The 222,756-nt window shown below is 35.3% G+C and overlaps 12 protein-coding genes across 20 annotated transcripts; 6 read left to right on the forward strand and 6 right to left on the reverse strand.

The window, feature by feature from the left end:
• Positions 1 to 1,372: 1,372 nt before the first annotated feature.
• LOC106135315 (chromatin target of PRMT1 protein) lies at positions 1,373 to 5,674 on the reverse strand. Its single transcript, XM_013335576.2, has 5 exons — positions 5,249 to 5,674; positions 4,798 to 4,961; positions 3,639 to 3,743; positions 2,881 to 2,960; positions 1,373 to 2,278 (listed from the first exon to the last, which is right to left on the reverse strand). Exons 1-5 carry the CDS (start codon positions 5,459 to 5,461, stop codon positions 2,127 to 2,129), a joined length of 714 nt encoding a protein of 237 aa, XP_013191030.1. The 5' UTR covers positions 5,462 to 5,674; the 3' UTR covers positions 1,373 to 2,126.
• A 1,057-nt stretch (positions 5,675 to 6,731) lies between these two features.
• Positions 6,732 to 27,989, forward strand: LOC106135333 (uncharacterized). Its single transcript, XM_060950083.1, has 8 exons — positions 6,732 to 7,092; positions 10,381 to 10,567; positions 11,738 to 11,842; positions 20,335 to 20,469; positions 23,337 to 23,465; positions 24,037 to 24,205; positions 24,647 to 24,789; positions 27,800 to 27,989. Exons 1-8 carry the CDS (start codon positions 6,857 to 6,859, stop codon positions 27,890 to 27,892), a joined length of 1,197 nt encoding a protein of 398 aa, XP_060806066.1. The 5' UTR covers positions 6,732 to 6,856; the 3' UTR covers positions 27,893 to 27,989.
• A 3,487-nt stretch (positions 27,990 to 31,476) lies between these two features.
• On the reverse strand, positions 31,477 to 34,143 carry LOC106135317 (uncharacterized). Its single transcript, XM_013335578.2, has 3 exons — positions 33,914 to 34,143; positions 33,171 to 33,329; positions 31,477 to 32,780 (listed from the first exon to the last, which is right to left on the reverse strand). Exons 1-3 carry the CDS (start codon positions 33,996 to 33,998, stop codon positions 32,557 to 32,559), a joined length of 468 nt encoding a protein of 155 aa, XP_013191032.2. The 5' UTR covers positions 33,999 to 34,143; the 3' UTR covers positions 31,477 to 32,556.
• An 8,027-nt stretch (positions 34,144 to 42,170) lies between these two features.
• LOC106135316 (NGFI-A-binding protein homolog) lies at positions 42,171 to 67,059 on the forward strand. The gene is made up of 8 exons (XM_013335577.2): positions 42,171 to 42,306; positions 60,485 to 60,586; positions 61,884 to 62,644; positions 63,188 to 63,315; positions 64,002 to 64,074; positions 65,568 to 65,632; positions 66,142 to 66,217; positions 66,949 to 67,059. Exons 1-8 carry the CDS (start codon positions 42,171 to 42,173, stop codon positions 67,057 to 67,059), a joined length of 1,452 nt encoding a protein of 483 aa, XP_013191031.1.
• Positions 67,060 to 76,785: 9,726 nt separating this feature from the next.
• On the forward strand, positions 76,786 to 106,267 carry LOC106135344 (venom protease). Of its 2 annotated transcripts, XM_013335622.2 has the most exons (9): positions 76,786 to 76,942; positions 89,850 to 90,551; positions 96,306 to 96,463; positions 97,695 to 97,905; positions 98,300 to 98,441; positions 101,675 to 101,838; positions 102,561 to 102,662; positions 103,385 to 103,569; positions 104,590 to 106,267. In XM_013335622.2, the coding sequence occupies exons 1-9, from the start codon at positions 76,879 to 76,881 to the stop codon at positions 104,743 to 104,745; spliced, it is 1,884 nt and encodes a 627-aa protein (XP_013191076.2). In that variant the 5' UTR covers positions 76,786 to 76,878; the 3' UTR covers positions 104,746 to 106,267. The 2 variants fall into 2 exon arrangements, with proteins under 2 accessions (XP_013191076.2, XP_013191077.2); XM_013335623.2 differs by lacking the exon at positions 89,850 to 90,551.
• A 566-nt stretch (positions 106,268 to 106,833) lies between these two features.
• Positions 106,834 to 128,325, forward strand: LOC106135345 (solute carrier organic anion transporter family member 74D). 2 transcript variants are annotated; one of them, XM_060949830.1, is made up of 12 exons: positions 106,834 to 106,948; positions 111,634 to 111,798; positions 114,746 to 114,916; positions 115,540 to 115,713; positions 116,093 to 116,284; positions 117,458 to 117,579; positions 117,914 to 118,009; positions 118,607 to 118,797; positions 120,050 to 120,163; positions 122,196 to 122,314; positions 125,898 to 126,038; positions 127,094 to 128,325. In XM_060949830.1, exons 1-12 carry the CDS (start codon positions 106,927 to 106,929, stop codon positions 127,246 to 127,248), a joined length of 1,662 nt encoding a protein of 553 aa, XP_060805813.1. In that variant the 5' UTR covers positions 106,834 to 106,926; the 3' UTR covers positions 127,249 to 128,325. The 2 variants fall into 2 exon arrangements, with proteins under 2 accessions (XP_060805813.1, XP_060805814.1); XM_060949831.1 differs by having other exon boundaries at positions 106,835 to 106,948; positions 111,642 to 111,798.
• A 2,657-nt stretch (positions 128,326 to 130,982) lies between these two features.
• LOC106135339 (UTP--glucose-1-phosphate uridylyltransferase) lies at positions 130,983 to 151,089 on the reverse strand. Of its 5 annotated transcripts, none has more exons than XM_060949832.1 (7): positions 150,962 to 151,089; positions 145,652 to 145,678; positions 135,934 to 136,120; positions 135,127 to 135,359; positions 134,232 to 134,437; positions 132,594 to 133,365; positions 130,983 to 131,781 (listed from the first exon to the last, which is right to left on the reverse strand). In XM_060949832.1, exons 1-7 carry the CDS (start codon positions 150,989 to 150,991, stop codon positions 131,674 to 131,676), a joined length of 1,563 nt encoding a protein of 520 aa, XP_060805815.1. In that variant the 5' UTR covers positions 150,992 to 151,089; the 3' UTR covers positions 130,983 to 131,673. The 5 variants fall into 5 exon arrangements, with proteins under 5 accessions (XP_060805815.1, XP_060805816.1, XP_013191065.1 ...); XM_060949833.1 differs by lacking the exon at positions 150,962 to 151,089 and adding an exon at positions 150,821 to 150,915; XM_013335611.2 differs by lacking the exon at positions 145,652 to 145,678 and having other exon boundaries at positions 150,962 to 151,087.
• A 437-nt stretch (positions 151,090 to 151,526) lies between these two features.
• LOC106135309 (uncharacterized) lies at positions 151,527 to 154,558 on the reverse strand. Its single transcript, XM_013335571.2, has 3 exons — positions 154,310 to 154,558; positions 153,462 to 153,626; positions 151,527 to 153,066 (listed from the first exon to the last, which is right to left on the reverse strand). The coding sequence occupies exons 1-3, from the start codon at positions 154,367 to 154,369 to the stop codon at positions 153,052 to 153,054; spliced, it is 240 nt and encodes a 79-aa protein (XP_013191025.1). The 5' UTR covers positions 154,370 to 154,558; the 3' UTR covers positions 151,527 to 153,051.
• A 2,554-nt stretch (positions 154,559 to 157,112) lies between these two features.
• On the forward strand, positions 157,113 to 160,305 carry LOC106135308 (ATP synthase subunit b, mitochondrial). Its single transcript, XM_013335570.2, has 5 exons — positions 157,113 to 157,240; positions 157,656 to 157,803; positions 158,245 to 158,443; positions 159,554 to 159,742; positions 160,067 to 160,305. The coding sequence occupies exons 1-5, from the start codon at positions 157,213 to 157,215 to the stop codon at positions 160,241 to 160,243; spliced, it is 741 nt and encodes a 246-aa protein (XP_013191024.1). The 5' UTR covers positions 157,113 to 157,212; the 3' UTR covers positions 160,244 to 160,305.
• A 698-nt stretch (positions 160,306 to 161,003) lies between these two features.
• Positions 161,004 to 162,744, reverse strand: LOC106135310 (cyclin-H). Of its 2 annotated transcripts, XR_009657293.1 has the most exons (2): positions 161,568 to 162,744; positions 161,004 to 161,227 (listed from the first exon to the last, which is right to left on the reverse strand). XR_009657293.1 is itself a non-coding variant. In XM_013335572.2 (1 exon), the coding sequence occupies exon 1, from the start codon at positions 162,600 to 162,602 to the stop codon at positions 161,625 to 161,627; it is 978 nt and encodes a 325-aa protein (XP_013191026.1). In that variant the 5' UTR covers positions 162,603 to 162,744; the 3' UTR covers positions 161,508 to 161,624. The 2 variants fall into 2 exon arrangements, 1 of the variants encoding a protein (XP_013191026.1); XM_013335572.2 differs by lacking the exon at positions 161,004 to 161,227 and having other exon boundaries at positions 161,508 to 162,744.
• Positions 162,745 to 163,046: 302 nt separating this feature from the next.
• LOC106135338 (ras-like protein 2) lies at positions 163,047 to 170,373 on the forward strand. Its single transcript, XM_013335607.2, has 4 exons — positions 163,047 to 163,293; positions 163,490 to 163,577; positions 165,655 to 165,866; positions 166,506 to 170,373. Exons 1-4 carry the CDS (start codon positions 163,189 to 163,191, stop codon positions 166,698 to 166,700), a joined length of 600 nt encoding a protein of 199 aa, XP_013191061.1. The 5' UTR covers positions 163,047 to 163,188; the 3' UTR covers positions 166,701 to 170,373.
• Positions 170,374 to 176,977: 6,604 nt separating this feature from the next.
• LOC106135305 (glutamate-gated chloride channel) lies at positions 176,978 to 208,805 on the reverse strand. 2 transcript variants are annotated; one of them, XM_060950161.1, is made up of 11 exons: positions 208,681 to 208,805; positions 199,884 to 199,958; positions 197,361 to 197,476; positions 195,699 to 195,766; positions 190,210 to 190,279; positions 188,997 to 189,233; positions 183,099 to 183,233; positions 181,756 to 181,908; positions 178,813 to 179,087; positions 177,900 to 178,129; positions 176,978 to 177,110 (listed from the first exon to the last, which is right to left on the reverse strand). In XM_060950161.1, the coding sequence occupies exons 2-11, from the start codon at positions 199,949 to 199,951 to the stop codon at positions 177,071 to 177,073; spliced, it is 1,392 nt and encodes a 463-aa protein (XP_060806144.1). In that variant the 5' UTR covers positions 199,952 to 199,958; positions 208,681 to 208,805; the 3' UTR covers positions 176,978 to 177,070. The 2 variants fall into 2 exon arrangements, with proteins under 2 accessions (XP_060806144.1, XP_060806145.1); XM_060950162.1 differs by lacking the exons at positions 195,699 to 195,766; positions 208,681 to 208,805 and adding an exon at positions 193,328 to 193,395 and having other exon boundaries at positions 177,900 to 178,081; positions 197,361 to 197,496; positions 199,910 to 199,951.
• Between the last annotated feature and the right edge of the window lie 13,951 nt (positions 208,806 to 222,756).

Genomic DNA, 222,756 nt, shown 5'->3' on the forward strand with positions numbered 1-222,756 from the left:
CACTCTAAGCAAATTGCAAATGCAATATAAATTTATTATAACTAACATATTTTATACTTCACATAAGGCCCTGCGCACACTGTGCGTTTTTAAGCTGCGACTTGACGCAGCGACATTTTTCCATTTCGACCAACCGATGCGACGAAGCTTCATAAATATTGTATAATATATAATAGTGATTAGAAAAACATTGTTTTCTTGTTTGTAGCGAATAATGTCAAAAACTACCGGACCGCTTTTTGCACAAAAATGTACCTATGATATTTAAGAGAAACAGATAGGTATATTTATTATTTTTGAGTTATAAATAATTTTCAGTGCACCTACACACAAACACACACTTTATGTTTCCTTTCACGTAAAGGTAGTAGAGAAAATAAATAATCATATGACATAGCGTTATGGTGGAATAAAGATTCAAAGATCACATGTTCTTAGTCCATCCACGTTAAAAACTATCGGATAATTCGAGTTTACTTCACAATAATATTTCAACCACCAGAGTGCTTTCAAGATTTCGAGATGCGCAAAGCCACTAGAATAAAAGTATGATAAAATTTAAACTATGCTCCCTTGCATTTATTATTTCCATTGCAATTTTCCTGGCACAGTTAGTTCACGCAGCGACAAAAAGCACGATGTGCGCGGGCCCTTACAAAAAAATAATAAGACTAGTATGTATTTCGTAACGTTTGGGACGAAATTGTTGCAATAGTTTAAACCTGTAATTGATTAAGCTGTAACTTATGAAAGTGCAAAAAAGTATCTATGATTTTCAGAAAACAGTAAATTTTCACTTTATCCAGTGAAACTGTATTTTGAATATGACCTTTAATCATAAATGTGATTCAAAGATTTTAATTAATAGATTTTTTTTTTTTGCTTTTGTATTGTAGTGTAATTTTTGTGTAATTTTAATTCACAAAAATTATTAACATATGAAAATCAAATCATCAAAATCACCGAAATCAATATGGGACATGTCCAATATGTATCAGCTACGGAGAAATAAAAAAAATATATGTCATAAGATCCGACGTACACCTTTTGTAAGACAAAAAAAACATGTTTATATCAGAATTTTAGAATACACATCCTATCTATATTAGGCCGGCCCGTTTCATCAGTCAACACTGAATATCACCAACACAGTCCTTAAAAACACAACTAACATTATCACTTGAGTATTTTTTGGTCACAATGCGCATAAGACATATAACCAATGTGGAAAATGAAAAATACTACATTAAATAACCGATTAAAAAAAAAAAAGAAAGAGACAGATGTTTTTTGCGCCTTTTGGCTTCACAGGCTCTCTCTCCATGGATGTCGTAAAAGGCGATTAAAGGTTTCACATTCATCTACACTAGCCCTGGGAACCTTACCAGTATAAGATCATAGTCAAAACTATGATCTTATGCTGGCTAGCTTTTACCATGATCTTCAAGCAAGGTTCCCCTGCAAAGATTGTGGCGATCAGATGGTCGCTTCGTGTTAAAACCTGACGGACACAATCCAGGGTCCATAGTCAAAGGCACACCCCGAGCTCCTCTCCAGAGTGGTGAGGATGCAACCGGGACTAACGCCATGAGGAAGATATCTCCTGTTCCCCTCCGCCGGGATTTTGAAGAGGTTCCCGGCACCAATAAAAAAGAAAGAATAGGACCACTCCATCTCTTTCCCATGGATGACGTTAAAGGCGACTAAGCTTACAAACTTGGGATTCTTTTTTAGGCGATGTGCTAGTAACCTGTCACTACTTGAATCTCAATTCTATCATTAAGCTAAATAGCTGAACATGGCCATTCGGTCTTTTCAAGACTGTTAGCTCTGTCTACCCCGCAACGGATATAGACGTGACCATATGTATGTATTTATTACAAGGTGTTTTATCTTTAAAAGTAACATTTGCAAGATCAAAAGTACCCGAAACCGCCGAGCTTGCATGAAGAGTTATGAATGTGGATGAAGCGAAGGAAGTATGCAGAGATCGTGGCAAGTGGAAAGAGGTAGTCTCTGTCTACCCCTTCGGGAAAGAGGCGTGATTTTATGTATGTATGTAACATTTGCAACTGCATTTTTCCACTATTGTTTATACTCTCACACTGTGCAAACAAACAAACACTTCACACCGCACTGTCCAACTCCATGGCACTCTTCATGTACTCCTCTAGTTCCTTGTCCAGGGCCGACTTGCTGCCGGCCATGTATTGGTCTAATTGAGCATCCAATTCCTCTTTGCTGGGCACCGGCTTCGGAGTCTGACTGCGAACGATGCCTGGAAGAAGAAATTGTTGATTAACATACATATGTACCGTGTGGTTCCCGGCACCATTCCAAAAAAGAATAGGACCACTCCATCTCTTTCCCACTCAGGATTCCTCTTTTAGGCGATGGGCTAGCAAACCTGTCACTATTTGAATCTCAATTCTATCACTAAGCCAAACTACATTTGTATGTATGCATACATACATATAGTCACGTCTGTAAATCTTGCGGAGTGAACAGAGCCAACATTCTTGAAAATACTGATAGGCCACGTTCAGCTGTTTGGCTTAGTGATGGAATTGAGATTCAAATAGTGTCAATTTGCTAGCCCATCGCTTACAAGAGGAATCCCAAGTTTATAAGCCTATCCTCAGTCACCTTTTACAACATCCATAATGAAAAGAAGGAGTAGACCTCTATTCTTTTTTTTATTGGTGCCGGAAGCCACACAGCATGTGATATATACATACATATATATCAATCTTCTTGAAATATCACATATATAGATATACTAGCTATGGGCTTCAATGATGCCCAAAACAACTATTCCACGCGAAGTCGCTGGCACAGCTTGTTTATAAAAAAAAAAGTGCTAGAAATAATTATAGTTACCATTCCCCCTGCCGCGCGCGGCGCCCCCCCGCGGCGCCCTGCGCACGCGCCCGCTGGAGTTCCGGCCGCCGCGAGCGCCCCTGCACACACCAATAACTCTATCTCTCTCTCTCTCTCATCCTGGCGTGCTCCCAGTTGCACCCTGTGCCTTTAGGCTTCGGGGCCTGGGGCCACTATAATACATACAATTACGTCTAATATCCCTGGGTAGACAGAGCCGGCAGTCCTGTAAGACTGATAGGCCACGTTCAGCTGATTGGCTTAATGACAGAATTGGGATGCACATAGTGACAGGTTGCGACGGGATACTTCGCCTAAAAGAATCCCAAGTTTATGATTCTATCCTTTAATCGCATTTAACGACATCCGTAGTGTCCAGTGATCCGAGTGACCAGTGAGATGGCAATTGATAGAAGTAACATAACATATAATCACATCTTTATCCCTTGCGGGGTAGACAGAGCCAACAGTCTTGAAAAGATTGATAGGTAACTTTCAGCCGTTTGGCTTAATAATAGAATTGAGATTCAAATAGTGACAGGTTGTTAGCCCATCGCCTAAAAGAGAAATCCCAAGTACATATACATATAAGCCTATCCCTTAGTCGCCTTTTACGACATCCATGGGAACGAGATGGAGTGGTCCTATTCTTTATTTCTCTTTATAAATGTACTAACGTGTGGTTCCCGGCGGAACCATACATTTATAAAGATTTATAATTTATTTTTGTAATCATATTGATGATGACACTGGCTCACCAGAAGCGCCCGCGCAGCGCCCGCTGCCCGCCGCCGCGCCGCCGGAAGCCGCGCATGGGCCCGCGCCATCTGTTCTGGTTCAAGTTGCCGTATGACGCCGATCGACTGCAAAAGATACATACATACAAATAGATATAATAGAATAAATTTATTTTCAAAATTGGATACGAGGTATCATTCATACGTCACATAACTAAACATACACCATAAATTCATACATACATTCATAAAATCACGCCTCTTTCCCGGAGGGGTGGGCAGAAACTACGTCTTTCCACTTGCTACGATATCTGCATACTTCCTTCCCTTCTTAGAAGCAGAGGATTACACTACACAGCAGCATTTTCACCGGAGCCAATTACAAACTACAACTGTGAGCGTCTAAATAACACTCTAAAAAGAGTAAAGAAGTTAAGTAACTGGAGGGAGCCTATCCCAGAAGCGTATGTATAGATCTCTTAAATCTAAATCGTGGACAAATGCACATTGTCTACATTAAAAAATGTGAACTAGTATAGAAGTAATGATTTCAATATGAATACCTCAAATGGATATAGATAAGATATATACTTACACACTACAAATTATTTTAATGAAAATAAAACTATGTCAAAAATGCACTTAGGAGGCCATCATCACAAGCTCGGGCCATACATGTTTATAATTAATATAATCCTCTGTGCTATAATAGGCTTTCCTACAAAGCTGATCTTAAATCACATCTATTTCCCTTGCGATGTAGACAGAGCATGTGTAGGTTTCCTCATGATATTTTCCCTTACCATATGAGCCTAAGTTGGTTTTTAAACTAACGTAATGTACATTAGTTCTTCAAAATTCAAAAATAGTCATTGTAACATGGCAGACGTGGGATTCAAAGCTGCGCATCACACATTTAACCAGGCACCTTACTGATTCAATCACAGACCTCTTAAAATGTTTACAAAACATAATCTGCACATATTATAAAATTCGCTTGCAAGTTGAAAATCATCTTGCCCTTTTGAGGCATGAGGATTTTCGTCGATTCGATTTACTGATATATTTAATACTTAGGAAAGTTCAAAAGGCCACTTGCTAAATGACACTAGGTACTCAAATAAAGTAATTTATGTTCAATATCCTGATTATTACCTAGCAGGTGTAAATAATGAATTACCTAAGATTTCCATTAGACTGTCTCCAGGAAAGCCTGCTTTTCACACTCTGGAAGTTCTGACTCAGGTTGCCATAGCTGTTGGACCTCCGCAGTCCAGGCAGACTGCTCTCGCTGCCAAATCTCTGGAGGCGACCCGCTTGGCCAATCCTTTGGCGCAAAGCTTGCTGGAAGTCACATATAAATTTAAAAGAACATTATCATCTACATCAAATAAGCCGTAAAATGCGGGCGCTGTATACTAGTGCTCATATGGTTATTTAATGATTAAAATTCTAATGAGACTTCAAATCTAGATAATAACACAAATAACTGGAATTTCTAAAGTTGTTAAAACATATTACATCTTTGTCACATCGCGGTAAACAGTCCCAAGTCTCGAAGAATAAAATAGCCACGATCGATTGTTCGAGATTCAGTTGTTTGTACATCGGTACAAAGTACTTAAACTTACCCTCTTCCTCTGCCACTCCAAACTACGAGCAATTTGTTCAATGAGTTGCCTATTCCTTGCATTGAAGTTTTGGTTGTACACAGATCCGGTACTGAGACGCCTTCGAGGTTGCTGTCTAATGGTCCGATCTGGCGCCGCAGACGCCAGTAAAGTAAAACGATCGTTTAGCGACATGCTTGTAGCCTGCAGGCCATGCACTTTTTCGATCAACATGATGATGCTTACGTCCGCTTCAAGCAAAGAAATTACAACAAATACTATTCAATTGGGGAAGAAAACTGTCGCCTAAGTAAAGACAACAACATCAAACTGCTTCACGATAAGCAAGACCAAAATTCTATCGTAAATTGGTTGTTTTCAAAAACAGAAAAATAAGTACACAATTAAACATTGCCTCCGCTCCGAAATCGCGCGTGTATAGAAAAGAAAAATATGTGAGAATTTTTTTCTTCTGACAGTCAGTCAGTTGTCATTGTCATGTGTCATTAATTCTTATATCATCTAACTAAATGGTTATACGGCCATGAGTACAAGTGTTTTAAGGCCGAACAAAGCATTGTACGTAATTACACAAAGAATGGAAGTAGCGCTTCAACTTCGTTCATATAAAAACAGATGGAACAGTCCCCTTGCCCTGAATTCGCAATATTTTACGTCCAGTCAACAAAACCTTATTCACAACAAAAAAACTTCTATTACCACGTTATATAGTTCCATGCAGTATAACTTAATAAGTAGTTAATCGTAGTTTCTCGTGATCTCGTTTATTCTCGTATACTGATTTTTGAAGTTTTATCACGACTTTGAATAGTCGTTCGTGTATTAGTGTAAATCTATGTATAAAACGTAGAAGTGACGACAATAAGTTGAAAATGTTACTATGATATTGATAATATTTTACATACCTACATTCTAGCATTCTTAATAATCGAAATTATGACAAAATCTTACACTAATTGAATTTTTATTTAATAGAAGACCGCACTTTTGGACAAATCGGATGATTACTTATATATTTTCGGAAATAACGACGCCATCTTTTATCGTTTATTTCAACTTACACAAGATCTTTAAGTGATGATTCGGCTCGACCGCCACCAAAGGGAAGATATTCCGCCAGGCTAGGTGTTATGCCGGGGAAACGCGGCTCCGACGATGTTGAATCGGAGGTTGTATATATGCTTCAATTCGTAAAATTTTTGTTTGCGCGATTCGAATCTTCGTTGCTATTGGCTGACCGCGTCAATTTCTTCGCTATGATTGGAATTTGTGTGACACTAGTGAATAGTGATGTGCCACACACTTACGCCTTGCTAAGACTCACGAGTTTTAACTTCGCCAAGCTGGTTACGTGTCCATAACATTTCTACCATTTCTGCTGTTCGTTATTATTTTTAGTCTGTCCATCCATGTGTCAGAGATTCAGAATGAAAAAAAAAATGTGACAGTGACAGCCCATGGTCTTGTCTGCCCATGTCATGGGTCATTCAAGTTTGCTGATGTTTATTCTTGCACATATTTCACAATGTTTTTCAAGTGAATTATGAAAGGAAAATGTCTTTAATAAACTTGTTGTGCTTAAGCGCTACCTAGGAGTTTAATCATATAATGAGTTTATCCACTTTTATGAACTTAATAATAAGTTCGTGCGGTGAAACTTTATATAGGTTATGTAAGTGGTATCCAAGCACCATGAAGTTGGATTGGTTTATAAACGGTCGTAGCGACGGGTGCATGGCCATTTCCCCCCGGACTACGATGTCGGAGGTTGCTAACGGTGACTTAGCTGAAGAAAACTGCTTGTTCGATATGGACGCTTGCTATGAAACTTTTGACAAAGATGGGTATGTTTTCACTGATGTTCCCTCTTGCACTTTATGTTTCCAGCATTCTTATTCATCTCTATTAAAAATAAAAGTATTTTTGCATATTTTTATACTTTTACAATTATAAAACTCGTCAAAAAAAAAGTATTGCTGAAAAACTTTTAAGATGACTCATGTGTTATTCTGTGTTTTTCATTCAAGTTAGTCATTCATACATAAAAATATAGTATAGGTATTGCAGTGTTGGTGGCACTACACTGATTTTGTTATGCACACATAAAAAATAGTTATTAACCTAACAGTTAAGTTTACTTAGATACATACTTACATAAAATCACACTTTTTCCTGGAGAGGTAACCTGAGACTATATTTTTACGCGTCATCCATATTCATAAGTCTCTTCATGCAAGCTTATTTGTTTTGGGTACTCTTGACCTTTATTTGAATGTTTTAAACTAGTTAAATATTTATAATACATTGTTGCGTTAATGAAGTATTGTAAGTGACAGACAACTTTCATGTTTACTGTTGAATAACTGGTTTTTGAAGGAGCCGGTTCACATATATTTTTTACTGTTTGTTTGAGTATATCAGTGTTCTACCGGCCAGTGAACATTACTAAAACTTAAAAAAAAAATTATTACATCATTTAGGATTTCTGCCAAGGAAAGCATAAAGTTTTAAGTTCTCATAAATAAAGGAAATCATACAAAAGGTGCCCTTATCACACTGCAGTTCTAGAATTAACTTAAAGACGTCAATAAAAATCGACTTCTGCAGTTGTCTATGTGGTGGCAAATATTTAATTTTATCCCGAGGTAGGGACCGGGGAACTTTTATGCAGAATATAAAATAGAAATGCACATACATACATACCTAAAATCACACCTATTTCCTGGAGGGGTAGGCAGAGACTACATCTTTCCACACAATGAAATGAAATGAGAAATGCACACATTTCAGCTATCTGGGTTAAAACATATTGCTGGGACTTCCCAGTAAAATATAGAATAGAATAGAAATTTCTTCTCAAGAGTGGTGAAAGTGTATCAGGGAATAAAACCAGGAGAAAAAAAGCATTTAAATGGCAATGACCAGCTTACATGGAGTAAAATTTTTTTTGAATATTTAAGGTCATATAACTTAGCCCCTGTCCATAAAAAAACTAAATAGGGTTATCTTATTCTGCCGCCTACTCTTCAAACTACCTAACAAAATTTAGAGATGAAAAATGAGACTATTGGCTGTTTTCTTTTTAAATGCCTAAAAAAATTAACCAGAAAAAAATTATCTGTCATGATAAAGTTTAAAAACACTATCAATAGATAGTACTGTCACTTATCTATAACTACCACCATGATGCAATGGTCTACACTTTAATCCACTACCACAGGGTTTCTGGGTTTGATTGACCAAAAAGGCATTAGTAGTAGTCTTTAGGCAAGTAGATAAAAAAATCGGCAAAAATATTTTCCTTTACTGTTTCGTTACTTTAATTCAGTTTTGGAGTAACAATATTAGACTAGAGTTAATTAAAGCATGACTTAAAAATTATGAAGATGGCTTCTTTCTCAAAGTCTAAGTAACATTACTGAGAATGCAACTGGGATCATATTAAGATGCAAAAATATAGAGTAAAAGTAAAAAGAATTTATTCAAGTAGTAGAGTTTACAAATTTAAAAAATTAAGGCTTTGTGGGGAGGTTGAAGTCTTGTAGTGGACTACTTGTGGCTCAGATGATGACTGATAAGGGTATCTACTATAGTGCTAGGCTTCAAACACACATACACATAGAGGGAAACTTGACCCTATTTTATTTTTACGAGCGGGTGTCATGTTTTTCTCCAGGCGACTGGACATAAAGGTACTATAAAGGTTCTTTGATTACGGTGCAACCATTCACGTCACGAAATAGACAATATAAAGATCCCAAGCGGTAATGTTCGCAAATTATAACTTTGATAACGGCACGCGAAATTTAGTAAGGGTGCGGCATAGACAGACGCGAAGCGGGCGTCATTTTGCAAACAATATTTTTCATCAAGCTTTTTAATTAAAAAAACTGAAAGAAAAACGTATTGGATTGGATCGTCCTTATGTCTATAATTGTAAATTCTCTTTCAACATTATATACTTTCTGTGTTAATGAAAGTTTCATTTTCAAAGATTGATTCGATCATTCCGTTCTTTACCTGATTTTGTAGATTCCTATTAAAAAAAAAAAGACGCAAATGTGAAAAAACAATGTCACATCGCATCGTGCGTGTTTGGTTACACCATCAACTAATTGCGTTGTTTTTGTTTTTTTTTTTTGACGAATTTGTAACAGAATAATATTAAGGTGATAAAATTTAGCGTCAGTTTAGCCTCAGCCTATCTTATGACTGCATTGATGCACTGCATTTATTTTTATCGGATCGCGCTAAGGTCAAGGCCATTACATTTGTGTTACAATTTATCAATTTCGCTTTTATATACATACACCAATAACCGAGTTAGATAGGCGATCATAAAAACTTTGCCAAATAATTTCACCGAAGGTATCATTAAATTAGCTTTAGTTTTAGAATTTTAATCTAACAACCGAAAAATGGACTATGTTGAGTTGAGAGTAGCTATTAGCAATTCAGTATATAGGAAGTTCTAAAGGAGGAATGGTCCTATTTTATAGTACCAGGAACCACATGGCATCAATTAAAAACATAAACACATTATGTTTTTCAGTTCCTTACTATGTAGCGTTAATATAAAGATAACTGTGTCACTTCTTATCTACAATTTATGATGTAATGCAATAAAAATGTGTGTACGAATATATATCAAATATTATCAGTAGTACTTTTCATCATATCTTAAGACTATGAAATGCTAAGTCATTTTGGTCAGTGATTGATCAAAAAAAGCTCATGTGTCATCATGCCCTTGCCGGGATTCGAACTCGGGACCCACTGTGGCACAGACAAGCGTACTACCACTAAGCCACCAAGGCTATAATGAAAGTATGGATGAATAATTTGCCGTGTGGTTCCCGGCACCAATACAAAAAAGAATAGGACCACTCCATCTCTTTCCCATGGATGTCGTAAAAGGCGACTAAGGGATAGGCTTACAAACTTTGGAATCTTTTTTAGGCGACAGGTTGCTAACCTGTCACTATTTGAATCTCAATTCTATCATTAAGCCAAATAGCTGAACGTGACCATTCAGTCTTTTCCAGACTGGTGGCTCAGTCTACCCCGCAAGGGATATAGACGTGATTTTATGTATGTATGTATGAATGAATAAAACATTTCTTCATCAACAGTGATGGGAAGCTGAACTTCGAGGAGTTCCGGCTGATCTGCAAGGCTCTGTTCCGCAATGACAAGGGTCACATATACCAACTCCCAGAAGAGAGGGCGCGTCACATCTTCCAGGTGTTTGACAAGAATGCCGACGGCTTTGTGGATAAAGAGGAATTCACGTTCTGCTGGAACCATTGGATTAAAGTCGTGAGTATCTTTAGCGTTAGTCTCAGTTATATTTTCATCTCTGGAGCTCGTGTTGTGCCTTTTGGTCTTTATCCTGGATTGGGTAAGTCAGGTTTCTACAAGAATATACTGCCGCCTGTCCCGTCTGACCTCCGCAACCTTTGCAGGGGAAAATAGGTATCGTTATGGGTAAAGATATCCAGTCACCTTTGTTTTAAGTCTTTACCGTGTTAGTAGCTGTATACTATTTAGTTCAGAATGTATCAGGATGATCGAAAGAAGTATGCAAGGATCGTGGCAAGTGGATAGATGCAGGCTCTGCATTTTATTTCATTTCATTTTTTTCATTCCGTAAAGGAGACGTAATTTTTGTACATTGAATGACTGCGGGGAAAATTCTGTAAATTTTGATTCGTCTTTATCAAATCAACGTCTTTATCAGAACGTATCTTGATCAAATTAAGGACGTCCTGGTAAAGGGTCAGGTCAAAAGTACCCGAAACCGCCGAGCTTGCATGAAGAGAGTTATGAATGTGGATGAAGCGAAGGAAGTATGCAGAGATCGTGGCAAGTGGAAAGAGGTAGTCTCTGCCTACCCCTCCGGGAAAAAGGCGTGATTTTATTTTTTGATTCGTCTTTCAGTGTGTGGTGTTAATTAACTAGCGTCTCGTAGTGGACATCGTTAATAAAGACAACTAGTTAAGATTATCCGTGTCATAGTTGTAATTAATCGTTTTGTACATTGTACATTGTAATTGGCTAAAAATACATTGTTAAAAAAAAGAAACAACGGGCCGAAGTGACAACCTTGGGGAGTACCGAAACTTTTTATCAAAAATATGGACCAGAATTTTTATTGTGGTTCAATAGCGTATTATGTGTCTATTTTAAGAAGTCCACCTAAGTCTTTATACTTACCAAAGAAATAGGACAATATGGATTTTTTATTTAAACATAATATTTAGAATTAAACACGCCTAACAATTTTAAAAGTCTTGATTTTTCGCTAGGCTAGGTGTTATGGCTATAGAATCGCGTCTCCCACGATGTTTTTATTATGCTCCAATCCGTAGAGAATTTGCTTGCCTAATTAAATACCTATATCTTCATTGCTATTGGCTTTTGGTCTAGAGATATCTTATTTAAGTCCTAATTTTGTTAAAAATACTAACATAGCGCTAACTCTTGCAGATTGTACGGCCAGTGAGCGCATTCCTGATTGTGGATGTTCAGAACGATTTCATATCAGGGACTCTCAACATCAGCAAGTGTAACGCCCAACAAGATGGTAGCGAGGTCAGTATTTAGATTTTCTTCTGGATTCACTACTACTGGCACCGGCGACTAAGGGATAGGCTAATAAACTTGGGATTCTTCTACCAATAAGAAAAAAAGAATAAGACCACTCCAGCTCATTGCCGTGGATGTCGAAAAGGGTGACTAAGGGATAGGTTAATAAACTTGGGATTCTTCTTTAAGGCGAGATGGAGTGGTCCCATTTTTTAATTTACCGCTCCAAAAAATAATTAGTATTGATACCTGAAAATGATGACTATAGGTCAAGTTAATTGCCGGTCTGTTTTCAAAGTACAGGTAGATTGATTTCAATGTTTACCATTGTACGATCGGTGACGTGTATGATAAGCCTTATCAGATTGGACCCACTCGAGTGTAGGTTACGCGCTATTTTTGCTATGCTTAGTCGTTATTCTAATATATGTATGTATTTCTATCAGGCCTTTGCTGGGATTTTGTAGTAAAAGCGTTTGTCACAGATACTTTCTTTTAGCTGCCTTAAAAAAAGGGAATTATCAGTTTTTTCTGTATGTATGTATAATCAGTACAAAAAAGAATAGGACCACTCCATCTCTTTCCTACGGATGCCGTAAAAGGCGACTAAGGGATAGGGTTACAAAATTGGGATTCTTTTTCAGGCGATGGGTTAGCAATCTGTCACTTTTTGAATCTCAATTCTATCATTAAGCCAAATAACTGAGCGTGGCCTATCAGTCTTTTCAAGACTATTGGCTCTGTCTACCCCACAAGGGTTATAGACGTGACCAAATGTATGTATGTTTGTATATATGTATATTGGTATGTATGTTTGTATGATTGTATGGATGTTTGTCGATTATCACGCTTTTCGCTAAACCGATTTTGATGCGGTTTTCAAGAAACACTTTGATACACTTACGAGAAGGTTTAAAAAATTTAACCCACTTCAAAAAGGAGGATATCCATTGGATTAGGTTCTATACCCACAAAAGTTCACACACATCATTCTTCTTTACGTTACTGGGTAGACAGAGTCACAAGACTACTGCTAAATGATGGATTTAAGATTGTGTGGTACCTAGTTGATTTAGGTTTTAATTAGTAGATATGTAAAAATGTAATTTCCCACGACCAGACAAATATACAAACCCGCCTCGCATTTATGGAATTAATTAATCGGTGAATCGATTGAAAATTGATATATCGAAAACCTTTATTCTAAATCGATTGACGAAATTATATAAGTGAATCTTCATAACCGTTTGTTTGTTGATTTATATCCCAGGAATATCTCCATTAGTGACTAAGTGTGGATTGAAATGTTATTTCACCTTCAAAGATCCAAAATTATAAAGTGTGTTTATTCGTTACGCTTGATCGATCATAAGAAATAATTTAAGAATAACCCTTTATTGCTTATTATTATATATTATTAAATAAATTAATAATATATAGATATATATAATAATAAATAAATATATACGGGACATTACACAGATTGAGTAAGCCTCGAAGTACGTTTGAGACTTGTGTTACGAGATACTAACTCAACGATACTTTATTATAAAAATATTATATTATAATAAAAACTTATATAGATAAACATCCAAGAGCCAGGCTTCAAAAGTTCATTTCTCATCATGCCCTGGCCGAGATTCGAACCTGGGACCTCCGGTGTCACAGACAAGTGTACTACCGCTGCGCCACAGAGGCCGTCATAAGCATTCACAAAAGGCGGCGTTATCGCACTATGGCGTCTCTTCCGGGCAACCACAAAAACACACAAATATAGTTAGCAGTCCCTAGAAATACGTAGGGTACCTTTTATCCCGGTAAAAGTACATTTCCCGTGGGATTTGCGGTAAATGATAATGTACGGGCATAAGTTGTCTTTAAAAGTTCGTTATAAAAAAAATTAACAACATACCTATTTACTAGTTCCTTTAAGTGTTTTGTAAATTATTCTGTGTGCCGTGTGGTTCCCGGCACTAATTCAAAAAAGAATACGACCACTACACCCTAGGATGTCGTAAAAGGCGACTAAGTAATAGGCTTATAAACTTGGGATTCTTCTTTAAGGCGATATGGACAAGCAACCTGTCACCTGTCTACCTCGCAAGGGATATGAACGTGATTATATAAATGAATGAATGAATATAAATACATAGATATAATCACGTCTATATCCCTTGCGAGGTGGACAGAGCCAAATCTTAAAAAGAAATAGGCCACGTTCAGGTGTTTGGCTTAATGATAGAATTGAGATTCAAAATAGTGATAGGTTGCTAACCTGTCGCCTTAAACAATAATCCCAAGTTCATAAGTCTATCCCTTAGTCGCCTCTTACGGCATCAATGGGAAAGAAATGGAGTGGTCCTATTCTTTTTTCTAATGGCGCCGGGAACCACACGGCATCAATACAAATGTATGGAAATAATTGATGGCACGTTGTCTATAAAGGACATACAATTTATCATGTATATGTATGTGCGGCGTCGTACACGCGTGGTATCGATCAAATATTGCGCTGAATTTGGCGATTGATCACGTTTTTTAGTTTTTGTACAGTCAGCAAAATCAATATGAAGGATATATTATTAGCTTTTCGGAGTACCTACCGCATTATTCCCGGCACCAACAGAAAAAACTAACCAAAAGAATAGGACTACTACATCTCTTTCCCATGGATATCGTAAAGAGCGACTAAGGGATAGGCTCATAAACTTGAGATTCTTGTTTTAGGCAATGGGCTAGCAACCTGTCACTATTTGTTGAATCTCAATTCAATCATTAAGCCAAACAGCTGAACGTGGCCTATCAGTCTTTTCAAGACTGTTGGCTCTGTCTGCCCCGCAAGGCGCGCATTCGTTTCTCCATGAACACTTAATAATCTATAATCCACACTTATGTATAAATCGTTAATAGTGTAGTATCTTATATAAACTCGTATACATAATTCTCGTGTCACAATGTTAGTTCCCACTCTCCTCTGAAACGGCTTGACCGATTCTCATGAAATTTTGTGAGCATATTGAGTAGGTCTGAGAATCAACCAACACCTATTTTTCATACCCCTTACTTATAAGGTTTGTCCGCCGTTAACATTAAAAAAAAATCATACATACATGAAATCACGCCTCTTTCCCGGAGGGGTAGGCAGAGCTACCACTTTCCACTTGCCACGATCTCTGCATACTTCCTTCGCTTCATCCACAATCATAACTCTGTTCATGCAAGCGTAAAAAAAGTACCGCCGACTTTTTTTTTTACTAGAAATTATTTAAAAAATATTTATATGGCAAAACTACGTTTGCCGGGACAGCTAGTTCCCATAGGTATATTTATAATGGAGAAATATAGTATTTATTATAAAATATAGTATCGTTGAGTTAGTATCTCGTAACACAAGTTTCGAACTTACTTCGAGGCTAACTCAACCTGTGTAGTTTGTCCCGTATATATTTATTTATTATTTATTTAAATATTACAGCGCAAACAAACGTTTGGGTTCCCGCCAAAATGTCCTCTGTTAGATTAGTTTTCCCGAAGCCCAACACACGCTTAGCCGGTTAAACATTCATAAAAGAGCCTATAGACCTATGAAGGCGATTGTTCGTGTTCCGTTTATGATTAGCGTTCTGCTTAACCTCTGTTATCGTTAAAGCTATGATTTATGAACCGCATTTGTGAGTAAATGTTTTAATGTTCACTAAAGGAGTACATCCTACTACTATTATAAAGGCGAAAGTTTGTATGGATGTATGGATGTTTGTTACTCTTTCACGCAAAAACTACTGAACCGATTACCATGAAATTTGGTATGTAGGTAGCTGAAGACCCAGAATAACACATAGGCTACTTTTTATCCCAGAGTTCCCGCGGGATTGATAGGGTTTCCATGCGGACGAAGTCGCGGGCGGCCTCTAGTTTCAAATATAGAACAGTAGTACAGTACAAAGGCGGGCTTATCCCTAAGTGGGATCTCTTCCAGCCAACCTGACAATAAGAGGATCGCATACAAAATTGAGGCAAGGGTGAACAACAGTTCATTTACGAATATGATGCTTAAGACTTAAACAATTGAGTAATTAATTAATTGTACATACATACATACATATGGTCACGTCTATAATCCTTGCCGGGTAGACACAGCCAACAGTTTTGCAAAGACTGAATGGCCACGTTCAGCTATTTACGCCTTTTACGACATCCATGGGAAAGAGATGGAGTGGTCCTATTCTTTTTTTTCGAATGGTGCCGGAAACCACACGGCACATTAATAAATTGTTGTCTCTTCAATTTGTCAAGCTTTTTGTATATCAAATACCTTTTAATTTGGTAAAATTAGCCATTTTCCATATTTGCAGTATTTCATGTGACTGTAGGTCAATAATAATAGATGATTTATGTTTAAGTTACTTAAGGAAACTTGTACACGAACATTAGTTGCTTTTTAAAAAAAAGCAATGTGTGGATGTGTAGGTGTAGGTATGTTTGTAACTCTGTCACGCAAAAAGAAAAAAATATATATATTTACAGCAATAATTGTCCTTACGACAACTTTATATAACTAAGTATTACATGTAAGTTTAATTTAATAATGCGCAATTAATTCGTCCGATAATAATTTATCATAATTTTTTTATCAATAGTGACAAATCTTTGAGCTATAAAATTTTCTTAATCCTTATCAGAGATCACATAGGTACATACATTTAAATACCTCTATACTAGCCACTATTTGGGGGTCATTATAGGTTCCGTGGGAATTTTGGGAAATAATTATTATCACTTATATATATGTCAAGTTATTTATTTATTCTTTATTGTACAAAATACTATCTGCGTGGTAGGTACATTAGGGGAGCTTAATTTTAATAGCATTATCAGTCTTCTTCAGGGTTTAGTCATTGACATAAGTTATTTATAAGTAGGATACTCAAAGGGTAACTCAAATATTTTTGACACTGGTAATTTTCTAATCATAATCTAGTGAAATGTATTTTCATGGATATACGGACAAACTTATAAACTTTCTTTCGAAGAATTCTTTCTAAGTTTTCCAAAGAGTAAAACCATCGCATACATACATACATACATATGGTCACGTCTATATCCCTTGCGGGGTAGACAGAGCCAACAGTCTTGAAAAGACTGAATGGCCACGTTCAGCTATTTGGCTTAATGATAGAATTGAGATTCAAATAGTGACAGGTTGCTAGCCCATCGCCTAAAAAAGAATCCCAAGTTGGTAAGCCTATCGCCCTTAGTCGCCTTTTACGACATCCATGGCAAAGAGATGGAGGGCGGTTCTATTCTTTTTTGTATTGGTGCCGGGAACCACACGGCACAACCGTAACCATCGCTTTGAAACTACAAATTCGACTTTGACATAGACATATTGAAGGTTTGCATGCCTGCAGTTGTAATGAAGTTTGGTTTGGGCCTCTTCCAAGTGTTGTCTAACTTGGCTAAAGTTAACTTAAATTAAAATGATTTCGCGTGATACCAAGTTGATCAATCTGTTTAATAGCATACATATCATCACGTCTATATCCCTTGCGGTGTAGACAGACCCAACAGTCTTGATATGACTGATAGGCCACGTTCAGCTGTTTGGTTTTATGATAGTGAGATATTCAAATAGTGACAGGTTGATAGCACATCGCCTAATAGAAGAATCCGAAGAGTCCGCGTGGAATAGTTATTTTGGGCATCATTGAAGCCTTCAAGGATGAATAATTTACCCCGTTTTTTTTTACATTTTCCATCATTTTTTCGCTCCTAATAGTTGCAGCGTGATGTTATATAGCCTAAAGCCTGCCTTGATAAATGGTCTATTTAACGCAAAAAGAATTTTTCAATTCGAACCAGTAGTTCCTGAGATTAGCGCGTTCAAACAAACAAACAAACGAACGAACGAACTCTTCAGCTGTATAACATTAGTACCATAGACAAAATATTATTTCGACACCATAACTTATCTTAAATCTTAACTGCCTTTAAACAAATGGAACACGTTCAAACATCGCATGTTACCCGTCAAAACCGTCCAATCAGAGAGCGGCCCACCAAAATTAAATTACCTGACAAAATGGACCCGAAATAGAACGGGCTTAATTCAAAAGGTTTTCACACCTGAAGGTAATTATACTGAAATCGTGGATGGTACGGTGATCGCGGGGTGTGGGGGGAGGGTGGAAGGGGGGGGGGAATGGGTTAATAGATTGGGGTGCTTGCCAAGTTTGTCGTTGGAACTATAAGTTTTTATTGTGAGTTGGATTTGTTAATCTTGATTTTGGGGGGAATTGAGACATCTTTCCTGGCTGTGTTGCTTTTATCCATAATACATACATACATTATGGTTACGTCTATATCCTTTACGGGGTAGACAGAGCTAACACTTTTAATAGGCCGTAATGGATAAAGACGTGATTAAATATGTATGTATATGATGTAAAAATGTATGCCTATTTTGTTAAAAAAAATTTAGTCTTCGCGAAGGCTTAAGTCTGTAGTGACGAACTATTAGTATATTTTTATTTCAAATATCCTTATTTACATTTATATAACTATATACGGGACAAATTACACAGATTGAGTTAGCCTCGAAGTAAGTCCGAGACTTATACGAGATACTAACTCGACGATACTATATCCACAAATGGGCCAATCCTGGTTCCTTTTTGTTCGAATCAATAAAATATCTGTCTTAAGTGAGACGTCGAAAATGTACGTCAATCCATTATCGCCGGGCCCATGAGTATTTCCTTTACAAATCATTTGCTCGATGTAATACTCGTACGTATGTATTCAAAGTATTGTATGTAATCAACCAACCATTACCTTAACGAATGGTTCATTACAAATAGTTACATTGTAATGTAAAGCAGTCGATTGGAAAATAAAAAATATGCGGTTACATCTGATTCAGGCTACATACTTACATAAAAGTATATCACGTCATTTTTCCGGTGGGGTGGACAGAGCTTAAATTTTTCCACTTGCCACGAGTTCCTGAAATACTTCTTTCAGTCATCCACATCATCACTGATACTTAATATGACTTTGAATGATGACAAGAAAATAAAATGCCGTGTGGTTCCCGGCACCATTAAAAAAGGAGAATAGCACTACTCCATGTCTTTCCCATAAATGTCGTTAAAGTCTACTAAGGGATATGCTTATGAACACGGGATTCTTCTTTAAAGCGATCGATTGTTAGCCGATCGCCTGTCACTATTTGAATCTCAATTCCATCACAAAGCCATACAGCTGAACGTGGCCTTTCAGTATTTTCAAGACTGTTGGCTCTGTATACCCCGCAAGGGAAATAAACCTGACTATGCTATATCTCTTAGTCGTCTTTTACGACATCCAAGGTAAATAGTTTCAGTAAATTAATGTCAAACTTTACTGAAACTTAACTTAATGCGCAATGCCCTGACCTTCATTACAAAATATTTTCCTTACAGCAATAAATTTGTATAGTTTTACGAGCCCTTTGTATGTCTGTCTGTTATTATGCTATTGTAAGGCTTTATTCATGTGAAAGAATATGCTGTTTTCTGATTGAATTAGCGGTTTCTTTAGTTTACATTGTGACATTGTACAATACAATACAAATTATTATCATTGTTGTCACCCATAATAAAATAAAATAGGTCAAACTTTTTAAGCCAACCAACCTTCAGTCACATATATATCATATATATATCATATATATGTCATATATCATATATGTATCTATTCAATGCACCTGAGGCCTACATGTCTAATTAAAAATATCTATACCCATAATAGATATATAATAATTATAATTTTCTATTTTTCATTTTTATTTATCTTAACTAATATTATAAAGCTGAAGAGTTTGTTTGTTTGTTTGTTTGTTTGAACGCGCTAATCTCAGGAACTACTGGTTCGAATTGAAAAATTCTTTGTATAACATCACGCTGCAACTATAAGGAGCAAAGAAAAACGAAGATAATTATTCATCCTTGAGGGCTTCAATGATGCCCAAAATAACTATTCCACGCGGACGAAGTCGCGGGCACAGCTATTTTATAATAAGACACATTACGTAATTTTAGAAATAGTTTATTGTTATGTTTATATCTATTACAGCATTTAACTTTAATGTAGGTACTTATACAAAAATGTGCCGTGTGGTTCCCGGCACCAATAGCAAAAAAGAATAGGACTACTCCATCTGCCTCCAATGGTTGTCGCAAAGGGCGACTAAGGGATTGGCTTACAAAATTGGAATTGGCTCTATTTGAATCTCAATTTCATCATTGAAACAGCTGAACATGGCCTACCAGTATTTTCAAGACTGACAGCTCTGTCTACCCCGCAGGGGATATAGGCGTGATAATATGTTTGTATGTATGTAAAAAATTAAACATTAAGCCCAAAAATAAGTTACATCTAGTTTCTTAGAAAACATCCCACATGTTTTTCAAAGTGATGACATATACACTCTCTAATTGTTCACAATACCTCCCTTGCAGGTGGTGGAGCCGATAAACAGACTGCTGGAGACTGTGCAGTTTGACTGCGTCTTCTACTCTCTGGATTGGCATCCCCCTGACCACGTGTCGTTCATAGACAACGTACACATGAGGGAGTTGCACCCCTCTTGTCCGGTCAGTGGGTTTTTTTTTTTTTTTTTAATAAGCTTCTATGTGTCTTTGGTTATGGTGTGTTGTTATACATATACTCACGTCTGGCTTCGCACGGGTGCAAAATTCGGAAAAAATGTATAATCACTACATTAATAGTATAAAACAAAGTCGCTATTTTAGTCTGTTTGTCTGTATGCTTGAATCTTTAAAATTACGCAACGGATTTTGATGCGGTTTTTTTTGTAACAGGTAGAGTGATTCAAGAGGAAGGTATTTATGTATAATAACATTTATAATTTTGCACCCGTGCGAAGCCGGGGCGGGTCGCTAGTGTATTATACAATAAATAATACTTAGTACATTATTTTTATAAATCCTGTAAGGTTAAGCCTGCGTACGCAATGTAAGCGGCAAGAAATGTAAGAATTTACGACACCACATTAGAAACCCTGAAAATAACAGTATTTCTCCATTATTTAATAGATGTTATTATACATAAAAACCTTCCTCTTGAATCACTCTACCTGTTACAAAAAACCGCATCAAAATCCGTTGCGTAATTTTAAAGATTTAAGCATACAGACAAACAGACTAAAATAGCGACTTTGTTTTATACTATGTAGTGACTACGAATCCTTGGTTATGGTGTGTTATACATATAGTCACGTCTATATCCCTTGCGGGTTAGACTGAGCCAACGGTCTTGAAAAGACTGAAAGGATAGCTAAATTGAGCTGTATGGTTTTGTAATGGAATTGAGATTCAAATAGTGACAGGTTGCTAGCCCATCGCCTACTAGAAGAATACCAAGTTTATTTAGCCTATTCCTTAGTCGCCTTTTACGTCGTCACATTATGTGGCCATATCATATAAGTAGTTCTTCTCGGGCCTTTTCTGGTTTTGTTGAATAAATAGGTAAAATTTTAACCTCCAATTTTTTGATAAATATTTGGAACTGGACGTCATCCGCTTTAAAACCCTATCATAATGTAACAATCAATCCCGCAGGAACTCCGGGATAAAAAGTAGCCTATGTGTTATTCTGGGTCTTCAGCTACCTGCATACCAAATTTCATCGTAATCGGTTTAGTAGTTTTTGCGTGAAACTGTAACTAACATCCATACTGAATTACTCACAAACTTTCGCATTTAAAATATTAGTAGGATGTAAATCAGATACTCGGTGCCACCTATCAGCCAGTTGAAAGTGGTCGAATTTAATGGTCCTGTCTACCCCGTTAGTGTTAACGATAGAATTGAGATTCAAATAGTGATAGGTTGCTAGCCCATCGCCTAAACAAAGAATAACAAGTTTGTAAGCCTATCTTCACGACCTCCTATATATAGCCTAAAGCCTTTCTCGATAAATGGTATATTCAACACAAAAATAATTTTTCAACTCGAACCAGTAGTTCCTGAGATTAGCGCGTTCAAACAAACAAAGTAGTGTAGTTTGTTCCGCCGCTTCTTCTACACATGCGCTTTGGAAGCGGTAGTAGTTATAATTAGATTTAAGTTATGTGACGTCAATAAGTGATACCTTGTATCCAATTTTGAAAATAAATCTATTCTATTCTATTCTATTCAAACTCTTCAGCTTTATAATATTAGTACCTATAGATATTTTCCCCAAAGCCAAATAAACACAGCGTCACAACATCTCGAGTTCTAAACTCGGAATAGAACCCGTAACGCGTCGCTCGCACGCGACATTCGCTACCCATTCAACTGCGTCAATCGAAAAAGATATTCTTGTATTGTATAACCTTTATTTATGCAAGTTTTATGGTTGTTTTATGTGCGGCATATCTAATTTTGCGATGTAACCCTTTCCGATTGATTTTTCTTTCAAAGGCCAGGGTTGAAACGTGGGGGTTGATTTCCATACTGTTTTGTGGAAACACACGAGGGAATTAAAGAAATTAAGCCGAACAGCTGAACGTGGCCATTCAGTCTTTTGCAACACTGTTGGCTCTGTCTACCTGTAGCGGCCGTTCAGCCTCCATGGACAAACACTCTTCGACTTTACAATTTAGATGACCAAAACCGACTGACAGACTTATGAGAAAAAGGACAATCGAGACTAAGACGAGACGACAATATGACATCTTGAACAGGCAAAATTCTGTTTTTATTTAGACTAGACTAGGGTAGAAAAAAGCGGGAAATTTTCTGGCTTTTTTCAAATTCCCTCGTATTTATACAAATTTTTACGAAACTTTCAAGAAAGATAAGAATCAAATATTTCATGTTTTTTATTAATAAAACGGAAAAATACTATAGGAAAAGTATTGATTACCTTACAATATGCATCGTTGTTTTAAAAATTTGTAATTGTACATAGAATATATATATAGCTAGTTTTCCAATCGTTTTTTTTTTATTTTTCGAAACAAACGACGAAAATGTCAATAAAACCGTTTTTTCCCCAAGGTTTTATTCTGATATATTTCAATGTAACAAACCAATAAAACGGTAAAAAACGAAAAAATGTTTCTTTCACCGAAAAAACAATTTTGTTTCTTTCGGAATTTTCAACGCTAGACTAGACCTAAAAGACCCTCGGCCCGTTCACTACCCCACAAGGGATATAGACGTGACCATAAATGTATGTACCTACGTATGTATGTTTTCATCATATTAATTAACTAGCTGCTGCCCGCGACTTCGTCCGCGTAACCCACACTAAAAATGACGAAGTTTCATACAAACTTGCAACCCCTATTTCACCCCCTTAGGAATAGAATTTCCAAAAATCTTAGTGGATCCCTCCTAATAAAAATCGACCTTCCTGCCAAATTTCATATTTATTGGCTCAGTAGATTTCGAGATTTCGTGATTCCTAAGTGAGTGTTTTTCGCTTTTATATATATAGATTTATGTCATAGATACCAGCCGATAAGGCTCAGGCGTATGACACGGTTATATTCGCTGGGCCACCGCCGATGAAGCAGAGACTCTGGCCCCGGCACTGCGTCCAGGACACTTGGGGGGCGGAGTTGCACAAGGATCTGAAGGTGAATAATTGTTGGTTTCTAGCAAAAAGAGAAAGTCTTTTTAGAACTTTGCTTATTGAACTGTACCTACGTTCTTACAGAGCTTCGTTAAAATTGATTTGCAGTTTAGCCGTTAAAGCGACACATACATACTCTCTTGTGTACATTTTTTTCTTACGGGGTAGACAGAGCCAACAGTCTCGCGAAGAATGAAAGGCCACTTTCAGATGTATGGCTCAAAGATGGAATTGAGATTGAAATAGTGACAGGGGTAGTTGCCGGCACTTATACAAAAACGGAGTAGGATCACTCCATCTCTTTCTCATGGATGTCGTAGAAGGCGACTTAGGTATAGGCTTATAAACTTTGGACTCTTTTTAAGCGATGGGCTTGCAACCTGTCACTATTTGAAATTGCTATCATTTGGCCGAACAGCTGAACGTAGCCTATAAGTCTTGTCAAGACTGTTGGCTCTGTCTACCCCGCAAGGGATATCCATTAACTATATGTATCCTATGTAGGTACGTAAAGAGCTAAGGGTAAAAGCTAGTTATGTAATAGAGTGTTAATTATTTTAATATATTTTTTTAAGGTAGTAGAAGGCGCCGTGAAAGTGTACAAAGGGACAAATCCCGAAGTGGACTCCTACTCAGTGTTTTGGGACAACAAGAAGTTGACCGACACAAGTCTCATTTCTCAGCTGAGGATGCGGGGAGCGACAGACATCTTTATATGCGGACTGGCTTATGATGTCTGTGTTGGTAAGTATTTATGACATCTATACTAATCTATATATATAAAAGCGAAAAACACTCACTTAGGAATCACGAAATCTCGTAGTCTAATGAGCCAATAAAGATGAAATTTGGCAGGAAGGTAGATTTTAATTAGGAGGGATCCACTAAGAAAGGACTTTTGGAAATTCTATTCCTAAGGGGGTGAAATAGGGATTGCAAGTTTGTATGAAACTTCGTCATTTTTAGTGTGAGTTACGCAGACGAAGTCGCGGGCAACAGCTAGTATATTATAAAGCTGAACAGTTTGTTTGTTTATTTTGTTTGTTTGTTTGGTTCGAATTGAAAAATGATTTTTGCAAACAGCTGAACCTGGCCTGTCAGCCTTTTAAGGTTGCAGGTTCTGTCTACCCCGCAAGGTGTATAGACGTGACTATATGGATGGATGGATTACCTTGATATTTTCAGGCGCAACGATAGCTGACGCCCTATCGATCGGCTACCGCGCCATACTCATTGAGGACGCTAGCCGCGGTGTGGACCTCGCCGACATAGAGAAGACAAAGTCGAGCATAGTGAACAACAACGGGGTCATTGTCAACTCGGACGAGGTAATTGTATAGTTCAATGTACATGAATATAGCTATATAGTCACGTCTTGCGGGGTAGACACGGCCAATAGTCTTGAAAATATTGAGAGAAAGGTTGCTAGCCCGTCGCCCACAAGAATAATCTGAAGTTGTAAAGCCTATCCCTTAGTCGCCTTTTACGACGTCCATGGAAATGATATGGAGTGTTATTTTAAAGTGCCGGAAACCACACGTTGATATAGGTATTATGGAGTTAAACTCGCCGTCGACATAGAGAAGACAAAGTCGAGTATAGTGAACAACAACGGGGTCATTGTCAACTCGGACGAGGTAATTGTATACTTCAATGTACTGAATTGTTATACATAAATATATATAGTCACGTATATATCTCTTGCGGGGAAGGCAGATCTAACATATTGAAAGGTCACGCATGGATTCGAGATTCAAATAGTGACAGGTTTCTAGCCTAGCTTAACAACTTCAGATTATTCTTGTGGGCGATAGCCCTTAGTCGCCTTTTACGAAGTCCATTGGAAAGATGTGGAGTGGTTCTTCTCTAAAGGGCCGGGAATCACACGGTGAAATATTATTATGGAGTTAAACTCGCTGCCGTCATAGAGAAGACAAAGTCGAGCATAGTGAACAACAACGGGGTCATTGTCAACTCGGACGAGGTAATTGTATACTTCAATGTACATGAATATAGGTATATAGTCACGTCTTGCGGGGTAGACACGGCCAATAGTCTTGAAAATATTGAGAAACAGGTTGCTAGCCCGTCGCCCACAAGAATAATCTGAAGTTGTTAAGCCTATCCCTTAGTCGCCTTTTACGAAGTCCATTGGAAAGATGTGGAGTGGTTCTTCTCTAAAGGGCCAGAAACCACACGGTGAAATATTATTATGGAGTTAAACTCGCCGACATAGAGAAGACAAAGTCGAGCATAGTGAACAACAACGGGGTCATTGTCAACTCGGACGAGGTAATTGTATAATTCAATGTACATGATATATACGAGATATATACGTGACTATATCCTACTACTATTATAAAGGCGAAAGTTTGCATGGATGTATGGATGTTTGTTACTCTTTCACGCAAAAACTACTGAACCGATTACCATGAAATTTGGTATGTAGGTAGCTGAAGACCCAGAATAACACATAGGCTACTTTTTATCCCGGAGTTCCCGCGGGATTGATAGGGTTTCCATGCGGACGAAGTCGCGGGCGGCCTCTAGTTATATATATATGTATATGTCTTGAAAATATTGAAAGGTCACGCATTAATTCGAGATTCAAATAGTGACAGGTTTCTTGCCCTTCGCCCACAAGAATAATCTGAAGTTGTTAAGGCTATCCCTTAGTCGGTTTTTACGACGTCCATGGAAATGATATGGAGTGTTATTTTAAAGTGCCGGAAACCACACGTTGATATAGGTATTATGGAGTTAAACTCGCCGTCGACATAGAGAAGACAAAGTCGAGTATAGTGAACAACAACGGGGTCATTGTCAACTCGGACGAGGTAATTGTATACTTCAATGTACATGATATATATTGTATATATATATATAAAATCACGCCTCTTTCCCGGAGGGGTAGGCAGAGACTACCTCTTTCCACTTGCCACGATCTCTGCATATTTCCTTCGCTTCATCCACATTCAATGTACATGATATATACGAGATATATACGTGACTATATATATATATATATATATATATATACATATATATATATATGTATGTATATGTCTTAAAAATATTGAAAGGTCACGCATGGATTCGAGATTCAAATAGTGACAGGTTGCTAGCCCGTCGCCCACAAGAATAATCTGAAGTTGTTAAGCCTATCCCTTAGTCGCTTTTTACAAAGTCCATGGGAAAGATATGGAGTGGTTCTTCTCTAAAGTGCCGGAAACCACACGTTGATATATTATGGAGTTAAACTCGCCGCCGACATAGAGAAGACAAAATCCAGCATAGTGAACAACAACGGGGTCATTGTCAACTCGGACGAGGTAATTGTATACTTCAATGTACATGATATATATTATATATATATATATATATAAAATCACGCCTCTTTCCCGGAGGGGTAGGCAGAGACTACCTCTTTCCACTTGCCACGATCTCTGCATATTTCCTTCGCTTCATCCACATTCAATGTACATGATATATACGTGACTATATATATATATGTATGTATATGTCTTAAAAATATTGAAAGGTCACGCATGGATTCGAGATTCAAATAGTGATAAGTTGCTAGCCCGTCGCCCACAAGAATAATCTGAAGTTGTTAAGGCTATCCCTTAGCCGCTTTTTACGAAGTCCATGGAAATGATATGGAGTGGTTCTTCTCTAAAGGGCCGGGAATCACACGGTGAAATATTATTATGGAGTTAAACTCATCGACATAGAGAAGACAAAATCCAGCATAGTGAACAACAATGGGGTCATTGTCAACTCGGACGAGGTAATTGTATACTTCAATGTACTGAAATGTATATATATAGTCACGTATATATCTCTTGCGGGGAAGGCAGATCTAACATATTGAAAGGTCACGCATGGATTCGAGATTCAAATAGTGACAGGTTTCTAGCCTAGCTTAACAACTTCAGATTATTCTTGTGGGCGATAGCCCTTAGTCGCCTTTTACGAAGTCCATTGGAAAGATATGGAGTGGTTCGGAAACCACACGGTGAAATATTATTATGGAGTTAAACTCACCGTCATACGAGGTATATATACTTCAATGTACATAAATATATATATAGTCACGTATATATCTCTTGCGGGGAAGGCAGATCTAACAGTCTTGAAAATACTGAAAGGCCAGCTGTCAGCTGTTCAGTCTTTTCAAGACTGTTGGCTCTGTCTAGCCCACAAGGGATATAGACGTGACCATATATATGTATGTCATTCCATTATAAAGCCACACAGAATTGAACGTGGCCTCACAGACTTTTTAAGACTGTTGACTAACGTCTGATTATAGAAATGTATGTATGTATGTTTCAGGTGCTAGCAATGGTGGAAGGTCGTGACCGACGACCCGAGTTGGGCTACAAATTGGCCATGGAGCTTAAGAACGCTATGGAAGACGAACAGTGAACACCCTGTATTTAGTTAAGTTATTTATTTTTTATTTTTTTTATTGTTATAATGGCGTAAAATGAAGATCGCTCCGTCTAAGAAACTTTAAAATTCTAATGCCCTTCGCCAGCATTAAGGTAACGTTAAAAAATTATAGTTATATAGTTTATAACGTACGAACCATGAGCATCCTGTATCAGTTGAGTTAAAACGGGGAAGGGAGTTGACCAGTGAACACCCTGTGTTAGGTTAGGTAGGTACCTATTTATTTTATTTATTCGATTTTAATTTTAAAGATGGCGTCGCAAGAAGAGTTAAAATGGGGGAGGGAGGGGGTGTTAATTGATAATGCGGTCGACTGTACAAAACTTAGTACAAACTTGTTTGCGATTTTTATTTTAACAGATATTTTTTACCAAACAAGAAGTTATGAAACACGAACAGTTAGCGCTCGATCCTAAACTAATCTGAAAATCCTATATTACCTATATGTTTACTCTATCGTGATAATTATATTAGCATTTTTTTTTGCTTAACCTTTTTTAGAAAAGGAGGTTTGAAAAATAGGGCTGTATGTATTTTGTGATTTATTTTTTTGTTTAAATAAATAAATGCGTTATAACACAATTAATATTAGAAAAAAAATGAGCTTAGAAAAGAGTACTTAGTAGATACATTTACAAAACGTTTTGTAAAACAAAATGTTGATTAGATGAAATAATAGAATAATTTTAATAGCTAATATAAAAATTAAATGGAAAGTGAGGAAGACCTAAAATAATATATATATTGATTGAATGAAAGAAAACTCGCGCGGGATGGGTATCCCTTGCGGGGTAGACAGTCAACAGTCTCTAAAGCCGTGTTCAGCTGTATGACATTATCATATGTATGTATGTTTATGTTCTTAGAAGCCACAAACGATCTTAAAACTTACCTACTGTGTTTATTTATTCTTTAATTTCTTATTTGTTTGTCAAAAGTCTAGTCTTTAATTAAATTTAGAATATAACTGACCATAAAGACAAAATATAACCGAAAAGATATGATGTATGTATGTTTGTAACGCTTTCACGCGAAATCTGCTAGACAGACTTTAATGAAATTTAGTACACGGGTAGAATATAATAAGAAAAATCACATAGGGTTTTTATCCCTTATACTCACGAAAAATATTTTTGTAATCGGCCTTGAATGTCTTAAAAAGTAGAAATATGGAATCGCCTAATATCATTAATCTCCTAATTATTTTTTCTTAGCGTAACTATACTATTAACGCCACTGACTACATTACGGTTTCTTTATAAATCAATATAGGATGTATAATATCATTCATTGTCGGTCAAATATTACTTATAATTTATGTTACAAAATATATCATAGAAGACAGTTGGAACAAACAGTGAAAATACAGAACTTGGTAGGTTACTTTAAAATAACCTTTACTGCACCAAAAAAAAACGACAATTTTGAATAGGAAATATTGATAAGTAATTTCACAATTTTAATTCTATAAAGTATTATTAATATATAAATTAATTACGGTTTTCACAAAGGCAAAGTTAAAATATTGGTTAAAAATAATAGATCTGCTATTTAATTTTTTTAAGTGATTTATTGATGTGCATTTACTTCAACAGTGAATGAAGTAATAACTAATATCTACCACTAAACATGATAAATTTGAAATTATATTTATGGATATGTGTCACAAAGTGTATATGTATATTATGAAATAATATCGGCGATGATGAATTATTTATAGGAATTATTAATATTTTCAAACGATTTTATTAATATGAGCACTTTTTTGTCGTCTTTGTCATAATGTCGTCGGTCGTTTGACAGGTTTTTTTTTTCGAAAAAGAGCTGAACTGAAGCAAGCGGGAAAAGTTTTTTTTTATTTCAGATTTTGGCTAAGTTGGTTTTATTGCCATAGTGTTGTACTTAGAAGTTTAATGTTATTATGATTGTTAAACAATTTTATGTATTTATCTACATCAAGGTAAAAAATTACAACTAGTGTAACATGTGATGTGTATGTATGTACTATTTATTCATTTATAGACCGCTTTAACTTATTGGCAATCTCAGTTCATGACATTTTTAGTCCAGAGTTAATTTATTTTGTTTTTTTATTTATTTATTGGTAATTAATTTGTAAGTTTGGATCGAAATATCTTAGAGAATAATGATATATTTTAAGGTAAAAGTGATCTTTTTTGTTAAATATTTTGGTAAGTTAATGGTATGTTCGAATACTGTCATTAAGAATATTTGCCTTTTTATAGCGATAAAATCCAAAATAGTACTTACCACTTTTAGTACAAAAGTTTTGTTGTGATTAAATATAGCTGAGCAGATTTTGAACGGGTAAATATTGTTTTAAATTTTGTTTAACCTGTTATTTATAAACTTTTAATTTATTCACCTAAAATTATTTGAAATTCCTATTAGTTAGGCATACACTCTTCTTAAAAATGCCTCTAGAATTATTTTTCAAAATTAATTATAAGCTTAATGTAAAACTGGTGTGTGATAAAGTCTAAATTTTTTTGTGTATGTGGGCCGTATGCTGGGTGCCTTAGTTTTAAGTTAGTTTAACTAGAGACCTCACAAAAAGTATTCGTATGTTTGCTCTGCACCTAATTTTATTATTATAAGCACTAATGACATTCCTACTAAAATAGTACTATTTTACCACTGGCGTATTGTTTAGTTGTTGTAATGTTGTCACTAGATGGCAGTGTTAAGTGTTAGAAAGCAGACATTTATCGACATAAATGTAAGAAAATTTTGTTTAAAATGAAAGTTGAAATCATACTAAAATGTCTGCCTACAGATTAGCAATGAAAAAAATTGTTTTCTCTATTTGTGAGTTAGTGTTCAATACATGACATTTATCAATCATACCTACAACATTTCTCAATAAATAGACCAATTCTGTAGGTAGATATTAATTTCTCACGTGAAAAATTGAAAAGGTTTGCCCCACAGACATAGATGTATTTAGATCTGTCAAGTGTGTTATAGTATACGAGATGATGTATAGTATATAAAAATAAATAAAATACATATTTTATATTTCTACAAATATGTACTTAATATATACAAACATTGCTGGTTTATTAAACCTATTAAATAACTTTATTATTAGCAAAAAAAACTTTGAACGCTTGATTTTCATACAGATGTGTGAAACGGCGGTATCTAGCTAGATCTATGTCTTTGGTTTCTTCTAAATGATTGTGATAATGATGTATGCTACGATGATAGGTGCAGTGGTTCCTTTATTTGTTGTCGCACTGAATAAAATAGATTTGTCATTATTTTGTTTTTTATTTATGTCTTTGCTAGCGACATCTGTGGCAAAAACAACCCTGATCCCAGAAGTATTACCAGGAAATCTACTGGGATTTTTCTTCCCCATAAAGTGACTAGTAAGAACACTGGGAACACTGCATTATTCAACTGTATGTTTAGTCATACTAAAAAAATTAATTAGAATTTAATGTTCTGCCCGCAGAAAATACATTGTCATTGGTGAATTAGTAGGGTGAGATTAGAACCTGTTTGCCGAAAAACAATAAAAAACCAATAATACAAAATTATATATTTATTCAACCCTGAAACCAAAATTAAAGCATCTTTCCTAATTATTGGGCTCCGATAAAACTACATCACCCTCATTGATTGTCATTGATATGTAGTAGGTAGGTATACAATATTTAGTGTCCCGCGGACAATATTAAAAACTTACATGGCAAAACAGCCATATAATTAAAAAAATAATATATATTCTCATCTCGGTCACTGCCGGTCAAACGTATGAAGCAAAAGCACATAGATTAATTATTTAAAAAAAATAACAATAATGTACCAATTTTAAATTCGCCGTAATAAACGGCTTGTCTCAAATTAAGTCGTATTATGGAAACTAATAATTACACATAGACAATTAATCCCTATAAGATTTTGATTGGTCTAACAATACTGGTGATAAAAATGTTGTTTTGTTGATCCTGAAAACTTAGGATCGCCTACAATATGAACTTTAACACAACATACGCTATAAAGAACTCTTCTAAATAAAACAAAACTACGTTATATGATAAAAAAATATGCCACACAGGTGAATACTTTTTAATTTTTTTTTTTTTAATTTTAGTTTCATGTTTTTAAATTAAAGAAAAAGGACGGTTGTCACAACCAATTGAAGCATTTGTATCATTTAACAAAACAAAACATAACAAATAATATACGTCGCGTCTCATCATAGCAAAAACAAATTCATTTAAAAAAAAATGTTCATATAATAATGATTGAACGTCTAATAATAATAAATATATACGGGACAAATTACACAGATTGTGTTAGCCTCGAAGTAAGTGCGAGACTTGTCTTACGGGATACTAACTCAACGATACTATATTTTATAATAAATACTTATACGTATAGATGAACATCCAAAACCCAGGCCAATCAGAAAAAGTCCTTTTCTCATTATGCCCTGGCTGAGATTCGAACTCGGGACCTCTGGTGTCATAGACAAGTGTACTACCGCTTCGCCACAGAGGCCGTCAAAGGTTTTTAAGGCACATTCTATAAATTTCACATAATGCGGGGAATCGCTAGTTGACTATATCTACATAAAATTGTCACTATTTAATAGAAATTAGGCATCAAGCCGCTGTTAAGCTAGAAATTACTTCCTTCCCTAACCTCTCAGCGATAAATGCTATAATTGTGTAAACCAGTTCTCGTCGACTTGAAGTACATGTCATTAGGATATCAATGGCCGTAGCATAATCTAGGTCAAGTCTTCTTAAAAAGTTGAACACTATGAAAAGGAGTTCTGTCAATTGTTCTTTTACGGTGCCCCAAATATCTCTGAGCGATACCAATCCTGTAATAAAAGGGACATAGATATAATAAATTAGTTGAATATTGTGTTTGTCTACATTAAATATATTTTTTTTTAAATTGGGGGTGGGATATGATAAGTATGGTGACTATGCATGATGAACATGGTTCAGTCTGATCTGATGTCTTCACATAACTAAAAATCAAGGATAAAATACATACATATGAACTTTCATTCAATAGCTAATAATATACAATTCTTTTTTATTCACTATTATGGGACATTTCCATCTTTTGGTTTTACAACATTGATTAATGTTGAATAAATGAATTTCAATTCTCAATTCTAAGTGTTTCAGAAGTTCATAAAAATTGTAACCCATAAAAGCGTAACAGATATTATTTCACATTTATAATAAGTACAGACACTTACTTGCTACTCCATATCCAGTGACTCCGCCGATACTGGCACCAATTGCAGCTCCCATCTTGCCACCATTGTAGCCCCCCAGGACACCACCAGCTAACATGCAAACACCAGTAATTAGGGCTGTTTTACCATCCCACACTATCTGGATTTTGTATGCGTCAGCTGCAAATAATAATAAACACTTCACTTCGTCTTTCAGTTTATCTAAATAAATAACCTTTCATGCAAGCCTGTTGGTTTCGGGTACTCTTGATCTGACCTGATAAGGAAATCCCCAATTTGATCAAGGTATCTTTTTGCCTATGCCATTCCCCGCCAATGTTCCCATTTGTCTCCTTGTATATTTTATAATGATTTATATTCTCATCACGACCAAATCAGCACAAGTCTTTATAGGTCTTAAGTTAAATCTTTCTCCTGATTGGCATTTACAATGTGCGTGGGAATAGTAGCAACTGACAACTAAGGCATTCGAGTCTTGTATTCATTGGCTTTGTGTGCCCCATATAAGGATATTGTTTAGTGTTTATATATCATACGAAAAGTGGACGAAATTTGCATAATTTACGACAATCATGGGAAAGAGATGGAGTAGGCCTACTCTTTTTTGTATTAGTGCCGGAAACCAAACGGCACGAAATTATATAGGTACCTTCTTAAGAACCATGAATATAATTCACGTAATGTCCCTAAAGTACTACAGGTGGGTTTTAGAATACCTTTGTAATTATTAAGTACTTACTGACCTAAGGTTAGCAATATTTCTTCCATCCGGGAAGATTTAAAGTTCACTAATTGGTGGCCTGCATTGCGTTCTTCTTGCATTGACATCTTGTAGTTTTGAAGAGTTACAAGTTTACTTTTGTAATACTGTTGTTGCTATTGCAATCTGCTAATAATGCTTAAATTGCAATTACGCCGTAAATATTTGTAATTATACCTGTCAAAACAAAATTAGAATATATTTTGAGTTTTCATTTCATTCAGTGTATGTATACACTTGTTGATTGATTGTTGATTGATTCAGTCAGTTCAGTCAGTTGGTTGACTGATCTGCGGTGCTGCCAACTCTCTATAATGAAAGCGCGCTAAATTGAACCGCTTTTTAATTGTTTTTAATAGTTAATAAAAAACCTTAAGCACTTTCATCATTTTTTTTAAATGACAGATTAGCACTTAAATTTTTTATTCAAAATCATAAATAAATGAATAATGAATATATTCCTTGTAGGGCAGACAGAAAGAACTTGAAAAGACTGAAAGGCCATTTCAGCTGTATATGGCTTAGTGATGAATTGAGATTCAAAATTCATTCAAATAGTGACAAGTTGCTAGTCAATCACCTACTACTAGAAGAATCTCAAGTTAAATAAGATTTTCTCATGGTCACCTTTTACAACATCGTCCTTAAGAGAGGAACAATTTTAAGTGCCAAGAATCACACGGCCAGGTACTAATATGAAAATATATATATTTTTTATAAACATACGGGACAAATCAGGATTGAGGTGTCACTTTCTTTTTGACCATGGTCTTGAATAGGGTAAGTTAAGGTTTACACGACTCAACTCCATCTGACCTCATGCTACTTTTAAGGGGAACCAGAGCCAGATACGACATGTTTGTCAATATGGAAAGAATAAAAACAAAGCGACAAACCACTGAAATTAAACGCTAGACCTTGTTGGAAACAATATTTACCTGATTTTGATTTGAATGCATTTTGACAAAATATTTTTCTTGAAGACAAGTTGAACACCTCTTGTTAAAGTCTTCTATGTCAATGTTGAAGACACTGATGTAAAAAAGAAATACTACGTTTTGTTGTTACTATGTAAGTACATTATGTGACTTTTTGGCGGGAACCCAAACGTCACGTTTTTGTTGTGCTGTAATTTTTTTTTTAAATTTATTTTTTACGGTCTCATAATATTTTTTATGTGTGATTTACGATACCTAACGTACCTACTATATGATATTTTTATCAAGTATGATTTATTAATTACAGATAACTTTCTTATAATAATATTTTAAAACTTTTCGTTGTGTGATTATTAATGTATGCAAAGGGGACTTATCGCGAACATACCGTTTTTTCCTGAAATATTTCCAAGACTACCTATTATAGGATACCTACCAATACCGCGTACTTCTCGGCACTAATACACATAAGAGGACCACTCCATCTCTTTCCAAGGGATGTCGTAAGAGGCAAACGTGGCCTTTTGGTCTTTGCGAGACTGTTAGCGTATGTATGCATACAAAAGCTCTCCGACACGGCTTCGCTCGCTATAGGTAAGCGTAATACCAATAATAATAGTAATACCTATCTTTTTAACGGTGAAATTAAGTAAATTACTTATGATCGGTCCAGTATTTCGAAGCCCTACGAACATTACCTTTTTATAATAGGAATACTCGATTTTGCTCCCAAACTTAATAAAGTTTGTAACAAAATCTGGGAAGAATTTTAGATTGTCATCGTGGTGAAATGCCTGCGATCTCATGATGCCCTCAAAATGGCAAGAAGGGCGCATGGAGGGGTTTTAGTAGGCTGGTACATTAGGTGCCAGGAGTCCCACATTCTCCTGGGTGAAGACCCGGGGGGTTGTCCGTAAAAAGGAATTCCACTTTGATAACAAAAAAAATATGGTAGGATTTGCTAAAATTTGAATGAGATTGTCTCTGTGAATAGAAATGGAATACAATTTGTAAGTATTTTGTAACATCTAGCTTATATACATACCCTTGCGGGGTAGACAGAGCTAACAGTCATAAAAAGACTGATAGGCCACGTTCAGCTGTTTGGCTTAATGATAGAATTGAGATTCATAAAGTGACAGGTTGCTAGTCTGTCGCCTAAAAGAAGAATCCCAAGTTCATAAGCCTATCCCTTAGTTGCCTTTTACAACATCCATGGCAACGAGATGGATTGGTCGTATTCTTTTTTCTAATGGTGCCGGGAACCACACGGCACATAGCTATATGTAAAATTTTTTTCTGGTTTTTTTACGTCTCATTAAACGGTCAGAATTTATATTATATCTAGTTACTTTACATGCATTTATTGAAATCAAAACCATATAGCGTTTCAATATAACGCCATCTATGATTATAAAAATAAAATAAACTTATATGTATCTATGAACCAAAATTATGGGACACCAAATCTAAATCTAATAAGAATAAAACGTTCCAATTAAACGACAATCTTATAAGACACCTGACGAAATGTGCTTTCGTATTAGTCATTGCAATAGGCACAAGAACACGATCATCCAATAACTATATATCTAAATAAACCGGTCAAATGAACTCCGCCATTATACAGATGGTAGTTTTTACTGGCAACACTCATTACACCATTTCCTCCCGCGCTTTCTTCAAGAAAATTAAAGTAGCCGCATTAATTCTATCTGTATGTCTTCTGTTTTTGCTAGCAGCGGTATGGCTTGGCGGCCCTCGCTTTTTGCCGCGAGAGAAACGTCGGCGAGCTTCCCAGACGGACTGTTGGACAAAAAGCGGCTCCAACGCGGGAATCCACGCAAAAACACCCACCCTGCTCAATAACTGGAGACGTCGATGAAATACTATGAGTGCCTTTAACTTTTTACCAAGTTCCTTGGCTTTTTCCGCGCGCAATTTGCATCGAACTGGCCGCCGCCATCTTTAGTTTTTCCCGCGCGACTCGGAATGATCGCGCGTTCCGAAAATTGCGATCTGACAAAAAGGCCTCATGAAATTCTTGTTGGGAGAATGGGCATTTATGTATAATGATATTTTTTTATGTATTAGTCGCTTTAACTTGATTCCTGGTTCGTAATTCGAATGGTGTTTTTAAAGATTTCATATTTTCTACGGCCTCTCGTGGAACACATCAAAACTCATTTCGGATTCGGTTATTAAAACTTTTCTGAAAAATTGTAGAAGTTTGGAAAAATACTTAACACACATCTATAGGTATCTAAATTTAAAATAGGACATTGACTAGTTGACTGACATCAACTCAACGCACAGCCCAAACGCTATTATAGAGATTCGAAATTCGGCATAAGTACTTACATGTAGGTTTCTTATGTCGTCTAGAGAGATTGAACTAGGAGAAGATTTCCCGCAATATTCGTGGAACCGCGAGCGTTTTAAGTGTCTCATCTTAGTCCTCGCCTTTTCCCGTTATATTATACTACGGGGTCGACCTTCCTAATCATGCTTTACCAGGAATGCTGCTGGAGTTTACAATTTCACAATGATCTTACCTGAAGTTAACCTTGTAATATATTAAACCAGGTATAGATAGTATTTAGACGTAGTTAGTACTTAGTAGAAAACATCAAGAAAGCAGCTGGAAATCCACTTAAAGACCCACTTTACGTAAACGATGAGCTGTTAACCAAATAAGGGAGAGTGTCGAATCTCTGGCGCAAAAAGGGAATTAACGGTTAATGTATGAGACCAGAATTACCGACACTGGACTGTGAGAAAATACTCATTGGAGAGTGTCTTACTGGCCATGTGGGGCCGCGAGACCAGCGAAAATTACCTAAGACGGGTTATGTACTGAATTAATCTTCTTGAAAAATCACCTAAATAGGTAACTATACTTGAAAATCTGGAGAAGGACATCGGGTACATTTTATCCCGGTAAATCTATGGTTCCCGTGGGATTTGATAATAAAAACTAATAATTAATAATGAGAGTGGAGGAAGCGGGAGAGGTCTGCAAGGATCGTAGCATGTGGAATTCCATAGTCTCTGTCTACCCCAGTGGAAGACAGGCGTGATGATATGTATGAATATGTAAGAATGCGAAAATAAATGTATAAGAAAGTCTTTACTATCAAGTCAAACATTTACGACAGCAACCCCTCTGATGCAGAATTCTTATTTTTTATCCACTATTGGGGAGTTATGCTAATTTTGACACATTTCCATTTTTTGTGTTCGGTAGCTATTTCGTTGTTACAACTGAGTCCATTTTTAGACACTGAATAAATGTAAAAAACAAACTTGATACGTATAATACATACATATATCCCTTGTGGGGTAGACAGAGCCAACAGTCTTAAAAAGACTGATCGGCCGCGTTCAGCTATTTGGCTTAATGATAGAATTGAGATCCAAATAGTGACAGGTTGCTAGCCCATCGCCTAAAACAGTCTTGAAAAGACTGAATGGCCACGTTCAGCTATTTGGCTTTAAAAAGGAATTTAAAAAAAGAATCCCAATTTTGTAAGCCTATCCCTTAGTCGCCTTTTAGGACATCCATGGGAAAGAGATGGAGTGGTCCTATTCTTTTTTGTATTGGTGCCGGGAACCACACGGCACGATACGTATATTTGCTGTAAAATACATTTTAAAATTAATTTAAGATATAAGAAGCAATATGTAATGACCAATGTCACAATGAATTACATACATAAAGCCAACAGTGTTAAAAAGCCAGTCTTTTAAAGACTGTTGGCTGTGGTTACTCCGCAAGGGGTATAGACGTGACTATGCATGTATGTATTTTTCAACATAACGATTAATCAAGATTGTATAACTTAATTTCAGCATCTAAAGAACTGAATTTTACATTATAATAAAATATAAAATAAATATAGATATCGTTACGGGACAAATACGCACAGATTGAGTTAGCTTCGAAGTAAGTTCGAATCTTTGATTAGTCCGTTAAATCGCCGTTTTAATAGCCTCAGTTTTTCTGTAAATAATATCGTAGCTCTGTTAAGGCAGTGTGGGTTTTTCCTCGGTGAAAGGTTGCCCGCCGAGATATGTCGATATGATGATGTGCTAATACGTGGGAACAGTCCGCGAGGTTTTTGTCGGAAAACTCGAAAAACTCGATCGGATTTACGCTGGACTGTAGAAAATTTCCCAAGCGTTTAGTCTATGAGTTAGATTTTTCTATATTGACGCTAGAATACGTAAGTATACATCTTCTCATATAGATTGTAACTTAAGATCGAAATTGGGTAGTAAACGAATTTAATATTACAGCAAAAAATATGCACGACAGTTAATTAATAAATAATAATTATGTACGGGATAGATTGAGTTAGCCTCGAAGTAAGTTCGAGACTTGTGTTACGAGAAAACTCAACGATAAGTATATTTTATAATAAATACTTATATAGGTAAACATCTAAAACCCAGGCCAATCAGAGAAAGTAGTACTTAAAGAGGCTTGTTTGGCGTCATAAATAAATGTATAAATGTAAGTACATATACAATTAATTATTACGTATGTCTTCCCGTGTAGATGGTACCTAAAGATAATAATCTTGCGATTTTTCTTTTAATCGATGGGCTTAATAAATAACTTGTCACTATTGGAGTCTCAATTCCATGGCATGGCCTTACAATTTACATTTTTTACGAGACTAATCGCTTTGTCTACCCAATGTGGAATAAAGACATGACTATATGAGTACTTTTTACTAATCGATGTTCGAAATTCAAATGCGATAGTTCGTGTCGGTTCAAATTAAAAAACGGTAATCTAGCAAAAGGTTGGCTCCGTGCACCGAAAGGTTTCTCAGAAAGGCGGCAAAAAATATAAAACCTTATATAAAACGCTCACCGGCAGCTCACAATCGCCCATTTGTGAAAACTATGCCTATAAAAAAAGATAAGTGCGAAAGAAGTTTAGTACGCGTAAGGTTCCGTAGAAAGTGATTTTACATAAATCGATCCAGGTAAATTTTTTTTATAATAAAGTAATGATTATAAAAAAATCCTAAAGCTCACCTTTGTAAAGAAGAAAATAAACGTTTTATTTATTTAAATACTTTGGAACTTTCTGTACGGATTGTATTTGCTTATGCATAGGTAGTGAACTAATTGAAGATTTCACTTTTTTCTTAGTGACACCTTGTTTTCTTCCTTGTACCTATTGCAACTTCTGATAACCTGAAAATATAAAAGATTAGAAGATTATTAATAAATTTTAGAGTTATTTATTAAATTTTTATAAAAGTGAGTTTGTAGTTGAGTTTTATTTATATAAGGCTTATTTTATTTACTAAAAACGTCCCCAGACCGAGATTCCAAAGATGGTGACAGCATTGCCTTTTTAATAGAAGTTCATAATTTCTTCATTAAAATAAAGTTTTTATTTCAGATGAAAAATGGAATATTTGATTGCAATAAAAATTACTTTTACTTATAAGTATTATCATTTTTTCTTGGATAATTTGATTGCCTGTGTAAATACTTCAACTAACTAAACAGAAATTAACTGATCCCACACATTTCCCACAAAATTGATTATTTGCTTGCAAAAAATAGACATCTCTTACGGAACCCTAAGACAGGAATATAGGTTAATATAATTTCGCGATAATTACGTTAAAAAAACGGCCGATTCGCAGTAAGCGTGTGTTTTTGCGAGGAATAACAGGATTTTTAAAAATTATCGTTATCAAAAATGGATACGTGGTGAACTGTTTTTCTTCTGGAATTAAACGAATTTAATATTGCAGCAAAAAATATGGACGTCAGTACGTATTAAGGAGACTTGTTCGGCATCATAAATTAATATGCTAGTTAATAAGTACTAAACTAACTTAGGGATAGGCTTATATACTTGGGTTTCTTCTTTTAGGCGACTGTCTATCAAATTGTTACTATTTCAATCTCAATTCTATAGATAAGCCCTACAGCTGTACGTGGTGTATCAGGCTGTCAAGACTGCTGGCTCTGTCTACCCCGCAAGGGATATAGATATGATTATAAGAAAGAAGAGAAAGAAAGAGTGCCGTGTGGTTCCCGGCACCATTACAAAAAAGAATAGGACCACTCCATCTCTTTCCCATGGATGTCGTAAAAGGCGACTAGCGGCGTCTTTTAGGCGATGGGCTAGCAACCTGTCACTATTTGAATCTCAATTCTATCACTTAGCCAAACAGCTGAGCGTGGCCTATTAGTCTTTTCAAGACTGGTGGCTCTGTCTACCCCACTAGGGATATAGACGTGATCACATGTATGTATGTATAAGAAAGAATGAATTAACGGCGCAGCGGCTCCTTTTTATTTAATTTATATATATAATTTCATTTAAAGAATATTTTTTTATGTTTGTACAAAGTAGGTAAACTGAAAAACGGATGAAGGACGGATATTTAATGTATAATAAATAATTAAACGTCGATAAACCGTAAATATAATCTGTGGCGCAGATTTAAAGCTAGAAGTAAGTGCGTACTTCCTTCTGACTTTCTAAGTCCCAGGCTGCTAAACTCCGATCGGATCATGATCAATTTAATAATAATATCTATTAGGTAAATACATCATATAGATCTAAAGTCTTCCTTTGGAAAAGTGACAGAGTATATGTGTGATGTAAGTATATAAATAATATATACTGTAACAAATACCTTAGCTATTTGTCACAGGCTTCAGACGCGTGAGAATTTAGACTAAGCCTTTTATGATATATACATATATAAAAATCTTAAGTTTAAAGAACTTTATTATTTATGCTAACTTATTAAGAAGTCTCAAAAACAAAAATTAAATGCTTTCAAAAATTATTAACTCCGTCTGCTAGCCTCAACCCAACCCGTCGTTAAATGTCTTGTTAATAAAAAGCCCCACGACCCTCGAGTTACCCTTTCAGTCCGTTCACATAACATAACAAACACAAGCGCAGAACTCAGACAAACAAAATTTCGATCTTCATGTTCTTTTTTATGTATACTATGAGGGCAAGGAAAGCAAAGTCGCGTGGGGTGATAGGCGGGGCGTACAGCTGCACCCGTAGGGCTCCGACGGCGACCCCGTCAGTCGTAGCGCGTCTTTCAAACACGTCACGGCCACAGAAACATTTTACGATAAGCCCGCGAAATTTTTTTTTTAAATACATCGCGCGCGAGGCAAATACATTAAAACCATAGACTATAATATTTATTATTTATTTTTTTGAAGTGTATTTTCAGCCAGTATGTTTAGATAGACTTTTGGTAATTTTGTGAAGTTTTTGAATTGGCGGGTGCCGGGTTGATGTGTGCGAGCGAGAGGGGTGATATGGAGAGTCCGGGAGAGGAGACGGGACGGAGCGCACCCCCCGCGCACCCACCCGTCCCCCCGCAGAACAACGGCTCCAATAAGATTATAGGACGCAATGTGAATGGAACCAGTAAGTCACCACACTACTGTTTCTTTGCTTTCTTATAAAAACACTTATAATATAGGTAATCAAAGAAAATCATTTAGAAAAATTAAAAATAAATTAAATTGTCCGCATATTTATTTAAGAATAGGGTAATTCAGTTTACACTAAAAAATAACAAGCAAAACAACAAAATAATAATATCAACAAAATGTCATTAAATTAATTAATATACTTACCTATATTTAATTGAGTTCTAAGAAAAGACATCAACGAGTTTTTTAAACATATATTTGTGAAGTGTACTCTTAATCTAACCTTATTTTTAAAAAATAACTTATTAATAAATACATTTCAATCATAATTAAACAAAGTAAATACACAAAATAGCTAGTCCCAAAGTTAGTTCGAGACTTAATAACACAATGAGTTACAAAACTAAACGATATATATATATATTTTTGTTACATGATATAGGTAAATTACAAAAAAATAATATATTATTATATATAATATATACAAGAAAAAGTATAGTCAAATAAAAATACATACATATAGTTACGTCTTTATCCCTCGCGGGGTAGGCAGAGCCAACAATCTTGAGAAGACCGATAGGCCACGTTCGGCTGTTTGGCTTAATGATAGAATTGAGATTCAAATAGTGACAGGTTGTAAGCCGATGGGCTTAAGAAGAATCCCAAGATTAAAAGACTCCAAAAATAAACGTTTAATTTTTAAAGAAGTAAAAAGTAGGCATCACGGCAAGTGGAACGATGTAGTCCTCTGTCTACCCCTCAGGGAATGAGGCGTGTTTTTATGTTTATTCATTTAAGTACACTGTAACAACTTGAACATACATAATTTCCTACAATCTACTTTTTCGCGCCAACACAGCAAAAACGAATGGATTCAAAGAAAATGGCGCTGGTGGGAATCGAAGTGGGTACTGTAATTTGCTTTTTTGCAACCACTGCGCCGTTGGGGCTTTTTGTGTGACCATCTCTTACGCGGGGCATTCTTGATCCGTGCCAAGCAATCTACTTTTATATACATAGGTTTAAACACGTCTTTTTCCCCTAACAAGGTAGACAGAGCCAGCAGTCTTGGAAACCACACGGTGCCGGGAACCACACGGCACAATTAAATTAAATTAGCATAGTACAACTAACTAACTACTAACCATTGGTTGAGGAAAATGTGAAACATAAATACACGAACTGATATCCACATTTTTTAACTATATTATGTATATCTTCCTGGCTTTAGTGTTATATCCATGGTTACACATCCAGTTGCCTGAATGTGCAGATTTTCTCACGATGTTTGCCCTAACCTTAATAGCATCGATTAGTGTTCTAACTAATGATATAACTTTGAAAATAGTCATTGGTACATGGCCGAAGTGGGATTCGAACCTGTAACTTTCTGCGCATCACGCAATATACCGGTCACCTTACTTATTCGAACATTGGCGCTCTTTATTATGTACTAGCTGTGCCCGCGACATCGTCCGCGTGGAATAGTTATTTTGGGCATCATTGAAGCCCTCAAGGATGAATAATTTTCCCCGTTTTATCTTCACATTTTCCATTATTTCTTCGCTCCTAATAGTTGCAGCGTGATGTTATATAGCCTGAAGCCTTCCTTGATAAATGGTCTATGCAACACAAAATTATTTTTTGAATCCGAACCGGTAGTTCCTGAGATTAGTGCGTCCAAACAAACAAACTCTTCAGCTTTATAAAATTAGTATAGATATATGTATACATATAAAGGAGTAAGTAATTAGGATATTAGCAAATGTTTTAATTTGTAATTAATACATTTTAACTCTCATCTTTTACGTGTTTCAAGTTGCAAACTCCGTCATTATGATTTATTATTATATGTATGTATATACAGTATGACATGATGATATACAGATGTCATGATAGATATAAAACAGGAATGAATGCAAGTATCGAGAAATTGCGTGCCAGACATACTTACACAAAAAGAAGCGGCGGTTGGAAAAACCGTGGAAAACGTAAAAACTGAGCGCTCACAGACAGACAGGGAAAAACTAGCTCCATAGCTGTTTTCTCAAGCTACTATCTTATTCTACATATATAATCACGTCTTGCGGGATAGACAGAGTCTCGGTCTACCCCTTCGGGAAAGAGGCGTGATTTTATGTATGTATCTATCAAGGATTATAAATTTTAGATTCTTCTTTTAGGCGATAGGATAGCAGCCTGTCACTATTTGATTCTCAATTCCATCATTATGTCATCTGGCATCACAGAAGTCTTAGTCTATTTATACTGTCTCCGTCTACACCGTAAGGGACTAGGATGTGACATGTGTGGCGCAGTACCTAATGTGCTACATTTTCCTTAAAATCTTTTTATAACATCCACGAAATGTATAAATATTTTAAGTCTTTACACAGAAATTTGAAATTGATATGAAGAAGTACAAAAAATTTTTATGCAAATAGTTGCATAAAAATGCAGCGCTGCGGTATAAATCTTGCTTTATGTTGTAATAACTGCATGTGGGACAGGAAACGGACATGATGGTGCTTTTTATTATTTTAGACTAAGAGTATCTACATACAGTCTAACACTTTAAAAGTATTAAAGAACTTTGGACGCTTCTTTTAGGTGATGGGCTAGCAACCTCCTGAACTCCTGTACCTGACTTGGAAAATAGAATATATGATATGGGATGATTTCTAAGAAAAATTATACCTCTTTTCTTAAGGTGTTTAGTTTTTCAAATGAAATATTAGTATTTACCTATTTTGATATACACAGATTATTTAGCTATTCCATGGTTTGGAGTTGAAAATAGGTGTTCTGTTAACTATTAATTTTTCTTAAATGTAACTCTGCATTCTTATTAAAATATGTAACTATTCTTTAATAGACTATCTTATAAACAATCTGTTAATACTGGCTGGTTTCCGTTATTTAAACTTTTTTCCATTCTACACCCTCACAATTTTACAAACAATTCCATCATGCATTCTATTCAAATAAAGAACACGTTACGCAAAGATGCGTTCAAAACAGCATTACTTGTTAAGCGCCTTTTTTATTAACTTTTTTAAGTCTCTTTCATTCCTCATATCTTGACTTAGTCTATTTAACAATGCCGCTGTGTGAATATGCAAATCTCTTTTAATTGTCCCGCCATACAGTTTTTTAGTTCTATTTGTTGTCCAAACAGAGCGTAGTCTAAAGAGAAGTGATGCATCTGTCATTCGTGATATTAAACGCAATGTTTGCCACATTCAGAACGCACTTTAATAATGACGAGTTTTTGCCGCCAACCAACTGGCGATGTTTTTTTTAAATAATGAAATATCTCGTAAGGAATGAAGCCGGAGTTTTTCAGGGTTACCTCGGGCTCGATAATGCCTCTGAATTTTCATGAGTGCAATATTTATCGTGTTGACGCCATTATGTTCCACGGCGCAGACGTGTTACCATATACCCTTTATTTATATGACAAAAAGTGTCGCGCGGAATATACCTTTATCGAATCGGTATTTTTTTACCGTTGTTAATTCCTCAGATAATGGCCGGAGTCAAATGACCGGGCGGCAATAAGAAACCAGGGAATTTCAGCAATGCAGCGCAGTCTTTTAAGCGGATTTTTTTGCTGAGTCGGACTCGGCCGCGGCTTGGGGGTTTTTTAGAGTCCCGATGAAAACCGTAATGGCATTTTATCGTGCATAAGAGCGGACGGAATCATTAATTATTTATAATAAGCGGCTAGCACTGAAAGCTGAATCCGCCATGTTTATTTTCGGATGCGTTTTTCGGCGACGCGATTTTCTTATGCTGTTGTTTGACGATATCTTCGTCCTTGATTTTAATTTTTAATTAAAATTACTGCATAACGAATTTAGCATTAAAAAGCAGGTTTCAAGACAAAAAAGCCGTTTCAAAGTCTAGATGCAGAATTCTTACGTCAAATTAATCACGCAGCATTTTTTTTTATTTTCTCTTTATATAGAGCAAAGAATATAGAAAGACGCCAAATCCATGGAGATAAGGGATTTCTATTAGGAGCATGAAAGTCGTTAAAAAAAACATTTGCTCACGAAAATCCTTACAGTAACAAACACACATTCTTACAATCAAGTATCTACACTAATTAAAACATACCTATAATTGTTAATAAACTAATTGTAACAATACTCCTTGTCAAGTCCACCTGTTGTACTTAGGTACATTTTGTGTGCATAAAGTTAAAATAAATAAAATATGTAAAGGTTAATACACTGTTCAAACTGTTTCCCAAAATATATAAGCAGATCATTTGGCTTATGAAATAAGACTTACTAAAAAACTTATGTTTTGTGTGTGTGTGTGTGTATGTATGGTCACGACGTGAATGCATTCCGCAACAGTGTAATTACTGATGTTTTTGCTGTGCACTGTCAATTGTGCTTTTTGTATTGCATCGGACTAATGGTAAGCCAGGTTGGCTCACTAGTAGGGCTATCGGGCATATTTTTTTAAGTACATACATAGGTACATATATAACAAACATACACCCTTGCGGGGTAGACAGAGCCAACAGTCTTGAAAAGATTAAATGGCCACGTTGAGCTATTTGGCTTAATGATAGAATTGAGATTCAGTACATATATAATCACGTCTATATTCCTTGCGGGGTAGACAGAGTCAATAGTCTTGTCAGTTTGTTATGTGGGAGCATTCATATAATTATAGCGTTTAATACTTGTTGTCATAACGGCAACTGAGATAGGTACATCATCTGTGAAAATTCCAACTGTGCCTAGCTTTTACGGTTTATGAGATACAGCGTGGTGACAGACTGACGGACAGCGAAGTCTCAATAATACATACATACAATCACGTCTATATCCTATTCCATTTTTCTATTAGTCTCAATAATATCGTCCCGTTTTTAATCTTTGGTTACGGATTTCTAAATTTGATGGTGAATATTTCCGGTACCCATTTTGAGATAGGTAACTATTTATTTATTTATTTATATATTTGTGTATACATCGAGGAAAAACTTAAAATAAAGAAAAATTCAGTACAATGGTACTATGCTTACCTATTTGTAGAGAATTTTTTTCCAGCAGGCTCACAAAAGGAAAGTGCAATGAAAGGCATAAGTAGGACTGTGTACATAATAATTAAGATATAAACTTACATTTGTGAGAGACCGTGTGTAACTAATGAGATATCATCTCTTAGTCCTCCCTTCTTAACCCTTCTTCTTCCACCTGGAGTTAGTCCCGGTAACACCCTCACCACTCCGGGGAGGAGCCTAGGGTACGCTTATGACCATGGATCCTGGATTGGGTGTGTCCGCTTTTTACACGAAGCGACTCCTATCTGACTTTGAAGGGGAAACTAACGCGTAATAGATCATGGTTAATCATCCAGTTGCCTGAATGTGCAGGTTACCCCACGATGATTTCTCTTACTCTACTCCTTATTAAATCTCTTATGATAAAAAGAATATAATAATAGAGATAGTAAGGTAGCCCTATGAGTGGAAGTACTAGTTAGTACTTATACGTCGTTGAAACTTTTTCATTAGCGTCTAATCAATGTAATTGAGTCCAAGTTAAGATAATTAGGTTGTAAGCATTTGTGATATTCTTATTACTAATCTATGTTACGTTGAAGTATTTATTAATCTTGTTACTTCATGTTTTGCTTTGTTTTTTTACTAGCTTTTGCTCGCGGTTGTACTCCAGTGGGAATTTCCTAAAAGAAACAGCTTAATCATGATAATTTTGTCTGTCTTTGTAAACAATATCAACAAATTCGGTTCAGTAGGAGTACTTACCTACCAGGAAATATTTTATCTTCCTTCACTATGTCTGACGGCGCAGCATGCTATGTACCTACCAAATTTAATATACAAACATACATGTTATCACGTCTTTATATCCCTTGCGGGGAAGACAGAGCCAATAGTCTTGAAAAAGACCGAAAGGCTACGTTCAGCTGTATTGTGATTTTTCAGATTCAAATTGTGAGGTTGCTAACTCATCGCCTACAAGAAGAATCCCAAATTTATGAGCCTATACCTTAGTCGCTTTTAACGACATCCAATCCATGGGGTGAAATGGAGTAGTCCTATTCTTCAATGCCGGGAACCATAGTACATGAATTATTAAAAAAGTATGTCATGGGTACATTCGGCACAAACAAAAAAAGTTAAATGTTTTTTTCTTTATAAGTATTACTATGTATTTTTTTCTAAGAAGTGTATGTAAGTTAAACAAGATATCATATTAATTCTTATAAGTCCTAACTATTAAGAGTAGAGTTACATTCTACTGCACCATTGTGATATTTTATCAACATCCGCCTTAAAAAAAAATGGCTGAATTAAATCGTAACTTGACACGATAAAGAACAGTCTTAAATAATGGGGCAATCATAAACATCAATAATATAGGTATGACTTAAGATTTTTTCAATGTTAAAAAAATTTGTATATAGTTGTTTTTTTAAGCGATGGGCTAGCAACCTGTCAGTGTTTGAATGAACAGCTAAATGTGGCCGGTCTTTTTTTTAACTTGGCTCTGTCCACCTCGCAAGGGATAAAGACGTGACTATATGTATGCATGCACGTATGTATGTTAATAAAACCTTTTTTTTGTGAATAAATTAAGTTTGTTACCTCTTCACGGGTTATTTACTGAATTCTTTCTGAATTTCTTGAAATCCAGAAATATATAATAAAGAGTCTGGAGAAGTACTTAGGGTACCTTTCAACACTATAGTTCCCGAGGGATTTACGAAATCCCTGTATTATTTTACTAGAGGCCGCCCGCGACTTCGTCCGCATGGAAACCCTATCAATCCCGCGGGAACTCTGGGATAAAAAGTAGCCTATGTGTTATTCTGGGTCTTCAGCTACCTACATACCAAATTTCATGGTAATCGGTTCAGTAGTTTTTGCGTGAAAGAGTAACAAACATCCATACAAACTTTCGCCTTTATAATAGTAGTAAGATAGAAGCTGCGGATAAAAGTTAGTTCTAAATAAATGACCATAGACAATCAAATCAGTGTTCTAGTGGCCGACTGACATTTTTTACGAGACATTTTGAGGTCAGAAACAAAATCTTAACCCTTCTAAACCACAAAACACCCTGGACAGGTCTCGATCTAATCTCAATACAGCTGCTTGGCAGATGTTCACGCGTTTTGACGGACAGACAAACGCATACATTACAATACACCACACAAATTTCAACCTTAAATCACTCATGTAAGACACAAAATGGCGTATTAATTTTCGAAAAAAATGATACAGGTAAGATCGAAAAAGAGGAAACAATTGTTCAAATCCTATTTCCGTAGTCATAAGGTTCAATTTTGATTTGTTTACGTTTTTGTTATTAAGGTCATCGACCTTGTTTTTTTTAAAATATTTTTGATACTTTTTATTGTTTACTCAACAAAAGGCAAGTGTCGAAAGTGTTTAAAATGCATTGAAATGTTTAACAGATTTTGATTAACCGTCAAAATTTAGGAGCACCTGTAGGAGGTTATTTTGAATTGGAAAATAGGCACAGATTAATGTTTCGTTGCTCTAATGAACGAACTGTATACACGTGTTAAAAAAATCTTGTTAAAGTTACTGTACTTAATAGTTTAATAAAAAATAAATGTAGGAAGTATAGTTATTAAAGTAATTTATTCCTACAGAAGATAGAAGGAGAAAAGAGGAGAAAATAATTAGTTTAAAATGTCTATATTATTCAACGTAAAAATTAAGAATCTTTGACAATTAAAATTATTTTTGGCATATGTATCTCTAACAAAACAAAATCATGGCTACCGTTACTATGGTGTTTACCAAGAAATATACCTACAATAAATTACAAAAGTTTAGTCTTTTCAATTATAAAGAAGGCATTTGTCAGTAATTAATGAATAAATTAAGGACCACGTACTCTAGAAAATATACCGTAAAAAATGACAACAACTTGTGTACAAACGTAGAAGGATACATGTTATTATGTAAAAATTAACAAATAATTATTATTATTTACAAGGGCCTCCACAGAAAAGAGGTAAATTTGGAATGTAACAATTCGAGTACCTTTACATACTTACATACACATGTCGCACGTCTATAAATATAAGTCTATAACAGTCATGAAAAGACTGAAAGGCTACGTTCAGCTGTATGGCTTAATGATAAAATTGAGATACAATTAGAGATAAATAAAGATCTCTATATAATGAGATGGAGATGAGATATGATTGAGTGACAGGTTGCTAACCAAGTAAGCCTAACCCTTTGTCGCCTTTTACGACATCCATGGGAAAGATATGGAGCGGTTCTATTCTTAAGTGCCGGCAACCACACGGCACTTTACGTAGATAAAAAGCCAATTTGATTGACAAAACTCTGATTAATTTACTTCCCACTTTTAACATGGCGTTCGGCACAATATGATAGTTTCATATCAATTTAAATTTGTGAAGTATCTTGACTGTGTTAATCAAAAAAATATACATTTTACTGCACAAATCGCATTGAATAATGCAGTATACCACACCAAAGATCAACTATAGTCCCACAAAAAAACAAAATCAAAGGCAACTGTCGAATGACCCCAATGATACGCACATAACCAACTTTATAATAAAGTCGGTTAATCATATTTCACGCGATTATAACCTTTATTCACTTAAAGTTAAGGAGAACCCATATTTCTAACGTTACAAAAAATTTGGTAAGATCTTAATGACAGGATACTAAATGCGGTTATTGTTTATTTGCTTGTAATAAAATTGTGTTTTTATGTTCGTAAAAAATTGTAATATTGTTTTTGTGAGGTCTCATAATAATACTCTTTCTTTATAAATTTTATGTTACTTAATGGTAGTACTAAGCTCTTGAATAAAGTAATTTTTAAAGTAAATAGTGTGCTTACTTTTGGAGTATGAGGGTATTCAAAGAGAATGCAAACTCCTGCCTTACCTACTTCAAATTTCTTCATATTTATATACACATAGTCAAGTCTATATCCCTTGCGGGGTAGGCAGAGCCAACAGTCAATCCAAAAGACGGATAGGCCACGTTCGGCTATTTGCTAGCTCATCGCCTACAAGAGGCATTTCAAGTTAGTAGGAATTTCTTAATTATTTTAAATTTATTGATAGTCCACAGTTTGAGCTATTTTATTAACCCACTTAATATGAGAGGAGGGTTTCAATTCTCAATTTTTGATACAACATAAATATACCTACTAAATTTTACGAGAAATGTTTTAGAAATTAGAATGAAAGGCACTTAATTCGATTAGTCCCTGGGGCCCATTAAAAAAATTCAATTTAAATCGATCGATTTCTTAACACCTTTTGATAGATTATTTCCAATAAACGTGTTAGGAACCCCCAGGCGAAAGGGTTGACTTTCAATTTCTTCACTAATTAATTAACGTTCCTAACATATGTTTAGACATGTCGGTGTCACGCTTTCTCCAGGAATAAGCATTAAAATATATTAGCCTACATCTTACCCTTTGCCACCTGTTGGTTAAAAAAAAATAACGTCAGTTGTTCATTTTCCCGCCCTTTTTGTGGCACCCGCAGCTTCGAAGATTTGTTTTATTTCTTTTTAATTGTCAATTCGGATCAATGATGGCAGGCATCCGTGCTTTTTTAAAGGGTTAACTGATTTCTGACCAGCGAGACGGAAGTAACATGTGTCTTCCCGAATCGTCATTATATTTAATTTTGTGGCCCATCGACACTTAAAAATCTGATGGTTATTTTATTCCTATACTTTATTATAAGTAAAAAATCTTTTGTCGTAAATTCGAGAGACAGGTACCGTATTATAACAAATTTCCGGATTTTTCGCTTCAAATGTTTTATTCACAATTTAAATAGCGCGATATGTTATTTTATTTTGTAAAGACTTAAAAAAAATGTAGTTTTTTTAGTGCTTACTCGTACATGAAATTTTCTTATGACACAACAGGGTAGACATCGATTTAATCGTTTTCTCACCAAATTCAACAAAGAGCATAAAATGTAAACAGAAAAACGTGTAAAAACAAAACCCCTATCTAAACCTACATTGACTGAACAAAGATACAGACAAAAAAACGCGGGAACGCCATCATAGTCTATGCTTCATAACTTTTTTATCCACGGCACCTGTAGCAAGGGAGGTATGGAAGAGGGCTAGAGGATAATGCTGAAAAAACGATAGAAAAACCTTACTAATGATTCAAACGTGAGAATCAGTTTGATGAGTGGTTTTTGTGAGTTTATTTTCTTTTGATTGTATCTACGTTGTAAGTACAGACCAGATAACTAGATTATACGAGACATACACAAATTAATGTTTCAAATTCAAATTCAAATTCAAATTCAAACTTTTATTTGCATAATATGAGTACAACAAGGTCTTAAATATAATGTATAACAGATCTTCATATTTACCCTTTCGGGTGTTGCAAACATTTTTATGTATTAGTAGACATACAAACTTATACATAAAGGTACCTACTTAGTATCACATTATAATTTTAAATCTAATTAGAATTGTTTAAACCTAGTATTGCACAATTTATATTTATCTGTTAATAGGTGCTTATTTATTATTGTGTGTTTAATGTTATCTTTAACTTGTAGTTTTCTTTCCTAATAAAGGCCTGGTTTTACTTGTCTTGGTTAGATTTTTTGTTTTTAAATATCGCACATACAAAACCATGAATGTACTCGTGGTATAATGAATTTCCTTCAAATGGAATTCAAAACATTCACCACCTTTACCAAATTAATCAGATCGTAACAACACTCTTAGATCGATGTTTAAACCCATATATTATTCACTCTTCAGTAATAACTCTTTTTTGGACCGACATCTGACTGTCCACTCGCGCCCCATTTTAGTTTTTTATCAAATCTAAAAGCACTCTTCATTTTTTCTCTATGGTTTGTTTGGCGTTCTCACGGAAAAGGATGAATGGACTGGTATCCTCGCTTGTACTCGTTTTAAGAAAAAAAACACGGAAGGGTTGCCAGTACTAAAATTAATAGTTTGTTTTAACTGTAAGGTGCTGTGGGAATAAGTGACCCCTATGAATTTATTTTTTGAGTTCCGGTAAGATGTTTTGATGAGAGGATGTGGACACAAAAAGTATTTAATATTCATACAACTGGACCGAGAGGGTCATGTTTCTCAGATCTATCTTGCTTTATTTGAAGTCGTGGGGGACTTTTTGTGGCATGAGAAAGGTGCGTCCATTTCAATGGTTAGATGCAAATGTTATTAAAATGTTTATTATTGCTATTCAATGTTGTAACGGTTATATTTTGGCCATTTTGTTTCACAGCTTGATTTTATATCAGCATTTACCTATTTCATTTAACAGATAAGAAAAGCAAGCTGAGCTAAAGTGGCTGCTGACTCTACCTTTTGCAATGCGCAAAAATCTTTCTCCTAAATTCCTCTATATAATGGAATAGAATAAGCAGTCACGTTTATCTTTATAATAGAGCTTCGTTTATATATGTGATCTCAATTTAAGATTTAGTAAAATAAATTATGAACGATTTAGAATTGTGCCATATAAAGCCAAAGCCTACTCTAGGTTAACGAGGTTATAGGTTTAATCAGATTCACTGTTATTAGGTAACCGCGATTTTGATATTTTGTATAATTTTAAATTTGTTTACATAGTTTTTAAGAAAGGCAAGTTATAATGAAAATTAAAATCAATAAATAAATAAATATATGTATATATTTAGCAGCTGACATATTTTATGACTGTTCTTTGCTCCAAGAAGAAAACCGAGTAACAATTTACCAAAATTACAATTACTACAATTTGTGCCAATAAAGGATTGCTTGTGTGACAGATGGCCGTCGGGATGATTAGGGTTGTGCAAAAATAATATACAAGTTATTTTAACGAGCGACATTTGTACCTACATAAGTTTATAATAAATTATATCAATAGAATTCCCAAAATTACCTTAATTCATCCATGATTAATTTAATTAACATAAATGTTGCCGATACGGGCATAGCCTACTCAGGCTATTATATTTATCTTATTTTTATCTAAGTACCAATAGACGGAAACTGACTGGCTAGACAAATCATCAGAAAGCAAACCCTGGGCCATAAAGAACCGAACAGTGCAATTTAGAACAAACTAAATATGAGAGGTTTGGTTGGTTAAAAATAGATGAATATTGATATAATATGATTACAGATAAAAACGTCTTCATAGTGTTAGAACGTGGGTCTGTTTTAAACTAAGGCATTTTCATGGTATTTTTTCTTCAAAAATTCAATTGACTTTGATTTACTTAAATTTACTATTTTTGTTTTGAGTTGTGAGGTTTTCTTTCAACAAGTCTTCAGTATTTTGAGTAATATGACCAAACAGAAAATTTCATTCTTATATCTTCAAAAAAAAAATTACTCTGCCAATGCCGGGGGTGGTCGAAACGACCCACATTAAAAAAAAATCTTTAAAAAATGGTTTAAAAACGTGTTGCGTAGGCGAGGTGCTAACGAGTTGCCCTCTAGCGGCATCAAGGTATCAATTAGACATACAACTTATAATGGGAACATGTGTAAATGTTCTAAGTGGCGCTTCGGGCTAAAGGGTCCCTGTGGCTTTTCAGTTTATTGCTTTTTATGCGGCAAATTTCAATTTACATTTTTAATTTTACTGTCTTCATGCAAATGCGATATAAACCGGTTTGGTTGAAGTTTTTTCTGATATTATTCTGCTTAGAGAGAAAAAGTAATTAACAAAAATAATAAAAATTTGGTTATATATAAAAATAGATTTAATTTTTGAAATATATTACCAGGTTTTAAATTCATGTAATTTTTTTAATTAGGTATATCATTGCGTTGGTAAATTACCGATTGTTAAGAAAAGTATGTAAATACTTAAACTTAAACTGGAGCAACTTGTGTCGGGTCGCGGGTCGCGGGGTCGCGCCGACCGAACAAAAGGTTTTTTGCGTCCCGGCAGCCGAAGGGTTGTGGGGATCCTGTTTGAAAATTAGGGCTGTCGATGGATTCGGTGATTGATTTTGACTGATCAGTTTTATATTTAGACACATGCATGCTAATTACTTGACTACGTTATTTCTATTAATCTTACTAAATACAAAGATAAATAAAAAAAAGAGTAAAAATTGAATAGAATTCTATTTAAATTATGAACCTACACTTGAATTTTCTTAATTAATATGGCTGTCATTACAATGGAATATTGTAAAGCCCGAGATTTGTGTTTGATTACTAACGTGAACAAACATTTTGTACACGAAACTTTCCCAAGTTGGCGACTTAAGCAGTTCATCCAATATCCCACTTCTGAACAATAGCCTTCTCCCTTTTTCCAGTCCTCCCTTACCATTGGGATCTATCCATATCTCACCGATAGCTCTCAGATCAAAATTAAAAACATTTATACTTAGTAAATTTTTAAAAAAAGGTGCAGCCCTACGACCCAAATAAAGACTGGATCCAGCTATAACCGGGATGGGTAGAGTATCTCGTGGTAGCTCGCAAAAAACCGTGAAGGTCGCCGATTCTGGGCCTGATCGGTCAATTTATCCAATAAATAATGCTTTCGTTTCTCAAAATTTCCTTATCAAACGTCAGAAAATAAACTACAAAAAAATTATTGATGACAAACTAGTTACTTACAACTTCTTAGTTTGTAATTTGATAATCATACTTGTAATGTTTAGATATTCTTGAATATTGTTAACAGAAGTATATTACATATTAAGACATACTATAATACTTCTTATTTTTAAGACTGTTGACTCTGTCTACCCCACAAGAGATATAGAAGTGATTACATGTACGTATGTATGTAGAAGTATATTAAGTGCCTGTATAAACCGTTAGGTACTACAGAATTATTTTGGTTTACGCTTCGCTCATGGTTTATGTCTCTACTTTTACTTAATTTAATTTTTTTTTACAATTTTGAAATTTATGGTAGAACGAAATTTATAAACAAAACCAACATTATTAATTTATTTTATACCATGCAGCAATCTTAAAACATGCATATAATAAACATTAAACGCGTAATTACAAGGGACCAAAAGCTGAACAAAAACCCCGAAATGCACATGTCCGTCTGACGATCTAATTTCTTTATTATATTTGATTAACCCTTCAAATGCGGTGTTGTAATTATAAAACAGATGCAGCTCTGATTAATTATAATAAAAAGCGTCCGGTCAACGCCACCTGCCCCAAATCTCACTTTCGATCGAGAAAAAAGAAAAAATAACTCACCGATAGTTTTTTTCGGACAAATCTCGTATGTAAATCGCCGAGTCATTGTCTTTTGTCGGTTTTTTCGAGGACGGAAGTCATATGGGGCTTTGATTTGAGTTATCCAAGTTTTTTGGTCGTCATCAAAGATTTTGGTAAGACAAAAAGATACTTTAGAAGTTTCTGGGTCAAGTTATAAAAGTAATAAGTAGAAGTTTAAATTTTCTAGAAGTAAACCTAAGAATTTTCTTCAAATCAACGTTATTCCCACTCCCTTAGTCTCTTGGTAAAAATTTATTACAAAGTCAATTAATTCTTCTAATTCTCAACAGATTAAAGAAACTAAGACATTCAGTTGAAAATTTCGCACGGAACTAACGCCTAAAAAAAATAAAAAGTTCTTTCCTCGAGCCGTTAGCGCGTAACCTGCACAATAAACTTATTAATATTCATAAACTAAGACACTATTACGCATATCAATCACACGGTGCAAGTGCTAAAAAATACCTAATAGAATGCACGAACACATCCCGCCATCTTTGTCTTCTATCATTAGCGCCTTTTTATTCCGTGAATCTTTTTATCATTCGAACTTTTTAAATTTCGAACGCGACAATGGCATGTTTTTGTTTATCCGCTAAAGGAATTATTGAGATTAGCTTTTATTCAAATTATGCGCGGGCATAGACAACCAGGTAGGGAGCAGGTTTTTTTTATGGCGTGAGTGTTCGGTTTCTTGGGACTAATTACTATCGTATTTTTCGATTTGAATTATTTGACATTTTCGCACGGTGGTTTATGCACGTGTTGGGTGTAACTGAGGAGGTAATTAATGTTGATCTCATTGAAAATAACAGGATGTTAAACTGACTGGTTTAGATGATGGGATGGATTAGGTCTAATATTATTAGTAATACTTACCCATTTACAAATAAAGATTATTACAAATAAGATTATCTAGATGATATAAGAAAAGTGAACATTTAGTTAGTAAGTAATTAGTTTAAATTATGCTATTTTTGATGTCTTATATCAAAAAAAGCTTGCTAAAAACGTAGGTATACATAAGTATATCTAATAAATTTAACATCTTATAAAAACTACAGCAGCAGATGTATGTTAATACCTACTTATTAACATTCATCTGCTATTGTAATGTCCTGTGAAAAAAGAAGTGAAAAAATGTATGCTCTTCAAAAATATTATCTGTCTTTTACAATTATTACGGCTGTTTCACGAGGGGATGTTCAGAAAACGTACATCTTCACTCGCTAACATAACCATGATTTTATCCACGCTTGTTAGTTTCCTTCGCTTTCATTTTATAATTATATCAAAAAAGGTTACATAAAGTACAGTTTTATAGACACATCTATGTCGAAAGCGGATTTAAACAAGAGATATTTATCACTGCAAAAAATGTGCTCGACATATGAGTGATTTCCCAAGAACCTTCAGCATACATGGCAGGAACTACTCACTGTAGTAAGTACCATAGACAACGTGTGAAGAAACCGCTTTAATCGCACCTTTATTGGTATAAATTACAAAGTTAACGAGAAACAGCGTTAAAAACCAATCGATTAAAATTTCTATTTTACAAGTCGCATAGCAGACAATTAAAAGGTTTAATTACTTATGCTTTCCATAGAAAATTGCTTATTATTTGTCCTTATGTTCTGAAATGTGCGTTTTTATGACACCTAATTAGTTAATAAGTAGGTATTTTTACGTAGAAGGCAATAATATTGCGTCAATTAGTCTTTGCCTACATAGCGGTAAAATTTAAACTTTTTGCCTAACTATTAGCCTAGATTCTGACCCAAATACTTGATACGTACCTACTTACTTATTACGAATTAACAACAAAAAATGAAGTAAAATAAATAATGAACATAATACTTACAGCTTGGATAATTTATTTCTTTTATTTTATTACTTGTAGATAATTCTATAAATAATTAAATATTTATAATATCTACACTACATACTAAGAACAATATTTCTTAAAAAAAATACATATTTACCAAAAAACGTTTATTAAAACCAAATATGAACAAATAATTGTCTTTTGGTATCTAAGTCATACGGAAGAAATATTACTTGTACGAGTAATATACCTTGTCGATAAAAAATATTAATCAGAAAGGGATTTCAAACATAATTGTACTTATAACTACCATTACGTTAAAAAAATTAAAAAAGACGTTTTTTTAGTCAACAAAAACTAGACTGTCTCAAGATACCGTGAGACACGCATAAAATTAAAACACCTCACTTATGCAATATGCAAAATGATACGTGACCACTTTTTAATGCAGAAAAAGTAAAAAAAAACAATAGGCTATGGTCGCTACCCCTTCTGCGTATGATCGAAAATCTAATTTGCATTCGGCTGTGGCGATTTTTTTCTTTTTTTTAACACTGTTATAGATTATGTAAATATTTTTTTTGGACACAAATGTCCCGGGAAAGTGTTTTTTTAGCTTTTGAAAAAAAAGACAGGTAGCAATAAGAAGTTGCGAACTTTTTTTATTAGAAGTGCTTAGATCATGAGAATTTATTTCAGACAATGGGGCTTTTAATGAATACAACAATTTTATTTAACCTATGTATTATTATTCAGACATTATGTTTGTTCGTATTAAACATTTGAAGGTTATTTTTTACCAAATTAAATAAAGTTAGAAAAACTAATGGGCTATTTTCATGAAAGTTGAATTCATTAATTAACAAATAGGTTGTAAAACTAAAAATTACTAGTGTTCATGAGTAGCATAAATGATATAGTACCTACTTAGGCAAAATGATCTTCTTTTTTCAGTTAGTGTTATTTTACATATAATAAGTTTAGGTATTTCAATCTTCAAATCTCTTCACTTCGATATACGAATACCAAAATAAACTTTACTAACTACATTTCAGTAGAACCATTTGAAATAACAGGCTTTGTTATGTTCTGAGTTCTTTGTTAACTCAATATTTTGACGTCACCATTCACCGATTATATGCCAAACTATTATAATAAATAACAGCTATAGTAAGTACCTGAGTATACATAACCCAAACATTTGTCAAATCCAACCTCGTAAGTTTTTATGACAGTTTTTTCTATTATGTAACTTTTTTTTACCTGTTCTAGGGGTGTGGTTTGAGCACCCCATTTTTTTTTTCACTACAAAAACGACTAGGGTGGCAACATTTTTTTTTCACGATCAATATTTTTCCTTCCACGCATTGGCGGGTTGGTATCTGAACAATGGCCCCCTACCCCTTTATATAAAACGTACAGCTGTTATTCATCTATTTTTTAACCCTATAACGGTCGATTCTTTTCGGTAATAGCTAGGGTTGAAAAGTGGGGTTGTTTTTTTGTGACTATTCATCACGCGAAGCGAAATCGTTGCTGGCACGCAAATAAACTTTCGAATAAATTAATATAATTTCGGGTATTTGGGACTCTTAATGGCAAAGGCACCTCGCACACACGATGGCTACTTATTTATAGAAGATACATAAAATAAACTTCTAAGTTGATCTTGTAAGTAGCGAAGAAAATGAGGCAGTGTGTGCTCTTGGGACAATTGAAAAAAAATCCGTTTTACCGTGCCGTGGGCGAATACAAGATGATTGATTTTTTTTACAAGTTACACAGATTGAGTTAGCCTCGAAGTAAGTTCGAAACTTGTGTTACGATTTACTAACCCAATAATAACTATATTTAATAATAAGTAGGTACTTATATAGATAAACATCCAAGATCCAGGCCAATCGGAGAAATTTCGTTTCTCATCATACCCTGGCCGGTATACAAACCCGGGACCTCCGGTGTCACGGATAAGCGCACTACCGCTGCGCCACAGAGGCATATAATCAAATACTAATAATAAGAGTTTGAATGATTGACCGTTTGTTTCAGTGGTGGTGACGTCAGCGCCTGCCAATGAGGCCGAGTTGCAACTATACAGGGTGATGCAGCGAGCTAGCTTGCTGGCCTACTACGACACGCTACTGGAAATGGGTAAGTCATCATCATCACCATCATCAGTAGAAGTGATATTCCGTTACCGGGAACGTTATCCCAAATTAAAATTAAAAAAAAAAAAAAATTTCAAAATTTGCTTTCGAATCTTATTCATCTGACTGAGTCAGACAAAAACTATTATGTAAGTATAATAGTTTAAGTAACATTGATGCATTAGGTATGTTATTTCTTAGGAATTAGTTTTACCACTTTTTCTACATTTGATTGATTTAACTCAGACAGTCAAAAACAGCTCTATTTTATGCATAAAGTTTTATCTAAGAACTGTTATATTAAGTTGACTAGCAACCTGATGTGAATCTCAATTCTATCATCAAGCCAAACAGCTGAACGTGGCCAATCAGTATTTTTAATTCTGTTGGCCCTGTTTACCCCGCAAGGGATATAGACGTGACTATGTATGGATGTATATTGTACAAAAGTAAAAGTTTTATCTAAACAGCAATAAAAAATATATTGCATCATGCTAATTCTATAACCATCTTAGACATAAAAAAAAATCACATTCGAAAGGTATCTTAATTCAAAACACTCATCATAGGAACACAAGAAAAAACACTTTCTCATCGCTCACGAGACGTCCAAAAAATACATTTCCATAATACAAAAAAAAAAGTTAACAGAACAACGCCATGCAAATTTCTTTTTTTTTTCTTTAAATCTGCCAATTACGCGCCCCAAGGAAGGGTTTGGCCGGCACCGTTCACTTTTGTTTTTTTTTTCTTTTCGAAAAATGGTCACGTAGCCATTTGCATATTCGACTAAATTAAAAGTTGAACGCGAGTTTTTTTCTCAAATCACACGTTTTTGTTGGCAACAATGATAACTTGCCCTACTAGAAAAGAAAGATGCATATTAATGAGATAAATGGGATTGGAATTCATTAGTTTTTTAGGCTTGAGAATGTCAGAGGTTGCAATGTGAAACAATGTTTGTATGGGATGGTAAAAAATGTCTCTGCATACTTCGTTTATCGTACCTATTTGAAGTGATTTACACCTTTTTAGGAAAGGAGTGAATAAACCACGAGTTAAGACATTTCATTGAACAGTCGATTGGTACATCCCTATTAAAAAAAAAGATTTTAAAAATAGGTAATTTATGATATAACGTAAGATTCGTATTGGATAAAAATTTGCTATAATAAATGACATTAATTAGGGATGCAATTTTTTTTCAATACCTATATACTTACGGAAAATAAATAGCGCCTTAGACAATAAACAATTTGTGTCTTTATCGTTTTCATCATAAACTTATATCACTATTTCAGGTGGAGACGATGTTCAGCAGTTGTGCGATGCCGGCGAGGAAGAATTCCTTGAAATCATGGCCCTGGTCGGCATGGCGTCCAAACCCCTCCACGTCAGACGACTCCAGAAAGCCCTCCAAGAGTGGGTCACCAACCCAGCTCTGTTCCAAATCCCCATAGTCCCAAACCTCTGTCCCACAGAAAACCCATTCATTCAATGCAACCAAAGATTACTAAATATGCCATCGAACATCCCATCCATTCTTCCCCGAAGCGTCGCGTCACCAGAAAACAACCGTCCCATGTACAGTCCGTCCCCCGGCGCACCAGACAACAGCTGTGGCTCTACCACTTCAGCTCCCAACGCGAGTCCAGTTCACCAAACTAACACATTTACCAAAATAGTCTTACCGTCCTCCCCCGCTCCTGCCACTCCAGTGACGTCATCAGCCTCCAGATCCTTCTCACCTCAAAGTGCCTGTCCTCCTGCATCAGCCGGGTCAAGTCCATCATCAGTCACGTCACCAGTTCAATTGACGCCAGTTCTTTTAGACGTGCACGTACAGAAATTGGCTTCGGCGGCGGAGAAGTTGAGCAAACATTTGTCGCCGTTGGAACCAAAGCCGCAGAACACGAAGAAGAAGATGTGCAAGGAGTTGGAACTGGTGATGATGATGTCGGAGTCGGATCCGCGGCGGATGGAGGAGATCAGGAAGTACGCGGCGATATACGGCCGGTTTGACTGTAAGAGGAAACCGGAGAAGCCGTTAACGCTGCATGAAGTAAGTTTTCTATAATAATAAATCATTTATCTATAATATTATCAATTTTGCAGCTAACAAGTCTATGGACCTGTAGAATTTCTACATTTATTTATTTGGTTAAAATTTCATTTATTAGATGTAGTTTTAGTTTTTGCTTATCGGCGCAGAGTATATAAGTAGGTATAATTATTTTATTGTGATGATGTTGTTATAGTACTATTTATATTATAGTTATATTATTTATATAGTACTATTTATGTTATAGTTATATGTTTATGTTATAGTACTTATTTGAGTTGATCCAACTTACGTTAGATATATAATTCTCGCAAGGCTTTATTTTCTTCAAATTAAATCCACATCTGATATTTTCTCATCTGTATTCATTCGTTCGAGTTATGTTATGTTCGAGTGTTATCCACATATTCTTCATCTTCCTACCCTTGCCTTAAAATTACTCTTCTCTTTTCTTCCTTTCTGTCCGTTTATCATTGCTTCACCCCATGATTTGTCTGCTCATTATTATCATTCAATCTCTCATCATTTCATCCACATTCACAGGTGATGGTGAACGAAGCAGCGGCCCAAATGTGTAGATGTGTGCCAGCGTTGCTGACGAGACGAGATGAACTGTTTCCGTTAGCTCGACAGCTGGTCAGGAGAGCCGGATTACATTACTCTAAACATGGGTAAAGATGCAATTGATTTCCTTATAGCTTCTGATCAGGGCAATTTGCAAAATTTTCTGCAAAATTTCTTGTCCAAACTTTTTGCTAGACTGTTATTCCCATTTCATCAAACTTATATTTGTATTACCTTTCTCATTAAAATGATTTCATTTAAAAATCTGAAATATTGAATTGTTCTGTAGAATTTGAGTTATTGTCAGATATCTTTGAACCAATACTAAAAAATAGAAAACGAACACGAATTTAGGTACCTATAAAGGATTCTTATAAGAAATAGTAATATTTTAGGATGAACTTCCTATAACGTATGACTTAAAACTATTATACGTGTTATTTTTGATATTGTTTTAATTACTTATAATATGTGCCGTGTGGTTCTCGGCACCTATAGAAAAAAAAAATAGTCTTTCCCATGGATGTCGTAAAAGGCGACTATTCTTTTAGGCGACGGGCTAACAACAACCAGTCACTATATGAATCGCAATTCTATCCTTAAGCCAAACTGCTAAACGTGGCCTATTAGTCTTTTTAAGACTTTGCAAGGGATATAGACGTGATTATACGTATGTATTTATAATATTTATTAAATCATTAAGCCATTCAGCTGAAAGAGGTCTGTCAATATGTTCGATACTGTTTGCTCTTTCTTCCCTATATTTGTATATGTATGTCTTTATTAACTTCAGGCTCCCCCCGACGGCTTCGCTGGAGGAGCGCGAGCGGGCGGAGGAGGAGACTCCGAGCAAGCGGCCGCGGCAGGTCGTTGACCTCACCGTGTAGACCTAGCTTACCTGGCTGTTGGCACTAACATATCCTACCTTAATGATAATAGGCAGGCACTAAACGCTGACAGTAGTATAGCCAAACGTATTGGCAATCTAGACCTTACCTGGCTGTTGGCACTAACATATCCCACCTTAATGATAATAAGAAGGCACTAAAAGCTATCAATAGTTTAGCTTATCTTAGTGACAATCTAGTTAACCTGGCTGTTGGCACTAACATTACTTCTTTTTTACATTCTACCTTCATGATAAAACTATGCAACTTGCCTACACTAATTGGAAGGCACTTAAGCCATCATTAGTAAATTCAAGTCACATACATACATTACATGTTGTCGGCACTAACATATCCTGTCTTCATGATAACACAATGGAACTTAAAGCTATCAATAGTATAGCCAAACCTAGTAAAAGACAGGTTTACCTGGTTTTAATTCTGATAAACTCGACCGAATACATAATATCAAACTGACCATGAGCCTGCTTTCATAGCCAAAACAAAATGCTACCATTGTTATCTCGTTATAATAATATATCACTAAGTTACCATTCTTATACGATTCTATTAAAAATAAAAGCATTTTCCAATTGGACCTAACAAGAAACCCTGTGGTGCTCCAAACTTACCTTATAATACCTAGGGATTAATTATGAAGGATGAGAGATATTTAGAGCTCATAATCTTTTATAGGCCATTTTAAATTACTTATTAGTATATTCAATTGTAAATAATTTATTGCACAGTAAATGTAACAAGTTAACTGCATGATTAATATTATTCAAGGCCTTCGTTAATTATAATTTGCTAATCTTCACGTAGTTTTGGTCCGTTATAGTAAGTATTGCAGCTAATCTGGTAAGTAAAAAGCTTTTTGATCTTTATTTTGCTTTTAGTACCTAATTTGCATCTTGGGTTATGGATTTTCTTCTAGTTTCAAGCGAAATTATATTCATTGTACAATGTTCTTCAGGACAAACCTATATTTATGCCGCTGTAAATAATTTTACTCAAATCATCTCACTTCCATTTATGTTTGACAGCGAATCCTGGTGTTTCTTCTACATAATCTAAATTTAATACTTATGATCACAAAATACATCTTCTAATAGACAAGGGATACATTTTTTGACCATGAGTGTTAACTTTTTGAAAATAAAACCGTTTCCACTTGATTTTATTTTCGAAAACGCCCGTAAATTGTGCTTGACAAGATGATTTAAATAAGGTTCTTTTTATCCTTAGACCTGGCAAACATAAATGGGACATATTATTTGTATAAATGTAAATAAAAAGAGCACCTATACAATACAAATTAGAACTTAACCAACCATACAATTCAAATAAAAGTTTAAATTCTTTTGCACCTGCTCAGTACAAAGTTAAAACTTAATCTTACAATTCTAACGAGTCTTACAATTAATACTATTCATAACTGGTGTTAAATTAACCTCAATTAATATGTATAGGAAGGCGATGAAGGCAATGGAGTAAGAGCCAGCCCTGACACAGCAAGGAGCAACTCCAATCATAGGTATAACAGCTTGTAGTATCCATAATACTAATACAATTAAAGGTGACGTCCTTAGTTTAAATTGTTAAATAGAATAGCATAGATTTATTTTTAAACTTGGATACAAGGTAACACTTATTGACGTCACATCACTTAAATCTAATTTTAACTACTACCGCTTCCAAAGCGCATGTGCAGAAGAAGCGGCGGAACAAACAACACTGCAGCATTTTCATCGGACGTCAATTTACAAATATAAAAACTCTTAAATCTAAATCGTGGACGAATGCACAGTGTCTACATTAAAAAAACATGACTGAACGTAATACTAATCAATTTAAATTATATTTTTACTGAATTACATTAAATTTTAAGGGAATTTAAAATACTGAAACAAAAAAAAATTATATTATGTACAAAAAACAATGGTAAAAAATAAAGTGATGCAATAAAAGAAAATGAAAATCGTAAGCTTACAGAGAAACCTGAGACACTAGATTAATTTAAACAATATCTTTCCTCGCTTCCAGCTGGTGGGGGGTGAAGGCGGAGAGTGATGACGCCGATTCCAGATGTTCATACTCCAGCACCAGCACGCCACCGCCTGTAAGTTATACATACATATAATCACGTCTACATCCCTTGCGGGGTAGACAGAGCCAACAGTCTTGAAAAAACTGATAGACCACGCTCAGCTACTTGGTTTTAAGATAGAATTATTAAATAGTGACAGGTTGCTAGCCCATCGCCTAAATGAAGAATCCCAAGTTTTATAAGCCTATACCTTAGTCGCCTTTTACGATATTCATGGGAGAGAGATGCACTCCATCTCTCTCCCATGAATATCGTTAAAGTCCTATTCTTTTTCTATTGGTGCCGGGAACCACACGGCACTAAGTTTTACATCATCAGGTTCATCACCATACCGACAAGCACGGCTTTGGGTTACTCGCTCATGTCCATTAATCTTATGGAGTTTAATATAGACGCTGCAAGCCCGCCAACCGGTCTCTTATTTTAGACAGGCCTGTTAAGCTGATCACATACATACATATGGTCATGTCTATATCCCTTGCGAGGTAGACAGAGCCAATAATCTTGAAAAGACTGAATGGCCACGTTCAGCTTTTTGGCCTAATGTTAGAATTGAGATTCAAATAGTGACAGGTTGCTAGCCCATCGCCTAAAATAAGAATCCCAAGTTTACAAGCCTATCCCTTAGTCGCCTTTTACGACATCCATGGGAAAGAGATGGAGTGGTCCTATTCTTTTTTCTATTGGTGCCGGGAACCACACAGCATAATATGTTCAATGGTACTTCACTCTTTTTTCATCAGGATGCCGAGGAGTCCCGTCCACAGGTGGTCGCGGCGCGGGGAGACAGCATCATAGCCGTCGCCAACCCCGCGTTACAACCACCACACCCAGCCAGGAACCACTCCAACTGATATACGATAGTTGTATAATATTAAACGTTTATTACATATCTCATACATACATACATACCTACATATAGTCACGTCTATATATTACGGGGTAGACAGAGCAAACAGTCCCGAAAAGACTGAATGGCCACATTCAGCTGCTCGGCTTAATGATGGAATTGAGATCCAAATAGTGACAGGTTGCTAGCCCATCGCCTAAAAAAAGGATCGCAATTTTATAAGCCTATCCCTTAGTCGCCTTGTACGACATCCATGGGAAAGAGATGGAGTGGTCCTATTCTTTTTTGTATTGGTGCCGGGAACCACACGGCACACATTACATATCTCAATTCCATCATAAAGCCCAACAGCTGAACGTGGCCTATCAGTTTTTTCAAGACTGTTGGCTCTGTCTACCCCGCAAGGGATAAAGACGTGATTATATGTTTATTACATACTAGAGGCCGCCAGCGACTTCGTCCGCGTGGAATCAATTCTGCTGGAACTCCGGGATTAAAAGTAGCCTATATGTTATTCTGGGTCTTCAGCTGCCTACATACCAAATGTCACCGTAATCGGTTCAGTAGTTTTTGCGTGAAAGAGTAACAAACATCCATACCGACATACAAACTTTCGCATTTATAGGATGTCTCTTCCTACAAGGTATAGGCAGTCGTTGCCGACCTCGTGTCACGAACTGTCTGTATGTATTTAAAATGACAAACAGAAAATTGAGGGTTTTTTATTTTAATTAACTTAACAAATTTTTCAAACATTATTCACAACATAGAACAACCCCCACAGCATGTCATGCGCGCGCGGCGGTTCTTTAATCGCGTGAAAAACTATCGCTTTTTCGCTTTTTATTAGGACGTAAAACGGGACAGCGGTAGTTTTTCGCGCGGTAAAAATGGCGACGCTCATACCATGCTACGGGGGATGGAATGAAACCATATAAATTGGAATATGATAGGTTCCTATTTGAATATTTTTGAACATCAGTTCTGGCAAAATGAAAATGTACATTAAATAAAAAACAATGTCTTCATACAAACTTATTAAGTACGCGGTTTTCCGAAGCGTTACGACAAAATATGTATGTTTGTTCATAAAATCTTTGTTTACTTTCTTTTAAAATTTTTCCTATTATTTAGATTTCTGTGATCTTATCAAAGTTTATAAAGACTTACAGGCAGATAAATTATTTATTTAAATATATTTACATAATTATACGACTAAGAGAAATAAAACAAGACCATGAACAAACAACAAAGCCAGAAATATTTCAAATTCTGACGAATTATAATAATTTTAAAAATTAAATAATTATTTATTGGCTGTCGTGAAATAATTATTAAAAAAAAATAATAACCCACACTGAAAAAAGAACTGGCAGTTATAAATTTTATGCAAAGCATATTTTTTCCTAATATAAATTTGTTAAACAATATTAAAATAAAATCTTTTAAATAAAATTGTAGAACATATTTGTATGCAGAAATTGATCACAAAACTATTATAAGTAATTGTGTCATTTATGACATTCACAGAAATCAGAATAATAAAGTATACATTAAAATTTTTGTGACGCAGTAGATACTGACTGTATCTTATTAATTGTAATATTGTAAATAAAATGTACACATTAGATGTAACAGACCATTGCGAGCCATATTGTATTAAGTTATAAATATATAAAAACTTCATACGTTTTATTTGTTTTATTGTATACTAGAGGCCGCCCGCGACTTCGTCCACATGGAAACCCTATCAATCCCGCGGGAACTCCGGGATAAAAAGTAGCCTATGTGTTATTCTGGGTCTTCAGCTAACTACATACCAAATTTCATCGTAATCGGTTCAGAAGTTTTTACGTGAAAGAGTAACAAACATCCATACTGACATCCTGACATACTCACAAACATACGCATTTATAATATTAGTAGGATTTGTTCGCCACTGATTTAGATAAAATAAGGAACAGGGACAGACTAGTATTATCAGATAATCTATTCATTACAAGAAAAAGCCGTAACATACCGTATTATAGCATAATGATTTTTAAATATATTTTTTTTATTTCTGCACATTCTCTTTCGCGTGTTGATTTACGCGAAGGAAAATGTGTAGTGTGTGTATTTATCAATATCGTATTCCAAAAATCAATTATGCCTGTGACCTCTTATGCCAAATAATACTTATTACGACTAAATTTCCACGTTATTGTATGAATGAGTGCCGTGTGGTTCCCGGCACCAATAAAAAAAAAGCATAAGATCACTCCATCTCGTTCCCATGGATGTCGTAGAAGGCGACTAAGGGATAGGCTTATAAACTTGGGATTCTTCTTTTAGGCGATGGGCTAGCAACCTGTCACTATTTGAATCTCAATTCCATCATAAAGCCAAACAGCTTAACGTCTTCATCAGTCTTTTCAAGACTGTTGGCTCTGTCTACCCCGCAAGGGACATAGACGTGATTATATGTATGTATTATATGAATGAATGTATGTAGAATGGACTAACATTAATTGTCAAGGTCCAGACGTGGTCAGAATTTTCCTCGAACGTGAGTAATTTGATGAAAATTCCTAGTTCTTGGATAAAATGAGAATTGACTCAACAAAGACAAATTTATAGAAGACAGTTGACGAATTTATTTGTCTGGTTAGTCATTGTTGTAGGTAAAAATTCATAAAAAAAAAAAAAAAAATAGTTGACCACAGATAACATAACAGTAGCTTGCCAGTATGTCTTGTGACGTTTAGGTAAAACGTCGCACGTAAGAGAGATGAGAGATAATTTAATGATCCATAGAATAACTACAATCTTTATTAGGACTAGTTTAACAATATTGAAGAGGGCGTGGGTTAAGCTATAGATACGAGATCCAGCAAATAGTTGCCTGAGGATAGCGAGCTAGTTAACTTGGTGTACGCTGAAGTAGTTCAAAGGCGGAAGGCCGGTGCTTATAAAGTCGACGTCACAGTCTCAGATTAAAAAAAATTAAAGTAGCCTATGTTGCTCTTAAAGGTCTATTCTCTGTGCCAAAATGTATCCAATTCTCATGTTTTTTGAGTATAAGTTACTTTACACTTTCGCGGGAAATTACAGAGAAAAGCAGCTTAAATTATACTTCTAAAGGTTTTGTTTGACTCTGTACAAAAAAATCATCTAAATCTGTCTAATAGTTTATTTATTTTGAACTAAACAATAACATAAACTAAAATTTTTCTCCTTACATCTATACTTATATTATAAAGCTGACGAGTTTGTTTGTTTAAACGCGATAATCTCAGGAACTCTCAGGTTCGAATTGAAAAATTATTTTTGTGTTGAATAGACCATTTATCGAGGAAGGCTTAAGGCTATATAACACCACGCTATAACTATAAGGAGCGAAGATTTAATGGAAAATGTGAAAAAGAAAAAAAGGGAAAATTATTCATCCTTGAGGGCTTCAAAGATGCCCAAAATAACTATTCCACGCGGACGAAGTTATATTAGAATGATACAAAAAAACAATTTTCTAAAATTTTTTGATAGCAATATTTAAAAGGTATGAATGTTACGCAAGGGTAGAAAGTAACTTATTTAGATACAAGATGCGTTCGAGGTCAAATGACATATAATTAAGGTCACATTGTCATCAATGATTACGGGCTTTAAAGTAGGACATCGTAAATCAGGTGAAGGGACAAGGGAAAACCTACTTGCGATTACTCAACCATGTTGAACCATAAATGATTGTCCTTTTATAAAAAATATATATTTACATATACCTACATATAGGTAATTACGTCTATATCCCTTGCGGCGTAGACAGAGACAACAGTATTGAAAATACTAATAGGCCACTTACACATATACTTACACAGCATGTCTTAATCTCTTACGGGGAAGACAGAGTTAACAATGTCGCTTACTCTTCCTTTGATTGTCTTATACAATCTGTGCGGGAAATAGAGCAGAGGACACACTTTTAATTGGGAACAGTTTTTTCCCAGAACTTCGCTCCCGTGGGAAATAGCTTTAATTCTTTGACCGTCTGTATGTTTCATAGTTTTTAACTCCCAAACACCATGAAAATCTATAATATTCGATAGAATAATAAGTTATCATTATGTTGTTAAACGATTACGCAAATCAAATCTATTTTTATACAAATAAATAATTTTTCAACAATGATCTAGTTTTATACGAACTTTAATACAAAAATATGCCTCATTAACCATTGCAAAACATGTATTTGACCTGCCAAAATTACCTTTATTTAGATTTTAAAGATAACCTACTTTTTGTAGCAATTGCGATTACAAAATGTCATTCAGTATTGGTCTAATTTCGCGCGCGGACGTTAACCAAAATGCCTATGAGACCTAGTGCCCTATGTACCATAATTCAGGGCTTCCCGATGCTGCTAATTTTAGCCCAAAATAACTACCGATGTCTGACCACCCCGTTAATTTATAAACCACCCACTCCTACCGCTTCTCCTGAGTACATCGAAGCATTGAATACGTTATATCAAAGCTTGTATTATTCACATCATCACTGCGATGATCACGGCTACGGTGGAAACCATGGCGGTTCTTACGGCTATGGATCTTATGGTCATGGAGGTTATGGCCAGCCTTATGGAGGCTATGACCATAAACCACCGTATAACTATGGCGTGACGTATAAACCTTTTGAATATCCCGGCCAAGGAAGCAATGGGTATCCAGGTTATTTGTATAAGAAGGTAAACATAACCGGCGGGAATAAGTATGCGCCTACGCAGATCTACAATGTGAAGAATAAGTATAAAGTTGTGGTGAAGAAACCTAAGGGGCGGAGGAAGTCGCAGAAATTACAAGGTTAGTGCGATAGTTTTATTTCTGTTATATTTTGCATATTACACATTGCATTTTTGAAACGATTACCTTAAAACAGTAAAATACATTGGAACTCCATAAGAAAAAACAAGATAGATAAAACTCTCTATTGCACCGTAACAGTAAAACATACAAAACAGCACAAAACAGATAGAGATGGTACAAAGGCGGACTTATCGCTAATGCAATCTCTTCCAGTCAACCTTTAGGTGGAAGGGAACAAGTTTTAATTAGAACTCGTAAACGTAACTCGAAACGTATAGTAAATGGTCATAATTTAGACATCAACGACTCATTCCTCCAACATTACCTACGTTAGTTTTGGTTAAAATATTTTTGTCTTGAAAAAGGGGGATGTTAAGAGTACCCGTAATCGTCGAATATGCATGAAAAGAGTAATGAGTGTGGAGGAAGCGGGTGAGGTCTGTGAGGATCGTAGCAAGTTAAGTAGTACATACATACATACATACATACATATAATCACGTCTATGTCCCTTGCGGGGTAGACAGAGCCAACAGTCTTGAAAAGACTGATAGGCCACGTTAAGCTGTTTGGCTTTATGATGGAATTGAGATTCAAATAGTGACAGGTTGCTAGCCCATCGCCTAAAAGAAGAATCCCAAGTTTATAAGCCTATAGTTAAGTAGTATAGTACTTATAGTATCTGCCTACCCTTATGAGAAACAGGTGTAATGGTATCTATGTATGTAAAATATTTTTTGCTATGACTGAATCTTTTGACGGCCTCTATGGCGCAGCGGTAGTGCGCTTGTCTGTGACACCGGAGGTCCCGGGTTCGAATCCCGGCCAGGGCATGATGAGAAACGAACTTTCTCTGATTGACCTGGGTCTTGGATGTTTATCTATATAGGTAAGTGTTTATTATAAAATATAGTATCGTTGAGTTAGTATCTCGTAACACAAGTCTCGAACTTACTTCGCAGCTAACTGAATCTGTGTAATTTGTCCCGTATATATTTATTTATTTATATCTAAATTTTGTTTTGGAAGTACCTACGGAATAAAATCATATTTTAGGAAATGAATAGGTATATGTATATTGTAATTTTACCCGTGGGCTTAAATTAAAATTACAACAAAACACTGAAAATGTTATTTCCATACTTATTTTTTTATTCATTCAAGTCTCGGTCAATCTGTGAAATTTGTCCCGTATATATTATGTTTGTTTTTTATGTTCAAATCAATAAAATCTCTTTTTTTTAAACTTATTGTACAAAGATTAAGAGATTATACTCACAATAGACAATAGGTATCTATTAAATTTTATATTTTTTTCTCTACATACATATTATCACGTCTACATCTCTTGCGGGGTAGACAGAGCCAACAGACTTGATAAGGCCCAAAGGCCAAGTTCAGCTGTATGGCTTTATAAAGGAATTGAGACTCAAAAAGTGACAAGTTGCAGGTCCATCGCCTAAAAGAAGAATCCCAAATTTATTAGCCTGCCCCTTAGTCGGATTTAACATCAAAAGAAAAAAGATGGAGTGGTCCTATTCTTTAGTTCCAGAAACCACACGGCACTTTTCCTATAAATGTCACAATGTTGTATCACCATTATATATAAAAAGTTGTTTTGCCATATAAATATTTTTTAAGTTATTTCTAGTTAAAATAATATGTCAAGGGTGGACAACCTTTATCACTAAGGGGTATAAAAATAGATGTTGGCCGATTCTCAGACCTACTCAATATGCTCAACAAAATTTCATGAGAATCGGTCAAGCCGTTTCGGAGGTGCACGGGAACGAACATTGTGACACGAGAATTTTATTGTTATAAGTCACTATAAGCTCATCTCAATAGCAAATACATATATATGGTCACGTTTATATCCCTTGCGGGGTAGACAGAACCAACAGTCTAGAAAAGACTGAATGGCCTCGTTCAGCTATCTTAATTTCGGCTTAATGATAGAATTAAGATTCAAATAGTGATTGGTCGCTAGCCCATCGCCTAAAAAAGAATTTCAAGTTTGTAAGCCTATCCCTTAGTCGCCTTTTACGACATCCATGGGAAAGAGATGGAGTGGTCCTATTCTTTTTTATATTGGTGCCGGGAACCACACGGCGCTACCAATACTAATGGCAAATACCTGTTAATAGATGACTTCTCATCACGAACAAGGTCCCACGTGAATCATAGAATAACCTCATTTCGCACCCATGTTAGGAGGATTTAGAAAGTTATTAACAGACTAAGCGGAAATAATTCTTATAGACAAGGTTAGCGTTAATAAAGGACATATAATGTAAGGATTAAGTCAATACTTAGATATATGTACATATATAGTCACGTCTATATCCCTTGCGGAGTGGACAGAGACAACAGTCTTGAATGTATGGCTTTGTGATGGAATTAAGTTATTAAATTAATAACTTTCCCTAATTCGCTTGAAACAGCTTGAAATTGAGATTCAAATAGTAACAGGTTGCTCGTACATCGCCTAAAAAAGAATCCTAAGTTTGTAAGCCTATCCTTTACTCGCCTTTTACGACATCCATGGGAAAGAGATGGAGTGGTCCTATTCTTTTTTGTATTGGTGCCGGGAACCACACGGCACGGCACTCTGTCTACAACACAAGGGAGATATACATATATAAATATATGTATTCTTTAATTTGTATGTTCAACAGCTGTAATGTATTTGAATGAATGCAATACACGAAAACAAGTTATCCTTGTTTCATAGCGGCGTCGTACGTAATTAGAAATTAATTCAAACGCAACAAACTACATAAGTACAGTATTGATGTTTTTATTTAAGTAACTTAGTAGGTACCTACTATGCTGATGGAATTGTCATCCAAATAGTGATAGGTTGATAGCACATCGCCTAAAATAAGTAACCCAAGTTTATAAGTTAAATCCCTTAGTCGCCCTTAACGACATTCACATGACATGACTGCAGTGTAGTTTGTTCCGCTGCTTCTTCTACACATGCGCTTTGGAAGCGGTAGTAGTAATAATTAGATTTAAGTTATGTGACGTCAATAAGTGACCTTGTATCCAATTTTGAAAATAAATCTATTCTATTCTATACATGGGAATGAGATGGAGTGGTCGTATTCTTTTTTGTATTGGTGCCGGGAACCACACGGCTTATTATGTTATTTATAATCGTGATGATTTATGTCATCATTATCAAGCCTTTATATAGTGTTCACTGCAAAAGCTCGATATTTTTTTTTGTATTTTACAAACCATATTAAGCTTGAGGCAACAGCAATCATTATGTCACATAAATTACTTGAGACTTAGATTTCCGCTTGAATTATGGTTATAATATATTACTTTATTGTGCCGTGTGGCTCCCGGTTAAAAAAAGACCACACCCTCTCGTTCCCATGGATATCGTAAAAGGTGACTAAGGGATATGCTTATAAACTTGGGATTCTTCTTTTAGGTGATGGGCTAGCAACCTGTCACTATTTGGATCTCAATTCCATTATTAAGCCGAGCAGCTGAACGTGGCCATTCAGTCTTTTCGGGACTATTGGCTCTGTCTACCCCGTAAGGGATATAGACGTGACTATATGTATGTATGTATGAATATAGTACATACCCACCCATATGATGAATAATAATATCAATCAAGACTGTCGGCTCTGTCTTCCTCGCAAGGGATATAGACGTGATTATATGTAAGTATTATAATCCTCTCGATGTTTGTTCCGGTAACGTTCTCTTTGGGATTTTAATTGTGCCGTGTGGTTCCCGATAGTGCCGTATGGTTCCCGGCAATACCGTGTGGTTCCCGGCAGTGCCGTGTGGTTCCCGGCACCAATAGAAAAAAGAATAGAACCACTCCATCTCTCTCCCATGGATGTCGCAGAAGGCGACTATGGGGTCGGCCTTTAAACTTGGGATTCTTCTTTTAGGCGATGGGCTAGCGACCTGTCACTATTTGAATCTAAATTCTATCTTAAAGCCAAATAGCTGAACGTGGCCTAACAGTCTTTTCAAGACTGTTGGCTCTGTCTACCCCGCAAGGGAAATAGACGTGATTATATGTATGTTAAATTTAATTATATAATCGTTAGTCAGTAGATATGCTGATAGAAATTGTTGACTAATGGCTGTCTTTGCGTTTGGAGGTTCAAGGCCTTAAAGTCAATGTCATGTTTTTCATACAAATCGCTTGAACGAATAATTCTATTTGATCATATAAGATTTATAATATATTTATTTAATTATTTTATAGAAATTTTCACTTTTATGATGTTTAAATGTTTTGAACAGATATATATTTTTTTTTTCATCTTAATGGAAAATTATGCGAAATTTCGAATATTTTTTATTTACCAATTCATGTACGCAGAAAACATATAGGAATGTTAAACACAAGAAACATAGGTACATACCTAGATCTTTTTTAATTTAATTACATTTTAATCCATTCTATTATTCTTCTAATAGGATATAAGCAAGGAACTTGTCACTATTTGAATCTCAATGCTATCATTAAGCCTAGACTTTTGGCTCTATCAACCCCGCAAAGAATATCGACGTGATTATATGTCTATTCTAACCTTCGCTCTTTTCAGAATTTCAGTTCTTTGTTACGAGTACTTTTATTTCTCGTAAAATTTAGCTTTTCTTCCTACTATGATATCGCTTTATACTTTAGCCATAAACCCATAGACTATACCTAAAGTATAGAATAAGTAACAGGGTTTTGTCCTACACCTTTCAACATCCTAGTCCTATTGAAATTATTTCCGAAAAATCCGGACTTCCGTAAAAACTCACAGGGAATTACGTATTATAACTGTATAATAAACATACTTGTATGACGTTACACATATATACTTCTTAGTTGGTCAAGATCAACCGCAGTTGACCAAGAACGTCTGACCAGGCGGCCGAAATATCTATATATATGTTTTTATATCAGTATATGCGCAGTGTTTGTGTAAAACGGATGTGTATGTAAATAATTATGGCGAATTTGTGTGTTTTATTCTGTGTTTTTTTGTGTGTGCAATTAGTGTACTGCCAGTTTGGTGAGTTATTTTTTTGAGGTGTTAGATAATTGTTGTAGGTAAGATGTTGTAAAAAATGGTGTTGTTAAATTGATTTGATTTGTAAGGTTCTTTTGTACAAGGTATTTTACCTATTTATGTATAGGAAGACATGAAATTACATCTCAAATTATAAAAAAAATCAATGAAGTGGTGTAAGAATATTTGTTTTCAAATAATTTATTAAAAATCATATTTTTACACAAACGTTTTTAAAAAAAATTACAATGCAAACAAATAGTTTCTAACAGTGACAGAAGCATCTGTACCGAAATCTTAAAATAATGATTGATAACGTTTATAAATGATCTTATTTAAGTCAAGTGGAACGCAAGCTTTAAGAAACTATTGATTATCATAAGTGCACACATTGAACCTAAAAATCGCTCTCAATAATATGCGTATGAATATTATCTGTTATTTTAACTGTGATTCTTCGACATAGACTCATATTGTAGATAGAAAGATAGATAGATAAAACTCTTTACTGCACTATAAGAGTAAAACATACAAAACAGATGGTACAAAGGCGGACTTATCGCTAATGCAATCTCTTCCAGTCAACCTTTGGGTGAAAGCAAACGAAACAGGAGATTGGCGTTGGCGCAGAGCAAGACAATTAAATGTTTAAACATAATAAAATGCACACATTATATATACTTATATATAATACATATAAATACGCATAAATGCCTACTTACCGAAAATATTTTTATTAAATACATAAAATAAAATGCTCTTTTCCCAAATACAGCCTTGGCCAAAAGTATTAGGCACCCCCAACTTTTATTAAAATAATGAAGTAAAACTACTTTTATTTTCTATATTTATTTATTTCTTAAAAATTAGGTTAATATAAACAAGAAAAGCTTATAATCTAGTAGGTCCACCTTTAGATTTTATTACTGCACTGATTCGAGCCGGCATGCTGCGTACTAACTTTGTACACTCATTCCTAGAAATACTGTTCCATTCTTGAACTAATGCATTTTTAATGCAGTTTTTGATGAAATACTATGCTCCTTGATCCTCTGCTTTAAAATACCCCAAAGATGCTCAATTGGGTTGAGGTCTGGAGGCTGCGCCGGCCAATCCAATACCTCAATATTATTTTCAAGAAACCAGCGCATCACAGTCCCTGACTTATGACACGTTGCGTTGTCTTGCTGAAAAATGACAGCGTCTAGGTTGATGTCACCGTAAATGCTTGTTAGCGATGGCATTAGAGACGTTTCGAGTACTTGGATGCACTTTTCACTGTTCATACGACATTCGCAAACAAACATTTCACCAACGCCATCGGCAGCCATGCAGCCCCAGATCATAATGCTACCTCCGCCGTGCTTGCCAGTAGGTACAACATAATCTGCATGGTATTCTGCGCCCATACGTCGCCTCACAAAGGTCACACCCGGTGTCCCAAAAACCTGGTTGAGGAAAAAACAACACCAATTAGGAAATTGATTATAATTTGTATTATAAGAGTGGAACTAAAAAGGAAACGTTCTTAATTATAAGAAAACTACTAGTATTGACTCACCTTAAAGTTAGGTTCATCAGACCACACCACATTAGCCCAATCTTCCTCTGCGAAATGTTGGTACTGTAAAGCTTTTCTAGGCGCTTCTTTTAATTAGTTTCTGACAGCCTAGGCTTCTTCCTGGCTTTGCACCCTTTTAGGCCTGCTTCCCCGAGTCTTCTTCTGTCGGTTCGCGAACTTATTGACTTTCCAGCTTCATCTGACAAGGCGAAGCAGCAAGCGCGGATGAAGTTTTTTTCCTATTTTTCAGTGACTCTCGAGCCAATTTTCTATCTTCGCGATCCGTAGTCACACGTTTTTGGCCTGCTCGTGGTTTGTCGTCGTGGGTACCGGTCTCGGCGAACCGTTTGATGGCAGACTGTACAGCGCAACGCGAACATTTCACCAACTTGGCGATTTCTTTCTGGGATCGCCCTTGTTCGTGTAAAAGTTCAATTTTCACTCGATTTTCAATAGTAATTTTACTTTTTTTGGGCATTTTAGAATTAATATGATGTCTATTTGTCGGTCAAAAAAAATTACAGCTTGTTTACTAGTTGAAGTCTAGAACACAACTGGTCATATAATCACTGATGAGATTACAAAAAACTGAAATCTTTTGTTTTCGGTGCCCAGGGTTTTTCATGACCTCAAAATATGCCACCTACTGTGCCAGGTAACGTTTTATGACCCTGACAATACATTAAAGATAAGTATTTATTCATTGTTTCAATAGTAAACATGCATTGTGTATTTTTAAGGGGTGCCTAAAACTTTTGGCCAAGGCTGTAGATAGGAAGGAATAGGGAGCTTCATAATTCTTTCCATGATATAGATATCATGCATTTACTTGTTTTGCGAAGAGTACATACATACATATAATCACGTCTATATCCCTTGCGGGGTAGACAGAGCCAACAGCCTTAAAAAAACTGATAGGCCACGTTCAGCTATTAAGTATATGAAGAGTAGCTTTAGGTGCAATTTGTGCTTTTAATAAAAATAATTAAAAGAGAAAAGATTTGTATTTTTCGTTTTTATGTTTGTTTGACTCAAAAATTACTCGACCGATTCGGATGATTTAATTATGGCACAGAGACAGACAAAACCTTCAGAATTAACAAATTTTACTTTTTTTTATAATTCCCACGGGAAGTAAGCCCATTAATTTGTGTGATTTACGGGCAAAGCGAGATTTATCTACCTAACTGCTGACTGATTTGTTTTTTAATTCCATATTTTTTTTTCTAGACCAGATTTTGACCTCATATTGCGAAAATAAAACTTACAAATTTTTTTTTATACACTATTGATAACATTTTTAGTGTAAATATAAGGAAATTAATTAATTAACAATTTCGTATGAAATGGTGGTTTTTAATAATATTTAAAAAAAAAAGATGTCTTGTTTAATTTACATAAAAATATAGTTAAATAGCAGTCTTTTCAAGACAGTTGGCTCGTTTAGCCCGTAAGGGATATAGACGTGACTATATGTATTTATACAGCTAAATTTAATGAGTCATAACTTATAACTATTATTAGGTTTTTTTAATTCTAAGAAATATATACGGATAAGCATTTTATGTAAAACCCATAATGTTATATTCAAATTTAGATAGTCAACAAATTACGGTTTAATTTCCCGTAGATATAAAATTAAATCATTATTTTTGATCAAACAAGTTTCAAATTTATTACTACTCGTGTAGTTGCTTAACACGAAAATAGTTCGAGGTAAAAATTATAAATTTAAATTATTAATAAAAAATAATATTGCAATAATAAGCGAATATATTTTTTCAACGATAAATTTAAAGTAACAATATTAATGATTGTTAAGTTGTTTCATAAAATATTAACTTATTAGATCCAGATGTTATTTATAGTTTGTATGAGTAAAGTTTGTATATGGTATGAGTTTAAAAAGTTATTGATGTACCTATTGAAATAAAATGAAACTTTTGAGATGAAACATTTGTTAAAAACAATTGGGCTTGATTAAGAATAAGAAAATGGAATATTAAGCACAGAAAAATATTAAAAAAAAAACATTTATTTGTTATATACTTAAATGAAAAACATTTTCAAATTACGACGAGGAAAACGTCGTAAGGAAACTTGCACATTCAGACAACTGAATGTGCAATCACGATCGATCCAAATATGGGTTAGTTCCCCTGCAAAGATTGTGGAGGTCAGATTGGAGACGCTTCGTTTAAAAACCTGACTCCGACAACCCCGGATCTATATAAAATTCCCGGGCTCTTCAGAGTGGTGAGGATGCAACCAGGACTAAAGCCAGGAGGAAGAAGAAATGGAAAACATTCTAAAATAAATGTTATTAATGATATATTTTGCATAAATTGAATATTCTCAATGAAATTCTAAACAGATATACAAGGAGAGTGTGGAGGGAAAGGTCGGAGTGGGAAGACCTAGACGAACGTATCTTGATCAAATTAAGGACGTCCTGGTAAAGGGTCAGGTCAAAAGTACGCGAAACCGCCGAGCTTGCATGAAGAGAGTTATGAATGTGGATCAAGCGAAGGAAGTATGCAGAGATCGTGGCAAGTGGAAAGAGGTAGTCTCTGCCTACCCCTCCGGGAAAGAGGCGTGATATTTATGTATTTATGTATGTAAATTAAAAAATCAATTATACAATACAAAAAAAAACTAAAAGTAACGCTTAGGATGAAAATTACGTAATTCAGTTCCATTTTTGATTCGTTTTTATTTAGATAGAATACCTTTTATTGCACAATAAATTAAAACAATAGATTTATCGTAAGAAAAATGGAAATAAAGATATGGAAAACTCATTAAAATAAACTCAAATTAAAACTAAAACTAGGTAGTTTTAAAAAAAAAAGAAAAAAAGATGATTACAAACTAAAATTTAATTTACAAATTATACAGTCCCTGCATAGCATTAACATGCGGTAGTGTGCCCAGAAGGCTCGCAGCTATGCTATTTTGAATGGCATTGCTGATTCTCTGAATTGTCAATGTTATAAATATGTATATAAAGTGAAGTGACAGCTATCAAATTCCGATAATGAAACTAAATGCAGTTGAAATGTTATCAACTTAATGCGGCTTACCACTCAATGTTATTGTCTAAGGAAAGGGTATTTTTTTATAGGGTGGTGATTTATATACAAACATATAATTATGTTTTAGATTCCTTACGGAGTAGACAGAGACTTAAAAGGACTGAAAGGTCAAATCAAAATCAATCAAATCAAAATTTTTATTCATTATAGGATACTTCATATCGCTTAATAATTGTCAAAACGTATGGTTTAACTGCCGCTTCCAAGGCGTCAGTGCAGAAGAAGCGGTAACAAACTGCACTGCAGCATTTTCTTCATGGTCATGTTTGGTCACTTTCGGTGGCTAGCTCCTTGACTAAAAATAATATCAAGTTTATAAACCTTTTAAATTATTCTGATAATATTGAGTGTTAAAAACTAACATACGTGAAAAATAAATTAATAAAAAAAAATACGTTTTGAACACTAATACTACACACAGTATGCCCAAAACTTCTCTCGCGTTAAACGAAAAATCCCGTTTATATCCGTTCCTGCCGGAATTTCGGGAAACTTAGCCACATGTGACATTACTTGTAGGAAGGTATACCTACCAAATTTTATGCTATTCCGTATAAGCTAAACGTTACCAGATAGTATAATTCCCAATTATTTTGTTAAACATTACAACATTGCACACCATTTTCTGTCTGCCAAATCCTAAATCAAACTGATCAAATTGAACAACTTTGTAAAACAAGTTGTTATAAAAAAAATGCGCCCGCGCAGCATTTGACGGTCAAAAAGTCATTGGCACGCGCCAGCCTTGGTTTTGTCTGATTCCTAAACCTCGATCAATTTGCGTGCTATGACGCAACTACCTTTCTGAGGTATCAAGGTAGCTATCTATCATTTGAAATAGTTCAACAGTTTTGTGAAAATGTATTAAACATTATAAAACATTTCATGTATATATAGTTGACTAGCTTCGTCCGCGTGGAATAGTTTTTTTTTGGAATCATTGATAAATGAATAGTTTTCCCGGTTTTTTGCACATTTTCCATTATTTCTTTGCTCCTTATAGTTGCAGCATGATGTAATATAGCCTAAAGCCTTCCTCGATAAATGGTCTATTCAACGCAAAAAGAATTTTTCAATTCCAACTAGTAGTTCCTGAGATTAACGCGTTCAAACAAACAAACAAACTCTATAGCTTTATAATAATGGTATAGATTTTCAAGGCAAGAATGAATAATTACCACCTTAGGCCTCTTACTACCATGCAATTGAAGTCAAGCGTATAACATACATACATAAAATCACGCCTCTTTCCCGGAGGGGTAAGCAGAGACTACCTCTTTCCACTTGCCACGATCTCTGCATACTTTCTTCGTTCATCCACATTCATAACTCTCTTCATGCCAGCTCGGCGGTTTCGGGTTCAAGCGTATTCACATCAATAATAAAAATAAAAAATTAGCATGGATCAGGTTTACATTAGAAAGTGGACCTGTTGACTCTCAAGCATTTATTTTTTGACAAATTTCTTTATTAACGCACGATATAAATATCACGCCTCTATCCCGGAGGGATAGGCAGAGACTACATCTTCCCACTCACCACGATCACTGCACACTTCTTTCGCTACATCCACATTCACAACTCTCTTCATGCAAAGTCGTCAAACCGTATTCAAGTCAATATAACCAGGAAGTAATCAAAACTATATTTTTTTTATATTACAATGCGAAATTATGAGTAAAAACCCAAACGATGGAGGAAACATCTATTGTGTATTGGTAGGGCGTACTCAATGAGGAACACTAATTTTATGCACTCTTTGTATTTATCGTATATTAATCGTATAATAACATGTAACGTCTATGTAATGGCTAACATCCTGAATAATAGTTTTTTAAGAGGTTCGTGTAGGTGGCGCTCGGGTACATCCTGCGTTCGGATACGCGCACATTGAATGTCTAACATTCTCTCCCACGTCATTTGAATTCTTTTCCAGGTCCCGGTTAAAGGTTCAACCTATCAGGTTTCTTCCTTACTCGCTGTGAACGGCGTGCGATCATTGGTGAAGCTAAATGTACACCTGTTACAATTGTCTCTGTTGGTACTGAAGTAGGTTCATGCTCATTTTGCACCTTCTGGGGTTCCATAAGAGGATTATTCGGGTTTCTTTCAGGACTAAGTGCCGGCTCAGTATGTAGAGTTGCTTCCGGGGCTGGCTGTATACTCTGTCTTCTTTCAGGTTCTTCTGCTGTCTGCACTGTCTCATGTAGCTGTCCAGGATAGGATCTGTATGTATCAGGTAGGTATGGATTTTCACTCATACAGGAGGTTTTTAAGATTTGATCTACGTGTCTGTGATGTATCCTTCCATCTACCTCTACTTCATAATGTAATTTTCCTTTTCTCTCTATAATATTCCCAAATTTCCATTTATTACTATCATACATTCGAATCTGTACTCTGTCTCCTGTTTTAAATTCTTTCTTTACTTCTAAACTATCATTCTTATTTTCTTTTTCACTCTCATCTCTCTTTACTAAATCAATCCTTGTTCTATACAATCTTTTAAACATCATCTCTGCCGGGCTCAATCCCGTAGCATTATTTGGTGTCTTTCTGTAAGTCATTAGAAATTTTTGAAGCTTGTCCTGTAGTGATCCTTCTTCATTTGCCATTGCTTTAAGCTTATTCTTAAATGTTTGAACATATCTTTCCGCTTGTCCGTTTGAGCTTGGATGAAAAGGAGCAATAAATTTGGCTTGTATTCCATTTTCTTTTAAAAACTGTAACATCTCTTGTGATCGAAATTGTCTTCCATTATCTGACACTTGAGTTATAGGTAACCCAAACGTAGTATATAATTTCTTAAGAATATTTATTGTTGATGTTGCTGTAATGGAAGCGGTTGGTACAACTTCAAGCCATTTGGTATAGGCATCTACAACAATAAGGAAATAATTATTCAGAAATGGTCCGGCGTAATCTATATGTATTCTGCTCCATGGCTCCTTTGGATATTCCCACACGTGGACTGGTACTTTTGTTGGGTTTTTCTGCATAAGGCAACACATCTTACATTTCTTTACCATTCGATCAATGTCAACATCAATATTATTCCACCAGACGTAGCTTCTTGCTAATGCTTTCATTTTTGCAATGCCTGTGTGTGCTGTATGTAATTCTTCCAAGACCCTATTTTGTAACGCCTTTGGAATGACGATTCTTATGCCGTAAAAAATGCAGTTGCTTTGTATGGAAAACTCATGTAGTCTCTTGGGATCACTTTTGCCCGATTGAATATCTAGGTATAGCTTTTGTAAGTCCGGGTCTTTTCTTGTAGCCTCTCTTATCTCATGTAAAGTAACTGGCATCTCTGAAATTTGATTTAAGTAAAATGCGTCATCGTCCGTTAAATAGTCTCTTTCGGTATCTGTCATGTCCTTGTTCAATCTTGAAAAGTAATCAGCGTTTGCATGTTCTGCAGTCTTTCTAAGTTTTATGTTGTAATCAAATCCTGCTAAAAAGTTGGCATAGTGTACTAGCCGGATAGCTGTTGTAGCTGGTGTAGCCTTCTCTGGATGTAAAATTCTAGCTAAAGGTTGGTTGTCAATAATTAAGGTAATTTTTCTACCATAACAGAATTGAAAGAATTTCTTAAGTCCCCATATTAAGGCTGCTGCTTCCTTATCAAGCTGGCTGTAACCTCTTTCAGCTTTAGTGAGAGATCTTGATGCAAAGGCTATGGGTCGCTCAGTCTTGTCCGGCATTATGTGTGATAATACTGCTCCAAATCCAGTGGGTGATGCATCTGTAGCTAATGTGACAGGTAGTTCTCCATGGAAAGGTATGAGAACTTTATCTCCACAAATTTCCTCTTTTAAAGCTTGAAAAGTCTTCTCGCATTCCTTAGACCAAATAAATTCTGTATCTTTTTGTAACAATTTGTAAAGTGGATTCAATTTGGATGCAAGGTTTGGAATGAACTGTTGATAATAATTTATCATTCCCAAAAATGTACGAAGAGATGATACATCTGTAGGACGTGGACTATTCTTGATATCTATAATTTTATCTTGAGTAGGATGTAATCCATTTTCATTTATTGTATGTCCCAAGTATGTTACTGACTTTTGGAAAAACTGACATTTCTTCTTATTTAGGTGTAGACCACATTTTTGTAATTTCTCAAAAACAGCTCTTATTCTTTGTAATAATTGTATGTATGTACTTCCTTGTAAGGCTATATCATCAAAAAAACAGGCCGTACCTTCCATGCCTTGCAGTGTTTGATCCATGTACCGTTGCCAAATATTAGGGGCTACCTTGACCCCAAACATCATTCTATTTACTTTATAGGTACCTTTGCATGTGCTGATGGTCTGCATCTCTGCTGTCTCTTCGTTTGCTGTTAAATGTAGGTACGCTTGGTTGATGTCCAATGTGCAAAAATATTTTCCACCGCTTAACTTGGAGAATATTTCTTCAATTCTAGGAATCGGATAATTGTCATCTTCTATATTTTTATTTAAAGTTGCTCTGTAGTCTGCACATAAACGTACTTTCCCATTTTGTTTTATTACAGGTACGACAGGTGTCCCCCACTGTGAATATGTCACTTTTTCCAAGATGCCTTCTTTTTCTAGTCTGTCAATCTCAGATTCTACTTTATTCTTCAATGCAAATGGTACTGGACGTGGTTTTAAAAATATTGGTAATGATCCCTCTTTTAATTTATATGATGCTTGAAAGTTATTAATTTTTCCAATTTCCTCTGTAAATAATTCTTTGTATTCTTGTAACAAATGTTGTAGTGTTTTTTGAAATTCTTTTTCTGTTATATCTTTCTCTTCTTTTCGTATTGAATTAATATTAAATTGTAAGTTAAGTTTCCTGAGCCACTCTCTTCCGACTACAGGATCTACATTTTTTTGTATGACAAAAATTCTTGCTGGAATAATTTTCTTATTATGTGTAATTTGTATTATTGAGGTTCCAATTGGTATTATTATCTCTCCAGTATATGTGCGTAATTTTATTGCAGTACTAGTTAATTTCAAATTTGGAAAATGTTTGTAAAAATATTCAGCTGAACATGTGGTGACAGCAGCACCTGTATCCATTTCCAGGTTATGTATTTTTCCATTTAACTGTAGTGAAATGTAGAATTTATCATTTTGTACTTGGATATTTTGAAGTGTATGTAGTTTGTATAATTCATATATCTCTTCTTCCGGATCACTGTCCCTGTCTATTTCAATTTGTTTCTGATCTTTGAAACAGACTGACTGTATATGTCCTTTGATTTTACAATTTTTGCAGAATAATTTGTCTTTCAGTGTACAATTCCTTGCTGTATGGTTTGTTTTGCCGCAGCGGAAACATTTAATATTATGTTTATCTTCTTTATTTTCAGTCTTATTGTATGTATTTCCCTTGTATTTATTTTCAGTCTTATTGTATGTATTTCCATTGTATTTATTTTCCTTCTTTTTGTATAATGAAACTTTATTTATATTTTCTTGTATTTCGGTTCCCATCTCCTTCGACTCATTTTTTGATGTTTCTATGGCCATAGCAATTTTTATAATGTCCTCAAATTTTGTTTCAGGTGATTCTTGAAGTAGCCTTTCCTTTATTTCAGAACTGCGTAGCCCTCTTATAAACTGCACTCTCAAGTGAGTTTCAAATGTTGTTTTTCTACAATGATTGCAGATGAAATTGCATTTCCCACCTATTTCTTTTAATCCAGCGACATAATTTGCAATACTCTCATATTCTTGCTGGGTACGAAGGCAAAACTTATGTTGTTGGGCAACTTCACCAGGTTCTGGGGCAATATGGTTACTTAGAATTTTCACCAAGTCATTGTATGTTTTTGATTCCGGTGTACTCGGAGCTGTAATGTTTTTCAATAGCTGATAGTGTTTGGGACCGATACAATTCAGGAATATTTGTAATTTTGTATTCTCGTTGGTTACGCCCCTCAATGTAATGTAATTTTGTAATCGTTGTAAATAGCTTGTAAATGATTCGTTAATTTCATCATATGGCTGTAATGATATGCCAGTAATGGGTTTTGTATCTTTATCCATTAATGCTTGTTGTAATTGTGTTTGTTGTTCCTGCATACCTTTCATAGTTTCCACCATCTGGGCCAAAACTTGTGCGATTTGCGTAGCCTCCATTTTTATTGATTTTGAACCCTGCGATTCACGGATAACGTGGATGCACTGGGAAAATGTTGATCACAAATTTTTTCACTTTGAGTTTGCTGTCACGGCGTGCTCGCATAATCGGCCATTGTACAATTTATCTTTTTCTCTTCGTATCGCGTGTTTACTTACGATCCTCGTCGCCACTATTGTGTATTGGTAGGGCGTACTCAATGAGGAACACTAATTTTATGCACTCTTTGTATTTATCGTATATTAATCGTATAATAACATGTAACGTCTATGTAATGGCTAACATCCTGAATAATAGTTTTTTAAGAGGTTCGTGTAGGTGGCGCTCGGGTACATCCTGCGTTCGGATACGCGCACATTGAATGTCTAACAACATCAAACTGTCTAAATTATTAACAACATATAACATCATATAAAGCTGATAATATTTACCTAACTGTGAAACGGGGATTTACCTATATAAATCGATTTTAATTAGAAGCTCAGCTTTAATTATTTTTTTTATTATTGTTATATTCAACTAAAAATATGACTAACATTGGCGAGATTTCAAAAAGAAGTCTAATGACCATTTTTGTTGACGTGTAAAATGCACTTAAAATCGCCTAAGTATATAATAAAAACTTTCGTAATCGCGGGTGGCGGCTAGTCATATAATATTGTGTGGCCGACTAGTCCCATTGAGTAGTCCCATACATACATAAATATAGTCACGTCTATATCCCTTGCGGGCTAGACAGAGCCAACAGTCTTGAAAAGACTGATAGGCCACGTTGAGCTGTTTGGCTTTAAGATAGAATTAAGATTCAAATAGTGATAAGTTGGTAGCCCATCGCCTAAAAGAAGAATCCCAAGCTTATAAGCCTATCCCTTAGTCGCCTTTTACGACATCCATGTGAACGATATGGAGTGGTCCTATTCTTTTTTTTTATATTGGGGCCGGGGACCACACAACACAGTAGTCCCATGGTTGGACAAAAGGCAGTTTAATTAGTATCACTTGTCCCATGGGAAAGGGTCAAAATTGTCTCACATGTCCCATCACGGAATCACTAATGATAGACGGAAATATCACAATAAAATATATTGCACCACAATAAAATTACAGAAAATTCATAATCGTGTATTAAAAACAATTATAATTGATCTATACTAATATCATAAAGCTGAAGAGTTTGTTTGTTTGTTCGAACGCGCTAATCTCAGAAACTTCTGGTTCGAATTGAAAAATTCTTTTTGTGTTGAATAGACCATTTATCGAGGAAGGCTTTAGGCTGTTTTACATCATGCTGCAACTATAAGGAGCGAAGGAATATTTGAAAATGTGAAAAAAAAAAACGGGGAAAATTATTCATATTGGGCTTCAATGATGCCCAAAATAACTATATCATGCGGACGAAGTCGCGGGCACAGCTAGTTAAATAATAAATCCTTGCCCAAAAAGATTTCAAGTTTCGTTTAGATTTATCATTTAGAAATTACGAGGAAGTAATTCCGTTATGTAAACTGGTTTTTATCACTAAGTATTTGACATTTCAAAGAACATATCCTGTGTTGAACTTGCCTTTCTTGGAAAAGTAGCCGACAAATAACAGTTTTAGTTGTCCCTATGACCATACTACATAAAACAATATATTTTTTAAATAAAGCAAAATAATTATTGTATGAGCTAAAAAGAAAACTAGAAATTATAAGATTATAAAACTTATAAAATGTTATCGTTTCCATGCAAATCAATTTTGGCATTAGGTTCTGCCATGTGGTTTACAATAGAACCACTGGTAAAGGAGACTAAGGGATAGATAGCTTTAAATTGTATAAGACAAATAAATTAACTCAAAATAAATCTTACTAATATGTAGGTACTTTATTTTGCTAATGTTATATGTAATGTTATATATATAAATATATATAAATATAGTATTCAGAAATAAAGAACATAGGTAATCCGTCACTACGAACATAAATGTTCTGTAACCATAGGTCATTGCTCATAAATGCTAATATACAAAATCAACACAATGAATAGTTACACATTTACCGCATCATATTTACCAAAGCGTATATAATAGTACAGTATACAAACTCAACACACAATTTCAATAATTATTTTCGTTTTTACAAACCAGGTTTCCTCTCGAACCGTGAGGAGCGACGACAGAGTCCAAACTTCAATTTCCAAAACCTTCTGAATCCAAATAGAATAAGAGATAGACTTACAGGTCTTCTACACTTTAGACCCGATGATAGAGACGGTAACCCAAGCTACATATATCCATTTAGAAGACCAGGGATCACAAATGCACAGACAGGAAGGCCAGCCTATCAGGAGGACCAATATGGTGGTAACTATCAAAATTATCCAAACCAAAATGGATATAATACGATAGCATTTCCTGTCAATCCAAATAATGGACAAAACTATCATAATACAAACCTAAACCCAACGAATATAAACCAACCAAATTATGAATATGGAAACCAATATCAACCATATGCTAATAACCAACCTTACAATAATGGACAAATACCAAATACCAATCAAAATTACGAACAAAAGCCTAACGATAATGCCAAAGAGATTCCTAACGACCCAGTGAACTTTGAAGAGCCTAGTTCGACTGAAGCAGTAATAGATCCAGTGAAAGTTGTAGATAATTCTGAAGATCCAGCACCTGTGCCTCTTGAAATCGGAACAGTGAAGCCTGCTCTTGAAACTGGAACAGTCAACTTTGGGGAGACGAATGGAGTGACACAATTGCCTGTATTGACTCCTGTGCCTGATACGGACAAGAGGAACAACTTCAATTTCGGATCGGCTGGAATTTTCCGTAAATATGACTTGATTTTTGGGAATGCACTAACATGTTTTGATTGTTTTTAAAAGCTTAATGGTCCGCTTTGGTCAGATGTCGCGATGTAACAAGATTGCATGAAAGTGCTGGTGGTTTTTGACACAATTTTTGTAATCAAACGTTTTATATCAAGTATTTTGCATTATTTTATTTTTAATCATGTCATCACGGTTATCTTTGATAATTTTTAAGAGCATGTAAATATATTTGTGGTTTTAATGGTTGGTTTGTAGCATGGAAATCGAATACACTGAAGTTTACACAATGGGTGTTTTATTGTACATAATTTTTCATCAATCATCATGACTACTACTTTTATTTTTGTTTTTATTTTATAATAATACTGTTTTCGTATCGACAATAGTATTATCTTCTTCCTCCTGGTCATTTTAGTCCCGGTTGCATCCTCACATCTCTGGAGAGGAGCCCGGGGTATGCCTTTTACTATGGATCCTGGATTGGGTGAGTCAGGTTTGTACAAGAAGCGACTTCCATCTGACCTCCGCGACCTTTGCAGATAAACCTAGCCGGTATTGGATCCATGGTTTATTTATTATTTATTTATTTATTTATGTACACAAAATTATATACAGGAGCATTTATTACAATAATTCTAGTACAAAGGTGCTACTTATTTCACAAGAAATCTCTTCCAGTAGACCCATGAGAGGAAAGATGAATTTTAGAGCGGTATGGCGTGTGCATAAATAACGTTTAACATATTTAACTAAACATACATGCTAGTACTTAAATAAATGACAGTAATAAACTACATAAACATACCAATATATATATAATATATATAAGTCTATTTGGAGAGATAATAGTCTTTAACTCGTCGTTTGAATGAAGAGAGAGTTTGGGAATCGCGAATATCATGCGGTAAGGAATTCCACAGTCGTACAGCATGAGTAGAGAAGGAGAAAGAGTAGAAGGAAGTCTTGTGGGTAGGAATAGTAAGAATGGTGCGCAAATGGGATCTGCAAGGAGAATTAGACGAATGACGGAAAGAGAAACGATCTTTAAGATAGGAAGGAAAGGCGGGATTAAATAAAATATTAAAAAGAAGACAGAGAATGCGAGTATTTCTACGAAAGCGAATGGGAAGCCATTTCAGCTTAGTACGGTAAATGGAAACATGATGGAAACATGTTACGTAAGAGCATCGGTTAGTATTTAAACTAATGTACATAACTTTGATCGACATAAGTATTATCCCTACATATAATACCTCTCCACGTTAAGGAGCGGTATTATATGATTTGGGGATCTCTTATTTTTAAATAGTTTTTCTTAAATACAAATCTACGATTATTTTTATACTTCAAACAAATCTTAATTTTGTTATTGTTTTATGTTTATGTACTTACAAAATACACCCATAATAATCGGACTTCATTTAAAATATTTTTTGGCGCGGGACTTCATATTATTAACATTCGTACATTGTATTATATAACATAAATAAATTCTCTTTTTGAAAAACCACACCACAATAGATACATACTAATTAAATAACTTTTAGAATAAAAACAATTATATATACTATACGACTTGCAATTAAACGTGGACATAGATTCTTTTTTACCTTTTTTACAAATTAAAAAACATCTCAAAATATCCCGCCATGGCAATACCTGGATGACATAAGAAATAATGTCCATTATTATGCACAGAGTATCTCAGGCACTTAAATTTGTTTATTCATTCCGAGTGCACTTTATGACTGAATCCGCTTGGCTATGGCCTTCGGATGGTCAAGAGAATCAGAGAGATCTTTGAATATGAGTTTGAAATCAAATAAATAAAATTATGTGCCGTGTGGCTCCCGGCACCAATACAAAAAAGAATAGGACCACTCCATCCCTTTCCTTTTTCTCATGGATGTCGTAAAAGGCGACTAAGGGATAGGCTTAGAAACTTGGGATTCTTTTTTAGGCGATGGTCTAGCAACTTGTCACTAGTTGAATCTTAATTCCATCGCTAAGCCAAATAGCTGAACGTGGCCATTCAGTCTTTTCAAGACTGTTGGCTATGTTTACCGTCTACCCCGCAAGAGATACAGACGTGACCATATGTATGTATGTATGTAAATAAAATTATTAATACTTATCATGTGCCGTGTCGTGTTCTCCTATTTAAAAACATATCAAAAGATAAATCATTAAATTTCTGATTACGCCAAAAATTGCGGTAAATACGTATGCTCTTAAACATAAAAAGCGTATAAATTGAGAATATAATTTCAGTCATTCATTCATTTCATTCTTAATTTGACGTATCTTGCGATTTGGGTGGGCTTGTACACTTAAACTGGAGGAAGCCCGCGTAATGGGAAAAATCACCGTAATTCCTGTTACTGCGGGAATCTCGGGAAATCCTAGTGCACCCCTACAACAAATAAAGCCAAATCTCAAATCTCTAGCACCAGCGGTTTGGGCGATGTGTTAATGTCAGTCATTCACTTTCTCCTTTATATTTCGATATGTGAGTCATTCGGGCAGTGTCTCTTTATAAATTTAGATGTACCTATAGATAAAAACCTCTAAAGTTGTTAGGGATAGACAGTTATGAAAGCAAAAGCAAATGAATAGAATTGAATGGTTTTTCAATATATATATTTCAAATTTTGATTCGAAAATTATACATTGGAATTTTATTATTTTTACACACATATTAAGTACAGTCAAACCATTCAATTCTATTTATTTGCTTTTGCTTTCAGTTAGCAGTGCGCGATGGCCCTCGTGACCTTATTTCCTATTTCCGGACGTTGCCTTGACAACGCGTCCTATTGAAAACATATCACACAGTGTAAGATAACTTATCGTTCCACAGAATACATACATACATACATATGGTCACGTCTATATCCCTTGCGGGGTAGACGTAGCAGAATTAATTAAAATTAATAAACAAACCACAGATTACACTTACTTAGTGTTAAGCGCTGTATGGATTGTATAGAGTAACAAGAATAATTATAATACATAGATACTTATAATGACGTCTATATACCTTGCGGGGTAGACAGAGTAAACAGTTTTGAAAAGACTGGTAGGTCACGTTCAGCTGTTTGGCACAATGATAGCATTGAGATTCAAATAGTAGCAGGTCTATCGCCTAAAAGAAAAATCCCAAGTTTGTAAGCCTATCCCTTAGTCGCTTTAAATGATATCCATGGGAAAGAGATGGAGTGGTCCTATTCATCTTTATAAATTTAGGGGAGGGTTACGTCCACGGTGCCGTGTGGTTCCCGGCACCAATATAAAAAATAATAGAACCACTCCATCTTTTCCCCTGGATGTCGTAAAAGTATTTTCAAGACTATTGGCTCTGTCTACCCCGCAAGGGATATAGACGTGAGCATATGTATCTATGTATAGCCACAAATATTGAATGTGTTCTGAAGCACACATTATAGTAAACATCAAACACATTGAAAGGAACAGGAAAAATTATAAAAATATACTTACATACCTACATATTATCTATAAAAGCTGAGATGATGTGGCATGTTAAGATTTATGTGAAGATGTCGCTTCAAATACTTATTTATAACTATACTAACTGTTGCTTGCGATTTTGTCCGCCTAATAATTTAACTTATTAAGTGTATGTATTCAAATGTCTAACCGCTCAACAGTCCAGACGCCGCACTAAATGCATTGGAAATTTGGAATACACCAATAATTTCATATATACTGTCTGAAAGCATATTTAATAAGGAATCCGTTGATAAAAGTAGATGATATCCATCTTTTTACCTAGTGCTTATAGAAAAGATTTAAGAATTAATAAGATTGAAAATTCTCAAGAATTTACGTCTTTATTCATTAGGGATAGAACGGTATCGAAAAGATTGAAGGGCCATGTTTATTAATGACTAGCTGTGCCCGCGACTTAGTCCTCTTGAATAGTAATTTTGGGCGGCATTGAAGACCTCAAGGATGAATAATTTTCCCCGTTTTTTTTTCACATTTTCCATTATTTCTTGGCTCCTAAAAGTTGCAGCGTGATGTTATATTGTTCAAAGCCTTCCTCGGAAAATGGTCTATTCAACACAATAAGAATTTTTCAATTCGATCCAGTAGTTCCTGAGATTAGCGCGTTCAAACAAACAAACTCTAGCTTTATAATATTAGTATAGATTAATGAATGCAATTGAGATTCAAATAGTGACAGGCTGCTAGCTCATCACTTAAAAATATATCATAAGTTTATTAGATTCCCTTGATTGGTTGAATTTGTTTGAAGATAGCGGATAAGGGTGACGTAATAACCATCAAGGTAGCAATTAATTAAAATCTTGCATAAATCACAATAACTTTGCATTAGTTTTAATTAAATGCCTACAGAATTAATTGTTTACTAGCTGTTGCTCGCGACTTCGTACGCGTGGAAGAGAGGAACTCTTCCACGCGTACGAAGTCGCGAATTTACAGTCAGCTCTGCTTTATAAATTCTTTTCATTAATCTGTTCTCATCCATTCTCTCTTCCAAGTCCAAACCATCTCAACATACCTTTATAAATTTTGGTCACCACCCTTTATACATTACACACATTTCTCTTACATCGATATTTCAAATTCGCAAACTTACAAACTCATTTCTCCATTTAAGTCAATAAATTATAAATGTATACAAGACGAATTATATACAAATTAATACTTACTTACAGAAATTGAGTAAGCCCTGAAGTAATTTCGAAGTTTGTGAAACATCACAACAAGAAGAAAATATAAAGGATATTCCTACTATTATTATAAATGCGAAAGTAAGTTTGTTTGTTTGTTACCTCTTCACGCGTTACCTACTAAACTGATCTTCTTGAAATTTCGCGTATAAATAAGAGTATGGAGAAAGACATAGGGTACCTAAGTACTTATCATCCCGGAAAAACTATAGTTCCTGTAGGATTTGAGAATAACCTGTATTCTTTAGTGGGTGTCGCTACATGTGCGCAGGCTAACTACGGGTAAAATCAAGAATAATTATATTTTTACATACATAAAATCACGCCTCTTTCCCGGAGGGGTAGGCAGAGACTACATCTTTCCACTTGCCACGATCTCTGCATACTTCCTCCGCTTCATTCACATTCATGACTCTCTTCATGCAAGCTCGGCGGTTTCGGGTGCTCTTGACCTGACCCTTTGCCAGGACGTCTATGACGACGAATTATATTGTTATTATAATGTATTGCTGATAGAACAAAATAGAACCTTTAGCACGTGTTGGTATAATATAAACCGGTTTTAAGATTGTATAACCGGCTTGCACCTTTATTAGCTGTTTTCGAATGTTTGACGTAAAAGAGAATTATTATAAAGAGGCCAAGGGATTCGAAATTTGAAGGGATATGAAATTTCTCAGCGGATTAAAGTTAAATCCTATCCTACTAATATTATAAATGCGAAATTTTGTGAGTATGTCAGGATGTCAGTACCTATGGATGTTTGTTACTCTTTCACGCAAATACTACTGAACCGATTACCATGAAATTTGGGATTGATAGGGTTTCCATGCGGACGATAAAGAGTAGCCTATGTGTTAGTATGGGTTTTCAGCTACCTACATACCAAATTTCATCTTAATCTGTTCAGTAGCATTTGCATGAAAGAGTAACAAACATCCACACTGACATCCTGACTTACAAACTTTCACATTTATAATATTAGTAGGATTTATTTAACAACGAGTACTTTATTAATATAAAAATGTTTGCAGAGGAAACTTGCCAAACGGTGGACAATGAGATAGGCAGTTGCATCTCGATCTTGAGCTGCGAACCTTACCTGAGGGTCGTGAAGGAGTCCCGGACTAACCCTGATGCTGTACAGCTGTTGAGACGGGCCCATTGTGGATTCGAAGGGAATAATCCTAAGGTATTTGTCCAGAAACCGCCGAGCTTGTATTTGATGGTTCGGTCATGTGGAGAGGATGAATGTAAGCAGGTTGACTAAGCAGATATACAAGGAGAGTGTGGAGGGAAAGGTCGGAGTGGGAAGACCTAGACGAACGTATCTTGATCAAATTAAGGACGCCCTGGTAAAGGGTCAGGTCAAAAGTACCCGAAACCGCCGAGCTTGTATGAAGAGAGTTATGAATGTGGATGAAGCGAAGGAAATATGCAGAGATCGTGGCAAGTGGAAAGAGGTAGTCTCTGCCTACCCCTCCGGGAAAGAGGCGTGATTTTATGTATGTATGTATGTATGTATTTGTCCATCAACACGACACCTTCATGGAGGTTTCGTATGCAATTGTAGTAAGCGCGTAAATAAATAGTTATATGAACATTTTAATATCTCTTTCCCATGAATGATGATGAGCTCTCAAGAAAGAATTATTTTTCTCCGTTTTTTTTCACCTCATAGTTGCGGCGTGATGTTATATAACCTTAAGTCTTCCTCGATAAATGGTATTTTCAACGCAAAAAGAATTTTTCAATTCGAACCAGTAGTTCCTGAGATTAGCGCGTTCAAACAAACAAACAAACTCTTCAGCTTTATTATATTAGTATAGATGAATGTTATTGTTATAAAATGGTATGTCATTGAAAGATTGTAAATTGAATCGATAAAGAGGTCACGAATTGAGATATGACCGTGACATGACTTATATATATTGATTAACATCTTCTCATACATGTATGTATGTCCACCCTTAACATTTTTTTATAACTAGAAATTACTTAAAAATTATTAATATGGCGAAACAACGTTTGCTAAAATATGATAGTCACCCATAGTCAAAATTTTGTAAAATGATTGCTTACAAATTATACATATGTACATCTGGTCACGTCTACGTCTATATCCCTTGCGGGGTAGACAGAGCCAACAGTCTTGAAAAGACTGAATGGCCACGTTCAGCTATTTGGCTTAATGATACGAGTAGAATTGAGATTCAAATAGTGACAGGTTGCTAGCCCATCGCTTAAAAAAGAATCTCAAGTTTGTAAGCCTAAGTCGCCTTTTACAACATCCATGGGAAAGAGATGGAGTGGTCCTATTCTTTTTTGTATTGGTGCCGAGAACCACACGGCACTGGTAACAAACACACATGATTGCTTACCAATTAATAGATACTTACATAAATAAATTCATAAATTCCCAGGTATGCTGTCCCAGACCCGGCATTCCTTCGGAACCATCACAGCCCACAACCACCACTACCACCACGGCAGCACCACCAGAGACCCCCCGTCCAGAACCGCCTGAGGGGAAATCCTCCGAAGACTTTTTGGATGAGTTCCCATCCCCGCCAGTGTGTGGGAAAGCTAATGGCGGTGTCAGCAGAGTGGTGGGAGGAGAACCAGCTCTTCTAGGTGAGAGTGTAGCGGGTATTAGGTTAAATTTAAAATTTGCATTATATAATTAATATTAAAAGATTTTTATTATTTGTACATACATACATACATATGGTCACATCTATATCCCTTGCGGGGTAGACAGAGTCAACAGTCTTGAAAAGACCGAATGGCCAAATAAGCCACGTTCAGCTATTTGGCTTAATGATAGAATTGAGATTCAAATAGTGACAGGTTGCTAGCCCCCATCGCCTAAAAAAGAACTTGGGTTTGTAAGACTATCCCTTAGTCGCCTTTAACGACATCCATGGGAAAGAGATGGAGTGGTCCTATTCTTTTTTGTATTGGTGCCGGGAACCACACGGCAACGATACGATATAGACGTAACTATTGTATGTATAATTCGTTTCAGGTGCGTTCCCATGGATGGCGCTGTTGGGCTACAAGCCGAAGCGAGGCGGCGCAGGCGCACGTTGGCTATGCGGAGGCAGCTTGGCCAGCTCCCGACACGTCATCACAGCTGCGCACTGCATACATCTAATGGAGAACAGCTTGTGAGTAGCAGAGCCGTTCATTTCGCTTGTGATCTTGTATTGGCGCCGTGTGGTTCCCGGTAACAATACAAAAAAGAATAGGACCACTCCATCTCTTTCCCATGGATGTCGTTAAAGGCAACTAAGGGATAGGCTTACAAACTTGGGATTCTTTTTAAGCAACCTGTCACTATTTGAATTTCAATTCCATCAATAAGCCATGAGTTGAACGTGGCCTTTCTGTCTTTATGAGACTGTTGGCTCTGTCTACTCCGTAAGGGATGTAGACGTATGTTTGTTTTTTAACCACTGACACTCTTTCAAATTCAAATTCAAACGTTTATTTGCCGACTATGAGTCATAAATATAATACAGGTGGTATGTATAATTTTGTTCGTATCTTGTTTATACATAATTATCATTATAAAGATGACACTGGTTCAAGATCAGAGATGCATTTTTGCATAATTCTCGGACATCGGAACTAAATATATTCACAATTCAGTCGGAACGCTGCATTTGATTTAATCTGCAATTACTAAGCCTTTATTGATAGCGTTTATAAAGCCATTAAATGTAGTTGGTATTTTTATATCTTCTTAAAATTACTATAATTTTATAATTGTTTACTATAATCATATAATTAGAAGATATCTTCTTATATACATACTATAATTAGAAGATATTTTCTTATATATCACTTCTATTTCCCTTGCGGGGTAGACTGAGCCAACCGCGTTCACATTCAGTTTGGCTTAAATATAGACTTGAAATTTAAATAGTGACAGGTTGCTAACCCATCGCCTAAATGAAGAATCTTAAGTCTATAAGCCTATCCCTTAGTCGCCTTTTACGACATACATGTGAAAAAGATGGAGGGGTCCTAAAGTGCCGTTTGCCACACAGATAAATAAAAAATATACACAAAAAACATTATGTCTGCTCATCGCCACTACAAAACGTATTTTGTAATTATGATTAATTTAATGTGTAAAAAAAATAATAAAATTAGAATGAATTTTTCAATTGTCACTTTGGAATCGAACCTAGGACCTTCAAAGTAGGAAACTATAGTGCCCATCAAATCACCCATCAAACATTGCGCGAGGTCGTCAAATGATCTCGATTACGTCTAATATGCCGGGGTTATTTATGTTTATTTCTCTATAAATATTTCCTCATTGCAACGTGTGACCTAGGTCATACTGATTTTTATATTTATTCTAGCCATTATTTTCCAACATTGTCCCTGCAGCGATGTTTATATCATCAATAGCTGTCCCGGCAAACGTTGTTTTGCCATATCTATATTAATATTATAAAGCTGAAGAGTTTGTTTGTTTGTTTGAACGCGCTAATCTCAGGAACTACTGGTTCGAATTTGTGTTGAACAGACCATTTATCGAGGAAGGCTTTAGGCTATATAACATCACGCTGCAACTATAAGGAGCAAAGAAATAATGGAATATGTGAAAAAAGATGGGGAAAATTATTCATCCTTGAGGGCTTCAATGATGCTCAAAATAACTATTCCCCGGCGAACGAAGTCGCGGGCACAGCTAGTCAATAATATTTAAGTAATTTCTAGTTAAAAAAAAAGGAAAACCTACCTCTACATACATATAATCACAGTTATATCCCTTGCGTGGTAGACAGAACCAACAGTCTTGTAACGACTGAAAAGCCACCTTCAGCTGTATGACTTATTAAGATTTAAATAGTGACAGGTTCTCAAGTGTATAACCCGTTCCCTTAGTCGTCTTTTACGACATTCATGGGAAATATATGATATGGAGTCATCCTACACAAAAGTTCCGGGAACCACACAGCACCTGCCTCTTTTTTGAAAAAGCTAAACAGCTTAGCGTTCGACACTTATAACGGTTGATTCTGTCTACGCAGTTAAGGATAAAAACCTGAATTACACCTCTGCAACTGAATTCCAGTTTCGCCAACATTGTATGCGCAAATAAAACTAATGTTTTAATGTCCGTTCGTTTGCACAGTTTTATGATAAGTACAAGATCCGTCAAAACCGGTTTAGTTATATAATCGCTTACTTGATTATCTTTATGATGTCGTTTCGAGGTTTTATTGTTTGTTGGAATCGTATAGCGAATACCCTTATGGCGTAGTGGTTAAGGTGCTCCCTAAGACTAAAGGTTTCAGGTTTCTATCGGGTTAGTCAGATATTTCTATGAAGCGTCTTTTGTCTGACCTAGGTACGCATTCTTGGGGAACTTTATTCATTACATACATACATACTACGCCTATTCCTTATGATATGAAAACATAAATAAGACAGTTAATGTCGAGTAGTGTAGGTATTTACATTTAATATTTTCCCACAAAACTGAAAGAAAAGAAGAGTGACAGAATTAAAAAAAAGTTTTTTTTTATAATTTTTGTATGACTGTTAGTCTATCTTATAAGTACGTACGTTATAACTTCGAAACTGGTTAATGAATAGAAGCCGGTTATCACATGTGGATTAAGTAAAATTTCGCGCGCTGTCTAAACTTTGATTCGACAAAATTGGTTAAGGTACAAAGAAAATTTACTTGAGAATTTACTTATTCAAATTATTATTTTTTTGCATAATATATAGGTATATAAAAATAAATAAATACGGGACAAATTACACAGATTGAGTTGGCCTCGAAGTAAGTTCGAGACATGTGTTACGAGATACCAACTCAACGATACTATATTTTATAATAAATACTTATATAGATAAACATCCAAGACCCAGGCCAATCAGAAAAAGTTCTTTCTCATCATGCCTTGGCCGGGATTCGAACCCGGGACCTCCTGTGGCACAGACAAATGTACTACCGCTGCGCCACAGAAGCCGTCAAATATGATTCGAGTACAACAAGATCTTCAATTTATATAACATATCTTCATATTTACCGTCTCGGATATTGTAAACATTTATTTGTTAAGTAGACATATCAACTAGAAACTAACTTATATATAAAGGTACTTATTTATTCTACAGTTACAGTTTGTAAAGTACAATAGGCGGACTTAATGCTAAATAATAGCATTATCTAACAGTCTACAATTGGGTTAAGCAGAGAACCTTTGTGTGGGTGATAATAAATAATGTATATCTAATAATCATACTTACAATACCATATATACCATAAACCTACCTAACCTACTTAGTATCATAATATAATTTTATGTACAAAAGATTGAAAGAAAGAAAGAAAGAAAGAATTGTTAAACTTGAAAAATATCAACTCCAGATTCCTAGTCCGCCTGGGCGAGCTGGACCTGGCTTCGGAGAACGACGGCGCCACCCCCGTGGACGTCCTCATCAAGAAGATGATGAAGCATGAAGAATACAACCCCAAGTCACACAGCAACGATATAGGAGTCCTTCTGCTTGATAAGGACGTACAGTTCACTGGTTAGTTTTTGAAGAAGAAAATAGTATAAACGGGTTAAATTTTTAGATATCTATTCTATACATATAATAAATCTGTAGAAGGGTCAATTCTGTACATTGAAAATATTGAAAAAATAATTAGCAGGGGGTGTTACTGGATCGATACCAAACCCAAATATGTGATAAAAAAAATTTTTGACTGTCTGTCTGTATGTTCAGGCATCACGTGAAAACTAACGGTTCGATTTCGATGAAACTTGGTATAATTGTACCTTATTATCCTGGGCATAAAATAGGATACTTTTTATCCTGGAAAAATAGCTGGCTGAAGCTAGTTCTTTAATAATACGCAAAGTTTGACATCTTGCTTGGATGATAAAACTTAATTTATCATTAAAAAAAAATTACTTTTAATTTCGCATGCTGATACCTACAACTATCCGTGCCGTGTGGTTCCCGGCACCAATAGAAAAAAGAATAGGACCACTCCATCTCTTTCCCATGGATGTCTAAAAAGGCGACTAAGGGATAGGCTTATAAACTTGGGATTCTACATTTAGGCGATGGACTAGCAACCTGTTACTATTTGAATCTCAATTCTATCACTAAGCCAAACAGCTGAGCGTGGCCTATCAGTGTTTTCAAGACTGTCTCTGTCTCCGCTAGAGATATAGACGTGATCATATGTAGGTATGTATGTATGCAGAGATATATTAACGCCATTTTTTATTCTCCAATTCCAGCTCTCATAAGGCCGATCTGCCTACCCCAAGAGACTGAATACCGATCGCAGACATTCGAGAAGTACTCCCCCATGATTGCTGGTTGGGGGGCAGTTGAGTATCGTAAGTATATTTTATTTTATAGCAATTTATTTTTTACAAATAACACGTTTGAAGATATTAGGCTGGACGGCCATGTGGCGCATTTACTATCGTTGAGTAAGTATCTCGTAACACAAGTCTCGAACTTTCTCTGGAATAATTCTATCTGTGTAATTTGTCCCATAAATTTTTATTTATCTACTAGAAGTACCCGCGACTTCGTCCGCGTGGCATAGTAATTTTAGGCATCACTTATTTTTGAGAACATCATCATCAGCTTTATAAATTTTGATTACCATAAAACGGTTCTAGTGAGTTAATCTTAAAATATAGACATATAATATCGTGGACATTTTTTTAGATTTTTTCAAGCGGAATAATTCTTTCATACATATTTTTTTGATATCTTGAACCGTTTTCGCAACGCACGCAACGGAAGCCCTCAAGGATGAATAATTTTCCCCGTTTTTTTCACATTTTCCATTACTTCCTCGCTCCTCAAAAGTCGCAGCGTGATGTTATATAGCATAAAGCCTTCCTCTATAAATGGTCTATTCAACACAAATATAATTTTTCAATTCGAACCAGCAGTTCCTGAGATTAGCGCGTTCAAACAAACTAACTCTTCAGCTTTATAATATTAGTATAGATACATAATTTACCAATAATTATTCTAGGCTCAAACTTAAATCATCGCAATACAACTTATTAAAAAATTTATTCGCAAAATTCTAACATTTCAGATGGCCCTTCAGCGACTCATCTCCAAGTGGTGCAGCTACCAGTCGTGACCAACAACCAGTGTTCCCAGGCCTACTCCAGCTACCCCATAGTGAACATAGACCAGAGCATCATCTGTGCCGGGTTCCTGAAGGGGGGGAAGGACGCCTGCCAGGGTGACAGTGGGGGGCCATTGATGCAGCCTCTCGTAAGTAACCTCACATCTCTATTATGTCTTTGTATTTCAAAGGTTCGAGGAAAGAGACAAGGAATAGAATAGAATAGAATAGATTTATTTTCAAAATTGGATACAAGGTATCACTTATTGACGTCACATCACTTAAATCTAATTATAACTACTACCGCTTCCAAAGAGCATGTGTAGAAGAAGCGGCGGAACAAATGCCTTCAGGTCTCCAGCTATCCCATAGTCATCAGATTATCATTCCGCATATTTCCAGTTTATCATTCTGCATCTCTCTCTCCATCAAATCCGGTCTTCGGCAACCTATTGTAGTTATATGTAGGCCTATCGGGTATATACAAACATACATATAATCACGTCTATATCTATCCCTTACGAGATAGACAGAGGCAACAGTCTTGAAAAGACTTATTATATCCCACGTTCAGCTGCTTGGCTTAATGATGGCATTGAGATTCAAATAGTGAAAGGTTGCTAGCCCATCGCCTTAAAAAAGAATCCCAAGTTTATGAGCCTATCCCTTAGTCGCTTTTTACGACATCCATGGGAAAGGATGGGAAAGATGGAAAAAGAAAAATGGAGTGGTCCTATTCTTTTTTGTATTGGTGCCAAGAACCACACGGAGTAGAAATCAACTTCGAGTCTCTTACATGCACCGAAGCCCGATTCCACGGTTTTTTTTTTAAATTATACCAATTTTTTTTTTATTTTGAATATGGAATGCTGATTGTGGAATGAGCGGCAACAAAAAAAAACTTCTCTGTTGCCTTTGGAAGGCGTAATATGTTTAGTCTTTTACATTATCTACAATATTGTGATCAATTTGCAAACCATTTTGAGTGGACCGTAGACCTAATAGTAAAATCCCCATCTATTTCCCATGCACTAAAATTGTGTAGCCCCAAGTAAGTAATATAAGACGACCAAAATAGGCATTATTTAATTTAAAAAAAATTAAAAAAAAAACTTTTTTAACCGACTTCAAAAAAGAGGAGGTTCTCAATTCGACCGTATATTTTTCAGTTCAACATGACCACCCACGCGGCATATTTCTATCAGATCGGCGTGGTTTCCTTCGGGAAGAAGTGTGCTGAGCCAGGGTTCCCGGGGGTCTACTCCAGGATCACACACTACATACCCTGGCTTCAGGAGAAGATGCTGGGTGTGGCTAAGAAGTAGATGTTTAGTAATCAAATATGTGATCTTAAGACTAAAGATTCGGGCGTTTTTTGATAACTATCAGCATATAAGTTGGTTGACCTATGAGTATTGATATGTGTATGTTTGGCTGGTAAATTAAAATAAAAGGCCTTTTTGCCGCCATTTTGGTCCGACTTTATGTGAATGAGATGAGACTCTGGGTGTTGTAAATGTTTTTAATTATCTTATAAGAACTTAATGAGTAAGCGCCTATTGCAAATTATCGGTAGGAGACGAAGTATATATATATATATATATATATGTTAATTAAATTTACATATTATATTGAGTCCCACAAATTTTAATTGCATAGATTTGGAAGCCTTTAAGCTAAACGGGGCCTTTCAGGCTTCAAGATTGTTAGCTCTGTCTACCCCGCAAGGGATACAGACGTGATTAATACATACATATGTGGAAAATACGTATCTGCGCGAGTATTAGCAAAATCATCGTTTATCTACTTTTTATCTATAAAACGTAACATTTTTGTCATAAAATTTATAGAACTCATTATTGACCCCATAATAACTCTTATTTATTCATAATAAGTTCAGCTGATCTACCCCAGATAAGGTAGACAGAACCTCAAATTTATAATAAATAAGGCCTAAAATTTTTGGAAGCCATTATAATTATTTATTTCTAGAATAAGCTATAATGCTTTGGTTGTGATTATGTCGGGATTGACTGAATTTAATTAGATCTGCATTAAATATCACTTTTATTACAAATAAAACGTGTTATGTCATTCAAGTATTGTTAAAATTATTTATTGAAAATAGTTACCATAATGATAATTGAAATTAGAAACTGTTACAAATAAACTTCGATCAACTATAAACAGTCAATGCAAATAAATATCAAATCAAATAAAACATATTTTTATATTTTTCTTTTCTGATTACTTTTAACGTCAGAAAATACAACAGTTCTTATGTTTTACCTACTTACTATAATCTTTTTAACTGTACCTATACATATTTCTACACTTTGAAATAACTAATTATTACTAATTTTTTTTTCAAATTTCTATTTTTTTATTTTTTTAATACTTACTTAAGTAGGAATACGTTTCTAAAACATAGTGGTTAGACAAATTGAAAAATTATGAAAAAAGATGAAAACTACGGTATATTCTACTTTGATCACCCAGATAATGGCAAATTACCTGGGTGATCAAAATTAACAAGATTTGTTTCCACATTTTTGTTTCCTTGATAGCATATCACCTCGGTGATTCAAAATCAACAAGATTGGAACTTTATTGCCAAATACCAGTTAAATTTACTTATAGTTACCATGTTGCATAATATTTAAGGATCCCATGTCATTTTGATAATATAAACATGAATGTTTTAATTTAATAAGTTTGAAATAAGTATTGTTTAATTTATTTAGATTAAGAAACACACAGCACCATTTTAAAAATGATGCACCAGTGTGCCGCCACGTGAACAAAACCCTCTGTTTAATAAAATATAATTTCATTAAAAAATATTTTTTAACAATGTACAAAATATATTTTTTTTTTTCCATAAATTCTGAGTTTTTTTTTCGAGACAAATTAGGTACACTGGTTGAGTTAGCCTCGAAGTGAGTTCGAGACTTGTGTTACGAGATACTACATTTTGGATGAAGCGAAGGAAGTATGCAGAGATCGTGGCAAGTGGAATGAGGTAGTCTCTGCCTACCCCTCCGGGAAAGAGGCGTGATTTTATGTATGTATGTATGAATACTACATTTTATAATAAATATAAATAAACATCCAGCACCCAGAACAATCAGAAAAAGTTCATTTCTACTCATGCCCTGGCCGGCTTCCGTTTCCTCCAAACTTAGACTTATTCCCAAATCGGACAAATACCTACTTACTTATAATTTACTTAGTTAAATTTCTTTTGAAAAACTTTAATTGATAGACCAACTTAGGCACAGGAAATCCGTAGTCAACATCTAGTATTTAGCGCACAAAACTATCAACGTGCAATTTTTAATCTACAGATAAGTTAGATTAATTAGCGAGTGTACCAAAGATATATGTAGGTATATACAAATCAGTTCGTTTTGTTACGCCTAAGAGAACTAACGCACTGTTTGTGGTGAAAGTCATTTGTTTTGATGGAATTAAGTGTGCTTACAATTATAATTGAGTGAGTTAAAATGTACGATAAAAATGAAAACGGTAAGTACTTAAACAATATTTTTAATTTATATTTATTTAACACGTTAACTTAACTATTTAAACGTATTATCTAGTTACATACATACATATGGTCACGTCTATAGCCCTCGCGGGGTAGACAGAGCCAACAGTCTTGAAAAGACAGAATAGCCACGTTCAGCTATTTGGCTTAACCTTTAAGTACCGACGTGTGGTCTGACAGACACTTTCGTAGGTCAGGAAGTCTAGTTACATAGGTTAGCGAATACGTATCTACCCGCGCTTCTCTCTACCCCTCGGTCAGTCGCCCGGCAGCGTTCATGGACAGTGGCTATGTCGGCGCAAGCGGTTCCGGTGAGTAAATGGCTTTATAAGATCGCGAGTGGTCTGTCAGACCACTCGTCTGTACTTGTGTAACTTTTTTTGAATATGACTTTTGTCAGATAATATAGTTTTTTTCTTTTCTATACAGTTGCTTCTAAAAATGGATAAGCCAGGTACATCGGGCATAAAATGAGCAACCACTAGCGAAAATAAAAGTGCTCCTCCCATGAAGAAAACTTATCAAACAAGGCCTCAAAATAAAGACCATGAAGAAATTTTAACGGAATGGCTCAATGAGAGTTCAGAATCCGACTGTGATGAAATTGACCCGAAAACCCTTTCATCTATGCATCACAACGAACAATTAAATGAAAAAAAAAACAAACCGGAAATTATATCTTACTATAATTCCACAAAGGGTGGGGTTATTTCCCTTTATAATACTAGTCGGCGAACACGGCGTTGGTCAATGGCAATATTTTTTCGAATGTTAGACCTAAGCGCTATAAATGCAGGTATTTTGTACAATTTCAACTTGCATAAAAAAATAGAAGACAGATCTGTCTTCTTGAAACTACTCGCAAGATCTCTAGTCGTTCCAAAAATGCAGCGCCGCTGTCTAAATAAACATCTACCAAGAGAGTTACGTTTGTCCATAAAAAGGGTTCTTGGGTCAGCAACACCAGACAATGTAACAGAAAATGAAGAAGAGGGTAGCCACACCAGAAAACACTGTCACAACCTTACAAATGTGACTCTTGTAAGAAACATGTGTGCTTACAATGCAGGAAACCTGTTTGCAAAGAGTGTTTGTAAACTTTGATAGTTCCTACCATTTGGTGCCTTGTGATTTACAAGAAAATTGTCTTTAACATATAATATTATATATTATTTTGCTTATGTGATTATTTATATTTAAGAAAAAAGGACATTTAAAATGTTTTTATAGTTTTTTGATTAATAATAATTAGTAAGATAAAAGTAACGTTTTTCGTCCAAAGAATTTAAGACTGTAATTTAGTAGTTAAATTATTAAAAATAAATGGTTGTACTACTATTATTTTTTTCATTTATTCAATTACTAAATACATATAGAATACCTAGAAATATTTATTTACATATAATATTAATAAACATAAAAGATTTCTTTATTAAAGCTCTGGTGGTCTAGCAGACCTCACGTCGGTACTTAAGTAACTAAAATAGCACGTCGGTACTTAAAGGTTAATGATAGAATTGAGATTCAAATAGTGACAGGTTATTAACCCATCGCCTAAAAAAGAATCCCAAGTTTGTAAGCCTATCCCCTAGTCGCCTCTTACTACATCCATGGGAAAGAGATGGAGAGGTATTATTCTTTTTTGTTTTGGTGCCCGAAACCACACGGCTATTAAGTAGTTCGATGTTTATTTTTCATTGAGTATACCTATTATACCTATATATTATTTAGATATTATATTTTATTTATACTGGTTTTTCATTTTTTATTCTTACATAGAGTGTGCCATCATAGACTTAATTTTTAATGCAGTATAACGTCGTTTTTGTTAATTTATTTTTATTTTTGTCAAAAACATCCGCGATTGACCAGCGTCGCGACTCACACTGTGACATTTGCTTTGCGGAGATCTTTTTGATACATTTTTGAACGTAAATTGTCATACGAGTATTGTGTTTAATTTTTATTAATTTATTATTATAAATCTATTATACATATATATAATCATATATTTATTCCTTATGGGGTAGACAGAACCAACAGTCTTGTCATTACTGAAAGACTACGGTATGATGTATGACTTCATTCATTCATGAATATAATCGCGTCTAAATCCCTTACGGGGTAGACAGAGATAGCAGTCTAGAAAGACTTAATGATGGAATTGTGATACAAATAGTGACAGGTTACTAGCCCATCGTCTAAAAATCTTTTTACATTAGGTACTTATATATTTTATGACAGTATATAAAATGTCGTATCAAATATCTAGTCGATCGATTCTAAAACCGATAGTTATCACAGCGATGGAGGAGATAAAATTATTTCCTTATTATAAATCAAATATTTCAATAGATAATTGTCTAGATTACGAGTTCATAATTTGCCTATGAAAAAAAAGAGATAATGAAATGTCAAAATCAATACAAAGCGATTTGCTTATGTTAAGTTTTGTAAAGACCTGAAATTTGGACCTAAGTAGGTATGTAGTTTATTCAGGTACCTACCTACTTAAGACATAAACAAACTTATATAGATGTCGTATATCGATATATGGATGCCGTGTGGTCCCCAGCACCAGTACAAAAAAGAATAGGACCACTCCATCTCTTTCCCATGGATGTCGTAAAAGGCGACTAAGGAATAGGCTTAAAAACTTAAGATTCTTTTTCAGGCGATGGGCTAGCAACCTGTCACTATTTGAATCTCAATTCTATCATTAAGCCAAATAGTTGAACGTGGCCATTCAGTCTTTTCAAGACTGTTGGCTCTGTCTACCCCGCAAGGGATATAGACGTGACCATATGTATGTGTGTATAGATAGGTTCTCCAACACTCCGGTATTATACATAAACACTGACATAAAAACACGCCTTCTACCGGAGGTTTTTTTTATAGGTAGAGACAACATCACTACACATTTTCGGTATTCAAATATCTGTGCCATTAAACGCGGCAAATAACGAGAGAAATGATGTCTAGACTTAGGTCAGTTTGAAATAATATGTATCTAGATTTTCCTCTCGAAGTTCTCGAACACAGAATCTTTATATTCAGAGCCATTTTATATCCAACAAGAATTTTAAAGATTAGACACATTACGGTGATGCCTTTTATTTTTTTTTTAAATTGAAAAAAAGAACAATAAAAAATCACGTGTAATGTCAACATACCTCCCGCGTGTATAAATTCCTCGCTTTTATCAAAATAAGTGACATGGATTAATATTTGATAATAGGATTAATACATTTAATTGTTATATATTGTAACCAAACATCATAAGACTTTGATTCAAAACACCAATCTTAAAAAAAAATATATACATTCTGATGTGCCGTCAACGATAAAAGCGAGAGGGCAAAAAGTAATAAATAATAATTTGGAATAATATTTAAATTTTGCTCTTACTTTGCCATAGAGTATATGTTAAAATACCTTTATTTATTCTAATTTATTCTACAATAGAAAACTTTCATAAACGCTAGAGTGATTCACAAAATTGCATTAAATTACACAAATTCACTCTTTGTACTACGGTACAAAGTACAGTATAAAGTAAAAATATATTTATCTTATCGTAGCGTATTCTTAATTACATTCTTAAATTCTGACTTCAAAGCTTAGTCGTACATAACATATTGTTTTGTTCCTAAGTGATACCTTTATAGCTGGAACATTTCATAGCATCGGTGGTCAAATTGGATTTGATTACCGTTTAAAATGCGTTATGCGCAGAAAGGCATTAAGTTTCAAATCCCATCTCGGTCATGTATCAATGACTGTTTTAGAAAGTTAAGTATGTACCGTGCCTTGTGGTTCCCGGCACCAAAACAAAAAAGAATAGGACCACTCCATCTCTTTCCCATGGATGTCGCAAAAGGCGACTAAGGGATAGGCTTACAAACTAGAGATTATTTTTTTAGGCGATGGGCTAGCAACCTGTCACTATTTAGATCTCAATTCTATCATTAAGCCAAATAGCTGAACGTGGCCGATCAGTATTTTTAATGACTGTTGGCTCTGTCTACCCTACAAGGGATATAGACGTGACCATATGTATGTATATATATGTAAGTATGTACATTAAGTTTAGCTGCAAACTCGACTACTATCTGACCTCCGCAACCCCTGCAGGTAAAACTGCAAAGCGCAGTCTAGCCCGAATCATCGTTCCCACTACAAATTCTTCTTCTTCATCCTAGCTTTTAGTCACGGTTGTATCCTCACCACTCTGGAGAGGAGCCCAGGGTATGCCTTTGACCTTGGACCCTGTATTAGATGATCCAGGTTTTTCCACGAAGCTAGCCCCGTCTGTCCTCCGCAACGACACTGCTTTTATACATATACATACATACATACATACATATGGTCACGTCTATATCCCTTGTGGGCTAGACAGAGCCAACAGTCTTGAAAAGACTGAATGGCCACGTTCAGCTATTTGGCTTAATGATAAAATTGAGATTCAAATAGTGACACAGGTTGCTAGCCCATCGCCTAAAAAAGAATCCCAAGTTTGTAAGCGACTAAGGGATAGAGTCGCCTTTTACGACATCCATGGGAAAGAGATGGAGTGGTCCTATTCTTTTTTGTATTGGTGCCGGGAACCACACGGCACTGCTTTTGTAATCTTATATAATCCTGAATTCTATGCATCTGTTAGTATTTCAGAAGTTATGGCGTTTCCTCCGCACATACATCTTGACAGTGCCTCGCTTCGACCTGTTTCTCCAGGGAGCGCTTCTGATCCTCATTCTGTTGGACCATAACGTGTATATCCTGCTGAAACGAGACGCTGATGCTGGATATCACCCTCAGTTAGTTCAAGGTAATCATCACTACATAGTATAAAACAAAGTCGCTATTTTAGTCTGTTTGTCTGTATGCTTAAATCTTTAAAATTACGCAACGGATTTTGATGCGGTTTTTGTAACAGGTAGAGTGATTCAAGAGGAAGGTTTTTATGTATAATAACATTTATAATTTTGCACCCGCGCAAAGCCGGGGCGGGTCGCTAGTCTTATTATAAAGTGCAAAAAATTCGGTCTTTCGGCTAATTGAATTTCTATTAAGAACCTACCCGCGACTTCGTCTTGAGTGAAAATAGATAAGTACCTATTTATATGGATTTATGTAGTACTAAAATGGCAAAAGATAGATAAAATTGTGAGTAAGATACCTAGTTGTTACTCACAATTTTCTGATCCTACATATGTTTTACATCCTAGTTTTATGGTCTTGTTCTTTTTGGATCACAAAACAATATGTACGGTCGCGTTCATAATTGCAGTCATAGTTCGCAAAACTTTATAGCTTGCACTCACCGCTGTCACTCACACATTCACACAAATAACACAATAAACAACAAGCGGTAAAGCGTTGGGTAACGCGCCATCAAGAAGAGGGTAGTGTAAGTAAAAGTCGCCGCGCAGCGGCCGTCGTCCGCTAATCAACACAGCGACATGCCACACAGCGGAGATCCATGGTGGAACAGTACGAAAATAATGGCTTCATACCGACCAGAACATTTGCGGAACAGTTCGACACATCAGTGGTTACTGTTCGTCGAGATTGCACCGTGAGGGACTACACCACAGACAGCCAGCAAGAAAGCCGTATTTATCCGAAATAAATAAGCAAAAACATTTAGAATTTGCTCGGCAGTATTTGGATTTTGACTGGAAAAAAGCAATATTTACGGACGAAAAGTTCGTTTACGTCATCGCAACACGGTAGGCTTCATTTATGGCGAAGAAATGCAACTCGGTATGAAGAAAAAATATTGGGCCAAAGATGGGGTCTGGACGCATTTCTGTAAATATGTGGGGCTGGATGAGTGCTGCTAGACCTGGAGAACAGATGGGGATAGCAGGACGCGCTACAGCTGCTCATTATGTGCAAGTGCTGGAAGAAACCATGTTACCAACTGTGCGGTGTATTTATCCGATTGATGATATGCCAACAATATCATTTGTGCAAGACAACTGCCCTGTGCATCGAGTCCATATAGTGCGTGAAAGGTTCTGCCAGTTTATATTAAAACCACTAATTACTTAGATAGTATTTTAAGGACAGCTTCAATATCTTTTCTTTATGAAAACGAATAATTAAGCTGTAACCTTAATAACAGGAGATAAGTAGATGATATAATTAGTGTAATATGCTGTATGTATAGCTTTATATAATCATCGATATGTAAACAAAACTATAGGTAAACTGTTTCAATAAAATTTACTAATTTTAATTATAGAATGTTTTATTTTGATCCCTCTTGTCCCTCTTGTTTAATATTTCTTGCTGATTTCCGTGTTTGAAAACACGGGTATTGTAATTCTTAGATATCAGTTAGTTAGTTAGTCAGTCAGTTACTGAGTTCAAATGGCACCTTGAAACATTAAAAATTGTCAGTAACACAATTTTTTTTTAAATAGACAAAAAAAATCCTTGAATAACTTCGGAATCCAAGTAACGCTAGTAACTAGAACAAGCGAGTGTGAGCAAGCGAGATTATCTAATATATCTTAGATCTCACTTACTCACACGAAGTAATAAAATTGCTACCCACTAACTTTCAAAGGAACCACTACCTATGTTAGGGACGTGTGCAGACAAACTTTCAACCTTATCGAATTGACATAAGTCTGGCAGTCGCAGGCTTCCCTCTATAGGCAAATCTTATGCAAATAATGAGAGACGACGATATCTCGATCGACAATTATCGGGCCCAGTTCGGCCATCGTTGATTACCGTCTCTTTCTGTTTTGTTTTGTTATATGTCATAGAATAATAAACTGTTTTACTTAGTAATCATTGGTATTAAAGACCGTATTCATTTGATGGAATATTTATTCTTTTTAAATATGCATGTGTGTGTGTATCTACTGGAACCACAGTGCACGCTATTTTAACCCGTAAGAATTTTAAAACTATGACTGCAGATATGAACGCGATCGTACACATACAATATGTAAGTAACAAAATAGTAGTATAATGTGTTTGTTTGTATGTTTCTTACTCGTCACTAAAATTTTTCGTTTAAATAATTAAGAGTCTCGAGAAGGGTACTTTTTACATGCAGGGAATAACTATAGTTCTCGTGGAATTTGCGAAAAACCTATACAGGAATCAATACCCGCGCGACGCTTATTTCGCGCTGACGAAATTGCGGGTAAGTTAGTATAATATAATTCCGTTGAAGCTGAGATATATATATATATCATTGTCATATATATAGTCGGCCTCTGTGGCGCAGCGGTAGTACGCTTGTCTGTGACATCGGAGGTCCCGGGTTCGAATCCCATGATGAGAAAAGAACTTTTTCTGATTGGCCTGGGTCTTGGATATTTATCTATATACATACATACATACATACATATGATCACGTCTATATCCCTAGCGGGGTAGACAGAGCCACCAGTCTTGAAAAGACTGATAGGCCACGCTCAGCTATTTGGCTTAGTGATAGAATTGAGATTCAAATAGTGACAGGTTGCTAGCCCATCGCCTAAAAGAGGAATCCCAAGTTTATAAGCATATCCCTTAGTCGCCTTTTACGACATCCCTGGGAATCTATATAAGTATTTATAATAAAATATAGTATCGTTGATTTAGAATCTCGTAACACATGTCTCAAACTTACTTCGAGGCTAACTCAATCAGTGTAATTTGTCCGGTATATATTTAATTATATTTATTTATTTATATATCGTGCGATTTCTACTTTTTTTTGGATAAGGTCTCAATAATTCTAAAGGTGCGATATATTCTCTTTCCAGACTGGGTATTCCTAGGGGCGTCAGGCGCAGAGTTCGTCTTTGGCGTGTTCATCGCGTGGACTGGCAGAAAGCAGCGTCATCTCGCCTTGTCTTGCTGGCTAGCTCTGACGGCTGCCTCGGCGCTACTTGTGTTGGCTTTCCCGTTCAGTGGGGAGGTGTACCGGGATGTGGGTAAGTGAGAATCACAAAGTCCAGGTTCGATCCACGGTTAAGTCATTTCAGGAGGTTAAATTTGGATTGGCATAGGTCTTTATTGGATATTATGTTTTATACAAACAAAGTATTTGAAATGGAAAAACAAAATTGAGCCGTGTAGTTCTCGGCACCAGTACAAAAAGGAATAGGATCACTCCATCTCTTTCCCATGGATGTCGTAAAAGGCGACTAAGGGATAGGCTTACAAACTTGGGATTCTTTAATTAGCCGATGGGCTAGCAACCTGTCACTATTTGAATCTCAATTCTATCATTAAGCCAAATAGCTGAGCGTGGCCTATCAGTCTTTTTCAGACTGTTGGCTCTGTCTACCCCGCAAGGGATATAGACGTCACCACATGTATGTATGTAAGTATTTGAAATATAGTCATATCTTACTTTTTTAGAATCACATGTTATGGCTATACTATACTGCCCATTTGATCAATTTTTCTATATCCTTGTGACGATTGTTCAGGTTGCGTCCATCTTGAATAGAACCCTGGAATCATGTCGTCCACTATCAAGTGATAGAAATTCAGGCAATTACCGTTTGTTCCCCGCTACCGTGTAAACAGTCATAACCCTTATAACCCTCAGGAACATGCGGCAACGACGTAACCCAGTATCCAGATACTGACCCCAACATCATCCCTCGGACAATACTGCTGATCATCACTGCTATCTGCTGCTGCCTGACCAAGATCTCCATCTGGTCGCATGGCCTAACGTACCTGGATGACCACGAGCCGCAGAATGGACCTTACTTTTATGGTAAGAGTTCATGATATGTTGGTAGAGGTATTTGGAGAGTAAATAATTTACTCTTTTCTTGCGTGGATGCGAAAAGAAACTTGAGATTCCTCTTGGTGCCCATGACGAAAATTGGTTTAAGTATTATACATACATACATAAAATCACGCCTCTTTCCCGGAGGGGTAGGCAGAGACTACCTCTTTCCACTTGCCACGATCTATGCATACTTCCTTCGCTTCATCCACATTCATAACTCTCTTCATGCAAGCTCGGCGGTTTCGGGTACTTTTGACCTGACGTTTTACCAGGACGTCCTAAGTATTTGTATGTGATTTACTAGGTACGTAGACTTAGGTATATGTAGGCTTCATTAAGCTATCAATTATTTGGTTTTCAGGCATCCTCATATCGATCCGTCTATCGCTGGGCCTGTCTGGGCAAACATGGCTGATACCTGGGGGCTACAGGGACGACTGGTGGGAGGCACACTTATCACTGGCGATGTTGACTCTCATGTTCGCCGTCCTTTTCACGCTGTTCCCGAAACAAATGCCGAATTATGAGCCCCCTGATTTGAAGGAAGATGATGGTAGGTTTCAGCAGGTCTCACTCATCTTAGAGTCTAAGATGAGTGAGATAGATGCACCTTAAAACAAATATTATTCAGTCTTTAATATTCAGTCACAATAGTCTAAGACTTAGCCTATTGTGACTGAATATTAAAGACCAGCTACATAAGACTATAGTTAGGCCCAACGATCATTTTCTTGTCTTAAAACGAAGATTCAAAAAATCTAACGTGGATCTCCAACCTCATTCTCCTCCCCTCCTCACATGAGGAGAGACTGATTGTGGCCATGAAAGTGGATGGAAAAAGGCTTCGTGGTCGCAGCCCAATACGTTGGTCCGATCAGATTCGCACCACTCTTGTCAAGTATACACACGGACAGAGATATGTGGAAGGAGATCATGCGAGATAAAGTGATTCAGAGGGGTGGTGACGACCCTCAGCATTGAGGGAAGCCACGCCTGGAGTGGGTAGGGTCCTATAGAGATATAGTCTTCTTCCTCCTGGCATTTATCTTGGTTACTTGTCTGAAGAATTGTCCGAGTAGCACCTTTTTATAATGGTCCTGGACTGGGTCGACGGGAGTCGTTTCATTGGAAACCTGGGTTTCACACGAAACGACTCCCGTCCGACCTCCGCAACCTTTGCAGGGGAACCTTACCCAAAATGGATCTTGGTAAAAGCTGCGCTAGATGTTAATGCATATCCTCTTAGCCAACAACATCCATGGGACAGAGATGGATTGGTCCCAATACAGTGCCGGGCACCACACGGTCTACCTTTCGTATATAGCCAGCCTCATTTATTCCGTGAAACCGTGTGGTTCCCGGCACCAATACAAAAAAGAATGGGACCACTCCATCTCTTTCCCATGGATGTCGTAAAAGGCGACTAAGAGATAGGCTTACAAATTAGGGATTCTTTTTTAGGCGATGGGCAAGCAACTGTCACTAGTTGAATCTCAATTCTTTGTGCAGAAAAGTGGCTGCCTATGGGAATAAACTTGATCATATGTATGTTGTGTAGAATAAATAAAATAAATTGAATTAAATCTCAATTCTATAATTAAGCCAAATAGCTGAACGTGGCCATTCAGTCTTATCAAGACTGTTGGCTCTGTCTACCCCGCAAGGGATATAGACGTGACCATATGTATGTATGTATGCTCATTTATTCACCTTTACCCTTTTTCAGGGTTCCTGCCTTCAGTGTACAGAGTTCTTTGCAACAAGGCTGTTCTTCTGCAGATTGGAGCCCTTGCCTTTCTGAACATAGGACTCTTCTGCTTTGTAGACTACAACCAAGCTTTCATTCAGGTACCTAACCTAACCTGAATTGCCACGTTCAGCTATTTGGCCTAATGATAGAATTGAGATTCAAATACTGATAGGTTGCTCGCCCATCGCCTAAAAAATAATCCCAAGTTTGTAAGCCTTTCCCTTAGTCGCCTTTTACGACATCCATGGGAAAGAGATGGAGTGGTGCTTTTTTGTACTGGTACCGGAAACCACACGGTACGGTACTTTTTGAAAATATGCATGCCTAAATCGCATTATCTTTGAGAATAATTGGATTTAAAGAATAAGTACCTACTCGTGTTCTTCTTTGTAGTAAACTAAATAACTAAAAATATGGTTTCATGAATTCCAGGCACGTTTCCACTTGGAAACCCTGAGAGCAGACCCTCGTACTCCGACCCTGGCGACCAGCATCTTCAGGCCGATGGTCATCATATTCTTTATCATGGTAAGGAATTACACATCTTATTATCAGGACTTTATCCACAAAGCATCAGATACTACGCCTATATACTAACGCCTAAAAATTCAAATATTAATTTTTTGTGCCGTGTGGTTCCCGGCACCAATACAAAAAAGAATAGGACCACTCCATCTCTTTCCCATGGATGTCGTAAAAGGCGACTAAGGGATAGGCTTACAAACTTGGATTATTTTTAAGCGATTGGCTAGCAGCCTGTCACTATTTGAATCTCAATTCTATCATCAAGCCAAATAGCTGAACGTGGCCATTCAGTCTTTTCAAGACTGTTGGCTCTGTCTACCCCGTAAGGGATATAGAAGTGACTTACGTGACGTACTTGATAGAAGTATGTATGTTTATTTATATACTTGATACAGTTCCAATACCGACGCGCAACTAGCAGTCGACGCAGATTTTTGTGACTCCTACCCTACATAGTTCCTTATTTTAATTTTTGTTTTATATACGCTCGCTGTCTTGCTATAATTATGATGTACATTGTTAGTTTCTCAGTAAGTGAATTGTTAATTCTTTATGAGGAAATAAAGTTCTTTAAACATAAACATACCTTGTTCTTCACAGATCTTCAGAATCCGTTTCTCAGTTCGCCGACTTGACGGCGTCAAAGCCAACACTGCGGCCAGGGTGGGCGGCGTGGTGGCGTTGTTCGCCGCCGTCTGCCTGGGGGTTCTCGCCGTGCTGGACTGCGGGGTCCAGGACGTGAGGGGAACCGGCGATGTTTACACACAGCCGGGTTGCAGCCAGCGGTGTGGGTAAGATAATGTATATCTATGCATATAATAAATAAGTAAAAATATTTTGTCTGTACATTTAGTATTTTTGATAGATAGAGGATAGAGGGACACTTAGAATGAATAGAAAGCAATTTTTTTTAAATGTTTTGTCTGTCTGTCTGTCTGTCTGCTTGATGTATGATCACGCTTATCTCTGAAAGTACTGAACCGATTGACGTAAAACTTTCACAAATTGCTTTGTTTTAACTCAGAAAAACATTTAAAGTTTGTTTGATCAAAATCGGTGCACTAAAAAAAAAGTTATCGTCATTTGAATGAACTCAAGGCATGTGTTTGCCTGCAAATAAGTGAACGCGGAAAAAATCGAAATTAACGCGGGCGAAGTCGCGGGCAACAGCTAGTTGTTAATAAGATCTGAATGTAGGTCCAAGCTTCATTCATTTTTTCATGTAACTTTCACTCATTCATATTTTTTAATGTAGACAATGTGCATTTTCCACGATTTGGATTTACCTACTCGTAAGAGATCTATATTTGTAAATTGACGTCCGGTGAAAATGCTGCCGTGTAGTTTGTTCCGCCGCTTCTTCTATACAATAACTTTGGCAGCGCTAGAATTGAATTTAAGTGATGTGACGTCAATAAGTGATACCTTGTATCCAATTTTGAAAATAAATCTAGGTATTCTATTTTATTCCTGTATTGCCGTGAGAATTTAAAAAAATATATACACGGGAGCTATTTGAATGATGACCTTATGCTTTATTCAGAGGTAGGTATTTATCCCAAATTTGAATATCGACTTCAAATCTATCAAAAAAGATATTATTTACTTCTGCAGGGAACTGAAATTTACCTAACAGACTGGTTGATGACGTTCTATTTACAGTAATTATATGATTAATTCGCTTTTTACCTATAGTACATAAGCGAACTAACTGAAATTCACCTACTCATCAGACTCACGACGTTATGTTTGCAATAATTATATCCTTTACTCGCTTTCTACTAACCAAGACCAAACGAGATGTGGGCGAATGCAATTTTAAAGTTCAAAATAAAAAAAAAATTCAAAAATTTTATCCATTATTATAGGATACTTCATATCGCTTAATAATTGTCAAAACGTATGGTTTAACAACATTGGTTGACGTCAATTAAATTACTTGAAACTAAATTTACTGCCGCTTCCAAGGCGTCAGTGCAGAAGAAGCGGTAACGACTGAGGTTATAAATCCCCTCTAATTCTGGATTCTCCTTTGGGTCACAGTTGCAATTCTGAACTGTACGGGTTCGCTCCCGTTTGTGATATGGACACGTCTACAACCTACTTCTCTCCTTGCCACGCGGGGTGTTCCATTAGCGAGGAGTACGGAGGGTTGACGTAAGTATTGCATAATATATTTACTTTAAAGATATTCGGCCTCTGTGGCGCAGCGGTAATACGCTTGTCTGTGACATCGGAGGTCCCGGGTTCGAATCCCGGTCAGGGCATAATGAGACACGAACTTTCTCTGATTGGTCTGGGTCTTGGATGTTTGTCTATCTAAGTATTTATTATAAAATAAAATATAGTATCGTTAAGTTAGTATCTCGTAACACAAGTTTCGAACTTACTTCGAGGCCAACTCAATCTGTGTAATTTGTCCTGTATATAATTATTAAATAAATATATACGGTAGTGCCATGTGGTTGCCGGCACCAATACAAAAAAGAATAGGACCACTCCATCACTTTCCCATGGATGTCGTAAAAGGCGATTAAGGGATAGGCTTATAAAATTGCGATCCTTTTTTTTAGGCGATGGACTAGCAACCTGTCTCATTAAGCCGAGCAGCTGAACGTGGCCATTCAGTCTTTTAGGGACTATTGGCTCTGTCTACCCCGTAAGGGATATAGACGTGACTATATGTTTGTATGTATAATAACATTACACAACATAACATGAAATCACGCCTCTTTCACGGAGAGGTAGACAGAGACTACCTCTTTCCACTTGCCACGATCTCTGCACACTTCTTTCGCTTCATCCACATTTAAAACTCTCTTCATGCAAGCTCGGCGGTTTCGGGTACTCTTGACCTGACCCTTTACCAGGACGTCCTTAATTTGATCAAGATACGTTACCTATATTTATTATAAAGATATTAAATAAATAAATAAATATATACGTGACAAATTACACAGATTGAGTTAGCCTCGAAATAAGTTCGAGACTTGTGTTACGAGATACAAACTCAACGATACTATATTTTATACTAAAGTTCAAAGTTATTACTAACTTCTCGTTCCCATGGATGTCGTAAAAGGCGACTAAGGGATAGGCTTATAAACTTGAGATTCTACTTTTAGGCCATAGGCTAGCAACCTGTCACTATTTGAATCTCAATAGGCTATTTGACTGTATTAAAAATATACATTTCTTTTATGTCATCAGTCTTAATATTATTTTTTTGGAGCGATTTGTAATAACGCGAGATAAAAATATTGCATTATTTTAACAAAATCCGTCTCAGAAAATTAGGTTTTTTTATGCAGCTGTCACGTGACTAAAAACGAACGTGATTGGCTATTTCTATTATGACGTCAATTATCCATAAACAGACTGTGGATCGTACCGTTCCTTAGTGTTCGCTATTATTTTTCAAGATTTTATAAGTGTTTGATCGCTCAGGATTACTCAGATAACATAGGTATTTAATAATGGAAACCAATTCCGCGAAAGCTGACAATTGAAACCTACCAAAAGTGGACGCAATAATGGTTGGCGTCTTCTTCAAAGACAATCCAGATTTCTATGCTGCCGAACTGAGGAATGTGAAAACATCAATGTAAGTATATCTTGGTAACCACTGATCTTAGATCATGATCGGAAACCACTTCTTGCGAATATTCAAATCCATCGGCATAGAAAAAAACAGTTTTGTAGGAGATTTTATTGTTGTATTAGTGCATTGAGGCACTGCACAACATTTATAGGAACTCATTTTAATAATTTTCACACATATGACGTGGCACAAGTTAAAAAAAAACAAGAGAAAATCAAAACTTTTCGAAACACCAACAAGCTTTGTATGATATTTACACGAAATTTACGTCACTGCATGCCATGCCCGCCATATTGCTAAAAGTCGCGTTTTGGCGGCATATTTGAATATTTCATTTTCTTTTTCGATTTTTTAATAAAATAGCTGTAATAAAGGCAGAAAAGTATTTTTGTAGGGCTCCTTATAACCAAATAAATACCCTAAGATAGTTTTTAGAACTTTGTCAAATAGCCTATTCCATCATGAAGCCAAACAGCTGAACGTGGCCTATCAGTCTTTTCAAGACTGTTGGCTCTGCCTAGCCCGCAAGGGATATAGACGTGATTATATGTATGTATGTATTACTAACTTATATTTTATCCCCTTCAGCTTCTTCTCAAACTGCACTTGTGTTCAGACCGCCTACAGGGGAGCTTGCAGCGTAATGTCGTGTCAGGGAACGTACGGCATCTACCAGGCAATCTTCACTATCACTCTTGCTATCGCTGGTAAGAACATAAAAACAATTATAATTGAAATTAAATGTAATTGTTGCCTACCCCTCCGGGAAAGAGGCGTGATTTTATGTATGTATGTATAATATATAAAATAACAAAAGTGAATAAATGACTAACTGACTGGGGTGTGTAGTTCCCGGCACCAACAGAAAAAAGAATAGGACTTCTTCATATCCTTCCCATGGATGTCGTAAAAGGCGACTAAGTTATCGGCTTACAAACTTGGTATTCTTCTTTTAGGCGATGGGCTGGCAACTTGTCGCTATTTGAATCTCAATTCCAACATTAAGCCAAACAGCTGAACGTGGCATTTCAGTCTGTTCAAGACTGTTGGCTCCGTCTACCCCGCAAGGGATATACACGTGATTATACATATCTTATACATATAATAAAATAGTAAAAATATTTTGTCTGTACATTTAGTATTTTTGACTGAAATGGATAGAGGGACACTTAGAATGAATAATAGAAAGCAAAAATATATTTTTTTAATTTCTTGTCTGTCTGTCTGTCTATATGTATGATCACGATTATCTCCGAAAGTACTAAACCGATTTACTTGAAACTTTTACCAATTGCTTTGTTTTGACTCAGAATAACATTTAAAGTTTGTTTCATCAAAATCGGTTCACTAAAAAAAGACTTTTGAATGAATTCAAGGCATGAGTTTGCCTGCAAATAAGTTACGAAACTTAAAATTCAAAGTCATTTGTCATTGTACGACAGCATAATACCTATTACATATAAATATATAAGTGAAAGGCGACTAAGGGATAGGCTTACAAACTTGGGATTCTTTTTTAGGCGATTGGCGAGCAACCTATCACTATTTGAATCTCAATTCTATCACTAAGCCAAATAGCTTAACGTTTAACGGCCATTCAGTCTTTTCAAGCCTGTTGGCTCTGTCTACCCCGCAAGGGATATAGACGTGACCATATGTATGTAGTCTACTTTAATTTCGACACTACCGCAACAGCTTCGATGGTCCAGTGGTTAGCGCGTGAGACTGTGAAGTTGGCGGTCCAAGTTCGAGTCCCAACAAAAACAAGATAGGGTAAACCGTATAGCTATTGCCCACTTAAGGACTTCAAACACTTTGGCTTCAAATTATAAAAAAAGTATTACAAGTTTCAACCATTTATAATTTTTTTCTTATGTCTAAATAAGATCTCCATCAAAGTGTTAACGATTTTTAGTCAAAACTTACATGGCTTAGAAAATAAATAAACAAATTTAAAATTATCCAAAAATGTACAGTTATTGCCCATTGCTTACACTAATTGCCCACATCACAGCACAGTAATTGCCCAGTACCCTTAAATGATAAATTAGACTTTGAACTTTTGTCACTCCTTCTGATGTTCTTCAAAAATGCCTTCCACCTACCATCACCTGGCTTATTTTAAAAAAACGAATTAGGGCGCGGGTTTTCTTCCAAAAACTTTTGCACGGAGTCTAAAATGTCTATTTCGAGGAAATCCTTTTCTAGCGATATTTTTATCCAATCCTCCAAACGACTTTCTTCAGACATTTATAGGTATAGGTGACTAGCTGTGCCCGCAACTTCGTCCACGTGGAATAATTATTTTGAGCATTATTGAAGCCCTCAAGAATAAATAACTTTCTCCGTTTTTTCACATTTTCTATTATTTCTTTGCTCCTTATAGTTACAGTGTGATATTATATAGCCTAAAGTCTTCCTCGATCAATGGTCTATTCAACGCAAAAATAATTTTTCAATTCGAACCAGTAGTTCCTGAGATTAGCGCGTTCAAACAAACAAACAAACTCTTCAGCTTTATAATATTAGTATAGATGGTCCTGTAGCAATAGATTTAAAGCTTACCTAATTGAAGTTGAAGCGCAATCAGAGTAAGAGAAGAGGGGAAAGGATATAAGATAAAATGAAAGATTTAAATTACTTTTTAAGTGTATAGGAACAAACGGGCCAAAAAATACAATAAACTTGACTCTCGTCAAACAGACATTTTTTAATTTACTTGTTCACCGAATTTATGGCGGGACGAAGGAGATCCGCGTATGAGTTTTTATACATACGGTTGTCCGTTTGTTACTAACATATAATTTTATTTATTTATAGTATTTACAACTATTTAAATGTGATCCCTACAGTCCTAAACTGGTTTTATGTCCCAGATTTTTAATATAGTAGCGGAGACTGGACCTCGGAACACAGTATTTTTCAGCAATTTGCCTTGTAGACAAATTGTTAGAAGCATCTTGAAGAGCCTCGATAGCTTTCTGTAAATTTTCTTTGCTATATTGCACTTTTGATGTCTTTGGCATACTGTAAATAAAACAATAACAGCCAATAAGATGTTGTGCATAGCGATTGGCTACCCGCACCCACGAAATAATGTTAACAATATTTGCTACATTGTCAATATTATTGCGTATGTTTGGCAAAAATATTGACAATATTACATAGTGAAAAAAATATTGACAATATTATTGTCACAATATTATTGCGCGTATGCAAGCCATTAAGCTAATAAATGTGACGGCAACATTACTGACTTAATCAAAAAATTGCCGATAATGATTGCCCTGGGCAATAACTATAGAAATTAACCATGGCAATCACTAAAATTATGGTGGGCAATAACTAAAAATATGCCGAAATACGTACAGCGATTGCCCACCGTTAAAAAACCGTTGAATCTAATCTGATTTCAAATATTTTCATTAAAAACATAACATAACACTTATGGTTTCGTCATAACCATACACTAATAATGAAATATCAAATAAAATTAAAAAAAAATGAACCTCTAAACAAGTAATTCCTTAAGAAAATTGCTAAAAAGCTTACCTGTTTGAGTTACACGTTCACCCGTCTTGACAAAATATACCTTAATGGATTTTTTTTCTTCAGTGTTAACACTTATCAATTTTAAAATCTACTTTAAATTGACCATAGAGTAACCTAGTAAATTATATTCGAAACAAGTGAGAACACAACCTTTGATTCAGATTTTTTTTCTAAAAACGGGCAATCACTGCCTGTGGGCAATCACTCTCTGGTTTACCCTACTATTTTTTTATTAAAAATATTTTTTTTTGTGTTGTTTGAGTATTTTATTAAAAAAAATTGAAAATCAAATTACTACATATAATAAAACGGTGAAACTATTTTGTCTGTACATTTAATATTTTGACTGAAACGGATAGAGAATTTTGTTTTTACATTTTTTGTCTGTCTGTCTGTATCTGACTGTATGATTAAGATTCAGCTCGAACTTTACGCGGACGAAGTCACGGGCAACAGCTAGTGTATAAATAAATATATACGGGACAAATTACACTGATTGAGTTACCTAGCCTCGAAGTAAGTTAGAGACTTGTGTTACGAGATACTAACTCAACGATACTATATTTTATAATAAATACTTATATAAATTAACATCCAAGACCCAGGCCAATCGGAATGAGTTTTTTTCTCATCATGCCCTGACCGTGATTCGAACCCGGGACCTCCGGTGTCACAGACAAGCGTACTACCGCTGCGACACAGAGGCCGCCAAATACATATGTTTAAATGTATTTCCAGGATCATCGTTCCTGATGCAAGACATGGTGCTACTCCGGGCTGTTCATCATCACGACAAGGCTGTCTCAGTGGGGGTGGGGTTCGCAATAATAGCGTTACTGTCACATGTACTAGGGCATCTGCTGTATATGTTTATAAGTGGTAAGTTTACACTTTTATTTTTAAATTGACTAGGTTAACTCTTCAAAACGGTCATATTCAAAACTAGCTGTGCCCGCGACTCCGTCCGCGTGGAATAGTTACTTTGGGCATCATTGAAGCCCTCAAGGGTGAATAATGTTCCCCGTTTTTTTTCTTTCACATTTTCAATTATTTCTTCGCTTTTAATAATTGCAGCGTGATGTTATATAGCCTAAAGCCTTCCTCGATAAATGGTCTATTCAACACAAAAAGAATGTTTTCAATTCGAACCAGTAGTTGCTGAGATAAGCGCGTTCAAACAAACAAACAAACTCTTCAGCTTTATAATACTAGTAGGTATAGATGTTCTACCGTGTGACTACTAATTAAGTAAAGTCTCGCTATATCCCCTGTGTGTATGTCAGTATGTTATGTGACGTCAATAAGTGATAACTTGTGTCCAATTTTGTAAAAAAAAAATAAACTATTCTATTCTATGCGCAACTTTCGGACAGTTGTGGATGGATTCCGTTCCTGTTTGTAATGTTGGAAAGAGGAGTTTCTGAGGAATGTTTATATCTATAAATGCAACTCGTGCGATATAATAAAATTTAAGGGACAGGCTTATGAACTTGGGATTCTTCTTTTAGGCGACGGGCTAGCAACCTGTCACTATATATGAATCTCAATTCTATCAATAAGCCAAACAGCTGAACGTGGCGTATGAGTATTTTCAAGACTGTTGGCTCTGTCTTCCCCGTAAGCGATAGACGTACATACATACATATAGTCACGTCTATATCCCTTACGGGGTAGACAGAGCCAATAGACCCGAAAAGACTGAATGGCCACGTTCAGCTCTTCGACTAAATTGTTTGCTAGCCCATCGCCTAAAAAAGGATCGCGATTTTATAAGCCTATCCCTTAGTCGCCTTTTACGACATCCATGGGAAAGAGATGGAGTGGTCCTATTCTTTTTTGTATTGGTGCCGGGAACCACACGGCACAAGGAATAGACGTGATTATATGTATACATGTATGTATATTTTAAGTATATATATATATTATAATTTCAGATCAAACATGCTTATACAAACACGACGGTGCCTGCCTTCTCCACCAGCCCTCGATCCGTTGGATGCCTATCATCAGCGCCATCATGGCTGTCCTGTCAGCTATAGTCAGCCTTATAGCCAGCAGAGTGGCTTATAGTGTTGATGAGTTACACTGAATAGCTTTTCTATAGTTCTATATTTATATAAGAAGTAACGATTGTAACTTGAAATTGTTTGTAAGACGTCATCTTTGAAGATATTAGACTACCTCCGTCTCTTTCAAATTTCGTCTCTTAAAATGGTTTGTAAGGGAAAGAGACGGAGGCAGTCTAATATCTTCAAAGATATTAGACTGCCTCCGTCTCTTTCCCATGGATGTTGTGAAAGGCGACTAAGGGAATACACGACGGTGCCTGTCTTCTTCACCAGCCCTCGATCCGTTGGATGCCTATCATCAGCGCCGTCATGGCTGTCCTGTCAGCTATAGTCAGCCTTATAGCCAGCAAAGTGGCTTATAGCGTTGATGAGTTACACTGAATAGCCTTTCTTTAGTTCTATATTTATATAAGAAGTGTAGCGACATCTCTACGCCACTCGTCACAACATCCAATCAAAACAACTACTGTCAATCATCGCGAAGAAATTGACGCGCCCAACCAATAGCAGCGAAGAATCTAAATCGCGATTTCAAAGATTTCACGGATTGGAGCATAAATACAACCTCCGACACAACATCGTCTGTCGCGCGGTTCCCCAGGCGTCTCATCAGCCTGGCGGAAGATCTTCCCTTTGGTTGGCGGTCGAGCCGAATCATCGCTCCCGCTACAGAAGTAACGATTGTAACTTAAAATTGTTTGTAAGGCGTCATCTTTGAAGATATTAGACTACCTCCGTCGCTTTCCCATGGATGTTGTGAAAGGCGACTAAGGGAATACAAGACGGTGCCTGTCGGTTCTTCACCAGCCCTCAATCCGTTTAATGCCGATCATGCCGTGGAATAGTTATTTTGGTCATCATTGAAGCCCTCAAGGATGTTATTTTTTTCCCGTTTTTTTCACATTTGCCATTATTTCTTTGCTCCTAAAAGTTGCAGCGTGATGCTATATAGCCTAAAGCCTTCCTCGATAAATGGTCTATTCAAAACAAAAATAATTTTTCAATTCGAACCATTAGTTCCTGAGATAAGCGCGTTCAAACAAACAAACTCTTCAACTTTATAATATTAGTATAGATGAGTTACATTGAATTGACTTTCTATATATATATATACTATATAGTATATATGTACATAGGTATTAAATGTATTTATACTTAATGTAAATGTATACTGAGCGTAACGGAAAGGGGGTTATCATATGAAGTATGTGAATACTATACTTTAATAGATACTTCCTACCATTATAACTGGACCCTATGACTATATTCATATTATTTCATATGTCAATATTCAAGACAACCTAGCCGAAAAGTCTTCTAAAATTTCCTAAATTACCTACAGCTAATTTGTGATTAGATAATATTTTGTCATAATTTTTATCTAACCTATAATATTAATTACCATTAAGATTGTGATAAATTATTCGGATATAAATTATTTTGTGGATGAAGCAAAGCAAGTATGCAGGGATCGTGGCAAGTGGAAAGAGGTAGTCTCTGCCTACCCCTCCGGGAAAGAGGCGTGAGTTTATGTATGTATGTATGTATAAATTATTTAGACATAATTTTTATATAGTAAGTAGGTATTAATCAAATACTCACATATTTAATACGTAAATTTTGTAAATAAATTAATGAAAATCACAAAAAAAAAACCACAATAATTTAAATTGTTTATTTATTTTACCAAATGGCACTGATATTTTCTCTATTTAAAGTATATATTTAACTACTTACATACTTTATACATATCTCATAAGGTGCATACAGATTATGTAACTATAATATATATATATATATGTTTATTGGGCATCTACGAATTACAATGTTTGTGCGTATTGCTAGATCCTCCTTTTAAGCAAAAATATGCTTGTACCAGGGGACGCCGCTCCTTCCTTCCTATGTCATTTAATTTAATTCTAGATACAAATCACAATAATTTCATTAAATTATACACTTTCAATTCACACACAATAGAAAATAATTTTAGATTTAAATGAGTCTTTTTGCGATGTTGTATAACTTAATACCCGCGACTTCGTCCGTGTGGAATAGTTATTTTGGGCATCATTGAAGCCCCCAAGGATGAATAATTTACCCCGTTTTTTTTTTTCACATTTTCCATTATTTCTTCGCTCTTTATAGTTGCAGCGTGATGTTATATAGCCTAAAGCCTTCCTCGATAAATGGTCTATTCAACACAAAAATAATTTTTCAGTTCGAACCATTCGTTTCTGAGATAAACAAAGATAGCGTTCAAACAAACAAACAAACTCTTCAGCTTTATAATATTAGTATAGACAACAATGTTTTATAATTTTTTAAAGTGAAAATAGTAACCTGTTATATACAAACAAAACAAACAATAATTTGATACTTAACATGTTTTATTATACTTCGTGTCCACATTACTGAAACATGGTTAAATAACATAATGTTATGTTATATAATCTGTACACACGGTAAAACTATGTACAGGGAGCTACATAGAAAAGACTACATACTACGAAGACCACTTCGGAAAAAAACAATATTTGGGATTAGAGTTAGTCTTTATACAATTCTATACCTATAGTTGACCAAAAAAACACAGTGAGATATTTACATAAAATCTTGTTATATTCATTTCGTAGGTCATCTTATGCATTGAAATTTTTTATGACGAAAATGTAGCTTTACCTATGTAGCATACTGTACAAGTTATTATATTAACGTTTGTATGTTTAATAACGGTATATTTAATAGTGTTAAGCAATACTTAATTGTAGTTTACTACGTTCTTTTTTTTTACGAATAAATAATAATTATAATTTGTAATTGTTTGTAAATATTATTTTAATATGTACCTACCTATATCCCATTTAATAAACAATATAAATAAAATTCTCATTAACTTACTTTAAACTATCTACGTATTGCAAAAATAAAAAATATTTTTAATAGAAAAACATTTTTAGATGACTTAGATTTTTCAAATTAAACATACCTAAGTATTTAATGATAGCGATTTAATTCTTTTGTTATGTAATTAAAATAACATATTTGTATGTACCTTACATATTTTTAGCCTTTTTCGATACATAATACAATTATATCTCAAAAAAGAATAGGACCATTTCATCTCTTTCTCATGGATGTCGTGAAAGGCGACTAAGGGATAGGCTTACAAACTTGGGATTCTTTTTAGGCGATGGGCTAGCAACCTATCACTATTTGAATCTCAATTCTATCATTAAGTCAAAAAGCTGAACGTGGCCATTCAGTCTTTTCAAGACTTTGTTGGCTCTGTCTACCCCGCAAGGCATAGGTATAGACGTGACCATATGTATAAATCAATTAAAACATTTAATACGATAGTTCACCTTATCATTACATAATTAAGCCTGTAAGGGCGTGGATAATTGACAACAAAAATTTAAGAAGAAATTATCGAAAAAAGGTGTTACAGCTTTTACAAAAAAAACTTATACAAGAATGTAAACACCAAAATTACGATCACATTGGTAATTACAAAAATGTGAAAAAGTACAAAAAAAACATAGGTTCATATCAAATATGACACGTACAAATTTATATTTCAACAGCACAAAATCTTTTCTTTTGGTAATATGTAAATAATACAAAACAGATTTTAAAAATAAATGATTTACAACGGTACAAAATTATATATTTTAACACCTTTACGTACATAATTTTACATGTTAAAATACCAGAAAAGTAAAAATTTATAAAAAAAATTTACTGCGTTGCTTTTATACATACTAAAATTGATTTATATAAATAAAAATGGCGTATATAAAATAACAATAGGAACAAGAAAACATCGGCCTGCGAATTTTCTCGTCGTAAAGTAAGCCTTCATATTATTACATCAGTAAAATATATGCTACTATAAAGTTTTTTTTCTAAATCCGTTCAGAAAATTATTAACGAACATTACACAACTTTTAAAACTTATAATTTCGAATCGGTAAGATGCCCGGTTAAAATGCGTGATGCGCAGAAAGGAACAGGTTCGAATCCCACTTCGGCCATGTACCAATGACTCCAGTTATGTATACATTAGTTTGAATACTAACCGATGCTCTTACGGTGAGGGGAAACATCGTGAGGAAACCTGCACATTCAGGCAACTGGATGTGTAACCATGATCGATCCAATACGGGTAAGGTTCCCCTGCAAAGGTTGCGGAGGTCAGACGGGAGTCGCTTCGTGTTAAAACCTGACTCACCCAATCCAGGATCCATGGTCAAAGGCGCACCCCGGGCTCCTCTCCAGAGCGGTGAGGATGCAACCGGGACTAAAGCCAGGGGGTAAAAGGCATTTACAAAACTTGCACTCGCATTTATAATATTAGAATAATGCTATCATTAACTAGAGGCCGGCTAATAACCTAACGTGTAAATCATCATTACGTTGTGCTTACAACAACACCCTCTTTCGGCCTAGTGGTCCAAAATGCGTAAATTTCCTGACACAATCTTGTTCTCGAGAATAGCGCCCGAAGGTATGTCGATACGGTCTCCGTGATTCGCGATTATGATCACTGTGCCCTGGAAATAGAGACGGTTTTTGTTTAAAATTTAAATTAAAAATTTACAGCCTCTGTGGCGCAGCGGTAGTACGCTTGTCTGTGACACCGGAGGTCCCGGGTTCAAATCCCGGCATCAATCTGTCTCTGATTGACCTGGGTCTTGAATGTTTATCTATATAAGTATTTATTATTATATATAGTATCGTTGAGTTAGTATCTCGTAACACAAGTCTCGAACTTCTTTCGAGGCTATCTTAATATGTGTAATTTATCCCTTATATATTTATTTATTTAAAAAACACGCAATAGCTTTGATCGAGCTAAGGGTGTAGTCACGAAGACAAATTAAAGATTATTCAAATACATCAATCATTCTTAGTTAAAATAGTTTTTAATTTACTAATGAAACGAGTCAGTTTTATAAACTGCAAAAATGAATCTTTACATACATATAGTCACGTCTATATCCCTTGCGGGGTGGACAGGGCCAACAGTCCTAAAGAGACTGACAGGTCACATTCAGCTGTTTGGCTTTATGATAGAATTGAGATTCTAATAGTGACAGGTTGCTGGCCCATCGCCTGCAAGAGGAACCCCAAGTTTACAAGCCTATCCCTTAGTCGCCTTTTACGACATCCAAGGGTAAGACATCGTGGGGTCCTATTCTATTAAAACGCCGGGAACCACACGGCGTATTTCGTGATGTCAATAATTTTTGCCCCAGCCATGTCGAATGCCAACACTGGACAAAAATAATTCACACCATCACCGCGATCACTACAAAATTACTTAATATCTTTAATCTCCTCAAAATTAACTCCAAAAACTCACCTTCAAAGCCACTCCCCTGCCAAACGTCACATCGCCGGACACAGTCAAATGGTCCAACTCTATCAGATCCGGTATAGCGGCGAACCTATTGAGAAACTCCTTCACTTTGGCGAAATGATTATCGCCCAATTTCACCAGAGGCGTCGTCGGAAACATCCTCTGCTCGGACATAACCAACGAACCGTGCGACAAACTGTACAAATTCGACATCACCAGTAACAAATCCGACGTTTTTTTCACTGGCAAAAAACGACTGCGCGGCACATTAACACCTATACCGCCGTCGAAACACTTCATGGCTGCGCCTACGGCGGTCTCCAACTGAATTACGTTCAGACCATCCGCTAAATGTTTATTATTCACTATGATTTCCATGTTCAACGATCCTTGGTCGACTACGCGTTGTATAGCGTCGAGTTTCGCCCACAGATTGTTCGTGTTGAAGAATTTGAACTGACTGACTGATTTGAAATCGTCCACGTGCTCTTTTGGCACTTGAGCTATTTCGAGCAGTCTCAATTTGTCTTCGTATTGTATGAGAGTGCCTCCTTTAACGTCCGCTCTGGTTTTGTCCGTGACTTCCATTACGAATTCTGTGGTGCTTTGTTGGTTGGGATTGAGGAGCAGGTTCAGGATGTTCAGGTCAACGGTGGCTCCGAGATTGTCGATGTTGCTGATGAAACAGTATGTGCGGCCCTCTTTGATGAACTTCTGGAGGAGACCAGAGTTGTAGAAGGCCTCGTAGAAGTCGCCGTGGCCGGGTGGGTACCATCTGTTAATATCAAAAACATGGTACTCAACATAGATACACACATATGGTCATGTCTATATCCCGTTTGGAGAAGACAGAGTCAACAGTCTTGAAAAGACTGAATGGCCACGTTCAGCTATTTGGCTTAATGATAGAATTGAGATTTAAATAGTGACAGGTTGCCAGCCCATCGCCTAATAAAGAATCCCAAGTTTGTAAGCCTATCCCTTAGTTGTCTTTTACGACGTCCACGGGAAAGAGATGGAGTGGTCCTATTCTTTGTTGTATTGATGCCGGGAACCACACGGCACATGTACTCAAAACTATTGTAAATCTTTTTATTTTATACTAGCATGTGCGCGGGGCTTCGGTCATGTGGTAAATTAAAAAAATATTGACCTTTATTACTCCCGTGTGGTTCCCGGCACCAATAGAATAAAGAATAGGACCACTCCATCTCTTTCCCATGGATGTCGAATTTAGGGTTTTTTTTAATTACTGCAATGAACGTCAGATTGAGGATATTTTGATTGGTTGACGGTTGTTGGAGACATTGGTGGCTTATTTCTGATTGATTAGTGATAGAATGATGATTTATTTATTGTTTATTGCTTGATTAACTATTAATTGATTGATTGACAACTGATTGGTGACTTATTTCTGATTGATTAGTGATAGAATAATGATTAATTTCTTGATTATTGCTTGTTTGACGATTGATTGATCGATTAACGATGGATTGATGATATTTTTATTGATTGCTGACTTATTACTGATTGATTAGTGATAGAATAATGATTTATTAATCGATTATTGCTCGATTGACGATTAATTGATGATTGATTGCCTTAATTCCTATAAGAAAAGGTAGGAAAATTCCTACTCACGCCTCAATATCAGCTTGAACATCCCCATTCTTAGCTACGGGAAGTAACGACTCCCTATTGATCCGCGGGTGACAGGATTGGTTGAATGTGTGGATGTCCAGCTTCAGACCCTGGTACTTGCGGATCACCTTCTGCGTATCCTCATTGGTGTTGAAGGAGTTCATCAGGACTAGTGGCACGTTGCATTTGTAGGTTTTGTTCAGATGCTGAAAAAAAAAGGATAAGGACAACAAATTATTCATTTATTTTGTAACTATGTATGTACTATTTGTTGTAACAGTGTAGTGCAATAAAGATATAATAAACAAAGAAATTATTCCAAAAACAGTTTTAATATATGAATAAAACCAATGTTAAATATAAAAAAAAATTATGTGCCCAAAAAGGATACCTCTAGCTCTACCTAATGCTAAATATAACAAGTAAAGATTTGACAATATACATAGACATAATCACGTCTATTTCCCTTGCGGGGTAGTCAGAGCCAACAGTCTTAAAAAGACTGACAGGCCACTTATAGCTGTTTAGCTTAATAATAGAATTGAGATTCAAATTGAGACAGGTTGCCAGCCTAACACCAAAAAGAAGAATCCCAAGTTTATAAGCCTATCCTAGGCCAGCCTTAGTCGCCATTTACGACATCCCTGGGAAAGAGATTGGAGTGTTCCTATTCTATTTCCTATTAGTGCCTCCCGGCACTAATGTTTTATTTATTGCTATCTGTATGTATGTCTAATTAATAAATTGTCTATGCAGAGATCGTGGCAAGTGGAAAGAGGTAGTCTCTGCCCACCCCTCCGGGAAAGAGGCGTGATTTTATCTTATATATGTATGTATGTCTAATTAAAACTCACACAACATACTTCAATACAGTACAGAAAAACATCACACCGACCTCAATCTGCTGCACTGTCAAATCCAAAAAAGTCAGCTCGTTCCTGACTTGTATCACGGACTTGGGGCCCTTGCAGCCCATAGATGTACCCAGGCCGCCGTTCAGCTTGACCACGACCAGCTTGTCCAGCATGTGGTGAACGTTGTCTGTGGTCGGCGTTTCCAGAGAGCCGTAGTCTATGACCGCACCCTCGGGAAGCTTCTGGATCTTGTCCCATGAGACTGACGGACCCTCTGGGAGAATTTGAGATGTTAGTACGTACATACATACATACAGTCACGTCTATATCCCTTGCGGGGTTGACCGAGCCAACAGTCTTGATAAGACTTAAAGGCCAAGTTCAGCTGTATGGCTTAATGATAGAATTGAGATTCAAATATTGACAGGTTGCTATCGCCCATCGCCTACAAGAGGAATCCCAAGTTTATAAGCCTATCCCTTAGTCACCTTTTAAGACATCCCCTGATTTTGTACTCAGGAAAAATCATCAAATTCTTTGGCCTTATTTTAGGAAAGGTGCCGTGTGGTACCTGGCACCAATAAAAAAAAAGAATAGGACCACTCCATCTCGTCCCCATGGATGTCATAAAAGGCGACTAAGGGATAGGCTTATAACCTTGGGATTCTTCTTTCAGGCGATGGGCTAGCAACCTGTCACTATTTGAATCTCAATTCTATCATTAAGCCAAACAGCTGAACGTGGCCTATCAGTCTTTTCAAGACTGTTGGCTCTGTCTACCCCGTAAGGGATAAAGACGTGATCATATGTACGTACGTATGTATGTAGGTATTTAAAGAAATACTCACGCTCCGCGAGAAATCTGCTGAAGAGATTCTTGAAGCCAGTGAACTCCTTCTCCACTAGCGGCCGCCTGCCCTCAGGTATGGTGGACAGGAGCCTCTCCAGCTCCACTTGGAGCCTGGCGAGGGCGTCACGTTTCGTGGCCTCCTTGAAGTCCCGCGACCCTGACGGGGTCCTCTGGTGACTGCGTATCTGTGTGACGAAATATTTTAATGCAAGGGGTTTTTAAAAACAAAAATTGTTCAAAAGTTAATTTTTTAGCTTTTTTAAAAAAAAAAAAGTAAGTTCAAGAGGTAACTAGTTTCTTAGATTTTTTTTTTTGTTTAGTTTATATTTCAAAAGTTAACTAGTTTCTTAGATTTTTTTTTTTTGTTTAATTTGTATTTCAAAAGTTTACTAGTTTCTTAGATTTACTTTTTTTTGTAAAATTTGTATTCTAAGTTTGAATTCTCAATTATATCATTAAGCAGAGCGGCTGAGTGTGGACTTTCAGTCTTTTGATGATTGCTGGCTCTGCCTGCCCCGCAAGGGATATAGACGTGATTATATGTTACATAAAGGTTAAGGTGAACATTTTTATAGGCATTCATTATTTATTTTATATCGTTGCCTGATATAAATGACTATTATTGTTAGATATTATTTCAGTGCCGTACGGCTCCCGGCACCAATAGAAAACAGGAATAGGACCACTCCATATCTTTCCCATGGACGTCGTAAAAAGCGACTAACGGATCGGCTTATTAACTTGAGAATCTTCTTTTAAGCGATGGGCTAGCAACCTGTCACTATTTGAATCTCAACTCGTATCATTAAGCCAAACAGCTTAACGAGATTTTTTTAAGACCGTTGGCTCTGTCTACCCCGCAAGAGATAAAGACGTGATTATATAATGATACGTTTTATATCTTCTAAGCAACTTTAAGCCTATCCCTTAGTCGCCTTTTACGACATCCATGGAAAAGAGATGAAGTGACGTGCAGTGATTGCGATGTGCTTGCTGGCAAGCAAGCACATCGCAATCACTGCACGCACAAAAGTCATACTTAACGCGTAATTTACAAGTTGTAAAAATGATTGACAAACACCTTCATATGACCTCTGCACATCGGTATGAATAAATAAAAATACACCAATAAAACCTCGATATCATTTTAAAAGACTAATGAACATAATAAGTAAATCCTACTAATATTATAAATGCGAAAGTTTGTGAGTATATCAGGATGTCAGTATGGATGTTTGTTACTCATTCAAGCAAAAAATACTGAACTGATTACGATGAAATTTGGTATGTAGGTAGCTGAAGACCCAGAATAACATATAGGCTACTTTTTATCCCGGAGTTCTCGCGGGATTGGTTCCACGCGTACGAAGTCGCGGGCGGCCTCTAGTAAATAAAAATATATACAGGACAAATTACACAGATTGAGTTAGCCTCGAAGTAAGTTCGAAACTTGTGTTACGTGATACCAACTTAACGGTACCTACTATATTTTATGTTAAATATTTATATAGAAAAACATCCAAGACCCAGACCAATCAGAGAAAGTTCGTTTCTCATCATGGCCTGACCAGGATTCGAACCCGGAACCTCCGGTGTCACAGACAAGCGTTTTACCGCTGCGCCAAAGAGGCCGTCAAATAAATAAAAAAGTAATTATTATTACTTTTTTTTTATAAATACATGCAACAGAATGCTATCATGAAAAAGGGGGTCATAAAATGTTATGTAAGTACCGATCGTAATGGCGCCACTATCTACGCCGGTTCATATTAAAATTTAGTTCCTATTCCAGCCACCGAAATCGATAAAATTGGTACTTATAAACATTTGCGGGTTATCACAATAATGATATGACCTGGGGCTTTCTGGGCAAATTTTATTGTTTGTTCGACCTCAATAATGTTATAATGTTTTTTATAAACTCAATTTGTGAAAATAATCGAGTATTCTATTAGGAAAGTAATGAACGAGACATTGGAGAAAAATCTTGGAATGTTCGAGAAAATATCGGAGCATTAGAAAAGGACACAAAAAATTAAAAATTAAAAATGTTTAATAATTATTATGGGATATTTTATATCACTTAATAATTGTCATATCTTTTGTTTCACAACATTGGTTGACGTCAAATAAACTACTTTAAACAAAGTTTACTGCCGCTTCCAAAGCGTCAGTGCAGAAGAAGCGGTAACAAACTGCACTGCAGCATTTTCTTCAACAACGTCAAATTCACAACTATCCAAAATTAGATTAGAAATGTGGATGAGAAGACTGACGAAGCGTTAGAGAGTAGATATTCTTAAACGTAGGAAAAGGTAAGAACGAGGTAGAGTTGTCTATTTTATAAATATTGATACTGTGGCCAGTTTGTCTGTGCCGTGTGGTTCCCGGCACCAATCCAAAAAAAGAATAGAACCACTCTTTTCCATGGATTTCGTTAAAGGCGACTAAAGTAAGCCAAATAGCTGAACGTGGCCATTCAGTCTTTTCAAGCTGGCTCTGTCTACCCCGCAAGGGATATAGACGTGACCATATGTATATATGTATATATTTATCTTATTCTGTCCTTGTAAACCAAACAGTTTAGGGGTCATTATCTTTACACGTACAATTCGGCTCAATAAAACTATCGATTACATAATTAGTTAATTACTTACCTTGTCGTTTGAATGATAACGGTGTTATATTATACATTATTTGTATTAAACTTAAAATCAGAATGATATATTGTAAATACATACATACATATAATCACGTCTATATCCCTTGCGAGGTAGACAGAGCCAACAGTCTTGAAAAGACTGATAGGCCCCGTTCAGCTGTTTGGCTTTATGATGGAATTGAGATTCAAATAGTCACAGGTTGCTAGCCCGTCGCCTAAAAGAAGAATCCCATGTTTACAAGCCTATCCCTTAGTCGCCTTTTACGACATCCATGGGAACGAGATGAAGTGGTCCTATTCTTGACTCCTCTAAACCTGACTTGCTCAATCCAGGATTCTCTCCAGAGGTGAGGATGTAAGTCTGACTTTACAATGTTTAAGATTTTTATTTTTATGTATTAAATAATGACATATTTACGAGAACAAATGTTTTCACTATACCTACTAATATTTTTCAATTTTTTAAGTTGTAACAAAAAAAAACATTATTTCTATATACCTAGTTGCACAATCATTGAAATGTAATTGCATTAGTTCCGATTCACACTCTTTCTTACAGCGCTGTAAAATAGGCAGTTTATTGAAATGTATTTAAAATTATCGAAAATCAAGCGAATAATCGATTAATTATTTACCTATAGCGAAAAATTAATAAACGCAATCATTTAATTTTTTCAGTTTATTTTTGTTGTCGTAATATATGTACTAATAAAAAAAACAATATCAAGTTAGCACTTAAATAAAAATGTCAAAATTCAAATGTATAAATACGTAATATTCGAATTAATTTCATTACCTTGCGTCGTATCCAATCATTTTCCATATTCATTGTTAATTATCCCAATACTACGTCTTCAAAGACACTGACAATATTCAACTTTTTAATTACATAAATAATATATCACACTGACTTTAGAACCTAGATCAAATCGACAAAAGATAATAAAGATTACTTTTGATCACGATACTAAAAAAAAAAAGATCATTTTGGCGCGAAACTTGATAAGATTACATGAAGATATATATCAAGCCCAGACAGACACCTTCCCCCCACGACAGACGTTTTATAACTAAACCAGTATGAAAATTTATTGCGTGACAATGTCGCAAAGGATTACCTTTAAGATAATTTTGTTACAATGCTTTATTTACCTAAAGATTTACCTTGACATCACTACATAGTGTAAAGCAAAGTCGCTTCCCGCGTCTTTAATTAACTTCAAAACAACAACAGATTTTGATGAAATTTTATTTTTATAGATAGTGATTCAAGATGAAAGTTTATATGTATCAATTCAACCAGTGCACGGGGCGGGTCGCTAGTTGATAGTAGAACGTGGTGGAGAGATCATTGAATTTATGTTAGATTTTTTTTAATTTCTGCATACCGTAATAGTATAGTTGGACACAAAACGAACCTAAAAAAGTAATACTTAAATAAATATATATAGGACAGGTAACAGAGATTGAGTTAACCTTGAAGTAAGTTCGAAAATTGTCTTGTATATGTTTATTTTTATTAACTGTTCTCAACAAGTAAGTATAGAAAATAAGAGAATCCCTCGATTTTAAAATCAATTAAATTTTCGAGGTCGGTGATAACAGTTAAAGTAATTTATAATTTTATCAACTGCCAAATAAGCATTATTTTTATGTTCAGATTGTTCTGATAACAAAAATATTGCTAGAGTACCATCGACATTGTTTTCTTTAAAAAAAAATATCTGTTACTAGCTGTGCCCGCGACTTATTTTGGGCATCATTGAAAAGGCCCTCAAGGGTAATAAGTTTCCCCGTTTTTTTTTACGTATTCTATTATTTTTTTGCTCCTTATAGTTGCAGCGTGATGTTATATATGTTATAAATATGGGATACAGAATTACAGATGTATATTTATTATATATGTATGTATGATATGTATATTTGTAGAATCTAGACTAATATACATATAAAGCTGAAGAGTTTGTTTGTCGACTCAAGTATTGGCGATAAACTTGGATTCTTCTTTATTTTCACTATTTGAATCTTTAAGTCAAACAGCTAAACATTGCCTTTCAGTCTTTATGAGACTGTTGGCTCTGGCTACCCCGTAAGGGATAAAAACGTGACTATATGTATGTAGGTATGTATAAAAACTATGTATTCAGTACAAAACAAAACACGTTGCATAAAATATTCTATTGTATTTGCTCCTATAATAAATCTCATGTGAAAAATTGAAAATACTTAAAAAAAACAAAATTAAAGGTTATGGATACTTGTAATAAGTACGTCAGTCAGGAAACGTTCTTTGGTCGGTGTTTACGTTATTCTAAACAATCTGAATGACAGGGCAATATATTTACCCACAATAAATATATGTTAGAAAACCTGACCTCTTTAAAATGTAAACTGTTACTGGATAAAACGTCTTATTTCGGTAATCTAAGCGTCTTAGTAAATTTAAAAAAAAATGGTAATTTCATCTTAAGCCAAACATCTGAACGTGGCCTTTGAGTCTTTTCAAAATCGTTGGTTCTGTCTACCTCGCAAGGGATATAGACGTGATTATATGTATGTATATTTATTTATTAATATTTATTTAAAATACAAGAGGAATCCCAGAAACCTATCCCTTAGTCGCTTTTTACGACATCCATGGGAATAAATGATATCTAGTAAGTATATAATATATCAATATATAATATCAATTATCTATTAAAAAATTAAATATTTTTGCTTTATTTAATTTTATGTTTATTTGATTGCAGTTAATAAATGTAAACAACTATTACAATTTCTTCAATTTTGATTTGATTTATTTCAGCTATTAGTTTATTTTGTCGCTTGTGTTTAAAACTTTCTTCAGCCTTCCGATACGGGTTAGGTTTACCTAACAAAGGTTGCTTCGCATGGGAGTCGCTTCTTGTAAAAACCTGACTCACCCAACCCAGGATCCATGGTCTAAGACCCCGGGCTCTTCTCCAGAGACGCAACCGTGACTAAAGCCAGGAGGAAGATGGTGATTATAAATTCCTAGTTATTTAGTCCAGCAGATTACAAGTCATTGGGTCAATAGTTATACGTACTAGACGATGATGTGTTCGTACACTTATCAACACAAGGTTAGATCAATCGTTATACAACTGCGCAGGCGCTATGATTGAGCAAGTTGTTTATAAATTTAAACAAAACAAAGTTTATTTAAGTATTATTAACTTTTAAGGATTACAAAGTGGACGTATGTAAACATACATAAAATCCCGCCTCTTTCCACTTGCAACGATCTCCGCATACTTCTTTCGCTTCATCCACATTCATAACTCTCTTCATGAAAGCTTCGCTTCTCATCATTTCTAGTGAGACATTCCAGAAAATAAAGAGGACATCTTTAAATTTTACCAGATAATTATAATTATGTATGTAATTAATCTACTAACATATAAAAATATAATTTATAATTAGACACAAAATTGTTTTTTATTATTAAGCAAGTATAAGATAAATTCAGAATTTAATACCGATTAAATGGATTATCCTGTTATAAAAGTTGATATAGTTACGATGATCGTACTTATAGGTATTTCCCAAATGCTTTACTTTGACATATCTTTTTAGGTATCCAAATTAATTAATTCATTATTCAAATTAATATATAATAATATAAATATTAATTTTAATTTACAGCCCCAAACAACTCACTGTAGGGCAAGTGATTTTATGTATGAAAACTTGGAACAAAAATGCAATTTTATAGACATATTTTCAAACTAAATTAACTACTTTTTTTACAACGCAAAAGTTTAAAATTGTTTAATTTTACACCGGTCAGTCTTTTAGAAAATTTAATTGAATTTTATAACTTAAAACTAAAATAAAAAATGTCCTAAACAAAAGAAGTTGCGTACCTTACTAAGCAAATCCATTTCGAAAATAGAACAACACTATTTTTTTTTTAAGTTGCGCGTGTAAATTGCCAGCGACTCGCGCTGCGCCCGCGTCTCTTGCTACTAAATGTGAGACTGATTGCTTCGGTCAGTATTGATAGCTTATCACAGGCCTCTGAACTATGCTGTGGCCGTTAGACAATACTTGACGGAAATATTTATTGCTATCGGTGTACGTCGTTGACGTATAACCCTTTTAGGGTCCCGCACCTAACGGGACCATTTCACTAAGCCTCCGCCGTCTGTCTGTCTGTCTGTCTGCCAACAGGCTGTATCTCATAAACCATGATAGCTTGAAAACTGAATTTTTCAGAAATTATGTAATTCTGTTGCTGCCATATCAATATATATATAAAATTAAAAAATATATTAATCGATTCTCCACGTGTATTTTTCGTATTTTTTTTTTGCTCAACGTTTACTATGGTTACAGGTAGACGCTTAAAATTAACACAAAATATTTATTTTTATATTACCTTCTAGAATAACAATAAAGTAACCCCATACTACAAACGTAATTATTAAGCAATTTTTGTCGATTTTATAAACAGGTAGAAACGTGAATATGTATAGAAAATAAATATTGAACTAACAAACTTGACGATGATGGTACGGAACCCTTATTGCGCGAGTCCGACTCGCTCTTGGCCCGATTTTTTATAAACACTTTTTGTCTTTACAAAATTCAGAAACCTACCTACATCACCATATTCAAGTCGGTCAATTAGTTTTTGAGATATTCCAAATTCATAAGCATAAGTGTTCACAAGATCTAAGTTCGCGGCGAACTTACTATAACTAACTGGGAACCGAAATCGGGGGCACAAACTAGTGTAAGATAAGGGCATGCTTATTAGGCACTACCTATGTGATTTTAAAAACAAAAATCATCAACAATATGTCGACTCAGCAAGTTTTGCAAAAGAATAACTAACCAGTCATGCAAATTAATGTTATGCTTTATTATGAGTCAATTACACTATTACTTTAAAAAAAAATTACAGACAAATAAATGGTACATGATATTACATTACATATGATTCAGTCATTTAAACATTGGTGAAATAATGGTAAATCGGGACAAAAATAAATTGAAAAAAATCTATTATAAAGCTGAAGAGTTTGTTTTTTTGAACGCGCTAATCTCGGTTCGAATTGAACAATTCTTTTTGCGTTGAATAGACTATTTATCGAGGAAGGCTTTAGGCTATATAACAGGAGCAAAAAATAATTAAAAATGTGAAATAAACGGGGAAAATTATTCATCCTTGAGGGCTTCAATGATGCCCAAAATAACTATCCCACGCGGACTAGGGCCCTGTGCCCCTGTGCATATATACATATATATATTTGGCAGGACGAAAGAGTTACGCGCATGAGTTTTTATACTGAGGTTGTCCGTTTGTTACTAACTTATAATTAATTTTTAACTAATTTTTATAAGTAGTTTTAGTTTTAAATTAATTAGTTTGTAAGTATCTTTTTTCTTTCTTTTTATAAGTAGTTTTAGCTTTAGTTTTAATTTGATTTAATTATAATATTTATAATCCAATATCTTATATATAAAATTCTCGTGTCACAATGTTCGTTCCCGTACTCCTCCGAAACGGCTTGACCGATTCTCATGAAATTTTATGAGCATATTGGCTTTGTAAGAATCGGCCAACATTTATTTTTCACACCCCTTAGTGATAAGGGTTGTCCACCCTTAACATTTCTTTTTAACTAGAAATTACTTGAAAATTATTATATGGCAAAACAACGTTTGCCGGGACAGCTAGTTGAATATAAAAAAAAAGATTATTTAAGTCATATTTTTTCGCACACATTTCGGTTTTAGTGCAACCAGATCCACGTATTACGAAAAGCGTTTGCATACACGTCAGCAAATGCATGCAAGATGATTTCAAGTTACCTCTCGTCAATTACCCAAAATCTAATTGTGTAATTATTTCCCTCCCGCTAAATACTCGTATATATGTGTATATATACGAGTATTTAGCGGGAGCCATGATCTTCCGCCAGGCTAAGTGTGATGCCTGGGGAACCGCGCGACAGACGATGTTGTGTCGGAGGTTAGAATAGATTTATTTTTTAGTAGGCGTAGAGATGTCGCCACATTTAGTCAGAATGTTTGAAATTGTGCAAGTCAAGCACGCAGTAAATTATCTGATAAACTCATTGATTTTATGATAATAAACTGTGATTTCTATTATTAAAATATTGCTAAATAATTATCACTACGCAAAAAATCTGCCTACTCATATATGAATAATATTGCAACCTATCGTGACAATGTCTAATCTTTGCATGTTCCCATCCCAAACAAAAACAATGCATTCTCAGCAGCTAAGGTTCAGATATAGAATTATATGTATAATCTGTGACTAAGCAGCCCAGTCCAAAAGGGAACCACACGGCACTATAATTATTTGTTATTTACGAATAGAAAAAGAATAGGATCGCTCCATCTCATTCCCATGGATGTCGTAAAAGGCGACTAAGGGACATGCTTGTAAACTTGGGATTCTTCTTTTAGGCGATGGGCTAGCACCCTGTCACTATTTGAATCTCAATTCTATCTTAAAGCCAAATAGCTGAACGTGGCCTATCAGTCTTTTCAGGACTGTTGGCTATGTCTACTTCGCAAGGGATATAGACGTGACTACATGTATGTAAATATGCACAACAAATATATACTATAGATGACTAAAGATGGTAAGGTATAGAAAAAAAAATAAACAAAGTATGTTATAAAACTACAACTATGTGACATAAATGAAAATTTCATCATTCCACCGAGCTTGCATGAAGAGAGTTATGAATGTGGATGAAGCGAAGGAAGTTTGCAGAGATCATGACAAGTGGAAAGATGTAATCTCTGCCTACACCTCCGGGAAAAAGGCGTGATTTTATGTATGTATGTATTATGTAAATAATATTAGAAAATAAACCCATACCACCTATGAGAAAAAAAAACATATAAATTAGCAACAAATATTATAAATAAAACATTCCTAAAATATAATGCGTACAAAATAATAGAACCAATGATAAATCAAAAGAATCTAATACATAAAATTAGCACAAAATATTATTATAATAATTAAAAATATTCCTAGTCTTACCGCTGGCCTCAGCCGGTTGTCAAATTCCTGAAATATACATTTTAACAAACATTAGTATATTAGTATATGTATAGAAAGTTAATCGCAAAATATGGGAAAAATCTTGAAAGTATAACACATTTCAAGATAACATATTAGATGTTGCATGAAGAGAGTTATGCTACTACTGCCAATCTAAGGTCTGCCGCGCCGATGGATGCATGGCTAGGGGCGAGCCTAGTCTCGAGCGTGCCACTTCCGCCATGGGGTTGGGCGACCCCCAGGTAATGGCTAGCCTTACCCTGGCATGCGGGGCTCTGCTGGGGCGGACAAAATTTTTCCCTAGCGTCTCGTGGGAATCGCATGGATGCAAATTTTTTGAAAGAGCACCTAGATGGCGGCGATGGTGTCCGCACCCCATCACGTCTCGTTCCCGGCGGGAGCGGTATGCGGTCTGCTGAAAGCCGCTTTGCGACGATGAATGTAAGAGGAGGAATGAAGGATAAGATTGAGGAAGTATGCCAGATGATGGATGAAAGACGTTTGGATGTGTTGTGCGTGAATGAAACGAAGCGGAAAGGATGCGACGCGACGCAGCACGGCCCTTACACGGCGTATTGGTCTGGAATTTCCAGTACCAGCCGAGGCTGTCAAGGGGTCGGTCTAATTCTTTCTGCACGAATGGCTGAGTGCGTGAATGAGTATGAGTGTGTCAGCCCTCGTCTTCTATGGATTAGGCTGAAAGTTGGAATCACTCGGATCTTCGTTCTAGGTGTTTATGCACCTTGGGATGTGGGTTCGAGGGGTACAACATCAGCAAAAAGCGAAAACGAGGAGTTCTGGAATAGTGTAAGAGAAGTATTGAAAGTTACCAAGCCAAATGAGAAGATTATTATGTTAGGTGATTTTAATGGATGGGTGGGTGTAAAGCGTGATGGATATGAAAAGGTGCTTGGTGCGTTTGGTGACGAAAAGGTGAATGATAATGGAAGAAGTGTATTAGAAATTTGTCTAGAGTGGGATCTTTTTGTGTCGAACTCAATGTTTCAACATAAAGAGATGCACACCTACACAAGAGTGGAAGGTATTTTAAAAAGTATGATAGACTTTGTGATTGTAGATGAAAGATTGAAGAACAAAGTGCTGGATACCCGTGCATATCGCGGTGCTGGCATTGACTCGGACCATTTACTGGTGATATCCCGGATAAGGGGTATCTTCAATCGCTGGCGGCACAGGGTAAGGGAGCAAACCAGCGCTTTGGAAAGAGTAAAAGTAGAAAATTTGCAAGATATGGATGTAGGTAAGAAGTATATTAATAGACTGAAGGATGAATTTGAAGATTTAGAGGAAATGAGCGATATTGAAGATGGATGGAAGGAATTTAAAGAAAGAATTGTGAAAGTAGCTGTTGAAGTGTGTGGTGTAAGTAGAAGAAGGAAAGGAAAAAATCACAAAAATGCGTGGATGAGTAAAGATGTGCAAGAACTTGTGCGATTAAAGAAGAAAGCATGGCTGGATTTGTTAGCAGCAAAAGCTAACTTAAGAATGCAAGAGGTTATTGATGAAGATGTGAATGAAGCACGTAAGGAATATAAGAAAATGAAAGATTTGGTTAAGAAAGCTGTGATTAGAAAGAAAGAAGAGTATAAAGAGGATTTTGATAAAAGGCTATCAGAAGACTTTCAGTCAAATCTGAAAGTATTCTGGAAATCCGTAAGGTCAGCCCGAGGAAATACTATAACCAGAGAGCTGACTAGGATCAGATGCCAGGATGGTAGCGTTGTGAAAGGAGAAGAATGTGTACTAAAGATATGGAAGGACTATTTTGAAAGTTTATTTGAAAAAAAGGAAGGAAATAAGAAAGATTTCTGCTATAGCGAAGAAAAAGAGAATGAGATGGAAGGCGAAATTGAAATGTTCGAAATTGTGGAAGCACTTAAGAGTATGAAAGCGGGAAAGGCTGCTGGGTGTGATAGAGTGTCGGTCGAGATGCTTAAAGCAGGAAAAGGCGTAGTAGCTAGTCAGTTGTACTGCCTTTTCAATTTGTGTTGGAGAAGCGGCCGAGTACCAAAAGATTGGTGTAAGGCTGTTATCGTGCCACTTTACAAAGGAAAAGGGTCACAGCTGGACTGCAAAAATTATCGTGGTATAAGCCTGCTTAGCGTCGTCGGCAAATTGTATGCTAAGGTATTGATTAATAGAGTCAGGAATGAAACTGATGACAAAATATGGGATGCTCAAGCGGGATTTCGAAAGGGAATGGGATGTACTGATCAGGTCTTTTCCTTGCGGTGCATAGCCGAAAAGTTTTTGGCCAAGAGTCAAAAAGTCTATTGCACATTCGTAGATCTGGAAAAGGCCTATGACAGAGTTGAGAGGAATGAATTGTGGTCAGCACTTTCTATGCATGGGGTGAGCAGTCTCTTAATACGAGCACTGAAATCCTTATATGAGGATTCGAGTGCTTGTGTCAGGATAAACGGAGCGCACACTGAGTGGTTTAAGATTGAGAAAGGCGTTAGGCAAGGATGTGTTGCGTCACCGTGGCTGTTCAACCTATTTATGGATAGCTGTTTGACAGATTTGAAAGAGTCTAAAAGTGGATTAAGGATGAATGAGTTACTCGTCAAATGTCTGCTCTATGCCGACGATCAGGTTATACTGGCGTCATCAGCGGAGGAGTTACAGGAGATGGTAAACTGTATGCATGAAGCTTTAAAAGAGAAAGGAATGAAAGTGAACGTAAGTAAAACTAAAACACTGGTTTTTGAAATGGAGAAAGAAATGACAGCATGTAATATTTTGATTGGAGGAGAAAAAGTGGAGCAAGTGAAAGAGTTTGTATATCTAGGATCAAAGTTTACATCAGATGGCAAGTATGATAGTGATATTGAAAGGAGAGTGAACGCGGGGAACATGGTGAATGGAGCTTTGCATGCCTTTATGAGCAGTCAGAAACTATCCAAAAAGGCTCGACTGGCTGTGCACAGGGGCGTGTTGGTCCCGACATTAATGTATGGGAGTGAAAGTTGGGTATGGCAAAAGAAGCATGAAAGCAGAATAAATGCAGTGGAAATGAGAGCGTTAAGGAGTATGATGGGTGTGAAATTGAGTGACAGGATAAGGAACAGCGTGATAAGGGAATGTTGTGATGTGAAAGAAGATGTAGTTACAGGAATAGAAAAGGGTATGTTAAGATGGTTCGGTCATGTGGAGAGGATGAATGAAAGCAGGTTGACTAAGCAGATATACAAGGAGAGTGTGGAGGGAAAGGTCGGAGTGGGAAGACCTAGACGAACGTATCTTGATCAAATTAAGGACGTCCTGGTAAAGGGTCAGGTCAAAAGTACCCGAAACCGCCGAGCTTGTATGAAGAGAGTTATGAATGTGGACGAAGCGAAAGAAGTATGCAGAGATCGTGGCAAGTGGAAAGAGGTAGTCTCTGCCTACCCCTCCGGGAAAGAGGCGTGATTGTATGTATGTATGTATGTATATTAGATGTTACCCGCCTGCCGTTGTGACTATGGGTAAATCTCCCCATTTTTGGGCAGGCCTTAGTCCAGTAGTGGACTAGAATAGCTCCACCCCGTATCTTCCCATGGGTATCGTAAGAGGCAACTGCGGGATCAAATGGGAGGTCAGCAGTAGCTCCTGCTACTCTAATATGACAACAAAGTCCAGATTCAATAGACACTCCGGTCACCAACCCGCCAGCCCAGCGAGGTGTCATTGGGTAAAATCTCCCCATTTTTGGGGTGGTCTAGTCCACCAGTGGATTTTAATGGGCTGTTACGGTAATTTTTTAGATGTTATATTGGAGCAAAGCAAGAGAATGTGGGAAAGAGGGGTTATTTTATGTATGTATAAAAGCAGAATGAGTTATAAAGACAGTAATGTATTAAGCATTTCATCACTACATATTTTATAGTAAATTTGTATACCTATACACAGGAAGCGGAGCACTGAGTATAACAAAATGTATCACCAATATAATCTGTTTTCACTTATAGAAATACATACAGAGGGTTTTTTGAGGAAGGTTTATATATATGTTTACACTTTTGTATGTGAATAATAACTAAAATGTACCAATCAATATTTATTATATTAATATTTATTAATATACCATATATTGTAGTATTTTAATTAATAATTTAATTAACTGAACTGATTAAATACCCTAGATGGATCATGGTGGAAAATAAAACAGGTCTGGTTATTTTTTCTTGTATTACCAGTAATTTAAATCAAGTCATACATACATACATAAATTACGCCTCTTTCCCGGAGGGGTAGGCAGACCACACCTTTCCACTTGCCATGAGACTCAAATCAAGACTTCACTATAAACTTATGTTCCCATAGTACATTCTTTTTTAGTTTTCCAATTGCGTATCAATTTAATTATGCAGCAAAAAGGACATCTTGATTAAAAGTTGTTTTGATCAGAAAAAAACAAATTAAAGTTAATTTTTTTCTTTTTTTTTCAAACTTAAGTTCTGTTGTTTTAAAAATCTTAAGAATAAATACAAAAACCTTCTATGAGACAGGTGCAAAAATCTATTCTAAAAACATAATTTAACAGCAGATGGACTAGTTAATTTATTCATTCATTTAAACTTTATTGTACAAAATACAAATGTATAGCACAATTAGCAGACTTAATGCTAGAAACATTATCTACCAGTCAACCCTGTATCAACATAGGTCAAAATATATGTAATTTATAACCAATTAGACTTTTAATGAGTGGGGTGTTACAACAATTGGTATATATATATAAAAATGTAAATCATAAAAGTCTGTTTAACATTTTCTATGTACTATTTTCTAGTTGAAACTTAACTGATTTATGTATTGTTCTTACAATTGTATGTTTCCCAAATAAATAATTATTCAAAATAATGAACGCCAATAAAACCTGACATTAATGACCTAATAGTTAACCTGTGCCTTGTAATAAAGATATTATCAACTGCTTTAAAAAATATGTTCAGTATTTTGTAACAGTTAAACAAGAGATTCTGTCTGTCTCTGATATACTGTTTCTTCAAGCAGAACTGTATGTAGGTAATTTTATAATTATGTAAGTAACCAAAACTTAGTACATTATTTTTAGTCTAATATTTTTGGAGGTCATAAATTATAGGTTTGTAGAAATAGATTTGTTTACATTAGTATGTTTACCTTGATTACCATAATTTTGACCTCTAAATTCAGCAAGGTCAAGCTACATAAATAAATAAGAAGGTAACAACCTTAAACCGCAAAGATACACACTATCACGAACGTTATCTATAGTCGTCAATATAGATAAGTGAGAGTTACCTTCTTATCTCCCTCCGGCGTTCCAGCCATTTCAATTTATTTATTGGAGTATAAAACAAATACAAAACTATCAATATCACCGCAGAATTTATTAATTTTATTTGTAATCACTGCAGCTGTCAAAGCTAATCCGAATTCTGACAGTGACACTGACAAAGGAGCATATTATATTTTCTTCTAAGAAGATCTGTCTACGTCATAGAACTATAAAACCTTGTGACTTAAGAAATTGTATAGGTACATTAATCTGAGGTTTTATGATTATGTACATACATACTCTTTGGGTAATTTTTATGTATAGAAAAAATTGAGTTCTCCGCAAATTCGATGCATGCTAACAAGAAAATATAGCTGCTTCTCTTTCCATGAAAATTGTGCAACTAATCAAGGGAAAGATGGCCAATGATTTTACGATTCTTCTTTAAGGCGTTAGGACTGTATCTTGCCTGTCACTATCTGAATCTCAATTCATAACGCTTTTATTCCACTAACTCTTCCCTTTTCTCTATACTTTTATCCATAATGGTATAAGTAAAAGTCTAATGTCCGAAATAAAACCACAAAATAATTTTTTGACGGACATTTATTAGAGAAGAAACAACATAAGCATACAACATTTTTAACACAAACAATAAATACAAATGAATGCTCATGCCCAATAATAACGTTTAACATTAAATTATTTTGTAAAACATATATGCATACTCCCCTTAAAAAAATTTGACTGAAGACAAAATAAAACATGGAATAAATAAGCAAAAGAAACAATTTTTTGCTTAATTATTCCAAGGGTCATTTTAAAAACATATTGCCGAGGAGCATCATAAAATAAAATATAAAAAACATATAGAATTTAAAAATATCACTATAAAATACTATGTACAATTCATCCATTAAAAAACTAGATATTTACATATATTACATTATTATCACTTAGAAGTTATGTGAATAGTAATAAGGTACATAAAGGCTTGTATTAATTATATATTATAGATATAAAATACCTAAGAGACTTTATACAATTTGGCCCAAAAACTAAAAATAATTGTAAATAAAAGCGTCGACTTCGGCCTTTAAAAAAAAAGATAAGTGATTTCAATAGAGTTATCGATAAACGTGCAATGCGGTCCTCGGTCGACGGTCGGGTGCGATCGATAAATATTACAATCACTACAAAGTGGATCGGGCCCGTCTGTCATCCGGTATCGCACCCTAGGGTTAACATTACACTCGTATGAAATGCAGCTTGAAAGAGCCCATTATGGTGTTAAATTAATACATTTCAAATTACACTCCAATCGAATGCTCCGCTTAACCCTAAAATGCAAAAGGCAGCATGAACGCAACTAATTTCTGGAAAACTAGTGAAGCACAAACTTCCGTCAGGCGATATCTCAAATGAATTCACTTATCAGATTCAAGTCTGGCATCAGACTAATAGCAACCGTAAATGAGGAATCGATTTTTCAAAAAGACGCTCAAATCAAGTATCGTGATCATGATTTAAGAATCTCGATGATTCAATTCCCTATAAATTCAGTGCTTTTCTGTGAGTAGCTAGCCCATTCACCAATTACATTTGCAATCAATCAAAATGCCATTTTCTACTGCAGTCCCTTATCAACCGTATAAGTTAGGTAAGGACGGCAATACAAAATTTTTGACAGATTGTAGTTGACAACGAAATGTAATGCGTGAACCCTTACAGAATAGCCCTAACACACGATTGCAAGAACATGAAATAAATCTACGATCGGGACAAAATAACGGGGTTTAAAAATATTTAAAATAATAATTTACACATCACCATTAATCAACACCCGTGTGATGTAAGTTGCGCACACACCGAGCCGACAATAGCCAGCGAATGGTGTTAATTGGTTGGCTTTTGTTGGGTCAGTGTGTGAGCAGCTTTAACGAGCGCGAAAATTAAATAATTCCTTTAACGACAAACATTTAGGTGAAACTAGTGCCGTTAAAAATATTATTTAATGAATGGTGAAGTGTAAAAAAATATTTTAAAGTTGATTTTAATTCTTATATCTATACTTGTCTTCCTTGCTTTGACTGCTCTCAGGTGTAGCCTCCTCTCATTCGGACGTCCACTGTAAGAAAGTGACAGAATGATGTTTAAAATTCAGAAGGTTTAAGTTGGTTTTGATGATCAAGTTTCAAGCAACAGCTAATGTGTACTTAAAAAAAATATCTTTTTTATTGTAATTCTCTTCATAAAGATAATGTGAAAAGAAGTATGCGGTGATTGTGGCAAATAGAAAGATGTATATCTGCCTACCCTTCTGGGAAATAAGCGTGATGCATACCTATATCATACCTTCAAGTTATGAACTTCGGATTCCTCTTGTAGACGATGGGCTACAACCTGTTACTAGTTGAATCTCAATTCCATCATGAAGCCATACAACTGAACATGGCCATCCAGTCTTTTCGTGACTGTTGGCTCTGCTAACCCCGCAAGGGATATAGACGTGACTATATGTACCTTCAAGTTGGGCCCGCCCGCCTTGGCCAACTCCTGCTCCCTACGCTCCATCTCGTCTGCTTTCTGCTGCATCCTCTTTACCCTCTCCGGATCTTTAACTCCCCTGGCCGCCTGCTCGGCAGCACGGCGCTCGGCCGCCTCAACTTGCTGTCGACGTCTCGTCTCCTAGGAACAAAGAAATTATACAATTTATAAATAATACAATCTTAATATATTTTTAATAGCTGTCCCGGCAAACTTCGTTTGCCAAATAAATATTTTTTTAGTAATTCCTAATTATTATTTTTTTATTAGAAATTACTAAAAAATTATATAATTAGTTTAGGGTGGACAACCCTTATCACATAGGAGTATGAAAAATGGATGTTAGCCAATTCACAGACCTACTCAATATGCTCACAAAATGCAAATGCAAAAACGCAAATGTTTAAAATCAGTTAGAGAATTTATACCATGTATAAAATGTTGAATAAAATGCCGCAATGCAGTTTGTTACCGCTTTTGATGCATCAACGCTTTGGAAGTAGCACAAGACTTAGGCATTTCAGTTATTATAGTTAAAAAATATACACAAAAAACTACAAGTTTGTGTAAAAATATTAGTAGCCACTGTTTCTAATCGTTCACCACATTATCATCACTTAGAATATCAAGTTTTTAATTAACATACGGAATCCTACACAATAATGATGCAACATTCAGTGGAAAACCTGTTGAATGTTATTTACGGCTACCCACCATGTTTAAGCGATTTAACATCCTATTCAGCCCGATCCCAGTTTATAATAAAAGAAACAGAATAAATTGCTTGTAAAGTAAAACAAAATATTGCGAAACTTTAAACTTACAGCATCTGGAGTTAAAACATCCGAAGCAGAAGGCCTACAGCATGAAGTAATGATACCCATTTTTAATTATGTGATTGCTTTGACACCTAATTAATTAACTCAAATCCTATTTAATGACGAGGAATATTTTCATCGTAAAATGATCGATAGGAACAAGTAGAACGAGTAGTTTTAATCACTTTTCTTCCTTTCTTCGCATTTATTCACAATCACAAACGACAATGTATACCTATTTGTTTAGATACAGACTGAAATTCAACTGACACTGACAATGACGTTGACGTTTATGCCACTTTAGTGATGATCAGTCCAGTACCTACATAGTACATTAACAAACTAAGGCAATAAATCGAAAGTTTATTTGTTAAAAATAAAGAACAAAGTTACTTTTATAGGTTTCGCATTTTAAAACATTTTAATTATGAAGCCATGATTTTGCTTATAACATTTATTCAAAAATATCATTAAAACAAACATTTCTTTTTTTTAAAATATTTAATGCAACACGAGTTAAATCATACGTTGTGAACTAGAAAGTTCACAATCTGATGCGTGGACGTAAATCGTTAATTCAGCGCATGCGTACTTTCTGTACCTGTTTTGCTGCTTTTTAGTCTACCTACATATGTATATGTTTATATACCTTTTATTTCAAATAGACTACTTACAAGGCGAACAGAATGTTTATAAAGTAAATTTTACACATGCTCTTTTTACAGAAGCAGATTCTTTAGTTAATATAATTACAAATGGTGCATAAAATATATTTCTTAGGTATATGAGCTATATACATTACTATACCCATGGGGAGGTATATACGGTATGCTTCTTTTTAAAGGTACGACTATAATTTTAATTTTTTAATATATTATTTTGTAGTAAATTTAGAGAATGCTCCACTTAACTCCAACGACAAAACCTAACTTTGATATAAGTTGGAGAAGGTATCTTAATAACAGTATATAATAGATGTGCATTATCTTTGTCTACATAAATTAAATCAAGAACATAACAGTGAATAGATACATAGGCCTTGTTTAAAGAAGTTCGTGACAGCGAATAATGATATACCTATTACTGTATCTCTTATAATAAAATACAGGCCGATATGTGAACAACACACATGCTTAAGCAAATAGCTTAAATATTCATTTATATAAAAGAAAAAAAAAAGGTTTTCCATTAAAAAAAACACCAATGTAGCATGCTTCAGCCAGGAAATATGAAGGAAATATAGGTACATTTATAGGCACAAAGAATATGTAAGTTTTGTCACACTAACCATTCGATTCCGAATTGAATTAATATTAGCCATATCTGAAATTTGGATTCCAAAATGTAAAACAGGGAAATGATGATGGGTGGCTATGGATGATATGGCTTATAAAATTGGTAAAACGAACAATAAATTATAATACGCAAAACAAAGTGTATTCGGGAACAGACGGAACAGAACTAATGCAGGTGATCGATCACGGTGGAGAGCAATGGTTGCGGATATGGAGCGCAAGTGCAGTAGCATTTAATTTCAAACGTATTGATTTATGCGCAATATTTCATTTTAGGATTCGCCAAGTGCAGTCTGTGCATTAACTTCATTAAATACTAGCGGCCCGCCCCGGCTTCGCACGGGTGGACATATTTTTCTACCTGAAAACTAATTTATTTCAAAACAATTTATGCCTATGTCACTTTTGAAGGTCTATTCTATATCTGTGCCAAATTTTATCAAAATCGGACCAGTAGTTTTTGAGTTTATTCCACACAAACATACAAAAATACAAATCTTTCGTCTTTATTATTAGTGTGGATGTATTATTCACTTCAGCGAGCTTATGAGAATAGATTCTGCTAATTGGTTGAAAGATTCAAAATTATTTTTTACTGGCTTATAACGCCATTATTTGCGTTGCGAATCGAAATTTAAAATTATCGGAAAATGCCCCTACATACTATCTCTCCTTTTTTCTTCACCGATACACTCTGACAGAGTGGCCGTGGTATTCATGTAGGTAGTCGTGGAAGTGGCGTCCCTGCTATATAAGTTTGCATTTAACTCTTTAATAGAACTATTGAAGAAAAAGGGTAGAGTAATTAAATCTAATAATGCGATTTATTTTATAATGAGATTTCATTCATGATCATCCTCCTGTTTAGATCATGTTGCATTCTCACCCTCTGTGGAATCGTCAGGATCGTTTGCGACTTCCATCCACACTAAAGCGAACTTTGTAGGGGAACCTGACCGAAGTTGCCTGAATGTACAGGTTTCCTCATAATGATTTTCCGCTGAGTAGCAGAGCAAGTTGGCCATCAAACTAATGTACCTACCTTATTAAGGAAACATTTAGTTAAGATAGGATTTAAACTTGCGTGTCCTTGTAGCATGCATTTTATTACAAACAATTAAACCGTTCGATCTGATTAAACAGATTTAGATAAAATGTAGCAATCTATAGGATACAAAGTAGTGATGATAGATTCGCTAGATGTGAGCCAAATCAATCAAAAATGTAACATCTTTGCATTTAGATATGGATCTTGTTGTATTTTGATAACACACAGCATCCTTATACATAAAACTATGCTTATTGTAATAAGCAAAATTTTATAATTTGTTTTTGACACTTTTTCAGTGGGATTAAGAGTCTTTATGTAATACGTTTATGATAGAAATAATACAAGTAGGTAATTCTTTTTAATAAAGCTCAAAAATAAAATTACAGCAAATTCACAACTCAAATCGACCGATTATAAATCATATTTGAATCGATTATGATTAATTTTTAGTAGAGAGCAAGTATATTAGTATATTTTTTTTTGTAGAGAGCAACACTAACGCAAAGTAGATTTTCGGAAGGGCTGTAAGATTTTTGCAAAATATTTAAAATTGTGCTATAAAAATGCTTTCACGCGCAGCTTTGCGTTCAGGTACGTTATATTAATTAAGTTTTTTATTTAAAAGTTAAGTCACTCAGTAAAAACACTTACTACGACCTTAACCTCTATGGAAGAAGTTTATGTAATCGCTCCTGTCAATTTCTGTAACTCTTGTCTCGTAAATTTAACTTGTTTTGAGTAAGAAATTGATAAAAGAGACTCTCATTTCTATTTTCAGTTTACTTTTCAATATACATTTAACTAACTTTTCGCGTTTGAATAACAGTTTATGTATGATTTATTGACCTATGTGATAAGAATTATATCTTCCTTGGATGTATCTTCATTGCCCTTTTAATGTATGTGCTCATGCCGATATTATGCATTTCATTTAAATTTCAAATTATATATTGTTTCCCTTAATGGGAGGCAAGACTTGAGATACAAGAAAATGTTATAATTCCAGTCGTCGCCCGACAGTCCACACCCACAGCTCTGGTGGTAGCCCGGGGATCTGCTTCAGAAGTCTCCGGAGCCAGAGACGAACAGAACTTCCCCAGGCCGGTGCGTCAAGAACCAGGCAAAGTCAGGCTTGGATTCGTTCCAGAAGAATGGTAGGTTCTTTTGGTTTATATATCTCATTAGTGGCTACATTCACGTTTCTAACTATTTTCATTCCGTCCGGGAAACCTCTAAGAAGTTTATTTCAGAAGTTCCATATTATGTTAGTAACAATTTGTCTTAAACCTATTTTAGTACATAGTTACTAAAACTGAACTCTTTCTACCATTACTTTTATGACAACGGTCTCTGTGGTGCGGCAGCAGTATACATGTCTGTGACACTGGAGGTCCAGGTTCAATTCTTGGCCAGTTTTGGATGTTATCAGTAGATGTTTATTTTGGTTCCATAACATTGGTTGACATCAAGTATTAGTATAAACTTGGAATTCTTTAAGTATTTGTTAGCTATATCTACCCTGTAGGGGTTAAAGACGTGATTATAAGTACATATGTATGTTCTCTCATTAATTCTCTACACACTTCCACTTTCAGGTTCCAATTCTTCCACTCGAAGACCGGTGTGACCGGCCCTTACACATTCGGTGTTGGCCTCACCACGTACCTCTTCAGCAAGGAGATATACATAATGGAACACGAGTTCTACACCGGCCTGTCACTGTTGCTGATGGTTTGGTTCGCAACTAAGAAGTTCGGACCAAGCATCTCTGCTTGGCTGGACAAGGAAGTTGATGTGAGTTAGTTTTACATACAAACATACATAAAATCACGCCTTTTTTCCAGAGGCAGAGGTTACACCTTTTTTCTTTCCACTTGCCATGACTCCACATTCTCCTTGTATATCTGCTTAATCAACCTGATTTCATTCATCCTCTCCACATGACCAAACCATCTTAACATACCCTTTTCTATTCCTGATACTACATCTTCTTTCAGATCACAACATTCCCTTATCACGCTGTTCCTTATCTGGCCACCCAATTTCTTAACTTGAATTAGTTTTTAACGTACCTTTCTATAGTACACATCTCCCATGATTTTGAAAAATGGCAAGCAGATAGACTAAAAGACACCCTTATTTTTTTACTAGATTGACCAATTTAAATTTTATGTATATTCCATTAATGTGGTTTTTGGAATCAGAGGTGATGTCAAGTGTAATTTATAATATTCAAAGCTTTCAAAATTAAATTTAGCACCCAGCAAATAAGTAGACACTAGAATTTGACACATTTGGGAGGCGCAGTGGCAATTTTTTTATGTAAAAAGAATCTTGTGCGCAGCTGCTATAGAGTAGAATTTTGTTAATTTTTCATGCCAGACAGGTACGAAATTTACTCTATTTTTGCAGTCGGTTAAAATAATGTTTTTCTATTTCCAGATTTACATACAAACATAATTGAAGCCAAATTCTTTTGTTAGTATTTTAACTATTTATTTTGAAGCCTAGTGTATTGTTTGTTAAAACTATAATTAGACATTTTGTCATGTACTACTTATGTGACAGAAATATAAATTTCCCTAGAATTAGGTTAGAAACAATTAAAAAAAAAAAGTTTTCTTTTTCTTTAATTGTTTCTAAATTTCTTTTAATTTCTCTTCTTTTAATTTTGCTAACATAAGCTTAGGATAAATCTATTGTTATAATTTTATGAGCATTGAAGGGTATTCTATCTATCAGTAGATATTGTTAAAAAATGATTAAGATTAAATATCACTATAATAATATTCCCCCTGGATGTTCCCATGGTAGACTTGCATCAAATATTCATTCATCAAATTCAGATCCCTTTTCAAACTATTTATTTACACCGTTTGTCAACATCTCAACCTCAATTTCCAGGATGTCGAAAACAGTTGGAACGAGGGCCGCCGGGACGCCATTAAGAACCTGGAGCAGGCCATTGAAGACGAGAAGAAGTCACAGTGGAGAGCCGAGGGCCAGGAGCTCCTGATTCAGGCGAAGAAGGAGAATGTGTTGCTGCAGCTCGAGGCTGCTTACAGGGAGCGAGTGATGCATGCTTACTCGGAGGTCAGTTATTGTTTTACACCATTTTGACCATACTAATACATAGAGTCACGTTTATATCCTTTGCGGGGTAGATGGAGCCAAAAGTCTTGAAAAGACTGATAGGCCACATTCAGCTTTTTGGCTTGATTATAGAATTAAGATTGAAATAGCGGCAGGTTGCGAGCCCATCGCCTAAAAGAAGAATTCTAAGTTTATAAGCCTATCCCTTAGTCGCCTTTTACGACATCCGTGGGGAAGAAAAGGAGTGGTCCTATTCTTTTTTTCATGCCATAACAAGACTAGTTACTTTCGCTATTTTTCAAATGGTAAACTTAAATTTTCCAGGTCAAACGCCGCTTGGACTACCAACTCGAGAAGGCCACTGTTGAGCGTCGTATTGGCCAGAAGCACTTGGTGGAGTGGGTGGTGGCCAACGTCACCAAGGCCATTACCCCGGACCAAGAGAAACAAACCCTGGACCGCTGCATTGCAGACTTGGGAGCCATCGCTGCCAGGAAATAGATTCGAATGTAGACTGCGGATGTTATGTATAAAATGTAATTTAAAGTAAATCGTTCTATCTAGTCTTGGGTTTTATTTACTGGATGATAATGTTGAGCTCGTTAAGTTATATTCTTGTACATGTAATCGACCTCTGTGGCGCAACGGTAGTGCGCTTGTCTGTGTCACCGGGGGTCCCGGGTTCGAATCTCGGCCAGGGCATGATGAGACACAAACTTTCTCTGATTGGCCTGGGTCTTGGGTGTTTATTTATATAAGTACTTATTTATTATAAAATATAGAGTACCGCTGAGTTAGTATCTCGTAACACAAGTTTCGAACTTCGAGGCTAACTCAATCTGTGTAATTTGTCCCGTATATGTAATCACGACTTTATCCCTTGCGGGGAAGGTGTCTCCACATTCCCCGCAACAGTCTTGAAAAACCTGAAAGTTCATGTTCAATTGTATGAATTAATGATGAGAATTAAGGTTCAAGTAGTGACAGTAGCTAGCCCATCGCCCAAAAGAAAAATTTCAAATTGTATACCTATTACAAAAATTAGAATAAACCATAAAAAAATTTCAGATTTCTTAAGGCATTTTAGAGACTGCGGGGAATGAAAAAATTTAAAAAATATATTTATAAATATATTTTTTATTTTACTTTATAAACAAAAAAAGATGAAAGAAGCAAATTGTTACCCTTTGACTGCTGGGTAACTTCTTCCTCCTGGAAAGGAGCCCGAGGTGCGCCTTTGACTAAGATCCTGGTTTGGGTGGAGTCAGGTATAACCAGGAAACCTTACAAGAACATGATAACACATCCAGATGCCTCTTAGTGCAAGTTTTCTTATCATACGAATTTCGGTTGGCACTTTAACTAATGTACGTAACTGCTACTAAGGTAGGATTGCTAGGCAATTTGGCATATGTGTCCGATATAAGTCACCATTGTTTATCCCTCTTTAGGGTTGACAGAGTTAATAGTAACATAACTCAAAAGCTGAAAATAAAACAAATTAATAAGAAATTGAAATTCCATGCTGGGCTTGCATGAAGAGAGTTATGAATGTGAATAAAGCGAAGGAAGTATGCAGAGATAGTGGCAATTGGAAAGATGTCGTCTCTGCCTACCCCTCCGGGAAAAAGGCGTGATTTTTATGCATGTATGTATGAAATTCCAAAAGAGACTAAGATTTCTTTATAATTATGTATGATAGTGTGGATATTTCAGAATTACAGTAGATTAGGACAGAGGGATTTGAAAAATTAAATACATTGAATAAATATATGGGTCTCTTTTTATTTTCATCAGACATAAAACTTATTATACAAGAACAAACCTCATTTCATCATTTATCAGTCCTTTCATACGAAAAATAAAAATCATAAGATCATGACTATGATGCCGATGGAGACAACACTTGTGTGACTCCACTCGTGTCCAAAGACATCCGACTCGACCCACCGTATGGCATATCATCCTCATCGAGTGCCTCCCGCATCCTCCGTTTGTAAATCTCACTGTCTGGATTATTCTCCTGATTCCTGCATCTGTCTAACTTCTTTTCTATAACCCTTACTCTTTCCCGAGCTGGACTTTCTACCATCTTAACCATAGACCGAATTTTTCTCACAGCTTCAATCAATATAGCCAATTTATCTTCGCCTGCATCTCTAAACAGCATGTCAGTTACGTAACTATCCAAGTTCTCTTGCTCTTTGCTGGCTGCATGAAGAACCGCGGCTAACGCTATCTGAGAAGGCGCATAAAGCAAACACGCATCAGTAAGAAAAACTTTTTCCAGAAACTCGTCAATTCCACTTCTTAAGCGCTCAGGGTTGGCAAGACTACACCTCGTTTTAATGTCAATCAAGAAACCTTCCACAGGCCGGAATGGATTGTGTATAGTCAAATGATAATTTAGCTGCTGCATCAAAAGTAATTCATTGTTCAGAATTATGTCCGAAGCCTTCTCTCTGTCTCCTTTGATATTGGCCACAAATTGGCCTATGGACACATTAAATTCCTCCACTTTGCAAGCCAAGTAGACGCACGTGGCCAATATTTCTTTAGGGTGGTAATCCATTGAAGAGTTGTAAAGGTAAAATCTTTTGAAATAATGGAATGCAGTGCCCACTACCCCTTTCGGCATAGGAGGACTGAATCGCTTGCAGAACTCTTTCAGGTGCAGCTCGTATTGCTTTAGTAGAAGCCTTTCTTCCTCCGGGGACAGGAAAAAGTTGTACCGCTGATATTCGTCGATGTGGGCTGCATGTTTTGAAATGTACTGTAAATTATGTTTCTCACGAAGTCGTGCCAATTCGTTCTCGTCGCTAAATGTCCAAAACTTTCTCTGTGTACTTGTGGAGAACATTTGTATGATTTATTATGTGAAAATTAGTAAAGTTGAATCGTTGGTTAGATTTTTTTTCAGAGAAACAAACATGATAAATTGTTTCCGTTTTCCGTGAATGAATTTCGTGCTATTTCAAAATACTTATGACAATGACATTACTGACTGAAATGACATTGAATACATTTATAAATACTGTTTCATTTTACGGACATTCTTCCAAAGAATTATTACATTTTATGGTTGATTTTATTTGATCTAAGATATATAAATAGTTGTTAGGTAGAAAATAGTGACAAATAGTTAAATTTCATATCTAGATAATGTTTGATCACTGTTCATGACCCACCTTTAGCTCAGAAGTATTTTTGTCAGTGCACTTAAACTTGTAGTAATGATAGCGAAACGTAATATATTTTATCTCTTTTTGTCAACAAAAATTGTTAATTCCACATCTCTTTCTATTCTGACAATTCATATCCCTCACCTCTTCCCCTCACACCTCCATTGAATCATCAAGTCTTCATAGAATAGATTGTCGTAAATAGAAATTTCTATTTTTTATACCAAATAACAATTTCCAATACAATTGTGCTTAAATAACGAAATGTCGAGACCAGGGGATAGACCAAATCAAGCTCAAACCTACAAACTAGTTGTTGTTGGTGGCGGAGGCGTCGGCAAAAGTGCAATTACTATACAATTCATTCAGGTATTTATCACCATAATAGGATAACAAGTCAGATGATTTCTCTCAAGTGCCTAGCAACAAGTATTTTAGAGTGTGAAGTCTCAAAGTGTTAGTAAAAGTGGACACTATGTTCATATTTATAAATAGTTAAGTTTGTGTCAAGGATAGGAGACGCCCACATTCCAGGTGGTCTGAAAAACAGTTTTTTTAATTCCAGAGCTATTTTGTGACCGACTATGACCCTACGATTGAAGACAGCTACACCAAACAGTGTGTAATTGATGATATTCCAGCAAAATTGGACAGTAAGTACTTAGCTATGCTTTTAATCTATATGACCTTTGTGGTTTATAAAGGGTCTCTGTGTACTCCGTAAATGATGTAGACGTGAAAATACGCACGTATATTTCTATTTTGCGGCAGATTGCATTGCAGATATGCTTATCTTTTGAGTGGGTTGTAAAATCAGGTGATAAGCAAATGTCTGTTTTTTTATGTATTTTATCTTATTCTTGTTTGCATACAAGCAGGAAACTATATAAACTTCAAATATATTTTATTTTACTTTAACACAGTTAACAAACACACATACATACATATAGGTCAAAGTGATAACCACCAAATTTTTTAAAGGCTTTTTAAAAAATCAACATGATTGTTATGAGTACATGTGTGTAGGCTGACAGTTTAGCACCAAATTTTCATATCCAATTAAATTCACTTGGGAAATACCAGAGCCAAGTCATATATGTGGTTACAAATCTATACTAATATTACAAAGCTGAAGAGTTTGTTTGTTTGAACATGCTAATCTCAGAAACTGCTGGTTTGTATTGAAAAATTCTTTTTGAGTTGAATAGACCATTTATCGAGGAAGGCTTTTGGCTACATAAAATCACACTGCAACTTTTAGGAGCAAAGAAATAATGGAAAATGTGAATAAAACAGGGTAAATTATTCATCCTTGAGGGCTTCAATGATGCCCAAAATAACTATTCCACATGGACAAAGTCGCGGGCACAGCTAGTATTTGATATATGCTTGTATGCCATATGGATGTCTTGCACAATCAACCTACACACATACAGAAGGACAAACAACTTGTTATATTAATATTTGCATTCACAAGATGAATGTGAGGTATTTGTTACATCTCGTCGTCAACCTAATTAGTAGTTACTATCAAAATATTTATATATGTACCCTTATGACGACTTTTCCCTTATAAGGTAGACAGAGTCAATAGTCACAATATTTAAAGGCCATGTTTAGATTACTAAGACTAAGGGATAGGCTTATAAATTTGGGATTCCTCTTGTCCTGTTACTATTAGAATCTCAATAAGCCATACAGCTCTGTCTACCCCGCAATAGATAATGACGTGAACATATGTATGTTAAGTAAGATGGCTTAATAATTGAATTGAGATTCAGAAAGTAACAGCCTGTCAACTAAAAAAATATTCACTTATAAACCTAAGAAGGTATGCAGTCTTTTAACAATACCACTTTTAATTATACATTCATATAATCACATCCGTATTCCTTGCGAGGTACACAGAGCCAACAGTCTCTAAAAAACGAATAGGCCACAATCAACTGTTGGGCTTAATAATAGAATTGAGATTCAAATAGTGACAGGTTGCTAGTCCATCCCCCCAAAACCCTTTAAATTGTGTGTAATATTATTATTTTTATATATCTAGTAATTTAATGTAGAACATTTTGAATTTACGTCTTTTTTTAGATAAAATTATTTATTTCAAATGAGGGCAGCATTGCGCCCACAGTTGAAAATGTGATTTGGCTCTTTTTTGGCTTAAGCAACATTCTCAGTGCTAGACCAGCAGCAAGATATAAAACATATTTATACTAATATTATAAAACTGAAGAGTTTGTTTGTTTGTTTGAACGCACTAATCTCGGGAACTACTAGTTCGAATTGAAAAATTCTTTTTGCGTTGAATAGACCATTTATCAAGGAACGCTTTAGGTTATATAACATCACGCTGCACCTATTAGGAGCGAAAAAATAATTATACATCGTTGTGGGCTTCAATGATGCCCAAAATAACTATTCCGAGTGCCGTGTGGTTCCCGGCACCAATACAAAAAAGAATAGGACCACTCCATCTCTTTCCCATGGATGTCGCAAAAGGCGACTTAGGGATAGGCTAGGGATTCTTTTTAGACGATGGGCTAGCAAGCTGTCACTATTTGAATCTCAATTCTATCACTAAGCCAAATAGCTGAACGTGGCCATTCAGTATTTTCAAGACTGTTGGCTCTGTTTACCCCGCAAGGGATATAGACGTGACCATATAATGTATGTATAACTATTCCACGCGGGCACAGCTGGTTTACAATAATAATTCTTCCACAGTCTTGGACACAGCCGGCCAAGAGGAGTTCAGTGCAATGCGGGAACAATACATGAGATCCGGGGAGGGGTTCCTCCTGGTGTTCTCTGTGGCGGACCACGCCAGCTTCGATGAACTGTACAAGTTCCACAAGCAGATCCTCAGGGTGAAGGACCGAGATGAGTTCCCCATGCTGATGGTCGGGAACAAGGCGGACTTGGAGTCTCAGAGAGTGGTCAGTGGTGCCTCTATAATATGAGCTTTTATTCGGACGAAATTTAGATTTTTTGTAACTATGTATTTATTTTCTAATGCATTGACTCTGTCTTTATGCCAATTATTCACATAGTCCTCCTCCAACATGCTTACTTGCGTAGAAGAAGGATTTTATATATGTATATGTATACCACGTTTTGTCTCTTCCCGGCACCAATAAAAAAGAAAAAGACCACTCCATCTCTATCCCATGGATGTCGTAGAAGGCGACTAAGAGATGAGAATAAAAACTTGGGATTAATCTTCTTTCTTAAAAGAGGGTTAGTAACCTGTCACTTTATATAAATCTCAATTAGTCAATTCTATCAGTAAGCTAAACAGCTGAACATGGCCTATCAGTATTTTTAAGACTGTTGGCTCTGTCTACCCCGCAAGGGATATAGACGTGATTATATGTATGTACGTTTTATTTCTTACAATTGAAAGATAAGTTTATATAAAATATTATTTATTAATAAAAAAAATTATTTAAGTCATTCAGCTGGATGCATTAATGATGAAATTGAAATTCAGCGGCTTGCCAGCCTATCGTCTAATAGAAGAACCTCTACGTTACTACTTAATAAAAACCTAAAGTCGAATTTCTTATCTCTTGCAGGTGTCCCTCGAAGCCGCACAGGCTCTGTCAAGGCAACTGAAGGTGCCCTACATCGAATGCAGTGCCAAAGCCCGCATGAACGTGGACCAGGCTTTCCACGAGTTGGTCAGGCTGGTCAGGAGGTTCCAGGAGGCCGAGAGGATCCACACTAAAAACGAACACCCACCGAAGAAGAGGAAATGCGTGATTTTGTAACGGAAGACTTGCAAGCTTTAATGTAGAGTGAGTGTTGCCAGTTTATTTTTTTATTTATACTTTTTTGAAGGTTATTAAAAGTTTTGTTTGAAATAGAAAATAATAGGGAACACACGATTTTCTTTGGGTCCATGTTTGTAATCCATAAATTTTAATGGTATAATTAGAAAACGGCAGATTTTTGTTTTACATAAATTTGATATTATTTTGCATAACTTTTTATATTCAAAACTGTGATCATGCCAAAATTATTTTCTTTAAATTATGCAATAAAAGAAATGGTATCAAAAATGGACCCTTAAAAAAATTACTGCCCATTATACTTATGATCACGGAAGTACATATTATCTGGAAGCCTTTAAAATAAATCGGAAATGAAAATTTACCTCAAAATTTTTTGTTGCTTCCTCTGTCTCTGTCTAACTACACTAATTTAAAAAAGACGGAGATTCGGAAAATTGTATTAGAGATGGAAATACAATGAGGTCAGTGGAGTGGAGGTAGTTTTTTTCATTCTGATATTTTTATTTAGGAATTTGGCTTCCAGATTGTACGTACTTCCGTGCATAAGACCAATGATTATATGAATCCTTGGTACAAATTCAGTTCAGTTGGCAGATGTATTTTTAATTGCATATTTTATGACGACTTTCTTTCGTTTTATCGAAGATGTCAAAACGGGAAAATATGTGGTTGCCAGAAAACAAAATTATAACGAAAATGCTTTGTAGTTATAATTGAAAAAAAATAGTATATTATTAAGCATCGACATACGGATTCTTCAGCTATATCTGGCGGCGAAAAATAATGAATTTTATATGATGGTGCTAATTTTTTGGTAGTATTTTACAGTAGCTCAGGATTCTACTTATCCTAAGTAATTACGCGCCAAGATGCAGTTAGTTTTTTTTTCAATTTAGTCTCATGAACATACTGTTTTTTGTTATCGAGACAATCATTTCTCTTTATTCACAGTGTTACCGCATAACAGAAACATAAATCACAATATTTTTTTTTTTAATAATCACATTCTTGAAAAGGTTGTATACTTTTAAGTTTACATTGCACCATATAGTTATTTATAGACAAAATAGATTTAATTTCTCTACAGTGTATTTTTTGATATTATACATTTTTATCTACATTATTTTTGTAACAACTTTTGTGGCTTTCACAAATTTAATAAAATATTTATTCAGTTTTAGTATAAGGTTAATTTGTTTTAAATCAGGATGTTACTGGCAAAATTGATATTTTGCTTGGTTTTATACCTGATTTATCAAAATATTACATTTAATTATTTCCATAGGTTAACATATTATTTGTTTTTAATTTATGTAAACGTTTTTGTTATATTCACAATATTCTGTTTGCTTTATTTTTTACTATTCATTTAGACGTTCGGCATTATACATTAACTAATCATTCTTGTGCAATATTATTTCCTACGGTGCCATACCAACATTAATTACAAGAAATAGTTGAAAATTGGGTAGAAAAACACTATCTGCAATAGTTACGCAAGAAAAATTTTGTTATTTAAACTTTATAATGATTAAAAAGAACAATCGATGCAATAAAAACGAAAAAAAATTTTGTTGTTTTAATATTAAATATTGCATTCTAATTAAATGTAACCAAACTAAGTATGTTTACACACGCACACATTTTCTTTTTTTTTAAACATATAATTGTAGTGAAACGTCTTGAAACCAAATACTAATTTATATAATTCGTTATCGTACCTTTTCAGTGAATTATTTAATTTAGCATAAGTTTTGCGTTTGGAGTATAGCAATGCTCTGGACAATATAATACTTTAATTATGAGTGTACCTAGTATAAATGTAATAAAATAGTAAAAATATAATCCCCGCTGAATAATGCGAAAATATTATCCATTACATTTTGATACATCTTTTATAAGTACGTTAAATGGGAAAAAACTATCGCATCAGAAATAAATTAAACGTTTATAACTCTTACGATTTTCGAAAATCAGGATTTGAACCCGGATCCAAAAAAGAATGTAACTTTTTTAAATAGATTTATAATATAATATATACATTTTTGTATTACATTAGTTTTTTTTACATTTTACGCTAGTACATAATGCATTCTTATAATCATATACAATTATTATTTAATACCTATAAGGTTACTTGAAGACACTGAACTTTGTCGTTGTTAAGAAATACAGGTTTACTTAATAACGTTTTCCATTACATAAGATTCACAATTTATTAGCTTTATTACTTTTTAAAGAAGTTATATACTATATTATCGCATATATTTTTGAAAATTCCATAATTTACTGTTTTATATTATATCATAGAAATTTGACAAATTTTTATATTTAAATAATATGAATTTGTAATCGATTTTATTGAGTTATTATTTTATAAAAAAATCACTGCCATTGTTTCTGTCGAAATTAAACGTTGTGAAATTAAGCCAGTAAAATAATAAAAAAAAAAAATAAGATTGGTAAAAAATATGGTTTAAAAGCTAAATAAAATAATTTTACATAGGCCAGACGTGTCGCGTATGATATAATTCCGTCACACACGAAGCTATTATATATATTATTTCTTTATTTCATGTAACGTATTAATTTATTATTGTCTTACCTTAGAGTTAAGGTAACAGTATTCCGTATTCGGACTAATACTAGGAAACTGCAAAAAAAATACATACATAATTTTAAAAAAAATATTGCAGAACATCACTCTCAAATCACACCATGCTGGTTAATAATTATATTAAAACGGAGTGAATTAAAAAAAAACACTTTTTATTTAATTTCGTAACCAAGTGTTATTGGAAAATGAAAAGCATTATTTATAAAAGAGGGGTTGAATTTTTTTTTTTCATATTGTGTTCTATCAAATTAATTATTTTCAATGTGTGGTTACGACATTGTTGTGTTGATGTTAGTTATTGCGCAAAATATAAAGTCATCACTCCAGAATTTTTCTTTTTTTGCCTACATAAACTACAATCTAAGTATAATTAAAAAAATAATTTAGTATGTATATTTAACGCAACCCTTGTCCGATCAGAATATGTAAGTCTTAATGGTAATTAAATGTAAAATAAAAAAAAACATAAGCTAACTTAATAAATAAAACATTATTTATAATAATTTCCCAAATATAAAAAAAATAATAAAGTGACAATGCAGTAAACTAACATTCCAAAATTTACATGTTCCGACGTGTAAATTTTGGAATGTAAGTTTACTGCGATCGGACAAGGTTTTCGTTACATTTTAATAAAAGAATACCCTGAAATATTTATTTTGTATGTTTTAAATATGATGTATCTTTACTATTATAACTTTATTGGACGGCGTCTGCGCATCTGATGTTCGCAAAAAAATTATCTCATTATTTTTGGATCCCGAGAGATTATATCCATTTATAGGCAGCTTATCTCGAAGACGTTGTCATTTTTGTTAGTCATAACTGTAGGTATTGTTAGTCATAACTGTCAAATACAAGTTTTTTATCATCGATTTTATCGAAAATATCGACATATCGATATGGAAACGCCGTTCAATGTACAGCACTAGCTAGGCGAGTGCAATAATCAGCTTTAATACGGGCACCGCCCGATAACAGACTAAACTGTTGTTCAGCTTATATCGTATTGGATTAAACATATTGTAACAATTCTGTTGTTTTCTTATACTGTCCCGTAGTTGCCCTGTGAACTTGAAAATTATAACTGTGTTTTAAATCATAATATACCTACCTTGTAAATTTCATCAAAATCGGACCAGTAGTTATCGCGTTATATACAAAAATATTTTTTTCGCCCTATTTGATTGGTAGCGAATTCTTTATGTTATTTATTAAAATAAATGATAAAAAGAATTTTATTACAATTAATTTACTTACTTTTTAGTTAGTTACTATTTAGATATAAAGCCGATTTAGTAATCAGCAGGATTATAGATAGATAGATTTATAAAAGACTTAGAGGCTGAAGAAAAAGTTTAAACAGCACTTATAACACATTCCATATCAATCTGCGCGTATAACCGCGTGTAGATGGAATACACAAAATAAATATTATCTGAATACAACAAAATCTGTCATGGTGGTTGGTTGGTAGCGAAGGAAAAACATTGTGTGTGCCGGCTTTTCTTCTGATGTAGATTTTGAAGTCAATCAAGGAAAAGGGTATCGCGAATTGATAGTACGGCCGTGCCGCTTTTTTATACTCGACTTGGCGGGGACACTGCCGTGCCCCCAGATTAATACTTGGAATTCTGCTGTACGTAATGGGCTAGCAACCTGTTACTATTTGAATCTCAATTCCTATATTTAAGCCGTACAGTTGAACGTGACCTTTCAGCCTATCCGACTGTTTTGTCTATCTCGTAAGGGATGAAGACGTGATTGTATGTAGGTAAGTATAAAAAGGAAGAATTCAATAAAATTCTATTTTTTATTTTAGATACAATTGAACAAAGTATGAAATATGAATGCAGGATATAAATGATAGCGAAACATTTCTTAAACAATCCAAGTGATTATAAAAAAATCTTAAACAAATAAAATCGCCGTGTCATTTATGTGATCAGTGATGATTTCAAGGCTTCTGGCAAATTAGTAACTTCTCAGCTTCGTTCTGGAAAGGAATTATTTTTTCAAATTAGGTATTTCAATAAAAAAATATTGTTTTGTATTTTAAGTATTAAATCTATGTATAAGTATGCCTAAATTAAAAGATCCATCAAGTAGTAGGTAAATGCACCTTATTTGTTTACAATGAAGGTTTAAGGACAATATAAAATAAAATTTGTTTGTTTTTAAATCTAAATATTCAATTGATTATAAAAATTTAAATAAAAAATGGAAAGCAAAGGAAGTCACTTATACAGAGTAATATTTAAAAAAAAAACAATCTGTGTTAAAAAAAAATGTTATATTAAAGTATGTTTTAAAATTAAAATTTTACGTCTTACCTGTATCAGTTTGTAGATAGCACCAAGAGATTCATCGTTTCTGCACGAGATTGAACCAGTGATCGTCGACCGTTTGCCACCCCAACTCGAAGTAAAAGTTAGTTGGGCCTCCGTCCAAGCAAAAAGGCAAGCAACCAGTAACAAAAACACCACCGCCTTATTCATTTTTTTTTAATTTTCTTTTTTTATTTGCTGTAAAAGGCTGAATTCTTTTGAACGTCGAATGCGTTTGTATTGTTTCGAAAAAGGAACGCTCTTTTATACTCTTAATTTCATTTGTTTGTAGCTTCGAGAAAATTAGTGAAGCCTTCTAAGTTTTAATTTGTTTTTAACTTAATTGCTTGCGTCTGCCGTCCTACGCATGCAAGCTATATTTAACAATATAATAATTATTATAGTATATTACTGTTAGAAAAAAAAATATAGTTTACGTACAGAAGGACTATAAAAATACTGAAGTCTACAGAACACCATAAACCAGCCTCTTTTTTTTTGTATATGTTGGATTTACGTCATACTCGTACAATGCAAATAATAGTTAAAACGGTTTTTAACTAAGGATTTAATAAACCACTTTTGAAGACTGAAGAGGTTTTAATTTTACCAGGTATGTAATTTTTTTCTGCATGTAAAATTAGTTATCTCACCTATAAAGTCCACAGAAATAGATGGATCTCATGAAACTGATAGATACTTTTAAACCGACTTCAAGAAAAGAGAGGTTTTCAAATCGGCCAGTATTTTTGGCTTCTTTGCTTCAATCTTCTTCTCTTCAATAACATCATATTTTTCCATCCAAAAAGTATCTGCAAAAATAATTACCCACGTCACGCATCATTTTCAAAAACAAGTCCAATTACCGCAACATTTCAAGTCTTCTTTTGATTGTCTGAAGCCATCGAGCGGTCATCTAATTGTCCAGACTTATATATAAAGGGACAAATCTTATCCCGGATCATTGTACAATTGGTCTAAGAATAGGAACCATGTCTCGAGTGATAATCTTCGTTTTCCTAGCGGTTCTACTGGTGGCAGACGCCCAGCTTACCTTTAGCACGGGGTGGGGAAACGGGAAGAGATCGGTGACCACGGATGGAGAAGATGCCTGTGTTCCTGACGAGACGATCTATGTTTTGTATAAATTAATACAGGTAAGTAACTATGTTATATTCAAGTCATTATCATTAAGCCATAATTAATATTAGACTATTGGCTCTAAAAGTACCATTGAAGCTCATCTTTTATAGTTTTTTTATTGTCTAGCCTCAATTTAATAATACTGGGATATCGGTGGAAAAGATACAGTGCCTGCCATAATCTTTTGACGCCATGCAGAAATTAAGAACATTATTATTTCGCAATAATTTGGCGTAGGTACCGATAGCTATATTCATGTAAGTTTAATTCAGTATACAATTGCTATAAGACTTTTCCATTATTATTTTACCTAGGTCAAATCCCAAAATATAGTTCTTTTTTAAATAAAATAAACAAACAGTTCCTTACTAAAAAAACATCACTTGTATTTCTTTCTTTTTCAGAGTGAAGCAGAGAAGTTTTTGGCCTGTAAAAATGGAGCGAAAAATTAAATAATTGAAAATGGAAATCATTTGAAAATCAAACTTGTTATTGGCTATTGTTAAGTTTAAATTATATTAAGTATATTATTGTGTACACACTAAAAATTAACGGTCACAGCTTTACTAATTATTTATTTTTGGTATTAAATATAGTAATTCATAAATAGAAGTCATATCTATAATAGGTATCTATTCTTTCTTGTTTTCCGTTTTAATATTGTTCTTCTTGGTCATCATAAGTATATTTTTAACACCAAAAGTAGTTTTGTTAAGACTTGGCGAACAGGCTGGGTTCCTTAAGTCATTTCAAAACAATAATTGAACCAAAAAAGATTGTGTGAGGTACTTTAGTGTAAAAAACTTTTACTTGCCCCGAACAAACAATGTTTGTATCACATCACTTAAATTATCATTAAAGGTACTTACTAAGATACATTTGGCTGAATATGTTTTGTTTCGCTCTTCAACAAGGTAAATTCTCACCAGGAATTGTAAACTATATTTAATCATTAATTAAATAAGCATTGTATTTTGTAAAATAAAACAAAATTCCAGATAGGTAGGTATACTTTTATTAAAATCCTTCCATTTTTTATAGCGACACATTAACTTAAATGATGGGAATGATGACTCTACGCTCCTAAAGGTTTTTTTACAAAACTTATAATTATCTGCAGGTTATTAAACTATGTGTGGAAGCAACCAGGATTTTGTTACTTGCTTTTGATTATGATCTATAATACATTGACGTTACCGAGAGGTTCCGTAGAGAAGGGAAATGTAGAGGGATGAGGAAAGAGCAATGAATAAATAATTTATGACTTAGTTTTGATGGCTGATTCTAATGAGAAAGGTAAAGGTTTAATTATATTTTAGGCAATTTCTTTAAAATTAAAGAAATCTCAAAAATTCTGTTTAAGTTAGTAGGTAATTTCTGAAATTTAATAGATAAATTGTTGCCATATACTTAATAAATAAAATAGTATTCTTTAAAAATTGCCATTTTAGATTAAAATATGTATGTATTATTTACCAATAATATGGTCTTTCAGCTTAGATAAAAAATGATAACGTGTATCAGATGAAAGTAAAAAACTTAAAATATCACTCCGGACCCAAGGTTCTCCTGGAGGACATCCCTGGGGGTGTCATGGAGACTTTAATTCGGAGCCTTAGTAATTGAAATTTTGAAATGGTTTCAATTACTTGTTTTTTATAAGTATATTTTTTTTAATTTTGTCGGTAAATTTTGGTAATCTCCATACTTTGTGGATTATAAATATTTTTCTGAAACAATTTTGCCTAATTTTTTTTTTGGTGTCAGTACCATTGTCTTGGTTATGTAAAATGTAGATGACATTGTCATAAATGATTATGTATTTGAATTCGGGTAATTTCAGATTATAGGCAAGGTATTAACTACATGCTCATCACAGCCCAAGAATACCTAAAGGACATATCAAAATTAATATAATCGATTGTCCCCTAATTTATTGTTACCAACCTAAAAGTTATTACCAAAAAAGGGACGGAAATAGAAAAATGAGCAAGAACAGTAAATGAACAAAATTAATTCGGTCATTTGGGCACCGGTTCTAAAATATCTTAGTCGAACACAGCGTTAGTGATATAAACATGAAGACACGTGTAAATTCACATTAAAACATTAATTTTTTTTGGTGGAAATATACTCTTTTTTTTACACTACGCAACATTGAAAATGTTTATGTATTTATATGCCATAACAAACAATTAGGACGAATTAATAAAATACTTCTGATAAAATCAGATTAAAATAAATAATCGTTTCAGAACGGTAGCAATTTAACAAAAAATTATGCACAAAAGACGTTGTTTAAAGAGTACATTCCCACGGACAGATAAATAGGAAACATTGAGAGTATATACAGTGACACGAATAAACGTGGTTAGACATAAAATTAACATTGATAAAATATTAACAGTGTTTAAAAGGTAATATAATACTATATTTGATATAGATAACTGTACACTGAGCGACACAGGTGTAGAGAGTTGTAGGCCCAACTATATACATTTAATAACCCTAAGCTTCTCATTAAAAGTCCTTATAAAAGAAGATGAGAGGAATAAAATGTAAATCAATAATCATCAATAAAATATAATAAAGTAATGTTAGTACTTAATTAAAAAAAAAACATATCATGTTGAGACAGTGTGATAACGTCATCTATGTAAATAGTAGGCAGAAAAATGAGTTAAGAGAAAATGAATCTCTTAGTTATGTATAAACAAATTTATTTTGTTTAAAAAACCGAACTTAGTATGGTTCAATTATAATTAAAATAATGATGCTTGCTTACAATAAATAACTAACAAAAACAAACTTTATTTGGTAATATTCTCTCATGATGTTTTTATTGGAATAAAATTATAAGACCTTTTAATGGTAAGTATATTTAATCCTAAACATTACACTTACTTATCTAAACTAATAAATAATGAGTAATGTGTTTAATAAATTCCTTTTGTCTTATAGACGTTATACTTAATTAGGTCATAAATGAAACCTACACGATAGATAGTCTAGGCCATTTTATTATAATGTGAACATATTTCTACTTCGATAGCTATTTGATAATGACTATAGAAATATTGAACTCTACCTCAAGTGATATCGAGTTCTCATTTCAATGATTATTTAGTTTTTGTCTAATTTAATAAAGAATATACATTCAGACAGTCCAACTTTAGAGGTTCCCATTAAAAGAGATATTATATGCTTATCTAGTCTGCATTTTACTATGAGTATAGTCTTAACCCACATACCTCTCGACAATACAAATATTGCTATAATAGTTAATGAATTAACATTACCTTATTCCTACAGCTACATTCACATATAATACGTCCTTATACAAGGAGCCGCTCTTTGGTAAAATTATCAAAAACCTTTCTTTTGGAAAGAATTTTTTGTACATAAATACACATACGTAATGAGTTTAATTTGTTAATATCTAAGTATCTTACGTGAGATATATGTTTAATGTATGAGCTTAGTTAGGTGTTCTTCGTTACCTTAGCCGGTTTTTCATTCGCCTGACCCGAATTTTTACTATATTATGTTTATGTATATTTGTATATATATTTCACATTTAAATACACAATACATAGTGTCCTTTTTGACTATTCTAGATTGGCAGCCAATTTTAATTTTGCGTGCCAAAATGAAGAACCGGCTATTCCATTGTGGTTTGGCGTCACAGCTTCCATACTCGCGAGGTTCTTCGCTTGCCAGGGCTCCGTCTAGTTCGTTGAAGGGATCATTTAAGTGTGATTTTTTAAACAAATTTGGTTTTTAATTGCGGTTTTATGCATCATATACCATTATCACTTTTCTATTGGTAGCCGTATCGGTGTCATCCATATTGCGCAAAATTTGGTCATCTGAGTCATTCTTTGTTTTCGGGCTAAAAAGAAGATGTTTCCAGAAACCCTTCGTAAATTTGGTCTTATCCTCACTGTCATCCTATTTCCTATCTATAAAGAAGTTTCAAATATTATCTGGTCTTTTTTGTAGTATCATCATGTTAACGAGCTAAAAATGAAAAAATCAGTAACATCACTTCGCTGGAGATCCCTTCACACTCTCGGGCACCTCGCCCTCCTCGGCGCCCTCTGGAGCCCCCGCCGCGGCCGCGCCCTGTTGGCGGGCGCGAGCCGCGGCGCGCCGTCCCTCAGGAAGGCGGCGTACGCGACCGCGAACAGGGCGTAGGGCGCGAGCACGGCGGCCGCGAGCCGGGCCACTTGCGGCGCGCCGCCGGCGTCACCGGAGAATCACTTCTCTTCGTCCTCGTCGCGGAATAGGTACGTAGACCTGGTTAAATGAAAAGAAATTGTCTGATTCAAACGTCACATTCAAATAAAGAAGCTGATTTTTTTATCCTGTTTATTTTAAAGTGAGTGATAACGGTGTCGTTTGGTTCCCGGCATCAATACAAAAAAGAATAGGACCACTCCATCTCTTTCCCATGGATGTCGTAAAAGGCAACTAAGGGATAGGCTTACGAGTACAAACTTGCGATTCTTTTTTAGTCGATGGGTTAGCAACCTGTCACTAATTGAATCTCAATTATGTCATTAAGCCAAATAACTGAACGTGGCCATTCGGTCTTTTCAAGACTGTTGGCTGTCGCAAGGGATATAGACGTGACTATTATGTATGTATGATAACGGTGACTTACTGGTCTTGAAAGGTAAAGGTACACATACATACATATATAAAATCACGCTTTTTTCCCGGAGTGGTAGGCAGGGACTACATCTTTCCACTTGCCACGAGATCACTAGTAATGACACCTATCCATGTATATAATATTTTACCTAAATTTGACAGTACTTAGCAAAGTATTTACGCTCAGTGCATATTATGGAGTAAGAAGCGGCGAATATGACGTCAAATGAGCTTTGGAAGTGGTAACTTTTATTGTAATGGTTTCAAAATATGTTTGACATTGTTAAGTTGTACCTATTACATATATTTTGAGCATTCTAAATTGATAAACTTGCCTAAGTAAATAATACAAAAAAAATAGCATAATTATAAGAGCATTTGCTACAATTCAACCTATTGAAAACAGCAAACATAAAAGAAATCAATACTCACCAATAAGCCAAGTTAAATATGGCGAAGACCAGGGGGAAGGTGATCCTGGAGATGACATCGATCCTCTTGGACCTGGTGGGGAACTTGGACATCCAGAGCCGGCAGCAGTTCTTCCGCGGCGCGCTCATGCGCACCTCGCACTGCCGCATCTTGATGTCCACCCCGTCGCGCACCAGCGGTTTCTGCAGTTGTAGACCAGTCAGGGGGGCAGGTAACGATACCATATGGGACTTTTATTTATTTATTCTTTATTGTAACAATTACAATTTGTAAAGTAAAGGAACTGTAAAGGACTTAATGCTAATAGCATTATCTAACAGTCTACCATTGGGTTAAGCGGAGAACCTTTGTGTGGGTGATAATAATAATGTATAACAAACATACTTACTATACGATATATACTAAAAACCTATACATAATATATACCTATATACTACACTAAACATACATATATACATAAATATATATATATATATATATTCTTCATCATTGGACTACACCAAACTATCGACATATCTGAACTTAATTCCTGATTTCCGTTTTTTTTTTCAAAATTGTTTATTATTTTTGAGAATTTACTTTTCATGATTGTGTCAGAATCAGGAAACCCAGGAGATGATCAGATATAGACACAGGGTAAATATTTACACCAGACAGAGGAGAGACCTAACTCAGATTTTGATTATGTTGACTTACAATCTTTCTTTCTCTTTGAAAACTTGTTCGCTTGGATGTTCGAGGTATGCCCTTGTAAACAGATCTTGGCCGATCAAAGTCACACCATTACCCCGAGCATACGAGAGTGAAAAATAAAATAGAGATACATACATATAGAGATACATACAACAGTCTTGAAGAGAATGAAAATAAAATAAAATAGAGTTCACTAAATCCAAACCAAAATCGAGCTCACCATAGCAAAAGTGGCGTTGCTGTCCGTATCCAACAAATCCGACGCCGCGTCCATACTGGCCGCCGTCTCCATCTCCCTCTTCGTCTTCTTCATCATCTCCCTGTGCATGTCTGACCTAGACGCGTAGTTCACCAGGGCGAACTCCAGCAGAGCCCCGAACACGAAAGTAAGGCATACTCCTGTCCACACGTCGATGGCTTTGGTGTAAGATACGGGGGGCAGGCTGGCGTTGATGCCCGACGACTGAGTAGCCATTGTTAGGAGCGTTGTTACTCCTGGAATTTTTAATACATACATGCATACATATGGTCACGTCTATATCCCTTGCGGGGAAGACAGAGCCAACAGTCTGGAAGAGACTGAATGGCCACGTTCAGCTTTTTGGCTTAGTGATAGAATTGAGATTCGATTAGAGACAGGTTGCTAGCCTATCGCCTAAAAAGAATCCCAAGTTTGTGAGCCTATAGCTTAATTTTTAATGTGAAATGGATTAAAACTAACCAGTCACCAGTAGTATGGAACGCGCGATGCCGTTTTCATCGCAAAAACTAAATCTTTCTATCTATAATATGTTAATATAAAACTAATCGATACCCCGTTTCACGGCATATTAAAAAGCGAAACAATGATAGTTTTTCGCGATTTTCGGTAAAAACGACGTTATTTATTACCAATGGACCACTTCTCCTTTTTTTAGAACTGTGAATAATGTGAATGGCAAGGACGTTAATTAATTGCACAAATCTTAATGCTTCAGAAGATTTAATTCTAAGAAATGAATGCAAGTATATGGAGAATGCCCCTTGCATGGTTCCAACTGATAATATCTTTGTTGTATGTTACATCTCCTGCAGTCTGCAATGGAGTTAACACTAACATTATGCTGTTTCAGAACCCAAGTGGAGCCGTGAACACAGGCTTGATAAAAAAAAAGATACTACTTAAAAGCGTACGCCGTCCTCAGCATATTAATCAGATGGCCACAACTACTCTTTGATAGATAGATAGATAAAACTCTTTATTGCACCATAAGAGTAAAACATACAAAACAACACAAAGCAGATATAGATGGTACAAAGGCGGACTTATCGCTAAAGCAATCTCTTCCAGTTAACCTTTGAATAATGAAACGGCTGGAGATGAACATACCAGTACCAGCAAGTTTATGTAAGTTTATATCTTAATTATTAGGTATGTACACAAGCCACTGCCTTTCTTTACACTTTCCTGTCGTGGGCCTGCTGGAAGAAATTTCTCTAGAAAAAGTAGTGTCCTTTTACTGAATTTCTCTTTAAGTTTTGTTTTTCTTATTTTCCTTGTTGTACAAAAATGAATGAAAACATATTGACTAAGCAGATATACAAGGAGAATGTGGAGTGAAAGGTCGGAGTGGGAAGACCTAGACGAACGTATCTTGATCAAATTAAAGACGTCCTGATAAAGGGTCAGGTCAAAAGTACCCGAAACCGCCGAACTTGCATGAAGAGAGTTATGAATGTGGATGAAGCGAAGGAAGTATGCAGAGATCGTGGCAAGTGGAAAGAGGTAGTCTCTGCTTACCCCTCCGGGAAAGAGGCGTGATTTTATGTATGTATGTATTGTACATAAATATATACTACTCTGTCAAGAAAGTAGCAGGAAAAGATCAATAATACACAAACTGTTTGTTATTCATCCAAATTTATTTTATCACCTTCAAAATATGCTCCTTTAGAAACGATACACTTACGCCAACGAATAATCCAATCATCAAAACATTTTTTAAACGCTGTTTCCGGAATTGAGGTCAGTTCTCGCCGCGAATTCTCTTTTATGTCTTCTACCGATTGAAAACGGGTGCCACGAAGTGGTAATTTGAGTTTAGGAAAAAGAAAAAAGTCGGCTGGAGCCATATCTGGTGAATATGGTGGTTGCTCGATGGTATTTGTTGAGTGTTTGGTTAAAAATTCGTTCACAATGATGGCCTTGTGCGAAGGTGCATTATCATGGTGCAAAATCCAAGAATTTTCTTTCCACAAATCTGGCCTTTTTCGTCGGATTTGCTCTCTTAAACGCCGCATAACACTCAAATAGTATTCCTTATTTACCGTTTGACCTTCCGGCAAGAATTCCGAGTGCACAACACCGCGATAGTCAAAGAAAACAGTCAACATGACTTTGACTTTTGAACGACTTCGGCGTGGTTTTTTCGGTTTCGGTTCAGTTGGAAGGCGCCACTCCGAAGCTTGTTGACTAGTTTGCATGTCAAACTCGTAAACCCACGTCTCGTCACCAGTAACAATGCGTTTCATGAATGTTGGGTCGGAATTGACTCGTTCTAGCATGTCCTCAGCGACTCTCATGCGATTGAGTTTTTGAAAAAAATTCAGGTCTTTTGGGACTAGCCGAGCGGCAACATGTTTCATACCCAAATTATTAGTTAAAATGGTACGGATCGACTCGTGAGATACAGAAAGTTCGGTGGCTATCTCTCTCAAAGTTGAATGAGGATTTTCAGTCACTATTTCCTTCACTTTTGCGATGTTAACTTCAGTTGCAGACGTTGATGGCCTACCAGAGCGAGGCAAATCTTCCATCACATCTCGACCGCTTTTGAACGCTTTGTACCACTCATAAGCACGAGTTTTTGATAAAGTCGATTCACCGTAAGCCTTCTGTAACATTTTCAGTGACTCCGAACACGATATTCCATTGGCAATGCAAAATTTAAGACAAACTCTTTGTTCGATGTTTTTATCCATTATGAAATTAGCAATACACACTAGATATGATATAACTAAAAATAGCACTGTATTTAATGTAAACAACAGATGCAACTCAAACTCCGCGCCAAAATGGAAAACAGTTGTGCCAATCTAACAACAACAAAAAAAACATAAATTTGAATTTGGAACCATAAATAAATAATCCATTCCCGATACTTTTCTGACTGAATGTAAATACCTAGTGAAACCCTTGCGGGCACGGCGCCCTGGTCCAACCAGAAGGAGACCCAGGACACGATGACCAACATGCAGCACGGTATGTAGATCTGGATCAAGTAGTAACTGAACTCGCGTTTGAACAGCAAGTCCACTTTCAAGCAACTGTATTCACCTGAAATGCATCAGTGAAGAGTGTAATGTTTATGGTTACTGACAGAGTCATGTAGAGGATTTAGTAAGAAAACATTTATAATCTTAGCCCCGAGTCGACCACTGCTGGTTCTAATATTCCTCGAAGGTGAAAAATCCATACATTCACAACCTTATTAAGATGGAAAGTCTTCTAGCAGACTCAACTTAGGTCAGGTACAGGAACGCCTTCCGATTGACGTCCATTTCTTGCAGTATGGCAGTACAATAAAGTATTTATTAGATGATTTTTTAATAAATGGCCAAACTAGATACAAAAAGAGAAAGAATTACTGAATCCTTTTTTCAAAATTTTGAAGTACTTGAGTGAACAAGAATTAAGCACTTCTAATAAAAAGGATTATTTTTCATAAATGCGACTTGATGTGACTACAAAATATTTTCGCCTGATTTTATTTAGTTAAATCGCGATCCCTGCGTTCTTCCATCGCTTCATTCATAACACTTTTCGTCTGCATTCGTCCATCGCTTCATCTACATTCATAACACTTTTCGTCTGCATTCGTCCATCGCTTCATCTACATTCATAACACTTTTCGTCTGCATTCGTCCATCGCTTCATCTACATTCATAACACTTTTCGTCTGCATTCGTCCATCGCTTCATCTACATTCATAACACTTTTCGTCTGCATTCGTCCATCGCTTCATCTACATTCATAACACTTTTCGTCTGCATTCGTCCATCGCTTCATCTACATTCATAACACTTTTCGTCTGCATTCGTCCATCGCTTCATCTACATTCATAACACTTTTCGTCTGCATTCGTCCATCGCTTCATCTACATTCATAACACTTTTCGTCTGCATTCGTCCATCGCTTCATCTACATTCATAACACTTTTCGTGAAACCTATTCTGGTGTTTTGACCTACCTTTCATTTCACCCCGATTAAGTGTCCTATTTGATGGCGGTACGTTAGTCTTATTTATTTAAAACTAGCGACCCGCCCCGGCTTCGCACAGGTGCAAAATTATAAATGTTATTATACATAAAAACCTTCCTCTTGAATCACTCTACCTGTTACAAAAAATCGCATCAAAATCCGTTGCGTGATTTTAAAGATTTAAGCATACAGACAAACAGACTAAAATAGCGACTTTGTTTTATACTATGTAGTGATAAAATAATGTTGTTAAAATTAAACTTACCAGTATTAGTCTTGCTGTTGCAATAGTCAGTAAGGAACTTCTCTAGCGTGAAGCGAGGCAGGTGGAGGTTTTTCACAACCTGAACGGGGTCTCCTTCCTTCCATAAGAACACCAGGTCATCAGTCGTCCAGCCATCTGTCATAATAATTATATCCATTATTTAACAATCTATACATATAATAAATCTGTAGAAGGGTCAATTCTGTACATTGAAAATATTGAAAAAATAAATAGCAGGGGGTATTACTGGATCGATATCAAACACAAATATGTGATTAAAAAAATTTTTGTCTGTCTGTCTGTATGTTCAGGCATCACGTGAAAACTAACGGTTCGATTTTGATGAAACTTGGTATAATTATACCTTATTATCCTGGGCATAAAATAGGATACTTTTTATCCTGGAAAAATACTACGAAAAAAAAATCTTAATTTTTCAGTTTATCCATAGACGTTGTTCTGTAGAACCGCGAACACACGTTACGTTACCCGCAGTGGATTCAGCGCCGTAACTGTAGCGCTGAAAGTCGGATTTAGCTTGAACCGTTTGCGGCACACGCGGGCCGCTACTCATTTCTATGAAAAAAATACTTTAGTCCGGTCAATCTAGACATTCGAAGCTACATTAATTCCCATCAAGCTGAAAATGAGTATACATACATACATGAAATCACGCCTCTTTCCCGGAGGGGTAGGCAGAGACTACCTCTTTCCACTTGCCACGATCTCTGCATATTTCCTTTGCTTCATCCACATTCATAACTCTCTTCATGCAAGGTCGGCGGTTTTGGGTACTTTTGACCTGACCCTTCACCAGGACGTCCTTAATTTGATCAAGATATGTTCGTCTAGGTCTTCCCACTCCGACCTTTCCCTCCACACTCTCCATGTATATCTGCTTAGTCAACCTGTTTTCATTCATCCTCTCCACATGACCGAACCATCTCAACATACCCTTTTCTATTCCTGTAACTACATCTTCTTTCACATTATCACGCTGTACCTTATCCGGTCACTCAATTTCACACCCAACATACTCCTTAACGCTCTCATTTCCACTGCATTTATTCTGCTTTCGTGCTTCTTTTGCCATACCCAACTTTCACTCCTATACATTAATGTCGGGACCAACACGACCCCATGCACAGCCAGTCGAGCCTTTTTGGATAGTTTCTGACTGCTCATAAAGGCATGCAAAGCTCCATTCACCATGTTCCCCGCGTTCACTCTCCTTTCAATATCACTATCACTGAAAATGAGTATAATTGTTTAAAACACAATTAAAAGCATTATTTCAAAATTCCCCATGATTCCGGTTTAAGGGAAAAAAATTACCCAAGGTCAAAGGTAAAAAATGGGTGTTTCGCGATTTTCTTCAAAACGGTGAGTTTTTCAAATATGAAAATTACTTCATTCATAAATTGTAGATCATAAAGTTATCTATAAAAAAGGTATCAATATTTTTTTTTAATAAAGCTACCGTTTCTGAGATATAACGATGCAAAAAGTTGCAAGCGTCATAATATGCACACGTTTCCACGCCGTGCCGTGTGGTTCCCGGCACCATTACAAAAAAGAATAGGACCACTCCATCTCTTTCCCATGGATGTCGTAAAAGGCGACTAAGGGATAGGCTTATAAACTTGAGATTCCTCTTTTAGGCGATGGGCTAGCAACCTATTTGAATTGAAATTCAAATAGTGACTATTTGAATTTCAATTCTATCACTAAGCCAAACAGCTGAGCGTGGCCAATCAGTCTTTTCAGACTGGTGGCTCTGTCTACCCCGCTAAGGATATAGACGTGATCATATGTATGTATGTTTCTACGCCACCTCTGAGGTAGTGTACTATTAGCGCGTTTTTTTTTACCTTTTTATTATTAAACTTCAAAAAAGTCTGAAATAGGTTAGAATAAACACGTGTTTTCACTACGCAGTGGCACTCAAGACAAACTTTCGCATTTATTATTTAAAAAAATAGAATAACCCTAAGTGAAGAAAATCATCTTAGGACAATAATAGAGATTGCAATTAAATCAAATTAAAACTAAAACTACTTATAAAAAGAAAGAAAAAAGATGACTACAAACTAAAATTTAATTTAAAATTTAGTTTGTAATTGTGGGAGTGTGCCCAGAAGGCTGGCAGCATTGCCAATTTGAATGGTAATGCTGATTCTCTCAGCCAGATAATTTCCAGCCCTCCGGTCAAGAGATACCTCAATCAGCTTTTTCGACAATTGTCAGAAAAGCTGATGGGCAGATAACTTTATGATTTACAATCTAATGATGGATGCTCAAGCGGGATTTCGAAAGGGAATGGGATGTACTGATCAGGTCTTTTCCTTGCGGTGCATAGCCGAAAAGTTTTTGGCCAAGAGTCAAAAAGTCTATTGCACATTCGTAGATCTGGAAAAGGCCTATGACAGAGTTGAGAGGAATGAATTGTGGTCAGCACTTTCTATGCATGGGGTGAGCAGTCTCTTAATACGAGCACTGAAATCCTTATATGAGGATTCGAGTGCTTGTGTCAGGATAAACGGAGCGCACACTGAGTGGTTTAAGATTGAGAAAGGCGTTAGGCAAGGATGTGTTGCGTCACCGTGGCTGTTCAACCTATTTATGGATAGCTGTTTGACAGATTTGAAAGAGTCTAAAAGTGGATTAAGGATGAATGAGTTACTCGTCAAATGTCTGCTCTATGCCGACGATCAGGTTATACTGGCGTCATCAGCGGAGGAGTTACAGGAGATGGTAAACTGTATGCATGAAGCTTTAAAAGAGAAAGGAATGAAAGTGAACGTAAGTAAAACTAAAACACTGGTTTTTGAAATGGAGAAAGAAATGACAGCATGTAATATTTTGATTGGAGGAGAAAAAGTGGAGCAAGTGAAAGAGTTTGTATATCTAGGATCAAAGTTTACATCAGATGGCAAGTATGATAGTGATATTGAAAGGAGAGTGAACGCGGGGAACATGGTGAATGGAGCTTTGCATGCCTTTATGAGCAGTCAGAAACTATCCAAAAAGGCTCGACTGGCTGTGCACAGGGGCGTGTTGGTCCCGACATTAATGTATGGGAGTGAAAGTTGGGTATGGCAAAAGAAGCATGAAAGCAGAATAAATGCAGTGGAAATGAGAGCGTTAAGGAGTATGATGGGTGTGAAATTGAGTGACAGGATAAGGAACAGCGTGATAAGGGAATGTTGTGATGTGAAAGAAGATGTAGTTACAAGAATAGAAAAGGGTATGTTAAGATGGTTCGGTCATGTGGAGAGGATGAATGAAAGCAGGTTGACTAAGCAGATATACAAGGAGAGTGTGGAGGGAAAGGTCGGAGTGGGAAGACCTAGACGAACGTATCTTGATCAAATTAAGGACGTCCTGGTAAAGGGTCAAAGGGTCAGGTCAAAAGTACCCGAAACCGCCGAGCTTGTATGAAGAGAGTTATGAATGTGGACGAAGCGAAAGAAGTATGCAGAGATCGTGGCAAGTGGAAAGAGGTAGTCTCTGCCTACCCCTCCGGGAAAGAGGCGTGATTTTATGTATGTATGTTTACAATCTATGTCTAAAGTAATTTTCCGATAAAACTTACCATTTTGAAGAAAATCGTGAAAAACCCATTTTTTTACCTTTGACCTTGGGTAATTTTTTTTCCTTAAACCGGAATCATGGGGAATTTTGAAATAATGCTTTTGATTGTGTTTTAAACAATTGTACTCATTTTCAAATGATGGGAATTAATGTAGCTTCATTCTTATTTTTTGGTCTAAATGACCGGACTACTTACTACAGAACGCGAACTCAACAGCAGTAGCTCAATAGAGGGATCTCCTTAATTATTATAGGCCTAGCCGTAATTGGGTCCAATAGATATTTATAAGATGTCATTGTCAGTGTAACTCAAAATGGAGAAATAAACCATCCACGCGATGACCGACATCCGCGCGGACGGAGTCGCGGGGGCTAAGCTAGTCAATAAATATAATGACTAAATAACAGAACTTAAAGCAAAAATTTGCCTTGAACGTCATTGGGACGTGTGTGGAGTGACACTATGGAAGTTTCGGTATATATGTATCTTCTTTTGTGCTTGAAAGAAACATACATACATCTGGTCACGTCTATATCCCTTGTGGGCTAGACAGAGCCAACAGTCTTGAAAAGACTGAATGGCCACGTTCAGCTATTTGGCTTAATGATAGAATTGAGATTCAAATAGTGACAGGTTGCTAGCCCATCGCCTAAAAAAAATCCCAAGTTTGTGCGGCACCAATACAAAAAAGAATAGGACCACTCCATCTCTCTTGAAAGAAATTAAATAATAATCGAGATATTTCGTAAACAGCCGGTTGATATATGGGCATAATCTAGTAACTGTCTTTATCAATTAACAGACAACGGCAACACATGGTCTGTAAAACAAATAAAAAATCCTTGCTGTTCAATCTTATAAGATAAAGTAAGCCGCGTTTGAATGCCAGAACACACAGGCCTGATGTGTGTCCAAATAAACGTATTTGATATTTTTATTCTTTACTAGCGACCCGCCCTGGCTTCTCACGGGCAGCATTAATACATAAAAACAAAAAGTTCTTAAATCACTCCTTCTATTTAAAAAAAAAAACTGCCTCATAATCCGTTGTGTAGTTTTAAAGATCTAAGCATACACACATTGGGATATACGCGGGAAGCGACTGCTTTATATATTATAAAGTGATGATTATAATGTCAAACTTTATTTATTTAACGGTTAGTAGTATCACAATTTGTCCCCATTCCAGACCGTATTCGGAGCCAAGGATATTTCCGATATAGGGCGCGACCGTGTCGTACAAACAATTGCTTGTGTAAACAAAACGCGTAAAAAAGTAATATTATCTTTGCTTCCTTCGTGTAAACGACGACATAAAATAAAAAAAAATCAAGTGTTATAATGTTTGTACCAAAAATATGTTTATTTAACGCGAGCGATAATATGTTTAATAGCATCACGACAGAACATTTTCAATATAAACCACTGTAGGTAACTGAAAAGAAAATCATATCAATTTGTTCATTGACAAACAGGTTATTTAAATTATCTGACGTACTATTTTTTGGTAACTAACTGGTTGAACAACACTCATCTTTACACAATAGCACAAAATAAAACTCACAAACAAATTCCTGCCCTTCCTTCAGATCTATACGAAAATAGCCATGTTTTAAATAAGCTATTGTTAGATCCTTCAATTAGACCCAGATTACGCGCCGTAACGAACGGATTATATTATTTCCAACCTTGTTATTCTCGTATTTGTGAATTATTGCCGTCTATTTTCATCTACTTTATTTTTGAAGACATTATATTTAAAGATCCTTTAACCTTTTCCTTTTAGCGAAGTTAAATCTCTCAAAAGCCTGTGTTTAATAAATTTTTTTTTCCAATAGTCACAGGATGCTTCGTTTGTTTTCAACATGCTTATGTGAAAAGCTATTATTTTTCTGTTAACTTTATATCCTTACTTACCTTTATTCTTACTGAAGTCTCTTCATATGCCTTTAGTCATTTCCCTTGGGAAACATCACTAACATTTTTAGCAATATACCTCCTTTCATTGTTAACGATATTCTGATTTAAACCTTCGACATGATGAAATAATGGAAGTGTCCCTTTTTGGAACAAGTCAAGACAGGAAAGGAGCGAGAATAAAAATTTATATAAATGATATATTCACAACTGGCCATCCTAAGCGAGCGCGTAATTCTGATGCTGTACAGCACGTTGCAATTGGGGAAGATCCTGATGTAGACGTTAGGCATGATGATGTTGTAGAAATTACCATTTAAAGAAAAGGTCAGGAATAAAAAAGAGATTTGATAGAAAAAGAAAATTTATAAAGATGATATACTCACAACTGGCCATCCTAAGTGAACAAGTCTGCTTATCAAGCGGGTACAGTTTCAGATTCATCGGACATGACAGAGTCAAAGAAATTCTGATGCTGTACAGCACGTTGCCATTGGGGAAGATCCTGATGTAGACGTTGGGCATGATGATGTTGTGGAAGTGGCCCTCCTTCTCGTTGGAAAAGAACAAGTCCGGCATCCACACTCTGTTAGCTTCCGTCAGGGTCAGGTATTTCAAACGGCCTAGAAAAATAAAACAAATTGTATGGAATTTTCTTCTGATGATCTCAAAAAAGAAGACGGCATGGAAAACTTCAATGATGATGATATTTCTTGTAATGAAAGAGAGCGGTAATTATTTAACCTGTAGTATATACATGCGATATATTTGGAATGGGATAATATTCGATTGTATTGAGGTTTGATATTTCTTTATGATTGAAATAAAGAAAGCCTAGTCCAGAAGTAAAAAGACGGATAAAAAGGAAAAGTATTTTTTATCCCCAAAACATGTTCCCGCGGGATTTTAGGCAAGCAACTATCATACGCGAGGAGTTAAATTCCAAATTGGACAAACCTAAGGATTTGATAAGGATTGCCTATTTTACGATCCCTAACATTTTGATGAAGGTATTGAGGGAATTAAATTATTATGTAAGGTCTTGTGACGCAGGTGCTCCTAGATACATTGTCCTGTTGGGAACCCTTCATTACGGTCGACCCAGTTTCTCTTTAGGCTGACTCGTTCGGTAAATGTGAACGACGATTTATAACTAGATACTGCGATGGGTTTTGATCTTGTGAAAATTCCCAAATACCATTTAAAATCGAATATCTTTACTCCAATTTAAGACAATAAACAGATTTTCTGATTGATTGAAATCCATTGCATCCTGCTCATAACATCTTATACATTCGACGTGTCCTTAGGTTTATCTTTCGCAGCATGTAAAATACTCTTCTCTTGCGTCCTTAGATGACTTGTTAATTTAACTCTACTTGTAAAAAGTATTAATTAGATTAACCGTTTCTTTTCCAATTAATTTTATTTGTCCTTATTTAATTTAATACATTCATACGGCCACGTTCTCTGTATAATGATAGAATTGAGATTCAAATAGTGACAGGTGAATATTATTGTTAAATTTTCTTTTTATTTTGGAAGTAGTACTTTAAATATGTATATTATAATCTTAACATTTATTTAGTACTAACTCACCTCCCAAATTGTTGAATTTCAGCCTTTCGTCTAACCATTGTTCCCTGAACGTCAACTGAACAGAGTATTCCTGAAAACATACAAAACATTACAGTTCACAGTTTGAGAAATGAAGACTATATATTGTGATATGGTCAAAGGATTTTTTTTAACTTATTATAACTTTTTTATTTTTTTGTACATAAGTTATGCCTTTTTTGTTGGAGTATCAAATGAAGCCATAGCAGAATGTATGTTTAAAATATGTATAAATAAAGCGGCAACACTTTTTAACCTACCGTTACTCGTAGAAGTAAAAGCTTATCTTAACCCTAAAGTTATTTGTGCTGAGTTATAAAAATTATAATTTTATTTATATATAGAATTTATTCACATAAATCTGTATAATTACTATAATATTCAGATTTATAAGAACTCATTAAAAGTGAAAGCTTTCATAATTATTAAATATCGCAAAAAATATTACAATATTCATTAAAAATGTCGCCATCCTTCAATTATACACAACAGTATATATTTTATTCTTTAACAATATCACTATATATAGATAAACATATTTAAAACTACGTAAAGATGATAATTATGATATAATTAATTGTGGTGAATTTTAACTATTTTTATTCATATTGCGGCAATATTTATTGTGCAATGCGACAATAACTGCAAGCTTTCTTCGTAATTTTTTGTTGTTTATTTGTTTTTGTTTTTAAATTATGAATCTAATATTCTACGCTGGTGTTATCATCTAAAATTTGCCACAAAGCCGTTACGGGTGATCCATTTATTTGTGCCAATATGTTGCCGTGTGCTTAAAATCATTTGCCAATTATAGCGTGAATTAAAACTTTGAAAATTCATCTGGAATTTCATCAAAATTTCGTCAGGGGCGTATTGACACAAATTGTTAAAATTATTATTTAATCGATTTATCGCCTAGGGGAGGGAAGGTGTCGAAGGTTCTTCAATAATTAATTTGACATCAATAACAACGATGATCCCTCGACATCATTAGCAAGTCAAATGAATTATCGTAATAGAGAAATGTTGAAGAATTATCCCGATTGACGCATGCGTGCTCGACGTTATCTTTTGGAGGCTTACAGTTATGAGGCTGATAATGGTGTAGGAGGTATAGGGACAACACGTGATACCATCGACATTGATGGATGCGAGGTCCCCACTATCCATAATGAACGACCTGAATTGGCAGCCCGCCAAAACGAGGCCTCCGCATTGAATAATCTACATCTCGTTAGCGATCTCCCAAAAGTTAACTTCGAGTGAATTAATTCTTCTAACATGCTTACAGTAACTAGCGTCGAAGCGAAGCAACCAAACCGACTCACCGTTGAGCATTCGTCTGTGGAATGCTTTACCTTCATGCAGGCACATTCTGCCAGGGCTAGATCTACTAACGTCTAGAGGACGTCTGGGCATCGGGTGAACATATTGCAGTCAGGTGGACAGCCACCGATCGGAAGCACCAAGCCGAGTGCGCTCGCGCAGATCCCGATACAAGTTTACACAACACAAATTCACATGAACAAGACAAAGTAACAACGTTAAGTACAGTAAACGTACACGACCAAAATAGTTTTTAATATCCTCATCAAAATTTGCATGGCAGAAAAAAAAGCATGATTGGAAATAAGGGATTAAAGAAAGAAATGGTAATAATGAGGTGATGTGTCGGTGCGGGCCGCGGTACCCCTGTGGCCTATAATACAAGCGTGGATTCTCCTTAATACTTTACAGTGTCGCCAGTTATGGTGCTGGAATTATCAATTTTGCTGTTCCAATAATTGTTGCCAATGGTGCGTTGACGAAGCGTTTGGTTTTGAATTTTGTGCTTACTATATACTGTGCCAATACTGCCAATAAATCCATCAGTATCGTGGTTTTACAGGACCTTAATCTCTATCTCTATAAACGTATAAAAAGAAAAGTAAAAAAACGAACACAAACATTTTTTTAAATAATATTTAAAACGATATAAATTATTTATTCTTTGTTAATTTTAAATATTGTTTATTAATACAAATTAAGACAGTTCATTATATTTATTAAGAAAATCGTGAGCTTGTTTAGAAATTAAAAATAATGAAATGGAGTGCGCGGCACCGCACCACAATTTAAATAAATAAGAAATAAAACGTACCTAAAGGTTGTGACATCATTGGATTTTAGTTGAATTTTCACATTTAGATCAAGGTGAAAAAAAAAAAATAAAAATAAAATATTGCACAACCAAACAAACAAATAAAAAATAACAAAAGAAACACAAACACATATCCAAATACGATAGCTTGAGATTTAGTAAAGTGCACTTTATTGCCAAATATCCATTGGTTAGTATGTAATTGCCAATTTTATTATAAACAAAGTCATTTTTCATTATCTTATTATTATTTTGATAATATTTTTGGAACTTTGTTTTATAATAAAAGTGTCATTTCAGTTCACATCATCGTTTATGTGAAATCAACTCACCATTTTGTAATCATCTATTTTGCTGATGGATCGAAGATACAGGTTGACGCGCACTAACGTTGGCGCATCGCCTTCATGACAAAAAACAAGTTTTAAAATTAACCTGACTTTTTATATGTATCATCAGTTAGAGAAAGGTGTACATGATCTTGAAATTGAGCACAGCAGTAAAAAAAAAGAGTAAACGTAAGTGGATGTTTTTAATGAATTTGATGTTTAATGCCAAAATAATGATTTGGAAAGGATAAAAACTGCCCAGTCCATATCATTCAATAAAGCTACCCTCCCACACGAAATCAGATGGACATTTAACCAGTCTATAAACAAATGATATTCAAGATATAAGTTTTGTTAAAGATAAAAAATAAAACGTGTCTAAGGTTGTTGAAACGGAGCATCCCGTTAGGCGTTGCTTGTTCGCGCTTAAAAACGATTTTGGTCGTCAACACCAAACGGTATTTTGGAGTGAAGGGAAAAATATAAAAAATAACGTACACATAGTTGGGTGAATCTCTCCTCTATGCAATCGGGAGGGATTTACCACATTCATTTGACTTGTTGCCCGCGATATTAAAATTAAAACTGTCTTAGTCTAAAACGTCGCGCACGCGCTCTCGCGCCGACTTACCATCGTGACGTCATCGATCTTTGATATACTTCTGACAAATATATTGACGTTCACAACCGCTGGCCCATCTAAGTACCAAGCAAAATATATTTTTTTTATCACTAAAATCAATGAAATTAAACCCTAACAAGAATCTTAAGGTTTTGTTTCATCTGGAAATAATAGGAGCTACGACGACTCACCTTTGAAACCTGAAAACTTTAATTGTATATGTGTTTATGTTATTGATGAATGCTAGCTGGAAAAAAAACCACTAAACCATAAAGAAAATAATTAAAAAATTGATTTCATAACGAGAAATAAATGGGAAAATCGGAGCATCTTGTCTACGGGAATTTGTGTTAGTGTACAGGATTGGAGCGAATTTTTATGTTGATTTTTAAAGCGTGACTATTTCTTTGTTGGAGTTAATTAGAAATCAGTTTTTCCAACAGCAAATTAGTCAGTTTTCTGGAGTTATTTTAACTATTACTAAAGTATGAAATCGCGCATAAAGAAAATTGAAAGAATTACTTTTATTAGGTAAAAAATAAAAAGTATCAGATAAAATGATTATGAAAAAAAAGTTATTTCATAATATTGAGTTTTTTTTTGTTTTGTGAATAGAATAGATAGTTGTTATCAAACTAATTTTGGAGCCAACGTCTTTGGTTTTGTTAATTAATATGTAAATATTTTGTGAAGAAAAACAAACATAGATATAAATATTTACACATACAAAAAAGAGTTATGAGTATACAATTGATTTTGCTTATAACTTGACAATGACAGAGTGTTGAAATTTCTAATAAACAATTTTTTATATTAAGTAGTTAAACAATGTAAAACTCTTTGGAAATTAAAAAATTTTAGTGTTTTATATCAAATATAATTTACCTTAGACTGGCTAAAGTTTGTGTGGGCAATTTTAGAAACTGACATCCCTTGAACGGGCTTAAGTCTGGGCAAATGAGGCATGGCGCGCGGCGGAAATTAGCATTTTGTGCAGACTTTGAAAACACGGTCAGCAGCGAAATCGCCGGATTTAGTGTGCTTTTACGTTGCCGTGGCACGTCTGACAAATTTCCACAAGAAAATTTGAAATTGGAAACGAAATAACGATGATTCTTTTTTAATATATTGTTTTTTGTCTTATATCAATTATATATATTAAATATTTATAGTTTTTGTTACTATTTATAACTTATTATAAATCTGAAATAAATTTAATTTTATTACATTATTATTATGATTTAAACTGCTTGTTATATTGTGATTTTATTTTTTAATCAAAAAATTATTTACAAGTGCTTAAAAAAGCTACACGTTTTTATAAATAAAATATTTTAAATGATAATGATGATAATAGTCGATAATAACCACATATGAAGGACAATTGCAAGTTTATTATAATTATATCGTGTATCCTTCACATATCATTATAAATATTTATCAATTGTGGATCACGACAGATAAAAAATATCGCGTGTCACTATTCATGTATTGATTTTTTTAATAGCTCTGCAATACATTTTTGCTGACTAACTCCACAAAGAGTTGTAAACCATTGAAATGCTCGGGAAAACAAAAAAAAATGCGCGGCTATAACGGAAAAACTTTCGACAAATTAAGGGGGAGGTTAAAAGGTGTGCGAAAGTAAGTATAACTACAGTAATTTATGCATAACATTACAACGAATATAGGTTATCAGCCTCATTTTAAGCGTTATTTAACATTATAAACTGATTTCAGGAGAGGAAGAGGTTCTCGATTTGCCCTTATCTATTTCTTGGTACATATTTAGGTTTTTTTTGCATAATTTTTCCAGTAAGTTTTAATCAACATTAAAAATCTCCAGTTTTGTTAAGAAAAATAAATTAAAAATAATAATAATGATGAATTGTACAGTGTTATGGGTTAAAATAAATAAATGAAAGTCGACTATTCAGAAACAGCGCTTATCCACCAGACTATTGACTTTCAAGACTTAATAAAATTTTGTTTAATACATTAGTTGTTTATAAAATATAGCAAGTTCTAATTGTAAAGTCTTCTTGAAAGTCTCAATATGAACACTTTGAAATCACGCTCAGGCCTTACAAAATACGGGAAAATTACACACTTAGAAATTCAAAATAAAATCCTACGGGATCTTTGCCATGAGTTCAATTAATTGTATTTCCCTTATTTAAAATTAAATTTCCTAACTATTTCTTTAAATTATCGGGTAAATATTTAATAATAGGTAATAAAATTTTAAAAATATTTTTTTAACTCATGGTAAAGCCAAGACACACACTCAAAATGGCGCCAAAAACTGTCAAATAAACTGACAGATCATACAAATTGGCGAATTCAAACTATGAAATTGAAGTCACCTGACTTTACTAACCATTTTATTGTCGCTAATCGTGGTGATACTCCGAACAAACACGTTAATGTTAACAATTGCCGGTCCATCTGGTAAAAATGCAAAATCCCTATACGAATAAAAGTTCTTTGTACGAATCGATTGCTTGTTTTACAACAAGTGAGAGTAAAACCTACTTATTTGTTAAAATTACTATGAAAAATAAAAACGCTCAAAATATAAATACTCCTAATCAATTTTGTTCTAAAAATACCGACACATTTAAAATACTATCAAAAAAAAAACAAATACTTTTTAGAGCTCTATGCAGAAAAATAAATTTATTGTTGATAAAACCTCCACATTTTTCCATTAATAAATCGGGTAGGTAATTGAAATAAGTAATTTATATACTAAATCGGTTATCTTTCATGTCCATAAAAAACTTTATAGCTCATACTTACTTAGATTTCCAAAACTACGCTAAATTGGCGGGAAAACTCCGATAAATACAATATCAACAATATTGAAATTACAAAAAGTGATAAAGTATTAAAAACTTCGTTCTATTCTAATTGGAATATCATTGAATAGTTCATACACGGCCTAATTGTCAGCAAACAAGTCGTTAATAAATGTCAAATACCTATGAATTTGTCGGATGATAAATAGACCTGCGAAGTCATTCAGCCACTCATGCTATTATTTATCCACTTATGTTGGCACTGAATAGGATATTTTATGAAAACGACACTAAGAATCCTTTTTATACAAAAAAATAAACACAGCCTTTTTTATTGAATTTTAAGGTTGACGGAATATAGGTACGAAAAAAAATCATAATCTGGTTTTAGTATCAATAGATTCTTAGGTACTATTAAGCAACCTCGCAGACCTCTTTCAAATTTTGATAGATTATTATGAATCGTCCAAAGAACTACATTCCACTTTACCGAATTATTTTCGCGCACAATCCTAATGATAAATGGGCACTCACTACGTAACCAAGGAGGTTTTTCCTTCCTTTGAATGAGTAGGCTGTGATTTATGATTTCACTGCCTTTTGTGCAGTGATGATTTGAAAAAAAAAAACACAGTGCCATTAATTTAATTTGCGTTTAGTTACGCAGCGTAATTTTCAGCGTTCCCGCGTACCAACAAAGGATTCTTACAATTAACAAAAAAATTTTGAAGATTCAAAACTTTTGTGATTACATCTCTCGACAAGATATTAAATTTAAGAATATGCCTCACAAATATCTCTGATCTAAATTATATAGTCACTTTTTAAGTATATATACTTACATAAAATACTTTCTTTGTGATCCTCTTTCATTTAATCTTCTTCAGCCGTATTCAAAATACTGTCTTATCTTAAGGAGATAGGATCTAGGATCCATAAAACAACATAATGCTATCGGCTTTTTCCTGACAAGTGTATCCGTGCCGAAAGGGGAAAGGTATCCACGGCCTTACAGGCATTGTCTGCTATTTCCTATTTGATTTACAGTTTGATTTTTTTATTTATTTAAACTTTATTGCACCTAAACCTTTAAGACCAAATTTTTCTAAATAGTTCATAAGCTTATCATTTGCCTCTTTTATAACTTTTTTGAAAATTTTATTCATTCTTTTTTTTACGTCACCACTCTACATTGACGTCATGTTATTTTTAGGCATAGACAAAGATAAAACTTTACGTACCAGTTCCGTTGATGCCGGACGGCCGGATCCGGGCGTCGTACCGGCCCGGACCCAGGATCTGATCCAGGATCTGTTTCTCCTTCTCCCGGAAGTTTATCTTCCCGCCATTCATGCATCTATGACGAAAAATAAATTTCTGTAGTCATCATTTTTAAGCAAGTAAAAAAATCCTTTATTTTCTCCAACAATCGTACATGAAAAACACATAGGTGTATAATTATTTATTTATTTAAACTCCATTGCACAAAATACGAATGTATAACACAATTGGCGGACTTAATGCTAGAAGCATTATCTACCAGTCAACCATTGGGGTCTGTCAGAGAACTTACAATTTCTTTTTTAATATAATATATTGCCGAAATGTAAAAAAATTGTCTTGTGAAAAGGCAGGCAAAGACCTTACTCACCCAATCCAGAAAACTGATTATTTATCCAGAGTTAACTTACTTGTACATTATAAACATGTGCAAATAGTAAATAAGGTGCATCGGAATAATTTGACTAAATCCAATGCTACAGGTGTTTATCGTAATACTTAGGTCCGCTGCCAAATACCAAGACTTTCTAATCGAATGATAATTTTAACGTTGGCACTGCTCAGCAGAGCCACAACTCACCCAAGCGATGTATCATTATTTCTTGTCAAGAAAAGATAATATATTTGTATTTGAAATTTGAGCTTTCATACACGTAGGAATAGTATAACACGCGCGACGCCGTTTTTATCGCGCGATATACAACCGCTGTTTCGCTTTTTATTATGACGTGAAACGGCGACAGTTCATCGCGCGAAAAAAACGTGGTATTTTAGCCCCGCAAAAAATTAAGTGTGGCAAGCTTCTTCAGCATAAACGTACCTGCGGTTTTCTCAAGATGATTATTCTTACAGGAGCATCACTTAGGATTCAAAATAATGTAGGTTCGTAGCCCAGAAAAAGGTGGTTTTTTTAACCCTGTACCATTTGCGTGACACCAATAACGCTTAAAATTTTCACGTGTCTATCCCTTTCTGGGTAAGAGGCAAGGATCACAAGACTAAAGCCACGTTTCGTTTGAGGGCTTTATAATGGAATTGAGATATAGGTACCTACCTAGGTCGTTTGGCAGCCGATCGCCTAAAAAGTTTATAAAGAATCCGAGTATATTTACCTACATGCAGTTACGGCAAGTCAGACATGCTTGATTTTTTGAGTTAAAAGTTTAGAAAAAGCTCTGAAGAAAAACCGAATGCATTACAAATGTAATTACAACTCAAAAAAACGCTTGTCTGACTTCATTTTTACTCTTAAACGACTCTTTATTCATCCTGTTACATACATACATATAGTCACGTCTATATTCCTTGTGGGGTAGACAGAGCCAACAGTCTTGAAAATACTGATTGGCCACGCTCAGCTATTTCATCCTGTTCAGACATTTAAATAGTGTTCTGCAGTATTGCACCGAAAATAGGTAAGTATACAAAGAAAAAAAAATGGCGTATCTCCATGACCTTTTGTCCCCTTAATGGTCCTGACTAGAACGCCAGACGTCGTTAAGTCAACAAATTGATTAATGGTGGAATAGGGAAGCTTCCTTCCTTGGGGATAGTTCGTTCAGTTAAGAAAACAACATGGAATTTTTTAAGAAATTGAGTGAACGTTTTGATGAACGGCCTTGGGTATAGTTGTAATGCTTTTTTTTTAAATCAAGAACTGTTTCGTGTCTAGTACATTGTACATATCTTATAAACCTAAAGTATTAACTTAAGGCTAAGTGCAGGCTATGAATTAAGCTTAGAGAACGGCCGGCGCCAATTCCAAACTAGGACTGTTAGGAAATAACATACATACATACATATGTTCACGTCTATATCCCTTGCGGGGTAGACAGAGCCAACAGTCTTGAAAGGACTGAATGGCTACGTTCAGCTATTTGGCTTTATGATAGAATTGAGAAAAATTGAGATTCAAATAGTGACAGGTTGCTAGCCCATCGCCTAAAAAAGAATCCCAAGTTTGTAAGCCTATCCCTTAGTCGCCTTTTACGACATCCATTCAGAAAATAAGTATAGGAAAATTGCATAAGTCTAAATGCTTGTTTTGTTCTCAATTTTTCATCGCATCCAGTTTCTTCCGGGGGTGCCCGTGTTGTGACCGGCGAACAGTATATTTACACTTTTTTTCTAAATTTTCAATTTTACCCACTGAAAGTCTTGTGCCTACACCCAAAAATAGTATTTAAAAAATCTGAAACCTCTGTTAAACTCCCATGGTATTATTCTAAATTGCATGAAACCTGGCATATTTCAGGTCAATTCATACGCTGCTTATACCGCGGGTGTCGTAAAAGGCGACAAAGGGATATGCTAATAAACTTGGGATTCTTGGGTCTTGGGAGGCGAACCCTGTTAATATTTGAATATCAATTCCATCATTGATATCATACCATCATACATCTAAACTTCAAACTTTGCGACACTGTTGGCTCTGTCTACCCCGGAAGGGATAAAGACGTGATTATATGTGTATGTATACTCACTGTGATATTTGTGTGTAACACAACACGAGAAGTACAACAAGGGCGCATGATGGCCGGCGGATGTCCATCCTCCGTCTGAAAAAAAAACAAATATTACAAAAAATATTACTCTCTATTGACGGCCTCTGTGGTGTAGTGTAGTGCGCTTGTCTGAGACACATAGTAGGTCCCGGTGTCGAATCCCGGCCAGGGCGTGATGAGAACTTTTTCCTGATTGACCTGGGTCTTGGATGTTTATCTACAAAAGTATTTATTATATCATTGAGTTAGTATCTCGTAACACAAATTGCGAACTCACTTCGACGCTAACTCAATCTGTGTACTTTGTTTATTAAATACTGTTGATTTTATTGTTAATCTTTAACGGCGGGCAATAATGGGAGTTTGTCATTGTTCTGTTCACAGATTCTATCGATAGTCTATGAGCAATTGGATCTGCCCGTGATCCGACTCATAGAATAAATATAAATACCTATATACGGGACAAATTACAATTAAATACAGATTGAGTTAGCCTCGAAGTAAGTTCGAGACTTGTGTTACGAGATACTAACTCAACGATACTATATTTTAAAATAAATACTTTTATAGATAAACCCAGGCCAATCAGAAAAAGTTCTTTTCTCATTATGCCCTGATGCCCTGGCCGGGATTCGAACCCGGGACCTCCGGTGTTACAGACAAGCATACTACCACTGCGCCACAGAGGCCGTCTCAGAATAGAATAGAACCATATGTGAAGAAATTGCCCATGAATCGACCGGTTGAACTCGGCTTAGACCACGAGCAATATGTAAAGGAAATGTAGTTGCGACAATTTAGTGCCGTGTGTTTTCCGGCTCTTTATAAAAGAATCTCTTCATATGCCGAAAAAGGCGACTAAGGGATAGACTTATAAACTTGGGATATGTCTAAAGGCGATGAGCTAACAACCTGACACTATTTGAATCTTAATTCAATCATTAAACTATCAAAATATAAGCTGACCTCCTTGTTCAACTGTATAGTTGAAAATTTCTGGAAATTTCCGTAAATACTTTCAGACCACGTTAGGAAAAAGAATGTAGGTACGTAATGCCATAATTTTTAATGTTTATAGCGCGATGTTCTACCTATTATATGTAGTTAATTCCAATTTCTGTGATAGTATAAGTTATTTAAAATGAAGTAAGTAATTATTCAAAGGTGGTATTTCTGGAAACGGTTAACTTTAAACAAGTTGTTTAAATTTCAAGAATGCGTCATGTTAAATTGAAGATACAAATGAGGCATACCATAGAATTATAATAGTTCAAAGTAAAGATAGAAGGTCCGTCTTTGAGGTAAAAATAACCGGTGTAAAATACTATAATAATACGAGAGTTACCCGCGACTCTGTTCATGTAAAACAAATAATATCATTGCTGTCCGTTCCCGTAGGAATTTTGAGAAATCTGTATGTAAAGAATTCTTGTAACCGAAGTAAATAAATATAAATATTAGGTAACTGCGGCATTTCTTCGCATGCATACATGTAATCACGTCTATATCAATCGCGGGGTAGACAGTGCCAACAGTCTTGAAAAGACTGATAGGCCACGTTCAGCTTTATGGCTTTATGATGGAATTGAGATTCAAATAGTGTCAGGTTGCTACCCCATCGCCAACAAGAAGAATCCCAAGTTTATAAGCCTATACCTTAGTCGCCTTTTACGACAACCATGGGAAAGATATAAGGTGGTTCTATTCCAAAGTGCCAGATATGACATGGCACCTTCTTCGCAGTGTTATATATCTATGACAATTACTTCTGAGAACACATCGCATGTCTTTTGCTATTATTTAGTCAAAGTTCTATAAGTTATTCGCGTGAAATCAGTTGGTTTAGTTCACTTAATGTCCCATTGCAATCTGAAATGAGTTTTGAACGTATGTGCGACATTTTTTATTGTGTTGTGTTTAGTTTTTCATAATAGAGATGACGACAAGGTCTAAAACAATATAAATTAGTTAATTATTCGTTTTGATTTTGACACCAAATATGATTTTTCTAGTCATCAAATTGTGATGGGAAAGTCTCTTTAATAATTTAAATTTATTTTAAACTCAATTAGAATACAAATGTGGAACGAATTTTATTAAGATATCCATATTATGTCAGGGTTTTTTTTTCTTAATATAGTTTATGTATGTAGTTTATTTATTTATTTAAAATTTTATTGCACAAAAAAAAGGACAAAGGGCGGACTTAATGCTGTTTGGCATTCTCTACCAGTCAACCAGCTGACCAAATAGAAAAACTTTAAGTTGGTGGTGCGATAAAGTGCACATGCATACTGCAAAATACATACATTACAAATGCAATACATAAATACCTACAAAATACATAAAAACACATATATAGTTTTTCATAGAGATTTGTTTTAGAATAAACAGAACCTATGTAATTTTGTTTCTTATTTATATAATTCTCGATGTTTTCCGTGTACACAAATTACTTAATAAATTAATAATAAATTAACTGTGTCAGTTGTTCCAATGTTTACTGAAACAAAAACTTGTCATCATACTCATGTGCAAGGAAAAAGAATCAGTTGTAAACAAAAACAAAACAAAAGTAGCGTAGCATAACATTAGGTACCTTAACAGTTAATTCGTACCTCATACTATTAGTGTTCGGAACAAGCATTCATTAACCTCCCAAAACAACGATTATACAAAACTCTGCGTGACACAATTCATAATGATCATCAATTATGGTACAAGTTCACGTTTTGTTTAAGTATTTCTGTACATAACAACAAGAAAAAAGAATAGGACCCCGTCTATATCCCTTTGCAGGGTAGACAGAGCCAACAGACTTGAAAAGACTGATAGGCCACGTTCAGCTATTTGGCTTTAAGATAGAATTGAGATTCAAATAGTGACGGGTTGCTACCCAATCGCCTAAAAGAAGGATTATATGTATGTGTAATGTATAAAAAATTTAAAATGTTAGTAACAAATGGTCGAAAGTTATTTAAAACAAAACAATGCTTGCTTTTTTTACGCATCAATTACATATTGAAACAGAAGATTACATATCAATCACATTTGTATTATAAAGAAACATTTCTTCTTTTTTCATGTAGAATAAATGACGCTATTTCTTTTCCGTAAATATGATAAAGATAAATAAGGGAATAAGTAGGTACTTAAATTCGAAGAGTGACAATAACCCAAGCTAAGATAGGTTATAATAACCTACCCTTATACCAGGTGTAATAAAAAATAATCCCGCCCCTTGTTCGAGGGCTCCACGTCTTTATCCCTGACGGGGTAGACAGAGCCTTATTTACAATTAATATAATATAATAAAAATAATTTACCTAAACGAACAAATCACACGGCTTGTGAATTATTAGATCTATTAGAATTGACATATTTGTAGGATTACTGCAAGATTAGTATGTTTTCTACTAAAACAAATACAAAATATAAATATTCAAATACGCTCATATAACACGCGAAATTTTAATCAAAGTGGTTGGTATTATGAGTTCCATGGAGTGGGCATATGCTTGTATTTTCTTGAAGGGAATAATGAGAACATACAAACATATATATGATCACACTCTGTCTCGAAGGGGTACGTAAAGATTTAGTACATACATACATATGGTCACGTCTATATCCCTTGCGGGGTAGACAGAGCCAACAGTCTTGAAAAGACCGAATGGCCACGTTCAGCTATTTGGCTTAATGATAGAATTGAGATTCAAATAGTAACAGATGGCTAGCCCATCGCCTAAAGAATAATCCCAAGTTTATAAGCCTGTCCCTTAGTCACCTTTTACGACATCCATGGGAAAGAGATAAAGTGGTCCTATTCTTTTTTGTATCGGTTCCGGGAACAAAGTTATAATACAAAGGTGCTACTTATTTCAATAGAAATCTCTTCCAGTGGACCCGCGAGATGAGAGATGAATTTATTAATTTCAGGGCTATTCCACAATGACAAATTATTTTTTTAATAAAACGATTTTTCACTGTCTACTCCATGTTTTCTATAGTCCAAGTTTGTACCACGCAACACCGGAAATGGCGGAAGTAAACACATTAGGCCACCTGTCGGGAGACAGGCAAACTCGTTACTGTGCACGTGAACAGACTGCTTCTCGAACTATAGAGGGGGAGGGGTTACAGGTTCAAATAGTTACAGTCTACCCGAAACTAGTAGGTACTTTTATCTTGGAGATCTACTTCTATATTTATCTATATTTGTAAATTGACGTCCGGTGAAAACGCTGCAGTGTAGTTTGTTCCGCCGCTTCTTCTACACATGCGCTTTGGAGGAGGTGGTAGTCAGAAGATCTGGTATATAAAATTAAGACCTTGTTATGTGAATAAAAAAAATAATTTGAATATAGTTATAATTAGATTTAAGTGATGTGACGTCAATAAGTGATAACTTGTATGCAATTTTGAAAATACTAATATAATAAAGCTGAAGAGTTTGTTTGTTTGTTTGTTCGTTTGAATACGCGCTAATCTCAGGAACTACTTGTACTTAATTGAAAAAATATTTTTGCGTTGAATAGACCATTCATCGAGAAAGACTTCAGGCTATATAACATCACGCTGCAACTATAAGGAGCAAAGAAATAATGGAAAATGTGAAAAAAACGGCAGAAATTATTCATCCTTGAGGGCTTCAATGATGCCCAAAGTAACTATTCGACGCGGACGAAGTTGCGGGCACAGCTAGTACTATTATATCGTCCGCCACGGCAAATTATTCATCCTTGAGGGCTTCAATGATGCCCAAAATAACTATTCGACGCGGACGAAGTCGCGGGCACAGCTAGTACTATTATATCGTTCGTCACGGCAGACATTTCTTTTGTAATCTGACCGCTTTGGCCCGCTGCCAACGTAGGGACGGTTCGAAGCTTTTTATCTAAACATCTCGACAATACGCACGTTGTAACGCATTTTATTTACAGTCTCAGTGGTAGGTCTTTGTGTCTGGGACAAGGTTTGAATCCAGTTGAAGAATCATTCTATACGCCTAAAAACTTCATGTCAATTCAGGTTTAAATTATCCGATATAAACCGTGTGGTCCTTAAGAATAGGACTACAATCAAATTATCTTTATTGCCCATAGAAAAAAAAAACATACATACATACATATAGTCACGTCTATATTCCTTACGGGGTAGACAGAGCCAATAGTCCCGAAAAGACTGAATGGCCACGTTCAGCTGCTCGGCTTAATAATGGAATTGAGATCCAAATAGTGACAGGTTGCTAGCCCATCGCCTGAGAAAAAGGATCGCAATTTTATAAGCCTAACCCTTAGTCGCCGTTTACGACATCCATGGGAAAGAGATTGAGTGGTCCTATTCTTTTTTGTATTGGTGCCGGGAACCAAATGGCACAAAAAAAACATGTCGTAGAAACATATGTACATTATGAATATGTATGTTGAGCCAAGGTGGACTTATCGCTAAGCAATATCTTCCAGCCAACCTTTGGGTAGTGAGTGAAAGGTAAAATCCTGGAACCGGGACTACTTCATCTTCATCCCATGGATGTCATAAAAGGCGACTAAGGGATAGGCTTACATACTTGGGATTCCTCTTTTAGGCGATGGGCTAGCAACCGGTCACTATGTTAATTTTATCATTACGCCAAGCAGCTGAACGAAGCCTCTCAGTCTTTTAATGACTGTTGGCTCTGTCTACCCCTCGGTGAATGTAGACGTGATTATATGTTATGTTATGTGATATGTGGATGGTATGTACATATGTATGTGTGTTTCATCTTCCTAATGTTAGTCTTGATAGCAAAACATACGAACACCGATACCATTGTTTTCAAGATCAATAATAGTCTTCAAAACCTTGCACTTGATAAAAAGAAATGTTTTCTATGAAACTGTAGGATGTAATGAATGGCACGAACTCGCGAATAAAAATAGTTCCACCTAGAAACATCAGTTTATTTAGCAAAGGCCGTCGCTCTATAAAGGCGTGTGCATAAGTAACAAAATTCATACTCCTGGGAAAAAAATTCTCTCTTCAAAATTTCACCGCGACGCTATCAGCCAATGACAGCGAAGAGTCTTAACCGCGCAAGCAAAGATTTCACGGATTGGACTCTTTGTTAATTATATATTCTGGGGATATGTAGGTAACTGTGATCCAATGTAGATCAGGTTCCCTTGCAAAGGTTGCGGAGGTTAGCCAGGAGTCGTTTAAAAGCCTGACTCACTCCAAGATCATAGTCCAAGCCACATCAAGGGCTCCTTTCCAGAGAGTAGAGGATGTAACCTACTGACTCACAGAAGAATGAGATGAAGGTTCTGATGATAGTCCCGTGTTGTTCATGGCACCAATAAAAAAAAGAATAGGACCACTCCATCTCTTTCCCATGGATGTCTTAAAAGGCGACTAAGGGACAGGCTTACAAACTTGGGATTATATTTTTAGGCGATGGGCTAGCAACCTGTCATTATTTAAATCTCAATTCTATCATTAAGCCAAATAACTGAACGTGGCCATTCAGTCTTTTCAAGACTGTTGGCTCTGTCTATCCCGCAGGGGACATAGACTTGACCATATGTATGTATGTTCTGATGATGGATTCGGCAATTTTCCTGAGGTCTGAGTTCACATTAATTTGCGTTAACATAATGCGTCCTGTGTTGTGACACCTGGGAATTTACCTTTCAATAGTCTTATGGCAACATCTCTACGCCGCAAGTCACCACAACCAATCAGGCGACGCTATCAGCCAATGACAGCGAAGAGTCTAAATCGCGCAAGCAAAGATTTCACGAATTGGACGATTGTTCATTAAGTCCGGACGGATGCGTAAAAAATACTTTTTATCTTATGTTTCTGAAGAAGAACTCTAATGATCTCTAATGAACTCTAATATGTGCCAATCTAACAAAAAAGATCTTGTTGGACAAATCACAGAGTAAAAATAGATTTCTATTATTAGTTCCCGAAATGTTTTCACGGTGTCAATAGCATTACAAACTAACAAATTTATGACAGTATAGAGTTTGGCACAATTTATGACTATAGAAAAGTGGTAAGTATTGGTGATAACCGAGATCGGAATAGGTAGATTGAATTGGGGTCAATGAACTGAAACGTATATATATTAATATGGACTTGGACATGCCTCCGGGATTGCGGGATTTGTAATTTAGATTTTTTCCGGAATTTTTACAAGTGGAATTAAGAATATATTAGTGGTAGTTGGTTTCCCCCGACTTCGTTCACGTAAATTGTAGTCCTATGTTACCCGCGGACAATGTAGTTTACTGTAAGTGTAAGTACTGAAATGGAATCCCGGAAAAGAGGCTTATCCATGTTATGCTTTCTATGGTAATTCATGATGTAATTACATAAGATCAATCTACCTATTCCGATCTCTGGTGATAACTGACGTTCTGTGAAATAAAATCTTGTGGCGACATCTGCACGCTCAGGTAACTGCTTGTGTTACCAATAACTATGGTCCCGTGTGGGTAAGTCTCCCGTGCAAAGGTTGCGGAGGTCAGACGGGAGTCGCTTCTTGTAAAAACCCGTCTTACCCAATCGTGGTCATAGACCTTGGGTTCCTCTCTAGAGATAAGGACACCACCAGGACTAATGTCAAGATGAAAAAGTACGTCGAGCGCCATAACGTTAAAATTCTAATCAGTATAAGTTACGTAAAAGGTATGTATAGGTTCAGGTCAAAAGTACCCGAAACCGCCGAGCTTGCATGAAGAGAGTTATGAATGTGGATGAAGCGAAGGAAGTATGCAGAGATCGTGGCAAATGGAAAGAGGTAGTCTCTGCCTACCCCTCCGGGAAAGGGGCGTGATTTTATGTATGTATGTATAAGTTACATTACTTAAAATAAAATACAAATACATACTTACATACATATAATCACGTCTATATCCCTTACGGGGTAGACAGCCAACGATCTTAAAAAGACCTATAGGCCGCGTTCAGCTGTTTGGCTTAATGATAAAATTGGGACATAAATAGTGACAGGTTGCCAGCCTGTCGCCTAAAAGAAGAATCCCAAGTTTATAAGTCTATCCCTTCTTTAAATACAAATATCTATTCGCCTTATTTATATACAAATATTTTATTTATTTTAGTTACAATAATCATATGGATTATGGAGATTTCGGAATAATTATTTGAGTGAAAACTGATCAAAATGGCTGATCACCATCAAGGGTACCCCTAATCTATGGGAAAGGGATCTAAGGCTAAACCAAGACTAGCTTTTTAAATAAGTTGGGTCCTAGAATAGTTTAATTGCCTTAGAATACCAAAAAGGAAAACGGCTCCCGTGAAATTAAAAAAAATATATTATCTTTACAAATCTCTGCATGGGTGGACTTGTACAATCAAGTTAAAGAAGAGAATTTTGCTTATCATCAGGTAGATAAAGATCAAATACACCAAAATTTTGAATAAAAAGAATCGTTTTTTTTATTTAAGTATTTTTAAAATATACTTTTTAAATTTAAGTATTTTTAAAATATACTTATAATGTCATTCCATAATTTAAATAAACAATATATTTTATGTTGTTTGTAACCACAATACAAAATAGGGTTTTTTGATATTTTAGTCACATCTGAATAAGTATTTTAAATCGATAAGATTATATAAAAAAGACCCGCAACAATTCTTCCGCCGCTTTTGTAAACGGCAGAAAAATGTTGAAAAAATTTAAACGGTTTTAATTAAATTATATCAAATTTAATTTTACAAATCACAATCCACCAGTATTTAATTTTGCTTAAAAACTCACCTCCAAAATTCTGCCGGGTAAAATCAAAACGCACAAACTGCACGGCTGCGTTTTATAAATAAACTAAACTGCTTTCTAAATGCACTTCAATTATCCCACGAACTATAAAAAACTAAACGTGTATATTTTTTTTTTAAAGAAGAATTCCATTTTTCAAATCAACACGAATTATTTGCAAAATACGCGCGAAATTTATCACTTGGCAACAACCGGCCAGCGAGGACGGTAGCTTGTGACTGCATCTTTCTCGTACTGTAAGGTGTAGTTCACACTGTTTCGCGCAGAAGCAATGCTGGCTAATATATGAAGTTGATATTTATATTTTATGGGAATGAATTGAAAGGTAAAATGGTGAAATGACTTGACCTATTTGATATACTTTTGATTGGTAAAGATTTCAAAGCTCATCTCTAGAAAAAGGTGGAAGTAGATTGTCTTTTAATTGTATTACCTAACTTTTGAAATATTAATTGAAAATCACACATCTTTTCCAGAGTGGTAGGCAGATACTACACCTTTCCGCTTGCCGCGCACATTAATAACTCTCTATAAACAAGCAACTATAGTTACCAAGGAGTTTTGATAAAATTTCACTGACCGCTTGCGTAAATTCGTGTGTATAAACTACATTATGCTAAAATACACGCATTTGATCTATTTTCGTTGGCACATACAAAAATAACTTCTCGATTTTACGGTATTGTGAATCATTCCTTACATACGGATTTGACAAGTCCGATTTTCGCAAATATGCAAAACCTTTGCGTCTTTAGCATTTCAGTGTATTATTCAATTGAGTGAAAAAGTGCCGTGTGGTTCCCGGCAGTGCCGTGTGGTTCCCGGCACTATTACAAAAAAGAATAGGACCACTCCATCTCTTTCCCATGGATGTCGTAAAAGGCGACTAAGGGATAGGCTTATAAACTTAGGATTCCTCTTTTAGGCGATGGGCTAGCAACTTGTCACTATTTGAATCTCGGTTCTATCATTAAGCCAAATAGCTGAACGTGGCCATTCAGTCTTTTCAAGACTGTTGGCTCTGTCTACCCCGCAAGGGATATAGACGTGACCATATGTATGTATGTATTCAATTGAGATTCTGATTCTGTGTCGAATTTCTGACCTTTCAAAATGTCGCCTCGGATTTTAGTTTTGGTAAATCCATTCTGCGTCCATTCCTACATTTCTTTTGTGGTTTAGTGATTTTGGTTTATGATATAAATATCGTCTATTAACATACATATGATCATGTCTTTATTCCTTACAAGGTAGAAAGGGCCTACATTCTTGAAAGACTAGAATAGAATAGAATGATATATTTCAAAATTGGATACAAGGTATCACTTATTGACGTCACATCACTTAAATCTTATTATAGCTACTACCGCTTCCAAAGCGCATGTGTAGAAGAAGCGATGAAACAAACAACACTGCAGCATTTTCACCGGACGTCAATTTACAAATATAGATCTATTAAATCTAAATCGTGGACGAATGCACATTGTCTACATTAAAAAACATGAATGAATGTAAAACTCATTACATATTTCAATACGAGTATTTCGTCAAATAAATAAAGATAAAATAAAATATGTACACACTGTACAAATTATGTCAACACCATCTCAAAAATGCACAAGGCAGTGTAAGGTAACGCTTAGCTGTATGGCTTAAAAATAAGATGAGGAATATAATTTATCATTAGGAGTTTTTGGCAGGCTACCAAAGATGTGTAAAATTATGTACCTCCTCTTTTCTTTCGTTGCTAATTATTACAATTAATTATAAAACTGAATAGAAAAAGTGCCAATGAAAATGAGACTATGTTATTACAAATAAAACTTGTTTAATAAGTTTTGAAATTGTGCAGTCCCTGCATAGTATCAACCTGTGTGAGTGTGCCCAGAAGGCTGTCAGCATTAACATATTTAATGGCAATGCTGAATTAATGCGAATGTCTGTTACGCTTTAACGGCCTAACCGCTGGACCGATTTTGATAAAATTTTGTATTAATATAGTTAATTATCCTAATTCCCATATACATAGAATAGGACACACATAAAAAAATACTTTAGTTGCTATTGGCACATAGCTAACCGTAGCCTATGAGCCTTGTCTATTAGCTCTGTCTACCCCGTAAAGGATCCAGACGTGATATAAATGTCGTTTGTAAAATTGAAATTTGTAGCGCGTTCATGTCTTTTAAGTTATATAGGTTTTTCGTAGCTGTCTCTAGTTCGTAGCATCGTAGCAAGTGCTACGATGTTTGCTACAACAGTATCTGTGAAAAAGCCGATTCGCACTTAACATTGCCGGCACGTGCCGATCAGTAACTTATTTATCAGTGTCAGTGAAAATTTTATTGCTGCATCCATTTTGTACGTAGCTATCTGTACTCGTCAGTGGGTGACTCTGTCTCTCCCGTATGGGATAAAGACGTGATTATATAGTATGCATGTATGTAGTTTTTGTGTCAAAACATCACAAATATACATACATATAAAATACAAAGTTTCCTCCTTTTAATATTAATATAGAATTAAAGATTTCGCGATTTTTTTGTCTGTTTGTTTGTAAACTCTTTATTGCACATAAAAATAAATGTAACAAAAATAGAACAGTCATTGGATTTAGAAGAATATATACAATGGCGATTTTTTCTTTGTATTGATAAATTCCTATTTGACCCTGACCTGACCCGGGCTTCTCCCTAGGTACCACATAACCGGGACACATTCTAAAACCATAATTAATTTATTAAATTCTAAGGGAATGTACTAAAATTTATATTGTAACGAAAAAAAGTGCCGTGTGGTTTCCGGCATTTTAACTTAGAATCGCTCCATATCTCGTATCATGGATGTCGTAAAGGGTGACTAAGGGACTTTTAAACTTGGGAAGTGTTTTGTAGGTGATGGGCTGGCAACCTGTCTCAATTTGAATCTCAATTCATCATGGGGCCATGTAGCTGAGCGCGGTCTTTCAGTCGTTTCGAGACCGTTCGCTCTGTCTACCCCGCAAAAAGGGGCAATTAATAATATACATCGTACAATAAATATTTTCGTGTAATAAGCACTAAATCGTATGACTTACGCAGAACATATGTTCTGCAAATTATATAGCCGATATATAATTTGCAGAACATATGTTCTACAATAAAAATATGATAATATTTGTAATTGAATTAAACATAAAATTGTTTTTTAAATCGTAATTGTTAAATTAAATAAACTAATTATAGCTAATGAAACAATAATAGAAAATAACTTAATAACTAGGTAAATTCGCATTATCTTTAAAGCTATAACAGCTTGTACGGATTTTAAACTCTTGATTTCACCGCAGAATTTTTGCGATCGTATTTTGTAGCATAATATTATATATATTATCGGTTTCAACAAATTTTCAAATGTCGCATGTGAATTTTTTTACTTTTAATCATATATTCAGTCAATTTTCATAATTATTATCATACTTAATTACATTGTACCTAATTTTGTTAATAACTCAATCATTTTATGATTACAGTATCCGCATACAATTACGAGAGCAGCTGTACCCAATATATTTAAACACGAAACATATCAAAACCTTAACAATAACACTCACCTTAAAAAACGCCCATCGCCATACACCCAGTGTCTTGGTGTTTTTTTCTCCAAAACTGTTATACAAAAGTTATTTAATACTATTAAGTAATAAAAAAAAATACGTTCAAACTGTGTTTTCCTGAGCGGTCCAGGGCGCAGTACTGAGCCTAGGCGGGGTGGGGGGAGGTGGAGGGGATAGATATTGATCGGGAACCTGCGCAGCATCCCCGGGACACATTCACAGGTACTGGGAGGAGGTGAATGCTGTTCCGTTGGTCGTCTCCGGTAATGGAGGTTGTTTTTTGGTCGCGAAAATTTTTGCTAACGTATTTTGTCTTACTAATTAATACATACATATGATCACGTCTATATGCCTAGCGGGATACACAGAGCCACTAGTATTGAAAATACTGATAGGCCACGCTCAGCTGTTTATAGAAAGGTCAGGGTAAATATACAGAAAGGTCGAGAATACCCTAGACTTACAGATGAAATTCTATGAATGCCTTGCAAAGAATAGGACTACTTCAACTCTTTTCCATGGATGTTGTACTAGGCGAATGAGGGATGAGTTTATAAAATTGCGATTCATTATTTAGGAGGTAGAATAGCAACCTGTCACTATTTAAATCTCATACTAACAAATTCCTCTAAAAAATATCTTCTTTCTTTCTGAATATACATATATTTTAAAATTTTACTTTATGATGATAAAGTGTAAATCATGTAGGAATGCCGTGTGGTTCCCGGCACCAACAGAAAAAATAATAGGACCGCTCCATCTCACTTCTATGGAAGTCGTAAAAGGCGACTAAGGGATAAGCTTATAAATTTCCTTAAAAGATTCTTTTAGGCGATGGGCTAGCAGCCTGTCACTATTTGAATCTCATTTCTATCTTAAAGCCAAATAGCTAAACGTGGCCCATCGGTCTTTTCAAGACTGTTGGCTCTGTCTACCCCGCTGGGGATATAGACGTGACTATATGTATGTATGTATAAAGTGTGAAACATTTAAGATCACAGGAACGGCAATTAACGGAATTTTTCGATTGACGTGAACGAAGACGCCGAGCCAAGCATCCTCTAGTGAATATAAATATTATATCACATACATACATACATACATATGGTCACGTCTATATCCCTTGCGGGGTAGACAGAGCCAACAGTCTTAAAAAGACTGAATGGCCACATTCAGCTATTTGGCTTAATGATAGAATTGAGATTCCAATAGTGACAGGTTGCTAGCCCATCGCCTAAAAAAGAATCCCAAGTTTGTTAGCCTATCCCTTAGTCGCCTTTTACGACATCCACGGGAAAGAGATGGAGTGGTCCTATTCTTTTTTTTATTGGTGCCGGGAACCACACGGCACACACGGCATTATTTCACAATTGTTTAAAAAAAAGTAAAAGTAGGTGCTTTGAAATCTGCCTGAGTAGAATCCTGTGTATAAATTGTCTGTCGACGTTTTGGAAATTGGATTCGTATCAAAAAATCAAGGGGTCGGACCAAGGAGCTTAAAACCTTTATGGAGATCTATAATTATATAGATATTTTATAAATTCCTACCTTTAATAAGTAAGAAATTTAATTGTTGTAGTTATTCTATCTGTTACCTATAAATACATACAATATATTATTATAATCACGTTCATAGAGGTGAGGTCACGTCCGGGGTAGACAAAGCCTACAGTCTTGCAAAGATGAAAAGGCCATATTACATATTACTCGTATTATTGAACATAATTTTATACGAGATTATAATTTTCCAGTTGAAGTATTCTTAAATTTACAATTGTAATTAAAATAATACATACATATGGTCACGTCTATATCCCTTGGGGGGTTAGACAGAGCCAACAGTCTTGAAAAGACTGAATGGCCACGTTCAGCTGTTTGGCTTAATGATATCTAGAGTTGAGATTCAAATAGTGACAGATTGCTAGCCCATCGCCTAAAAATAATCACAAGTTTGTAAGCCTATCCATTAGTCGCCTTTTACGATATCCATGGGAAAGAGATGGAGTGGTCCTATTCTTGTTTGTATTGTTGCCGGAAACCACACGGCAATAATACATACAAACATATATATAGTCACGTCTTATTCACGGAGTAAGTACAAAACCATCATTCTTGTAAATACTGAAAGGTCACGTCATTTAGCTTAATTAAATCACATTATAGTAAATAGTTGTGGTATATTGGTGGTGGTGGTGCCGTGTGGTTGCCGGCACCAATAGAAAAAAGAATAGGACTACTGCATCTCTTTCCCACGGATGTCGTAAAAGGCGACTAAGGGATTAGTTTATAAACTTGCGATCAGCTATTTGGCTTAATAATAGAATTGAGATTCAAATAGTGTCAGGTTGCTAGCCCGTCGCCTTAAAAAGAATCCCAAGTTTGTAAGCCTATCCCTTAGTCGTTTATAGTAACAACATGAATAAAATGTCTACTGGTTATAAGCTCCATTTATATATAGACTTACCTTATTGTGTAGGCGTACCAATAAGGCTCAATATCGATTGAATAACAATTTCGTATGAAGTTGATCGTTTTAATATAAAGACGAAATATTTTATGTCAAGAATTTCAATAGTACCTAATAATATTTTGTTACTTTTCCCGCATAGAATGTAAAAGTGTGGTAACATATATAATGTAAAAAAATGTCGTGTTGTTCCCGGCACCAACAGAAAAAAGAATAGGACCGCTCCATCTCACTTCTATGGAAGTCGTAAAAGGCGACTAAGGGATAAGCTTATAAATTTCCTTAAAAGATTCTTTTAGGCGATGGGCTAGCAACCTGTCACTATTTGAATCTCATTTCTATGTTAAAGCCAAATAACTGAACGTGGCCCATCGGTCTTTTCAAGACTGTTGGCTCTGTCTACCCCGCAGGGGATATAGACATGACTATATGTATGTTTGTATAAAGTGTAAAAATTTAAGATTACAGGAACAAGAATTAATGGAATTTTTCGATTGACGTGAACGAAGACGCCGAGCCAAGCATCCTCTAGTGAATACAAATATTTTATCACAATTTTAAAATTTTCCCATGGATGTCGTAAAAGGCGACTAAGGGATAGGCTAACAATATGGGATTCTTTTTTTAGGCGATGGGTTAGCAACCTGTCACTAGTCGAATCTCAATTCTAGTCTAGTCTACCCCGCAAGGGATATAGACGTGACCATATGTATGTATGTATTGAGTAAGTCTATTCCATTCCAAACGTGGCCTTAGAGTCTTTTGACTATTGATAGCTTTGTCTACCCCGTAAGAGATAATGACGTGAGATCTATCTACCCCGTAAGATAAAGACAAAATTACGTAGGTATGTGTCTTATTATTGCATTTTCAAAGTGCCTACCAAGCAAAGACTTTCGAATCAAAATTCGACACGAAAATCATGACTCCGCGAAAGTCCGCTAATTATAAGTTAAAGTTCCCACAAGTTGGCTCGAGCTTTTGGTATAAACTTTGCACCAAAGCTTGCCACAGAACAAATTCCTAATCGCAGAGCGCAGATTCCTGTGGGACTTGGGAGCTTTATCGCTATAGAACCATCATTTTTCCGTTAATTGAAAAAGTTCCCGGGACGGGTCGACAACCGCTTGGAAGCTTTTGTGGCCAGTTAAAAAATGAGTGGTTCTCAATTCTGTTGTATGTTATTTTTATATTATATGTTTGAGAGAGTATATACATATGTCTTTCCGTCAATAAAATGTTTTTAATTTAACTTCACAGGAGCATCTTTCTTTCTCCCTCATCAGAGATTTTTCCAATTATATTATACTTATTTCGATTTTATTATTCCAATATATTGATATTGACACGTAAAAAGTTTGAAATAAACCAGATTTATTTTTAAAATACGATACAATTGCAAAGTATCGCTTAATGACGAATATTTAGGAAGAAAAATTAGGTTCCATCGCTTAAAAGTTTTAGTAATTCAAATTTTTATTAACATAATTTGAGTACAAAGTCTTAAATTTATATAACAGATCTTCATATTAACCCTTTCGGATATTGCAAACATTTATATGTTCAGTAGACATACAATACTTATAAAACTAATTTATACCTATAGGTACTTATGGTATCTTTTGGTAATTTTTTTATTAGTATCCCAAGTTTATTAGCCTCAGCTAGCTTAGAAAGAATATAGCTTAGAGAAAAACAAGTATAGAAGTGCATTCTTGTTACATTTTTTTCTGAAAATGTCTGAAGTGTGGTGAATGCAGGGACGCGTGGCTACAAGAATTGAGGGCACATTGCTTCTGCCACAAGTTTGACGTGGAATTGCGGCGTGCCTTAAAAGCGAGGAGTACCGCGACTACTAGTCTACTATTGTTTATTGATGCCTTGGATTTATTAAACTTACATAAGGAATTATAGGTTTAGTTTAGAAGAGCGGATACTCCAAACTTGTTTAATTCGCGAACTACTATATGAGAGCTTCACAACAAAAAAAAACACACACACTTTAAATTACCGACCGATGCGATGATGAACTATTGCGTAGTTATTTTTATTTTCAAATTTTTTCACTCAAGTTCATTATGTAATAAAAAACAAAACATGTAACTTTATACAACTGGCCAGTAACATGTGAAAAAGAGGATGACAAATAGTAGAAAATTAAGCAATTCTTAACATATATTTCAACAAAACTCAAGTGCATTTTGCATTTGCAAATGGAAGGCTCCAGCCACTTATTTGTTACCCTCTTGTAAGTTACTTAAAAAATATATTTCTTTTTTAATATCACGTCTTCATCTCTTGCAGGGAAGTCATAGCCATGAGTCACAAAACTCAAGGGCGAATATGTCCTGGTATCATCTATGTGGCAACATCATAAATGTCACTCGCCATCAAACCAACAACAGTGACAATACAACGCGCTCAACCAATAGCAGAGAAGAATCTATGGCGACATCTCGAACGTCACCAAGCCTATCACAGCGCGTATACTAAATCGCGCAAGCAAAGATTTCACGGATTGGAGGATATACACCACATCCGACACGACATCGTCGTTTTGCAAACATTGTTTTCCCTCACCGTAAGAACTAGTTGATGTCATTCTATCTAATATCCTGTCGAGGGCCTACACACTGGAAGTAATTTAATAAGTATTGTCCTAGTAAAAAGTTCTTCTTAAAGTCTTAATTACTTACTTGTTGAACATAAATTGACACCGGATTATTTATAAATTTGCTTTTTTCTAAAGGTCGACTGGTAGAGAATGCTATTAGCATTAATTCCATGCCTATTGTACCTTTAACTTGAAAATAAATTAATTAAATTATGATGAATAAATAAATTTATAATCCCGGAGGTCCCGGGTTCGAATCCCGGGCAGGGCATGATGAGAAAATAACTTTTTATGATTGGCTTGATTCTTGGATGTGTATCTGTATAAGTACCTATCTATACTAATATTATAAAGCTGAATAGTTTGTTTGTTTGAACGCGCTAATCTCAGGAACTACTGGTTTGAATTAAAAAATGTTTCATATAGGAATTTATGATTGTTTAGGATATTTATAAATAAAACACATTCTAGCTTCGCTTGCATGATGACGCAATGCCCAACTCTTTATCACTCCTAATCCATTGTATACATCCTTGAGATCTAATACTGTGAAGACACCTTTTCCTGCAAGTGAGTTATAAATTTCTTCAGGCGAAGGGATTTGATAATTTTCTCTTAAAATAGCTTTATTTAATTCCTTTGGATCTAAACATACCCGAAGAGACTTATCTGGTTTCTCCACTATAACTAAATTATTACACCAAGTGGTAGGTCCCTCTACCTTTTCTATAATACCTCTACTTTCATAATTACATAAAGTTTCTTTAAACCTATCTTTTATCACCTGAGGTACCCTTCTAATTGGCTTGACTACTGGTTGAACATTTTCTCTCAACTTTATTGTATATGTTCCTATGTTGCCTAATCCTGAAAACACATCCTCATTAATTGCTAAAAATGTGCTTTTATCCTGTACAACTATATTGTCTACTTTATTAATTAAATTAAATTTTACACAATCTGGCAACCCTAACACTGGCTGAACCTGCATATCTACCAAACAAAACCGAATACAACCTTTTTGTCCTTTAACAATACAATTTAGTTCAACACTTCCTGATGTTTTTACCTCTTGACCATTATAAACTACCAGAACCGTTGGCTTTCCTAACATATATTCTCCCTTTGTAATTTTATTAAATAACCTAAGCGGCATAACATTACAATCTGCTCCAGAGTCCAACTTAAATTTTATATTATAGCCTTCTACACTTATAACCTCATGCCATTGTAACTTACTTAAACTACTTACTGAATATGGTCCGAATTCCTCACTACTACTGTCCTCACCATTATTTGACTCCTTCACTCCTTGTACTTTTTTATGTAACTGTTTTGTTGTGCCTGGTTTTTCTTCTTTTCTATTTTTGTATCGACACATTACCGCAAAATGATTGAATGTTGAACACAAAGCACACTTCTTTCCATACGCAGGACAATTTCTATATTCATGTTGTCTTCCACATCTATTACAATGAAACATCTTCTGCCGATCCTTTTTAGCTGAACTTTCCTTCATGAAACTTATTTCCTTCGCATTATTCTCCATCTCCTTTATTTGTTTCTTGCTATTTTCTGCTGCTTGACATAAATTTATCGCCTTTTCTAATGTTAAATCTGCTTCCCATAATAATCTTTCCTTGAGACTAACGTCTTTTACTCCTATTGTTAACATATCTCTTATCAATCTCTTTTCTTCTTTAAAATCACAGATCTTAGCTGCATTCCTAAGCCTTGTAACAAAACGATCTACTTTTTCCTCTTCCTCTTGCCTTAAATTGAAAAATTTGTAACTATTGGCCACTGTGTTATTTTTGGTACCAAAGTGATTGTCCAGATTTTCCTCTAATGCCTTGCAGGATGTATACAATGGATTAGGAGTGATAAAGAGTTGGGCATTGCGTCATCATGCAAGCGAAGCTAGAATGTGTTTTATTTATAAATATCCTAAACAATCATAAATTCCTATATGAAACATGGTGTCAGGTGAAAACAATTTAAAAAAGATCCTTAGTGTTGTATTAAGGGGAAAAAACAAAAAGAAAATAAGATTAGTAACACAATATCTACATGTACTTCAGTTTGAGGTTTGCTAAGCGGTGCTTAGAAATAAAAGATGGTGGAAGACCACAAAATGGAAAAAATAATGGTAGGATCCATAAAGCCGCCTGTGGGATATTCAATAATGGATGGAGACTCATGGAAAAAGTATAAGCAGATATTCAACCTATATTTAGTAGCAACAGGCTTGGAAAAACAAGAGGATGAAAGGAAAATTGCAGTTTTCCTATCATGTGCGGGAGACGAGATGCTGGATGTATACAATGGATTAGGAGTGATAAAGAGTTGGGCATTGCGTCATCATGCAAGCGAAGCTAGAATGTGTTTTATTTATAAATATCCTAAACAATCATAAATTCCTATATGAAACAAAAAATGCAGAAGAAAGAAGAATTTCGTGTTGAATAGACCATTTACCGAAGAAGGCTTTAGGCTATATAACACATATTGCTATATTTTACATCACGCTGCAACTACAAGGAGCAAAGAAATAATGGAAAATGTGATCATCTTTGAGGGCCTTTCAATGATGTCCAAAATAACTATTCCACGTGGACGAAGTCGCGGGCACAGCTTAGCGCGTGAAATTAGCGCGTTCAAACGAACAAACAAACAAATAAACTCTTCAGCTTTTGGTATAATATTAGTATAGATTATACATACATACATATGAAATTTGGTATGTAGGTAGCTGAAGACCCAGAATAACACATAGGCTACTTTTTATCCCAGAGTTCCCGCGGGATTGATAAGGTTTCCATGCGGACGAAGTCGCGGGCGGCCTCTAGTACATACATATAATCACGTCTATATCCCTACGTAGGCTTATAAACTTGGGATTCTTCTTTTAGGCGATGGGCTAGCAACCTGTCACTATTTGAATCTCAATCCTATCTTAAAGCCAAATAGCTGAACGTGGCCTATCAGTCTTTACAAGACTGTAGGCTCTGTCTACCCCGTAAGGGATATAGATTATAATAATAAATAAAGCTTTTTTATAAGGCAGTAAATCGCTTCCCTCCTACAACTTACGACCTTTTATCCGTACTTGTCAACCGCAGCTCTTCCATTCTCAATCATATTTCTATTTTTACTAACTTTTCTTAAAATAACAATCTTATATAATACCAGTTAGTGCTATTGGATCGTGTTAACACATTCCTACATATTTGCGCCTTTGAGGTTTTCTGCCTATGCATGGCGAAATAATTTTGTAGTACAAGCTGCACAAGGATGTTCTATTACATATTTTCTACACACCTTTTCCCGGAGGGTTAGGCAGAGACTACATCTTTCCACTTGTCACGATCCCTACATACTTCTTTCGCTTCATCCACACAAGTGTCGTCATACAAGCTCGTCAGTTTCGTTACTTTACATACGTACATACATATAGTCACGTCTATATCCCTTGCGGGGTAGACAGAGCCAGCAGTCTTGGAAGTAACAGGTCTTCGGTACTTTTATAGGACTTTTATGGTAAAAGAACAGAAATAAAATAAATTTCACCGATCCAATTGATCCTTCAGAACATTACAGAAGCGTCACGTATTCTGGATAAGGTTGTAGCAATTAGGGGACGTGTTTTGAATTAACTGAGAGCTAAGAATTGATTGGAGTTACCGATTAGAAAAGATTTAAAATTAAATCTTATTCATACTAGCTTTTGAATTCTTCTTCTCAATTCTATCATTAAGCCAAATAGCTGAACGTGGCCATTTAGTCTTCAAGACTGTTGGCTCTGTCTACCCCGCAAGGGATATAGACGTGACCATATGTATGTATGTACTAGCTTTTGTTCGCGACTTCTTCATCCGCCATTAATTTCTACAAATTACTATGTTAGTCCTTTGTTCAAGTTATATTACTGAAAATTTTTATAATAATCCGTATCAGTATTTTTTGTGTCAAAGAGTAACAAACACAACAAACTTTCGCATTTATTATATTAGTAGGAAGTAGGTACTCGTTGCAAGTTAGGACAACAAGTTAGATGAAGCTATCACTCTGATCGAGTTAACACTATGACAAGAGTGAAGATGACAAGGCATATAAGTTTTTTTAGGCAAAACCTTTTATAAGCTTAGCAACATTGCTGTAGTGATGATTTTCATTCGAATTTTAAATTCATCTTTAAAATATTACAAAAACAGCGATATGAGCAGTATATAACAAAATGAAGTCTGTTTAATAGGATCCAAAATAAGTTACAAATCCTTTAGTTGTTATTGTTTTTTGAAGCAATAGATTCTTGAAACCTTTGCTTACTCTATTTTATTTTGAGCTCTCCGGAGTAGTCCGAAATACGAAATAGCCGTGAAATAACATTATTTGGCTGAATTTTAAGTGGTCGTTACTGATATGCTGGATTTAATTTGTTTTGCCCTCTGCTTAATTAAAGTGTCATGGAGATTTAGCTTACCGTGCGGTTCCTGGCACCAATAGAAAAAAATGAATAGGACTATTCCATCTCTTTCCCAAGGAATTGGCTTATAAACTTAGGATTCTTCTTATAAGCGATGGGCTAGCAACCTGTCACTATTTGAATCTCAATTCTATCATTCAGCCAAACAGCTGAACCTGGCCTGTCAGTCTTTCAAGACTGCTGGCTCTGTCAACCCCGTATAGACGTCATGGAGATGGCATAAATATAATGTAATACTTCATCTAATATTTCTGGCATAAGCTGTAAGTTTAATTATTAAAATTTGGAGAGTCAACACTACAGTAAACCTTAGTCCAATAAACCTTAGTCATATCTGTCTGTTTGTCTTCTATTCAACCTAAAAGTTACCTGGAAGAGATCGCATGTAGGTAATGTATGTTCATATGAATTTGCTGTCAGTAATTGTCATGCAAGAAACAGTTATTGTATTTACCAGTCGTAATGAAATTTTGAACATACATATTTGAAGAAAAACTCATTCCCTTGGAACTAACATTAAACAAAAATTATTCATAAATTATAACCTTCCTTTTCTTCAAAGGGTTAAAACACCCTTCCAATATGACCTTTAATTCCAGGAAATATGAAGAGGCCCCATCCTGCTTATTGCACCCTCAAAGTCTGCATTCAAAGAGCTATCGTGGCTTTGTAGAGAGTTCAATATACCGCGCCGCCATCTTTTATAAATTCACTCACGAATTTAATTTAGCGCCTTACAGGTTTATAAAGCAAAGAGTTGGGCCTGTTAGGTATCACTACTGAAATACTATAGGCGCAAATTTAGTAAACCTTTTTAGGATACTTATGGATATGGATGTTTATCTATCAGTATTTATTATAGAAAATATAGTATCGATGAGTTAGTTACCCGTAAT

This window comes from Amyelois transitella, chromosome 20, assembly GCF_032362555.1.
Source record: "Amyelois transitella isolate CPQ chromosome 20, ilAmyTran1.1, whole genome shotgun sequence".
NCBI classification, from domain to species: Eukaryota; Metazoa; Arthropoda; class Insecta; order Lepidoptera; family Pyralidae; genus Amyelois; species Amyelois transitella.

Bases quoted from the DNA above. Each gene is read 5' to 3' on its own strand.
- LOC106135315 (XM_013335576.2), bottom strand. From the start codon at position 5,461: ATGTTGATCGAAAAAGTGCATGGCCTGCAGGCTACAAGCATGTCGCTA. The intron at 3,744-4,797 runs GTAATTCATTAT...TATCTTTTGCAG, and splicing joins CAGTCTAATGGAAATCTTAG to TCGATCGGCGTCATACGGCA. The intron at 2,279-2,880 runs GTAACTATAATT...TTCTTCTTCCAG, and splicing joins CGCGCGCGGCAGGGGGAATG to GCATCGTTCGCAGTCAGACT.
- LOC106135333 (XM_060950083.1), top strand. From the start codon at position 6,857: ATGAGTTTATCCACTTTTATGAACTTAATAATAAGTTCGTGCGGTGAA. The intron at 7,093-10,380 runs GTATGTTTTCAC...CTTCATCAACAG, and splicing joins GAAACTTTTGACAAAGATGG to TGATGGGAAGCTGAACTTCG. The intron at 24,790-27,799 runs GTAATTGTATAG...TGTATGTTTCAG, and splicing joins TCATTGTCAACTCGGACGAG to GTGCTAGCAATGGTGGAAGG.
- LOC106135317 (XM_013335578.2), bottom strand. From the start codon at position 33,998: ATGTCAATGCAAGAAGAACGCAATGCAGGCCACCAATTAGTGAACTTT. The intron at 33,330-33,913 runs GTCAGTAAGTAC...TATTATTTGCAG, and splicing joins AGAAATATTGCTAACCTTAG to CTGACGCATACAAAATCCAG. The intron at 32,781-33,170 runs GTAAGTGTCTGT...CTTTTATTACAG, and splicing joins CACTGGATATGGAGTAGCAA to GATTGGTATCGCTCAGAGAT.
- LOC106135316 (XM_013335577.2), top strand. From the start codon at position 42,171: ATGTGTGCGAGCGAGAGGGGTGATATGGAGAGTCCGGGAGAGGAGACG. The intron at 42,307-60,484 runs GTAAGTCACCAC...CGTTTGTTTCAG, and splicing joins ACGCAATGTGAATGGAACCA to TGGTGGTGACGTCAGCGCCT. The intron at 65,633-66,141 runs GTATAACAGCTT...CCTCGCTTCCAG, and splicing joins AGGAGCAACTCCAATCATAG to CTGGTGGGGGGTGAAGGCGG.
- LOC106135344 (XM_013335622.2), top strand. From the start codon at position 76,879: ATGGCGAATTTGTGTGTTTTATTCTGTGTTTTTTTGTGTGTGCAATTA. The intron at 98,442-101,674 runs GTGAGTAGCAGA...TATCAACTCCAG, and splicing joins CATCTAATGGAGAACAGCTT to ATTCCTAGTCCGCCTGGGCG. The intron at 101,839-102,560 runs GTTAGTTTTTGA...CTCCAATTCCAG, and splicing joins TAAGGACGTACAGTTCACTG to CTCTCATAAGGCCGATCTGC.
- LOC106135345 (XM_060949830.1), top strand. From the start codon at position 106,927: ATGTACGATAAAAATGAAAACG. The intron at 106,949-111,633 runs GTAAGTACTTAA...TGCATCTGTTAG, and splicing joins GTACGATAAAAATGAAAACG to TATTTCAGAAGTTATGGCGT. The intron at 118,798-120,049 runs GTAAGATAATGT...TTTGGGTCACAG, and splicing joins GGTTGCAGCCAGCGGTGTGG to TTGCAATTCTGAACTGTACG.
- LOC106135339 (XM_060949832.1), bottom strand. From the start codon at position 150,991: ATGGCTGGAACGCCGGAGGGAGATAAGAAG. The intron at 134,438-135,126 runs GTCGGTGTGATG...TTTTTTTTTCAG, and splicing joins TGACAGTGCAGCAGATTGAG to CATCTGAACAAAACCTACAA. The intron at 133,366-134,231 runs GTGAGTAGGAAT...TGATATTAACAG, and splicing joins GTTCAAGCTGATATTGAGGC to ATGGTACCCACCCGGCCACG.
- LOC106135309 (XM_013335571.2), bottom strand. From the start codon at position 154,369: ATGGGTATCATTACTTCATGCTGTAGGCCTTCTGCTTCGGATGTTTTA. The intron at 153,627-154,309 runs GTAAGTTTAAAG...CTTTGTTCCTAG, and splicing joins ATGTTTTAACTCCAGATGCT to GAGACGAGACGTCGACAGCA.
- LOC106135308 (XM_013335570.2), top strand. From the start codon at position 157,213: ATGCTTTCACGCGCAGCTTTGCGTTCAG. The intron at 157,241-157,655 runs GTACGTTATATT...TTATAATTCCAG, and splicing joins ACGCGCAGCTTTGCGTTCAG to TCGTCGCCCGACAGTCCACA. The intron at 159,743-160,066 runs GTCAGTTATTGT...TAAATTTTCCAG, and splicing joins TGATGCATGCTTACTCGGAG to GTCAAACGCCGCTTGGACTA.
- LOC106135310 (XM_013335572.2), bottom strand. From the start codon at position 162,602: ATGTTCTCCACAAGTACACAGAGAAAGTTTTGGACATTTAGCGACGAG.
- LOC106135338 (XM_013335607.2), top strand. From the start codon at position 163,189: ATGTCGAGACCAGGGGATAGACCAAATCAAGCTCAAACCTACAAACTA. The intron at 163,294-163,489 runs GTATTTATCACC...TTTTAATTCCAG, and splicing joins TTACTATACAATTCATTCAG to AGCTATTTTGTGACCGACTA. The intron at 165,867-166,505 runs GTCAGTGGTGCC...TATCTCTTGCAG, and splicing joins ACTTGGAGTCTCAGAGAGTG to GTGTCCCTCGAAGCCGCACA.
- LOC106135305 (XM_060950161.1), bottom strand. From the start codon at position 199,951: ATGGACATCCGCCGGCCATCATGCGCCCTTGTTGTACTTCTCGTGTTG. The intron at 183,234-188,996 runs GTGAGTATATCA...TTATTATGACAG, and splicing joins TTCACTTAGGATGGCCAGTT to ATGGCTGGACGACTGATGAC. The intron at 179,088-181,755 runs GTATTTACATTC...TAAAAATTCCAG, and splicing joins GCCCGCAAGGGTTTCACTAG to GAGTAACAACGCTCCTAACA.